Source organism: Microplitis demolitor, chromosome 1 (genome assembly GCF_026212275.2).
Source record: "Microplitis demolitor isolate Queensland-Clemson2020A chromosome 1, iyMicDemo2.1a, whole genome shotgun sequence".
Classification (NCBI taxonomy): Eukaryota; Metazoa; Arthropoda; class Insecta; order Hymenoptera; family Braconidae; genus Microplitis; species Microplitis demolitor.
In genome coordinates this window covers 20,044,050-20,311,078 of record NC_068545.1, presented here as the reverse complement: position 1 = coordinate 20,311,078, position 267,029 = coordinate 20,044,050, and the positions used below count along the sequence as shown (strand labels likewise).

General features: G+C 32.5%; 18 protein-coding genes and 1 non-coding gene across 36 annotated transcripts; 9 read left to right on the top strand and 10 right to left on the bottom strand.

Moving 5' to 3' along the window:
• Positions 1-68,327: 68,327 nt before the first annotated feature.
• Trnad-guc (transfer RNA aspartic acid (anticodon GUC)) lies at positions 68,328-68,399 on the bottom strand. The gene has a single exon. It is a non-coding gene; the product is annotated as a tRNA-Asp (tRNA).
• A 12,963-nt stretch (positions 68,400-81,362) lies between these two features.
• On the bottom strand, positions 81,363-204,824 carry LOC103571261 (GATA-binding factor 3). Of its 5 annotated transcripts, none has more exons than XM_014445023.2 (13): positions 204,570-204,824; positions 191,849-192,020; positions 177,901-178,282; positions 170,867-171,016; positions 168,368-168,475; positions 143,167-143,323; positions 127,562-128,141; positions 118,896-119,969; positions 116,223-116,368; positions 94,954-95,088; positions 85,639-85,828; positions 85,199-85,401; positions 81,363-84,350 (listed from the first exon to the last, which is right to left on the bottom strand). In XM_014445023.2, the coding sequence occupies exons 7-13, from the start codon at positions 127,737-127,739 to the stop codon at positions 84,324-84,326; spliced, it is 1,953 nt and encodes a 650-aa protein (XP_014300509.1). In that variant the 5' UTR covers positions 127,740-128,141; positions 143,167-143,323; positions 168,368-168,475; positions 170,867-171,016; positions 177,901-178,282; positions 191,849-192,020; positions 204,570-204,824; the 3' UTR covers positions 81,363-84,323. The 5 variants fall into 5 exon arrangements, with proteins under 5 accessions (XP_014300509.1, XP_053595928.1, XP_053595925.1 ...); XM_053739953.1 differs by having other exon boundaries at positions 191,849-192,015; XM_053739950.1 differs by lacking the exon at positions 204,570-204,824 and adding an exon at positions 194,344-194,358 and having other exon boundaries at positions 191,849-192,015.
• Positions 204,825-205,018: 194 nt separating this feature from the next.
• On the top strand, positions 205,019-206,124 carry LOC103571264 (U3 small nucleolar ribonucleoprotein protein IMP4). The gene has a single exon (XM_008549374.2). It carries the CDS (start codon positions 205,108-205,110, stop codon positions 206,041-206,043), a length of 936 nt encoding a protein of 311 aa, XP_008547596.1. The 5' UTR covers positions 205,019-205,107; the 3' UTR covers positions 206,044-206,124.
• An 87-nt stretch (positions 206,125-206,211) lies between these two features.
• On the top strand, positions 206,212-208,594 carry LOC103571263 (HMG box-containing protein 4). Of its 6 annotated transcripts, none has more exons than XM_014445025.2 (5): positions 206,212-206,486; positions 207,070-207,611; positions 207,681-207,756; positions 207,853-208,041; positions 208,134-208,594. In XM_014445025.2, exons 1-5 carry the CDS (start codon positions 206,366-206,368, stop codon positions 208,541-208,543), a joined length of 1,338 nt encoding a protein of 445 aa, XP_014300511.1. In that variant the 5' UTR covers positions 206,212-206,365; the 3' UTR covers positions 208,544-208,594. The 6 variants fall into 6 exon arrangements, with proteins under 6 accessions (XP_014300511.1, XP_014300514.1, XP_014300512.1 ...); XM_014445028.2 differs by having other exon boundaries at positions 207,064-207,611; positions 207,853-208,011; XM_014445026.2 differs by having other exon boundaries at positions 207,064-207,611; positions 207,853-208,017.
• A 6-nt stretch (positions 208,595-208,600) lies between these two features.
• Positions 208,601-213,526, bottom strand: LOC103571308 (glycine dehydrogenase (decarboxylating), mitochondrial). The gene is made up of 10 exons (XM_008549431.3): positions 213,332-213,526; positions 212,818-212,896; positions 212,334-212,469; positions 211,781-212,171; positions 211,191-211,711; positions 210,829-211,111; positions 210,106-210,755; positions 209,580-210,043; positions 209,372-209,517; positions 208,601-208,955 (listed from the first exon to the last, which is right to left on the bottom strand). The coding sequence occupies exons 1-10, from the start codon at positions 213,524-213,526 to the stop codon at positions 208,845-208,847; spliced, it is 2,976 nt and encodes a 991-aa protein (XP_008547653.1). The 3' UTR covers positions 208,601-208,844.
• Positions 213,527-213,741: 215 nt separating this feature from the next.
• Positions 213,742-215,574, bottom strand: LOC103571265 (ruvB-like helicase 1). The gene is made up of 3 exons (XM_008549375.3): positions 215,296-215,574; positions 214,542-215,217; positions 213,742-214,456 (listed from the first exon to the last, which is right to left on the bottom strand). Exons 1-3 carry the CDS (start codon positions 215,434-215,436, stop codon positions 213,903-213,905), a joined length of 1,371 nt encoding a protein of 456 aa, XP_008547597.1. The 5' UTR covers positions 215,437-215,574; the 3' UTR covers positions 213,742-213,902.
• A 247-nt stretch (positions 215,575-215,821) lies between these two features.
• LOC103571266 (phospholipase A-2-activating protein) lies at positions 215,822-219,297 on the top strand. Its single transcript, XM_008549376.3, has 6 exons — positions 215,822-216,104; positions 216,200-217,069; positions 217,190-217,511; positions 217,871-218,267; positions 218,336-218,754; positions 218,864-219,297. The coding sequence occupies exons 1-6, from the start codon at positions 215,968-215,970 to the stop codon at positions 219,191-219,193; spliced, it is 2,475 nt and encodes an 824-aa protein (XP_008547598.1). The 5' UTR covers positions 215,822-215,967; the 3' UTR covers positions 219,194-219,297.
• A 408-nt stretch (positions 219,298-219,705) lies between these two features.
• LOC103571267 (protein SCO1 homolog, mitochondrial) lies at positions 219,706-221,221 on the bottom strand. Of its 2 annotated transcripts, XM_008549378.2 has the most exons (5): positions 221,128-221,219; positions 220,865-221,024; positions 220,357-220,759; positions 220,081-220,283; positions 219,706-219,963 (listed from the first exon to the last, which is right to left on the bottom strand). In XM_008549378.2, exons 2-5 carry the CDS (start codon positions 220,928-220,930, stop codon positions 219,775-219,777), a joined length of 861 nt encoding a protein of 286 aa, XP_008547600.1. In that variant the 5' UTR covers positions 220,931-221,024; positions 221,128-221,219; the 3' UTR covers positions 219,706-219,774. The 2 variants fall into 2 exon arrangements, with proteins under 2 accessions (XP_008547600.1, XP_008547601.1); XM_008549379.3 differs by lacking the exon at positions 220,865-221,024 and having other exon boundaries at positions 221,128-221,221.
• Positions 221,222-221,262: 41 nt separating this feature from the next.
• LOC103571268 (vacuolar protein-sorting-associated protein 36) lies at positions 221,263-224,090 on the top strand. Its single transcript, XM_008549380.3, has 6 exons — positions 221,263-221,459; positions 221,981-222,176; positions 222,241-222,593; positions 222,697-222,861; positions 223,031-223,246; positions 223,422-224,090. Exons 1-6 carry the CDS (start codon positions 221,364-221,366, stop codon positions 223,593-223,595), a joined length of 1,200 nt encoding a protein of 399 aa, XP_008547602.1. The 5' UTR covers positions 221,263-221,363; the 3' UTR covers positions 223,596-224,090.
• A 110-nt stretch (positions 224,091-224,200) lies between these two features.
• Positions 224,201-226,261, top strand: LOC103571309 (probable ATP-dependent RNA helicase DDX49). The gene is made up of 4 exons (XM_008549433.2): positions 224,201-224,442; positions 224,511-224,704; positions 224,978-225,854; positions 225,947-226,261. The coding sequence occupies exons 1-4, from the start codon at positions 224,370-224,372 to the stop codon at positions 226,207-226,209; spliced, it is 1,407 nt and encodes a 468-aa protein (XP_008547655.2). The 5' UTR covers positions 224,201-224,369; the 3' UTR covers positions 226,210-226,261.
• A 193-nt stretch (positions 226,262-226,454) lies between these two features.
• On the bottom strand, positions 226,455-229,648 carry LOC103571269 (transmembrane protein 53-A). Of its 5 annotated transcripts, XM_053739987.1 has the most exons (7): positions 229,412-229,648; positions 229,143-229,331; positions 227,741-227,905; positions 227,401-227,673; positions 227,051-227,319; positions 226,803-226,980; positions 226,455-226,697 (listed from the first exon to the last, which is right to left on the bottom strand). In XM_053739987.1, exons 3-7 carry the CDS (start codon positions 227,831-227,833, stop codon positions 226,551-226,553), a joined length of 960 nt encoding a protein of 319 aa, XP_053595962.1. In that variant the 5' UTR covers positions 227,834-227,905; positions 229,143-229,331; positions 229,412-229,648; the 3' UTR covers positions 226,455-226,550. The 5 variants fall into 5 exon arrangements, with proteins under 5 accessions (XP_053595962.1, XP_008547607.1, XP_014300494.1 ...); XM_008549385.2 differs by lacking the exon at positions 229,143-229,331; XM_014445008.2 differs by lacking the exon at positions 229,412-229,648 and having other exon boundaries at positions 229,143-229,405.
• Positions 229,649-230,990: 1,342 nt separating this feature from the next.
• On the bottom strand, positions 230,991-240,444 carry LOC103571270 (E3 ubiquitin-protein ligase SH3RF3). 3 transcript variants are annotated; one of them, XM_008549386.3, is made up of 9 exons: positions 239,018-240,440; positions 238,832-238,946; positions 238,653-238,751; positions 237,369-238,572; positions 237,087-237,283; positions 236,863-237,014; positions 236,406-236,573; positions 235,606-235,710; positions 230,991-235,486 (listed from the first exon to the last, which is right to left on the bottom strand). In XM_008549386.3, the coding sequence occupies exons 1-9, from the start codon at positions 239,476-239,478 to the stop codon at positions 235,303-235,305; spliced, it is 2,685 nt and encodes an 894-aa protein (XP_008547608.1). In that variant the 5' UTR covers positions 239,479-240,440; the 3' UTR covers positions 230,991-235,302. The 3 variants fall into 3 exon arrangements, with proteins under 3 accessions (XP_008547608.1, XP_008547609.1, XP_053598553.1); XM_008549387.3 differs by lacking the exon at positions 236,406-236,573 and having other exon boundaries at positions 239,018-240,444; XM_053742578.1 differs by lacking the exon at positions 230,991-235,486 and having other exon boundaries at positions 235,642-235,729; positions 239,018-240,443.
• A 682-nt stretch (positions 240,445-241,126) lies between these two features.
• LOC103571271 (phosphatidylinositol transfer protein alpha isoform) lies at positions 241,127-246,157 on the top strand. Its single transcript, XM_008549388.3, has 6 exons — positions 241,127-241,575; positions 242,583-242,613; positions 242,954-243,217; positions 243,305-243,382; positions 243,457-243,837; positions 243,940-246,157. Exons 1-6 carry the CDS (start codon positions 241,559-241,561, stop codon positions 243,982-243,984), a joined length of 816 nt encoding a protein of 271 aa, XP_008547610.1. The 5' UTR covers positions 241,127-241,558; the 3' UTR covers positions 243,985-246,157.
• A 1,179-nt stretch (positions 246,158-247,336) lies between these two features.
• Positions 247,337-249,229, bottom strand: LOC103571272 (short-chain specific acyl-CoA dehydrogenase, mitochondrial). Its single transcript, XM_008549389.3, has 3 exons — positions 249,067-249,229; positions 248,864-248,960; positions 247,337-248,783 (listed from the first exon to the last, which is right to left on the bottom strand). Exons 1-3 carry the CDS (start codon positions 249,086-249,088, stop codon positions 247,676-247,678), a joined length of 1,227 nt encoding a protein of 408 aa, XP_008547611.1. The 5' UTR covers positions 249,089-249,229; the 3' UTR covers positions 247,337-247,675.
• A 535-nt stretch (positions 249,230-249,764) lies between these two features.
• On the top strand, positions 249,765-253,930 carry LOC103571273 (protein unc-45 homolog B). Its single transcript, XM_008549391.3, has 3 exons — positions 249,765-250,036; positions 250,754-251,514; positions 251,621-253,930. Exons 2-3 carry the CDS (start codon positions 250,762-250,764, stop codon positions 253,691-253,693), a joined length of 2,826 nt encoding a protein of 941 aa, XP_008547613.1. The 5' UTR covers positions 249,765-250,036; positions 250,754-250,761; the 3' UTR covers positions 253,694-253,930.
• On the bottom strand, positions 253,881-256,304 carry LOC103571275 (cell division cycle 7-related protein kinase). The gene is made up of 9 exons (XM_008549393.3): positions 256,219-256,304; positions 255,914-256,130; positions 255,739-255,832; positions 255,267-255,409; positions 255,065-255,185; positions 254,809-254,989; positions 254,576-254,725; positions 254,169-254,284; positions 253,881-254,082 (listed from the first exon to the last, which is right to left on the bottom strand). The coding sequence occupies exons 1-9, from the start codon at positions 256,262-256,264 to the stop codon at positions 253,960-253,962; spliced, it is 1,191 nt and encodes a 396-aa protein (XP_008547615.1). The 5' UTR covers positions 256,265-256,304; the 3' UTR covers positions 253,881-253,959.
• A 305-nt stretch (positions 256,305-256,609) lies between these two features.
• On the top strand, positions 256,610-258,724 carry LOC103571274 (beta-1,3-galactosyltransferase 6). Its single transcript, XM_008549392.2, has 2 exons — positions 256,610-257,314; positions 258,133-258,724. Exons 1-2 carry the CDS (start codon positions 256,614-256,616, stop codon positions 258,416-258,418), a joined length of 987 nt encoding a protein of 328 aa, XP_008547614.1. The 5' UTR covers positions 256,610-256,613; the 3' UTR covers positions 258,419-258,724.
• Positions 258,725-258,849: 125 nt separating this feature from the next.
• Positions 258,850-261,087, bottom strand: LOC103571276 (inhibitor of growth protein 5). The gene is made up of 3 exons (XM_008549394.2): positions 260,827-261,087; positions 260,117-260,745; positions 258,850-259,559 (listed from the first exon to the last, which is right to left on the bottom strand). The coding sequence occupies exons 1-3, from the start codon at positions 260,861-260,863 to the stop codon at positions 259,458-259,460; spliced, it is 768 nt and encodes a 255-aa protein (XP_008547616.1). The 5' UTR covers positions 260,864-261,087; the 3' UTR covers positions 258,850-259,457.
• Positions 261,088-261,336: 249 nt separating this feature from the next.
• LOC103571278 (uncharacterized) lies at positions 261,337-263,513 on the top strand. 2 transcript variants are annotated; one of them, XM_008549396.2, is made up of 5 exons: positions 261,337-262,138; positions 262,213-262,516; positions 262,600-262,761; positions 262,837-263,242; positions 263,315-263,513. In XM_008549396.2, exons 1-5 carry the CDS (start codon positions 262,023-262,025, stop codon positions 263,413-263,415), a joined length of 1,089 nt encoding a protein of 362 aa, XP_008547618.1. In that variant the 5' UTR covers positions 261,337-262,022; the 3' UTR covers positions 263,416-263,513. The 2 variants fall into 2 exon arrangements, with proteins under 2 accessions (XP_008547618.1, XP_008547617.1); XM_008549395.2 differs by having other exon boundaries at positions 262,213-262,528.
• The last annotated feature ends 3,516 nt before the right edge of the window (positions 263,514-267,029 follow it).

Here is a 267,029-nt window from a genome sequence, read left to right as displayed (position 1 = left end):
TAAAATAAAGTAAGAGAGCTGATGTTACATAAATAAATAAGAGGGTGTTTATTTTCAGTAGCCACAGAAAACGTGTAATGTATGTTGCTTATAAAGTACTTAATGAGCATTGGCTACTGGCTATACTGGCGTGTAGACTGGGTCTCAAGTACGCGGAATGACACTTATTAAAAAGTTTAAACTGCGCATCGATCTTTTATGTACCCACAGCATGCTAGTGTTTTATATGTATATATATTTATATACTTGGTAAATACATGTGTCTTTATATTATATACTCATGCAGAAATATATATGCAATGGTATCTTCTCGATTATATGCCGGCGACAAAGACACATGGACATTTATCACACACTTATACAGACTCAGTATTATCTTGGCGTGTTGAGCGTCGACGTGAAATACGAAACAGTTTAATAAGCACAAGCAGTAGTCAACTACCCATACCATTCCGAGAGAGTTTATATTCGAACGATACAAGATACTGTGAGTAGCATCAATCACGGAAGACAGAAGGCATCATTATGAAACGACCGGTAATTTTGAGAGTCCTCTTGCTCATATCGCTGTACTCTCCAAGGATTAATGTAAGATCCCACGAAGAGTTTACAGGACCCTTATTCACTCATTTTGTGATATTAATCTTCGGATATATATACATACATACATACGCTTCGGAATATCGCAAGCTTTAAATGTTTAACTTTACAATCATACCAACAACTAGATGTTCATCTTCAGTCATTAAAAAAAAATAAATTTACAGTTTCGAATCATTCATTAATCCTAATTTGTTATTTTTCATATCGTCAATCAAATAGTTATTTCATTTAGGCAGAGTATTTATTTTTTAATATCAAATAAAATTAAAAAAAAAAATTTAATACATTTTTAAAAAGAAATTTTTTTTTGTCAATTGAAATCGCAATAAATTTAAATTTTGAAGAATTGAAATAAAAATTTTTTAATTACTAAATAAATATTTTTAAATTATATTTAATTTAAAATATGAATGAAAACTTGAAAAAAAAACTCTGTATGTGGAGTAATTTTTTTTAAACTCCAAGAGTGAATTCGGGTTGAAATAAAATTTGTAATCACCCCGAATATTTTACACTGAATAATTGATTTTCATTAATTAATTGTAAATATTAAAATATTTAAAGTATAATTAATTTAAAATTTCAAATATCAACAATTATAAAGTGTAAAATCATTGAAAGTAAAATGTATGTACGTGGGAGTATTATAATTGGCTTTAGTAGCAGCAAAGACTAATCAAACCTTCGTCCGGTAGTTGCGTGTGAAAAATACGTTAATTCGTTATAAGCTCACGCGTAAGAGAGCATTGTGTAGAGTATAATGTAATATGTGTTGTTTGTATCGTAGTGGCACACAGGGTAGTTTGCATGACCGTGCAAATAAATAAAACCCAGCATAGTGTACAAGCTTACCCGTAGCCTCGTCTCGCCGTATTTTATATTTTATCCACCGCAAATGATTGATTGCCCTCGCAACACAACACAGAATATATATACTGTACAACGTAAAAGAAGATATGATCTCGCGAAATGCCGCAGCTCCGCTCTACTTGTCATTTCGCGCATTGTTTATTATTGTCCAGTGTTTTTTATCACGATACACGTTAAAGAATGATGGAACTGAAAAAAATAAAACCAAATAATTATTAAATAAAATAAAAATGTTAGGTAAAAAAAACACGAGTGACAACTCAATAAATAGATCCCGTTTTTCTGGGCATCCTGTCTCTCTACGGCCTACGCACTCAGCAATTAATTGCAACTCTTCATTACTTGTCTGCTATTATAACTAATTATTATTTTTTTTTATTTTAATTTGCTTATTTAATGTATATTTATATTGACGGTAACATTGTTATCACGCCGGATGACGAGGTTGTGAAGGATCTATTGATCTGGATGTTAACTCGAACTGGAGTACATCGAAGAATGCTTCGAAGATAGTAATTACAGAAGCGGGACTGTAAAAAGAGATAAAAAGTATTAAAAAGAGAGAATCAGAGGGAGAGAGAGAGTGGAAAAAAGTAAAGAACTAAAGCTCTCTTCGGCAGACCTTCGAGGCACGATCCACGATAAGTATAGTTGTTTCAGGATCGCGTCGATGCCTCTACTCCCGCTATCTCATTTTATTGGTACTGGTTAGTGAAAAAAAAAAAATAATAAATAAATAATAAAATAAAATATCCAGTAAATACATTGTGTACGTATGAAAGGCATTTCAGTATCAGCTCGTTTTAAAATGTAAAAATAAATAATTATTAAATTATATTATGTGCTAATTTAAAAATTATTTTTTTTATCTATATATATATATATATATATATATATAAATATTTCGTGCAGTAGGTGAGTAAAGTACACACATCAATTGAGTACCTCAACAAGTTACGCTCAATTTCCCGTACGAGCTCACAGTTATCCAATTATTGGCTCTACACTATAATAGTAATCACTAAAATTCCGCATTGACTAAGAACTATCATTTTTGTATGCAATTTATAATATATGTTGTATTGAACCGTATGTGATTGCATATACAAAAAAAAAAAGATTTCTTGGCGTAGGAAAAATTTTGTATTATAAAATGAAAACGAAAATTTTCTTAGGACTAGAAAAAATTTTTTTTGACTAGAAATTTTTCGCGCGAAAAAAATCCTTTTCTTCTGTGTACTCTACTACTTATTTTTAAAAAATTATTTTGAAAATTTAATGAATTTTTTTAAAATGGAGTAAGACAAAATTAAAAAAAATTTTTGAATTTCAAATATTCAGTGAATAGAGAAAATTTTAAAAATAAATTTAAATTTATCTATAGAGGAAGGAAAATTATATAGTATGCACTAGTTCATACCCTTCCACAAGTATTGACATCTTGATAAAATGTCCGGCCACTTCCTAGCCCGCATGTTACTCTGGGCTATCGACTAGTGCGAATCAATGACAAATCTAGTAGTATGAAATTCCGCCGCGGCTGCCACTAAAACCACACCAGCAACTCGCGGTTTAATTTAATTTTTTAACTGCAACCAATTACCATTTCCAGCGACGTTATTTATCACTGGTACCTTAATTGATGAAAAAAAGGGTAAAAATAAGTAAGTAAATTAAAATAAAAAAAAAATGATTATCGAAAGCGTGAAGAAACAACACGCCTCCCGCCTTCTCTGCAGCTAAAACGCACTCTTATATATTTTAAAACTTTTTATATATCTATACTCTTACTCTTACTCTTATTCTCTTCTTGATCGTAACTCGAGGCGAATTCTAGTTAAGGCGTAGATTTATTGGCAAGCTTCGATAACTGCTCGTGCATTACTCCGCCCACATTGAAGAGCTCGGAATAACGCTGACTGTATACCGCGAGCAAATTTCAATGCTGAATCCGCGAGAGTTAACTGCTTTTAAACTACTTTACTTGGGTCATCATCGGTAATCAAATGACGGCCAGCAATATATATAAGTATAAATATATAAATATATAAATAAATTTTTCTCTATCCACTGTGGCCTTACAAATACACATCAGCAACCAGCCAACAGCTACAACAGCTCGCTCGTCCCTCAAGCAGATTTTTGATGATAATCATAATCACAATCACGATCATGATCAAGATCAATTGATCATATTATTATATTAGAAAGATCAAGATATGTCTCCTCCAACTAAGCGTATCATTGATGTCAGACTTCCGTGTTGATCTGAAGCGTGAAGAAAAAAATTACTAAAAAAAAAAATAATAAAAAATAAACCTTCACCTCAGCAGAGAGCAGACAAGAGGCTTTTATTTTTGGTACCTTGTCGGATTTACGGGTTTGATTACCGTCGTGAATGTGCGGCCAATGTATTTTATATGGGTAAGTCGTGATCTTCCACGCCTCTCGTTCTCGCGCCCTCAAACATTTTCCCCCTGCATTCTCTCCCACTCGTCTTCACCTTTTCTCCTCGGCACCTTCTTATTCCTCTTCTTTTTATTATTTTTCCTCTTATTGTTATTATTATTATTATTATTATTATTATTATTATTATTATCATTATTTTTTTTCTTCTATTTCTTTCTTATCCTGACTCTGTATAAAGTTATCGCACTCGCCGTTGGTAAGTGTCTATTGTCTGGGTCGCCTGCTCCAATGCCACAAAGAAACCACTGTCAGGAAGTAACTCGGAAAAATTTATAATTTATGTGTAAAGACATGCTAATTTTTTTTTTTCATAAATTTTAAATATACAAAATACTTGGAGGATTTTAATTTAAATTTACTCACTTAATCTTGTTGATGTTCTGATAAATATATATTTTTCTCTATCTCATATTGATCATCAATTACACGTATGATAATTATATTAAGAAATAAAAGTAAAAAGTATATTTGTAAGTGTCAAATTTATCAGCAGATGTTGAGATAATTCTTGGTCAGGTAAACGGCTGAAAAAAAATAATAAACAGTTATGAGGATGAATGTAAATATTGTATTTAGTGAATGTGAATAAGAGAGCGCTTAGAATGGGAAACGTTGGTACGGCGATCGATAGGTAATTCGTTTACACTATCACATATTAGCTGTGCGAGCTCAGCACAGGTACGAGATTGAGAATGGTGAGAAGATGAGAAGCGTCGCGGGAGGTCGCGTTCTTTCCTCTTCTACTCAGATACGATTGATGGACCCTCGTACGTGTATTCGTATTCTGACGTGAGTTTACTCTACGTTGTCGGCATTACCAATAGTTTTAAATGCTGGCTCTCTTACAACCTCTCCCTTTATAATCACAGCTCGTTAGTGTTTCATTCACTATTTGTATATATGTATATATATATTTATAATATATTATTAACATCTATCGACATCTTCAATGTCATGCCCTACTTATTTCGTTTGATCTATCCCATGACGTCTGACGCAGCAAATAATTTTGACATTTTTAAATTATTCAATTTTTTACTAATCAAAAAAAAAAAAAAAATACTCGAGACTGAATTGATTGAAGAATTTATTTAGTCTCGAAAATATAAACGAATGCAAGTTGAATTAAATCAGCTACAGACTCCAGGTGATTCGGTCTCTTTCGAAGATGATACCAAAACTCGTTTACTAAAAATAAAAACAAGTCTCAATTAAATAAAACAGTGAATGATAAAAAATAAAAAAGAACATTAAAAAATCGATAAGACAAAAAATAAGATAAACTTTTTTTTTTGTTTTTTCTATTTAACGATGTACGGAAAGGAGAGACAGCTTTGGGCAGGAGCACCCATAGCACGTTGACTATAAACTCAACTCGAATACTTTTCTCAGCATCTGAGGTTGAGTTAACGTGAGTCTGAAGCAGGTAGTCAGGATTTGGTATCAAAAACACATCGTGTCCTACATGGTTCTCGTCTGATAAGATTATTAAACTCGTCTCAACATTCGTAGAATATCTCGTTTGCGATGAGAGAGTGTGGTTTGAGTAGGTATCGACCAAATTGTCAAGCAAATTTCGTAGAATTCTTTTCCCAATTTAAACTATTATCGTTTAATCTTTTAAATGTCTTTCAGGCACTTCCTCCCTCATCTTTAATCATTTTATACCTCGTTCTTTCTCTCTCTTTTGCTCTCTCGCTTGCCAACCCGTAGATGAATATCTTTGTCTTACATTTGCCTGGTCTCATTCGCTTGTTCGGTTGTTCCTGCGATTTAGCCAACTGGACAGAGTCCCACCAGACCCACCCTATACACGCTCACGAACGAGACGACCGCACGGTACGGTCGTGTTCTCAGTTCCTGGAATCACTAATTAGTGTCCCTCCTGTTTTATTCCCTGCCGGTTCAGTTTAAAAATCGTGTGCCGTGGCGAGCGAGTCTCCTGGACGTAGTGTACGTTGGGGTGGACCCTTAGCTCTCTCTCACCATCAGCCAGCAGGTCCTCTCGGCATACAAACGTCCTCGTGTAAACAGCCAGTTCTCCAGAGCTTTTTGTTATTCATTTAAAGATTTGCCTCTGAGCCCAAGTCTTCTTCTTTCTTCACAGTCTTCGTGAGTAGAAACTCAGGAGACAGGTCGACGCCTGCAAGATGACGATCTTACATTTCTTCTGGCATTCGCGCTGGCTCTCATCCTCGCCGAGTCTCGCCATCTCGCAAAAACTAAAAGAAAAAAAAAAATCACGCTGACACCCCAATCGGCGACGATTTACTTCTCAGTAATGACGAATCGTTTCCTGGATCTATAGTTGTCACCTCGCGAGTCGTAAAACCCAAAGATGTGACTATAAAATACCTGAACTACTGTCACATTTTTTTATTGCTATTATTATTATTATTATTTTAAGAAATTCTTTATTTTACGAGGTCCTTTTTCTGCATTAAACATTTTTATGGGGCTCGCGTTGGCAGGGTGGAGATAAGCCGGCTAGTTTACTGTTGACTTTCCTCGACGACAGGTTCAAGGCATGGATTACTATTACTAGCCGGTCGTATAAGAGCCAAAGACGAGAAGGAAGAGGAAGAGGAAGACGGGGACGAGGACGATAAAGCGGTATTGACCTAAGCTAGCAAGAGACCTACAACTGCTTGCTGATTATTGGTCACTGGTCACTGGTTACTCTTATTCTTCTCTGTCTGCTTGTGGATCGGAGCGATGTCTTTTCACAAGAGATCGTCCCAAGTGACAGTAGCGGAATGCTGTCCGTCGTTGAATCGTTGCTTTTCTGCGGCACACTGTGTGTTCAACTGAAGAATAAAGTATAAACGTGACTGCCGCGCGATAGCGGCCCCTCGCAATTTGCGTCAAATGGCGTCGCGGTACACTGCAAGCGGTACTGATGTCAAGAGCACGTACTGAGTCACCTAACTGCTTTGCTCTAGAGTTGGCTCTATAAGCCTAAACCCGTCTAACTGTGCAATATATAAGGAATCATCAATTCCCACATGTCATTGTCGTCAATCCAATTATAGAGATGAGTATACTGTATATTTATTTATCAATATCACAAGTATCATCATCACACTTGATGGATAAATCAATTTATAATAAATATATTTCATCATTTTACTTTTTAAATTTATAAATGTATACTGTTGTTGTTATTGTTATTATTATTATTATTATTATTATAAATGTTTATACAATGGAGTACATTTGGTGATTGGGGTAAATTACTTGAGACATTGAATGGACAATTTTGTGGCAATCACCCGTGAACGGTGGTCTAACGAGGAGCGAGTGGTTTCTGGGGAGACAACGAACAACATTTATGTACAGAAGAAAGAGGATGATAATAAGAGGGAAAGAGAAAAAGAGAGGGAGAGAGAGAGTCGGATCGACTGCTGTGGTGCTGGGCTCGGGTTGTATTCACTGCAAATGGAGGAATAAAAAGATGAAAGGCTGAATAAAAAGAATATCGACGCGAGTGAGCTGAAGCTTGGTCAGCGGTGTGTGTTGTGTTGGCCAAAAGGATCGCACTGCACACACAATGCGGCTGGAGGATACGTAGGCCCAGGGAGTGGACGACGCTCTTCTGCTGATGCTGCTGCTGCTGAGTTCTGCAGAGCTTGGGGCCAACAGATAGCAGTTTTTTTGTCCAATTGAATTGAATGTAAAACACGGCTTTACATCAATCTGAGCCGCGAGGCTGAGTGACCAGAGTGATTTAAGTATCGGTGGTTCTCCACCGTCGTAGTCTTTAGAGCTTTCGTACAAACACGTGCGTTAAATGCGTATAGATATATTATATAAAGACTGCCTACTCTCTGTGTAGTCTTGTTTTTTTTTTAAGAGCAGAATAAGCGCGAGAGAGTAAAAGACCAAGTGGATGGCTTCGCTGGGAGTCGACAGTCGCTCCTTTGAGTCTTGGCCAGAGCTAAATTTTTTTTGTTTTTTTATTGCAGCAATACAATCTATTATTCGACTTGACAATACCAAATACTCATGTGATTTCTTTTGTTCTTAAATCTGGTCCACGGATTGATTTTTGAGGAATAAACCATCGGGTAAGTTAGTAAGTAGACAACAGTTCAGTTGCGAAGAAGCCCAGGCTCGGGTTTTGGTTTTTAAATGTAGAATTAAATACACAAGCAGTGCTGTTTGATCGAGTTTGTGTATATTTAGCTGGTGGATGGATGCTGGATACTGGGAGAGATGTTTTTAGTGAGACGGACGAGACACTCGGAGCCGCGAAGGAACAAACTGCGAGTCGAGTGAGGGACCAGACCTCAGGGAGCCAGGGACCGCATCTGGAACGTTTTATAATAATTGGTTATGTATTAGTGTCCAGGGCGGAGTGGCTGTCGGCACCAGATTTGCCGCTATGATGGATTTTTTGTTGGTGTGCCAAAGGCGAAACGTTTTGCTCTAAGGGTACCCACTGATGATACCCGCGGCGGCACGGATGCCAACGCCGGTGGCTTTAACGTCCGCCAATTGATGGACTTAGTCACCGCCTTTTTGTCTACTACTGATCGTCCTCAATGCTCCTGTCCGCCGGTGTGTAGCTAAATTGCCGGACTTGTGGAGCCATTACCAACTAGGGAATGCACATCAGAGGACTTGAGCATTTCAACTAAATAAATTTCATTGCTTTTATGTGTATCGACATCAAAATTTCCAGTTCCTTATGGCCAATTTTATTCTGCTATCATACTTACTACGTACTCTCACCTGCGATAAATAACCGCAAAAGCATGCGTTGCTGTGGTATAGCTAGCTGCTTAAATATTTGGATGAGTATTCCGCGGGCTATTGTTTCCCATGCGTTCTTTCCGGGACGCCCTGAACCTGGGACCTATGGGTTTTACGCTCTCAGCGTATGTTCCAACAGTGACAAACTCAACGGTCGAACAACATTCTCTCCTTCGCGCCGTTTCTTTTTTCATCTCGCTCGGCCAAGTGGCTCTTGTTCTCTCGACCGAGTAGTCGCTTGGGAGCATCCTTTTGTCTTGCTGTGGGTCCACCTTCATTTTTTATTTATTCGTTAACTTTTTATTATTTTTTTTTTTTTCCATCCACTTCTCCTGAGTATTTTTGAGAGCTTGCCAATGGTCTTGAAGTTCTCTGAAGAGAAGAGAAGAACTATGCAGAGACAAATCTGACCTGCCTAAACCCTTAGGTCAAGCTGTGGGGATTTTTGTTATCTCGAGCTCTGTGTTCTGACATAATTAATTAATCGAGGCCAGTGAGACACGAAAGAAGGTTAATCAAGTCGCCTGCAGTCTCCAGAGTGTCTGGACGCAATCCAGGTGTGGCTGTGTCCCTGTATTTTATATACACGTACAAGTATTACACTTACTGGAGAAGTATCTGGCTGTCCTGGGAATTCTTAAGCGACAGAGACTTATACATATATGTATACATATAAACGAGTTGAGAGATGAGTGTATAGTGCAAAGCAAGTGTTGGTAGACTGGTAAGGTGAAGGTATACACCAAGTTACCCACTGGCCAGGTATCTAACCGTTGTCTTAAGACTGCCATATATTACATCTCATGGCTCCGCAAGTTCCTCTCTTCTCACCCTCTGGTCACTGCTCACGTCGATATGTGTCCTCGTCTTGCTCATGTCCGAGTTGTGCTGTCCAGTGTTCCTACTCGATACGACTACTCGAAGGAAGCCTTCTGCGAGAGAAGATCCCACAGGCCCCGTGTCGTCGCAGGCATTCCTCGAGCTGATTTTATTTGTAGGATGTCAACCAGTTAGAGCAGTGGCTACAGGAGGCCTCGAGTGAGAGGACTCATGAGTCTCTCCAGGCTCTACACAAGAGGGACACACTGATGGTAAATGCCAGAGTATACTCTTCTCTTATTTCTTTTGCTTTCTCTTTCTCTCTTATATTTGTTTTGTTTTTAGTGTAGAAAGACAGCAAACGCTGTTTGTTGATTCTCGATGTAGTGGAGCAGAAAGAGACAATAAAGAACAAACAAGTAAAAGAGGAACCACCAGCAGAAGCTTAAGAGTGTGGGGATCAGGACCCAAAACCAGCCGAGACCCGGACGCTCGACAGCGTCCAATGGCAATTAATTCCCCTCTAGATTTATCGTGTCTAAACTGCGATGAGGGACCCCCGTCGAATTCTATTACTACCCTGGAATTATTTTTCAAGCCATTTTCACGTGTAAAGACCACCGTGACAATTTGCGGCACTTATTTATTTTTAATCGTTACACAAAATAAATTTTTTTTTTTCATATTTTGTCAAGTACTTTAGATCTAAGTATGTTCAGTTCGATAAATACGTACTTACATTCCATAAATCGTAATATTATTATCGTATTTTTTAATCCAATACTTGAATGCACCGGAAACCCATAAAGTATAGATACATATTTTATAAAATCCTTATTATTATTATAATATTTTTAAAAATAATGTGCCGAAAAAAATTGGAGCGATAGCTCATCTGCCAGCTGGTCACGCTCTAAACGAGCAGCGACAACAATAAACGGGAATTATTATTGGCCAGTTGATCTCTGGTTAACAGACTAAGGAGTATAACCAATATGATAAAATAAAATAGGCTTTAGGCACACACATTATAATGGCCGCTGTTTCGTCGTGAGTTTAAACGTCACGATAGGTTTACAGAGCTCTACTCTAGTAGCTCGGTGGAGATCGGTTAGGTGGATGGGTGTACCATAGTGTGGTAGTAGCCAAGACTACCCGCTGGGTATCCCAACACTATCGCCCCTGGATCAGCCACGGATTTCAGAAGCTACCAACTTATATATCCAAGTGTTTATATGTTTATGCTTATGTGTGCCGAGTCTTTACCGACCCCCTGGTGATATCGCGCGCGCGTACATTATTTGCTTATACAGCGAATGTTAAAAAAATTTGCTTTTTAAATTAAACCCGAGACTGATTCGCATCCGAGGACTTAAATGTCACTGCTTTCACTCACAATCAGCGTAACAGATATTTCATTTTATTTTAAGTGCATTGGTACTTACTGAGTACTGAAAATAAAAAGATATGAGTAAAAGCATTTAGCCGATTGTCTATATTTAATATTACAGTACACGTATTTGGTCTTATCTGTAGGGTAAATATTTATTTATATTTTTATTCAATGGGTTTGTGATGCGGCGCGTTTTAAAATATATCGCGAGACGCACTTACACTCTAATATACAATATATAGTGTGTAGTATCGCTCGTGAGAGATGCCGCTGAGCATTTATCATACAGAAAACAATAGCAACTGGCAAAACACGTGCTTCGCGCGGCTACAGAGACACATTTGTGGAGTAAGAGAACGAGGAAAGGCTAGAGGGAGAGGGAGAGGATGAGGGTGAGGGTGAGGGAGTGGATCCATATACATAATATGTATGCTGGCGGTTGGATGCACACCAAAAAGATTTAGCAAAATAAAAAATAAAATAAGAGTAACTGAGTAGAGCCAGCAGTCGAGAGCGAGAGCAAGAGGGATGTTAAGATGAAGGCGGATGAATGCGCGGCTCCTTCATTTGTTAAAACAATATAACAATTTATTTTTGTCACATTGGAACGTCTCGGAGATCGTGCTGGACATATTTATTTTATTTTTTTTTGTCCCCATTCAGACTCCATTATATATTGCAATATACGTCGTATTGCTGTATACATTTTAAATGAAACTAATTTTTTTCCTCAATTGATAATTTATTTTTATATTTTATATATATGGAACAATAAAAACTAGAGGGTGTGTTTAAATAGCCAATATTAATCGATAGGGTTTGAAATATTACAGTGAAGAGAAAATATATGTAAATATATAGCGTAGAATCGAGTGTCGAGAACGCGAGACAGTCGACACGTGCAAGCGAGAGAGTTTTTGGTATATCGAGTTAGGATCGAATATTCTGAAATGGTTGTTGTTATGTCGTTTCTGGCTGGCCGGCTGGTTCGCTCCTTTGGATGCTGATACCAGGAGTAAGTGAGACAGTCAGCAAAAACATAAAAGAATAATATGTAGATAAAAAAATAAATAAAAGAATGAATAAGGCGTAGGGGGAGCGCGAGAGTGTGTGTAGTTCGAGGATAGATTCGCGGTTAAGAGAAGAACGACATCTCAGGAAAGAGAAGCCGTTGGTCCACGGCGTTCTCTCCTCACATGCGGCATGGCATCGAGCCGGTCCTGCCGAAGCCACGACCATAAGTTAGGTGCCACCGTCCTGGTCCCGCGGACCCGATGAAAAATACCCGCGGCTGTGCATTATTTACATATTTATGCATTAAACGCCCGGGCCCGCGCCATTTCGATACGTGGGATATTCTCCGGTTGCCGTTTCGGTCGTTGGTGTGTACAATACACCCATCGCGTTTGTATTCTGCTGAAAATATGTATATATATAATATACAAGTCGTAAGGTAACATATCGTAAAACTTAAACATTCACAAGACACTACAAACTCTACCTCTACATCAAGTGTGTATACTATGTCCTCCACACGTTTCTTCTTATTCGTGCTTCCAACATCGCGATTTCGCGTTATTATTTTGCATACATTTATACGTACTCTCCTGCCAGCATCTATATACAATATACTACTCGTCTCTTCTCTTCTCTTTTCTCAGTACAGATACTGTTTAATTTTTTTTATTATTTATTTTATTTTTATTATTTACTTATTTATTTATACTTATTTTATCTTTTATTACTTTAAAGAATGGGTAATCGTTTCACGCATTGTAACACACCACATTTATATGTATCTGTTAAATAAATATTTATGTGCAGTAATGAGATATTATCCTGCATATAATACAGGTGGTTAAAAATGTAAATACTTAAATTTTAAATATGTCTACTGGTTACTTATTAAAAAAATATTTTTTTTTAATATTACTTAATTAATATTTCACGTCTTAATGTGTTATGTTAAATATATATATATATATAAATATATATATTATTTTTTGGGTTACTGGTTGGCTGACGTTTAATAATTTTTAGATTTTTTTAAAAATTACAAGTTATGAGAAAAAAAATATTAAAAAAAATTGCATCTATAGTTTTTTTAATCTTCTACATGTGCATTTTTTAGTTCCTCTTTTTTTTGTAGTTGACTTGTTGAAAAAAAAAAATCAAAAAATTACTAACTGTCTTATTCATTATTTTTTACGATCCTGAACTTAGTGGGCAATTAAAAATTTTTGAATTTTTTTCCAATTACGAAAAAAAAAAAATCTAAAAATTTGCACATGTAGAAAATTAAAAAAACTGTACGTGCAATTTTTTGAAATAATTTTTTTTTTATAATTTACTGTTTAAGAAAAAAATGAGAAAATCATTAGACGTCGACTAGACATGGTCCTGAAGTAAGAAGACAGTTAATAATTTTCGGATTTTTTTTTTCAACGAATTGATTACAAAAAAAAAAAAACTAAAAATATGCATGTGTAGAAAATTTAAAAAACTACAGATGTAATTTTTTCAAATATTTTTTTTTTATAATTTATTGTTTAAAAAGAAATCAAAAAATTATTAGACGTTGGCTAACTTTAGTATCACTTATTTGTTACTGAATAGATGGTAAATAATATATAGAAATGTATATATGTGTAATTAAAAAAATAAAAAATTATAAATAATTTGTGTATTAAATTCATTGTCGTTAATTGAGCCCGATGGATTGTGTACACATAATCACGTGTATGTAACAACAAGCAGAAAACCAGAGGATAAGTTTCGACGTTGTAACGCGATAGGTGACCGGACTGCAAGGAGTGTCTTATTAAATTACTGAGATCTGCATGCACGCTGAGTACATATAGATGCACAAAATTACTTGGTAGGTATATGTATATATATGAAGTTTTAAAACACGTGTTGAGAGTCCAAATCAAAGGATGAGATGGTGTGTAATTTCATTATATTACTTATGGTGTAGATTAATAAATAAAAGGTCAAAATTAATTATACCTCAGGCATAAGATAAAAGTTAAGTGTCCTCGTATTTAGTGAACGCACGTAATAGGCAAGATAGTCTTATGCTCATGGATATTGTATTTCTAATATATACGTATGTGTTTAATTAATTTTCTTCCTTTGTTTGTATAGTAAATATTGAATATATTTTATATAAAATTGTTTAATATCTTGTTAAATTATAATCTTATAATCTTGTATCATAATCGCGATTACTATCATAACTAATTTAACGTAATATCTAATCGTTTTGAGCGTGAAAATATTTGTAACTGTCAAAATGTCCCTGATAAGACACATAGTTGAACTTTCATCATCGGTATTTATAATAGTAATTTATAAACAAGTTGTTGTGAGTTTTATCTACTGATGAATATATGATAATTTTTTTTCTACTCATTAAAAATGAAAAGGGAACTTGTTGTATTAAATACAGGCCAAGGGAAATAAAACAGAAGCTCGAAAATTTTTAATTAAAATGTTTTTGGTTTAAAAAAATTCTTTTTTTTATTCATAGACTATTTTCTATATCAACATGATTTTTATGAATTATATAAATTTACAAATGTCGTTCTTCCAACCACTATACTGTAGTAAAATATTGTAGTAGTGGGTACAATATGTACACTGTGAAAAATTTCCAATAAATTTTACTATGGGTGCATTGTAATACTGGACCATAAGAAAACTGGTACAAAATTTACAAGTGTCTCATAGTAAACGATATGCGCATAGGCCCCAATCGTGTCGCCTGCGCACACGTTTACTATGGGACACTTGTAAATTTTGTACCAGTTTTCTGATGGTCCGGTGTTACAATGCAGCCATAGTAAAATTTAATGGGAATTTTTCACAGTGTAGTAAAAGATACTAAATAAATAGTACTGATGACTAAATATTGTAATGAACATTTATGATTGTAGTGGGCGTTACTACAAGTGTAATTAAGGTTACTTCAAGTTGGAATTGACAATTCTTTACTTCAACTTGTAGTAAACTCAGTTACATCTGCTGTCGTAGCAACTAAAATTTTTTTTCAGGTACATATTGGCGGAAATGACAATTTTACCCTAAAATACCGTAGAAAAGTTTGAAGTTAAGAGGCTGCAATATTTTTTCCGTTATATTTCCACCAATGAAATTTTCCTCTCAATTTTACACGTGAATTTTTCAAAAATAAATTATTTAAACGTCTTCCACTCTGAATAATATTTTATTTTATTTTTTACTCTTTTAAAAATCTGATACTCCACCTTTATCTCAATTTTAAATAAAAAAAAAGCAATTGGTTCACTTCTATTTTTGGCCATGATATTTTATATTTTAATTTTTTAAAACATTTACTTAAAATTCAAATTTAACTTCATGACTGTTTCATGAGATGAATGGTTCTACGAGGCCAAGGAATATATAACGATTTTTTCTTTTCTTTAGTGATCGATATTATTCCATTCCTTGTTTTCAAGTCCATTATCACTGCGCAGAAGCATAAACCAAGAAGTTATGAATAAATTACAGTAATTTAGGTCTGACCATTTTGCCTCATCTATATTTTATTATCATTTGTAGACCGCGAGGCGAAACAAACTGTAAGATACCACTGGAAGTAGACCTCGATTATGTATGCGGTCCGCGGTGGTCATCGAAACACGCCGGCAATGTCTCGGGAACTTAACTCGCAATAAAACACTCGTCTGTCCTGTCTACCGACGAATGCATGAGTGATGAATATCGTGAAGGTTCAGGAGCATCATCAAGTATGAGCTTCAGCCACAGCAAGGGCCAGTAGGCCCTATGTCAGTAAATACAAAATGTCCCAAAGGACCAACTTAATTTGCAACCAGACATTGCGAGGTTGATCAAATTTCCGCTTCAAAGATAATTACAAGTAGTGTCCACTCTGCATCAGTAAAGTCTGAATCACTAGAGTTAATTGGCTCGAGGTAATTTATATTATATTCAATAATAATAGCAGTAATAACTATGGCTTGATTAAAAAAATCTATATATGTATAAAGTAAAAATATGTTGGTAAAAAAATTTTTAAGAGACTTTTGATTTCGTATGCGATCCAACGCGGTGGTCGATCGAAACGCGCCCGCTATGTCGCGTGAGTCTTTTAGCTCCTAATAAAACACTCGCTGAAACTCGCTGGACGACGCGACGACTCTCGCATACTCTTTTGTCTCGACAAACTGTACCCTACCCAATGTGAAATATCATGCCGACATATATATATATAAAAGGATAGATATATAACGAGTACAGGAATGACTTTTCGCTGGTTAAATTCTTAGTCTTTTGGGACAAAGGCACCGCTAACTCTTACAACGACGCTATTTTTCTACTCGGACTCAGTGATCCCGAACCTAAGGCTTTTTATTAAGATAATTTAAAAAATAAAAAATATAAATTTAAATGAAACACTTAACAAGAGAGATCGAGTGTGTGTTGATGTAAACACATTAGTTTTAATTAACAAGTGTTATCTTGTAAATAAAAGTATTTACGTTTTTTTATTTATTTATTTTTTTGTGTTATTTTGTTGTCGACGAAACGTTAAATATTGAAATTTTTTATGAGATACACTTGTGGATAGTAACCGGCGCGATATCGACATGTGGATCCGGCATAATTATGCAAAAACGGATGATCGTGGATCGAATCGACTGAGAGATGAAAACACGAGTAGAGAGACAGGCATCAGGACAAATTGTTGGATTTATGGATCTCGTTGACGGGGCACAAGTGCCTTTGGACTCGAGCGTTATCGTAAAAATCTCCCGTAACTCACCAAAAGAAGATAAATAAAAAAACAGCTGAATAAAATAAAGAGGAAGGAGATGAACGTAAGAGCTGAATTTTATGTTGAGGTAAAGAAAAGAATTACTCTACACAAAAAACAAAAAATGTTTTTACGAAAAAAGGAGCACAAGTCAACGAATGAGAGAATAACAAAGAATATATATAAAATGTCTTTTCTGCGTGATGTCGTCAAGTCTCGTGATGCCGTTGCTCTTATTCTTGTCCGGTTATTTTTGTTCTCCAGTAACTTTAGTCCAGCTCTTTCTTCACTCCAGCTTCTTGGTCATACATTTACTTTTTTTTTTTACTCAGCAACTCAAGCGCCGCAGGACAGCGGCGCGCACACTTGTCGGGTATTTGGAGTTTTCCACATTCTTGACGTTTACCAGCCGAAAAAGACCGCCGCCGCCTTCCTATTCGCTTCGCGGACCCAGTACCCAGTGCGCAAGGAACGCTGGTGAATTTCGTGAGCATCAAGCTGCTACGCGGCAGCAAAATGCGAGCTCCCATACATTAACGTCCTACGCGGGTGACTCGGGGAACAGAGTAGACGACACGCGATTTACATGACGTCAAGAGTTTCTGAAAGCTTCTTCTTCTTCTTCTTCTCTGCTATTCTCCCTTTTCTTCGGTGTGTCGTCAAGCGTATGCTATAAAAGAACCAGTGGTGTAAAGGAGAGACGCGCCACCGAAAACTGGAACCGATAGCTCAGACGCACTTCTAGATTTCACTGGTGATAGCCACGTTGAACAGGGTATACCCCAAGTTTAAAGTTTACTGTATATGTGGGTATAAAGAATAAGTGTATAAGAGGATGACGATCAGAGGAGGTCGTAACGGTGTCTGTCGGAGGAAGCATGTATATGATACGACGATACTTACTGGTACGTGACGTGAATCTACGATTAATTCGTAGGTGGAGATGCACTCAGAGCTCTCAAGTTTCCGCGTCATTGTTTAGTTTTTTTTAGCACAAAATATCACTGACTCCGTACTCTTGATTTTCTCTAGCTATTAAAAAATCGTCTATTTAATCGATGGTAAAAATTGCTTTCACTGGAACCTCATTAATATTCTATTGATTCAAAAGATTATTTAATTAAAAATTTTTTACCCTGTAACAAAAAAAAGAAAATTTAATCTAAAGGAACTATTGTTGAATTATTTGAAGTATATAAATTATAAATAAAAAAAATTGTATGGACTAGTCTTGTATGAAGATGGGTCAGTATAAAGAAATTAAGGATCATAACTGTTTGAATGTATCTACGGTGATTTTCTTTGACAGAACATCTATCATACGGCGTGTATAATATACATGAGTTTATTACGTATAGATTAAGTATATTGGCTTTACAGCTAGCCGATGCACCGTCAGGTTAAGATGAGCGTATATATCGTTCGACAGAACGTAATAACACGATGACACGACGTTCGTACATCGGCTGGTACGGAGAAAGCTGAAGAGTCATCCTAATGGACCGATTCATTCCTCGGCACCGGTTCGCTATATCCAAGGCGTCGAAATTTCATTACTGAGACCTTTTAAACTCTTTCGCCCTTCTATGAATCTTCATTCCTATCCCACGAATAAAAAATAATATATTTGATAAATAAAATTATAAATTTAAAGCTTTTTTTATTAAAACAGTAATTGCAGTCATTAATAAGCTTTACTTTTTTTTTTTTTTGTTATTTGTAATAGTCAATGGCATATTTAATTTGATAAATAAGAAAGCGATGTCTCGAGTGCAATTTTTAAACGAACGAGGCATACGGATCGACGATTAACGATGGATGAAGATGACGAGTACTCGTGGATGAATCAGCGAATAGTCTGGAGCTGAAGAACGTAAGCCGTCGGCTTGGCTTACGTATCCGTCTTAACTTATCTTATAGTTTCTCTTGCTCTTTTTGTTATTCTCGAGAGCCGTTTCTCGCGCATTGTTTCAGACCCCCGCGGGGTCCTGGCTCGCGAGTCATCCGGGGGAATTAGTTCGGCCACGGGGGGTGCCTCGTTATTGGGGGCGCCCCGCCTTACTCTTTCTCTTCTTTCTTCACTCTCTACCTACCCCGACTTGACCGACTACAGACATAACAACAGATACTTTCACATACCGCATTACAGCACGTGCACAAAAGTCAATCATACAGACATTTTTTTTTTTTTTTTTTTTTACTCTACAACTGAATCTCTGTTACACAAAAAATAAATAGTTCAATAATTTAATTAAAATAATTGAACTTCAGTTCAGTTTTTTTTATGGTTTATTTTTTTTTTGATCTTGGGTAATCTGTAGTTGGAAAAAGAGGATGAAATGTAAGAAAGTATTTTAGATTTTTCAGTTAGGCTGTTCGATGTATGTAATTCAACCATTTAGCGGCGGTTAAGACGCCGTATCCCGCCGTGAACCATGAGATTAAACGTATTCAAAGTCACTCTTGTAATAACTTCCATAAATAGCCCTAATGGTATCGTTGCGCAACCATTAACTGAGAGTATAATGAACTTAATGTTCAATAACAATTTATGCATTTTTTTTTTTCAAGAACAGAAGTAAAACAAAATTTAAATACACATAAAAAAAATATTTCGTGGTGCGAAAAATTTTTACTTACCCCAAGAAAATTTTTTTTGCATCAAGAAATCCTCTTTTTTTGTGTACAATAGGATTATATTTATAAATTGATACACAGAGATAATTTTTGAGTAAAAATTACCCATAAAAATTTGTACTGTTAGTGATATCTAGACAGTAACTAAATTTTTACTATGTTGTTAGTAAAGATTGCATTCCATTTACATGCTATCGAGTAGTATACTTTACAATGTACATGAAAAAAATTTAAATATATAACACTTGTCCTTAGTATCAAAATTTTTTTGATAATTTATAATAAAAATTTGCCTGCGTGTAATTTCAGGCGTGAAAATATTTAAGTAAATATTTAGACTAAGATTAAAGGCAATAAATGTCTACGGTTGAATTGCCGTCTTCGGATGTAATTATTCCGGATAGGCTGATAAAAAAGCGTAGCGGGACTGATGCTGAGAAGTAGAATAAGAGAGTGAGGCGCGAACAAGAACAGGGCGTTGATACGATGACACTCCTACCTCTCATCCTTTATGCTCTGTGGTTCTTGATGGTAATAATAATGATAATAATAATAATAATAATAATAATAATAGTAAAAGAATGAAGAGACAAATAAAATAAAAATAAAACAACGGCACAAGGCTACGACGATGATGCATAATGCATGCCGTAGCTCAACAGCACGCGAGAAATCATATGGCCATTGTTTCTTTAACTATGCTTCTAGATATATTTTTACCCGCTTAACTATCACCTCGTATAAATTCCGCAACCGCAACACGCCTTGGATTTGATCCTAACGAATGGGAACGCCGGAAAATCGTTGGCAATAGTTAGTACTATTTTATTATTCCTCATTGTAATTTTTTTCAGAGCATTTTCACTTAAATCGAGACCGATTTCTTTTCAACTTTATTGAGAAAAAATAAAATGAAATGAAATAATTAATGATGTTGATAATTAAGTCAAAATTTATATTTTCCATTGCGAAAAATCACTGGAGTGGATTGAGTTAATAAAAAAATTAGCGTACGATTTTTTTTTCATTCTGTCTCTTCTTCGTTCGAGTAGAAAATTAACATGTGAAACTCACAAACGTGAGAACTCTCTCTAAGTTTATTTCCCCCAAGATGTCAGCGCTGAGCCCGCAAGATGCAAATTAATCCAATTTATTAGATAAGTAAATAAAGTTTTTTTTTTTTAAATGCGGAGATAAGAAATATTTAACAGGTACTAAAAAAAATTCAGAGATACTGGGAACTAATCCATCAATCGATGTCATCGTATTGCTTGTCCTTTATCGTCTCTCATCATTATCTCGACGTACACAGACCGATACCACGCGAAATCAATTTTCCTGGCTTATTAATCAATTTATTAATGTGATATCACAGTCTGGATATACGCAGGTTTGATCCTCATGCTTTAGTTACAGAGATTGAGACTGAGACGGGAAGAGATAACGCGAGTGAAGTTTGTCGCCGATACGCAAGTCGATCCATCACTTATTAAAACAGTAGTGAGTAAATGTAAGCAACCAGTTGATAAATTTGAAGAAAAGTAACCAAGTATCGCTACTGTTCAGCTGATAAATTTTTTTAAATTTTTAATTGGAGCGGGAAAAAAAAAGTTGATTACTTAATCAATGTGAACTTGGATAGTCGGGTCTGATTGGGCAGGAATAAAAGCAGATGGTGATGGTCGAATCGCCATCGAGTTCGAAGCTCAGAATCATCCATCGTTCGGGTGTCCAGTTGGCTCGTTAGCGATTCCACGTGAGTTGTCTCAACTCGTAGTGGTCCTCAGCAGAGTCCCTTGTCTTTTTTAGTGGCAAAGGCCCCTCTGGCCAACGCCAACTTGTGTAGTTCCTGTTAGTATAGGGCCTAGAACTAAGACGTACTACGAGACCAACGAGGGATCCCCGATGATGCTGGACCACCCCATGAACTCGACAGGTATCCCCGTTCGTCACGCGACCTGACAGTATTATTCGTAAGTGCCCACAAAAACGTTTTTCTTAATAATATTTTAGTTATATAAATAAATATATTATATATGTATATATAATTGGTGGCGCTAACCGGCCATTATTTTTGGTCACCGTGGGAGTGTCATCTAGCACTTGGCAAATATTAATAAAAAATATTTTATAAAAAGAAACACAGACATTTGATCATAATAAAAACCAGCGGGACACTAATGAATCAGTCATAGGGCGTGGGAAAAAAAAATCAGTAAAGACATTTGTCGATTTGCTGATGATGATGGTAACATCACAAAATAAGAGGAATAAAAAAAAGTTTAAATAAAATAAACCAAGAGAATAAGGTTCTGAAACCAGTCGCATAATCGCCAGACTCTTTCTCGATTACTCACTCCACACAAGGAGCCTTTAAATATATATAAATACATATATAGACATATACCACAGACACTAAGAGCCTAAACGAGGTAGAATTCGTAGAGCTCGATGTAAATACCACGGAAATAAATTCGATTTGGTTGCCCGAGTGCGGTAGTATCTTACATGTGTTTGGATCCTCACCGATACCATCTTCTCTGGTGTATCGATTTCATGAGAGATCCCATGCAAACTTTGTTCACTGTATATATATATATACATTTATACATTTATGTATAATACACCTCTACTGAGAAAACGTCACTTCCTGACAACTACCGAGTTACATTGACAATGACACTCCAACATACACACTACTGTTAACATACTTCTGGTTTATATTTATAAAAGTCATTATACGGGATTTTATGATAACAGAACAATCCACGATGGTTATTATTCAGGTAATATTACGAGTAAGTGATTTTACGATCGCCAAAGTGGTAGATAGACAATGGAAATGACTTTATCTCCCGAGTGAATTATCACGATGACAAGAGTGAACTTGGGGTATCCATGAGAATCAAGATGCCCCTGTCACCGATCGCTGCAGATAATCATTCGAAAAGGACATATAAATATATATATATATATATGTTGTACTGGTTGGTATGGGCCCGCGTGGAACTTGAGGAAACGAATTCCTCAGCAGAAACGACGTAATATAACGTACGTGTGTACGTTCTGCAGTACAGAGATTTCAAACGCACTGAGAACAATGCGAGTGTACTTAGTTGGTTGGTAGGTATGTGTTTAAAAAGGAAAAAGAGAAGGAGGAAGATATGGGAATAGGTGAATGAGTGAGTGACTTACCGACGCGTGTGGCTATGTAAGCTTGGAGCGTCTTATCGTCGCGTTCACATCCGCGATGAGGCGGAGAAACGGATGGAGAAAGCACAGCCGGGGTTATTTGTTGAAGATTTAAGTTAAATAAATAAATAAAAATTAACAATTCCCACAGGATCCTTATGGTGAGTTTAAATAAAACCCAGAGCTGTGTCTGCTGATGCGGAAGAGATTTCTTTGGCTGTTTCGCTGACATGGAGGAGACGTTAAATATAAACGCGTGTAACGGAATATATTTATCTTGTCTAATTTCCCGAGAAATTGTTTTAATTTAACGGTGGACGGCAGCAGTATAGAGGAGGTTTTAAAGACTTTACTTGCATGGGGAGTAGAAAGAGATAAAGAAATAATGGAGAGGCGAATTCTCGTCGCCGAATAGCTAATTAAACAATCCTTCGGCGACGTATTTGGGATGCGGACGGGAACAGGTCGATACATCTCGTACTAACAGGATAAACAGGAGTTTAAGCGACTCGGTTATTTCGGGGTGGGAGTGAGTCCCGCGACACGGAAAAAAAAATTAACGATCGGCGAGTAGAGGAGAGATTCCTTAAGTCCGGCTGTTCTTTAAGAAGAAAAGAGACGAGGGATAAATAAAAGGGACGCTCGATACGAAGGACAATCTTTTCTGTCCTCTCTTCCATTCCTATATGTATGCATTTATATATAGATTGTTGGTGTGTATGCGTTTTAGTAGAATGCACGAGTATACGTATAATCGTGGCCCACCGGCCGCTGGAATCCGAGATCGCGTCTGATCGCAATTAAGGCCCGGCTCGGGCCGCGGCTGTGAATATTTTATTCTCCCGTCTTATACTCTACTCGTGCGCAAACATTGGGGCGGTGGTAGTGTCCTCTGGAAGCGAGGGAGTCCACTAGTAAGTAAAAGACGATCTGAGTTTTAAATAGGGAGATATATATGTAGTATATATGAGGATAAGAAAACGATTGAATTGAAGTAGGGGGAGGGGGGTTGTGTTACCACGCGAACATTTCCTCGATACGATTCCCTCTCTACTTTTGTTGTGCTCCAACATCCAACTGGTGGTACGGATATGTAGTCTATTCGGTCTCTTAGGGCCTTATTTCCCCCTCTTTTTATCTCTGGGTCTTTTTGTCCGTCTCTTTTTGCTTGTGGGTTATATTATTATACACACCGTCCGCGATGCAAGATTCCCTCGGCAATTCGAATCCAACGAATTTGAATACGCGCACTCCAGCACCGGCGTTTTACTGGGACCGTGTGGGTCAAAACAATGGGACATCGATGGACCACACGGGATGCGAGCAAATGGTCGAACAACCGGAGGACATGCGTTCCGGCAAGGCCCTCCCTAGCTTGGGAGTCCCATTATTATTATTTTTTTTATTTTTATATTTATATATATTCTTTTTCATTTGTTTATTTCACTTATTTTTTATTTCAAAAGTTTTTATCTTTGTGTGTGATGTTGTTGTTTTTTTTCACTTGTTTTCTCTCCGGCTTTTACAGAGAAACTCTGCGACTGTTCTTTATTCATTTATCTTTTTGTCCTTGCCGTTGTTATATTGTCGGAGTTTATTTTTACTTTGTATAATTTTTTTTTTTTTTTTTTTTTTTTTTTCCATTAAAGTACGTGATTTGTATTTAGAGATAAGTCGGCGGGCGTTTTTAGCAAATCAAACTTAACTTCTTGTTACTGACCTGCGCGCGACAGAATCGCTCCCACGCTGTCTGACAAGTCTGCTGTTTCGAGTTGCTAAAAGGAGCCCCAATGAGATTCAATCCATGGGGTTCACAAAGTGAAGTCATGAAGAAAATTATATCCACAAATGGTCTTGAGAAAAATTCATTCCTTTCTCTCTCCCTCTTTATTTCTCTAAACAGAAGTTTCTAATATCACGTCACTGTTGTCTATGACACAACATTATTTCTTAATAAAACCCCTACTTACCCTCACCATAAATTACATAATAATATTAAATAAAATAAAGAGGATTTAAATAATTTATTTTCTAAGTTGATCGTCTCAACGTAATCTCTCCCCGACATTGCTATGCATCTTGGTACCATCGAGGTCAACTCATAAAGCATCTCCAAAGCGAGTGAGAATGGAGGAAGAGCCTGACAGAACATATATATAAATATATATACCTAAACGAAAAGTAAACCTCTGGCACGCGGGACGATACGAGACTACGTGACGGCATGTTAAAAATTCCCGGCGAAATTGTCATTCCTTACTTGACGTTGGGCCCGAAAATTCGGGGAACAGCACGCGCAACACCTTTCCATGACTCGTGCCCAAGATATCCAGGTTTTCGGTAATCGTCAAACAAAAATAAATTGATCAATTTTACGATCGTACACATACTTTACGACAATTGAATTTAAACGAAAACGAATCCTTAACTTTTGTCTCGAAAAAATTTACAGAGCTAGTGCCAAGAAGCTGGACAGAGAAGCGTCGCTAGACACCAACTTCCAACGATAACAATCAAACTGTGACCAGAATTACATTACGTAGGTTCTGTTAAATAATCACATGAGGTCCTGGGAGAGTGTCATCCGCTTCTTTGCTAGCTAACAACTCATACGTGTTGACTGTTTAAACATTCCTGTGTAATTATCAATACAAGTAATTGTCGTTATTGTGTCATTGAGTTTAATGAGAAAAAAGATGAGCACATAACATTTAGGTTGTTGCATGTAATATGAATTTGTCATGTTCTAGGCAATGAAAAAAAATGATAATCTTTGTACACAATAACGAGGATAGATCTTGTTTTAAAATTCTATTCGCGTGACGCTAAAAAATTCCTCCCAACTCGGAAGCATTTAATGCTTTATGAAAATTACTCTATATGCTGCACTAAAAGTGCTCGTAAAAGACATTAGAGGAGAGAAACTTCTGTGGATTGATGCGCTGAAAAAATAGTAAAAATGTTCATTCAGACGTGTAATTATAAAAAATTTTTTAACGGAGAAAATGAAAGCCATTGTTCTCGGGTTATTTTTTAAATTATCATTAACATATTTATGATTAAAAATTATCTTAATTATTATTTGAGACAACAGAATTGCCAGGTATGGTTTAATTTTTTTTTTTTTTGTAATTATGTCTGTAATAATGATAATGGTAGCAGGTAAATTACAGTTGATGACTTAATAATATGTAAATAAAATAAAATGTTTGTTTGTTTTTTTCAAAGTGAGTTTTAACAGAGAAATCCTTGGGATTAAATGCAAAGTAAGAAGTTGTTGTTATAGATAAGTGTAAAAAGGAAACGGACAATTGAGGGCAAGAGATCGCACACGGAATTGGTCATGCGAGATTGGAGGGCGAGTCGTGCGACCGAATCAAACGATAAGATACTCTGCAATAAATTAATTAATTAACTGAATCGAGAATAAATATACTACCGAGTACAAAATGGATGTATTTATATATGTATATATGTATATATATAGAGTATCTAAGTATAATGGGTTTATTTATTCACCCGAGTCTTATCGATGGGAATCACCCCTTCGTGCACCGATTAACGTTACCGTGGAACAACAAGTACCAGATGATATTGTCATCGCGGAAATGTCAGGACAAAAGAATTAAATGTTTAACATATATATATAAATATATATAAATGTATTTGTGTACTGCGGGATGGAGAAAAAAATTAGTGTATTGTTGGATCGCGTTTTAAAAGAATAAAAAAATGTAGATGAAGAGCGAGTCCGGGGGAGGATGTATGCCATTAAAAATCGAAATATTATATCGTGCTTGGACAGAGCTCGCGTGAGACATTTGTTCAATCGATAACACCGAGAGTATACACGGATGAATTTCATGAGAAACACTGGACATGTATTCGTGACGAGTGTAACGAGAGGCCAAGCATTGTAAATTATTTTTACGGAGGTCGTTGAAATTCCACTTATTTATTTTTCTACATCCTCTAATAAATATTTTACTTTTTAAACTGTCCGTCAGAAAGCCCAGTCTAATAAATTTATATTTATTGTCACTATGTCGTTGGCTTTTTAATTTAACCATATGCCTTTTTTTTAAACCTATAAATATTCAAAATTATTTAAATTATTAATGTATGTGAATATAATTAAGCTAATTATTAAATAAGGACGATTATTTATTGTCTCTGGCTTATCTCTGATATTTTTTAAAATAAGTAATGTAAAAAAAAAAAAATATTTAATATAATGCCTGTAAAATAATAAAAGTCTTATCATTATCATTTTATCACTTTCATCTATCCCCTGTATTATAATGTCTGATGTTAAAATAAAAATACGTCACACGTGATATGACTGTAGATAAAACAATGATATGAAATGGTGAAAAAAAATTATAATAAAAGGAAGAAAAAATATATAAATAAGATATAAAATATAAAGAACGATAATGGAGGCAGTTAATTTTAATCACAGTGCGTAACGTAAATAAAAATTATGGACTTCATCGACCAGTTTATGACTCGTGAATTTCATACGTTGCCAGTACACACATACATATATGACGAAATTTTTTTTCTGCACTAATTATAAGCTAAAAAATAAAATTTACCATCGAAAAAAATTCTAAATGATAATTATATTCATATATAAATGAAACTTAAATGGATTTTTAAAAAATATTCATAGCAAGTTATTTGAGTTTTTATTACTAGCGATTTATTAAAATAAAACAGAGGGTTCTGGTTAATTAATTGATTAATTAATGTGACATCTGTTTATCCTGTTTTAAATATCTAATAAAAAAAAAATATTTATAAATTTTTGAGTAATAAATAAAATTCTTACTTCACCCGATGTCTTGTGTCTTGTCTTGTATGTCTGGAGAAGGCGATTCAGGACAAGTTTTCTCGTAAATCGTTCCTCGGTAACGTAGTCTGATGAAGAGTGTGTGAGATTAATCCACAGGGCGATGAGTACCCGCGTTTTGTTGTCATCTTCACCTCGTGGGAGAGACGATTTCCTTGGAATTATGCTAATTGCCATCTTCCCCGAAACATATCTATGTATTTATACACAGACATATACACAAATGATTGGGTTGTGTCGAAGAGGGAACAGGTAACTATATCTACTCATCTCGAGGTTTGCCTTCGCCCCGTAGGAATCGACACCCGCCATACCAGCATCAGCAACCAGCCCGCAGAGTAGTCACATATAATATAATAGCCAATACACATATATTATAATGAGTATCAGCCACACAACTGGAATCTGGAAGCTGACGTTTTTATTTCTCAGTCCTGTCGAACGCTTGGTAAATAATAATAAGTATGAATTAAAAGTATTCAGTAAATTAACAACGACGTCTAGCAAAATGTTAATTAAATACCGTGTGATTGGATTCGTTGATGAACAAGACAAAGTACATTGGTGTACATTATTAATGAATCATGATGCTCATCAACATCACACGGTGATGCAGCTGAGGACCACCAAGTAAGTTTGAATCAGGGACTTGCCATAAAAGATCAGCAGATGCTTTTACGCACGCGCGTCCGCCCGGCGTCGAGCTAAGGCGGAGGCGCGAACAAACTCGTCAATTCAAAATGTTAAGGCATTAACGTACAACGGAACTGCCGCCAGTTGAATTAACAATCAAGTATTTACCTACACTGACGTGTCATTCAACTGATTTAAGGCGAATCTTGAGGTGTGATCTGTCGCCGTGGGGACTTGAAACTAAAAGACCAGAGGAAATAAAATTTTTGTTTAAAAATTCAACTGATGAGACTGATGTGGATGCCGTGATCTACGAGGGCGGATGTCGTCGCGTCGATCCAATGATTTACGACGGCACACATTCCAACATGTTTAAATAAAATTTCCATCATTGTTATCCTGGTAACCAAAATAACCAGCTACTGGCTTACTAAAAATACATTTCTATAGATTTTACAATCCGGGTTGCACGCGGGAAAACAAATGATAAAAAGAAATAAAAAAAAAAAAGTGTATAATAACAATAAATAAAAATAAAAAAGGCTGATATGTTGTTGGGAGTTTGACTGTTTTGTTGTTGGGGTTGGGCATCATATAGTGCAGAGTATAACCCGAGAAGGCACGAGAAACAAAAGAGAGCCAAGGTTTTAAAAGCAGAGAAACACGCGACGTCGTGGCGATGCGACGCCAGGAGGAGGTGCTCGTCGACACGCGATCTAGCATGTTAGCGATTCGCGGGCTCCCGATTGGCCGGGTACACCGTGGGGCGTCCGTGGGAGCACGCCTTCCATTGGCCCCGCTAACAAGACAGCTTCACCAGAAACAAAATAATAAACCGCGAGCGCCTACTCGCGTTCTCTTCACCGGCACAACCAAGACCCCGACTATCTGACTACACACAACCCAACATAACACAACACAACACAACACAACAAACGAACGAACGATCAACGCAACTGGAGGAGGAGAGTTTAATCGTGCCAACCAACTTGGAGCCGATTATTTTACCGGGCCCGGACTGTTGGATCAACAGCTAAACCAGACAGCTCAAATACTCCAGGACAACGCGACCTTTTATTTTTCATTGTTGCTCATTAAATATTGTTCCTATAAAAGCTTTCATATTGTCTCGATAACTCCCTGCTCTATTATTAATATTGTGGTGCCCCGTCATGTGCCATGTCCCCGATGACAGAAAACTCCGCAGCCTTATGTGTGCACATGGACACCGGATACGCGAGGAAACTTTTAATCTCGACCAACTTTTCTCAACTGAATAAATACCCGATCGGTATTGGTACCCAGTCTTGTCTCTTCATTTCACTGACAAGTGCGGCTATCAGGACACCTTCTACTGGACTGCATTCAGCGACAATCCCAATGACATATCGTACCCCGTACTTTGCATCATTTACACTCGCTTGTTTATAAATACGCTTTGTAAATATTGGAGATCATTCTGTACATTAATATATGAGTCTGCATCCGTGAATCTTCAGGTCATTTCCTCCATAGTTTTTTCAAACTTTCTGATAATTGGCATACAGTCTACAGTTCATTATTATTGTGTCTAGGTAATAATAGTATAGTAGATCAAGTAAATTTCATTGATGGAATACTTTTAGACCCAGTTGTCTTGGTTACAAACTTTGCCGTCGGATCATTCGGTTTAAACAAAACTTTGGTCAACTCAAAGCCATCCCATTCGCTTTATAATTTTTTGTTCCTTATTATCTGCGAATTGAAAATACATTTAATTAAGACGCGAAAGCAGTTTGACGTTTATTTGAGACAGTAAAGATAAAGAGTATGCTAATGAAAAAAAAGAAATTATTTGTGACGGATTTAAAAGTTATTAAAACTTTCTATCGCACGTGTGTTGCACGACAGTTCATACACATTACCAGAATTTATTGCGCTATCTATAAATAAATTTTTTTAATAAACTGCTAAAAATGATATTTATTGTGTTTTTTTTTTTTTTTATTACAAACTAATAAATTCTATTGTGTATTTTCGTTAGCGCTATAATAACTTTGTTATAAATTTATGGCACGTATTACAACACGTGGTAATTTTAGTATACACCAGCTATAAATAATTACTTGTTAGGGAGATAGTAATCAAGTTATAATAATTATTATTGTAGAAAAAAAAAATTACCAGATAAATTTAAACTGCAAAACGGTTTATTTTTTAAAATGTTTGTGTGAGCGGCTATTAAAGTCAACGGCCCTAACAAACTAGTTTGATTACGAATTAGATTGAGTATTAATTTAAGAATAAGACTTGTGTACATACATATATACTTATTATATTTATATTTATGGTGTATGCACACATGGCTTATCGCGAGTTGAGCTAATTTTCACATTGGAAATTTGAAATAAAAATTTTCTCTGTTTTTTTTTGTGTGTAGATTCTAGTGGTATTTAAACTGTGCAAACATCGTCAGTGTGTTGTCATCTCAAGATGCAAATATTTGATAAGCGGCTAAAAAACACAAGACAATCACAAAAAGTAAAAAAAATTTTAAATTTAGTTACATGTAGAAAACAGGGGCAAAACGAAGTACCTCGAAAATTTTATAAAAATAAATTTTTTAAACATTCCAAAATCACTTTTGTAAATATAGGGGAAGGTGGGGTAAAATGGGCCTCATAAGAAATGAGGGCTTGTATGTAACATAAATTTCAGCCCATTTTTCCCTAGAGGTCTATTTTGCCCCACTCCCTTAATGGAGTATTAATTTGAATTTTTTCGTTAAATTTTTTTTAAAAATCGAGTATCAGTCCAATGCTTTTCTTTTATAATAAAAACTATTAAAAAATTTTTTTCTTTCTTTGTATTCAATAATATTGTGAAATGTAATTTTTCTTTATGAAAATTATTTACAAAAAAATTTAATTTATTTGATGCCCAGAAATTTTTTTTCCACCTTTTTAGAGAGTACTCCATTTTGCCTGGAAAAATGAAATTTTTTAACGGTAACTGAAAATTTTTTTCCATTTACTTTGAGTATCATCAAAGAAAAAATATTTTCCGTATTTGAGTCCTCAAAATTTCAGTATTTCCTCAAGTATTTCCTTCTGTATATCAATAGCTTGGTATTTTGAAGATATATGAAAAATATGAGTGAGTGAAATAGGCCGAGGACAAATTTTTTACAGAACATAAAACATTATTTATCAGCGAGTGTCTCTGCAAAATATGAGAGTTAATTTTTGAGTTAATGACGTCGAACAATAATATTGACGGAGGTTTTTTACCTGACGAAAATAAAATAAAGTAACAGAGTATATTTCTCACTTGTTTGCTTTCTCTCTCGCTCATCGTTTTAAATTCAAACAGGCCTCGTTTACAGCAATTACAGATCGATGCATTGAGAGAAGCCCCGTTGAGCTGCGTAATAATGATCTTTCTTTATTTTTTATTGTTATTATATTATAATATTTTTTTATTTAAAGTTACATTAGCTGAGTTGTAAGAAATAATATTTCTTCACGTTCGCCACACTCAGTTTATATGAAGAAAAAGAAAAAAAAAATAAAAAAAAATTTATTTCTCTCAAGAGTGCTTATATGAAGAGACAAGAGACAAGAGACAGGAGACAAGAGGTCTCTGGAGTAAAGGAGAACTGTATACGAAAAGTTATATGCTCGTTGGTCGTGTTTTAAAGGAGAGTGGACGCCGACTGTTTGTGAAAAAGAACCGCGAGGAAACGTGAGAAAACGTGAAATGGACAAAATGTATAATACTTACGAATAAAGAAGAATAAAAAAGAGAGGTTTATTTTTTTATTTTTAACTCGAATACCTTTTTTTATATTGGCGTCAGCGTCTGTTGTAGATTTGGGTTTCATCTGGTTATTTTTTCCATGAAAAACCTCGGGAATTAATTTTATAGCTACAACTTAAGTTGTATGATAATTCTGTCAGTGAATGCCTGCATTCAACAAAAATTATTTTTTTTTGATAAATATTTTGTCAGCCCAATAAAATTCCAGTTTGCTATTTGAGAAAACTTTTATTGGTTTTAATTTAAAAATTTTATACTCTATTAAAAATAAGGGATATTTTAAAATTCCAAATTTTTAAGTCATTTTCTGTATGCTGTGATTCGGAGGAAAATAGTCGTACAGTAAAAACAAAAAAAAAGGGAATTGTACACTGTAAAATATTTAAAATCCGTAGTGAAATTGACTCCGAATCACTTTTTTTTAAAAAAAGTTCTCTATTTACTCTGACTGCCGAGTGACTTTTTTTAAAGATCCAAAATTCTGAGAGAGTGAACAAAATAGCTTCAGTTGTCTAAATTTTAGATCTGGGCTTAAAAAAATTTTATCAAGCACAGTTTCGGAGTAACCGTAAGAAAACCACTGCAAAAAAAATTTCCTAATTTTTGCACGTAAAAATTTTTTGTGAAAATTCAAGGAAATTCAATTACCTAAAAAAAACTTTAAGGGAAGATTATCAAAAAAAAATTTATTGAAGCCTATAGACCGTTTTTAAGACGGAAAAATTTGGAAATTTTTTTTGTCGTGGTTTTCTGACGTTTACTCCGAAATCATGCATGAAAAAAATTTTCCAGTCCAGACTTAGAAAGTAGACTTTTAAATCTACAATTTGCCTTTTTTGTTTTTCTGTACGACCATTTTCCTTCGAGTTATCTGTAGAAAGTCACTTAAAAATTTTTAATTTTTTAATTTCCTTAATTTTTTTGACTAGTGTAGTTTCAATGCAATCTCAGACATCTAGTTATTTTATTATGCATCGGAAGCAATAGAGGCGCCAGGTGTAGTCTAAGCATTAAATCACACAAGCGAGAATCATCAGACGAATTTGCATAAACCTAATATGCCAGTGAGCACAATGCATTATTATAAAGTGAGTTAAGAGAGGGTTGAGGAGCCCGGGGAGAAGAGGGAGCAACGATGAGAAGGATTGTAGAGAATTTATTTATATCTATATATCTATATATCTATATATGTATAATGGTATAGAGTGGGCCAAAGGGATATGGGGAATTCTGCAGCAGATCCCACAAGTCGATATGTCTGACGACCAAGCGCACGCTCTACTTAACATAATATAATTGACCACACGCAATTCAATAGATTTAGCATAGTAAATAAATCTCAGAGCACTTCGTAAGATCTTATATGTTTAGCTTCTGTCTCATCTCGGATTATTATAACCTTTGAATCAATAGGTGGCAATAAATTTAAATTATTGCTCGTTTATTTCCAGTTCAAATGAAATTTGTTGAAACAAATTTTACGTTCAATAGAAGTTTATCTCTTCTCTTTTTTTCTCTTTTTATATTTATTTGAACTTTATATTTATTTATTTAATTCATTAAAAGATTAACGAATCGAGATTTATCAAACGATCACTCGAGCATTTGAAACGTGCACTTTGTTTCGATTTCTCCTTCGTGAAGGAATGCCAGTAGTTTATAAACAAGACTTTGGTCTTGGTCTATACTAGCTGGCTAGCTTTTCATTAAAGCATTTCCATTCCACCCTCATATGTAGACTACGTGAACTACGTGTTTAAAAATTATTGGAAATGAGACTATAAGTTTCCTACATCGTAACATCTTGGGTCGTTTGTCGTTTCTCTTTACTTTTTATGGTTAAATAAACCGCCAGGTTTTAACTTTGATCTGAAGAATAATGATAATAGTAATAAAGTTTGTCTGAAAGTAAATAAATATCACTAGAGTTTTGTTTAAATTTAAGAGGGATCTAATTATTCTGCAATGTGGTGATAAAAAAAAATTTAATGGTGGTGAGAGGACAAAAGCGCAGTGGAGGATGAATTAAAATGGAGAATCGGTGAATAGAACTTAAACGGAGTGTAATTCATCAAGAGGAAAAGGAAGAGTGCTGGGAATGATAATGAGAGATTGCTAGAGTGCGATAGAGTTCGTCGTTGGTGACTTAGTCCTGTCCTTTTTTTATTTCGTCCCATATGTGGTTTTTTTTAAAATTACGTTTACAATTTTGATCAAGACTCGCGGTTTTGGTTCTTCGGTTTGCAATTCGTCAGACCTCCCAAAGTTTAAAATTTACAATCGGGAAATTTAGCAGCAGCAATTATAGTTAAGGGTTGATTGAATAATTTTAAGAATTACTTATTGCTACACGTAAAAAATGATGGAGTAACAGTTACTTCAGTGAACTAGTATTGGACCTGTATACCGTCTTGTGACCGAAACTCAAAATGACTACTGTTCGTGTGGACACTTGAACTAGATAGGGAGGAAAATTTTTGTCGATTTGGTGTAAAATAATTACCAGTATGTCTATTAGTTTAAATGTTTCTAGTGCTAGTAAATTGGACTATAATTTTTTGACGTGCAATGTTTGAAATAAATATAAATTGTGTAAAGACTTTGGCGTAAAAGTAAGATAGCAGAGTATATATAAATATAAGAGTAAGAATAAGAGAGAAGAGGGCGGATGAGAAGGCGGAGAGAAACGGCAGAGAGGCAGAGCCGTAGAAATGTAGCTGGGGATAGTCCGTGTCCTTAATTGACAGGCTCTCAGTAGAACCAGCGTATACGTCCTTTGGTCCGTTTGGTCGTGGCAGAACCTCGTTAGCGATACTCTCAGAGCCTCGAACGCCACTCAGAATGCCATCTGCACGTACTACAAGTATAAGCCGCGGATATATCTGCTGACTCTTTTATTTTCTTTCTCAATATAATACATATGCCTCCTATATACCTCTCGCCAGTTGACCGGGACGCGAGGAAAGACGTCTTTAAATTAGTTCGGACACATTATCGTCGATAACGCCGCCAAGTATCCTTTGCTACCTTGTCCTTGTCCTCGTCCCCGATCGTCCAAACGCGATTCTCCAGCAACGAGCTATCCCTGCTCGGTCTGCAGTATATCCCCGTCGACAGCACACACCATCCAGTATAGTCACCGCTGCTTAATAGTCCTCGCAAGCTTACACATGTTTGCGTGTCCTTTGCTGCAAACAAACCTAAAATCATAAACCCGAATCTCAAGTTTAGCCTTTGCTAAATAAAAAAAATAGTAAAACTTTAAAAAAATAGAGTAAGTTAATTGGGATATTAAGACAATAGGGATAAGGATATTGGCAAGTTACCATATGAATCTTTATATCCTCATATATATCCGAGCTAGTAAGTAATGTGAGTCGGCATCAAGGGCGGCAAACTTTGCCAGCCACAAAGTGTGCATATCCATCGTCAGTACGTGCTGGAATGCACTAAGTACTTACTATATATATATAAATATATATATATATATATCCAGCCAACATATATAGCAAGCCGAGCATCGCATAGCACTCGTTCTTGTGATCATCGCTCACTCGTTGTAATTACTCGACGATTACTGAATCAACACCTGCCGCACCACTACTCGTATAATAAAGCGCTGAAGAAAACGTCATACCAAATTTAATAATCAATGTCATAATTATCATTAAGACAATTAATTAATTATAATTATTATTGTTGTGCAGTTGGCTGAAAATAAATAAATTAATTGGGCAATCGTTTGGATTATCAATCCAGGTAAAGGCATAAATACCGGCTAATGAGCAGTTGGACATGAAGAATCCAAGACATCCGGTATGCAAGTAATTCGCGATACACTTAACTTATTGCTGGCAAGAATCCAGCGGAGAGAGTAGTAGGTAAGCTATCTTGTATATAACTCACCTTGTGTAAGAGTGCTCGGTCAATATATTACAATTTGTCTGGGAAAGATCAGAGCTCTTATTTTTTTCTACCCCCCGTTGGTTCTGGGTGACGTGCTGCCTCCGTGGGTCTTGGGAGCGTTATTGTCTCATTCGATGTCTCCACAAATCTATTCTACGTATAAATATTCATACATATATATATATATATATATATAGTCGTAACTGTTATGTGAATATGGAAAGAGAAATAACGACGACCTTTTCCATCTTTTTCATACTTATATTATTAGTGTCTCCAAGTTCTTATTCCCATCAGTGATATTTATGCTCGTGACGACGACGAAAAATAAGACAACAAGGATATTATGTATATTACTATTTGTACAAAAGTATATTTTATTAACATGAAAATTTATATGTGTGAGAGAGCTGTGATGTGGGCAAACCCAACGGGAGATTAACGATGGCGTTAAAACTTGACGATGAGGATAATAGTTATTTTGAATATTACATAGATATTATTTAACGACCCGTGAGGTCGTTGATTCTCTTATAAGCTACTATACTATTTAGCATACCCATTAAATTAAATAATAATCCATCTATGGCTATTATCAATTGACTTGATAACTTTTTAACGAGACCAATTTACAATTGATGACCTTTCGCTCGTATCAATGTCACGTTGACTTTACATCTAACATAAGTTTTTTCTTAATTTTTTAATTGCCTCGTTCTCCTTGGGGATCGGACCCACAACTGTGCGACTGTCATCCCAAATGCTAGAAGCCTGAGAAGAGAGCTCAGACTTGGATCCTAAGAGACGACGTTCTGCCGGGTATGAGACCAAGTGATTCATATTCTGGTTTATTTTTTTATTTTATTTTTTTGTATTACTGATCTCTCAATCAATTGATTATGAGTCCAAGTAGATGAAGAATTTTCGTCAATGGTGTATAATTGATTGGAGCATGTCAAACGTGTTGAAACGAGAGGTTCTCAGATATCTATAATATTATTCCCTGGATACTTTTTTCGATGGGAATGTAACAAGACGTGACACGATGGGATTATTATCTTGGGTCCTTAAAATACCTAAAGATAAGGGGATCGTTTGCTACAACGATCAGACAGGTATCTCTCTCTCACTCTTCCTCTGCTCAGAGGATTTGGAATTTCGTCTTCTCAGAAATTAAAATACCTTATTTACGTTTTTTTTTTTTTTTATTTTTTTCTTACTGTTTTATTGTTTATATCTTTGGTCTTTACCAATTCGGTAGCATCGTCAGTATCACCATCAATATCACTATCGCTGTGCTGAGCTGTAAAAATAAATATTTACCGTAATTATCTTGGCTTAATTTAATAACAAGTTGTTTTGTAGTCCAGCCTATCTGTTTTATTATTTTATCCTCGCTATCCACCCGACTATTTTTCACACACATGATGACGCTATTTTATATTAGCCTCTTTACCTCTGGTATAAATACGCAGTTTAAACGATGTGTCTTTCCACGAAATAAAATGGAAACTTTATTTTCTCTTGTGTTTTACCTGCTTTCATATTCGTGTCGTGTTTAGTAGTTAAGAGTAAAAGAAAAAAAAAAAAAAAAAAAAAGAAAGGACCAAAGAAATACCGGAGAAAGAAGTAAAAGTATGTACAAGAATGCCGTGAAGATTTAGTCCAAGATTTTATGTTGACCCTGATGCCAGACTTTTTGACGTTACTATATTTTCTTTCGTTTTGGATTTTCTTTTTTGTTTTCGTTCGATATTTGATAGTACTGTGATTCTCACCCACGTATGCTTAAAAACTGAGGACGACTTTAAAAATAAAAAAATTTATTGACGTGAAAGAAAGAACAGTGTCATCGTGGATATGTCAACTGAAAAAATGTACACATTCACTTTTAGAACGAGAGACAATTTATCTATTTCAAGTGACGTAAAAATAAATTTAACCAAAAGAAGACACGGGTCAAAGCTCGTAAAAGTCCTCGTCTACCTGGTCATCGTATCCCTGTCTCTTTTTTTTCGTCCCCATGGAATTCTTAAAACAATGTGAGGTGACACATTCACGTATTCCCGTGCATAACTCGTGCTCGTGTGGTTCTTTGGTTCCTTATGGTGAACTCAGGCCAGAGGGATGTTCTCACGACCCCTGACGCTCGTTATCGAGCTCTCAATGATTTGTGCGACAGCCTGCCGGGAAATATTACCCCGGAAAAATCATCGCTTTTTAAATAAAGTTAAATAAAATAATAAAACCTCTGAGGCGCCGCTCGAAAATAAATTAAAAGCCGAAAAAAAAATTCCACCTTTTGTTTATAACTGAAGACGTTATTCCGAGTGGTTTTAATGGATTCCTCGAAATCATTTACACTCTTATTCACAAGCGTCGATAAATGCTTTGGTAGCCAGGACAGACATGGGCCAACTTAAATTTAAGACTTACTGCCCAGTAATTTTAATGTTTCAAGCCAACATTTAACTCCTCATTAATATTCAATAGTCTATTATTTTTTTTTTTAATTTAAAATATATATTATGTATATAAATGATCCGGCGCGATGTCAGCATGAGGTGGAAAGAAATAGATGCGCTACAAAAAACAAACAATTTGATTATATTATCTATATAATTGTATCATTCTTCACATAGTCATAGTCATATATATGTATATATAAACATTTAAACCCGTCGCTACCTACTACAGCGAGCTGATGGCCTTTTAGACCCCAGCTCAGTCAAATGCATTTATACGTACAGGCGCCAAAATAGATGGGGCACATTGCAAATGGACTGGAGTTTATAATCAGTATCTTCTGGGTAGTATCTAAGTGAGCTTCGCATCTTTCGGTCTTCTGGTCTCTCCTCTTCGCGATCAGTCTCTCCATCTTCTATCTACTCCTCAGTAAGGAGCAAGTTGGTTCCCCAGTTCTCCGTACTCGTTTATTTCTTGCTCTCTCCTGGCATGAACCAGCAGCAGGAGTAAAATAAGCAACAGCAGCGTGGCCCTCACCAGCACGCGTGTGTCTCACGAGGGAGAAACAAGACCAACAATAAGTTTATAATGGCCACAGGCTCCAATGCCGGGTATATATCATCCTCCATTGTTCATCCGCGTCTTTGTAGATCCAATTATTCTTTCTACACACATATCAAATGCTTGTATTAAATGGATAAAAATAAATATAAATATATGTAATATGTATAAATGTGCAGGCAGATTTAAAAATACAAATTGACGGTGGAGAACGTCTGTTGGCAATGTTGCAACCGGCTCTAGGGCGCGAAGTCAACACACGTTACAGTAGTAAGATAGATTTATCGTCGATATATATTTGCATGTCGTACCTTCGCCAGGGGGAAACGTCCAAGTATAAGGGGGCGTGGGGATCTTCTCCATTGGCTCAAGCATCCGAGTAATGGTTGCTTGCATTAGCTACTCTCTACTCTCTCATCTCTTATTTTCTCTCTCTCGACAGAAGAGTTTCACTGGACGTAGAGAGATCACGATCCCTAAGGCAAGGGAGCTCTCTCCATCTTCGACTCCCTCCGGGCTCCTTATGCACTCCAGCACTATCTCTTCCTTGTTCTCCAGCTCTCAGCTCTCTGTACCGACTTTATATGAAATGTGTGTGCAGAGATACATCGTGGATGCGGAATGCACCTCGACGAGACACCCCCCGATGAGAATAAACCCGAGGGCATGATAGATCACAGTTCCAGTAGGCATTTGCTTTTCCATTTTATTTTTTTTCCTTCGGTTTATCATTAATTTATGAATAATCTTCTAAGCCGAGTTGAAAAAATTTAAACAGAGCTGAGAATAAAAGTCAACCGTTGGGGAATTGAGTCTTAAGTTTTTTGTCATCAACAAAATTAACGCAGCAAAGACGGAATATAATTGTAGGAAGGTGAGTTTTTTTTTAAGGGTCCCATATAGCGTGTACTCGAAAGTAGCCTCCTCCTGCGTCCTGCCTTCTGTCGTCGTCCGGCATAAAAATTGGATTCACGCTCGCGCGAACCCGGTAATTAGCAAGTCTCGGGCAAATGACGATGTGGTCCCACGACGACGACCAGCGACAAACAACGACTGAGAGCATCAGTGTCTATATTATACTACTACTACTACTTCTGTTGGTAACTGGTGTGTCCCTTCCCGACATATGCCGGGTTACGATAGTGAGATTAAAATCTCACAGTGCTTTCCACGTGTAGCGACGACGAGCGGTGAGTTAGAGCGAGTAGTCGACGAGCCAACTTTTAAAATAATTCCGGCGCTTGTACATGAGTTTATGCTGATGTGAATTGAGCCGCCAATGAGAATCCCACACACACAATGTCGTTGTAAATAAATATGTGGATGATGGATGAGTGAGTGTTGGTGCGTGCGTGCCGGAGACTATATACGACGCGATGCGTTGTGTGATCCAGATCGGGAGGGGATCGTTATCTTGCGGGTTGGACGCGTCGGTCATGCTTCGTTTCCTTCAAAAAACCGACAACTCACCTGGTTCTCTTCTTTCTTTATCTCTTCCTACTTCACTCCAACCATCCTCCACCTCTTCGTCCCAAAAAACCGCCGTCACTCCCCAAATTATCTCTCTCAACGTTAGAACTGCGAGCTGTCACTGAAAATAATATTTTTTCGAATTAATATATATCCCGCTCAAAATTACTTACTTACACATTTAAAAAACCTCTAACATTTAAACTGATTTTATTTAAATATTTCTATCAGCCTGCATAGAATCGTGAGAGTGAGTCGAGAAATAAAACTCTAGCAGAGAATATGCTTACGGGTAATATTATGCAAATGTGTAGTCAATACCTAATATAAGATAATCACAATGATTATATACTAAAAAAAATTTTTATTTTCTCCATGTATCCGATGATTTTTATCCCGTTTGTATTATATGTATACATATATATATATGACTACACGCTTTTTTTCTATTTATTTATTTATTATTATTTTATTCATCTCCCTTGGACATTCTGGTCTCTTTAAAAACCCGTACCGAGTTTATAAAGTCGCGCGGGTGGTGTTTGAAATATTCTACTTGCACCCTCCGGCTCGGCTGGTATTCTGTTCGTCCCTTGCAGCTCATCCTCATCCTCATCTTCATCCTCATTCTCATATATGAGTGGCTCCGGATTTTTATTACTCATTTTATACACCGAGCATCACCTTTGAGGCTGCTGCTTATTATAAAATATGCTCGCTATGCCACACTTGCCTCAGACAACCTGGCCCCTTATAAACACTAGCTCGATACACATAACAAATTTCACGAGAGGACTTACACCCCCCGCGGGTGCCACATAACATTATGCTTCCTACTCTGTGTCGTAAGCTTCGATACCCTCAGTGCAGAGGAACAAGAAGAGCAATATATATAGAAGGACCTCCTCATCTGCCTTGTATTTTTTAGCTCTTCTTAACTCTTGTTTCCTCTTTGTCCGACACCTTTTTCTGTCTTACTTCACCCGGCATTGGGATGAGACGGTTCGGTGCCTGAGGCCAATTGGAAATTGTCCTTAATAACAGGGAAGATCTCTTGACTCTTCAAGAGAAAGAGGGAGAAGAAGAAAGAGAGTAAGTCCACTCCTATCCTCAATTGCAGTTCACTCCCGGGGCATTTTACTGGACGCATTCCCGCCACGGATTTCTCATATCGCCTCTATACCTTCTCTGCGTATTATGACGACGTTAACAAAATTACGTCTATGATATGCAACCATGCAAACATCCACGGGATGATCTCCATCACTATCTATCCCGAGGATCGATCAATCCACATCGTTCACCAATCGCCTCTATCATCTACAAATAACATTTTTTTTCCTTATTAATATTATTAAATTTTTTATTTTATTATTTAAATTAGTTCCATAACTTGACGCGAAGCACTTGGGACTGTTGTGGAAAGACGTGACAAAAAAATAACTACCCTGTTAATGTATTCACGGAAGTAGACCGAGGGGTGGTGACCACTGACCACTACGACCACGCCAACAATTTCTCTGTGTTTCTGTATGTAGAACACATTTATATACATATGTTGTATATATATATATATATATATGCATACATAAGTACGTTACTAATTAATGTACACGAGAGAACGACGCACTCACGGAATACCGTTATAATCGTAAACTCAGTAGTTTATGTCCATACATTGACTTTGAAAGTGAGTAAGAAAAAAAAAATAATGATAATTATCGAGGGTAATCACTGGCATTAAATTTTATCTCTTCACTTACATTTTTTCCTCAATTGATTAATCATTACACACCATCTAAGTGTAATAATTATAACACTTTAGCATAAAATAAAAAAATATTTACATTAAATATAAGATGTAATAAATAATTGCTGAATAATTTGATTAATTATAATCATAATAAGTAATTATTATTATTAATCATAATATTTTTTTATTATTTTACTGAGGGAGGGAAGTGAGTGGATGTAAATTTGAAATAAACGGAAATGTATTCAATAGAGAGAAGTCCGGGTCTGGAGTGCATGAGGGTGCCACTTATGACTTTTACCGAATAGTAGATTTCACGTAATAATAAAATATGTGGTATATATATATAATATAAGAATAGAAGCAGAAAGAGAAAAATTAAACACTTCTCCGTCGGCTCCCCACTGGCTTAGTTGGTCGTGCGGCCGGTCTAACGTCCACGGGACACAGCCACGCGTGCACGAGTGCGTGATATCGCGACGCATCTCAGATCCCAGTCGCGATATCGGGCACGCATATTACGCGCAAGAGACAGAGACAAAGAATTAAAGAAAATAATGGGCGAGAGAGAGAGTTTGTAAGAGAGACGCCGAAAGAGCAGATGCTAACGTTCGGTTGAAGCCGCGGGCTCGAGTTTCGCTCCGTCGCTCTCTCAAGAGTTCGTCTACACTGCAGCTATTATAACTATACATATATTTTATATTAATCTATAAATTTACTTTGGCTTAGTATTAGTTAGTACATTTTTTATAATCTATTATTTTTGGCGGCAGTTTTGAAAAAGCGCGGGCTCACCTCAATCGCGAAGCATTTGAATATTTTTTTTTACCGCGCTTTTTTTTTTCTACCGTTTTCATAATTTACAAAGTATGATAAATTAATATACGTCTAAGAAAATGTTTGAGTCAGTTTTTTCAAGAAAACTTGGGGTGAAATGAGACAAATATATTAAAGATTAATTTAAAAAAATTTTTTTGTTAAAAAATGTTTAATTTAAGTACGTAGAAAATAATAGAGCAATTTTTATATAGAGAAAATTTTTTTTCTGACAGTCGGGCTTATATACGCGGTCATTTTTTTCTAGTCCTCAACAAAATAATTCAGAGAATGAATTATTGGAAAAAATTTTTTTACTAAAAATTTTAAATTGGGCCCACTGTCTAGGCTGATCAACTTACCCCGACCTCTAGTATAAAATGAATAGAAGAGAAAGAAAAAGTTGTCCAAAAAAAGTGTCTCATTTTAACTCAAGTTCCAAAAATCAATTTTTACAATAAAAATTTAAATATACTAAGGTGGGATCCAAATTACTGAGAGGACTAAAGTCACTTAGATCGAGTACAGTGATTTGTAATAATAAATTATTTTTCCGTTAAAAAATTTTTTGTGACAATTTACAATAATGACAGTATACACCTGTCCCGGTTTCTAACGTATTTTATTAAAAACCTCATTGAAAAAAAACAAAAAACAAATAAACTTTTTTAAAAACCTCATTACGCCTTTGAAATTCAAACAATTTACTTTCTTAAATTTTAAAACTTGGCAATAAAATGTCATGGTATTTTTTGAAAGCATATAACATTCATCGTTTTTATATTGGCTGGATTCCAAGGACCGAACGTCTGGCTCATATACAACATCACTGAACTTTTGTGCTTCAAAAATTTACCAGCGAATATATAAAGACATTTTGGAATCGTTCTTCGTAAACTGCCAAATAAATAAATAAGTAAGCAAGCAAACAAACAAGCCAGTAAATAAGTAAGTAAGTAAGTAACTCAAAGTGTTTATGGATAGTGAGAGTTTGAAAGAAAAAAAAATAGTGATGACCATATAAGAGACTATACTTTAGTTATTCAGATATTTTTGCTAACCTTTATCTCATTCTGTGGCTTGTAACCAGTGTGTCTTGGTATTTGCGGAATGAAGGCGTCTACAGACTTAAATCCCTTTCACGTGGGGATAAAAAGTGGTCGAAACAGTGGTAACTCACCAGAGATATACTAAAAGACCCGTACCATCGAAGGTGTACAGAAGTGAGACAGTATCCCTGAGTAGTAAACTCGAGTGTTTACTTCTTCTTCGTCTTTAGTGTGGCATCGCGTTCTGTCAGCCCGAGTGCGAAAATAATCGTTAGCTTTGTTCCAAACCGCTTTGCCGGAACGTCAACTTCTTCCTTTTCTACAAGGACCTCCACCTCCACCTTCACCATCTCCTCCTACTACTTCTCTTATTCTTCTTTTTCTTCTTCTTCATCTTAGCCTTACCCATTCTTTAGTTGATTCTTCATTGTCTTTTTTTATCCACGACCGAACGATTTGTCGGTGCCAATGAGGAATTTCGTTGACACTATACTTTTGCCTTCGTACCTCGTAACTCTTTTCGTCCTTTTACGACATTTTATATCCACATCCTTTTGTTAATTCAATAGACCATGACCTGTTAATCAAGAATGTAAATAAACACCTTGCTAACAATAAAAGATAATAAATTATTGCTGTGACCCGATCAACAATTAATTAAATGCATAATAAAATTTTTTACTCTCCCGAGATGATGATCACTTTTAAATTTTTTATTGTTTCAATGCAAGATCCACCAGCATGCAATGCTGAAAAATTTAATCCCAGGACAATGGGCCGTCACAGGAAGACAACCGAGTAAAAATAAACAAAGAATGAACCGTCTTATTGCTGAAAAAAAAAAAGAAAAAAATAACTGGAGGCGAATAGAAGGAAAAAGACTATTATAGGTTGGCACAAAGACGTTCTAGGCTACGCCTAGAATTGATTACAAGGCTAATTACAGAGCATGATTAACATTAATTAGCATTTGGCGCAAGTCAAACTCTGAAGAACAAAGAAACGGCTGAAAAATAACGGGGTTAACATTTAAATATTTTAAATAGAAAAGAAACAAAGCTTAATTTTTTTATCAAGTGTTGGAAGTTTAAAGTTGGCGGTAAAATATATGAGATGGGTTTGAGAGAGAGGTACTTTGAAATATTAATTTATGAGTGTTTTTCTTGGACACACTGTTGGAGTTGCTGGCGCTCGGGTGCTGGACACGCAGGAATAGCATGAAATTATCAGTCGCGTGTGATCACTTGTTGAGAGATCCCAGGAGAGGTATTAGTATATATAAATATATATATATATATATAGGTAAGAGAGTAGTGTAGTATTATATACAGTAATGCTGAATAAGGATGCGCGGGTGTGCAGTGTGTGCCGCGGCGACCGACAAAGAGGCCGGGCATCCATAATTCAAGCAATCCAGTCGCTGTGTGTCCTGTAAAACGAGGCGCCGATTGGCGGTGCATATCGCGTCGGGGCGCCTCCAGGCTTTTATTTAGCGCCCCCGCTATATATACATAAACATAGCACAAGACACTTTACACAAAACAAGTATTACAGAGGTTTGTTTCTTGTTCATCTGTTTGCTTACTTTTACTCACACGCACACACACACATACACACATGTGGAAGCTGATCTATGTACTATACTCCTTACAACTTAATTCATTTGATTTACACTCTGTGTCTGATTTGCTGCTGGTGATGCTGCAATCCGGGACTTATATTTATCACATTGGCCTCTATCACCCCAACACGATCAGTATTTTATTTTCTGTCTGCACAAAAAGTTGTTTGTTCACTTTCCAATTTAATTCATAACCAAATTTATAATGAAATTTAAAGAAGTCAATTTATATTTAGCCACAGGAGTAAGTGATATATATTTATATATATGTATATGAGTATATATTTATACGAAATTCCGGAGCAATTTGCCTCGGGATCTTGATTAAGATTGAGCAATTATCTTCGAATGGATTAGCGTTTCCGAGAATTGCAACTGGCGAATGCATTGCGCACGATAGGCGCGACTGCACGCACATTACAAACCTCGTCCGTTTCCTCGGTTTCGCTTGAGTGTAGGCATGCAATAAACCCCTGGCAAACTATCACATACTACTCCTATATTTCGTTTTCATTCTTAGGGAAGACCGGGGCAAGATGGCCCCCTGGGGCAAGAAGGCCCACCTCAAAAATTGACCAAAATTTTTTTTTTCTTTTGATTATCACAAATTCAGATTATTTACTCATTTTTAGCCCTATACGTCAAACTAGGGGCTAAATGAACCGCTCAAAAATTCTAAAAAAAAATGTATTTCATATTATTATAACCTAGTCATGATTAATTTAATAGAAATATCATTTTTTGGTTAATTCTATGGATTTAGAGTAAAATAGAGCATTTGAAAAAGTTAAAAATACCAATAATCAATTTTTTATTCAATAGGAAAATAATTAGTAATCAATTAAGTTATTTTTCATTAAATAACTTTTAATTTATTCATATAATTTGTTATAGAATCCAACAGAACAATTATAATTATTATATGTAACATTATGAATAATATATTTATAAAATTAACACATAAACTATTAAAATGTAACAAAAATACTTTCTTAGATATTTAATTTAAGTGTATTATAAATAAATCCTCACAATATTCACAAATGTACATATCGGAAAAATATTCGTCAACTCCTGCACAGGTATCATGAGCCCATTCTTTACATTTTTGACATTGAATCCATGATTCTTTTGATTCCGAATACAGTCCATGACAGGAGAGACAAAACAATCGTTTGGAAAAAAATAAAACACTCAATTTTTTTCTACAGAAGTGAACAAATTACTCGTATTATATCAAAAAAGGTTATTTCGAGTAATATAAAAGTAAACACAGTTGTTAAAGAGAAAAATATAAACATTTATAACGCGGGAAATTTTTTTACAATTAAAAAAAAATTTTTTTCATTTTTTTTCGGAGGGGGCCGTCTTGCCCCCAAAAAAAAAAAATTTTTCAGGAGCTTCACCAAAATTTTGGTGAGTTGAGTTAAAGTTAGACGAGAGTAAATCGCCTTGATGGTTAAAAGCCACAGAGAATAATAATCGGCTTAGGTGGGCCGTCTTGCCCCGGTCTCCCCTACTACTTACTTGTCTATGTACGAACGTTGCATATATGTGGAGATAGATATATGCGTGTAGCAATAATTCAACAGTCATGTTCATCATGCAATTCCACCCTGGAAATAAGTCCAAGGCTCATCCTCTTTCTTAATGTACATTATATTTAAACTCCTTATCCATTTTCATTTGATCTTAACTTTAAAGTTTATTTCATTTACGTCACTTCAAAGACTATTACATTAATTTCTTTTTGTGAAAATGGATTTTGAAATAAGGGAGGTCATCACAAAAAAGTCTACATAAAAAAAATTTTTTCTATATTAGAAAGTAATTTTTTTTACTTCCTATTCAAATTTTTTTTTTCGAATTTAATGCAAAATTTTTCGCGCCAAAATTTTTTTTTTGTAAAGTATCAAATATATAGATTCTTATATATTTTGATTCTGTCGAAATTAGACACAAGTATAAAACATATGTGTAAAGTAAACATAACCTCAAATTTTTTTGAATTAGGCGCCAAACAATTTTGAAAGAATATTTATAATTTACAAAAAATATTTTATTAAAATTTTTAAAAAATACTTCTAAAATATTTTTTGTATTTTAATAAGTATATATTTAAAATATGTAAAATTCCCAAAAATTCAAATTTAACTAATTTGAATAAAAACCTCAAATATTTTTTAGCATCATTTCAAAACTCCAGAATTTTTTCGATTATCATATTTTAGCAAAACACATACATTTAAAATAATTTGATTTCTATTATCAGTGTCCATAACACAGCTCAGGCTTTAAATCGCCAAAATATCTAAAACCGCACTACTGTCGACCCGTTTCACCACAACACATCTGTGGTTTTGTTATATTGCAGCATTTCTCACCGCAATTTGCTGCTCAACGGTCCAATCACAAATGCAAATTACATTCTAACACATACATACATGCTTACATCCATATATAAGCAATAACCATAAATATATTTACATTTCATATAATCCAATTTTACCTCATAAATTTTTTTTACACTCCAACGACTTGAAAAGTTGTGATTAAATGCTCATCAGCAAGCTTCTTAACAACCACTTGTCATATTTCTCTTACTCAGCAGGTGTAACGATCGTTCTTCTCAACAAAGCCTCAATAATTAAAAAATACATACCAATATATAACAATAATTAATTTTATCATCATTTTGCCTTAAAAAAAAAAATTAACATATAAATTTATTTTTAAAACTTATAAATGTAACATTTAAAAATCTAATATTCAAATCTGGGTATCCATATCATGTTATATATTTATCCTTGAGTACATGGTCTTTGTTGCTCTGAAATTAACGTAGTAATTAATCAAAAGCACATATATATACATATATATATATATATATATATCTAAATATACTTGGATCAGATCAGGTAGGAAGTTACGTCAAGGTGTTTTCCAGCGTCATGGCGAGTTTGAAAAATGCCCGTGAGCTAAGGAAAGCTAATCGGGTAGCGCACATGTATATATATATATATATATATAAGGACTACATAAAGGGTAGTTTGCTCAGGTTACATAGTCTGATGTAAAGTGCATATGCAGAGATGATGAATACGATTTAGCAAATGTGCAAGAGAGAAAGTATTAAACGCTTGTAAATAATGAGTAGATGAGGGTGATGGAGGAGCACAGAGAGGAAGCACTGAAACCCCAGGTTTGTGGCCTACATAGTCGTTGGATGTGTTACCGTGTGCGCTGTGCGCTAGAGGGTGTGCGGGGTACAGAGTACGGTAGAACTAAAGAACACGCGATCTGATAAAACCAGAGCTAGGCAAGCCGTCTCGTGCCAAAATAAACCGTCGCACTTTACATAATGCGCGAGCCGAGCCAACCGTTTTTGCGAGCTGAGGGCCAAACGCGTTAACAACATACTGAGATATACTCCACATACACTAAAATATTTTTTTACGTGTATATTAAGACAACATAACTTTTTCACTGGATAACTATACTCAGATAAAAACATAACAATGATAATAAAAATATTTACAAAAAATAAAACAAATAACAAGTAATAAAGTTCGTATTTTTTTTTATTTTTATTTTGTTTATAAACTCGTATACGATAAGCTGCTGCTGGTACTTGAAACTAAAAAAAGTTTTCGAAGCTCACACGTTCGTTTAATTTTCTCGTTAAAAAGAATCTGTAACACGACAACCTGATTATTTATTTGCTTTGGTTTTATGATTCTTTGGTATGAAAATAAAAAATTTAGTCAGTGATAATTATTTAAATGTAATGAGACTTTGACGTTTTAATTTAAACAGAAATAAATAAATTTTAAAAATGTGACGTAAATGAATTTGTTGGAATTTGCTTTTTTTTTTTTTAGATGAGTAATTGCTAATTGGAATAATAGCGGCGATAAAAGTGTAAAATGAGAATGTTTAATGGGATTCATTGAATTAAATTTAATAACTGGATATTCCTCGAATTCCCAAAGCCATAACAGATAGAGAGAATAATTTAGCAATAAGTTATTTTGAGTTATCGCCTTTGTTGCAAAGGAAACGTGCGTTCATACGATGTATTTCCACGGAGTTACAGGCACCGAGACGTGAAAACGGAAGATCCGAGGGAAGGTATATAGATAGATATAAACCAGGCGGAGAAGTATATATATGTATATATATATAGACAGAAGTAGGAGTAGGAGTTGAGGCCGAAGAGTCAGGATGGCGCGATGGAACTAGCCAGCCGAGACCGTCGGTCACGCGAACTCTACGTATTCCTGTGCTTGCACACCTCCTGCTTCTGACCCTTTATCATTCTCCAACATACGTTTACATACATCCACTACTGTACTCTCGTACACATGAGCAACTATTGTTGGTGTGTCAAGCAATGGAGGCCACTAAAACTCAAATATGCCGGAGCGCAATAATCGAGGACTACGAACACGAAAAATTAGCGTAATTTTTTCATTTATTCAAAAATATCTCCGTCTTGATTAATGTAATATATATATGTATATATATATATTTGCAAACAAGCGAAGAGGACCTCGAAAAAAATTAAATGTCGATGGACACGCCAAACGCCATTTGTGAAAACACTCAAACAACAATAAATTTAATTTTTATTGTACATATTTTTTATCTTTTTTCATTAACATATTTTTCGCTTTATCTCTCTCAAGTTTATTGTTATTACTAATAACAGGATATGACTCGTGTGTTTATTACATCGGCAGTACAGTGTAAAATGCAAAACTCTTAACAATAAAGTATATTAATTAACACTTTTACTACTCTCAAGTTATACTTTATAAATATTCAATTACTAAAGTGGCTTTTGATAAATTATAATTCATAACTCAACTTTGTTTTATCCTTTTAAAACATCAAGATTTAATAAATATATATATATATTATTAATACATATTCATAATAATTTTTATTATCGTCTATGCTAATTATCAAAATTATTTTATATTTAAATAAAATTATTTAATCAACTAATGAAATACTTATATATATATATTCATTGGTATTGCTGCACAAAAAAAAATTTTGGCGCGAAAAATTTTAACTTGCCCTCCCTGTCAAAAAAAAAATTCTAGTTTAGTCTTCAAAAGCCCTAATTTCTTTGATGTTTTATTTGTCTCAGAAAATAACTCTAGTACTAAAAATCCACAATGAGGTCTAAATGCTTAGAATTTATCCATTTTAAGTTATAATTAAGACCTCAAAATCCTCAACGAATGAAAACTTATATTTGTGACTTTTATAAATTTCAGATAGAAAAGGGAGGGGATAGAATACGTCGAAAGAGAGAGAGACTTTTGAGATTCACATGCGGATAAAATTATTCCTGTAATGAAAAACTTTTCTTACGCCGAGAAATCGTTTTTTTTTTTTTTTTTTTTGTGTGGTTTATTCGAAACCAGAATTTAAATAAACCCTCAGTAATTTGTAGTATTTACAGCTATCGTGTGGAGTCGTCGCTTATTTGAAGATTACTTTATACAAAAGATGTAATTTAGCAGTCGCGTGGTTGCCCGGGGCTGTGGATTCATTACCAAAAAGCGTTGCTATATTTTTTTAGCACCAAACCATCAGCAATCTAAACACAACCATTTCCAATTAAGTATATGGTAGTCATAAGTTGCAGCAGCTGATGACCGGAAGACTTACCACCACATATCTTAACTTGTAACAAGCATGCTAATAAACTACCCTTCTTACCCCCCTTTTAGCCAACGCACGAATTAGCTGATTGACGTCTGTGAATTACATTCATGATCGATTTACAAAATTTACCGAAAGCTTTTTTTCTCATAAAATAAAAAAGAAAAAAATGTTTTAGGACCTGCGTGCCTCGCAGTAGATTATCACCTGCGCACGCTTATATATGTATACATTTTTATTATTATCTTTTTAATCTCCAAGTTATTTTTCCCACTTGGATCAAACAAGTCTTCTATAGGCACAACTCACTTCCTACTGGCCGATTAAGTGCTAATCGAGAATAAAATTTATTTTTACAACTCGACATTAATGGAAGCTCGGCTATCCTTCTCTATATTACGTTTAAATTATTTTTTTATTCAAACTGTATACGTATTTAGAGTTGACACACCTGCTTTTATTTTTTATAACGTTATATATTATATATAGAGCTAGAGTATGGATCTAGATAAAATCACACGGCTAATCGTTTGGTTCTCCGCAGCTCGGTTCCCTTTTTTAGCCAACAAAAGCTCATAAAAAAGTTCAAAATCTTTTTAAATTATTTTCGAGACATTTACATACAAATTATCACAACTACTCTTTTTTCTGTATATATATTTCAACATCTATTGAAATTCAAATGCTAATAAAAATCAAAGAACCGAATCAATGGATGCTTTAGCTCCTTATTAAGTATCGCATCTTGTTAGCCGGAAAAAAATCCATAAATAGACAAACATTTACAGGATTGCAAACAAAATGACGTTATCATTTATTTATTGTTTGAAAAAAATTATAAATCTGAAAACGTTTTGCATATATGCAGTGAAAGCTATCTCGCATATAAAAAATCCAGTTTACATTAATAGGCAGGATAAAAAACGAACGTGTGCGTGTTGCACAAATGCTTTTAAATTCCGAGTGTAAATCCGCATGAAGATGCAAAGTTTATAACGAGAATATGCGTTGTATGGATATGAATGTGCATAATACAGCAGCAGTGAGCTTTTCATGGAGATATTATATGAAGTGATGGATTTTAGCTGTGCAGATGAACAAGGGATGTTTGTTAATAATTATGTCAAAGTGTTTGAATTATCAACAGCAACTCATGTTTTTGCTTTATGCTCAATGCCATTGAATCATTATTATTTTTATCCAACAGTCGACTGATCGGCTGTCTATAATATACATATACATTTGTGAATAACATCCTCTATCCTTGTTCAATGATTGTGTGACGTGTTGATAATTTTAAAACAAAAGACCCGCGGGTAACTATTGTGCAAAAATCACAAAATAGTCAAACGTCGTATCCGGGTATGCTGTATCATTATATACTTCATATATCTATAAATATGTATATGTATATATGGAACAACTGGTTTAAGGTAATACAGAGACAATGAGATATGTCATATGTGTAGATAAATGTATATGTATAAAATAAATGAAAAGGGGATGAACATGTTATCGAAAATAATTTTTGTCATGAATGCGATATTTATTTGAAAGTTATGGCAAAAAAAAAGTGTTCCTTTGAAATATGATGAAAAGTCGGTGCATATGAGCGGACATCCTGCGGGGCAAATAATAGCTGATATCCCTGACAATGTATGTATGTACATATTTATATATATATAGAGAGAGTGAGAGGGAGAGACATATACTTGTGTGTGTGTGTGTTATATAGTATGTTTTATAGAGTAGTGCGACAATAAACGGGAGTTTTGATATTGGATAGTGTGTAGGTAGGTAAAAGGTACATATGTGCGTCCGCTTTTTGTGTCAGACATCGTCAGAGAGAGTAGTGTACCTCTGTGAAGAGTGTGTGGGACACTGAGAGTGCGTTCTGCAACGAACGAAAGAGCGCAAATCACAGTGCAGGTATATACACCGATGCATGTCATAATGAACGTCGGGCAACTTTTTGTTTTAATTCCTTCGAGCGGAAATATCGGCCATTTTGAATTTTCAATTTTCAACGCTCTAGTAAGCCCTCCGCGCCCACCCGCCGCTCCTGATGGTACCCTTCCTCACCCTATCACTGATATATACATGTATATGTATACCGACACCGTAATATACGCTTCTGTCCCTCTCATTGTCCGGCCTGTTTTTACTATAGCCCTCTGATAAAAACAAAAAAAAAAACTGCGGGTAATTAAAAGAAAATATTTTTACATTTTTTAGCGATTGACTATGAGTGAAATAAATGAAATTATTTGTTGGCTTTTAATGCATGAAAGTGAGATTTAAGTTGGGGTTAAGGTGTGAAAAAATAATAATAATAAATGTGTGCTGTATAAATGAGTTAATTGGTGTGAGTTGAGTATCAACGATCCTAGACGATTTAATAGCCGGTGAGTTGATTTCATGTCAAGATGGATAACTTGTTATATTATGCATCTTGATTGAAAGATCACTCGATATGCAGCTATTTTTATCTAGACGCCAGTACTTATTTTATTCTTACCCGCATTCCTTTTACGTATTATTTTAATACTTTATCTTGATCTTTTAACACCATGATTACATACGAATAATTATTCAAAAAATAACTCCATAACAATTACCTATAAAAATTAATAAAACACATTATTATTAAACAGAAAATTTAATTACACGGTAATGTGATTTGATTTGCAAATAAAAAATAGAGATTTAAACCAAGTACAAAATAATGCAGTCCCTTTTCGAGTGTAAAGCAGAACCACCACTCTGGTTCTCTTCCTGCTGAATTAATGGAATTTCATCAGAGCTTTTCTATTCAACCGAGTACACGAGAGAGATTTAAGATACTTTTGAACGCGTTTCGAGTCTACTATTTTCTGAGTGTTGTTGCGCTGAGCTACACAAAAACGTTAAGAGAAAAAGGGGGTTGGATTGCAGTTGAAGTTTAAGTACAAGTTGAATAACCAACATGAGGATGTTTGAAAAGAGCCGACGACAGTGCCACCGACATCCATGTCAATTAACAGAGACACCAACTGGTAATCTTTCCAGTATCCATTACCGATGTACCAACGTGAGCCCATGCGAAATCAAGTGCTATCGAGATGCTTCCATTCCATACACGTTCATCTGTACTAGTAGAATATACACAACCATGGATATTTTTCCTACACTACTCCCTTTTCACTGATCTCCCTATCTCTTGTCACTGCTTTTACATTTTAAAACTTTTAAAGTAACTCTCTCTCTCTTGTTTTTCCCTCTCGCCCACTATTACAGACTCCAGGATTTGTCCATTGGTCCGAATAAAATTGCACGTCACTGAATGTTACGAACAATAGACTAGTTTTACAGATAATTCAGTGGGCTCAGTAACAATGGCCATCATGACTCGTTGCAAAAAAAAAAATTTATAAAAAAATCGCTCAGCATCCCGACCAGCTATCGTTCGTTCCCGATTTATATATCCAGCTCTGATGAAATCTCCAAAGCGCTTTTTGTCTCTCTCACTCTTTTTAGTGTTCCCTGTTGTTGACATTATCGTTTGATTTTTTTTTGCATTTACCCCGCAGTCTATATATTCGATTAGAGATTGTCGCGTTTGCATTTACAACACCAGCAGAATAAAAAATATCCTGTATTTTGCTATCTGCGGCCTTTGATGTTCCACTTAACTTAATATTTCGTTTGACCTCGTCTCTAAAAATATAAATTAAATACAACTGCACGCACCATGATAATTATCACAGCATTATAAATTTAAATATTTAAATAATTTAAATTCATTTTCTTTTCGTCACTAAATCAATTGATTTTCGGGACTTGAAATTAAAGATCACACCTCCTTTGTAGATGTAAATATATATCTATGTACACACACACATGTATATATATATTTATATGGATATGGCCTCGAGATAGCCAGCAGATAAATGTATTACAGCTAGACGAAGGATCGCGTGAGGGTTTCGCGCCGTACGGTTAGTTATCTAGATTATTATCTCACCGGTTTATCGGTAATATATCGAGGGCAAGCATTAGTTTTTGCTTGGCGGATGGCACACGCCATTCTACTCTGCGGCCTCGCGCTTGGCTTTAAATTATTCATTATATACTGATCGAGCAATTCTCCTGGTAATATATATATGTATATATATATATAGAGCGAGAAGTAATTTAAGGATAATATGAGGGATCAATTCGGGACATAATGTCCAGTCATTTTAATTCAATGTTGTACACACAATACACATTATTAATTATTATTATTATTATTATTATTATTATTATTATTATTATTATTATTATTATTATTATTATTATAATTATTATAATTATTATAATTATTATTATTATTATTATTATTATTATTATTATTATTATTATTATTATTATTATTATTATTATTATTATTATTATTATTATTATTATTATTATTATTATTATTATTATTATTATTATTATTATTATTATTATTATTATTATTATTATTATTATTATTATTATTATTAAGGCAAGATGATTGAACAACTAAGTATTCTATTAAGGTTGATTTTAAAAACGAATTACTTTTTTATGTTGATTAAAATATATGATAACAAAATGTGTAATCGTCGCGTGATGACGAGGCGTGGGCGAGTTTTATCCCCCAGTCTACCCCTTTGCGCTTTATATACATTATACATTTTACATTAAATATTGAACATTGTATGTTGTGTGTCCAGTATATGCACTGCCTTAATATTAAAACTCACTCATTTATTATTATGATTAGCCTGTACCCATACTGCACTATAAACTCGCGTGGTAACATACAAGTTGAAATAGAAATAAAATTAATGAAAGAGAAGGAAAAAATTGAATACTGTTCTATTAAATAATTATCGGTTGATGTATGGTTTTTAAAAATGTACATCACGCTATTACATAAATTCTTTTTAAATGTAGAGAAAGGTTACGAGAAACTGGAGACTTGAGAGAATAGTGGGCGAGTTTTCAAAAAGGCTGCGCTAAATTGCTTTATTTAAATTTCTTGTACAAATCTTTAGAAAAATTTAACATGGACTGAGGTATCATGGGTCGGTTGTAATATTCCAGCATAAAATTTGTCTGCTGATTAATGATTTATAAAATATATCAGTATATTTAAATAAATACTTAAAGTATCAGAAGACATTTTTAAATTTTGAAGCCTCTTTAAATTTTTTGGACACTTTTTATCTTAACGAAGCTAAAGAAAATTAAGAAAACTGTATATAGGTGTCATCTAAGATTAAAAGAAACTAAAGAAAAAGATCAGAGGAAAAAACGCCGTCGATTAGTCTCATTGTCTAGCGGAATCGGCGCCGGTGTCCTGCAAAGTGGTACTCTTTTTTGCCACGTATCGTCGTGGACAAGAAAAACCTTGCGTTAAAAAAAAAACTAACGACCGAGCAGGTTCTTATGTAACAGCACGAGACTGGAGACGACCGAGTCTAGTGTACTATTATATAGAAAGATATAGATACTCATGTAGAAAAACACAGGCTCGGGGGATGGAAGGGGCTGGTTGATTTAAGGCCTAACCCTAAAAGTATCCCTTCTGGATCTCTTTTTTCTTGTTTCGTCTTTTAAGTTAGAGCCGGTTTTTTTGTTTATTGCGCCCTTAAACATTATCCGGAACAATGCTCCGTTATCTGTATCTAGTAGAGGTGTCATTGTCTTGAGGTTGTAAACTTACGGATACTTTATGACCTTACGGTATAACTGTTAAAAAAAAAATTACTTCTGTAATTTTTTAAAAATTTTTTCAGGAAAATAATTGTATAGTATCGGTCTGTATTTTTATTTTTTACATCATCCGAATTATTACAGACAAAAAATTAGTACTCGTATTTAAAAATTTTGATTTGTCAGTCATAAAAATTTTTAGCTGACTACTGATATCGATAATTAAAATTTAATAATTGTTGGAAATTACAATGCGAATTAATTACCCATACAAAAAATATATATGTGACATATCCTTCTATGCATTGGCTATATAGGACATATATTATTTATATACTTTTTTGTGCGGGAAATTTAAAAATAATAACAAAATTTTTTTTAAGATATTATGTTGATAAAATAATTATTGCAGTAAGGTACTGCCTACATTTTGATAATTTTTACTACTCATGTAAAATAGTGATAAATATGTTAAAAAAAATTTTCTATAGATAATAAAAAAGTAAGCCAAGAGTATGAATGTAAAAAAAAAATAAAAGTCTATGATTTAAACCGCGAGTAACTATATTCGCGGTGAGCTTTAACGCGCACCGACAATAACACAACCGACATACAACTTACCCAGTATGGTCTACAACGTACAGCGATCACGCCAACCCCTCGTTAAGTCATAACTTACCCCCCGGACGCGCGTAAGCTAAATTCCCGCCCCGGATGGTTGAACTTTCTCTCTAACCTCCACTCTCTCTCTCCTGCTGTCTCTCCTCTCCCTCTTTATCCTTCAAAACCCCTTCTACCTTCACTTACCCACTGTCCGCTGAGTCCTCCTCCACAAATTACGAAATATGCTCGTTAAAAAACTACCCTTGATTGTCTTGATTCACCAGAACCCCATTAGCTTCAATTGCAAACCATAACATAAATTCCTCAGATTTATAATCTCATTAAAATTATCTTTTCGTATTTAACGTCGAATCATATAAATATTAAATAATTTACAACATTTTAATTGAGATATGGTAATTTTTAAAAAGAGAAATCTTTATTATTTATTTTTTTAAAGTCCGTTATATTCACGGTATTAAATACAAGTTGCCCGTCCGCGCGTTATATATTTCCGGCGTAATTATAGAGGCATGTCTGCAACATAATATTATGGGATTGCGTTAAAAGACGACCAAGTATTCACAAGAATATTTTTAAGTTAAGTAGTCGAGTCAATGCTTTGTAGAATAAATATATGAGTTAATAAAAAATTCAAGAAAGACGATTTAGTAGCCTTTTAATAACTTATTTTTTTTCTTCCGTTTTTTTTTAGCATTCAAATGTGAATTACATAATTATCCAAGCATTGTTTGGTTTTCATTATGGCTTATATATATATATACATATATTTGTAGTATGTATATACATAAATATCAAGGCATATATCTATTTCACGCATTGCAAACGTTCAGCTGTGCTTATGTAAATGAATCGTACGGACTAAAGTATTTATTAGTACATATATTTTTTTTTAAATTTACGACTTTTAAAGCAAATTATGTGCCGGAAGTTGGGACGAGCCAACCGAGAAGACGAATTTATTTGTCATCATTTTCGATGTCTTTTATCGACGTTTTAATTTGCAAATTGTCTAACTCCGTTTCGGAAAATCCTCCATTTATGCGAAAAAGAGGAAGTTAAAAATTATTTTTTATCTAAAAATCAATTCCATATTTAGTGAAGGTATAGTTTTGTCAAGATTACTCAAATGATATTTTTTCCGACTATTAGTATCTGAAAATCGCACAGAATCACGGACGAAAAATAATGTTAGATAATTTGCTAATTTGAATGTCGATATACATATAGAGTGGGGGGTAAGTCGGGGTACTTAAGAAAGTACTCAATTTTTGAGGACTTAAATCCGTTAATTTTTTTTTTTTTTTTTTTTTTCAATGATATTCAAAGTGAATAGAAAAAATTTTCACTTGCTGTTAAAAAAAAAATTCATTTTTGCGAGTGAAATGGGGACCCTCTAAAAAAAGTGAAAAAACAAATTTTTGGAAGTTAGATAATTTTGATTAAATTAAATTTTCTTATCAGTAATTTATTTAACGAAAAAAAAAAATTTTCGATAGTTTTTATCATAAAACAAAATTCAATTTTTGAAAAAGTTTTACAGAAAAAAATTCAAAATAATTCTCAATTATATTTACAAAAATGATTTTGAGATATTTCAAAAGTATTTTAAAAAACAAACTTTTTACAAAATTTTGCAGGTACCCCATTCTGCCCCCCTCTTATATATATGTACAAAATAAAAATCTAAACAATTGTATATAAATTTCATGTAACTCTTAATAGCTTTTGACGTTATCTCATTACAAACAATAGCCTTTTTTGTATGGACTATATATTTTTTATTATCATTATCTTGTACTTTAGTACCGACTGAGAATTCTTGGCAAACGTTTGAATATAATAGATAAGGGCGGAAAAAAAATGCTTAAATTTAGCATATCTGCATACTATCGAACGTCGTAATCATATCACTGAACGTGAGAGCCCTTTTTATTATTTAATTCACTTGTGTAATCTCCATAAAAGTATACATATACCCAGGTTACAAATTTCAAACTTATCGAAGCCATTAATAGTAACAAATAAAAGTGAAACTTAATTTAAAAAATTTACAAGCCAGAACATGTAAATAGAAAACGTGCCAGTGAGTTAATCGGGTTCAACTGCAGTCTTTTTAAAAATAAAATTAATTTAAAAAAAAAATGTGCAAACAGTCGAACAATGTTGCAACAAGATTGATCAGAAAAATTATTAGGTTAAGAATAAAAAATAAAATATATGTATTGAACTCGTGTTATAATTATTGAGTGCTCGCAATGCAACCCCTCGAATATCTCCCGGCATAATAAGACTGCAGTTGTAGTTCTCGCGCCCTCCCACCATTAATCTGATTAGATGGAAATTTTTTTAAACAGAATGCAGCAGACAGACGGAGATGGAGATGGAGATCAAGTACGAGGGGGAGGGAGAGAGTAAAAATACTTAAGTAAAGAGGAAAGAGAACGTAAGAGAAAGAGAGAGAGAGGGAGAGACAGACGTTAAAGGGGATTAGAGTGAACATAAACATTATGATCGGGTCCAACATAAATATATCTGAAGCAGCTTTGAGGCAGGAAAGAATGAACCAAAAGTGGGAGATGGATTTTAGTTGTTGTTAAGGCCCCAGTAGGCCGCGATGCCGATGGGAGTCGGGTTCTTGTAGTGGCGTTTTAATATAATATTATTGGCTATTGATAAATTGTCGATAATGATGGGTTAGGGAGTTACTGTGGGAGAGGGAGAACCGGGTCTCTCCCGCGGGACTCTCGCACTCTTTCCATCTTCTCCGACGCCGAATATAATGCATCAACATAACACACACCCCAGCTCCCTGCTCATATATACATCGATTCACTTTTGCTCCATGCTTATTCACTTCTTCATCCTCAAGGGCTACAGCTAAATTCTTTTTAAATTCTCCCATATCCTGTCCCATACTCAGTTTATCAAACAGGACTTTAGCATCCATCTCTTACCAACCCGCTGATTCTGTAACAAAACACCGGTCGATCACCTTTTATTTATATTAATTTTTTTAAAACGGATTGATATCGCGAGTCGAAGCTGATTGAACAAATGGAACCGTGATGTTGTTTATTGAGAAATGATCATCAGAATGTGGATGGGATTTAATGAGAGTCGAGAGGAATAATAAGAGAGGGAGAGGATAAAAGTATGAGTTAAATAACGTGTATAAACAGAGTAAAGAAGCTTTATATCTCGTTGGCTTAATTTACAAGAGCGATCGCGATCTCGGAGATAAAAGGACGTTGGGATATAATTTAGTGGTAGTCCCCGGTCTACGATCTCCAATCAACCACTTAGCCGACGATGTATTTACGAGGTGTTCTGTAATTTTCTCTAATTCGACGCGCGACTCACGCTTCGTCTTTCTCTGTAGCTATACACTAGTTGCAGAGACCGTTTATCCGACGATATGTGTAATATATCATAATATATAATAATCCAGGTGTGCGTGTGTGTGTGAGCCAGTCGTACGCCACCAAAAGATCCAGGCACACTTATGCTAATGTCCTCGTGCCTACGTTTTAATCCTCATTTATCATAAACATAAATATCATAACCGATGTCAATTACATAACTATTTGATAAATAGATTTTTTTTACAGGCCGACGTGCAAGTGAATGAATGCAAGTCGTTTAACGTTTATTTTTTAACGATAAAACAAAAGCATGATATTGTGGATGCCCTTAGTCCGATCCTGTTTTCGTTTAATACTCATCGTCTCATATCCTCGCGCCCTGAGTTTAGTCCATGAGATTAAAAAGTTAATGGGAGGCGTGCTGTGGGGGCGTGCAAGTGTACGTGGTGCTGGGATTTATGTCTGCACCACTGGAGATATTAGTTTCGGGCGAATGCCAATACTTGATTATTGCACTCTTTTTTTTTTTTTTTTTTTTATTTTCTTGTTCTTTTGCATCGAATGCGTTCTCATATAAACTACATATAAATATATTACATTATATCGTGTATAATTATTATTAAATAGATACCCTCATGCCCTTGAAATTTAAAAACAGTTTGGTTATGATGGAATTCGTTTTTTTCAGCACAAAAGCATGCAGACACTTCCGATCCCTAGACGAGCTGAGCAAAGTCTCATCATGTGGGTAATAAAAATAAGATTGTGATGGTCCATCATCCACTATATCATACTACATATGTATATATATATATATATATATATGTATATACATGTAGAAACCTATTAATTCTATGGCATGTCGATTATTCCAGTTTTCTCGTCGATTTTGTTAGTTATTTTTTTTTGAGAATTTAATTGCCGATAATTTATATGAGAAATATTAGATTCGTGCGAAAGTGTATTAATATGAGAGTGGAGAGAGAAGCTGGTCGTCATTCTGGACCCGTCCCCAATGTAGTCATGTGTAGAGTAAATTTTATGTATAAAAGAGAGAGACGGGTATCTCGAGCGATGAGAAGAGTGAAACGTACGGGGGAGGATCGCTCGTAGCTCGATGATCTTGCGGGATGGATCACGGATCGAGCAACCGAGGGCTGTAATTATAGCCAAATATGAAAAGCAAGCGGTAAGATTAATTTTTTTCGCGAGATTGATGCCGGGATCGAAGGGTATCGGGAATAACGTATGAAAGGATAAACGAACGGAGAAGAAGACGACGACCGAGAGCATGAAAACCCAATACAAGTATAAGACTTTTGTGAGAGAAGATCCGAGTTTGCTGATGGAGAATAATCGAGGGACGCGCGGCGGGTACGCGATATCGATTCCGCCTACCTTAACGAGATTCCATCCTTCCGTCACTCAAATTAACAATAATAATATGCCAATAATGCCAAATTACGGTGCAACGCAGACCGCCTTTGGGCATTTCTACCACCACAGCCACCCTTCGCTAAAACAAAATGAAAAAAAAATCTTATTCGCACTTGAAATTTTTGTTTTTAACTTGTTCTCACAATCATAAATATCCGCAAAGTCTTTTTTAATTAGATTTTTTTTCCCTAGTGTAAAAAGGTACAAAAACACAGACAATTAAAAAAAAAAAAAATTACTTTGATAATTAAATTCGAGAATCGCTTGCGAAGATCACGATACGATAATGCACATGTTCGTGTTACTTTGTTACAGGTATTATACACATCCAATCCCAATCCAATCGGTGTGTCACAATTCCAAGAAATAAAAGTTCTGACCAATTAAATCGCTTGGACAAAAAAAATAAACTTAGCTGTATATATATGTATATAAATATTGTGTGTGAAGCTGTAGTAGAGTTGGTTCGTCTTTTGGTGTAGTCGAGAGAGAAAAGTCTCAGGTGCAAGCACGGCAATTTCTGTATTTTCGAAGAGTGAGTTTGTGGGACTATATCCATACTATTATCAAGAATCTCCGAGCAAGTTGGACGCCGATTTATTTGGCAAAAAGTTCTTGTTCTCTCTCATTCTCTTTTACTCTTCATCTTCTTTGTTGTTATATTCATTCTCGCGATTTTACAGCCTACGGGATTAAATGAAATAAGATAAATGAAAAAATAAAAAAAGAATTATAGGAGGCGCAGCAACTCACCTCTGCGCGCCAATGAGCCAGAGAAACGGACGATCCGCGTGCCGATTTGCCGGGCGATTGCCCGTGTCTTGCCTTTTCTTAATTATTCCTTTTCACTTTTATTTTATTTTTGTATTTTACCTCATTCTCTCTTACTCTTCAATGTACTCCCCAAGTCCACAGCATCCTTTTTGTCTCTAAAGTAAGTTATTTTTTATTTTCCTGGTACGTTAAAATACTTATTCACCCGATGAGACTCCGAGGGCTTATTAGGCGCAGTAATTAACCGCGAGTTCTCCCGATTCCCTCAACGAGTATAATTCCATACGCGCAACAATTGAAAGACAGAGAAACCAACAATCAAGATTTTTTGATAGTATTTATTCGACGAATTTGATTTTTAAAATCTGTTAATTAATTACCCAAGATTCATTACAATTTACTGCTCGCTAATTTATTTTATTCCGTCTCCTTCCATCCCATCCCATTCTATTCTATTCTATTATTTTTTATTGAGACATTATTTATTCACATTTAATATTCTTATTTCCATTTTAAAAAGTATCCCGATAAAAAACAAAGACTCGAGTCAAATGCCCGAGTGGTTCCACCGGGTATTAAAATTTAAAGGACACAAAAAACACTATGGGATATATCACCCGAGGTCAAGTCAGCATATAAAAATCCAGCGTTGGCTTGCTTTCAGTCGTTGAGTTTAAAGGCATGCACGCGCCAAGGGCTATAAATATCGGCTTATTTACGGACACACCAGACTCCCGAGAGCCACAAGGATAAATTCACCAAAATGCCCATTTAATTAACACCTTATTTATTGAGACGTCGGACTCACCTTTTGCGTTCTCGTTCTCTCTCTCTTTAGAGAGCTGTCGCCCGGTTACAATTTCTCTACCTTACTAAACTACTCGTCTGAAAAACAATATGCATACCACATGTGGGTGGGACATCCTACCAACTGGAGCACCGTCCTCTCTTTACCTAAATCAATTAAATCTCCCATATCACCAACCATATTTATAAGCAACGACCATCGAGTATAATTTTTTACGCTCCCTTCTTCTCGGCCATTTATTTAGTTACCGGTCATTTCAGTAAATTCCACATAAATTTTTTTCCATCCGAAAATCCAAAGCGCTCGGTAATAATTTAAAATTTCTACCTGCCTGTAAAAAAAAAATAATGTGTTTTTATTTTATTCCTTTAATTCACCTTGTGGCTGGTGATGATAGACGATCAATAATTCACATGTATAACATTGTTGATCGTGCAAAACTCAGGTGCCACTTTCGTCCCACAAGGAAAGAGGATTCAGCTGCCGTTCACCGGCTTCGTTCACCGGCGTCCTATATCAATCCGCGTAAAGCAGCAACCAGCAACCAACGAAAACGAACGGACAGACGGATGAACGGTTGTCGTCCAAGACACGAATAACAGATACAACCAAAGCTGTATAAGAAGGAGTAACGGGTGCTGGTATTATACGCCAGACAAGACCACAAGTCTCTGATCTTTCTACATATCCTTTTGTCTCATTCTAACTGATGTATGTACACATTAAATGAGAGCGATCCCTTACACCTGCTTTACCAGCTACCTTACACGCGTCCAAACACTCCCTCAACTCTATCTCTCTTCGCCTTTTGTTTATAATATCCATCTACTCTTTCCCTAAATGTTCTACTATGCGTACGATGATTCCAAACCCACTTACAAGTCCAACAAATATATGAGTATATGTAGGAATATGTTACCGATTCTTCTATACTTGTTGAATATGTATCGCGTTTAGTAGCACTCAGGTCAGTTTGTTCAGGAAATTGCATTTTCAGTCTGTACAAGTAATAAAAAATAATTGCCGACGATTCGTTTTATTGTTGTGTTAATTTTCATATATATATATTACCAGATGTGTTATAAGATAATTTTATTCAATTTAAATTACATATTTATGACATAAATATCATTTTATTTTACCTCACTCTTGTTTTAACATCAATTTAATTTAATTTTACCAACACAAGTGCGCAGGGTTTTAAATTTTGACAATCAGGATTATTTTGTTGTTTGTTTTCTTTGGACTCAAGGAAGTTGGGATAAAAGGAGCTTGAGGTGTTCAAGAGCCCTTGAGTAGACAAAAGGTGTAGTGGTCATCGAGAAATAGCACAATGAAGTCATAATATTTATTTAATGTCAAATAGTGAGGTTACAATGACTTTAAATATTTATTTACACATTGTCTAGTCATATTTTTGGGCTGAAGGGTTTTTTAATGACAGCGTGTATACATCAGTAGGTATCGGTTGATCCGAGAGTGAATAAGAAGAAGTAGTGCAAGAAATTGTAGAAGAAGAGTAAGAAGAAGAAGAAGAAGAAAAGAGATCGTCCAGCGCACGTACAAACGTCGACAAAACCTCGTGAATTACACCTGCACAGCTGCCCGAAACGCCCGGCAGGTGAATCTTGATTCGCTCACCTGAACCACTCGTGTCTTTCTCTCTCGTTTTCATCATCAGCAGCCGTGTCTTTTTCTCACCAGGGAAAAGTCTCTTCCCCCAAGCAGGTGATATCAATCGTGAATATTAACCCCTAGAACTCGATACTCTAGTCACTTTTTTTTTATAAAATAAATTCTTGTTTAATATTTATAAATAATAATGATATTAATAAATATATTAGGTCAAAAAAAGCAATTCGTTAATTTTAATCAATGAACAAATTGGTTTATAAGTTATAAATAAAATAACAAGTACAAGATCGTGTTAGCATCTCGATCGGTAAATAAAAAATGTAATCGATCCAATCAGGAAACCGGATAGTAGTTAATCGGGGATATCGGTTCCCGTCTTTGTCTCTCTTACGGAGAGACTTAACGCGGATAGCGGGCCAATCTTTGTAATTATAGACTCGGCGCGCGTCCCATTAGGTTCTTCACTCTGTGAAACCCATGAGAACGAGCTATTTACGTCCACAAGAGATATGACTTGATGGATAAACCGACACAGCATTTAACCGGGCTCCAGAGCACTACTGCTCTTATATATCCTCGCGTATGCTACCAACCATTCTCTCGATCTCTCTGATGACCACCAGCGAGACTACTCGATGATCACCTTCTTTTCATCACTTCATTATCGAACAAAACTTAACCCCCGATAGCATCCGGCCATCATTAAATTTTATCCATCTTACGGCAAACTTACATTTTTTTATTGATTTATAAATATATATGTCGATAACATAACGGAGTGGTTTATATAAAGGGGCAAAACGGGGTACTTGAGGCAATATTTAATATTAAAACATTAATTTTGTTTTTCTAATTATGAATTTTTGTTCAGCTTTCAAATTATTAATTTTAGTTTTTTAAATATCCCGCGTTTTTGTCTTAGATGTCGCTCTTCTTTCAATTCCTGTTACGCTAGTGCTGCTGATAGTAGTCGGTGGAGAATAAAGAAAATAAGAGCATAAATAATGAAACCCGTAAGAAAAATGGCAGCTAAAATTTTTGTGAATTACAAGTTTTTAAGTTCTAATTAATTACAATTAAATCAAAAACAGTTGGATAGTGATTAACCAAAGGGTTATTGGTCACCAAACTAACGCTAAAAAAATATCAGGCCCGTCAGCCGTTTTATTTGGGAATTATCATGATCACGACATCAATAAATTAATTGACACCAGGGCTACCCTCAACTAAATTATTTATCTCGAAATTAACATATGAAGAAATCTTACGTTGTATGTATTATAATTATTGTTTAATAAATTTTCTATATGATCATATAATTTTTAACCTAAAATTCTAATATATTTTAAGAAGTGTAGAGATGATTGAAAGTGAGGTAAGGTAAAAAGAATTTTTTTTAGTTAAATTTAAGGGGTATCCCGTTTACCCCCCCCCCCTTCCTCTATATTTATAAGTGATTTATATTTTTTTTATAAGAAGGACAAAAATAAACGTTGGCGTTTTATATTTTTATTTATTTGTTCATCGTTTTTTTTGCTAACAAGGACAACGTTCTCATGCACATGATGCTCGTTACTTTTGATCTACTTTGTGAAGAAGCTTGAGAGAACAGGAAGTCACTTGTAAATTGTCGAGTCGCGACGGCGTTTTATCGCGCGAACAAGTGTGTGGGCAGAACGAAACGGAAGGTGAATACTGTGGCGTTGCATGAAATGAGACGATCCTTTTTCCATGTGCAGGAAGAGCTGTCATGTACTTACCTGCTTGCTTATATATGTATATATAGATTTTTACATGTGCGTATATATACATATCATCAGACGCGTGAATGAAAAACTTTAAAGGCTCATATGCATGCTACGGGATATGCCCAACACACGTCTTTGCTAATCTAATTTACTTCAAACGAGATAAAGGACTCGTTCACCGTGACCGTTGAGTGTATCTACATGTAAATGCTATTTATAATTTTCAGGGTGTGGGAAGGGAAAAAAATCTATAATGTTACTAAAAAAAACAAGTTATGTTTATGAACGGCTCTTAGAGGTACTTAAACTTGTTGGCACAAATATAACAGGAATTAAAAAGCGAAAAAAAATTAATTTATATGAAACTATTTGGCAAAGTATTATTATGTTTGATTAATGATTAAATATTAAAGTTAATATTTTCGACGTTACAAATGAAACTTTTAAAAAAATAATGATCATCGGCTGAGGTTCAAAATGACTTACAGAAAACGAGTGAGGAAATTAATAGCTTTTTTCTTTAATGTGTTGATATAATAAATGAGCATGCAAAGAATATATCAATCAAAATAATCGAGTGCCGCCTATTCACAATTATCAGGTAGTTGCGTGGCTCATACATGTAATAAAATGACGTCATCCAGATAGAAAGTATCTTGAACTTGTCCGAATACTTATTATCTACATATACATATATACACATAGAGTTCGCAAGACATCATATATTTGGATAATATTGCCGTATCTTAATGATTAGACATACTCTAGAGTTTTAATTTTTTTAAGCGTTGACTTAAATCGATTTCATAAAATAAGAAATCTGGAAAACGGTTAATACTGTGGGCTGACACCAGACTTACTGTTATTTTCAATTTCAAAGAGATCGAATACATTAATATAATATATATATGTTTGAGCTTTTCGAATCCAAAAATACTATCTGACTATCGAATTTTTGGGCTTGAAAATATTTTTTCTTCAACTATCCATAAGTAGAATGCCTTTTTTATTTGTATAAATAACTTATGACTTTATACGTTCCTTGATTATCGATATTTCTTGTTTGAAAAATAAAAAAATGACGTCTCCCCGGCGGGGAATCGAACCCCGGTCTCCCGCGTGACAGGCGGGGATAATGTCCATTATACGACCGAGGACCACGTTTGCCGAAAATGGCATTCTTTATAAAATTGTAAGAAACTTAACAAATAGGCGAACCTCAAAAACGAAAACAAAAAAAAAAAAAGTTTTGGCGATACTAGCACTTTTAGTGTTTGGTAGCATGTATTGAAATAACTGTGAAAACGATTGTATAATAATCTAATATAAGCTCTGTTGATAGAAATTATTATTGTTTAGCTTTTCGCTATGGAAACTGAAATTTAAAACAATAGGAAGTCATTGATTTCTGTGGGATTTTAGGAAGTAAATTTTCCAGTAGATTTCAATGCTTCAATATCCTACTCTCTAAATCTGAAACAGAGACTATACACTGTTTCACAGCTATAAGCATACCAAGTGGTATACTTATAGCTGTGAAGTAGTATATACGCTATTTTCAGTGGTTTTCACTGTTTCAGATTTAGAGAGTAAGTTTTTGTTGTTTAAGAAGAACTTTTGACTAAACTTTCAGAGAAATCTTGAAATTCGTATTTAAGACTATATTTTTTTGTTTTCTTTGTTTCGTGTACATAATCGATCAATCTTCCATATTCAATTAGTCCCAGACCTCCATAAACTCTTTTGATTACCGTCATGATAATTGAAATTAGTCAATTTTTCTCGAAATAATCCCACGTGTTTGATTTCTCAAAACTTACAATTTTAATATGAAAAAAAAGATATTCCTGATCTATCAAAGCTATCTTGAGAAAAAAAAACCGGGCAAAGCTCCCTAATTAACTTTAATGAAGAGCAAGAAGGTCACGTTTCTTGTTAGAAAATAAAATCCTGATTTCCTCCATGAAAAAAACTAATCAGTACTGAAAACCTTTAATTTGATCATTACAAAAACCATGGAGGGTAAGAATACTTTTTGTGAAAAGACAGGTGACAAGATATTTTGTCCCTGTGGCTTGATTAGGATGTATATAAATGCGGCTGTAAAAAAAAAAAAGAAAAAAAATAGTTTAGTGGCAGGTGAGTTAAGTGAATTGTCCGTTAAACGACTCATTGATAAATTTTGAATTTTTTACTATTCTCATTCCTTCTTAATATATTCTGATACTTAACAAGGTAGTAACGAGCAGTTTAAGGTTTCCAGAAGTATCCGAAGCTTTTCCTCAATTCGGAAAATTATATTTATAAAGACACAAGACTAACGAGCGGCGGAAGCAGATGTTTTTTTTTCACCTCATAAATTGTTTGGTTGGATGTTTTACTTTTTTTTTCAATCGCTGAAACATTTTGATAAACGAAATTTATTAGTAAAGAATAATCAATTTGGAGTTATTAACTCACTTTTCTCTATAAAATATACTTATTTGGTGAAACATAAAATATTTTCTCGGAATCGCACAAAGAGTTGATGAAAAAAAGGTTTTTGATGTACTCGAGTGAAGTGTGTATGTACTTTTAAAGCCTTTTATTGACTCCAGTGTCATTATAATAAATTCACCCTTGAGTAAAATATATATAAGAGGATCAACTTGAATTGAAGAATAAGAACCAAGTACACGCATTATCGGCGTATTTGTACCAAGTCTGACGAGTGACGACGTGTACCTTAAGTACATTACTTATACCATTATAAAGTTTACTGTTGAGTTCCGAGGGACTCTCGAGCGATTGGTAGCCCGAAAGGCAAGAGAGGTAAATGCAGGTGCTATGGCACGCGTCTTTATACTTTTGCTGACTCGCGTTCGTCTTTGCTGCACCTGAACTAATTACCAAACATGTAATGCAACGTACTCTCCGTGCTTGTTGTTTTTTTCCACCCTCTTCTTTACTCAAGACCACCAAAAATTGTTCTTCTTGTATGTAATGCATGTTTAATTTTTTCTAATTAACAATAACTCACAACGAAAACGGTCCCAACTCAATCGAGTACTCGACCATTGAATTTATATTAATGAATGTTATTTACATTTGAATCAAAATAGTTTTGCTATCTGCCTGCAATGTCTTGAATTAAAAAACGAAAAAAAATCAGCACACATCTGCCTTTGAAAATCTGTAGTTGCAATGGTCAAAATTATTATCCTTTCATCATAATTTCGATGGTGGTTCACCCAATTTTTTGTTTCGTCCATTTAAAAAGCGTCTCTATATATATACATATACTTTGTTAGCCTGTTGATCGCGTGTTGTACATATATATCTCAGTTTTTCGGCAGGTGCTGCCGAATGCCAATATATAAGTGTATAGCAGCACATATCTAAAAAGAGAAAAAGCCTAAAAAATAAAGACCAAGAAAGAGAGTTAACTTGTCTTGATGTGGCACCGTGTACCGTGTTGAACCACCAAATTCCAGCTCGTGCTACAACGTCAGTGCATCACCACCTTGCCTCCTTCCATATCCTCCAATTCACGAAACAACTCGACGTTTGTATCACTAAATGTTTTGTTTAATTTTGGTTTAACGCAAAACGCTTTATTCACAACCGACTTCTACATTATTATAATTATCATATGAATAATTTTGTAATATTTCCTAAAACACACAGGCTTATTATTATTTTTTCATACAGACAATAGAGGAAGTCTGGCATCATCGATGACACCGATAAACTTGGCAATAAAACTTTTTTTTCCTCATGCATGCATTTTGTAGAGTATATATTGGGTATAAACAAAGTCTCGACTCGTGTCTTAGGTTTAACGATTATTGTGCAGTAAATATCCATGATCCACCTGTGCCTCCTCTCTATACTATCTGTTCTCTCCTTTTATCCTCTCCCAAAGAGAAACATATTCGAAGCAACTCTTCTGTTTACATATATATACATACATATATACATATATACTAAAGAGATACATCGTGGCATCGTTTTCCTCTTGCACGCGAGCGTAACTGTTTCGGTTAAACTTACAGAACGCCCCATTGTCTTACAACGACCATAAATGTTGTCGAATAAAATTTATTACGAGATGCTCAAGTATACTGAATTTTTTTTCAGCCTTATTTTTTTATACTTCCAAATTGTCTGACCTGGTGTATGGATATATAGATATATGCAGCTTCAACACGAATTTAACCTTTTATTTTAGGATACACCAGCTTGCGATACGTACTAAAAATAATGATAATAGCAAATTCACCCATTACATACATTTATACTTATTAACGATTATTGATGTAGGAAAAAAAATAAGTATATCAATATATTTTAGCTGGAGATGGATGGACAAAAAAATAAAAAACTTTTATTGGAGATTTAAAATCAATGCGATAGATAGGGTAAATCCTGTAAAACGGATGAGTGGATTCTCTGCTTAACTTATTTTTTATTATTTGAAAGTTTCCATCGGGTCGATTGCCTGAGATACAGTAGACACTTTCCATGACAATTTTCCAGCCGTTGCTCTCGTAGTGTCAGCATCACAGCACTGGGATCAATGAATCGGACAGCACTTGACCCTTGATCCAGGCGAAGTAATTCCTTTTTTTTCCCTTTCACCTTCTCCGACAAAACCATCACCGCCTCTGTCTACTTTTTCTTTTCCTTAAATCTATAATAATAACGGCCGTAGATTGGACATGAGGGACTTTGCCGTGAGAATGCTTTACAAACACTGTGTTGTATATCACTGATCATAATCGATAAAATTAGGTCACTTATTTATTTTTTCCTTCAATGTCCCCTTTAAAAGACACACTCACACACTAAAGCCCAGATCATCATCTATTTTCAATTGGACAATTTAATATATTGCTACCAGTCTCTATTGTTTTTAACGGCAGTCAACTGTAAACGTGAGTCGCACCAATTTCTCAAGACGCGAGGGAAATTTGTAGAAAGGAGGAAGTGCTCGTACTAGATTGGATCTCGTAATCGACGACAATCGATCTGCACAGCGAGGGAAATCACGGAATCCCTGCAGTTCTGGATCCCGTCGGGTACTAAATCCACCAGCACCAATACTACTACTACTACTATTACTATTACTATGAAGACTGAACTACGAACATAGGGGTAGTAGAAAAGATCGAAGACAGCATGTGTATTCCACCCTTGTGCATGTGGTTGTCTAAGTTCTTGGTCACCAGTTCCTGGACGTGTCGTGCTGGACAAATGCCCGGATACTAGAGGTGGAAGTAATGCGTCTTAGCTAAGATTCACAGGCGCAGTCTTATAATTTATCAGCCAGCTTTAATCTTTACCAGGGGGTTGCTTTTAATGTTCTATTAAACTGTGTACTCCGCAATAACACCAACAATTATTATTACCATTTCACAATAAAGCCAATAAACTGTAAAATTATGAAACATTTTATTGAGCAAAGTTTTACTAGGACGCGGTTATGAAACGAGTTTCTCAAAAATATATTAAAGGCTTGTTTGGATAGGATCAATGAGGTCACGAAAAATTACAGAGGCTAATAATAAGTGAGTGTGCAATTAAGCACACTACTTATTAAAAACGTGTGATTGGACGGTTAAAGTAAAGAGAAGATTTAAGAAATGAACGCCATGGGTGGCACGGTTAGCAGCCCATCCATTTTTCTGACTGCTCGTTCTTTCACACCAGGGGTCTACGCTCCTTCAAGAGAACACAGCTCTCTAAAGATTTGCTCTCCTCTCTTTAATCTCATGGCTAAAATATTCCCATTCAAAAATTAATTTTTAAAAAACCATTCTTTAATAATAATGATATTTATAAATACTTTGAACGATTGACTGGATTATTTGAACTGACGTATTTGGCTCATTAGCCAGACGAGAAAGTCAAAATTAACTTGGCTTGTTGTTTGAGTACCAGTTTTTAAAAAGTTACAAATCATTACCACAAGTAAGTTGCCAAGGATTTATAATTATCCATAAAACATGCGATGTTACGCTCATCCGTTTCGGATCCATGGGTCATTTTGTATTAATAACCAAAGTCAACATATTATATTGATTCTCTATTTAAAATATATGATAATATACATTCAGTCTATACATATATAGTGAGTTTAGATTAAAGTACTTTCTCATCAATATCGATACACATATGTAGATATATATGTATATAAATATATATAAGTCATAGGTTTTGTTGTATAAAATAAAAAAAAAAGAAATTATATATAATACGATTCCTTCTGGCGTTGGACTGTGAGTGTGTGCCAGTCACGCTGTCCTCATCAATCTTATTCGATTATTCCATGATGGGCGAAAAAAAGGCCTGGCAAAACAAAACAAAAAAAAAACAAAAGCTCGCTACAGAAGAGTGGAAAAAAAAAGATATTAATATTTCTTAAAAAACCAAACAATTTAAAGTACAATAGGAAATTGTAAATTAATTATTTAGACATTCCTAGCAGGAAAAATTTCACTACTCATTTATTATCAGGCTCAATGATTTCCCATTGGAAGCCATTTTCCACGATTTCCGTGTGAGCATGTGAGAATAGTTTTTTTGAAATGAAGCAACTGAATATCGTGTATGTAAAAAATAATTTCTTTAGAAAAGATGGTTACGGTAATAAGTTTCATTTGACGTCTCAATAAACAATATTTGCCGAGTGAGCGAATACCCTTTGAAAGATGACATGAGGAGTGACGCCCTCCGTCGTAAATGTTTTGTTACGTGTGCTGTAAGCAGTTAATAATGAAGCAAGAGATAAAATAAAGCGGTAAGCATCGGAGCATAGATGGGAGCATAGAAAAAGGTGTGTGAGGGCCGAGGAAGAAAGAAAGTATTCTAGTGAGAGAGATTATGGTGAGGGCGTTGACGGGAGGTGGACCATTGCAAACACTCCCAGGTAAACCAGACATGAACAACTTGACTGAGGAATAACCCTTTGGATAATTTACGTCGAGGCATTTACGAGACTCTAACTAGCGGGTAGTCCAGCGAATCGGTACCAATATGCATGCTCAAAACATCCTTATCAACGCCTACATGTACGCATGTCTTGTTTTAAAACAACGTCTTTATATTTTGTATATTCTATACTATACCAATCTTTTGAATTATTTTCTGTAAAACATTTAATTCACTTTCAATTTTTAACCATGTACTGAAAATTTCGAATTTCAACCGAAATAAAATTTTTCATATTACCCGCTTCGAAAACACGAGTTTCAATGTTTGTTTAGTCCAATACAAAGTGAATTTGCAAATTGAAACTGATGAGTTTCTATCTTAAGTCGAAAACTCATTGCTTCTATCCGTTGCATGAACTTTTGACTCCATTTCACATTCGTTAACTATAATCTTCAAATTAGCCATGACTTATCTTAACCAACGAAGTTGACGATTAAAACAGTACATGTCCGATCAATTTCAAATTTGATCGTCGAAATCTTCAAACTCAAAGCTTCAATCCAGATAATTATGAAAAATAAAATATGTACAAAATGAAATATAAATTGAAATTTTGATACACCATAACCTCATCCTCTTCTGAAATCGTCTTGTGTCACCCCTGTCACACAATACACTACCAAAACACTAAATTATTTTCTAAACCAGCCCACAAATTTTTATCTGCATCTATATGAGTAAATAAAAAAATAATGTTACATGAAAAGCAAATAGATTTCACTATTCAATAGGTCAAACCGTCGATGACAATGAATTCGAAAACGGTTTGTTAAAAAAGCGATTTCCTGCATGGATTGACTCGATCCAGAGACTCAAGAGCTTCCTGTTTGCCTACAGATTTTCAGCACCTATAATTTCCTCAATCTCTTTCATCATTCTCGATCCTGTTATAAAAGTGAATGCCATCCCGAGATCGCTCTCCACCGCTACGTAATCTTTCCATTGTCAATTGTCAATTTTGGGACAGTTTTTTTTCCATTCAACAACAGTCTTTTTATACATCTGTCTTCTTGTCCTCAAACATTCTGTGCTTGAACTTGTTGGCCTCTGAAGTCTCTTATTTAGGCTTCTGTACCGAATTAGCTCTGAATATTTTTATTTCTCAAGTGTAGGCACGAGTTCCTATCCAAATATCTGACGATTTCCATGATGATCATTGATCATGGTAATGATTATTATTATTATTAGCTACCAGAACTAGCTAATAGATGTCTAGGTTTACAATGGACTCCATTATTATCGGCTAATCAATGAAAATGTTAAACATCCCGGACAATAGTAATACGAAAACAACTGACATGAGCATATCGATGGACGATTAGCTAATTCGCTCTGTTATAACTTATAACTAAGCATCAAAGCCCCTGTAGACGGTGCCTAAAAAGATGAGATCAAACGAGCAATAAATTGTTTAGTCATGCTGGCTCTCTAAAATCTAAAGTGCCAGTCGATTTGCTGGTGCCTTATATTAATATATAAAAATAAAATTATTCAGACGCACGTCAGTATATACCGGGAATCATTCGCAGTCTAACTTGTAGCAGGTTGAAAGGCATTAAGAGAATCCATAAAATTTTTTTATCTAAAACTCTTACCGGTGGATAATGAAAAAATATAAGTTATAAAATGCCTTAAGATTGTCGGCTGGATGATATTGAAGCTCTTCAATCTACTGTTAGCTCATATCTACGATAGAAAATGAGCAACAAAAATCGGGAGATGAAAAAGGTTAAGCTAAAGCTAAAGGTAAAGGAGAATATGAACAAGTAGAAGAAATAGAATAAGAATCCCTTCTCACCAAGTCTCGATCATATCCAATGTATTAACGCTTTAGCACCCGAGGCGGGCGCCCTGCCGAGCCCTTTCTCCTCTTCCTTCTCTTATTAATCTCAGAGCTCAATATCTCACACTCACTCGCTCTTTTATACACTGCAGTCAATATATGAGAGCTGGAATTGGATTAGTCTCAGACGATCCGATCAACCGGTGATGTGATTAATCCCATCGCTCGATTGCATCGACCAAACTGTAGATACTTAAATCTAATATCTATACCGCGTATAGACTTTTTTTAATCATATCTATTCTCTGCCTCATACTATCTTCCTATACAGTACATACACTTGATATATAACGGAACATACATTCATTATAAAAAGACCGGTGTTAAAAATGGACCCAATTTAACACCATGCGGTTTTGAAATGAAATACCACAAGTGTAGAATGAGTAAAATACGCAACACTATAATTAATTTTTTAAATTTATTCAGAGATACTTTTATCCCACTATTAAAATGGAAATTTTATTTTACAGTTTTTCATTAATCAAAATAAAGGGTTAAATGTCCACAAATGGAGCAGTGGCCACAAATGGTACCTCTACCCTATAGAAATTAAAAAAAAAAAAAGACATATTATATATCGTCCCCTTTCTGGGTAAACCTCGTAACTACATTTTTTTTATATTTAAAATTATGAATCAAAAACATTCTTTAGTGCTGCTATTGTGTGAAAAAAGTTTCAAATTTTTAAAATTATAACAGAATGTTCGAGAGACTTTTGAATTTTAATATTTCCATTAACGCACGTGTAACAGAATAGATATTTTGTCCGATTTTTGAAAAAATTATAATTTTGCAGTTACGAGATTTACCCGGAAGGGGACGATATAAAAAAATATAAAAATTTTAATATTTTTAACACTGAAAAATATTTTAACACTCAGAAATTTTTTTAACACCGCTATTGGTATTGAAATTTAACACCGAAAATTTTAACACCTACACCCTGGACTTACCCCAGTATTTTTCTACAGTGTGACAATATAATAAATTTTCATTTAATATCTAAGACTAAAATTATTGCCAACACGCCCATGGAAGCATGAAAAAATGCTCGTTTCCGAGTACTTGAGACATCATCGTCTGTACACCAGTCAATTGTTCAAGCCACGATTGTTGTGCTCAAGTTATGTACTTCTTTTTCAACTTGTTCATAGCACTTTTCTTCTTTTTATGAAACTTACTGACAGTGCAATTGTATCTTCAGCAATTGACAAGCATGTCTGAGGTTATTTGTCAGATAACTCATCTCTAAACACTAACATATGTTATTGCTTAATATAAACATTTAATTTTTTTTCATTACTATCGGCCATCAGTTTCGCAAATCTTGTTGGCGAGTAGGCCATGGCTAATTACGACTTTTAAATATATGGAATTGACCAACAGGTGAATAATTTTAAAAATATTCATTGTTTCTGTGGGAGGATTTCGTGTGGTTTTGTGTGGACATGCAGGTGTGAAAAATACATATATATTTAGTATGGATAGTTATAGATTATATCATTATGAATATGCATAATCCGGGAGAGTGAGAATGAAGAAAGAGTGGAAATATAGTATGGAAAAAGGACCAGCTAAACATTCACAAGTTTTGCCAAGTAATCGTGGCCATTAATAGTGTAGATGATCTGTTCTGAGACCAGACACTTTAAATTATTTTTCCATTTTTTTTTCTTTGTATTCATAAATTTATATGTGTGAGGGAAAAGCGGGAAAATGTAACCGCTAAAGAAATAATGGATTTCTGTGCATTTGAATACGCCGTGAATACAATGGAGAAATTTTTTTTATCGGGCAAGCAAAACGGACTACTCCCAAAAAAATGTAACAAAATTTTGGAGGCTTCGGAAGTATCGGGCAAGTCTTCTAAGTCTTCTAGAAGAAATAGCGTTCTTCTTTCACAACACAGAGTCCTGATTCTGTATTTTCTTTATTATTTTCATGGAATTCATTAGAAGACGTTTTCTGAAAAAATTATATTACACAGAAGTAAAGGAAAAAAATTTTTCAGCAAATTCTGAGGGTGGATCACTTGATCTCTCGGTCCTGTTTCGTCCACCTTTCTCCTTCATATTTTTCAGTTGTCTATTCTACAAAACCAAGGATGTATAATCTTATAAATAGCTATATGAATTACATTATTATCGATAGATAAATTTGAATTTAAATTTGAGATGGAAAGTTAACAATCGATCAATTTTATTATTCTTTTGGTGCCTATTGCATATCACGTTTACGCAGATATTTGTATTGATAAAACTGCTCTAGATTACAAAGATGGCCGGTAGCCAAGAGAAAGTTAATATAACCATTTTCACACGTGAAAAGTGTGCTGACGGTGAATATAATTTTTTTATTTAAATTTGAATCTTGAAGTAAAGAATCTTGCTGATTGAAGTGACCTGAATCACGGGTCATAAGTAATAATTAAAATTATTGGCGTGATTACTAAGTAAATAAAATACAGCGACAGTATACAAGAGGCATAGGGTGAGCTGTATAAGTGAGACAAATATGAGAAATAATGCTGAAAATATATGGTAAGTTGTCGGATGAATCTTGAGATTGTATAAACAAACAGTTGAATTTGCAGTGCGTGTCACTCTCAATAAAATCGCGTGTTGCATTTAATAAGACGGTAAATATAAGAATCAGTACACTTGTTAATTATTACTTGTTTACTAATAGGTTTAATAGAATTCAATAGAATCTGAGCTATGATTTTTTATTTAAACTCTTGTAGTGATTGATCCTCGTCACGAAATTTATCCGAGTCATTTTCAGCGGAAAATCTTTGGAATGTTAATCCGCGTGGAATGATGACGCTATAGGATATTTTATACACACACACATATATATATATATATATATATATATATATATATAATAGTTTCTCAATACAGTTTCTATCTCTCGCTTTCTTTCCTGATCTCTTTTATCTAAAAGTCATTGGACTCGGTTTTAAATCCAACCATCGATTGTTGATTTATTCCCTGGGGCCACTAATTCAAACCATAGGCTACAGACCCATAGAAAACTACTAAAAATTCTAAGCTATCACATCCAAAGCCCCATTTTCACACTCGACATGACACTGACCCTTCGAAGGATGACCCCAACGATGTCTCAGTGAATCCTGGGTCGCTTCCATGGTTAATGTCAAGAAATCTTATCAATGATAGGATTAAGGTACAACTTAATAAAATTTTCTAGTCTGTACATCAACACTATCAAGTTTATTTTTTTTTTTAAATAAAACTCCCAGTATACTGTCTGTAGTTTGTCAGGAGCTTTAACATACTGATTTTTTTTGAGATCCCCAAACAGGATTTGCGTAATCCCGGTCAATTTTATAGGAAGCTCTGGAGAGAGCGTACCAGTTTCTTTTTTCGATTTTTTGTGTATGGCTCTAAGAGTCTAAGCAGTCCCATCTCCAGCGAAACAACCTGATATTTTATATATATATATATATGTATACTTTTTTGTTATTATTTTTTTTGTTGTCTACATCAGCTAGATCGCGCAAAAGGTCACCCCCGACTTACGACAGCTGCCCGGGACTTAACTTGGCATCGGAATTAAATTCACCGTGAAATGAAACCGACTTGTGCTACAAATGACAAAAGTCTCGCGGAGATTTTTGTGGACGGATTTGTGGGGATTTTCTGTTGAGTTAATGTCAAATGCCGGTGAATTTAACCTCAAGTAGTCATCCTGGGTGGATAGATAGATTCTATATATGTATACTGAAGAGGATCATATGATTTTATATTTTTAAAAAGTGTCTTTTAACTCAACTCAGAATCGAGTTTCGTTACACCTGGCAATGATTTTAAAATTTGTAATAAAATAAATTAATGATTCAGTTGATTAAATAAATGAGATTTCTACTTTTATGTCATACATGTTTTTACATGTTCATTAAATAGGCTAATTAATTGTTAGTAATATATTTTTATGAGTTAATTAATTAACTGATTAGTTTATTTTGATAGTGATATTAATGACTGATAATCTTATTTGTTGAATTATTTTATCATTTGTATAGACATAAATTTTAATAGTTATAAGACGACTCACTACTTGAAATTATTCAATTACTGCTACTTAATGACTCATAAAATTAATGACAGTTTAAAACGTCTAATTTATTAATTTGCTATTAAATATCAGTAATGAAAAAATATATGACATAAATGTAACTAACGAATTTAATAGAATTTTAGTTGAAAAAAAAAAATGACTTCTTGACTCAAAATATTTTTTTTCAATTCGTAATTCAAAAAATTTTCTTTGGCGGGAAAATGAAATTTTTTGAATTATAAAATAAAACTAAAATTTTTTTCAGGCGAGAAAAATATTTCTTGAGTCAAGAAATCCTTTTTTTCTGTGTAGATACTGTAAAATATGTAAATTAAAATAAAATATAAAATTACTGGGTAAGTTAATAAAATAACAAATATATTTAGCGATCGGATGCAATATATATATATATATATAGTGTAGAAGCATATAGGATGATTATCATATCAGTTATTTTATTTGTAACGGCACATCATAACTACACAGTGTAACCGTTATCGCGTACCGGGCGCTTTTGATTTGCATGTAAACACTTTCGTATATCGAGTAGTCCGATAAGGCTTTAATTAAGTTACTACGGCTAATTAATATACTGCACAACGATCGATACGATCGCTGCCCACTTTGTTTTCGCACATCGTCCATCAACGGGTCCAACTACTCCTATATATATACATCCATATACATTTATATACATATATTTAAAGAAGAGCACTAAAGTCAGAGATACAGATAAAGATATATACATATATACATATATATTTATACATAAAATTTTAACACTAAAGAAAAAAAAGTATAAATAAATCAAGGTGTCATAAAAAGAGTAAGAAAAAAAATGAAAAATGTAAAAGGAAAGTCCGTTTGATTTATGATCATGTAGAGTTGAAAAGCTGGATCTGTCTCAGCTTTGATAATTTATGATTAATTGATTAAGTAAATAACTAACAGTAAGACGGAATCAATTTACTGATAATTAAAATGACTCTATAAACTTTTAATGTCTTAATGATCAGAACGCGACAGTTGTCATTTAATGTTATGATTTAATGATACATAAATCTTTGTATTAAAATAAATTAATGCTGTGTGTAAATAAAACATAAATAAAATATTTTAATTATTATTTATCATTTAATTTATTTTAAGTTAAAACTTTTTTTACAATAATATCTTACATTCATTTTTACACATTTATCAGTAGTACGGAAAAGTATATCGTACTTCTCGTCTTAGATTTTTTTTTTATTTTATTTTTTTTTTTAATAATTAATATTAATTATTTATTTAATTATTATATTTTGTTTTCCCATTCGGCGAGAAAATTATTTATTATTATAATCAATTAATTGTTTATTTAAAAATGATATTTTACAGGCTACATCTACGTCCCTAATAATACTCTATAATTTATATATATATATATTTATTTATTTTAACTATGTATAGTCATCATTTATATTTATATTTATATGTACGTGTAATTAAAAAAAAGGAACAAAAAAAATTCATTACTGGTAATAAATTTAATTTGCTAAATCACAAAACTAATGAATTATTCGCTCGCAATTTAGTTGATTAAAAAGATAATAAATTTGTTAGCAATTATTGCTGAGAGATGACTCCTCTGGCCCAAAATTGCCGAACTTCAAATATATTAATTAATCAATTATTATTAATAATCAGTTAATCAACTGATTAATAATAAAATTAGGTCTATAATCAAAAATCACAATGTGGTCTCGTAATTCTCTCTCTCCCTCTCTTCATTAATTAACTATCAATAATAATTAATAATTGTTGACATTTAAGTTCGTAAAAACGAGTAATTAAACGTTCATTTATTTTATTTTATTTATTTATTATTAAAACTTATCGATTATCTCTCATTCTTTTATTTTAATACTTTGACTATCTAACTTTATGTGTCTGATTACTAGTAATTATACACCATCACTTACTCTCAATGGTTTATTAACCATATACTATCGTTTACAATATATATTTATTTATAATTATAATAATAATAATAATAATGATAATGATAATTAAACTAATAATCTTTACAACTTCCGCTAAGAAAATTGAAAATTTTCAAAATAATGAAAATTGGTTTTTTGATGAACATGAATTAGAAATTTCAAATGAAAATTTTTATCTATTGTGTGTTTTATTTTTTTTATGTATGACAATTTATTAAGGTTGACAAAATTAAAATAATAAAAGTTCTTAGTGAACGCGGATTAAATCCTCTCGGAGTAAAATTTACTCTGCGGAGTTTATTTTAATATTAAGACTCCGAATCGGAGTGAATGCGGGTTGAAATAAAATTCAGATTACTCCTAAATCACTTTTCTGAAAAAACAAACTCCCTATTCACTCCGTAAGAGAGTGATTTTTTTTAAACTCCAGAACTGAGTGACGGAGTGAATTCGGATTGAAATAAAATACGTAATTACTCCCGATTTTTTTATGGTGTATGATGTGACACATATTTTTATTAATCCTTCAATAAGACATATATATATATATATATATATATATATATATATATATATCTACACCGAAAAAAGAAAGAAGTGAATGTGGAGTCAATCAGGAGTAAACTCAAAGCAGATGACTGTATATTTTTTTTATTCCCTTGGAGTAAAATTCACTCCAAAGGAAAGTTTAATTTAATATTAAACTTCCGGTTCAGAGTAAAATTCACTCCTAAAAGTAGTTTATTTAATTATTAAAACTCCGAATCACTCCGTTAAAAAAACTCCTTATTTACTCCGAATGCGGAGCGATTTTATTTTTTAACTCCGGGACCAAGTGAATTCTGATTTAAATAAAATCCGTCCACTCCGAATTCACTCCCAATTTTTTACAGTATATATATATATATATATATATATATATATATATATATATATATATATATATATATCCTTCTATGACTAATTAATCCGCGATCACTAAGAAAAATAAACCAACGCAATAAATAACAAATTGAATTAATAAAAAAAAGAAATCAAAATAAAAAATAAAAACCGACGACTGTCCCATGCGTTAATTATTTTTTTTTATCACACACATTTAAATTTAATTAATTAATCACACAAATAACTTTATTTATAGAAAATTCATTAATCTCTTCATAATAATAATAATAATTAATAATAATAATATCTAATGTTAACTGTCAGCGCAGTAAATATTAATGATGACAAATATATCAGAATAAAGGATAAAAAGGTCAGCTGAGGGAAGCAGTCGTCGTGTTTCGATAAAAATCTTCACTCGTTACCTTAAATTGCACGATAATGACCGATAAAGATAATTTTTCATTTTCATATATTTATTATATTTCCCAGGGTGTAGTGTCGGCTGTGTGTCGTTTCATATTAGCTCGTGATCTAACGCACACACGAGGGTATTCATCCATACAATTAAAATGATCTTTAATATATAATATTTATAATAATAATAATAGAAATAATAATATTTATATTTATAATTTTAGTTGATATATCTAAGGTGTGACTTGAGGTGAAAATTAAAACCGAGTTCAATTGATTAACGTTGATTGCGATGGCTTCATACCGTCGTGATTAAAGACAAATACGAACGTGTAATCAAATAAATAGTACACCATTATTATTATTTATTTAAATTTAAATGTTCATAATTAATTTATGAGTTTATTAATAAGTATATTATTATAATTATTATGTTTTTTTTTTTATTTACAGTTAAACGTATTATTTAACGACTCGATTAAAACGACAGCTGACTTTGTACTTGGGACCGGGGGGTTAATAAACCCTACGGTATACTTTACATATTTACAAAAAAAATAATTCCAACGCGTAAGCATTGATTCCATTATTTGCTGTTGATAAATTTATATTTATATAACAAGTTGAAGATTTTGAAACCTTCAATTTTAAAATAATAAAAGTAAAAAAATAAAATAATAATGTTTAAAATAAAAAGATGATGGGTATCATCTTTAACATACGTGTAAACGCGTACGAGGTTTTTCCATATACGTATAAATATATGTGAGCACACGGATACCAATAGCGCGAGTTTTTTAAAAAAAGCTTATGACAGAATGGTGGGTTGCGTCCTGAGCTGCTGGTGTTGGTACTGATGCTGCTGCTGCTGTTTACTGGTCATAAGTACTCATTCATGTGTACTCGGACCTCCAACCGGTCTGCAGTAGAGAATAAAAAAAAATTATTGCATTTACTGGCAATGGGATTCTTGGGGATCAAATAAGTTTCTTGTTGACTCGGTGTCCAGTTAAGACTCTGATCGTTTTAAATGGACATATTGCGTCAATCGAGAGAAGTCTTATTTTATTTATTTACTTGCTTTTTTTTTATACAATTTAGTTTTGATGCAGAGGAAATTGATTTAGAAAAAAATAAAAAATTTGTAGATTTATTTTAATGAGATAATTATTAAAAATTTTTTTTTAAAGACTCAAAATTCATGAGTTTTTTTTTAAATATTAGTCATCTAATTAGATCTATTCAGACTTTTCAACATTTTTTTAGATCTAAAATTTTTTTTAGATTTTTTTTTTAAGAATTGAAATCTTGTATGAATTTTGGGATTTATAATTTTGTTTTAGATTTGATCTTCGTAGATCTTTACAGATCTACATAGATCTCAATAGCGAAAAAATGAAATCTACGTAAATTCAAATTAATTAAAAAATTAATAGTCTAAGATCCGAACTAAAATCGACCTTCGCCGAGCTGATAATAGAATAAAACTTATTTTATAATAAATTTAGTATACTAAAAAATATGTTAAAAATAGATTGGCTAAAAAAATCCTTGACAAAATATTTCTATAAGATCGTAGATCTAAATTATTCTTTATTAGACAAATATCCTATGACTCAAAACTGCAGGACAAATTTTAGTAGAACGTAAATGATTAAAAAATATCCAAAATTTGGGAGAAAATTTAAAAATCATTAGATTATTTTCGTAGAATATTTAAAAAAAAAATTTTTGACAGTAAATTCTACAGTAAATTAGTAATTCGTACCATAGCATTCGTCGTAGCTGCTAACTGAAGACCCTGCAAACTCGTCATGTGATGCGAATGCGAGTGTGGGTGGGAGTGCGGATGAATTGGCGGTGGCGCGGGTGGCGCGAATCCTTGATGAAGACCTCCGGCCATTCCGACTCCCGAGTGATACATGTAATGTTGCACTGCTGGGTGCATCGAGTGATGATGTTGGGCCGTTCCTATTAACACAAAATAAATAAAATGATAATTAATTAGCTATTTATATTGCCTTCATTGTTAAACATATTTGAATAATTAATTTATTACAAATTATTTTAAACCCTGATTACAATTACAAATTTATCGTTTGAATATTTAAACAAGAATGAATCACTCGGTAATATAAGTAAGAGACATTTAATTAAAATTAAATATAATTTATTACTGTGCTATAAAATTATTGAATTTAAAATTACCCATAGGTGATCCAAATCCAGTGTGGAATGACTTGTTGTCAAGATCCAAGTGTCCGCTTGCTTTGATCATGTCACCCATGACGCCGCTCAAGCCAAGACAGTTTCCCTGCTTCTTCTTTTTACTTTTTGAGGATAATTTTCTATTCCTCGTCTGTATACCCTCCTTTTTCATCGTCAATGGTCGGTTAACCTGTAACATTTCGAGATAACAATTCGTTGAGTTATAACTTAGAAGATAATTTTTTTTCAAATAATAAAATAAAATACAAAAAAGGCCTTTCAGCAGCTGAAATGGAAATAGATTTCATGATAATATCAAAATTTCATTTAATGAGTGGTAAGATAATGTATATGAAAATCGGAATGTTTTTCACGCAAAATGAAAAAATTTGTAATTTGGCTGCTGAAAGGTGACTTAAGGAATAATTGGCGCTACAGCTTTCGGCTGACGTGTGAAACATTTTAGAAATCTAGATCTAGATTTTTTTCTTTTCATTTTTGCAAAAACATGCAATGCAGCAAATACATGTATTTTTCTTTCGTGGAAAACATTGCGATCTTCAGGTGCATGTAGGATAAGTAATTTCTTTGGTCTTGGCATATATGTAGTCATGAAAATTAAAGGTTATTTAAAGAGCTTTCAGTTGTTCAAAAGTCATTGAAAAAAGAATCAGTAAAAATATGAATTTTTGACACTTTGAAAATTTTTAAATGCTGTAACTTAAAAACTAATTGACCGATTTTACTCATCTTCGAACTTGATCTTAAAAATCCTTTACAGAAAATGTATGCTGAGTTTCATTGAGATCCGTTAAGAATTGTGGAGGCTATTATCTACTTTATATGAATACACATATATATTTTGAACCATATGTATTTCCTGAGCTTGTCGAGCTGATTCCAGAAGTAGCAAAATTTTTCGAAAATTCCGTCATGAGGAAAATGCTAGTTAGATTTCGATGAAATCTATTAATAATTTTTTTTTCTAATAAAAGAATAAATGATATAAAAAATAGCCAAGTGGAATTAACCATCATGAAACAATGAGCAAGAGCTGAGCTAAAGATTCTGATGTAACAAACATGCACCCGCGCACCCGTCACGGACATTATTTACCGGGAGGGCAAACATGCGGACTCAGCACCACGTCCATGGTTAAATATATGCACTCGTACATATTATATAGCATCAGGCTATAAATCGATCCTACAGTACCAATCGATTTAACTTTTATTTTATGCATACATACAAATATATTTATATATATACGACTGTCCTGATACAACGACTCTGACTCGGACTCCGACTCTGTATTAATCGGTTGTTTTTTTTCCGATTAGCATGTCGTGATTAAACACGTGACAACGAATCAACGCCGAGTAATTTTTTAATCCATTATAATATAAGTATACAAGTAAATATGGATAATGATATATATATATATATATTATGTACATCTATATAAATTCAAGGATAAAGTACTGGCGGAATAAAATAAATGTTTGAGAAATGAAACTACAGAGACAATTAATAAATAAAAATCCGTCAGATTCTTGGTAAGGCTGCTTGTAGTTGACGTATGTACATGTATATGTATATTGCAATTAATGTATATGTATATATAGATGGGTTTAAATCGACATCCCTCGCGCAATATTCGCCGTCGTCGAGATTATACCGGCGACAAAGTCACTAATGCAATGTAACTACGCGCATTCTTACACGCCTCTTAGTTCGCTGCAAGTTTCTTATTCAGCAAAAAAAAAAAAAGGAGCCCTTTTCGTCGGCGCCGCCGGCACTTTCCTCTTGTGTGCACCACCACCAGCCAGTCTTGTATTATTATATATCACCAAGAGGAAGTGCAATTTGTATAATTAATTCAGGGACTTTAAATTGCCTAAAATTCTTATGGCGGTGACCCATCGACGATCAAATATACTTTTTTTTAAATTAAACTACATATTAATAGCAGTGCATTTATGGAGTATTTATTTATGCTGCAGCTATTATTATAATATCTATCAAAATTTGAATTTTTTCATTCAAAATCTTATTTTTTTCTCAGGATCTATAGGAAATTTTAGAGTCAAAATTTTTTTACTGAAATTTTTCATATTTCCATGACTACTTGACACTTTAAATATATATGAACTACTTGATAGCATGTAAATGAAGTGCAATTTCTACTCAAAAATTATCTGTGTGTTAAAATAATTTTATAAACTTGGGTAATTTAAAAAAAAAAGAAATTTAATTTAATAGAAAGAGATTTCATTTTTTGATTTAATTGTGTGAACTAGTTTAGTACAATTCAAGTCAACGAAATAGATATGCAAGTAAATTTATAGTACTTTGTATAGAGTGAAAAGGCGAGGGAGGGAGGGAGAGAAAAGTATGTAAAGGGATAGTTGGTGTATCGTCCCGGCGGGACTTTGTAGTCGCCGCGACGTGACGCAACTGCCAAGATGGGGAAAAGGTTCCCGGTATTATAAAGAGACAAGGACCGACCGACAACGAGGACATAACAAGTAATAAGAGGATATACGTATGTTTGTCTCTTTACACAAAACTTAAACTTCATCTCTTAATATCTTTCTCTTTTTGCTAAATTCCTTTTTTTTTACTTTTTGTTTCATTATTATCCTTATTATTATTCTCCTTAAGTTCTTACATATTTTATATATATATATATATGTAGACATATATACACTACTACTGAAACACTGTCGCCTAAAATTTATATTTTCTTCATATTACAAGTTTGCGACTGTCAGTTTCTCGCACTTGCGAATCGCATTTTATTCTCTCCTCGTCTTACTCACTGGAATTTTTATTTTTTCTCGCTATTAATCCTTTGGCTACTGCAGTTTATACGTAGTAAATTATTCCAGTCGCGGTCAACGACTCTTTTTAGAATTATGCAATTGTCCAAATTTGTCGAATTAGGCGGCACATATTAGACCCATAAAATAAAATATGTGCATTTATATTTTATAAACTTGTGCATTATAATTAACTACATCCTACACAGATCTTTCTTTATACTCAATTAAGTATGTCTTAAAATATACGTTCAACTACTACATATATACATATATGTCACTAGTATACTTTGCCATCTGTATGACATATTCAACATACATGCTCACAAATTCGACATAATTTTCCCTGGACTTCAAGCTCACCGACTTTTTCCATCGATTGGAAATTTTTCATTTGATAAATTAATCAATTCAAATATATATTAAATGATAAGAGACCTAGTACCCGATCACATATATTTGTTCATCTATGTTTACTAAATATTGATATAAAAATCTATGAAGTAATCAAGTACGTTTCCTGATGGGGTACTAGGTTTTTTACCATATATGTAATGTGATATTTTTTTATTGAACCCGGGTCAAAAAAATAATTTTATTTTGGCTACACTTTTTTTTAATTTCAATATTCCTATTTAACTTAAAAATTTAAGTCAACTAAGTCAAATTCAAGCCAAGTTTGACTTAGTTGACATAAACCGGTACTAAATTATATATATAAAACTATAAATTAGAACTTACAGTTGACTTGCTTTATTTTAAATTTTTAAAATTACACCAAAGTCAAATTATTTTTTTGACCGCGGATATTTTTTGATTGAAGACTTTCCCACGACTAAAAAAATAAGATGACTAAGTTTTAATTATTTGTGATTGTGAATGACAAAGATACACGAGGATAATTGTTATTCGTTAGTTCTCTTTTATTTTAAATATATATATATATATATAGATATATAGGATAATACATCAGCGATACTTGATGACGATGGGCGTCTCTTTGGGAACTTTTGTCTGGCATAGTGGAGGATTTAACTAATTTGAATACAATGAGATATTTTAATGGGAACGAGGGCGCATACGATCAAATCCGCGGGTGTCCAAAATCTGCGAGGTGCAAACGATACGAAAGAGACAGCAAGTGGACGAGTAAGTTGGATGCACACTTGACTCTATATATATATATATATAACGCGATACAGAAAACGGACAAGTGAAATGAAAGACAGCGAGGGCTTAGAGAAAAAGAGAAAGAGAAAGAGAGAAAATAAAAATCAGGAGATAAAATATTCAAGAGTCGACGATTGATGTGGTCACACACGATGCAACCGCACGCCGTTCGAATACTATTATTATATATGCTACACTACTGGGATTCTCGATGCCGTAAGTCCTTTGATATTGACGATGCACATCTGTGCACTCTCTTGCATCGATAATGGTAAACTTCAATGATAATCGATGGCTCGAAAAATACATTATTTCTATCTTGTTTCGTTTATCAATTTTTTATTTTTCACTTCGCGGAAACGCTTTTACGACACCTTCACTTTTATAACCTGACTTAGCAATTGAATAAAATATATTATTTTTAAAAATTCTTCAGCTACTGATGTTCGACGCGCGAGGAATCTCGATATTGCAGTATTGAAATGACAACCGAGTATGAGGAATACAAATTAAACTTTTAACGTTTCTTCGGCGTATTGCCGGCTATAGCTTCCTCTAATTGATCCATTCACCTCTTGACGCACACATATGTAAGTATACACATGTAGATACTTATTAATTTAATAAAATAATTTAATTTATTCACACGTTAAATTAATTTTCAACTTAAAAATAAATGTATTGTTTTATTTACATATTTAATTGGCAAGTTTTATTTATTTAAAACTCGTAGGTCATGCAAAGTGACTTGGATCATGAAGTTGAACGGTAGCAGAGCCGGCTGGTTGTCTGATCTCCACGTCGAGATCTCCAAAGTGCAGAAAGTCCTAAAATTATGCGTCTTATCGGACAATCAGAGTGCAATATATACCGTAAACTATATATGTATAGATATATGTATATGTGTACATGAGTTTCTCAGTAGCAGCTATATTTATCGTCTCATACGCGCGAGCTAAAGATCAAGACAGGAAGCATCGCGATTGAGATGATATCGAAGGACAAGATGGTTCTCTGTTTCATCGTAATGTTCCATACGAAACCTACTCATTTTTTTTTATATATCATATTATCAAAAAAATTTTCCGCTCATACTTTCACTTATCTGATATTCATATATTTGTTGTGTATAGATGTATTTATTTATTATCGACGAGAAATTAAAAGTAGTTTTATGTATAAAATTATTGGGAATGGGCTACAAGTGACCTTGATTCATAAAAGCAGATCGGAAGAAGAGACAACGGTCGTTTTTTAATTTCCGAGAAATCTATGGGTCACACGATCACGGTCGAGGGAACAAGAGTATGGTATAGAGCATAGGTAACACTAGACCAGACCGAAAACCCTTCGGAGTTAGTTTTTGGTTTGTGTTACTTTTTTAAAATAAGAATATAAAATAAAGTTTCAGCTACGAAAATCAGTGACCAAGACAAGACACTTCTTAGAATAACTTGAATAATTATTTTAACCTTTCTACATTTCTTTCCATATTTATTACTTGTTTGTGATACTTAATTTGTCACGTATCTTTTAATTATTTATAACTTCACAAAATATATTTTTTTCATAGTATTTAAATAAACAAATAAAGGAACGTGGGGCAAAATGAGAAACCGTTTTCAAGGGAAAATTTTTTTTTCAGTTTTTTAATTTAATTATTTTATTTAATACTGGAAAAAACTTCCTGAGGTAAAATGAGCCATGGTTGTAACAAATAAAATTTTAAATTTGCCGCACTGTCTTGGCTACTCAACTTTTACTCCATTTATTTCTATAAACCATAAATAAGAATTAAAAAAAAAAAATCTCCAAAAAAACGGCGTCTCATTTTACCCCGGGTTCACTTATATATTTATATTGTTTAAATAAAACAACATAATATACATCTGGTGTAATCGGTGTCTAGACTTGCATTTCGGTGTGTGTAACTTTTGGTTTGGCCTGACTCTCTGTTATCGGTCTGTTCTATCTTAACGATCCCAGATCCGTCCTTAAGTTTCTTTCCCCACTCTCTTTTATTTCTGATCCTCCTTATTATTTTTATTTTTATCTTTTCGTTTATTCTCACTCGCATTCTATCTTTTGCCCAGCGTTCAAACGATCCTCGCAACTTCTCCATCTTCACCAGGAGCACAAACGAGGTATCTAAGATCTCGCGAGTCGTCGTCGTAGTCTCGGTCTCGTCTTCGTCGAAGTAAAGATCGACATCGGGCACAGGGAAGACAACTCACAATTAAAAAAATAAGATGAAAGAAGTTTGTACAACCTTGCAACTATCTTTCTCATACTTTTTGTTACATATATTCTTGTACAGTCCTATCTTACGATAATTTGTGTTTGAAAAAATAAAAATTATTCCCTCTGTATCTTTTTTTAAACGTTTGACTTGTTAAAATATCGCGTTGACAATGTTACCATTTTTGCAAGTCCAAGTGTGTTATGTGTATATTTTACTCTCATTCTCCTTCTCCTACAATACATTAGTATACATATGTATTTATATGTATATAGATATAGCGAAGAACCGTCTCCCGTCACGACATATCCGTTTCCCGAGGTCACAAACTCGAATCCAAACTAAACGAGTTATAGATGAAGGAGGTGGCGGTGACGGCGGTGGTGGTGACTTAAAAATTTATAGAATTATTTTTTTAAATAGTCCTCAGGCACGACATAACTATTTTTTACGACTTTCAACGACACTTTTCATTAGCAAACAAGCCTCTGAGCAAGTCTGTCCAAGTTGACGAGGGTAAAAAAAAAAATAACAATGAAGTAAAAATGAAAAGAGACCGATTAAATTTATTGAGGTGAGACATAAGGGTAAAAAAGAACAAGGTACTTCCGTAGGGTTTCTGGATTTTTGCAAATCAAATGCTGGACTGTGTCACATAACACGAGACTCTAGACTCAACTCCACACTCTTGGGTCTTGGGTCATTTTAATCCATATCAGTGGTCTCTATTCTTTAGTACATATACATTTATTTTTTTTTTTTTTTATTTTTTTTTATTACAGTCGTTACAAGCTGGAAATCATGGCTTGGACAATTTATTCCTCGTCGGCTTGTCTCCGTGTCGCGAGTATTTAGCAACGGGGGCCCGCGCTCTCGCTTAATTAATGATTACCGGGAAACGTGTCTGGGTTGGCCTTTGCTTGCAACCTCCATATACTTTGTTTTATTTTATTTTATATATATTTTTTTTTTATTAATTTATTTTATTCCCCAGTTATTTTATTTTTATATATACCTCAATTCTACTGGTTTAATTGTCACGTATAAGGTGGATAATTTATGTAAATAATTTTCGTCAAACTACGAGTGGGACCGCGACCACGACCGCGACCATCACGATGACCGATGACGAGATGTTTAAATTATAAATATAAATATAAAAATAAAACAAAACAAAATTTAAGTATAAATATTCTCGTGTTATCTTGATGAATAAAATGTATAAATAAAATCAATGTGGTAGAGAGATAAAAATGAAGATAACGAGTATGAGATGAGATGGGACCAAGAGTTGAATGATGAGAAATTTGGACGAGCGATTTACGACCTCGATTAGAACGCCATGCAAGTGAAAATAAACACAGAGACTGACTGTTTTGCTACTGTACTGATTGTCGTCTTTGTATAATATGTTACGCGTTTAATCTCAAGTTAACTCACATTAACTCAGTCTCGGTGTAGCTCACTGATATGTACTGTACCAACAGTTACTGTTCCAAGCTCTGTAATACTGATGCGAATAACAGACTCTGCAATGAGAGATGAAGCTGCAGAAGACACGTGTATCCAAGTAAAAGAACAAGATGAAGAAGAAGACGAAGAAGAAGAAGAAGAAGAAGAACAAGAAGAAGGAGAACTTGACGAATGCGTTCCGCGTCGAGGCGCGTCGCTCGAGAAGTCCGAGCCAATTAGCGATCCCCGATAATTAATCCTCGACTACCGTGCGCACGCGCTTTAGTCTTCACATACTAATAAAAATAATAATAATAATAATAAATGTATTAATATTTATAGGGAGTGTAAAAAAATATTTAATGGATAATGTATTTTTTGGTTTGTATAAAAAAATCATTTGTTACAAATCTCAGTACTCGGTTATTTATTTCTAAGCGCTTTTTTTTCTCATGAAAAAGTAATCATGAAATTATTCGAGCGACTTCCTGGGTAGGGCGCCCTTTTGGCTTGGCAAGCAAGCGTAATGGATAGGCACCGCCCAGGGGTAGTTAGTACTGTATTATACAGAGTATAAAATAGAAAAATTTTTTTTTTGCTATTATATGGAGAAAAATAAAATAGAGACCGGTCATTAGCCGGTACAAGTAGAAATTTAGGCGGCGGCTTTAGCTACTCTGCTAAGACACATGCATGGATACATGGATATATGTTATTTATATATATATACATATATATATATATATGTATGTATATAGATGGAAGAGGTCGAGAGGTCTAGTTCAGTAACGAAATATCGGGTTGCTATTGTCACAACCGTATTGTCGCCGGTACTAAAGCTGATGGGAACACTGAAGGACATATTCCGATCTTATGCTTCCAATAAGCTACCGAGAGTAATATAGTGGCAGTATAGTAATAGTTATAGTAGTAGATGTTGATGTTGTTGCTGTTGTTGTTGTAGAGCAGGGTGACATCAAGAGGATACGGGAATTTCCTTTAGACGGAAATCGAACCATGGTGTAACTGTTTCCAGAGCACCGCGAGGACACAAAGACACATGACAATGGATTAAAAAAAAATTACTACACGAGAATCCTTGTTGTAATATTTATGTATGTATGGCATAGAGTGTGTGGGTATATTGGCTCTCAACAAGGCTTTGGACCTCACTTCCGGCGCTTCCTGTGTCACACGCCGTTGAGCACGCTCTTGTCCACCGTCAGCGGATTCCTCCCTACGATACTCGGGGTCGTCGCAGACGCGACTTAATTGTTGATACAACAAGGAAACTCTTGAGAGATTGCGAGAGCTCATACAACCCTCGCTACAAAATAATTCTCTTGGTTTATACTCTACACTGTACTCTTATTGCCTATGTGCCGGTGCACTCACTGGCTGCCTACTGCTTTTCCGATGACACAATAGGGGGGTCGTGTCCTCCCGGCAATCAGTGTCGAACAAAGCGATTTTATCTCCGACTACAAACGCACGTTTTTATTTATTTATTTTTTTTTGCTTTGCTTTTTGTGTCTTAGTTTGAGTGTATGCTGGTTAGTAGTCGGCTATTAATTGTCGAGTGGACTGTAGACGAGTTTATGTATGTACATATGTGTAATATGGGGTACTTACATTGTGGAGTTTGTAGTAGAGGCCGCACGCGTTACACACCGGCTCGCCAGCTTGATTCCTTCGCCAAAGGGTCGTTGTTGCGGTTTTGCAGTTTGCACAACTCGTGCCTGCTCTTCTCGCGGCACTCTGCAACGACTGTAACAGCAACAATAAAAAAATTTTTAATTAGAATTTTTACATCAAATTACAAAAAAATAAATAAGTAAATATAAGTATAAGTATTTAATTCAATTTATTAAAGTCTTTGTATTTCAATCTCGTCTCTCTGACATTCTTGAGATGTTTTAAAGTTAATAAAAAAAAAAAAGTAACAAACAACATATATAATAAGATGGATTATCGATAGAAAATAAAGGAGAGAGGATACACGATCGGTCAAACTCAGACGGGGAAGTTGAAGCGACGTATCAGGGCCTTGGTGCCTCGCAGTCTCTTAATCCTTTCATTCCACATGTGTTCCACCAATACCACTGCGTTATATCCACGACGACTCTCTACCCAGAGGATGAATAAAATAAATAAAATAAAGGACGACTGAGAAACAAAGACGACGGTTACGAACAAGACAGAGGGAATAAAAGAGAACGATGAGGATAGACGGTTACGGTTACGGTCGTGTTTCAATGCTTCGAAAAATCATTCCGACACCTGTGCCTCCGATCATCCCGAGTGGCAAACACTTAACTAAAAAGGTCTATTATCCCTCTTGAGGCAACTATAGCTTATTATTTACCTTTTCCCATCGTATACCAACACATGTAATTCATCATGTATGTATGTCTATATATATATATGTATATACACATATGAATAAAATTTTTTAAGACCAGCAGTAGGGCATAAGACGGGCGCGTGCATACCTGGCCACTTTTCCTCCTGCCAAATCCCCGGAGCACTTAACCCCCAAGATGACATGCTACATTTTGTGTCTACCCAAAGACATTCCGGCGACCGGGCTCGATCACAAGTAAAGATGAAGAGAATAAAAGTAAAAGAAGGTGGCAGTGCTGGTGGAGGAAGAGGAAAGGAGGAGAGATTAAAAAAAAAAAAATAACCACGGGATTGTGTACGCATGTCTTCTTATATGTCACTGATGTATATTTCTCTTTTCTATAAGCACATTCTCTGTATATGTCTACCTGCCATTGTAGACAACCTTCGTCGGTCTGTTGAACACTCGCGGGAGTTATTGGTATTTTATTGAGTGGCTCGCACAGTGCATCAAAACGTGATCGCTCGTAAATCCCCGGTACAATGGATAGAATAATAAAGAAAATATCATTTGACTGATTGAGAGTACAGTAAAAGGTGTAGGTGCATTATATATATATATATATATATATATATATATATATGTATATATATATATATTTAGTGGATTAAATAAGAATAAAATATATTAAGTAAAGATCGATGGTTTTAAGAGTTCCTTTGTCGGATTTTTTTTCGACTTACCCACTTGACGGAAGGTGACGCAAAGGGTGGCTTGACACTTTGGTCTCATCAAAAAATATATACAAAGACTGCTAGTACTAGTGCTAGTACGAGTGCTGGGGGTGCAAACGTCGTCGTAATCATGTCCTATCGCTGGGATCTTATCACCGGGGCTTAGGTTGCCTGCGGGCCAAGGGGCGCTTCACTTGAACCGGTCGAAGGCTACCAGGCTATTGGTGATATGTCGATGGCGGTTGCGGTGCTAGTATTGGTTTTCTGAGTACGATGTGGGGGTGAGGTGTAGGGTGGAGAGTCTGTAGTCCAAAAGCTCACGAATCAATACGCGAACCTCATCAATATACTCCTCCACTGGGTTTGTTATCGTGCTCTAGATCTTTGACACCCTGAAAATCATTGGGCGACCCTGCAAGCTACTCCGCCGTACCTACTGGCTAATGGTTATTAAATCTGCTCGATCGCTGGTCAAAGGATTTTTCTTATTCATTCTAAAAGCTGGACTTCACTTTGAATATCTTAACTATTTTTTACGGTTCGAATATTTTTTTGGTTGATAAATATTTTTAGAAAAATTTTAAGTGATCTTGGTATTGGAGTATCGATATGTAGGTAATTAATCTATAACATGACGAGGTATTTTATCAGTTAATGTTTATATGTTTATATATATTGTTTCAAAGTGAAGAAGAAAGAGAATGTTGGGCAGAGAGTTAATCAGACACGAGTCAACGATCAACTAGGACATTGTACACGCATTGCTTAGCGATTATTCTCTCCATTTCCTTCACCTTTTACTATCTCCCGAAGAAAGAAATTAACGGGGAAATTAAACTTGCTTTTACTACTTAAAAAGTAACTAATAACTTGCTCTTACTCGGCTTAAAAAATAATTTAGTATTTGACATCGACGCAAGTGTTATAAAAAACATGTTTAATTCTGATAAATTCACATGTAGACACTTGGGTAATTTTAACATTTTGTCAATATGTACTGTAAGTAATACAAAGTGGAATGTAAATATATGATGACTGCAATCCGAAATTTACTTTTTTAATTAAAATCAACCGTAATTATTTTGTTTAAATTTTAAAAAAGTTTTGAAATCCATTTCAAGATTTTCATTTTTCTACTTTCCAATCATCGGAAAAATTATTTTTATTTTAATGATCGTCCCCATGAAAAAAATATAAAAAATATATTAAATATATATTTTTATGATATTTTATATATATTTCTTTAATAAATTTTTTTCATGGAGGTAATTTGAAAATTTTGATAAAAATATGTCAAAAAAAATAAACAATATAAATTTTTCAAACTTTCTAGAGTTAATTAAAAAAAAAAAACGATTTTTTCCATGGATATTAAAAGTAATTAATTCGAATTGAAATTAATAATTATAAAAATATTGTCAAATGATTAAGCAGACTTATAACGATTTATTATGCAGATGGAAAGCTATTTGCTGGATACATTGTAAGGCCCGATCGGGCGCAATCAGGAGGTTGGTAATTGCTCCAGTATACTGATGTCGAGCTTATGTAGATACTCTATATACATATACATATACACATATATATTGATTGTATAGGTAGACGATATGTATTTGCACGATACGATGACGATGACGATGAGGAAACCGGTTGGCCACGAGGGAGGCCGGCCTCCCAGAGCCGGAGATACACCAACTCCAGTATTATATGACATTTGTGACGTTTATCGCAACATTCTCTTCACTCTCTTTATTCTTACGCTTAATCGTTTGCTCTTTATGTGCATGACCATTTCATTTTATTAATTTCTGTGACGTTAGTCCGATTAAAATCTAAATATATATATATAACATCTGTGTATATTTAATTATTTATTTTAATCGGTGATTTTATGTTCAAATAAAATTTATTATTTCGTCATGTTTTAGTCAGGGAATTAAGTCTCTGAATATTCAGCATTTCAGCGAATTGATAAAAAAAAAAAAAAAAAAAAAAAAAAAAAAAAAAAGTAATTCTTGGGTAGAAAGTGCGAAAAATTTTTCACAATATTAATTATATATTTTTTATCAGTAATTAATTACTGAATTTTTTGATTAATGGCCTGACCAATAAGGAAATTAAAAAGTTTTAAAGGCCTTTAATTATTCATAAGTAATTGGAGTTTTAAAAAAATGTATATTTAATTTGATAAAAATAATTTGGACTTTTATCAAAGATAAGACATGATAAAATTATCAATTTATTGTATGCGCGATTTGATTACGATTTAATAAAAATAATTGTTTATTATAGAGGACTGAATTTATCGGAGCCCGTGTACAGGAAAGATGAACTCGCTTATCCTGATCAGCCAATCGAAGATCGAAATTATTAATTATCCGCAATGACTTTTAATATAAAGGCAAAGTCTTAACGAATATTATATACATATATATGTACGTGTATATATTACAAAGGTTTAAATTAATTGAAGGTAATTCTATAAATAGGAAATTTTATTATTATATCTGGACTAATTCCCAGGAATAATTTAACCAGCTACTGAGAATTCATTGAAACAAGAGCCCCATTGGGTTCTCGCTTGTTTCTTATTCGCTCGCTTGCAATAAAATAAATAAACACAAAGTAAGAAAACCACTCGTGGGAGTAGTTGATAATCCAGGTATTAAAAAAGACGGTACAAATAATTAGTCGGTGTATCTTTGGTTGGATTTCTCGGCTTAAATATGCATCAGGAGTGTAATAGAGTATGAGATGAGTTTAATCAGAATAAGAAGCAGCAGCAGCAGCAGCAGCAGCATCCAGGACTACTGTCCCCGAGTAATATACGCGATAGTTTAGCCAGCAATAGTAGTGAGCGAGGCCGCGAGTAGCAAAAGAAAGATAAGTATCTCTATCCTTGACTAAATCGTGACTATAAGCCCTAGCTCTCAGTGCGGGAACGCGCGTATGTGTCCAATTGAGGATAGTGGGGACTGTGTGCATTATCGCGGATACACTGGGCAACAATGTTACTATCAGGATATACAAATTGCTCGCTGTGAGAGTGGAGTTGAGTTTGTCTCGATCGTTTGCCCAACGGTTATTTATTAACAGCCTCAATGAGGTTGAAGACCATTTGATACTCTTATAATATAATAATAAATATCTCCATGCATATGTATATGTATATGTATATGTATACTAAATCTTTGGTCCTTTGGTCTTTGTGTTGATAATTTTAAAATCCTTCACCCTCTTCAGTCTCTTTATTATTATTATTATTGTTTATATTTATGTACAACTAATATTCTCTTGACCAAATAATATCGCATATCGTGTTTCGAAAGTCTCCAAGTCTTTCCATCAAATGCCAAGGGGGATATCGCATCATACCACGACAATCAAGGTGAAGATGAAGAAGGGAAATAATTGTGTCAGAGTGTATATTTATGAGAGGATATGTGTAGCTAACTCCTAGATTATATTGTGAGCATGATTATTGTTAGTTTGTGTTGGTAATAAGCTTCAGAGTATTCCAGCATGGTCATGATTTCATTATACACATGTATGATGCTGGATATTGGACATAGAGTATACTTATATATAATAAGAGTTGTGTATTGGTGTGCACGACTGTGACAAGCAGTGGTACCACATTCCTAACACTAGCTGTTGGCTGTACGGGTGAGTTGGTGCACAGTACAGCAGCCAACAGATCTTTATTTCTCTGTCCTTTGCTTTACTCTTCGCCTCATGTTATCCATGCAGGATTTGATGTAGCCAAGGATAAGAACCCTGACCGAGCACATATTCAAAAGTAAGTGATCGTCTTTTGACATATTTTAAATGCTCATCGTGTCATGGTCTTTGGTTGCTTTTTGTGCCAGAAACTAATTTTTTTTATTCCAATTGGCTGATTACTTTTTATATATTTTTTATCAGGAATATTAATACAGTAATTTTAATCTAGTGATGAAAGTTTAGATAATTTATTTTATTTATACTGAGATTGAATTTAGTCATGCTGTTGATTCATGGCATTGAGGGCGTAACGCTGGTTTGTTACATATTTATATTATGGATATGGATGTATAATATATTTAATGTATTTAATATATGATATACAAAGAAGAGAAACGATATTGCTGGGCATCAGCGTGAGCTACCGGGTTACCAACGGCCAATCTGTATGATAAACAGTCTTGTTACATATATACATATATATATATATATATATGTGTGTATGGAGTCTACACTGGATCATCCGTCGAATCCGTGTCACTTAACCGTTAAGGAACACACTCGTGACTACAGATTTTAAACTTTTACAAGACATTAATTTTTTTATTTTTATAAATTTAAATTAACTAAATTTTTTGTATTGAATTTGCTGAGGTCCATAAATTTGAGCGTCACTTGACATTAAATATTTTTCGATAACTATATATTAAAAAAAAAAAAAGTACTGAGGAACAATATAGTAACGGTACATATTTATCTTACACAACGTCGTTGTAATATTTTTTTATGCTGCTTATATTCTATTAAAAAAAAAAAAATTTAATTGAAGCTTTTTACTCGAAGCTACATTTCCCGCTTACGCGAGAATAAGAAGAGAAGGAACTCGCGTAGGTAGTAAATTACAAGGTGCACCCCCCGGGCGTTTTGTAAAAGGAACGAGAAGAAGGCGAATCGCTTTCGCTCCTCGTTTCAATGGAATATAAATAAAATTTATTCCAGGATCGGGCTACCGAAACCCACTGTCTTCTCATGCCTGCACACTTCAACCCTTTTTCTCTCTATCATTTATTTGTTTTTTTTTTTTTTTTACTCACTCTCTGACATTGTCGTTTTCACCAGCTACCGACACGACTTTTATCCTGTTCGACTAGTGTCATTTTATCTAAACATTTTTTTTTTACCACCAATACAACCACGTTCACCTCAGCCGTTTGTAAGCTCATTTAATTTCTCCAATGCGTCAAAAAGTGACGGGTAAATTTTTGCGACCTCCAGAAAAGTTGAATTTAAAATACTGTCTATTAATTAATCATATTTAATAAACTCATCATTTAATTAACTGCAAAAATCTGATTTGTCAAAAAGTGAGGTTAGAATTTTTGACGCCCTTGGATTACTCGTAAGTCTAATTCAATAGTACCGAAGTGTTTAATGACTGAGTCATTCTCAAGGATAGTTTAGTAAATGGAATTAAAAAAAATTATAATGAATGATATTGTAGCAAGAGAAGGATTAATGGACGGCAGTGACATTAGCGTATGTAATTCTCGTCTCTCCTCGTGATTTTCACGATTTATAATGTCTCTTGTACAAAACAAGTGAGATAGAAACATAAATATATATATATATATATATATATATATATATATATATTTAGTTGTATATTGTGTGTATATATATTTATAGAGAAACGACGCACCCACTTGAGAGTTACATGACGACTAGGCAACTTCATTTTCCCTCTAGTATTGTTATTTCGCGTGCACATATGCACTTCTCCTTTTTATTTATTTATAATTTACCGTCATTGTCGTTGTTTGTAGCCGTCGTGACAATATATAAACACGATAGAAACCAGTCACTTTTCAGTGTGTGTATATTTAATATCGATTTATAATTCAAAAGCCTCACCAGACAAACGACATGATCTAAATCATCAGGCTTTTATGTACATTACTTTTTAAACACCTCAATGTCTATAATGTGTCGTGTATATATTTCATTTGTTATTTCTACTCCTATTTAGACTTATACTTTTTTTTTTTTATGTTGCAAGATTTGACTTTCGAGAGGAATCAAGGATAGAGTGACGTGACGGAGAAATAAAACTAAAACTAAAAAAAAAATAAATAATATAGAGGAGCAGTGGAATTTGAATAGAAACCGTTTCGGTTTTAGAATGGGGATTACAATGTTGAGATTGGCCGCGGTCGAGTGACTGTACGAATAGCGATTATAAAGTGAAATGACCGCAGATCACTGTCCTCGCTCACTCCCAATGGGCTACTGCTTGGCCCCATCAACCCGTGGATAAAAACGACACGAAAAACATCAAGAAAACAAAAAAAAAAAAATTTATGTGTTAAATCTTTAATTTTTGAGTCCAAATAACTTGTCATATATTTTAGGCATTATTATTATAATTAAGTAATTTTTTTCCAATTATCGCTATGACGTAAATTACAAAACAATAATTTTACTTAATCTTATCTATGGATTTATTATTTAGAATAAATATTTTTTAAAATTTAAAAATTATAGTGAACAATTACTGGAGGTTCTAAGTGTTTTTTGATAAAAAGTTTATCGCTGTATTATTACGAAGATTATGATTATCGTCATGTAAATATAGTTATTATCGACTATTAAAAAAAATTTATAATCTATTTGAATATTAAATAATTGAGTATTAAATGTACAGTATTGTCGATGAGTAATTGCATTAAAACACATGTATTATCGATTTAGCTGCAGGAGATTACATATATATATACATGTACATATATAAGTATATAAAAGTAATAAGATTTCTCTTATTGCACTTAATGTAAGCTTGAGAATATCTGTTATTACTTGACGGGTTTTAGCATCTCGCTATCGTTGTCTTAACGAGTGGGAGGTAACGTTCTATAAATAATGTAGAAAATATATACATGTATATAAATATGTATTATAGTATTTTCATATATATTTTCTCTGTATACATATATCTAATCCATATATGCATAAATACATATGTAGATTTAAAAAAAAAATTAATCTGATCGATTTCGAGACATTAAAATGGAAATAACTAGAAAACAATGCGGAGTTTTCAAAAATTTTATCAGAGATAATTTGTAAGGAATGAAATTTTCTACAAAAAAGATTCTGTGACATTTTGGGCTAAGTCTGATAGTTTCGCTGGAAAAATAAAAAAATGGAAATTTATTGTAAATTTGAATTCAAGCTCCAATAATTTATGAACAGATGAATTTATCAAAAAATGATGAATTTTTTTGTAGAGCGTTTTTCTACGAAATTACATCCTGAGCTTATTTGCACAATGAGCCATTGCCAAGGAATAAAATTTCAAACTTAAAATTTTTTTTCCATTATTTAAATGGGAAATAGAAAATTGCGATGAGCGACCTCTAAATATTAATATTAAGAGATCACTTTTTATCAGGCATCTTATTTCACCCCCTGCAACTATTTCATAGAGAGTTTTGAAAAAAAAAAAAAAAAAAAAAAAACAACAATCGATATTTTTATATACCTGAAAATCGGAACGTTTTTCGCGCAACGAAAATGAAAAAAATTTATAATTCGACTGTTTAAAATAAGGAGTAGTTCCAGAGATTGGGGGTGGGATCAAATTTTTGGCTGACATATATGAGTCTAGATCAGCATCTATAAGCGAAACATTTCAGAACTCGGGTCATCCATTAGATTTTTTTTTCGTTGCACGAAAAAGTTCTTATTTTCAAAGATATTTTTTTGAATCAATCTAATAGGTATATAAATATAATATATATTATAAGTGATAATATAAGTTTTGAAGTAAGCGATAATGAGAATGTAGTAAGAAAACAATATGTGTTAAGACGCAAAAGATTGAGCATGTTAATTATCGGAAAATAGTTGAGCTCATTGAAAAGCGTTAAATTACCACATCATTACCAGAGTCAAGTGATGCGTTCAAACGTATAATTGCACTTTATAATACGCAACCGTCTTGCCGTCTTTCAGATAAATCACTTTGCCAGCATTTCAAATCTATTACGTATTAAAATAATTATTTTATTATCATTGTTGCTATTACAATTAATTTATGGGTTTATTGATATTTATAATTGCGAAATAAACGATGAGACGACTAATCTATTAAAGGTAATAAATTAACGGCATAATTAAAATAAATCTATTCATTTTAATTTATTACTACAAGAGAGAAAGAATTATCTGGTGCTCTAGTGAACTTTTAGTCACGGCCACACCCTACTAGTCGATCTCAAAGGCTGTGGACCTCTTACGCACACCCACACCTTATCGCTGGACACCTAGGTTAGCGGTGTGCATTTATGTTGAGGTCTATGTGTGTATACTTATATATATATATATATATATATCTTTGTGTAGAATACGCTCTCAATTTAATTCCCAATTGAATTAATTTAACTCAGACGTCTGACTGTTTGCCTGTCACTCTATTAATTTAACTCAGGTGTGCTTGTCAAAAAATTCATTTATTAAATAAGTTTAAATGATTTCCCATACATTTATTACTCTAGATAATTATTTTATGTAATTTATTATTTAAAATAATTTAAAAAAAATTTTTTTATAAATAAACTCTTCTATGAATACTGAGAGTGAATACTATTAAGTTGAGTTGTGCAATTAAATTCCGTACTTGACTGGATATTTAATACAATAAATAATTTTTTTTTATATGCATCAACGCATTGACGTAAGTAAATAAATAATAATTTTTAATAGAATAAATTAATTTTAAATTAAAATGAATAATGAGTTTATTTAAAATGGGAATAAAAGTATGGAGTTGGTAATTTTGATATAGATATTTGTAGCTGGGAATCAAAAGTAGATACTACAGTTATTCAGGATGTGTATTTTAGAGTTTATATACACCGGCGATCGTACTAATGGCAATAGCTCACCTGGCGATAGTGTAATTCATGTTAATGCCGGCAATAACTCGCGGGCGTATAAATTATCGTTCGCCTGTGGAGCCGAGTGAAAGAGAGAGTTCGAGAGAGTCATGCATGGGTATGATGAAAAAGGATGAAAATAAAGAAATGAGAGAGAGAAAGTTTTTGTTCATCGGGAGTAGTCGCGTGGCTGTCGAGTGTGCGATCGATCGTAACGCACTTTTTTGTCATTGACTCTGATCTCTGAATTTTTAAAAAAATCAACGAGTAATTAATATTATGCTCGATAAATTGTATTATGTTTTTACCAAAAAAAAATCATACGTTCTTTAATTATTTTTTTTAATCAAAATATTTAATTGAAACGTCAGGACGAAAAAATATCGAGGCGAATTTATTTAAAAATTAAATTTTTAGGGAAACTATAAATTTTAGAAAAAAATGTTTCAAACAAAAATTGTAGGAAATTTAATTTCTCACAAAAAAGGTCCTTATGACTATTTATGTATCTCTGATAGTTTCGAAGTTATAGTGGTAATAAACAAAGGATCAATTGATTTATTACAAATATTCAAATTTATTTTCTTACTCCTTTCAATTACGTCGAAATAATTAAGTGTACGAAAAAATGTCACGAGACCTTTTTTGTAGAGAATTTAATAAGCTACCAAATTGTTTATATACATTTTTGCGATATATCTACTAGATTATCCAGAATTTTAATTTTTGTACAACTTTTAAAAATAAATTTGAAAGTTTGCAAGAGAATAAAAAATTTAATGCGCGAGTACTTGTAGCAACAGAAATAAAATTCAAATACAGTAAAATATGAATATTAAAATAAATCTCTCAAAGTGTGTTATTAGCATATTATTAAGCATATATAATATCTAAACTATCAATTTAATGCATAACGCCATGATTCCTAATACACTCTGGCATTATTGTTTATTTATAGCGTCATTATGTTGTCGCCATTGTTGCCAAGGTACCGTATAATATTAATGTACACATATATCTATATCTATATACATCGTAATGTACACACATTACTCTAGACTCTCTAGTCCTTTTCTAAGTTTACAGCCAGGCTCTGTGGCCTTTTCCGCGGACCACCGAGACAAAACAGTTTTACTTATTATATATTTCACTACATTACTATCTGTCTCGGACAACCGATGTACACAATAAAAATCTATAATTGCACGTACGTTTAATCGTAAACTTGTAATTTGTTTTTGCTCCATTTTATCTGTCATTTCTCGTATCATTAATTCGACATAAATTACAGCAAAAAAAATTATTCAAAAAATCTGTACTTTTGACATATTCTTAAAAAACATATATCCTCAATAAATACTATCTTATGTACCTACTATACATCGTTGATATGTACTTAAAATAAATGACAGTAGTTAAACTGACAAACATAAATTTATGATCCTGGTTTAATATATGTGTTAAATACAATATTTTTCACGGCAAATTACTTGTTCGCGGTGTTTTGTATGCTCGGGATGATTGGAAAGAGAGCAAAAAAATTCAAACATATTTATACATACATACATACACATATATTTCATATTTATATATACACTTGCTGGGACTTATAAACATAACATATATATATACACGGGAGTAAAAGCTACTCGATAATCAGTAGACGTGCAAGAACAGCAGGAGCGACCCAAACAAATCGTTCCGAGGCAAAGACCACCCCGCCTTCTAATATTCACGCTCGGGTGTTTCGAGATTTATGCCGTTCTACCGAAGCACCTCATCCACTACTCGTTTGAATCTTAATCGAGCCGCGTGCTGAGTCTGAGAAGTTACTCGAGTAGTTTTGCCATTCGTACCACAGTCGAGATGGAGTTTATTCTTTTAATATACTCCTCTTTATCTTAACTACTACTCTGGACTTGAAACAGGAGTCAGTAGTTCCAGGTCTCAACGTCTACGGCTTGTGGAATGTCATCCTCATCACCCGCTCCCACTTCACCTGACCCACAGTACCCACGTACCAGAACTTCTTTACTTGTTTTAAAACTTGTACGTGAACGCAATGCAATCACAATTGTCAGAATAAAATCATCTACTTGTCAACTTATTGTATTTTATATAACGACTTTTAGATACATATATATACATATATATTACTGATACTCGTAAGACTTGTAACTAATTAACGATTAATTCATTGCACAACATTTCACGTAGGTAATTATTTTAAATTATAAAAAGGATATTTTTAGTTTATTATCATTATATTTATATACATATGAAATTTTTTTTTGGCTACTGATTTATTTAATGGGGTAACGAGGTCTAAAATGCTTCGAGTTTATTTCAAGTCTCATAAATACTAAGAGGGTAAATGAAATGTTCAATTTATTGTACAGTTTAAATTACTATTGGTATATTATAGATATATGTATGTATATATATATGTATATATATGTAAATGAATGCGAGTTTGTTGATTATATTGTGTGTTAAAAGTTAAAGGTAGAAGTTGGAGGTGTTTGAGATAAGAAATTAGATCACGATTCAAATGAACAGGAATTGTGACACCGAGCATTTTGTCAGGTCAAGAGTAATCGTTAATGTGCAACAACAGCTTTGCTATATAGTGAACGTGGGTGTTTGGTAAGTGACACGCAAAATTGCACCTTCGGTTCACTAACCACGTCCACCACGACAATGTGGGTGAGGACTTGAGACTCAGTACCGACCAATAAATAACTTGCTTCTGGCAGCCATTACTTGTCATTCACCCCTATCGTGTCTCTCAAACAAAAGGAAAAAAAAAAAAAAAAGAAGAGTTGGAAATTCAAATAAATCAACTTGGGTTTATATATTTTTTTTCAAGTGAATTTAAAATTTAATCTAATGCCAGTGATTCAATTTAATAATTAATGAGGAAGAATGTGGCGTTTATTTATCTTTACATTTTTTTCCATTCAATCTAGATGGAATTTTAATATTTAATCAGAGGTGAACAACCGCGCCTGCGTTTTTACCGTACGTAAATTCGCACAAGATGAGCGCGCAGTTCTCTAGTATCGTGTTAATATATATATATATATATATATATATATATATATATATATATGGAGAATGACATGCGCGGAACTTGGACGTAACATTGGTTGAGTTCCGCGGCTGCGCGAGCATATTGACTTTACTCTGCTCTCATCCCGGTGTCTGCTAGTAGACAACCAGCAAAAGAAATAAAAAAAAAAGTATGTAGTGAGACGCATTTTCATTGTGAATCAGAAAAAAATAAAATGATGGCAGAAAAAGCGAGTAGATGAAAAAAAAATAAACACGTTAATGAAGTCGTGGAAAAATTTAAAGAGATAAAAAAAGTAAAGGCTGAACGAGAAAATAAAGGGATGAAAAGCAACTGGGAAGACAAAGTAGTAAAAAAATAGCAACTTTAAGCGTGCAATTGATTTTCACACGGCACTTTGATTTATTCGTTCACGCATTTCTTTTTTTTTTATTTACTTCTCTTCCTTTTCTCTACTGTTTCTCAACTTTTTCTCTCCAGCTTCTCTACCTCCCCCGCAAACCTTCTCGGGTGAGCTGAGATTTATGGACTCTCCCATAGACACTGTGTTGCTTGTTTTTTACCTTCTTTCTTTCATTTACCCAAGATCTTTTTTCATTTTTCGATAAAGAAAAAACCCTAATTTATCCACGCCAGCTTCGATACTTTCTCTATTTTTTAAACTCAACTGATCAATATGAGCTACCGGGCTGTCGGGGCTCTGCTACAAAAAAAAAAAAAAAGGAAAAGAAGGGAAAGAACCGTAGGTACTTAATGCTGATGTTTGAATTGTCAAAAACACCCCGATGTGTGGGTTTTTTTTTATCATTCTACCCTTCCAGCAAGCCGTGTAGGATTGGTCCTCGTGATTGCTGAGGGAGGGTGTTGTTTCCCAATGCTGGGTATGGGATTGCGAGAGATCGCAGCCAATGATAGTGAGGCGCAGCTGCCCCTCGACAGCCGTTGCTTAAACCATCTTCGCTCCCTACAGCAGTTCCCTTGTATTCTCAGCTCTTCCCAAGGGGTAGCCAACCCCGAGTCTCCAAGCAAACGCGATCCCATGTGTAACATTAGGAACCATCCATAACACACATGCTCAATAATAACAATAATTATATGTATGAGGGTCCAACAAGCTCAGCAAAACCATCATCGTAAGTCGTATTAAAATCAATGTCCTTAGCGCGGGTAAGATAAAGCAGAAATTCAAATCTGGCTTTCATCAACGTCATCATCATCATCGTCATAATCACTGCGACTGTGCCACTGAATATATTTATTTTGAGTTTTATTATCCAACACTGCACATAATGGCTGATGGCCATTGTGTCCATTGGTGGCAGAGTACAGTTTTAAGTGAATGGACTCAACGAAAAGCAAGTATGTAGTAGTAGGGGTACCGGAAGAAGGGTTGGATTTTCAATCTTGCTTGCGTGTTTGTCCAGAGACTGCTGTATTGTACTGTCTGTGTACTGAGTTGACCCCCTACTAAATTCAACACTACTCTAGTTCGCTCTCTTCATAAACCACTCGGGCCGTGGCTTAGTTGTCTGGAATAATTGTCATGGAGGAATGCGCTGGTGAATGACATCGTGGAACGTTCAATTAGATTTTTTAAACCAACTTCAGACTACATACTTGTATTTTAGGCCTAATTCTTTAGATAGTATCACGAATTCGCGGGAATTTATGACTGAAATCTATCAGCAATTTGTCCGACTGATATTTGAATTTTAAATTATAGGAAAACTCGGATAAAAAATTATTTTGATTGATGATCTGATGACGAGTGACATGTCGATGTTATTTTCAGTGCTGACATTTGTTTTATTTATTTATCATATTTTTTTTTTTTTTAACAACGAGAAATTGGAAAAATTTGTTTGTATGAATATTGAATGTAATTCAATATAGATTTAATTTAAACGGGAAATTTCGAACACATGGAGATAGAAGCGTTTTATTTGTCAAATTTATGCGCCGGTCGTATCGCCCACAGTCGGAAGCAATTTACAAGTTAATAGGTTACGATGATTCGTTCGCTGAATCTCACACTTGTCTTATATTTTCTCTCTCGTGTATATATGTTACTTTTTATTTTATCTCTAACAAAACGTATTTCTCGACTACCAACAGTCTGGGGTACAGACTGCAGAGATACTAACAGAGAAGACTAAAAACTACAAGACAAGTATGAATTTATTTCGGTCAAGCTTCTTCCTCGTGCACCGCCCATATAATTGGCTTGCGCGCTACTTCTCGCCTCCGTTTAAGATCAATCCAAGTCACTACCCAAGCAACCAAGACCATGATCATTTTAAATAAAAATTCACTTTTTTAATTCTTACTAATTTTTACAATCTGTTGTACTGTTGCAGTACTTCACTTATTGCACCGATCATTTTTTATTAATTCCAAGAAAATTATTTAGTCGTTGATTAATTATTTTCAATTGATTTAAATTTTTCATACGACTTTTAATGCCTCTGAAATTTATACCTGACCCAATTATTTTAATTTTATAAAATAATACTGGAAATTTGTCGTTTTTATTTTTGAAACAAATGTGCACTGGAGTTCCGGAGTTTAAAAAAAAATCACTTTGCATACCGAGTAAATAGGAATTTCAGAGTGATCTGGATTTTATTTAAATCTGCATTTACTCCATCTCAGAGTTTAAATACTAAAATAAACTCTCCTTCGGAGGGTTTAAAAATTTAAAAATTTTTTAAAAAATTAGCTGAGGGAACTTTGATACACAGAAAAAAAGGATTTCTTGGCGCAAAAAATTTTTACTTGACCCCAGAAATTTTTTGTAACATAAAGTGAAAACAAAAATTTTCTTCGGGCGAAAAAAAAAATTCTTGAGTCAAGAAAAAATTTTGTCTTCAATTCATAATACAAAATATTTCTTGCGCCAAGAATTTTTTTTTTCTGTGTACTTTAGTTATTGGAAGTATTTATAATAACAATAATATATATATAAATAATACGATGTATGTTTTTTTGTACTCCCTCAATATGTAGTACTACAAAGTATTGTGTAGAACAGTTCGAGTAGGAATAAAATAAAATGAAAAAGTATTATAGAATAAATTTATCGTTAGCGGCAGCAGCGAGGATTTGAGTGGCTGAAGTTGCATAACAACTATTTTGCATCCGCATTTAATTTTCAGCCGTGCCTCTTATTTATAATGTACAAGAATCTAACGTGAAAGCCGTGAATTCGTGAAAGCACCAGAAAGTACCGCAATGAGAATAATATATACATATACATGTGTAAATATGCAGGTATATTATTTATCGTAGTAAAATAAGAGAGTGTGAGTTTGTCTCGGGGCTTGAGAATCGAGTTTCAGCCGATCGAGGGAGGGTACCAGAGGGTAGGCGTTCACCGGTCTCGCTTCTCCGCGAAGAATCGATTATCAATTTCGTGGCCGAACAACGCGACGTATCAGGATCTGGTGGTTGTCTGTGTGTAGTTACTGTTGTTTCTCTTGTTTTAAGACCGAGAGCACATGTACAAGTATGAGAATATATATGAGGATAAAGTTAAAGGTACATTATAATAATATATATATCTATAGATATCTATAAATACACATATATATAAAGAGTTGATGGTGTGAATGCGCTGGTGAGTGTAAGAAGGTGAGAAGTCTTCTCTCGGAATGCCGAAGCCTTGAGCCAAACAATCGTTTATATTACAACCGATCTAACCATTCGAGGAAAAAATAATATTGCGTACTTGCGAGAGTATTAATCGAAAGTGAAAACTAACCGCCGCGGGCTGTATCTAATTTTTATTTTTTTTTTCTTGATAACAATAAATGGGTACGAAGGTGTATATTATAAAACAACAATAATATTAATAAAAATAATGATAATAATAATAATAATAATCTATTATAAGGTTTGGCATGTATATGAAGCCTTTAGCGCCTCAGACAATGCTGTGGCCCCGTGTGAGCTGGACAATGCGAACGGGGTAGCAACTATTCATTTTCCGGAGCAGCCGCGATGCTTCAGATAAACTCTCCAGTGATTTTATCCTCTCGCTCTTTCTCACCCGGCAGCTACCTGAACCTACTCGGCCCCCATGATAATATCTGCTCTCGCAGCTCTTACTCTCCGTTCGACAGCGTTATTTTATTTTTAAAATTTATTTGTTGGTTAACTTCAGCCTCTACTACAAATAAATATCTCACTTGGAATCCTAATATATATGAATACAAGTCTCAAGTCTGCAGTAAGTGAGGAGTAACAGAGTTTGCTAAAATTTTCACATATTTTTTTATAGCAGTAGACATTGAAACCTTTCTCTTGTACTATTGCGCGAGTGGCTTTGGATAGAAATTAATTTAAAAAAAAAACTAAATAGATAAATCCATAAAACCCAAGTAGTGGCTGTGAGAATTTTATAAAATTTCGGTGTTTTGCTCGCGCTTTAACGTATCACTTTAATGTTTCGTCGTGTTTGAATATTTCAGTTCACGTTTCTCATGGACGTGTGTTATAAATTTAAACGCGATTCGCGAAATACCCAGACGACAACGATGCCACGTGAAATTTTATACACTAATATAAGAGTAGAATCCTATACATATATATATTTATATGTATTTATACATATTTACAAGAGAACCATAGGTGTATCTACTCTCGCTCGACCTCGTTGGTAGCAGCAGATACAGAATACAGTACACCACACATATGTATATGCTTCATATATATATATATATATATATATATATATATATATATATATACAGATACATATATATAACCGTATTTGGTAAATATATATTTTATAGCTCATGCGCATGTTATTTATATAACGCGTTTGTCTATATATTTTCGTATATGTAAAGACTTGGTCTCGCACGCGCGGTTGCTGCTCTCGCTCTCTCAATCTTACTTTTGCATCACACACGCAAGTCAACATACAATATGTCACGGTCGAGACCTTTCTTTCGTACGCTTCGAGACCTCGGATACACGAGAAAAAGGTACAGGACTCGATATTATTATTGCGCATACATATATATACCTACTTTCCTCTTTATACTCTCTACTATCATACAATTGCAGCAACTTAATATTAAGTAGACAAAAAAAAAAAAAAGTTCAATGATAAGGTAAATTGTTTATAATGAATTGGTTTTTAAAATGTATAGAATTATAAAATTAATTAAAACTTTTAATTTAATAGTATACTATTATAGATGTAAAAAGAGATAATATATATATTATATGTTATAATAATAAATTTATCGTAATTCAGGGTGTGTTAACTAACGATGGTAAAGTTTATAAATGTATGTAATGTGTAATGTGTGTTGGGTTTTAGGATCGTTTTAAAGGAACGTAAGGCTGTATTATATCCAGGGTGGCGAACGCGAGTCGAGAGTAGCATCCCGTATAATCGAGCAAGTATAATGTAACGGTGCTGCATGGTATGGAGAAGAACGGTGGATAGGAATGCCCAGTGTGTTGGAGGGACCGTAACTTGTATCGCGGGAGTATAGATAAGAATCGCGCAAGGGCAAGGAGAGGAGAAAGTTATAAGATTAGTGGCAAGAATGCCATGCGTGGACCCAATGAGTTGACGAAAAAAAAAATATTTATATAAAATGAGATAAAAAAAGGCTTTAAAAATTAACGAGACTTACAGTAGGTCGTTAGCAAACTCATGCAACTTTACTGAGGCTGCGATACTAGAGACTACGGACTTGAGTCGAGACTTAAGACTAGATTGTTGCTTCATTGTGGAATCTTTTAAACGGTTACTTTTATTTTTATGTATTGTGTATTGAAAATTATTTTTAACTGACGCCATTTTACGGTGAGAAAGGAGGAGTATAACGGTTCTGCCTACAAATATATGAATAAAAGCATCGACTACCCCCTAATGTTTATGAAGAAAGCTAAATAAAAAAAAAACATTTTGATATTAATGTTTGTGTGTGCGTGTGTTTGTGTGCAGTGAATAAAGAGATGGAAAAATTCCCAGCTGTTGATCGCTATCTCTGCACTGAATCGAACATGGCGAGCGCACACACACAACAAGGCAGCGAGGGTTGCGTTTCAACCCTTGCTATCTTTGGCATCAAGGGGTGGATACCTCGTCCGCCATACAGGTAAAAAAAATTTCATAAAATAAATAAAATTTTTTTTTTAGTGAAAACTCAGCATGAGACTCCGAGATATCTATTATGACGTCTATTTTTTTTGTTATAAATATATGTATTATAGAGTCGAGTCCATGTGCACCGAAACGTGCATTAAAAAGTGAGATTTTGTTCTCACTGATTTTATTTATTATTATTTTTTTTTTATAAATTACACGCAACAGTACAATGTAAAATGGAGTTAATCATCATCCGCGGGATTTTACTTTTTAGCCAGTGGAGCAAAAGCGCACGCGATTATTTCAAGGATGAATAAATTAATGAAAGTGTGCAAGCAAAAGTTTGCGCATCTCAGATGTTTTTTCATCTAGAGCTTCTGTTTTAAAAAAAAAGTGCCGGACAAACAGGGGTGTAAATAAATGCCGAGGATTTAATGCGAGTACATTATACATGAGTTATTGTAACGGGTGGTCGCTTTATTTTTCTAGATCGTCGATAAAGAAATTTCTTTCAGTCCCATATGTGACAAGGGGTCGTTACTTTAATGCAGTACTTAAAAATATGACTAATTAAATTTTTAATGTTATAAATAAATGAAAATTTTAATTTTCTACTTTAATTAATAGAATTTAAAATTCATTCCGTATAAATAATTTTCATTGAAAAGAGTATCAAAGTCATTTAGAATATGAGTTATTAAATTTACATAAAAATTAATAAACATTTAATATTTTTATGTAAACTTCTTTATGCATTTTACCAACCGGTAATTTTCAAAACGTCTTGCTCTTTACATATATTAATATTATTTATTTTTACTTATCAAATAATACCGAACAAAAGAAAAGATTAAATATATGATTATCATAAAAAAATAAAAAAACTAGACTAAATTATGACCGAGAAAAAAAATGATTGTCATGAAATAAATTATTGAAATGTTTCACACCCTAGGTAACAACGTGTGACAAACCCGATATATACCGAAAATAAATAAATAAATATATATAAAAGTTGATGAGGTAAACACGTGCGTGTTGTCAAATAATAAAATCGTGGATTGAACGTGGTATTGAACGAATATAAAATTCACGTGGTAATGACGAAAATTATAGGCTGTACATACGCGTGACGTTTAAACGCGCGACAACCGGCACTTTAAACCGATCCATATTTTATTAGCCACGGTAACGCACTCACGTGCATCAGTTTCTCATAATGACTAAGTACTGAGGATTCGTTAAATCAACATTAAAAAAATTATATTGAGGGAATAAATATTTTATCAAGGCGTTGATATATCTGCGAGCCCTTCTTGCCCAAATGACGGATGGATGGGCGTGCCCGGGTCTCACCGTCCTGTCACAATATTTGAGCTTCGATCCTCACTAACTTTACCTTATTTATAAAAACACGATCCCTAGACTACAGAACTAATATTAATCATCTTACGACCACTTTCATTCATTTATTATGCAGTACAGTTTAAATTTATCAAGCCTAATTAATTAATTAATAATTATTCTGAGTAATATAAATCTAATTGATATATTTGTCAATAAAATTTAAATTGAGACATTAAATTTTAGTGTTTTATTATTCCAACACTAATTCGATGGATAAGAACATCACTAGCGATGAATATAAATACCATATATATATGTTATATATATAGAGAGAGAGAATTGTTGATCTGAACGAGCAGTTAACGCGAAAGTTATCTTAAGGAAACATTTAGAATGATAATAAAACAGCGATATTTAGTTACGATCAAAGCTAGTGGCTGTCATCAAATGAATTTATCTGTCTTATAACTCTCGTAAGATCAAATATTATAAATATGTATATATTATAGATTATATTGACTGTTAGTTTTGCTTGAAAGCACTTGACGAGATCGAATTGATTAATTAATCAGCAGGTATTATTATTATTATAAATATATATGTATATAAATGTATGTTGAGTAAATTGAGTACTCACCAGACGTCTCTTGGGTTTGATTAACGGTCGATTTTGTCCATTCATTTTGTAATAGAGCCCACAGGCATTGCAGAGATAATGTCCAGTACCATCTCGTCTCCAAAGTGGCGTCGAAGTTGCTCCGCAGTTGACACACTCGCGACCCTCTACGAATATTTATATACCCCAATTATATAAATTATTATTACTTTTTTTATTTTATTATCCAATTATTTATGATAAATATTATTATATCATAATTACACGGAGATTATTTAAGATTAAAAATTAATTTACCGTTAGTAAATCTGCATAATAAATTGCGATTTATTTTTTTTTTCTAAATATTGCTTACAAAATACTTTACACTGAAAAATTTTTTTTTTCAAATTTGTAGGCTTTAATAAATTTATAAGTCAGAAATAATTCGAAATTTAAAAAAAAAATTAGTACTGTATTTAAAAAAAATTTTTGAATTTAAATCTAATTAAATATTTTGATTGGTCAGATGGTATATAAATTTTTAAATAATTATATTGTATTTTAATTGAAGACTACGAATTTTTTTAATTATAAAAAAAAAATATTTTCATTAAAGTTTACGAAATTCAATGGAAATTATAATTAAAAAATAAAAAAAAAATTATATGGTAATGCAAAGTATTTTTTATCATAAAGAATTAAAAATTAAAAAAAAAAATTATTTTTTTTTAATAAATCCAAGCTTACTCTAGACTGGAGAGTAATTTAAATAAAAAAATAATCTCTGTGTATATATAATTATGATGAAATCAAATTGAAATAATAAAATTAAAATTTCAATTAGATTTATACTTTTTAAAGCTTCAGGACAATGAAAAATATTTTTATTCATTTAATTATTATTTTTCTTTGTCTTACAAACATTAATAACTCGCATGCATTGCCGACATACCAATAAGCGATTACCAGAGCAAAAGCAGAACCTTAGGATTGTTAAGACATTATTTTTAATTGCCATTGCAATTTATTATTTTATTTAAGATAAAAACGGGATACAGGATTTTTATATAAATTTTTTTTTTTGTGAGGACAAATAGGGTAACGGTGTATTAAAGATATATAATTAAGAAAAGGAAAAGCAACAGGATTATATATTTGGATTATCGATTGTAATAAAAGAAAAAAAAAAAAAAAAGAAAAAAAAATGTATGTAGATATTAACTTTTTTTTTCCTCATTGATGATTAATATTAATCTTTAGCCAAACCGTGAAGCTGCTTCTCTTCATCCTGAGGTGTGTCCAGCAGTTAATATTTGCAGCGTCATTAAAAAAATAATAATAATAAACTAATGATAATGACTTTATTGTTGTAGAAAAAAAAATTTAATTTTTTTTACTCCGTATTCATTTTTAATTTAAATATTTAAATGTCAAGACTAAATTTATTACCAATGAAAATAATTCAAACAATTTAAATTAAATAATTCAATGGATTATTATTTCTAAGCCGGCAATTATTATTTTAATTTGCGTATTGAACTTAAGATGTAACATATCGTGGGAAGATTTAATTATTTAGTAATCAACAACATGACTTTTCTTTACTTTGATTTCCTCGGCCGCGAATAACTGACGAGTTTTGTATGCGCAGTAAAACTCTCACGCATTTAATATCTAATGAGTCAAAAGTTTTTTTTTTTTTTTTTTTTTTTTAATTTAAATTTAACTATTTTAGAATAAAGTTCTTTTGTTCTCAATCTACTGCTTTTACGCATTACTTTTAAAACTTATTCGTCTTCGTTTTAATTTTCTATTTATATTTTTTTTGCTACGGCAGACTGAACGCGGTAAGAGTCTGTCGCAAGAGTTTAATTAGCGCGCTACCGCAATCGTTAGTCTATTGTTCGCGAAATTAGGGATGTTTTTTTTTAACCCAACGGAACTGACCTACTCGTATAATTGCAAGACTGTGGCAATCGCACGTCTCTGCCTTTTATTTAATAATTTTATTTTCTATTATTATTCATATATATTATTATTGTATTTAATTAGGGAAGACTCTATTAGTCTGTGAAGTAAAAGAAAAAAAAAAATACAGTCGAGTATGGTGGAGACAGAGTTGCTTGTGAATTTTAGCCACACCACATCGAAAAACAATAAATAAAAAAAAAAATGAAACGTGCTCGTGTTGTGATTGCCTGTAGATGCTTCCTAGGCCATTAGTTAATGAGGATTTAAAATTCCTTTAATATAATTATTATTATTTTAATTTGTTTTAATATCATATATCACGTATATAATAATAATAATCGTGGGTGCGCGCGGTTTTGTGGTGGGTGCCACTCAAAAACAGGTCATAACGTGAGCCAAAAATACATTAATAATCGTGGTGTTGTCCAATAACGTCCATTTTCTCAAAATAAAATAATTAAAAATAATTAAAAAAAAAAATAATAATGAACTTAAAATAAATTATTTAAATTAAAAACAATAAATGAAACCATCGCTGGCCATTAAAATTAATAAGAGAACAACTAAATTGTGACAATCTAGTATGTTAGATAAAAATAAATTAGAAGCAAACCAATAAAATAAATGAAACCATAAACCAAGCCAAGTGTTAAAGAAAATGAATAAAGAATAAATAAATAAATGAATAAAATAATAAAGTAAATAAATGATAAAAAAAGAAGAAAAGAAAATGCCGCTTACCGGCGGACGTTCTGGACTTGTTCCTCGGCTTTTGCTGCTGCTGTTGTTGGGAACCGGGTGAATTTGGGGTGTTGCCGTGCGAGGAGCCAAGAAGTTTTGCGTCAGGACTGACAACACCGGGTACACCGGTTGTTGCGTGATGGGATCCAGAAAACAACGAGGATCCGTTGTGTGGATTGTGGGCGTGATGGGTAGGATACTGTAGGTGCGAATACATGTTGTAAGCGCTCGCAGTAGGATCATACTGGGAAGTTGAGGTCGCGTGATGATGATGGTGGTGATGGGAGGCAGGATGATAGGAGTCCCTGCACGATGGTGAAGTAGCACCGCCAGGATTCTGGTAATCCTGTTGTTGCTGCTGTGCATTCGCTTGTTGATTTGCCGATTGCTGCTGCTGCTGTTGTTGCTGCTGCTGTTGGCCATTAACAGCCGAATTTGTACCACCACCGGCACCATTATTCGTGGATTGGCTATTACCTTCTCGCTGTTTCACCTGGCCACCGCCTCCGCCGTTATTGCCCCCGTTGTGCTGATGTGGGGGTGAAGGTGCGCCGTGATGATGACCCAGCATCACCGATGGTTTAACGTCACACGAGCCACCCGATGTTGCTCCCAGTGCGTCTTGGTGGTGCATAAATGCCCCCATCACAGCCGCATGTGCCACTGCCGCTTGGTATTCGCTGTTACCACCACCAAGACCCAGTGAATTGCTTCCATTATTTGTACTATTGTTATTGCTCGCTGAATTATTGTTGTTATTTGTTGTGGAACTCGTGCTAGTGGTTATGCTGTCAGGGGTAGCGTCTTTAGGCGGCGTGGGTGGAAATGAAAACAGGTTGTGTCCTCCATTGACACCGTGGCTTGACAAACTCACAGTGGTAGGTGGTAACGACGAGCCCAAAGGACTCTGAGGTTTATCTTCTGCAGTCCCACCGGTCGACGCCGTTGTCGCTGGAAATGCCCACGGCTTAGCGTCTCCCGCTGTACTGGATAACCAGGGATGGATGCCGTGAAAATGTGGACGGCAGACCTGACTCACTGGTCCACCAGATACGCCACTTCCTGCCATTCTACCTGTTAACAAAAATACAGTAATTAGCGCGGCTATTTAAATAATGTCTTTGAGCAACATCAACATTAGTTAAAAAATTAAAACACTCGTACCATAATTATAAAGAAGGATGATTAGGAGTTGAATGTAATAAGTCCGGGCGTCATGTGACTTGATGTACGTGCTGCGTGTTTGGAATAATTGGCTTTTTGCAAGTGACTTTTGCCCACGGGGGAAAAGCTAATTGCGACGGCTTAATTAACCGGACCGGCCAAGAGGAACGTGGATTACCGATTCCTTGTCGCAAATTATATACGAGCCAACCTCATACACTGGATATCAATCTCCACACATACACACACATATATATCTATGTATAAACACTTAATTTATTTCCGTGTGGATGTATTTATGTGTTCATATACATTATCATACATACATGTGTGGATTTAACACCGGACCCAACAGTTAAAACTCTTAGAAAAGAACATACATGAGATTCCTTAGATTTCCATATAAGTATTAACGCGCGTTCTCGCGAGTTACGTGAGCTCACTCGGATAATTAACCGTTGGTTGGTGCACATGTGTACTTGCGAATTTCATCACCCTCGTGACGTCTTATTTTTATTATAATGACGTTTATATTATTTATGATAACTGATAACGTCCATAATTGTGAATGTCTTCCGACATGTCGCGGCTTTTTGCGTAAGAAAATAAAAGGAGATCGATAGTAAAACACAAGCTCTTGAGATTTTTAAAAAATAGGTGAAACGAATTCTTTAAAAGCGATTATCGTGACGGGTATGCGCAAGAAGGCGTCGCGACGCCGAGTCTATTCGATGATCGCGTGATCGCTGAACCCAAGGACCTAGAGGTTTTCTTTCGTTCGTGTTAGGGCTATTTTCTTTTCTTTCATTATTATTCTTTTTCTTTTTTGTTAAAACTCATACGTAGAACCCAGTCCACCCACTTGGTTTCTTTTTCCCGAGAGAAGCTTTCAAATGAAAAGGATTCTTTCTCGATTGGCGTCGACTCGGCACGCGGCTCTTATTACCTGAGCTTACCTGGCACGGAGGCGCAAGCGTCCAGGATCGATATATCGAACGTTTCTTGCCAGGTCGAGCCTGCCACCTTCAAATGCGCTATGCAATACTCTCTTTCTCTTTTTACACTACATATTATTAATTTTAAATAAAAATTTTTACTCCAACTATTGTACTATTTTATCATAAATAGACCCAAGTCTCGTGTAAATTATTTTTTCATTACATTTCACTGCGTGAATTATTTCACACTTTCATGCAGTGAGAGTACACTTTTATTAATATAAATACTGCGCATTAATTTTTTGTTTGCTTTTATAATTTTATGTAATTCATCATGCGAGTATTTAGAGAAAGAGGATGAAAAAAAAGTTTCTTACTAAGTAACGAGTGTCAGATCATGGAGAGTAAAAAATAAGACTTGAATAGCCGCCGCTTTAAAACTTTATTCCGACCTTTTTTTACCCATCTGAATTTTTTTTTAATTTTTTTTTGGTCTACTTAAAAGTATAATATATAAGTTGTTATTTAAATGTATGAATGTTATATTTTATATTGCTATTGTGTAACCTTAAATGGTAGCAGGTAAAAAGATAGCTCTCGAGGTTGTTTTTAGCAATAACCGTGGATGAGTTTGCCTGCACGTGACTCGTCGGTAAACGAGTAGGCGAGCCATCGATAGGCCGACATGCACGCGCAGTTGGATTGTAGCGTCTCGTTGCAGTGACAAATGTCGCAGGATTCCACTGAGAATTTTATTCTCTAGTAGATATATAGCAAAGCGCTGAGAAAGAAGCTGCTGCTGTTGCTGATTTTGCTTATACTCTTTACTCTTTACTCTTAACTCCTTACTCCAGCTACTGCGATTGCTCTCCTCTGGAGAGACCTTCATAAGAGGAATAAAGACAGAGTTTAAAGAAAGAGATAAAGATGAGACGAGAGCTGATCTCGTTTGCAGAACCACTGTAGTGTAAAAAAGCAAAGTGGTTAGAGAGAGAATTCTCGAGGCACGCCATATTAGAAACAACTTGGCTTCCTATACGGCGCCGCTTTTCCTTGATAGTTCTCCTATATATACCATCAGCAAAGAGTTCGCTACTTGTTTTTATTTATTCTTATTCTACCCGTTTTAGTCTTAATTTTTTTACTTTTTTTTCATTGCCGTGATATGTTACACATCTTTTACCAGTCTCAGGGGACAGACAGCAACCGGGATGCTGGTCCATGAAATTCAGACCACGAACACACTTTAAAATCATTGAGACAAAAATTACTTTGCTCAATATTATACATTTTAATATATAAATATAAATAAATAAATAAAATATAAAACTTTTAAATTTTTTAAAATTACTCCGAAATTAATGTAAATTTTGACTCAACAGTCCAGAGTCCAGTTCAAAAAATTTTAGCCGCATTTAAATTTAATTACTTTGAATTTTTTCATTTATTCTGATGATGAGAATAAATTAATTGGAATATTAAGCAATCGATTTTTAAATAATTATACATATATTTTCCTGATGATGATGATGATGATAATGATTATGGTGATGAAGACTGCGGACAGTATATCAGCGAATAAATTTCACAACAGTGATAATTAGTATTATGGCTGTCGAGCTCCTAGATAATTGTCGAGTCAGATATATACATACATACATACATATATAAATACATGTATTCTCATAGCGCTTGCGGCTGCGGTACAGCAGATCGTGCAGACAAAACCACACACACACATGTTACAAGACTAAGAGAGAGACAGAGTGTCGATGAATATTCATTAAAAATGTAGATGGTGGCCATTATATCACGAACGAGGAGATCAAGATGGCGGTGGATAGCGCATCCGGTTCCCTTGCCAGACTCACATGGATTTTCATGCAAGCAAATTCTATATTTGTCTATAAACTGGATTCTTTCCTCATCCATCTCCATCAGTATGATCATCATCCCTGTTCTGGACAATAAATTAAATTAAAGTTTTAGCATGTTTTCCTTTATTAGTTTTCTACAAATCACTTGACCTTCCTGTTAAATATTTTATACGGGCACTCGAAATTTGTGTATATGTGTATATATATTTTGTAGCAAACGTCCATCAGAGAATGAAGTTGTCCTTACACGTGTATTATTCGAGGAGCGTGGACATAAAATCCTCGGCGATTACATCGATTCGTTGCTGTATGAGAACTACGAGAGAGAAAGAGAGAGGGAGTAGTATTATAAGGGGTCCAGTTCGGCGACAATTTCGTATGCTAATCGACCGGTGTGTCTAGTCTTTTATTTACAAGTTTAAATACACAGTTCCAGTTTATACAACACTAAAAAAAATTTATCCCTCTATACAAGGTCAAGGTTTTCGTGTTTCAGTAAAATAATAAATATTTTCACTTTTAAAAAATATTAATTACTAAACCTCATTATCACTTTTATTAAATTTATGTCTGTATAATAATCATAATAATGAGTAATAGAAAACATAAAATTGTAACTCTCTCCAACAATTTTCCAGTTCAAGTGTCAGTGCTACCCAACATCAGTTTGCTGAATAAAATAAAGCGTCGGCTGGGATATCACTAGCGAGAATAGACGAGGATACGAGCAGACTAGTACAGAGGCACGCCTGCTGCTGGATATAATATTAAGTGTACACGCGAACGCACACGAGAGCGCAGCAAAACTAACGAGTGTAAAGGGGTCTGCATTCCATGGCGTCACCGATTCTTCAGGTGAATATAATCCTGATGGATGAAGAGCGAAAGGAGCAAGCGAATATTAAACAGCTCCAGAGAAATAAATAATAATCATGATAAAAGAGTGTAAGGATCAAGAAATGATAAATAACTTGACTTGAGTACACATCATAGCAACAATACATACATGGACTATGTATATAATTATAAATATATATATATATATATATATATGCATATATACTTTCCATATATACATGTGTGTACTCCTTAGAATTAATTTGGATGCGTTTGACGTCGTGCATCAGCAAAGACGTTGTTTTGTGTTTACTCTTTGCCGACACTCACATCTAGCGACTCTAGACTCTTTTATAGAACTCTCATGATCGGTGAATCGATCACGTAGTACAGACGTGCGATTTCCGTGCCGCTTCTGCGACACCTCCGGGATTAAATCAATCTGAGATAAATAGAAAAATAAAAACCATCGTGTATATATAGATATATATGAATAAAGTAGTTTGTGTATCGATACTTTATACTGTAATGCTGACATCCAAGTAGAAACGTGATAAATAGATCGGTGGATCATGATAAAAATCAAACTCTACCAAATGAAATCATGATGCAATATTGATCGATCAATTTTTATATGAAGATAAAACATATATAAATGTATTCTAAAATAGAAGATATGTATTTTCAATGATATTTGAAAAAAAAATTAAAAGTTGTATTATGCTCACTTTTGATAAATTGTATGCAACTTGTGTTTTCTTTTCATCTCTATAAATATATTATTATTATTATAAAATAATTTTATATACAAGAGTATAGATCTGGTGAATTGAATCAACGCGCGCTCTTACTTTCTGTACTTTTCTCTTTCTATCTCTAATGTATTTTATATATACATATATATGTAATATATATAATACATCTTAACGCGCGAGGAATAACAAACTGCAATTACTCACGTCGTTGAGTGCACATGAATATATAGGTAGATATTGCGATTATGAATTTCTAAGAATCGTTTTACTCAAACTCCAAATACAACAATCACTAACTCACTCGGTTAAAGTATTTATAAATTTATGTTTTGATAATTTTCACAATAGCTTTAATTACTCCAATTAGAGAACAATAAAAATTAACTGCAAAATAGTAATAATAAAAATAATTAAATTAAATATATACCTAACACTTTATATTGTAACGAAATATATATTTTTAGATGTGAAAAAAATACTTTTTATGAACTTCCTTGAACTCGCGCTCCTACTACACATATTAGTATATATCTATATATATTTTATAATAATAAAAAAAAAAAAAAAAAAAAAAAAAACGAGAAATTTACGTGATGCGAAAAAAATTTTAAGAAAATAACATCTTATAGTACTCAAGTGCCCCCAGCAGCGTAAGATATTTTTTTTTAAACTTTATCCTTATTCTCCCTCATTCCTCTACTCCTGCTTTTGATCGATGTAATAACATACAATTTTCACCGTGAAATTGACCCTGCACCACTTTGCAGTTTTTTGATACTCTAGTTTTAAAATTCTTCATCGATCAGTAATTCATTACAAACAATGCGATTGAAATAAAATTTAGTTAATTACTTAAAAAAAAAAAAAAAAAAAAAAAAAAAAAAAAAAAATTCAAAATCAACACAAATTTACATCCCTAATTAATTTAACGAAATTTATAAACTTTAAATGAGACGGATAAAAATTTTTAAAATTTTTTCAGAGAACCACAAATATGATGAATAATAAAATCCGCGAATTGGTGGATGTAACAGCGAGATGACCCGTTCGCGAGTCTTCTCTTGGCTCCGCCTTCGGTTGCCGTGTACATTTGCACAAGATGGCGTCGTCCAAGAGCCGCGAGCCACCGTGTATTCTCGCGTTCTCGACACACACCATATAATACACCTCAACAACACACACACTCACATATATATTATACATTACATATATAAAATAAACACACATATTATTAAGTGTTATAATACATGTATGTATATATATAAATGCTTCCGCTTTAGTCTGCTGTAAAATACAATTGGAGAAAAAACCTGATTTGACCCCCACGACAAGCCATCACCATCATCATCATTGCGATCCCCATACATAAATTCCCCGACTTTAAATATTTAATTTTTTTCATTTATTCTCGTGCTTGGACAAAAAACCGAGAGCTCCAGTGTCAATGGATCAATGATCGATCAAACGTGACAGTCGATCTGATAAACACTGGGAGCAGGAAGAAAATATGAGGTATATTCTTATACATCCCCAGTTTTATACAGACAACAATATAAATATATGTACATATATATGTACAACATATACATAAATGTAACCTATAAAACGAAGAGTTGAGGCATCAGCGCGCGCCTCCCTGTGGCCTGCAATTACGTATGCACCTCTCTCAGACCCCGTGGCTTTACGGTTGGCTGCGCTTCCTTCCTGTCTGCCGCAACCACTGCGCCGTGCTCTTACGCCTTCTTCTTCGTCTTCTTCTTCTTCTTCTTCTTTACTCCCTCTCTGGTAAGTTTACAAGTCCATAAGACAACATGATCTCCCTCGCTCTTGCACTACGTCGTTTTCCTTATCATACACTACCTAGTACAGTAGTCACTAGTGCTAATTAAAAATATAGACTCCACTAAACCCTGCTCACACACTTTTGAATCCACTCCGTTAAGTCCATGGTTACATGCAAAATCTACCCATGCTCCATTATTGTCCTGGTCATCAATTCAGTGTCTGTCCTTCTGTTGGTTTTCTATACAAGTAGATGACGTGTAACAGAGCTCAAGACTGGGATAGTTGATGTTCATGGCCATAAATTGGATCTCATACAATTTTATTGTATAAAAAAATAGAAAAAAAAAGTTTAAGACAAGTAGCAAGTAAAAGTTGGTAAAGAGATACTCGAGGTCAAATCTTCTTGAGTATATATATATGTATGGTATACCAAAAAACATGACATTGTAAAAGTAGAGTAGAGAGAACGAATGGAAGTAAAAGGGAGTTGGGCCAGGATGCCACGAGCTACGATAAGTATGATCCATGTCGGCTAAAATCAGGGATATCGCGTTCCAAGGGCCTTACATATATAGAGTTTCGAATTACATACGTCTCTTTTTATCATACATACACACAACTACACACATGTAACATATATGTATATAATTTATGCCTCGGTTTGTTTCTACCCCCGAGCCATAAGCTGATGATCCAAGCCGCCGGTTGATGGTCAACGTTTCCACGAATCGAATCGGCATGAGCACAAATTGAATCACGCTCCCTCGGTAATATTTTACAGGCTGCGCTGAGTTTAGTACAAAGGACGATGTATAGATGAAATGAGAAAAATGTATAATATATATATATATATATAAGCAGTTGCAAAATGAGGAGACGAGAAAGAGTTGGATGTAAAGTCGCGATAACATTGACGCTGTTCTCATTACGGCCAAGCGTGTTAAATACTTGGCACATGCCAACGAGGATCTAAAGAAATCGAGAGGGTGATCGACCCGGCAATCTCTTACCATCTCACTTATTAAGAAAAAGATTAAAAGAGGCTGCTCATATACAGAAACGTATTTATATATGATGTTTACTAGAGTCTAGTCATGAACGAGACGATTCGGGGGTTGAAAGGCCGCCGTCAGACATAAATCGCAAGTTTAGTGGGCGACTTTTTATTAAAACTCGAGCTTTTTGACTAAAAAGTGAGAGTAGTTTAAAAGATGTTTATTTTTTTAGTTTGTTTGACGGCGCGAAATACAAATTGAGATTTTTTTTTAATGAGAAAATAATAATAATGATAATTAATAGTGTGTACTCACTGTGAGCGTAGTGGGCGGCTGCTGCGGGATGATGAGGCGTCGGCGCTGCATGAGGGTAGTAAGTTCTATAGTCGGGGTTGACACCGGGCACACCCGCACCCCCAGCACCCGCAGACTCTAGACTCGTCCTCGGCGGCTCATACCAACGCGCCGCGCTCGATTCGCTGCTCATGTCCATTATGTCCAGAATTTTTGTAGCTTTACTTCGTGCGCTTCGAAGCGCCCCGTACGGTTTGAGAGAAAAAATGGATTTTTTATATTATTCTTCTGTCCCACGCCTAGATAACCAGAGTGGGGATTTATACTGCGTGTGCGTATCACACACGCACACGTAACGCGGACAAGAGCAAATTAATTGATATTGAGTAACGAAGAAATTTAACTCAGAAATAGATATAAATATATATATATATGAATATTAGAATAAGTGAATGAAATGAGAAAAAAGATTCAGGAGATTCAAGTCCCGGAGGATCGGACCCTCGTAGTAATCTCGTTGCTGATATTTCATATGGTTTCTCTTTCTCCGGTCCAAGTCTTGAATGATTATTTGGTTTGAATTAAATACATCGAGGATAATCTGAAATCAAATTTAATTAAATGTTAATTTAAGCTGATATTAAGTACTGATAGATTTTTTTAAGAGTTATAATTAATATAGACTACGGTAGTGATTGTGAGAAAAATCTTACGATCAACGAAGCTGAGAATGGACGGTGGGCGATTGTATCGAAGTCTTGACCAAATGTTTAATGTAATCAGCGGTTTGATAACATATATATAGATATACACATATATGTATGTATAAATAAACATATAGATTTGTAATTGGGTGGTTGAGGTTCAGTGGGGACTAAGCAGCTACTTTGTGCGTGATAACACTGAAATAATTGCATATCAATTTTTATCATCAATCCTTTATTTTTTTTCTTCGCTATCAGGTTATTCAAAATGACCGCCCGTAATTATTTTTGTACATTAATTTAAAAAGTTAAAAACAAAATTGATTATTAATTGATAATAAATATATACACTGTAAAAAGTTTTCTGAAGACTGCGTATTTTATTTAATTCTCTCGGAGTCAATTCGAATTTAAATAAAATCCAGATCACTCCGAATTCATTAATTTGAAAAAAAATTTCCTATTTACTCCGTATGCGAAGTAATTTTTTTTTAAACTCCGGAACTGAGTTACGAAGTAAATTTGGATTTAAATAGAATCCGTAATTACTCCGACGTTACTCCCGATTTTTTACAGTGTAATAAAAAAATATGTAATATTGATTATATATATAAATGTCCGGTCAACGGAATACGTGAGTTGGTTAAAAATATATATAGAGTATTCGAAAACAACTTGATCGATAAGATATCCGAAAAAAAATATTTTATGATAAGATAATATTTAAGGAGACTGTAAACTACAATATAAAATTTTTTTTTTTTTTTTTTTTTTTCAAAATTAAATATTTAAAGGCTAAAAAAAAATTAACGACGTACATGAACTAATGAGATTATTATCGGCGATAATTTATTTGAAGTGTTAGGTAATGATTTAATAATTTTAAGTTATTTTAAAATTTAAATTTTGTTTCCTGTATAAGTAACGTGTGTACTTTTAAGTAACTGTCTAGTTGTATCTGATAAATGTTATCGATAAAGCAAAAGTCGTGTATTGATTATATTATTTGACGTTAGAAATAAAGAAAAAAAAACGTTCTGATAAATTTTAGATCTTGATTTTTCGATTGGAAAAAAAAAATAAATTTTATAAGTAAGCAAGTCTTTAGTAATTTACAGTAATTTAATTTTGATCTGTATTAAATGCAATTACAAAAGCGATTAATTACACTGCGATAAGTAGACTAATTACTGAGGCTATAAAGTCTATATAAAGATAATTTTTGAATTAAAAAATTTCATGACCATCACAATGTTTTTTACTTTGTCTGGTATTGATTTCGACAAAAGAAATAAACGTCTAATCGAAAAACGAATTAACGTTGAACATTTATTAAATGTCGTCATATATTGCCATCGGGATATTAAAAAAAATTCCAACATTATTGCGTTCGATATTTTATCAAACAAAAGATATGAATTTGGAACTTGGACTTGAAAACAAAGTTGATAAAAAAAAATCTTTTTTTATTGTGACATGAAAATAAATTAATTTGTAAAAAATAAAAAAACCCACTCATAAAAACAAGGATTTATAGCAAAAACTTAAAATACACATATACTGTAATATATAATTATAATTTCTAAATTAAAGACCGTCAAATATTGGTAATTATAACTGATAATGAAATCAGAATTATAACTGTAAGGTGTAATAATTTTAATTACTTAACTCAATCTTTATTATTAGTCATACAAACTATTGATAATAAGTGACTAAAAAGAATAAATAAAACATTTGGAAAAATGAACTGAATAAAAATTTTTTTATGTATTAATTCAAGTAAATAAAAATTTAAAAAACGATAACGATCGATTGATCTTTTCCCCAACGCAATCTTATCTAATTTCGGTAATCAGACTTTTGTAACTGAAGTTATAAAAAAAATTTCGAAATTATTTTCAATTGATAACACGTATTTTTAATCAGCCCAGAGACAAAAAATTATTAAATTTTTATGTACACGGAAAAAAAAATTGAGTCAAGAAAATAGTTTGGAAGACAGACGTTTTCGAACCAAGTCAAGGATTTTCGAGTCAAAAAAATTTGTCTTCGTTAAAGAAAATTCGTTTCAATCGAAGGAAATTTCTCTTTTATCCAAAAAAAATTTGTTTTCAAAAAAATTTTATTGAGAATTTATAACTTCAAATCACTAAAGTATGTATAGATATAATTACTAGTCAACTGAAGTTAAAAGTAATGATAATTTTAAGATAATATATAATATGAATATATATATATATAAATATACATATATAAAATTATAAATTTATTATTAATAAAATAATAAAATAAGTGAGTAAAATCCTACTTTCCAGTTACTCTCTGTACGTGAAAGTGGACTTGTACCACTCTCTTATATATATATATATATATATATATATATATATATATATATATATATATATATATATATATATATATATATATACATATACTTTAACAATAAAAAATCATCATATAAATGTCAGATAACAAAATAATTCTATTAATTCTTATATATATTAGCAGTCTCTGTCAATCTTTACGTCTCTAAAATATAAAATCCCCCAACCCAAATATAAAAACCGCAGCCTTGTCATAATGGTCCACCTCAAAATGTTTTACATGCATTTATAATAAAAAAAAAGTAGCAAAATTCAGCAGACAAAAAACAGCAAGTCACTGAAATTTCTTTTTAAATTTTTATTAGCAGTGAAACATTCACGGCAGACACGTCCTTGCATATATTTCTGATACATTTATAAAACAAATATTAGTCAGAAGTTTAAAAAATTTCGGAGCAAATTTAAAGACTAATTTATACTCATGCCGTGTTTCCCACACTAATAGCAACAAGAACCGGGCTATATATTATTTGTAATTTTATTTAGAGTGAAAGGATGAGATAAAAAATGAACCGCCGATTCTTTATATTAAATACAATCGCCGTCCGACGGTGAATTGGGTGAGTGGTTTAAAAACTTACATTTAGTATTTGTTGCGACTCTTTTAAATTTTATTGAAATATAGTCAAGACTCGTACCGAAAGAAGATGAGACCGCTAAGGACTTTGCTGTCGTTTTGGTAACTCAATATAAAAAAAAATATACAATTCTTGAGGTCGATGTAGGACGTTCTATATAAAAATAGTATACATATATATAGAGATCTATAGTGTATACTGTCCGAAAGTAAATCTTCAAAGGAATATCTGAAACGGTTTTGTTGGCCGTCGCACGCGCCCTGCTGAGCCGACGATGGCAAGTGTAACTCGATCAAGTGGATATGTCGCAAGTGAGATACTTTCAAGACTTTTTTACTCAACTTATAATCAAGCCTTTTATAATTCAAACCTTTTTAAACTAAACCCTCCACTTAATTATATTCAAAAAAAAAATAAACAACTTTTCAAAAGCTTTTAACACAGAATTCGAAGAATTTTTGCCGCAAAAAGTCGTAACTTGCAAGAAAATGTTTACCCGCTGAAATAAATTTTTTGAATTATAAATTAAAGACGTTAATATTCTTGAGGCAGAAAAAATTTTTATTGTGCTAAGAAATCTTTATCTGCACTTGATAATATTACGGTAAATAACAAAATAAATTTAATAGACAATTACATTGTACTGATATGAAAACTGGTACTTAGTAATTTAATTATTTGAGACAAATGAAAATCTAGTAATCAACTCTTTTATAATAAAAATAAAATTATTTAAAATTTAATCGACTGCGATGTTTCAATAAAAAATATTTATTAAAGAAACTTTGCGGAAGATAATAAAGTTAATTGCATAAACTATTGTCTCATTGCAATTACACTGAGTTACTGTAAGTATGAAAAAAAATTTATATTAAAGACATCTGTCTAAGCCACTTATTGACAAACTAAATAAATATGAACTCAAACTTATTTAAATAGTCTATTAAATAAACGGTATTTGAAATTCGCGGGTAATAAAATGAAAATTAGTCGCGATATTATACTTGCTAATTACTAATTACTAATTAAAATCATAATTATAATCATATATAAAGTCTGGATTGTAAACACGTCTGTGAGGGTTCTTCGTTATTTTTTCTCTCTACGTCCAATTTAAAACTCATTTACTTTACTCCGATATATATTCATTTGTAATATTTATGTGCATGAGTGTTTTTTTATGGTTTAAAAGCTAATATATCTTAATACTCTAAACAAAGTGGGAAAAGTTGATAGAGTCGTTTATTGTTCTCTATTATAAACTCGAGATGTAAGACAGACTGTTCCGTTTCAACTTGACGGCTTTTGTTTACATCAGAGATATGTGAGAAATAATAAACTAATTATATTTTGTTTATTATAAAAAAATATATAAATACATTTTTTTATATTTAAGATCTTGATATTGTTTATGAAAAAAATATTTAATTAAGAGTTATTTAAATTTTTGAGTGAATTATAAAATTTGAATTTGAATTTTTACGCGCCGACGGCAAAACCACGGTACCGGTGTAAAGTTTAGTCGCCGTAATTTATTTATTATTTAAAAATCTTCGTATATTTATTTATAATCAACACTTGGTAAATTATATATATGATCATTTTCAATTGTAATTTAATTTAATCACGACACTTGTAATTTGTACACTAAAATATTCACATAAAAAATTTAAATGTAAATAAGAATTTAAAAATAAAATGTATGTTTGAATATTTATGACCGTAATAGTAAATTGTAAATATAATTTTCAAATGAATAAAAAAATTTGAACACTCGCGACACTGCTGCCCCCGGTGGTTAAAATTAGATAAAAATATTTATTATTTGAAACTGGCACCAACGAAAAAAAAAAAAAAAAAAAAAAAAAAAAAACGAATGAAGTAAGTAAAATTACAAGATAAAAGGTATTTATCCCTTACCTTATCTATAAGTGATCTATCCAGTGATAAGAGTTTTAGTATTCGCTCATAAATAAACTGATCAACAAATTAATTTATGTATTATTATTATTATCATAAAATTCTCATTTACAATCACTAAGTTATCACCAAAACACTGCACTGTACACAAACACGGCACATGGCTGTTTATTTATTTAAATATATATATAAATATATTTCCTAAGCTCTAATCTCTTGGTGCTCAAGGTTCACTTATCCGTCAGTGGATAAACAGGACAAGAAAATAAAATACCATGGAGATGAACAAAAGAAATAATAAAATAAAAAAAATAATCCAATATATATTCACTGACACACACGATCGTGTTTACCAAACTCGATTGTCGCAACGTGAATCGATTGTTTAATTATTATTGGTAAATAATAATCGAGTTTGTGCACTTACGTATTTCGTTAATAAAATAAACCGCGTATATAATATATTTATCTTCAAACTGATGATTTAATATTAGTAATATAATATATAATGTCTTATATAGAGTGACATATAATTTAAACGCACGCGCGCACAACTCGTCGATGCAACTGTCGTGGCACCCGGCGCGGAACTAAAGCGCATGAAAACACGACAACCCGAGTCCCCCACATTCGTGTTCACTCGGAGATGCTCGGGAGATATCGGAAAACTTCGGGTCGCTGTGGCAACGCCTACGATATTCAGTCCCACCCCCTCCGCGGGCGGTAACTTGACTTACCCCCCACTTACATCCCCTACTCGCGTACATAAGTTACTCTCCTCTTGTGCTTCCGTTTTCTTATACTCGATTCTCGTCAATATTTTTTTTTCTTTTGTTTTTTGTTTACCCCAACCCGAAAGTTTGCATCAGTAATTTTGAATTTTTACTAAGAATTATATTGTATTTTTCAAAAATTAATAGTCTGCTTCAATATTTCATTGGCGGTTTATTTAAATTGATAGACTTGTTGAAAAAAGTTCAAACGGATAAAATAATGCAAAGATTGTATGTCGTTAAACGGATCTGGCATACGCTACTCGTTTATCACTGCGTACTGTGGGGCGTAAACACTCTTTTGCGTCTCGCAACTTCACGCTCATAATTTACGTAATAAATACTCGCTGAGGCTTACATATACATAGTTATGTATGCATAGATATGTATATGATATAAATATAATACGTATACATAAATTTATATACAGCAATGAATATTTTAAAAAAGTAAATTCATTGTAAAAAAATTTATTGCTTTTAATATGCAGTAAGTATTTTTCTTAACGCAATTAAAATTTCAAATTAATTTTTTTCCATTTTCAACATAACGTTTGATTTATTTTGATAATTTACATCGACATGAAAATTTTAAAAACCACTAAAATTTAATTTTTGTAAATAAAATTTGTAAAATAAATTTTATCACGAAATTAAATTTCAAAATGAGATTTGAATTTTACGAAGTTTTTTAAATTTTGAAAATGTAATCAAATTTGGAATTTGATTTTTTTTTCATTGTATGTAAAATTTTTTTAAGAAAATTTGATAAGTCTCAAAATTTTTGAATAGCAGAATTTGAACTGGAGTATAATAAATTTTAAACATCACTTGTCACTTTGACTAATTAATAATTATATAAACATGGTTTTATATTATATAGAATTTAAGTTACGTTAGATATCGGGAGATAGAAATTGGCTGGTATTTTAAGTGAGTAGTAGTATTATATAGTCGAACCCCGAAATTTAGATCATCAGAGATCGGATCAGATCGAAAAGAGGACGATCGTGGCACGTGGCCCGCGATCAACTCAGTGCGATATATAATGTGTGTATAAACGGCGCGAGAAGTTAATCTTGATAATTTTTAGTTACTCTATATATATATATATATATGTGTATACATATATATATATATATCTTGATGAGATACGGTTAGCCAGATACGCCCTATGCGTAATTTACAAATCTCAAGGCGGAAATCTAAAACTCGCACGGATAGATGTGACCGCGGAAATACGGTATTGAGTTACAAGTTCACCTAGGTCATGGTCTTGTGCACAATATAATCTCTCCGTATTCTCATTCTCATTCAAATAAAATACATAAATAATATGTATACACATAAATATACTACGTGTGATCTATATGTCAATCTAATATTTATTAGAGTTATTTTGAATTTACCGCTGCGTCATCCTTTCACAATTCAAATTTTAAAAAAACTCTTTAACAAGGACCAAGTTATTTTAAATATTTTAGTATAACAATAAACCGTTATAAATAAATTATTATAATAACTTCAGTAATTTTTTTTGAGTTATAAAAATGCAAAGCAGATGTCAAATGAAAAAAAATATGATCAAGAAAAAAAATTTTCTCAAGTACAAAAGCATAAGTTCCAAATACGAGTCCGTAAGGATATATAATAAAAGGATTGCGAGTGTGTAATACACCGTGCAGTTGTGTTGTCGAGTAGCAAAGAGGGGGTGGGATAGAGTACAGTGTATATATATGTATATATATATATATATAGATGTAACCGCGAGTTTTCGCGCGGGGAATGAGTAGTCCGGAGGGAAAGCAGTAGCAGTAGCAGCAGCGTGGCCGGGTGGCTGGAGAAAATACAGAACTGGCGGAGACAACCGAACAATCTGTAGAAGCTTGTCCAGGACGAGAGAAGTTCGTAGATCAGCCAATCAGATAGGTATACCCCCTCTCGTTCATTGTCACAAAATGGCGGCTCTAAATCAGACTGACTCCGCCTATTGCTCGCCCCCCACCCTCGACATTTCTCCGCGGCGCGTTACGAAAAACTCCGCCTATCGATTCATTTTTACAGCTCTTGTTTGCTCCCTTTGCACATCGCTCTCACCCTTATCCTCAGCTCCTCTCTATAGTCCACCCTCGCATTAATAAAAAAATTGAAATAAAAAAATTTGTAATAATAATAAAATAAAATAATATAAAAGGAAAAAAAAAAATAAAGGAACTTGTTCTGTCTTGGTTATATAGTCCAAAGGATATCTGGTTTGCTGGCCCGGCAATCTATCCCCATGCACGTGCACTCGATTCTCGATTCTCGTTGGTTGTGTGTTTGTTACTTGGTTGGTTGTCTCTTGCACGGTATTTCAATTCTTCTATTTTTATTCACTGTGGTAACTCTGTCGTTGTTAGTTGCACTCGTTGCTCTGCTGCATTTGGGCATCAGGATCCTTGGGTATGTACACTTTGTATAGACTGCTACTCCTATATGCATGTATATATGTACTTATGTATATCCTCTGCAGATAGCCCGCAGGGACACTGGAATACCCTTGTCCGGGAACTCGTAACGACTGTGATTTTGAATCTGTTCCAGGTAAAGCGCTCTCAGTAGCTTAATCTCGGATAATTCTCAGCGTAATTTAGCCCACTGTCGTTAATACATTCTCTCTGACGACAGAATCAACAGATATACACGCACATTCTCAAGCACTTTTACTTATAAGATTAAGAAAAAAAAAAATGTAAAATTTAAGGTGAATAAATCCTGTGAAAATTATCTTTTTTTTTAAATTTATGTAAGAGGTAATCCTGTTTACAATTGAATTATAACTCAATAAAAAATATAAACCCTCCGTTGTATACGGAAATTTTACATAATTTACAGAGATTTTATTTTCCTTTTTAAAGTCTACAGCAGAAAATTTACCGAAACACCTTTGCTTTGTCCGTAAATTACTTTGAAGCTTAGCTTGAATTTAAAAATAATCTCCTTTGTATTTTGAATATTTAGGTAATTGTATTTTAATAACTGCATTTTTGGACACTTCAAGGTGTCCTCAATGATTATTAAATTTGAAAATATGTACACACGGCAGAGAATGAGAAAAAAAATTTCATATTCAGTTCATTCTGTATACCTTCAAGTTCTTTAATAATTTTATGACCTATTGGCGCCAGGTTTTTAGTAAAACTATAGACCAGTTTAAAAAAAAAAGAAAAAAAAAAGAAATACGTATACATATATTTTCAACAATAAGTGTGATGACGTCAATGTTGACGTACACAAAATAAAGAATACCTCGGCTTAAGAATAGTTTTTTTTTAATTCTTTTTAACGAAGGATTTTTTTTCTTGAACTAAAAAAATTTTGGCCTTTTCCTGAATTGCAAAAAATTTTTAAGAGGGAAGTATCACTTTTTTTGTGGTCATTTAAAAATAATAATTACATATCTGTAATTTGCAATGAATTCAAAATTTAGCGAAAAATAAAAATAATTTTCAAGCAAAACTTTCATTGATTGAAAATGGATCTGGATAATAGACAGTTGAGTAATTAATCTTTTGGACGTGTGAAAATTTTGTATTTATGATTTTAAGAGGCGGTTATGGCTCTTTCAAAACATTTGAGTTACGGCGATGAGTTATCAGCAACAAAATGACGTGAAATATTGACGAGTCAAGTTAAGTTAGAATATGCCTATTTTTTTTAGTAAAACAAATGCGTCTCTATGTAATTAACGCTAATTACCTACGCATGTCTACAATAATATTGAGTGATAACGCTTAAAAAACAATGTTTAACTAATTAGTGTATTTGTCATTATGTCGAAAAAAATGAGAAGCTATTAATCATGATAGAAAATAAATTGTTTTTTTTAAGTGCCTTTTTTTAGTAATTTTTTTTTTTTTTTTTTTTTGTGATAAATTTATTTTCGTATCTACCTATGCAGAAAAATTATTATCCTAGGATGTCGAGTTTCTCGAGAAAAAGTTTTTCTAGATTTTCCGTCACTAAGATTTATTATCTCGCGCAACAATAAATCCTTCAGACGATTAGAATTAATGCCGGATTAATTCCAACGGCCTTGATATAAATTCTTATCTTTTTTATATTACCCAAGGGCCTAGACTTTCATTTAATATATATCTAACCTTATTAAAATAATTTCTTTTATTTCATAGTTTAAAAGAAAAAAAAAAGACATTCTTTTAAATATAGAAATTTTTAATTACTGAATTGTTCACTTTTTAGTCTTTATCTGAATATAAAAATAAAATCTCAAGACTATCAAGGTTTCAATACAGGTTAAGATTATTTCAAAAAGCACAATAGAATTTTTAAAAAAACTATTATTGAAATCCTTAAGGTTTATACTGCGTTAAATTCGATAGTTCACAATTTGTGTGTAAACTATGATCTAAAAGCTTGAGACAAATCGCACGAGTGCATGTAGTGACATGAGCACTTGAATAAGCAGAGAAGAAATAACTTAGTAAAAAAAAAAAAAAAAAAAAAAAAAGAAGAAATGCGTCAAATCAGCGAGAAAGACGAGAGGGTAAAAGCATCATCCCCGAAGTGCGCACAATAGCTATACGAGAATATAGTAGAGGTCTTACCGAAAGTTATCTTGATGAACCCAAAAGTACTCTATGAAAGTCCGAGTGGAACTGGGGATACTCGATTTTTTTTTCAGTTGTATATGTATAAAAAAAAACGTAAAATAATAGAGTTGTTAAAAAATTTTAAACTTTTTTTCTTAAAAAATTTGTTAAGTTTTAAATTTTTTGAAAACTTTAATCAGATTTATTTTTTATTTTCATAAATATGTAAATATTTATATATTATAAATATTTTTTTTTGAGCATGGGTATAGAAATTATTGTTGGACAGAAAAAAGGCAAATGTTTGGTGCGATGACAAAAAGCTATACAATTGGCAATGATGGTGGCAGATAAAAACGATTTAGTTTTGTAAAAGATGAGGGAAATACTCATCTAGATATGGACCAGGCTCAAATAACTATACAAGCGTAGGAAAAGATGTAAATTGTAGAGAAAGAATGAAAAGCCTCCAAGTGGTGAAAGAAAATATTGAGAGAAAAAAATAAAGACACAAAAATATCTACAGGTAAGAAAATGTGTAAACTTTTATGTATGTACAGTATGATCATTGTCTACGGCTGTGTTTCGAATAGTTCTGTCATATTGGGATCTGTTATTTCCAACGGAAGCAAAGTTATGAGCCACCCTTCAGATCAAGATGTGGAAAGTGTTATCCTCATTTATCTTAATTTATCCTAATTTATCCTGATATGGGTCTAAACTCAAAAAATAAATTTTTCATAGGGCTTTTAAGGTTTCTTCCACTAAATAACATCATAATGTACAAAAAACGTTGATATTATGATCGGTTATTTCAAACAGGAGCTAAGTTACGGGCCACTCTTTAGAGGAAGACATTGACATTCTCATCCTCACCCATCTCCACCCAATCCTCATAAGGATTTGAACGCAGAGACTAAATTTTTTTTAGGAATTATTGGGGTTTCTCCTGCTAAAGGACATTATAATGAACAAAAAACGTTTATATTGTGATCGGTTATTTCCAACGGGAGCAAAGTTATGGACAACTCTTCAAATCAAGACGCGGAAAGTGTCATCCTTATTTATCTTAACTTATCCTGATATGGGTCTAAACTCATAAAATAAATTTTTCATAGGACTTTTTAGGGTTTCTCCTGCTAACTAGTAGTGGTGAAAAAAAAACTTCATACATATTTATATATGGCTTCAAAAATATTCCCGGACTTCATTATCATTAGGAAAAGTTTGAGAAAAAATCTTGAACTTAAAGAAACGATTTTTAGAAAATTTCCACTGAGACAGCAGGCAAATACACGTGACTAATCTATTATTGTACATAGTAATTTTTGGCGCTTACGCGTGACTAAAGATTATTTTAGATAAGACCATACCTTGTCATAGTAATTTTAAGCGTTTCAAAAGGGTTAAACTTCTTAGTAAATAATGTTCAATGAAAAGTAAAATTTTTACACTCTGGCGCCTTAATACTTAAGCTCAAACTATTTAAAGATATAAGTTTATAATTTTCTCATTCCTACACAGAAAAAATAATTTTTTCGGACAGAAAATTTTTACTCCCCTGAAGAAAATTTATGTTTTCTATTACGGAAAAAAATTTACAATTTGAATTTTAGTATTTTGATTTCCTGTCAACTAGTTTCAGTTCCTGATAAGCATTTTTAATTGGCTACTGAAATAATATACTCAGCTAAATAATTACCCGACTAGAAATTCCAGTTAGGCTTGCCGAAAGACCAGTTCGGACCGAATGAGGCTTTCCGAAATACGACAAGCCCGATTCGGACCTTCTTCCAGCCTCATAATAAAAACCAAAATACGGCAAGCTGAATTCGAATCTTATGGTATTTCCATGAGGAAAACTAAAGCTCGGAATGTCAAAAACATTCCAAACTTGGTTGTTCTTGGGAAAAGGTGTGGCATGGCGTTAGTTAGGAATACCTTTGGAATTCTGGACTGATATTTAATAGTAATGACCAAATGCTTGCCGAATTTCGGTATGCCAAATCAGGTAGTTATTAGGAAAGTTAATGGTAAAGTTAACTTCGGCGTATCTTCGGAAATTGATACGGCTGCCTTATGGTGTTTACCAAAAGTTTGCCGAAGTTTGGTATGCCAAATTAGGTAGTGAGTAGGAAAGTGAATGGCAAAGTTAACTTCGGCGTATCTTCGGAAATTGATACTGCTGCCTTATGGTGGTTACCAAAGGCTTGCCGAAGTCTGGTATGCCAAACCAGCGCCCCGACTAGAATTCCAGTGTGGCATGCCAAAATACCAATTCGGGACGAATGAGGCTTTTCGAAAAACAACAAGTCTAATTTAACACTTGTCCCGTCTTTATGAGGAAAACCGAAGCTCGATATACCAAAACTTTTCCAAATTTGTTTGTCATTAGGAGTTTCGGAAGGGCGTAAAAGTTCAGTATATCTTTGAAATTCCTGACTAAAATCGAATCGGGATGACTGAAGGTTTGCTAAAGTTAGGTACGCCAAATTCGGCTACTATTAGGAAAATCTTCGTCATTGCCTAAGTTAGGTATATCTTTAGAATTCCTGACTGGTAACGAATAATATTTTAATACCATAACTAAACTTAGGAGCCACAATCGGTAGAGTAGCCTAGTAGTCAAAGCGTCAACTTTTTTTGAATTTAGTAAAACAAAATTAGATTAGTACAGTCATACATGACCATATATTGCCAATTTCTATGTAGAATCATTTTTCACAGATAGATTACGGTTTTTCGGGGTGACTTCGGTTTCTGAATTGGCGCCGAATTCGGCTTTCCTAATTATGCAGAGATCCGGAAGTGCGTTATTTTCGTGATGCGAGCCTTATGCGGTTGCCTCATTCGGCGCTAACTCGGAATTCGGCATGCCTAATCCGGAACTAATGAAAAACGAACTGAAATTTCTCGTCGGGTAAATTATATTAAAATTGATGTCCTGTTGAAATTGTCGGACATATTTGTTGTAATCAGCGAACATCACTTCTTCATCCAACGCTCTGTTTATACTCTGCGCATTCGATAGAAACACAGAGAGAAACGTCAACTGTAATCAAAGTCTTTGTCTTAAGATGCCGACATTAAGGAGATTAGATTTATCCATAAAAATTACATGAAATTTTCAAGTGAAATTTAAATAATTACTATATTGAAGCCTGTACTTGAATTCTAATTAGCTATTTTCTTAAATTATATGTGAGTATATTTTACAAAATTAAAATCTTAATTCATTTCCTGTAAAGAGGGTTCGAGGAATACGCTTTGCGACAAGTTAAAGATAATTTGTGACTCAATTAATTAAATGCTAAGGTGTCTTGGCGGATATATCGCGTGCTCGTACATCTTCCACCCAGAGACAAGACGCGAGTGAATAAAATAACAAGTACGAGGTGTAAATAACCGGCATATTGAGAACGAGTGACAAACAATCTTTTTCTACATCTCAGTTACAGTAAATTAAAATACCAAATTAAAAAAAAAATTCTTTTTCTTAACGTCCAAGACCTAAATGGACGTTAAAATTTATTTTTGTCTTAGTCTTCGGCAACGTCACGCATTACAAATTAAGATCTAGACTAGATATATTTATAAAATAAAATGCTCTCATTATTTTTAAACTATTGCAATTAAATGTCTAATGAAATATATATGACTGCAAGAAAAAATATCTAACAGAAATAAATAAAATAAATATAAGTAGACGGAAAATCCTTGGACTGAGCTCTTATCAGCCTTACTTTAAGTCAGTAATCAATTCGAACAAGAATTTGAAGTCTACTATGAGCAAAAAATTTTACTTTTCAATTTATGAAAACTATATTTGGGTCAAGAATTTGAATTTATCAATCGAAGAAATATTTTCTTGTATCAAGAATATGAACTTTAATAAAAAAATATTCTTAAACTAAAAATTTTTTTTTCTGTGCAAAAATATGTTCACGGGAAAAAAAAACTCTTAAAAATACTATTTGAAATTATAACTCGGTACCCGGTCGTCAATATGGGGAATTTTAACATTCAAATAGTAAATTTTATAATACGTGTCGTCTATTTTCTAAGTGTCAGTTACAATTTTTGAAGTTCAAATAGTATTTTTTCTTGCATAGACAATAAATTTTCCTACTTATCCTGTAACTATTCAAGTTTAAATCGTAAATGGAAAAATGACTATTTAGAATGATAGTATTTACTGATCACTTTATCATTATATTACTTGTCATTCTAAATTTTTATAGTTCATTTTTTTCCTTGTTGTCTCTAATATAAGTAGTTACAAGTAACGGTATATAAACTGATTTAGTTTAAATCACTGGCTTGCGGTAAAATGTAAAATATAACAACGATAAATACTGATATATATATATATATATATATATATATATATATATATATATATATATAAATACATATATATATGTATATAGTGAGTGGTAGTACATAGTATAGAGCAAGCAGGTATATCAAACTATCAGTAAAAGATCATCTAAACGGTCACTTATCTACTCGTATTCACTGCCGGTGTGCCGACACGATACGACCAAAGAGTAGCACTGAACACTGAACGGGATGAGAATAAGAGTAGGATGGAAGTTTAAGATACGTGTGGATCTACACGATGTCGTGGGTGTGTCAAAGATAACGACCATGAGTCTACATGCTTTTCTTACCTGTTGAAAATCTATATTGTTGCCTTTACTCCTGCTTGTTTGGACCATCTCGGATGACCCATCTATCTCTCTTATCTTTTTTACCAACAGGTTAATGATAATAAAATCACGCCAATCCATCTTATAATCATTTTATTGACATTTCGTTGTTTGCATCCTGTAAATAAATGATTAATTAATAAATTAGTGCATGGAGATAATTATCATATTAATTGTGAGTAAAATTGGGCCTGGATGAATAATTACTTTTCCTTTTCTAGATATGTAGTGTTCAATTATGCAGTGTAAAAAACCCAATTTCGAGTTATTTTTAAATAAAAAAGAATAAAACAAAAGGAATCAGTTTTATGATCCAGAACTTAACAGACATTTAAAAATTTTCGGACTTCTTTTGCACCAAATGAAATACAAAATGAAAAAAAATAAAAATATGCATATGTAGAAAATTAAAAATACTATATGTGCAATTTTTTCAAGTATTTTTTTTTTATGATTTACTGTTTAGAGAAAAAATTCAAAAAATTATCAAACGCCGACTGACTTTAGGATCATATCAGTTTTTATTCTTGTCGTATTTATTTTGTTTTTGACCCAGGTTTACTAGAAATTTTCGGGTGAATTTTACCAAAAAATTTTCTGTGATAAATAATTAAAAAAAATAAAAATAATTTTTTCAAGCATAGAAAAAAAATGAGCACGCTTAACGCCTAAAGATATAATGAGCTTTGAGGCTCCACTGTGTCGTACCTAGACTACCTGCGAGGACCCTTTTTAAGAACATGAAAATATATATAGGTATCTGGAGATTTTAGAATTTAAACCTTAGACACAAACGACACGGACAAGCATCGTGTCTCGACTTATTGTCATCTCTAGGCGCCAGTTTTCGTAACCTCTGACTGTGTCATGTCTCATTCTTCGTGTTCATGACGCCACATCTTTAAGAAAAAAAGGTACGGAAAAGAAATAAATATAAAAATAAAATATATAATAAATAAGGAAAGGTATTTACTGCGGATATTTATTACATAAGAAGCAATTTTGTGCTCAAGACTTTTTTATGATTAAGCGTGTGAAAAACGTTGATGGTTGGGTAATAGATAATAATACATAATAAGAAATAAAAAAAGGGTAAATAAAAAATAAGTATAAGTTAAATAGTGTAAGTGTGCTATAAAAAAGAATGATTGAGGAAATGGAGAAAGGAACCTTGACTTTTGAGTTAGAAAAATGGGATACAGTAACATACACACGACGGGAGGTGAAAAAAGAAATGTTTTGTTCGCTTGAAGAATGACCTAGTTTCAGATAAGAATTTTTTTGAAAATCTGTGACCTTTCAACCAAGGACGATTAATGATACAAGCGCTCAAGAGTACGACTTATCGTTCATTACAATTAGCCAGAGAAAATTATTTGAATTTACTCTACAAATATAAGATGCACCTGTTGGGAGAAAAAAATTCGTCAATTCGTTTTCTGAAGCAGGTGATACCTAATCTGGACTTAAAATGAATTTGAGGTTCTCACTGGACTATTGTAGTTTTGCTTGGTAATGTCGTAATGTTCGTAGTAGGTCTAGTTGAAACTGTGTTAAGAATACAGCCGTGAAGAAATACATAAGAGGGGTGAGGGTTAAAGAGTAGAAGGGAGAAAAAGATGCACCCCTGCCAGGATTTTCTACTTCTATTTCTACTCCTACACAAATAGAGGAAAGAGGAAAAGACACAGAGGTACATAAATATAATGTAAGAGGGGTGAGAAGGTGCGCGCGCCAGCATCAAGGATTTCTCTTCTTACTCTTGCACGTTTGCTTCACTAAATTCTACTCGGTTACTTTTCTCATTCTCTTGCCCTCATCGTCTTACCTCGTGCAAGCGCCATGGTTTCATTTTATGGTTCTTTTACTTATTCTTGGGGTCTGATTTATGGACGGTGAAACACCGTGAAATGTTGTAAAAAGTCTTAGAGAAGATGTGGAGCTGAGAAGTAAGGATGAAACGCGCGCGCCACTAAAATTCTTCTGTCGTTAAATTTTCCTCATATTATTTCTGATTGGACGTTTAATTCGGCTGCTAGACAGTATAATTGGGCAGTTGAAGAATATTAATGATTTGTTATTTAAAAAATATTTTAGCAGAATTTTTTTTTTTTTTTTTTTTCATTGGAATAAAAAAAAAAATTTAATATTTTATTTGTGGTTTTTTTAAGTTATAAAAAAGACGATGAAAAGTGAGAGAATTTATTGGTGAATAAATCATTTTTCTTTTAGCCGATAGAGAATGTAAATCAGGATCTACGAAAGAGTTACACACCCTGATAAGAAGCTCTAATGTAAAAAGTACTTGGCACATTGTGTGTTTTAATAAAAAATTACACTCATAAAATTTTGAATAAGAAAAATAAAAAAACATTTATGGAGAAATAGAAAGAAAAAGGAAAAGAGAGAGGGATTGAAACTAATAAATAATGAAATAAAAGAATTAAAGGGAAAATGGTTTTTCCATCGACGAGACCACAAATACACACCTCTCTCTTGAGTGCAGTATTTTCATGATCGACTTTTCGACCTGGGCTATCGATTTCAGTGCTCGTAAATAATGATTCTATCCTGACAGCTCCAACCGCGCGTCCTTCGTGGCTTTACGATTTCACTATGGACAGTTAAAACCTCACAGAGGGCGAGCCCTTGGTTACACGAATCTTTTTCTTTACATTTTTTTCTTTGCGCCACTCTTATTGTGCGACACTTTAAGAGTATTTTTAAGACTGCGCCTTGTTATGATTTTCTATATAATCAATTTTAAATAATAATTTTAAATTTTAAAAATCGTTAGAGCGGTAGAAAATTTTTAAAAAATCTCAAGAATGATTTCCTGTTTTTTTTTGTATCCTCTGGCATGATTTGCAGATTCTTGAGTGCTGTAAAATTGACGATGAGGTATAAAAGCAGCGAGGTTTACTCAATAGAGTGTAACTAAAATAATTTTTACGGTCTTTAGAGACAAAAAAAAAGACAAGAGCTGCTGAGAATTTAACGCAGTTCTGTAGATTTTAAAATGAGAAGGGCACGCCTTCCTCGTTATTATCGAGAGCAGAGTACCCACCACAACATTTAAACTAAAAACAGCTTCCGAGTTTTTAATGAAGAATCGTCGCATCATCTTTTTTTTAGCTCTGCTGTGGCCACAAGTCCAGCTGTTTCATTTGCAAGATTTTTCCCACACGAGCAGTAAAAAATGACGACTCAACACCTCTTAGGACCATCATCCTCAAGTAGGATCTCACACAATTTGATATATTAAAATATTACACATGTGCACCTATAAGTGTAACAATAGCGTGAAAAATATTCTGAAGAATCAAGTAAAGATTTTTGCTCTAAAACGAATCCTTCTTGACATTCATGAGATGACGATAGAACAGATCTAGCAGCCTCTTGATACACTTTTTTTCACCACAAGTGTGATTATTATAGACAAGACTGTATGAAGAACGTCAGAGATTTTGAAAAGACGGCTCTTCATCACTTGTTCTCCTCTTCAATTCACTTTTAAGTGACGATACTTTTCTCCTCTTCCAACTATTCTTTTTTTTTTTTTTTTTTACTGACAATGACTTTTACCAATTTCTTATTGTCATGTCACGCAAAAATATTCGATTATAACTTGCAAAATAAAAAATTATAAAAAAAAAAATTTTAATAAGAATTAAAATCCATCATATATTTTCTCCAAGACTTTCATTCCAATCTCAGTTACACATATTTTAATAATATTGAAGTAATGCATCATAAGATATGTATATATTATTTAATAAAGTCTGATACTACATAATTTATTATCAGATTTATATACATCCGTTATGCCATGATCATTTAAGGTCAATAGTTTCTCGATTCTCGGTGTACGAACGAAGCCAGTATATATATTAGTGTAGCAGAGATATACGTAGTTCAAATGGGGGTTGAGAGAGAGTCAAATTAATTCGCGGCTGACATACACGAGAGAGGGGCATCGTAATATCGTCTCATGACTCTCGGGCTGGCAATCGGTGCGGCTTATCTCGCGGACGGTGGCGTTTCAATTAGCCTTCACTGTGCGAGAGACGGCCATTATTGTGTATATATAACATATATAAATGCACACACACTCACATATGCAACTAGTCAACCCTCTCTCTCTCTCCCAACTGAGGAAAAGTCTTATCCAACTGCATTTGCGACGTGCGAGTAACATAAATACCGTGCAATTAATTCGCCGACGCCGACGATCGGATGCTAGCGGTGTGATACCGTAGGATGTTGGGATTCCTCTTGACTGCTACCAGCCGCAGCAGTTTCATATGTACGTATACATATATATGTTTATGTGCGTTAGTTCCCATACCAGCATGTGTATATATATATGCATATTCTAGCTTCCAAAGATTGTCCTGTTGATAGCATTATTCACTGGACATACTACTATAATATGCACCACTCTACAGCAATACTAGACAAACGCACCGAGTGCCATTGCATCACTGCTGATTCACGAGTTTATCTCATCTACTGAGTAATGACGTCATATCAATCATCATTCAATCAATTCCAATCACTTCACATACCTTCCAATTAATTCACTTGAGTATTTTATTTTTTATTTATTGTGTAATCAATTATTTCCACTAAACAATTACGCAATTTATTTTTAAAACTAGCAATTAAAAATTATATAACTATATATATTTAATTATTTTCTAATCCAACCCAATAATTAATTACGCGGTTTGAATTTTATTGTGCGTAAAGAAATAAGTGAAAGGTTTATAAGATTAATTTATATGTAGTATATATACATTTCATATAAATTATCGAAGTGATTATATATGCAGAGTAATTTCTGCGGCATCTCATTTCTCATCTACGATGCAATTCGGTGCTATAAATATATATATGTATACAAAATAAATGGTGAACATGTTGGATAATTTGTGCACGCAGGAAATCACACATTAGCATTAATGTGACAGGAAAATTCGGGCCATAGATGTTATGTTGTAGTTGTTGGGAGTAAAGGGTATAGATATATAGAGATGCCGTAACAGCAGATGATGCTGATGATATTGACAGAGTCTAGGTGTCGTTAAAGCAATGTCGTATATGGACCGGGTATTAGAGTGGGTAATTAAAGCTGATTTGTCGCTTTATTATATCTTAGTTTAGCGGATCCTGCTTGAGATCATGATGTCGGGCGGCTGCTAGCATCAGTTTGTCCTCTGGTGGAGTGCCAGAGAACAACTGACTGGCGAATAATTCTGCAGAGTAAAGTGTGTCTATGCTCTGTTGTGTAACATCACATAACCGATATGGAACACTGATGGTGTGCAATTTGCGTAAATTAGACGATTCTAGTGGCAGGACGTACTGTAATCACCGATAATTTCGGTATCCACGCACTTACGATCATATCGAGATCCTCGTTCTCAGGGTAATTGCCCTTCACATGGCTTCATCTACTAACGATCAACCCTTTCTTGGTCTACTGATTACTCTGTTAGATACTCCTGGTTCTTATCATCGAATTATCGTTAATTATTATTTTGTCTAAGACTTCCGAGTTTATTTATACAATTAACATTTTATTTATCTGGTAGAATATTTGCCAATGGATGAGGGTATGAGACATTTTATTTTGCTGCAATGGTAGTTTTAGTTTTTAACAGGGGTCGTTGACTACCCGCTGTGGCCAATTGGCCAAATCAAATGTCTATTTCTATTCTGGCCATCTGTTGAATAAAATGTCACATAATAATACAAGTGCATATCCGGCAGTAACTATATAGTCATTTTAAGCTTGTAATCATTTCTTATTTCTTGTTCACGCTCAGTCTATTGTCTATTATATTGTCACTATATATTTATGTAGATATATTAGATGAAATAAATATATTTATTTATTTATTTAAGGGAGATTTCGAAATTATTATTCTAAATGTGAAAAAGATAGATGAAGAGAATCGAATTGGATAAAATAGAAGAGAGATAAAAAATGTTAGGATTAACTGACGGATGAATAAATTGGCAAGATATATAAACGAGAGTATGGCCATGAAGGAAATAAAATGTCGCGATCGCGGTAGCTGATGTGGAGAAATGAAAAGAGAGAGAAGAATAGAGTGTTGGTAGTATAGAAAAGAGGACGAGAAAACGTGACAGCAGTAAATCAGAGAGACGAAAATATAGGAAAGGTCCCGTTGAATACAAAACAGAGAAATGGAAGAATCGCCGCAGTTTCGCGGAGGATTCAACCGAACGTTGCGTATCCCTCGACTATTTTCCAATAATTTATCCCAGTTGGGTTTGCTATACATGTATGTATTTGTATATGTATATGTATATATGTATTTTTATATATAGATATGGGTATTGCAGTGGTACCGCGAATAGACGCGAGGGAAGGACAAAGAAGGGCGCGACGGTGGGTAGAGGACGTGTCGGGGGTTGCTACCGCGCACACGACTGACACTATCAAGCCCATAAATACTCCAAGCCTCTGACGTCACTTCGCCCAGGGCCCGATATTATACTTTATCTCGAAACTAATTCCCGCGAGCAGATTTATTGCAAGAAAGGGTGAAAAAAAATTTCCGTATCCCCGTTGCTCCTTTTGCCTCTCCCCCTGACTCAACTCCTACATCCTCCGGACGAACCCGCGACCACCCGATCCTTATACTAGTGCGATGCGAATGTAAAGAGTGTACTTGCCAAGCTCTTCCTCTTGTAATTCTCATCGTCGCATGCTTCTTTCACCCCCCCCCCTCCCTTTTTTTATGCCAACGACTTATCTCGCTAATGTAAAAGTGCCAGCAAAGAGAACAAGCTAGATTATTTTTTTAGTTTATTTTCTTATTTTTATTCTTTACCACACGAAAAAACCAACCCCGCCAACTTTTAACCCCGATAACAAAAAAATCTCATTCGCACGTTCTTAACATCAAAACTTTAGCATTTATTCTTTTTTTATTACGTGTTCCTTAGTTATATCTAAACACGTGTTCAACATTAAAGAAATTTTTAAAAATATTTATTTTTGCTTGAAATATAAAAAAAAAAAATTTTTTGACAATGGTTTAATTCATTTAGTATCATATAAATATAATACTAAAGTATACTTTATATTTTTAATTTAATTTTTATATTTTTTTTAGTACCCTCACTATTATCCCTTGTGAGGTGTACACGCGCGGTGTTACGGAGAGTTCTCTCGTGCCGGTGTACAGTGTATAGAACAGCGTAATATATCAGAGATATCGCTGTTATCTCTGCTAGATATATACCAACGCCGCCGTTACTTTTATACCAAGGTATACACTACACACGCACGGCAGCTACACACGCTCAAGCGCGGAAAAGGTCATTTTTATGAGATACGTGGCCGCAGGCAACATCACACACGCTACATTTCGTATTTTTTTATTTCTTCCTTTTTCTACGCTCACTAAAAAAAATTTACAGTAACCTCTTTTTCGTAAAAAAAATTATTAAAATTTTTTTTAAACTTCTACCTTAAATCCGCAATTTATATAAATGGAAAAAATTATATATGCATATATATACGCACATATGGGAACCTGAAAAAATGAAACCATTGAGGAAAAAAAATTTATTTTTTATATTTATTAATTATTGTTTACTAAGTCTGTAAAAGAAAGATGGGGTAAGTTGAGCATCTCAATTATTCCGAAATTTTCACCCGAATTTTTTTGACATTCACATTTTTTACAAAAAATTTTGGCAGAAGGACCAACTTACCCGGTCATTTTTTTAAGAGTAAAAAAAGTATCTTTAAAAATTTTACTCCACTTTCTCATATATGTATATATATAGAATATAATGCAAAAAAGTATAAGATATTGACATTATAGACGAACGGAAGTGAAAATGTCATCAAATATTTTTAGATATAAAAATCTGAATAAATATATATTGATGTAAAAAAAGAAAAAAAGTTATATGTAGAATGCAGATAGATGTGTAGGTATGCAAAAGATACAATAATTCCCCCTCATTCTCTATTTGCAATACAGCAGAAAAGCATTCAGAGAAAATAAAGTCGGGGATGAGGATGAGATAAAACGTGGGAGCGAGATGAAACGAGGAAGCAAGTGAGGGACATGAAAACCAGCTATAAAAAAAAGAAACAAATGAAAAGAGTGAGACGGGTAGCTCACATTGGAAACATACCCACAGAATTGTTTTTAAAATTTTTTTTTTCAACCCTCGTACTCTCTCGCTGGTCATCCCTTCCGAATGAGTCTCCGGTCGACTGGCATATCTCGACAAGAAATAAAACACGATCACGCGTATGGCTAAAACCGACTATTTCATATATGTATATCTATAAAAATATATATCGTCTGCACTGGATGTTGGCATACTGAAAATGTGAATGCACCTGCACTACCTTATATATCGACTTTGAACACTAACTGGCGGCTTAATTTAAAAAATAATTAAACCACGAAATTAAACGAGACATTTCTACTTGTCGACGTGTGTATTATAGCTTTTTTTTTTTTCGAATGTATGAAAGCTTTTTGGGCTTGATTGTCGCGAGTTTGCAATTTCTCCACTTCGTTTTAAATTTTTTCACATAAAATACTCGATGAAATTTTTTTTTATTTTAAAAATTCACCAATCGCATTTGTATTTATCGGATTTTAAATAAAACTGTAAATATTGAGTACGTAGTTTTTTTTTTTTTAGATAAATGGGATAACAAAAAGTAATTCTTTGAATTGACATGAATGAAGAAAAAAATAAAATAAAGATGTTTGTGCTTGAGTGAGTGAAGTAGGTCGGCTTAAACTTGTCATAGATTTGCTCTACATAAGAGCGTTATCCTTGAAAGAAATCTCCTCGCGAGATCCTCGACAGTGGAATCTCTTGCGATCTCAAAAAATCTCTCAAGCACCCAAACACCTTCTGAAGGAATACCCTAGCCATATACACACTCTCTCTTAAATTTCTCCAGCACATACCAACAAAACTACCCACCAACAAATGGATTTTCAGGATGAAAATAAAAAGTAAAAACGACAGAGTAACGGAGAAATCCGAGGCCACATTGTCTCAAGACATTGTCCCCAAAGTAGAGAGAATTTTTTCCTGTTTTCAAGAGTCTACTCTCAGTAGCTCTGAAACTAAAGAAAAACTATAAAGAATTCTCTACTCTAGTAGTCCTGCCCTCAGTAAAACGTAGTCAAGCCAGAGGGTAAAGCCTCCTCCCCATATAACGATAGAAAGAGAGAAAGAGAGAGAGGTCCTGGATGCCCGCTGGTTTAAGGATCAGCTTAATCCCTCCAAACAAAAAGAGTTGGCGCCGAAATAATGAGAGCGTCTTCGTAATAAGAGCATCACCGAGTATTGTGTCTGTGAATGTGTATAACAATGGCTTCTCTAGTTAATCCCTGTAAATATATGTGCCTTTGCATGCTGGAGTATAGACTCCTGTATACATATTTTTATCTAAACGGACGTGAGATTTTATCTCAACATGACGAGACCTGAAATACTTTTCTAATCTTGTATTTCACTAATTCAAATTTTTTCTCACCAGTTCATACACTCAAATATTTCTTCTACTGTAACATATATAGTTCATTTTTTTATGTTTTGCTCCAGTATGGAAATTGAAGCAGCTCAATAAGGACACTATTGTTGGTCCTCGAAAAATTCATCAGGTGTCTCTTTAAAACGGCAAAGCCACGCGTATAAGAAGCACCTGCATACCGATTATCACAGCAAACTTTATATCGACACGTCCCATTTATAAGCTCTTTTATTTTTTTACCATTGCACCTTGCAATTTATATACGTTAGATCCCTCTTATTATGTGCCACCGCGATAATTTCAATCTCATAAATTTATATCAACCTTGTGCACTTGTTATACATGTATATTTCCTCTTATATTTTTTCTTGTTTTACTTTTTTTATCTTTTTTCCCTGAGTTATTTTCCAAAAATTACGAACGACACATTGGGATCGGGGGACTTCCGTGGAATCGCAAAATGCTCTTGAGTGCAAGGTGTGCGCTTCATATATATATATATGTATAAGATGTGTTTATATCTTATAATACGATCGTTTACACGATAGCCCGAATAAAATTCTCATTAAAATAAATTCAATAATAATAAATTAACGATATTGCATTAAAAAAATTGTATAATGTAAATTTTTTCGATGCATCATTTTTTAAAAATTTATATTACAAAATCGCTTTGTGGCTCAGCGATGTTTGGAGAAAAAAAAAAATAAAAAATATGAATTAAAATAAAATATATGAAAAAAAAATATGAATAAAACAAGCCAAGAGTGGATCTCGCGGATGAATCTGCGGGTTTACGGAGCATGGACTTGAGAAGAGTGCAGAGAGCCGCGTCTATAATTATTCTCGGTATGGAATATATACACACATATCTTTATAAGGAAGGGTTCACCATCAGCGTGCACGACGACGTATCCACAACGGTATCTTTATGGCTTATTGCTGCACCGCTTTGGGCAATTTCGTGATCGGTCTCTTCTCTTCCCCGACATGTACACATAAGAAGAGGTTCATCTTTAAGCATATATTCATATATCTATACATTTACCATACGGATAAGAATAACATACTTGCGCGCATTTTTCAGTTCATGGATCACTGAAATTACGTTAAGTTGTCGCTTAATTTTTTTCAAATTTTTCAATCCCCTGCATTCCCCATTGAAACGTAAATTTATTTGTGATATGGTAAAATTAATTTTGACAAAAACCCATGGGTAAAATAATTTATGTGGGTTATATATTAAAAGAGACTCGTGTGCCTGGTTATGAAGTTGATGTTGATGTTGATGATGATGAAGAAGTAGAACTTTGAATCAACAATATACTCATTTTGAAAATCCTTCATGTGCGGCTATTATTAAATTGAAGAGAGGAGAACTATGGCAAAAGGGTAAGCTATGAATGTTATCTGCATTATCCTTAGGCTTGATCGTAGCTCGCTGGCTGGCTGGTTGGCTGTTTAGCGTAGATTTAAAGATCAAAATCTGGTCGTATCTGCGTGTCGCCGAAAAGCAAAGTATTCTCTTACTCGCTCACACGTTTTAATCTTTCTCTTTTCATATGTTATGTGTGAATGTATATGTAGATGTGAATGTAAATAGAGATGTGTGTATGTACGAGGTACTCAGATGTTCTGACGTACATATTGTAGATTGTAGAGTGTAAAGCTTCCTCGTTTTTCTTTCTGGTCTCTATACTTGCAGCAGCAGTGCAAAGGGCAAGATGAGTGCGAGATATGATTGTGCGAGAGCATGTCGCTTCCAAATCTAATGTGACGTCTGTGTCACGTACTCACGTACTTTTATTTTTATTTTTCTTTTATATTTTTACTTTATTTTTACTCTTTCTCACCCTTTCTACCTTCGTCATTGAGTTTGTTCACATTTACAATTGAATAAACTAAGAAAAAATTATTTATTCTGTTTATTAAATTTAATTAATTCATATTTATACAAAGAAAAAAGAATTTCTTGGCGCGAAAAATTTTTCCCATTATCAATTGGAAATAAAAATTTCCTTGGGGCAAAAAAAAAATTTTTTGCATCAATTTTTCTAGTCTTGAGAAAATTTTCGTCTTCAATTCATAGTGAGAAATATTTCTTGTGCCAAAATATCCTTTTTTTTCTGTGTAGAATTTTTTTTTTGGAGCTCTAAATACACACGAAGAAATTATTCGAGTTTGAAATTCTATGGTGTCGTAGTAAAGCCGGACCATGTTGGCCATCTGACGGAAATTTAAATAAACATATACGAAAATTGCTATGGCCACAAGTGACAATAATTGTGACAATAAAGCGCCCATAAGGTAGTCCCGCTTTTTACTACACCATAGAATTTCAAACACAAATAATTTCTCCGTGTAGAAGATGGATAGTTTAAATAAAATATTATGATGCAAGTAAGTAAAAAAATGTATAGAAAGTTGAATGGAATTTAGCTCGACAACGTAATTCTCTGAAATTCGGATAATCTTCTATGCGCCCATTGCAAGAGTCCTAATCTCTCTATTGTTTCCACTCTCGGTGATTTTCTCTTGCGAGTCTCTGGACTCTCGTGGCTTTCTCTTGCTCTTGCACTAAGACCAAGCGAGGTAATTAGCTGTCGGGGGTTAAGTAGGGCCTTGGGTGCAGTTTACAGCGTGCACGGTAACTTCGTAGGTATAAATGACTGTGGTAGAGAGTGAACGGATAGCCGTTTCACGGACAATTCTCCAGTGAAATATTAGCTGGGGCTACTTTTAATCCAGTGATGAAGTACTAGTGTCGTTACTCCAAAGTAGAGCAGGATTTAGATCCTCACACAAAACCGAAAATCAGGCTCGACAAATATCTCGAGATTTATTTTTTTATTTATTTTCTTTGCTAAATTTTGTCTACTCACGTGAAAATAATTATCAGTGACAGAATGTCATTAACGTTCATTGTCTCATCACTTTTTACTAGAACGTACTTAAAATTTTTTACTTTCACTGACATGTGTTTCACTTAACGTAAAAAAATAAAATAAATTTTCTAAATTATTTATGTTTTTAATTATTGACTTTTTAATCTGTGATTAAAATAAAAAATATTTCATTAGATTAATTTCTGGTCTACTGCATACAGCGTTAGTCAATAAAAGTTATAAAAAATGTATGTTATATGTTATAATTAAGAAGCAGAGTGAAGTCTGGAAGTCATTTTAAGTAATTTCACGGTGAAGTTAATCGGTATCTTAAGAGTAACTCTTTTCTATATAAATTAATACTAAGACTTTAATAGTCTCGTCAGTAAGACGCCAACGACCCCGACGACGGGCGCCAAATCTCTTGGTCAATACCACATGAGACACCATTGGCTATTATGTACTTCTATACATGGAATCATATCCAACAGTCTTCTGATTTAAATAAATCCGTTGCCAGTCATAAATTAAACGGCTAAATTTTTTTTGCCTCAAATAAATTTTTTTTTTTTTTTTTTTCAATTTGTAATGCAAAAAATTTCTAGGGGCAACGAAAAATTTCCTGCACCAAGAAATGCTTTTTTCTTTTAATTTATATGACTTTTGTATATATATTATGCATTATAACAATTAATTGTTATTTACGAGATTATCTAAATTACATCGGGTGCTCTCATGAGGTTAAACAGCAGCGTACACACTGTCCACATGAGGTAAGAATATAATAGAATAGGGTTTTGGGTATTAGGTTTATACGACGGGCTGGAGGGTGAAAGACATTATATATATATATGTGAGGTAAGAGGAGAGACAGAAGAAGTGGGATGCAGATGAGATTGTATCGTAGCTGGCGTAATCGTCTGATCTCGAAGCAGGACAATACCGGGTGTTCTTCTCTGTTCATGAACACTCAAACATCGTTTTACAAAAGAGTCGAATGGCGACAGCTGCCTAACGCTCGCGCCCTCGCGTATTATAATCGTTTAGCTAAAAAAATCGTTGGATTGAGTCGTCATTATAAAAGCTTGTTGTATACATACACATATATGTATACATGTTTATATATATATATATATATACTACTGAGAATCTACCCGCGTACACGCATGGGAATTTTCCGGGATGCGAAACTCATGATGGCAAAGAGAATTCCATGTATATGCGTTCAAGTTTAAATAAATTCTTTTTAAAGAATGTCTGGATGCTGATGAGGAAAAAAGAGTCTTAAGATGGTTTTTAATGCCAGCAAAGCTTTTTAGATCGCAACTGATAAATATGAGACGAGTCCATCAAATGGCTACATATTTTTATATTTCTTATGTATGGATTTAAAGAAAGTGTGAAATTTCAAAAAATTCTTTTCTAAATTTTATGTTTTCAAGCCCGTTGAATTTTTTTTTTTTTGATCGCTAATTACGGTTAAGATTTTTAGTAAAAAAATTTTTTAATTTATTTAAAAGGTGATATAAATATGAATTGTTATCAGATGACTCAATTATGTCAAGTGTAAGATTTATACAAAAATTTTCTCGAAAATTTTAATTATATACTTTTGTTACTCGTTATTTATGTTTAAAGAAATTTATTTACTACTTAGTTTTACTAATTTATGTAAGAGACGAAGCAAAGATTATTTTAATAAGTTGATTTAAAAATAATTAATTCATTTCCATACATTAAATATTTATTATTTTTTCAGGCATGAAACGAAATAATTATTTTTTAATTAACTGTATGCGCAAAAAAATCACTAGTGCCAATTTGTAAATTATAGTTACCACTTATTTGTTCTACATACAAAATAAATGATTTTTATCACAATTTTTAATAACCATAATTTCATTAGCTTATGACTGAAATTAAAATAAAAGTCGAGTCATTTAATCATCAGATTACCAAAAACACAAATTTACCAGATCTAAACAGTGATTACTATCTTATTATGTAAAATTAGTGTCCAACATAAAATCCTAAATGTTTTTTCAAATAAATAAAGAGTAGATTTCAAGTCAACTGACAATTGATTTTAGGTTTTATTGAAAAGATATCTCCGGTGATATGATGATTGAGAGTTACGTTAAAACGCATAATCTGAGATGATCAGCCACGTGCCCTAGATCGTTTTGATTTCCAACTACATCATAAAAGTACCTTTTTTTTAGTTTCATTTTTTTCTCAAATTCATTTAGTAGTTTGGTACCTGGTATCAAGACATCGCGTACCAAAGTTACGACAGTGACGACGATCGCACGTGCATCCAGTGTCTTGTATACTCCAGCCCACACGCCGTATGAGACAAATCGCATCGGGACAGAAAGTATCTACCCCCCAAAAAAAACTTAAAAAATAGGAGAAAAAACTCCATGCTGGGGAGTATCCCCCATAAATCATTTAAAATCCGCAGATCGGTGATGGTTGATAGCTCAAAATACAGCTGCCCCGCAGTTTGTGGTCACCAAAATGTCGAGAACTGCTGCCTGCATCATATCTCTATGCGTACTCTCCAACATCAGCTCTCTCTTAAGTCCTGGTCTCTACCATAACCTCCATATACTTCAATATAATTCTAGATGGTAAAAGTGATTACGATTCTAGCCGGGACCATAGGACATATTTTGACTGAGACATCCGTAATTTGGTGGGCATTGTGAGGATCCATTGTTACAACAATACCAGTAAAATGTGCAGCACTCGAGTGACGACACAAGCCTCTTTATATTTTTTTTTTATTCTCGCTTTTTTTCCTCCTCCCTATTATTTATATTTTTTTATCCCAGTTTTATTTTAAAATCGACACAGTTGTATGAAAACCTAACTGCCCACAGTCATTGTTCAATTGTGATCTCTTTCAAAATATTGTCAAGACATTCGTCATTGCCATGTCAATTTGTCCTCGATTGTTTGCACTTTATATATATATATATATATATATATATATATATATATACTAATAAATATATAAAAGAAAAAGTAGACAAATGTAAATAAATAAAATCTTTTTATAGATTTTAAGAACTCGCAGAAGTGATACAAATTTTTTTTATAACGCGTGTGCGCTATCGTTTTGTGTCCAGGATGTAAGTAATATATTATGTTCATATATTTATATGAGGAAGCTCATCTAGAAAGTATAAAATATTCATTTTGTAAACGGATACAGAGCTCTGTTGGATCACCGACGGCAGGAGGTCTTCCTATTCCTACATCTCATCTCACCAGACCAATTGTTCAATAGATAACGATCCTTATTATACACGCTACCATCTGGTTGATACTTAAATTTTATTATTATATGGAGTCAAGACTTTATTCATTCACTCTTGGACTATTACCAACAATATTTAAAAAACATCAACTGTTTTTGATACTTTTCAATTTATTCTTTTGACAAAACTCGATTATTCTTTTATATAGATGTTTATAAATATTTAAATATATATGTTATATTTTTTGACGTAAGGTATTGAATTAATACCGTATATATTTATGTCCGTAATCAGATTATTGGAAAGAGGGCATTCAATGCAGCTAAGATCATTACGAATGAAATTTTTTTATAAATGCTGCACAGTAAACTGAAAAAAAAAAAAAATAACTTGAAGAAACATTGTCGTTTTTCCCACAAGAAATTATGCTATCAAAAACTTTCAATCTTATATATTTTTGATGCAGCAATTCAAAGATTTTATTTGAAACCATGTTCTGAATCGAAAAAGCTTAAGATTGATTCAAAATCTGCTGATTTTTCTTTGTAATCGAGTAAGTAAATTTTGATTTTTTCTGTCAAAAAATGATTCTTCAAGTTAGATATGAAATTATCAATACAATAATTTTCATTGAGTAGTTATTTGAGAAAATATTGTTTTTACAAAAGTTTTTTTTTCTCAGTACAGCAGCTTAGAAAAAATACTCATTCAGAGAAAAATTACTTGGTTTTAATTTTTTTGATTCTAATTCAAGTCAAGTAAGCCAAAACCAGGTGAAATTTGACTTTTTTGACAGACGGATACTCAGCAGGTTGTTAGCCAAAAGTTACTCAAAATCAAACGTGTTTTTCATCAATTTTTGACTTTCTTTTGGCTAACCTGACCTACTTAGTATCATTTAAGTTAAAAAAGTCAAATTCTTGATTTTGACATATTCAACTTAAAATTAAATCGAAAAATTAAAATTTGAATTTTTTTGACCCAGGTAATATAATTATTGTTTTATGTTAACTAAATTTTCAAACTCAAAAGTCATGTCTCGAACTCATTTTGATGGAAAGCAATAAAGTTCCTTGAGATTTTCTATCATTTGGATATGATTTCATTATTTTTTTATCAGATTGTCTAACATAATTTGTCAACAATTTTTGGAATAGTTATCTTTAAAAGATCAGAATCGATAATCATAGTATTTTTTTTTAAATTGATTAATTTATAGTAATATATGATTTGAATGTGATAAAAAAAGAACTATTAATTTTTTCACTCCATCAAAGTATTATTTCAATTTTCCAAAAATTGTCTCGTGGCATCTAAAAATGTCTACCGGTGCCTATCGTGTCTCAATTAATAATTTTATTGAGTTACAATAAAAATTTTACATCACGAGCATCCAAATTTTCCCTAACAAATTTTTCATATTTTTTTTCATACTCTGTAGTAAATTTAAAAATTTTTCTTCAAATTAAATTAATTTTTATTAATTTTATTATTTATTTTTTATTTCATAGACTAAATAATGAAAGTTTATAAATTTCTTTATGAACTACAGACCGTTTTAAAATCGAGAATCTTAATTTTTCAGTATTTATATATATTCAAATGGATTACAAGACATTATAATTATCAAAATGAATTATAAGAATAAGACGTTTAAAGGTAACATTTAAAGAATTTTTATTCTTTAATTATTTTAGAAGGTAAAAGTGAGTGTCAGTTAATGATAAACGATTGAATTTTGGGCCCAGTCCCACATATATTTTTACGATAAGTTAAAAAAAAAAACAAGATGCGAGATGATGAGTTACGCATGAATGACCGCGGACTATTTTAACGATGGAATATCTTAACTGTGGACGACGCTAAAAATTTTTCCTTTCATTCTAAAATTCTTAACGATCCATTCAAGACATCAGCAAGTATATAGACGCCAGCTAAAAACCTACCGATCTTTCGGTAGAAATCTCTTAGCAATATATTACACTAGACCACAGTAGGTTAATGGTTTTCAAAGCATGTTCTGAGTTAAATTCTTGACCAAAATTCTGACAATTTAAATTTTTATCCCAGTCCCAAGTGATTTGTTTCTCGATCGCCAAGAAAATTCATTATTTAGACCTACACTGCTAGTGGGTCTCAGTAAACGATGGCTGAATTGATTAATCTGGTAGTATTCTACAGCAGCAGTCGAACAGAGCGAGAAGGAAAGAAAGAGAGAGAAATAAAAATGATTATTCTGGATGATCTAGACCCCTCGGGGACACGGATCCGGAAAAAGGGTGTGGCAGTAGCCAAGTAGACTAAAAAACAAAGATTAATTTGAAAGTAAGTTGGTTTTTTGTCCACAAGAGATAAATGTCATCTTCCAACTCGCTTTTTATTTATTGTTATATAACTTTAAAGCATGACCGGGTGTTTCCTCGGAGTATAACAGGATGTCTGATTGCTGTCTTGTCGTGTAGATTATCGCTCTCACAAAAAATAATAATCTCAACTCCTGTACCCAATATACTCAAACACAGTTTCTATTTACATTTCTCTTTATATTCTGTAGTCATTTAACTTATTTTATTTATTATTTTTTATCCACACACCCAAGTAGAATTCAATTTAAATTAAAATGTCAAAGTGACGATAAAAAAAAAACGTTTTAAAAAAGCAAAAGCAAATCATCAGCTAAATTGAATCACAAATTCAAAAAAGTTGTCCAAAAAAGCTGCTTTGTATATCTATGGACCACTTTGACGAGTCTCTTTTAAGCGGTGGACCAGCTGACGAGAGAGAAACTGCTCTTTGATCATATCCAAGTCTATGTATCTTGGGTTATAAAAGTTTTTCCTCTTTCTATGTGCATCATTTTCTCTACTCATTGCTTCCTTTCTATATATATACATATATATATTTTATCAAGAAATGAAGAAGACGCCGGAGAAGTACCAACACTACCAGCGGCAGCAACCAAGAAAGTATAAAGGGGGAGATTGGCAATAGAAAAGAGGTTGGATTAACGTTAAAGAGAAGCGACGGAAGACGACGAGAGTACCTTATAGTCTATGGAGATACGTCGAGAGATACGCTTCAATCTCGAGTCTTGCTCCCGCAGATAGACCTGATATTATTCATCAAGCTTTCTCACTAATTCCATTCATTCCCCGTCCCTCCCCACCTCATCATCATCATCATCCTCTTCTTCCTCGTCGTTCGTTGCCCCAGCTACATTATATATAATAGTAAACTCCAATCTCTTATACTCTATACGATTTTTTATTTTAACCACTTCCTCGAGGAATATATCCACAATCAAGTTCCTGCGTTGACACCTTCCGGCTAAATGATAAAACAAGTTTCTTGTTTCTTTTTTCTTCAAATGAACAATAAAAAAAAAAGGATGACATCCCCAATGACTCTATCAACAGTTGTAGACAAAAACTCAGTAGGAAATTACACACATCTGTCTCGACTAGGTCAAAAAGAGCAATCAAAACAACCCTCTGTCGTCACCACAACGTGTTTAATGACAACTCACCCTCGACGTAATTGAGATAACCACCTGCTGCAAATGTGTCGCGATTACTCAATAAATAATACTAAATACATAGACATTTATTTATCCATCAGTGTGATAAATCCATTAATTAAATTTATATAATTACCATAAATAATTATACCGACTGATTAAATTATAATTATTTCATTATTGATAACGGATAAGCAAATCTAATTGCTCAAGTTATCGAGCAAGTCGGACGACCACCAAGTAAATCCAAAACATATTTGCCGGTTAAACCGAGCGTGAGGTATATATTTGGACGATTTAGCATCACACAGCTACCCCAGGACCAAAAGTCTCATTAGGGAGGGAGAAAAGACCGTGTGCGAACGATCCCTACACATTCTACTCCCCGATTACGACTTTACTTCGATAAATGTGACATATACATATATATTTATAAATGAGTGTGTGTGTGTGTGTTGTGTGCTGGATGGATGAATCTTATAGGCGAGAAGCGCACCCTCACCGAGCCGTAACCAACCCTTAAGTTTAGTCACACCGAGTGCTAACAGTTATTTATACGCACCAGTCACCCCCTCAAATTGACCGAGGGGATAAAACACAAACGGATTCTAGTCTTTTCAATATTTAAATATCTTTACTGGTTTTTTAATTCAGTAATTTTGATTAGCTCCATTTAGAGCCATCTCATAAATGAATTTATGATGATAAAATATATTATATACATGGATATAATTTTATCTAGAAGCAAAAATATATAATTCGTATAATAAATAGAATATATAAAGATATTTTTCTGGGTAATATGTATATATTTTTTGGTATTTTTTTAACTGGATAAAAAGCAGAAGCTAAAAAAGCTTGAGACTCTCCCCCTGAACTAAATCCAGTAAGAATGCTGCTTGCCAGAGATAAGAGTTATCTGTCGAGTTCCGATACGATAGAATCCCAAGGGTGTACAACATATATACCGGGGGGTAGTTTTTATCCGGGAACAGTTTAAGTATATATGTGTGTATATACATATATGTGTATACATTTACAGAGGAAAGGCCTCGGCAATTCTTTTGCCCTGTGTACTAACATCAACGCAGCCACTGCCGAGGGTGGTTTTTCTTTCTCCACGGACGTTTTATATGAACCATTGTACGGCATGATGCATCGTGTCGTAAATACTCTATCAAACCGGACGGTGTAAACCTCATTTTTTCATATCCAAACCTTAATACTGCGCCGTCTTTTTATTTCTTTCAGATAACGAAACTATGTGCGATTTCTGGCGAACATAAATATATTTTAGTTCTTAAAAAATGAATAAAAAAATTAGAAAAAAAAAATGGCCTCTACTTATTTATATAAAAAAAAGTTTTACATAAATATAAATAAATAAAAATCTTTAGCCAAGTTCTTGAGGCGCAAATCTTGTCCGATACTATCGCGTATGTTTGAAGTATAATTATATGAAATTCACCTGGAGCCACTGCGTATATTATGTATATATGTATGTATTTATATACATTGATTTGTATATATATATATATATATATATATATATATATATATATATATAAAAGGATGAATGTAAACAGCAGCTTACTGTGTGCGTTTTCATTTTTCACGTTGGGACACACAATGCCGTAACGGAGAAAACAAGAGCGCGAGTGAGATGAGATCAAATGAAAATAAGGAATGTTTTAAGTGAGAGCAACAAAGAAGATAAACTAAAAAGAAAAGAATAAGAAAGAGCTGCGAGGGAGCGAATTTATATACATACGATATCCTTGCTTGGTATTCGTACAATGAGCGCCTGAGGACAGGGGTGGAGTCGAACGAGAGAACGTGAGAGTACGGGAGGCACTCTTATTTGCATACGCGTAACCACCCTGTGTACATCAGGGTTTATGTTCAATTTTTTAAATATTTTTTTCTTTTTTTTTTTATTAAAATTTACCCAGCGATAGCGAGCGAGCCTTACAAAAAATTTTAAAATTCGTTAATAAATTGCAGAAAATAAAAAATATGATTTTAATATACGAATATATTGAGGTCTTCTACAGAAAATCTACAGCTCTATAACTCCGTTTTTCCCAAATTTTACAGAGGGGTAAAAAGAATCATCAAATAATTTTTCAGTTGGGAAAAATATTTATATAGGAAAAATATATAAATGTTCTTATTCAGAATTAAATTTTCTTTAATGATGAGCAAAGAAAAAAAATTCTTATTTTTGAAAAGTGTTGGTTATTTTAGATTTTTGGTATTTGAGATTTTTTTTTGGCTGTTTCTATAACTTGAAAGTTCAAAATAAAAGCGTACGAAATTTAAACAGTGATTGTTAAAACAATTGTTAGTTGTACATGTTAAAAAAAATATTTTTTCAAAATTATGGACTTGGGAGGTTTTACACTGAGATTATTTATGTATACGCTTCAAAAAATTCACGGTGAGGACGCGGATCAAATCCGGAGTGGATGACTATTTGTTTAATTTCCTCGGAATGAAATTCACCTAGAAGAGGAATTTATTTCAATATTAAAATTCTGAATCGGAGTGAATGTGCATTGAAATAAAATCCAGATCACTCCGAAATCACTTTTCTGAAAAAAGAAACTCCCTATTTACTCCGTATACTGTGATATTTTTTAAACTCCAAAACTCCGAGCGACGGAGTGAAATAAAATCCATATTCACTCAAAATTCTCTTCCGATTTTTCGCACTGTCTATGTTACAATATTTATAATAATTACACTGACGTAGAGTAAGTAATAAAACATGTTAAGTAATAAAATAAAATAAAAATTTATGTTGCCCTGAATGTATTATGTACAGGCAATAGTAATTTAAGAACATAAATAAAACTCGCGAATGATGATTGAATCGATTACTACCCACCGTTTGGTAGGACCGAGTTGTATAACATTTTAACGTTGGTTAAATAACTACATACATATATATGTATATGTACCAAACGGTGAATAGAGATGTAAAATAGCAATGCCAAACGTTGTTATATTTTAAAGTTTATTGCTGTTGTTTATGTACGACGACTAACAGATCGTAATGTAGAGTCGCTTACAATCAATTTAGTTTGATTACCAGCAAAACTGTTTCCACGATTTATATTCCAGAATGTGTGCTGTTGTGTGGAGAGTAGAGAGGGCACACGAGAAATGGGAAAAGAGAATCCATTGTTGGCTTACGTCTGGAAACATTAATTCTCAGTTTTATTTTATTCTTTTTTCTTTATTACATACATCTGTATATATTTAAATATATATGTATAGATATGTATGTCGATACAAGAATAAAAAAATGAAAGACGAAAAGAAGTAGACGAAGAAAAAAAAAGATAAGAAACTGGTGTTCGGTTACATTTAGATCTCAAAAAATCTTTTGAACCGATTCGTCTGGTTTTAGCTGGCGTTTTGACGTTTTCTCGACATATTTTGATGGTTTCACTCGACACAACCTTATTCCCATCCATATATTTTCCATGCATTATCTTTCTTTCTTTTTTTAAGTCCCAGAAAATAAAAAAAAAAAAAGAAAAAACCTTCTAACCCTCTTCTGCTATCAAACTCTGACAGTTTCTGCTCGTTGACGCATAAAGAATGCACCAGAAACATTGGACATTTTTTTTTTTTTAAAGAATTATGTTTCATTGTTACTCGCATAAAATTAAGATTAAAATATGACCAGTCATCATTGATCTAAGATAGCCACTAATGCAGCCATTAGTTCACTCAAGCATATTCAATACATTTAAATTCATAACTCAACGATAATCCGATTATATTGAAATTGTTTTAGAAACAAGCTGACTTTCAAAAAGTTTATTATTCAAATTTCCTGGGATTTATTCAAAAATGAATTCAATATAAAATTTTGAAAGAAATTATTCTCTCGTGCTTTAGCTTTTTGTTGCCTCAATCGCTCAAAAGCGTCGGCATCAGAATTCACTTTTCGACTTGTTTAGGGTTGCCAACAATGTAAGGTGTCCAAAAATTCAAATCCATGATAAAAGACATCAAGATCACCCGTAACTAAAATTCACTCTTGCTAATCGAATTTTAAAAGATTGAAAGGAATAATATTTCAATACAAATTTATTATTATAAAAATATTATTTAATTTTGACAGTCACCGATGTCACCCGAATCCCTTGTAACCTTTTAAATGCCCTCTATATATAAAATATCTCTAGTGACTTCAATTTCACAGCCGATCCTTTCAATTTCACCTGACTGAGCAATATACACCTCAAAATCTATACCTCTGCACCAAAACATCATACTCACTCCTATATTCTATTATGTAACGCAAAAGGAGGTAAAAAATGTTGAAATAGATTTTGTTTTGTTATGAGGAAAACAACTCCACCCCTGCGGTCTCCAAGTGGTTTATTCTGACGTGTGTATGGGTCAGATTTTACCGAAAGTCCCAAAAATCTACGGACCCATACCTCTATGAGTAAATCAGACGCGTGTTTCTCTCAAGGGTACATTTTTCCGATGAACGCTGGGGCGTGGGCATCACATATTATTTTCTTTATTCTCATTTATTCCGATTCATCTTTCATCCACACCAGCATGTTTTATATTTATATATATACGAGATTTATATACAACTTTAGAGCAACATAAAATATCCGTGACGACATTGGGTTATCGTGTTTTGTACACAGATTTGATACGGCCAATATAATGGCTATTAGACAAACCGTTCAATAACTTTTAATGTCACATTCGTACTAATAAAATTATCCAAGGTATGACATTACGATACGAGTCACAACATTATGACATAGTTTATCAACATCCCTGACGTCAAGTCTATTGTACATCTAGATAAAATAGTCGAGAAATGGCCGATTTCAATTAACCGCGCTGTCGATATTAAATTTTTCTCATGTTATTATTATGTTTAATTTTTATGTACATACACGTACATCCACCCGTCGCTTTTGTGTTTTCTGCATCCCATATTCTTCGGTCCTCAACGAAATGATTCATCGCAATAATATAATATCGGCTAGAGGCAAGTACCTAAGAAGCGTGTGAATTCTGTTTATTCTCATCGTTAAAAATATTTTACGATTTTATTCATCATAAAAAAATGTATAAATCTTGTAAATATATTCCATAATAAATGCTGATGAGAAAAAATAATATAATTATGGTGTCTCTGATTCCAGAAATTCACAATTGATTAAATGAGGTTTCCCGAATATGGTTTCGTTTTTTTTTCTACCTGAATATTAAAATATTAAAATCGAATAAATGATTTTAGTAAGAGTGTGGGATTTAAATACGACCTTTTTTGGAAACAAAGATGAGTTAACGACAGAGAGCGTCAAGTGGTATCGCTTACAAAAAGGCCGGTAACAATTTTGGTTGAAAAGAAAAATAAATTGAAAGGGCTCACGTTAAATATATACGTTTGTGCAAGTCTGCGGGATTTCTTGCTGCGTCAACAAAGCGAGTAATCTATAGTTTAGTCAACAATGCATCGGAAAGTGAAGAATTATATGTACACATACATATAAATGTAAATGAAAAAGGAATAGTATGAAAAGTTGAGAGGAGGCGTAAGTTGTTATAGTCTGAAACTCAGCAGAGTTGAGAGCAAAAGGCATAATGCAGAACACACTAGTGTGGATTTCGGATACATAGTTATTTTCCTTTCTTCAAGGCGTCCCGCTGTCACAAGCTCGAAGGACTCAATTCATTTTGTTGGCAAGTGTCGTCCTTAAGAATATTTGTAAGCAGATGAGAGTAACAGAGATTTATACTTTTAACGTATGGTAGTCGCGCGAGAATCGACTGTGTGCTGAACCATGGGTGGGCCAACCTGTCCACCCATGGGAACCTGCAGAGCCTATGGTCTCTCAGTTGCATTTTAACTATTTAACTATTTTTCTCTACTCGAGGTTGGACTTACCTCATATTATTCAAGGCTCTTCAATCCCGTATATATTTTTCGCGACGCCGTCCCTTTGATTGATTTCACAGCTTCTCGGAACTCCAAATCCTCACGCTCTTGGGATATCTAGAAAAAAAAATAATTTATAATAAACATGTCATTTCACAATCCACTATTGATTTATTTTATATGATCGCTACGAAATTTAAAAATTACTTGTCATCCAATTGAGAAAAAAACATTTGAAAAAACATGCAGGCCGATTAATGATCCAGTCCCTTAATCCGGCTATTTGGCTCGACGAATGACTTTTCATCCCCTTTTGTATAATTTTATTTGCATCTTTGTCTGGTCTACTGACAACAGTCAAGCTTATATAGCTTCTGATTCCCTGGAGCAGCAACCGAGGGTGTTACGACGCCCCACGAGAGCATTTTAACCCCGTAGTTGCGTTCGCTCGAACTCAGACTATATACAACTACTCAACATAGTATAGCGATCGTCCTCGACGAAAATGCCCTACTTCCCCCGTGTCTCAAAAGCCACCCTTCTCTCCTATTACCTCAAGCATCCCCTTCGCGGTACCAAAAGCATCAGCCACTTATCTGGCACGCGCATCGGATTGCGTCTCTTATCGCGAAACTGCACTACTTTTACCACCAAATGCCTCTCTCCCTCTTTCACGATCTTCAACAGCACACCCACCCTCGTATACTCTTCTTCGTTACACATATTATATATATATATATATATATATATATATATATATATATATATATATATATATATATATATATATATATATATAAACCTATTAAACGAAAAATCTCTTATATTCAGTAAAAAAAAAAAAAATATACTAAATTATTCCAAGCGTTTTTCAAGGGACGAAATTTCTCTTTGTCCTCAGAATTGCATGTATACGCGAATAACCTGCCAGCGATAAAAAAATAGTTGACGCATAACGTACATCACAGATTAAAATTGATAAAAAAATTAATCAAACGGAAAAGATCTGATGTCTATTAAAAAATAAAAAAAAGAGATCAGGATCCACTGCGGGATACCATTAAATAATAAAATAAAGAGAATGATAGAGAAAATGAAATGATATTCATAGCACACGTCATCACGATTCTCAGCGATAATAAATTAAAGATCCGTCGACGACGTGTCCAGTCGCTAGACTCGTAACACGCTCGATCGAGTCACCCGGTACGACACACACACACACACATGCACACACTCTGGATACCAGAGAGAGTTAATATTAATTGCCCCTGTCTTTTCCGCAGTATATCCGACGACGAGATACCGGTCGCGTGAGAAGTCCTCTCAGAGAGTTTCTGCTACCTGGACTGAGACCGGACACACTTCGACGATGATTAATCGCACAAATATTATATGTATGATCAACGGAACAATATCAATGTTCATTGATATATTTATTTATTTATTTTCATAATCAATTTATACTCCAGATGATTAAAACTCGGTAAATTTTTTTAGAAACCATTTTATAGCTCAGTTTATATTTATCATTTAATTCTATTAAATGTTTATTTCTTTTCCTTTTTCAGATCTAAAGAATATAAAGTCGTAAAAAAGTGTATTTGGTAATAAATGCCCATAAACACTCGACAGCCCGGAGATATTTTTACAAAGCATCGCAAGGTAATAATCCTTTTTACACACAAATCCTTTTATAACGCCGTTATTATTAGGTCGTTTATTACATTTTGCTCGACTTTATACGGTCGAAATGTTTAGCTTCATGTGTCAACGTCTTATTCTTTAGTTATTTAACTCTCGAGAACCAAGAACCCACTGAATAGCACATTTATATACATGTCTATACAAGTATATATGTATATATGTATATAAATGAATGAATAGAAATAAAAAAAGACGTTACAAAGGTAACATTGTTGTTTAGGCGCCATTCTATGTATTTAAACATTAATAAATTACTTTTGCTTTTTTTTATTATCTAGCACAATGTTTTATTCAATACAATGGGCTCTGATATATATGCCTTGTTTTTTTTTTTTTTAGAGAAAAAGGAAAAAAATAATTACCACCTGCAGGGAGTCTAACGGCACTTGAGAAGCCACGCGACGGAGAATTTTCTATATAAGATTCTATTTAGTTACTTTGTCTTAAATATATATATATATATTTATTTTTATTTTTGCCGACGATTTTAAACGATTGTTTTCGGGTGAGGTTGAAAAAAATTTAGAAACTGAACGGAAAATAATGTATTGGGGTAAAATGTAGTGATGGCCACCTTGAAAGATATTTAGTACGTGTGGTAATTTATATTACAGCCTGGACAAGATACACCCGTATGAGACAAAAGATTCATGGAAAAATCCATAGTTTTTTTCCTTAATCGTGTATCCCGTGTCAGTGAGACATCCATAAGTCACCGATTTTATGAGCTGGGTTTGTTTAGTAGTACACTAAACTAATGGTAAATTATGCATACTGTGTTTGGTTTACTTTATACTCTACCTTTTAAAAAGACACAGCATGGTTATTGGACGAGCTTCTTTATATATATCTACATAGATGTGGAATGAAGAAAATACCCATTTTCTTTCTTGAAAAATATCTTCCTGCCAAACATTTCATTTTTCATCTTCAGATTCCTTCACACCCGCACTGAAAACCCATATAATATATATTTAAATTTTTCAGGAAAATATATTATAGACACACCATTAGATAAAACCAATAATTATAGACCACAAGCAAGAGCCAAGCAAGAGAGTGTACCAAATTTTTAAAAATGTTTTTAATCGTAATTTAATAATGTCGCGTTTTTTTTTTTAGTTTCCTAAAACTACTGATACATTTTATTGCAAATTTTGTTTTTTAAAAATTTCAGTAAAAAATAATTTTTTTCTTTATTTTCTTCGAATGTAAGCAACAATTACCTCGTGTAAAAAAAGTTGTTTAAAAAATGTTCTAAACTTCAAAACGTGACACTATGATAAACTTTTTTCAACGATTTTTAAACTTCTGAAAATACAAAAAACAAGCAATGACTTAGTACTTTAAATAAAAAAAAACGTTATTAAACTCTTTTGTAAATTTTTTTGATTCCCCATTAAAAGTGCTAAGGTTTCATCATTATTTTTAGTGCAAAAATACTTCAGAAAAAGCTGATTTTGAACTATTTCTGAACGTTTTTTTTAGCATATCTAAATAATATTAGGACATTCATTAATTTTTCTGTTGAATTTTAAAGTTTAAAAAGAGTTTGTCGTTGTGTCACATTTTGAAGTTTAGAATAGTCATGTACTTGAAAATCGGAACATTTTTTGCGGAACGAAAATAAAAAAACTAAATGAAAAATAAAAAATCAACTGGATCCAGATCTCCGAACTGTTTTGCATAAGCGCCAGTATGTCAGCCAAAAATTACAGCTCCTTAAGCCAACTTTCAGCAGTCAACTTACATCAAAATTTCCCATTTTCGTTGCGCGAAAAATTTTCCGATTTTCAGATACATGAATAGTCAACTTTTTTTTAACCCATTATCAATAATTTTTTTTATACGGGAAAAAATTTATCGTATTCAGGATTCAAATATTGTATTTTTTGAGTATCCTAATTTGGCTCAGTCCATCTCTATTTGAAAAACTTTTCATTTGAATTTTGAGCGAAGAAAATTTTGAAATAAATATTCTACGCCTCATGTCATGAATAAAAAAATTATTGTTATAAAATAATTTATTTAATGGTGTAACCTGGTATAGAAAACTTTAAACACTGGTAGCCAAATACTGATCATACATATACGTAATATTATTTTTATTATTCTTTTAACTCGACTATTTTTCATTCGTCCAGTTTTTTAATGGCGGGAATAAATATCTCTTGGTAACAAGACTCTTTTGCACGTGTGATTTGCGTAGTGTGCGCATCGACCAGCCGGCCACCACGTAGAAGCCGAAAGAAATGAGAATATAAAAAGTAATAAAAAACATATATACATATATAAGATAATGATGGAGTTTGTAGTTGTAAATATAAGTAGGCAGATGAGTAGTATGGTTTTATAACAACAGTATGCAGTTCTCCCATGCGAACCGAGACATAATAAAAGATTACAGATGCGATGCATCCGTTCGCGGCAATAAGTCTGATTGTGTACGCCGAGTTGGACAAATTATACCGCATTATACCGGTGTCTCAGTCTATCAATTATGACTTGAAAGACCTGCAGAGTGCGAAAGAAACACGCTCCCTGCTATATCATATGCTTATATATTCCCATGAAAATTATTTTTTAAATTATTTTTATAGAGGACAGGAAATTTACTCTGTAAATATTTAATTAATTTATAGAACGTAATAATAATTTTTGAAAAATATATACAGTCATTTACCACCAACAGACATTTCTCGCACCCCTGAACTAATGATCTCATTCGTCAGCAAAAAAACGCGTGAGGTCTAAATGGTCAAATAATAATAATAATATATATTTATAAAGAATTGAAACCCATTGAAATAAAAAGGGTTCAAAAAAATATATACAAGAATGGCAAATGTTGGGGGTGGTCTCAGAGTCACTTGTTAATGCCAAAAACGGGTCGACATCACGCTGCGAGAACCAAAACTCTTAATTGAATCGTTCTTTTTTATTTATTATTATTATTAAATATATTATTATTTTCCTTATATATATGAGATGTCATCTCGTATCCGAGCTTAAAAATCTGGATGATCTTATTCTATTTTGTCTCAAGACAACCGTCACATAATAAGATCAAGTGACTAAATATTATTTATTATTTTCGTTTTTACTACCTGAAGGTGGACCAATTATTTTGGACATCATTAATAACTGTCGTGTTTAAAACTTTGAAAAATTTCGCTCCTGGATTTTTTTTAACGATCCACGATGAAAAATATAAATACATATATTGTATCTTATATTTGTCTATTCATCTTCTGGTATTGACTTTCTTTTATAATTTTAAAAATTTATTGATATATAAGGATGTTGAATCAGCAGCGTTCAACATAACAAGTTAACTTGTCGTCTGTCAATCACAAAACTAAATTGATTGATAATTCAAGTGTCTTATGATGAGGAACTCACTCTATACTTTCGAATCTTTGTGTCAATAATAAATAAAACAGACGTAAAAAATATTTTACGATTTGTCAGTATGAAAATTCCACAGATATTTTTTTTCTTTCCACTGGTAGAATTATTTTTTAAAAAATATCCAAACATTCATATACGAGTATAATATGAAATAAAATAAAAAATCCAATCCCGTGCACAATCTCTCGGACTATCTCTGACGTCTGGTCAAGACATACAAGAATAATATTACACTGGGGACGATGAGAATGAGTGTACAGCTACTGTGTAGTGAATGTGGTGCATGTATGCTAGAGAGAGAGTGAGGATAGAGCGGCATCAGAGAAAACGAATGAAGCAGGACATTTGGACAACGATAGCGAAATTTTCGTGAGTTTTGTTGGGACCAGGATATGCCAGTAAGCTCAAGTAGATATGGATCTCTTCATCCCCAACAACGGCCAGTGAGTAGAGAGAGCCAACGTCGCGGTTTTAACCGCGTTATTCCCGTCAACCCAGGGCGTTCGGCGTATATACATGTATGATTCTTCCCTCTATACTGTACTCTTCATCCTCTTTATTTCTCTTATTTTTTTTCCTCTATTTCAGTCTCTTGTCCGCCCTTTTATATTACGGGGGTTGTTCAATCCCTATAGTACCACTAGTATGCTCTATACTATAGCAGAGGTTTTATACGCGACAGTTTCGCTTTACTGCCGCGTTTTACTTCCGAGTTACGCCTGGTGACGGAGTCGACGATGATTTTGGTCAGATTTTTTTTTTTTTATTCCTTTTCACCCTCGATTCATTTTCCGAGGGTTGAAAGACGACGAAGTAGGCGGGGCTAATGTGACGATAAAAAAATATTTTTCTCCTAAAAAAACTATTTTTTTTAATTAAGTCTTTATGTTTCATCTCTTTATTTCTGCTAAACATAATACGTATGTTTAGTTATTTTTTTTCTCTGTCTTTTTTAATTATAATTGTAATAAATTTTTTAATGGAAAATGTAAACAAAATAATTTAAATATTTCCCATCATCATCAGAAAATTTTTCCAATATTTTGTCTCGACCCTCTGGGATAAAAAAAATATTAAATGAGACTGAAGGCAATTAATTAAAAGATAACCATCTCTCGTTGGCGTCACGTAAAATGTATTAGACAGAGGGAATCACATTAAAAAATGAAAATACATGGCAAAAAAAAATTATATAGAAAATTATAGTGAACAAAATATAAACAATATATATGTGCATGTATGTGCACATGCACAGAGGTTGAGTACGTGAAACTGATAAAAGTAATGCCCTGGAAAAATGCTTCTTCCCGCGACACACAAGTTGTCTACGCGCAAGGGCTGTTGCGGGTGGGGACGGGAAAAATATATATACGCCACTGGTATATAATATCCATACGCATGCAACCATGTCTACCGAGCTGCCCGCGTTGCAGTGAAGCATAAAAAAGGAATAAAAAATAGTAATAAAAAAAATATATAATAATAATAATAATAATAATAATAATAATAATAATAATAATAATAATAATAATAATAATAATAATAATAATAATAATAATAATAACATGAGAGATGAAAAGAGGGAGTAGCGCGTTTCGCATACGCTGAACTATATAAATATATATGTATATATGTGAACATATATACAGTATAAAATATAAAAGCATAAAAGCCGCGATAAGAGTCCCGAGATATAAAGCCTGGATGCACATGAATATCACGCGCAAAAAGAATACATGAAAATTGGAATTTGACGAATTCTAAAATTAAACACATGCATTGTGTAATATCTATACGGAAAAAAGAAAACTGGAATAGTTACAGAATAAAATGTAAAAACCAGCCCGTCATATTAAAAATTACAACAGTTAAAGTGTATACTGTAATTTTTAAATTTTATCCTGTAAACAATTAGTTGCAATTTAAGCAGTAATATTTACAGTTTGAAAATGTAAATCGTACACAACAGAATGTAAAATAACTATTACCTTTTGCTCACAGAAAGTTTGTTTCTTTAAAACTCATTTATTCCTCTTTAAAACTGTAAAAATTACAGTTTAGCCGTTGTGTAAAAATTATAGTATCAAATAAGAAAATTTGTTGAGTGGTTCGAGAAGATTTACAGTATGGGCATTCAATTATGAACCTTAATGTAGAAAATGGAACTATTACATCTCACACTGTAATTTTCAAAATTTCTTTGTCAAGTATCATCAATGCGTTAGCAATCACGAACTTTTACTATTTTAAATAGTAGACCCATGCCTCAATATTAGAGGTTAGAGTCTTCTGTTTCACGAGTGTTTCATATGAAGTTATTATTCTACGCGGTGTCTTCTAGTACAGTGCAAAGTCTTCCAATTTTAATAATGATTATTTTTTGTAAGTACCCGATGAAAAAAGATTTTATACAATTGTATAAAACTATATATACATTGGATAGAAAAAATGGTCCTATTCATTTGTATACAATCGTACATAATTATATCTTATTTGTATATAATTTGTATATAATCACATAATGTTTTCGTATAGATTATATATAATTATATATAATTCTATATAATTGTATACAAATATATACACTTGTATATAATTTTATTATTGTTTTTTGCATTTTTATATAGAATTACATACGATTGTGTATAATTGTATATAACTGTATAAAAATTTTATATAAATGTGCATCACCTCTATCCAATTGTATATAATTCATATATAACTCTATACAAATATATAAAATCTTTTTTCATCGGGTAAATAAATTTTTATACAATTCGCTTTTTTATTAATAATTTCATTTTTGTTTTCTTATTTTATATTGATTTTAATTGTTGTTAATTCAAAAAGAAATTCGAAAGTGTGGTAATAATTTTTTTTTTATTTTTGGTTACCATAGGTTATTCTCATCTTTTTTCTCAATTGAAATTAATTATCAAGGGTAATGTTAAATCGTGTCACTATTCAAACTCTATTATTAAAAAAAATAAACACAAATATTACTAACTGAAAATGTAAAATTTAGTTTGTAGTGGCAATATCGTTATTTTGAGAAAAAAGTTTTAAAAATTTTAACGTAAAATTTGATAAGAAAAACTTTAAGTTTTGAAGCATATCGAATGATACTTTGATAATTTTCAACAAATTTTACAGTGTGAGAAAGTAAACAATACATTTTCAAACTGTAATATTTCATACTTAAAATGTAAAACTTATTGCACGGCGCCAAACTGTAACTTTTACAGTTTCGTTTATGAAGCGCTGCGTTACTATTTGAAAATGTAATAAATGCTCGTTCGAACAGCAATTATTCCTGTTTTCTTTTTTCCGTGTATAAAATATTATTTTTATTACTGTAATAATGAGTGTTTTCGCCGGTCAAAAGTTTATTGTTGAATTGAATACATACGAAAACACATTATTACATATATTAAAATCACGATCTTGAAGTTAGTAGACAGTTAGAAATTTTGAATTTATTTTTCAACAATTCAATTTATGAAAGAAAAATAAATAAAAATATGGGCATGTAGAAAATTTAAAAAACTATGGGTGGAATTTTTTGAAATATTTTTTGTTTTTATAATTTATCGTTTTTTAAAAATCTAATAATTATTAGACGGCTAATTTCAGTGTCATTTGAAATTACGGCTAAAAATAAATATAAAGTAGGAAAGCTGAGAGACGAAATGGGTTAACTAAAAAATAATAATAGACTTTATTATAAATTGTATCATAAATGCATAATTTATAAAAATAAATTTTAGTTTTTATTTCAATAAATTATGCACCAACAAAAATATTTGGTTTGTTTATCATAAATTCAATGTTTCAAAACTTAAATAAAAAAAAAAATTTAATCTTCGACCATCATCGAGTTGAAGTGACTAGTGGCTCTGCCAATGGGTCAATGTGGTGGGATAATATCCAGCGAGTACAGCATATAGTTTACAGTAGCAAAACATCAGCATCAAGCCGCAGTAGTAGGTGTAGGTGTAGTCATCGCGCGATGCCATCTGGATAACGCGTTATCGCGTCAGATATGTCTGTAGTCAACGAGATATATAATCCACGCCCTGACGCGGACACAATGCGTATTGTTGCAGTGACACGTGATCGACACCCGATGTCACTTTTTTTTCTTTATTACTTCATTTTGCTTGTTCATTTTTTACCCTGGTTTTTTTTCATCTGGACAACTTATTCAAAACTTATTTTTTTGTTAGCAACATTTGGTTGGGTGTAAAATAAAAGGATTCAATTCTTCGTACTAATTAAAGCTTCTCGGTTAGTCAATTTAAATAAATTTTCGTATCCTCGTCGATTTAACGCGATGCCCGTATAACCCTAACGTCTACTCTCTTACTCATCCTCTCTCTTTTTATATTTATTTTACTTTCTTATTTATACAAACTATACCATACCTTATTCTTCTTCTCCTCCTCCTCCTTTTTCTTCTTTTATACACGCCTGTAATCCACCAGAGCCTGCAGTGGCGACTAATTTAAATACACATGTCGATGCGTGCGAAGATTGTGTGGTTGTGTGCACACGCGGTCACTACTTCGGTCCTTCTTCTTCTTCTTCTTCTTCTTATACTACTTCTTTTTCTTCTTACTCTTCTTCTACTGTTACTACTGTTGTTTGCAACCATCACAGAAGTCAATTCCACTTCATGAAGTTGAAGTTTTGCAACTCGTCGATATGATACGCTGATATATCTATACATACATATATATTCACGCATAATGATACCAAAACCAAACGTTAAAACGGCTCCCTTTGCCTTTGCGTGCCGTAGATACTCTGAAAAATATAACAGTGGTCATAAAATAATATAAAAATAAATGAATAATTAAACAACAAAATTTACCCACGCATATAAAACTTTTTACGACCTACTTTGATTTCATTTTTTTTTACTAAACTCCATTACATTCATCCGAACAACGGAAATGAGATCTTAACAAAAAATAATAAAACAAAAATATATATATATATATATATATATATATATATATATATATATATATATATATATATATATACATAAAAATATGCACAGGATGTTTTGTTGTTAATTATAATATTTTAAAAATTCCTTGATCAAATTTGTTAAGTTTAATTACATTTGAATTATTTATATTGGAAAATATAAATATATGCAAGGCTACTATATGACGGATGAGTAAATTATTGTCGGGTATCGCGATGGTGAAAATTTGATGAATATAATTTTTAACTGCAGGTGATAGCGGTGCAAGTAATATGAAACAGAATTACGATATCTGCCATCAAATAAGTATCAATTTTTGCTTTATCGTTCTCATTCTTTTCTTTAGCTCTCTATACTTAAAATAATTTTTATCTTATTATGTTTATGTCATAAATATATACTGGCTTACATACATTGTATACGCTACAAAAGTTTTATTTATGTAATTATTATTTATGACTTAATTTATTTCGAATAAAATTGATCGATAATTATAACCCGTACATTTAATATTAAATTTCAATTTTACAAAATTAAAATAATGGTAGTTAATTTGATAAAAATATACTACGTCTGAGAGAGCACATTGGCATAATTGTAAATATAAGCGTCTTGTCTTATGCAAGTCTCCATAGCTCTGTACACATACATAATATACATGACATCAGTTAGTGGGAAAAGCAGGAGTAGCAGAGCGTCGTCTCAAAGAGCCAGAGTAACAACCCCGTCAACAGGGGGTAGATGCTGTCTGCAGTCTACGGAGATGCGATCAATATTACTGTATTCTCTTTACGCCTCACCACCGCGACTCGGCCTCAACTTGCTCGATTCCCTCTCGTCGCGAATCCCTCTCTGCTCCAGTAGCTCTTTCTATCCTCGTGCACATACAGCAGCAGTAGCAGTACCAGTACCAGTACCAGTACCAGTACCAGTAGTATCAAGCAACACCCTAACTATTACTCCTACTACTGATACTGATACTACTACTACTACTATTACTACTATAGCACACGGAGTAGAATCGGAGAACCCGCGTTTCGACCCTCCGTAACGTCACTATCGTAGGACGCCATCTTGCCATCAGACAACTGAGTCCTCCGTTATCGCATTCGCCCGCTCTACTCGCGCATCACCCCGCGGTCGCCATTCCATATCCACCACCAACGAGGAGACGAGTATTCGGGCTGTGTCAGATTTGCTCTCTCTCTCTCTCTCTTTATATATATATATATATATATATATATATATATATATATATATATATATATATATATATATATATATGCTCAATCCGTTGAACACGCAAATTAACGTGAGTACCTGCAGCTTTATATATACATACATATACTCCAACGTCAATTCTCTGTCCTCAATGCTCTCTTCCATATATATATACATATATATAACCAACTCAAAACAAACCTCACTATACTGATGATCTTTATCAACAAAGTTATTTACACTACTGTCAATTCACTGATGGCTTCCATTTAATTATTTTTTTTTTTCAATTTTCATTTTTTAACTAAAGATTAGAAGAAAAAAAACTAACTCATTATTTCTATAGACATAAGGCTATGAATTATCTTTGACAATGATGTAAATTGAAATATGAAAATAATAATTTCTGATTAAAAATTTGTTTTTTAAAAAATTTTTAAAACACAAAGGCAAAGATTAAAAGTTGATTCAATGTTTGATATACATGTAGAGTGATGAAGACCGGAAGAATATATATAAAAAAAAATATAAGGGACTTGTTCATTGGAGTAGAGTGTGGAGCATGATATTAGGTATTATACTCGAATAACTTGAATCCCCTGATCTCCGGGTGACACTTGGACCCTTTTGGCCCGACGTCGGGGTGGCCTAGGACCTCCTATCAACGACTACATTGCATACGAGAGCCAGTAACCGTAACAATCATAACCTAAGTCTCTATTATGCTCTCAGAAAACAATGAGCACCCCCGCGTGCTATGCTCGCACGACCTAGCACCAGCACGGGTTCAATTTTTAACGTAGCATACGTCACTTTTAAATATTATCCAAGGAAAAATAATTTTAATTAAATTATATAATTTTTCAAATAAATTCCACGGATATATAAATTTATAAAATAATCCGGAAGCTTTACTCGGGTGGTCTAAAAGATTTCCGGGTGGTATCAGCCCTCGTGATCGTTACTAAAGAGTTCGGGTATAAGTTTCATAACTGATTTGAAGCATATGCGTGGTCGGTTTTGATGAAAGCCATCAAGTGCGCTGGGCATCTGTAGTGCCAGCGCGTGTCATACAATAAGTACTTCTTCCTTGAGTGCACTAAAGAGTTCTCAAGAGCTATATTATCATTACATTGTACATAGGTGTACATACAGGCTATGCGTTACAACCTCTGGCCTCATGAAATGTATCACAAAAAAGCCAGGCTTAAAAAGAAAAAAATATTTTTTAAAAATAAAATTGAAAAGTGTAATCCGTTGAAATTTAATGATTGTCGGTTTAATGAAAATGGTCAATGAAGCAAAATTAATCTCATAGACATTAAGTCTTAGTGACAGTTATTAAAATGATTTGTTTTTTTTTTTTTTTTTAATAGAAAAATTGAAGGTGAAGATGAAGTAAAACTGGGATTTAAATCACTCAAATATAAATAATCCTTTAATAAAAAATTCAATCTTCAACTTCGTCTTACTCATCTTATTTTTTATCCCTTTCTGTTGAAAATCTCTCGAGCGAATGACTTATTGAAAAATTTTTGAATAAAATTGAAGCTCAATTTCGTCATAGCAATCCAATGATAACAGTAGACATTACTGGTGATGTTTGTAATCGATTAAACAGTAGTTCTAGGTACAATTAGGGAGACAAAATTAATTAACGACCGGTCTTTATGTCAAGAGTGATTTGATTGTATAACAAATAGTACCCACTAGTCAGTATCTTTGTCCCATAAATCTGAGATACAATATTACTCAGTATATATATGTATACATTGTCCATACTCTTGTATGTATATATATGTATACATATAGATTCATGTTGTAGCAGTAAATACACAATTCTCGTTGCGTGTTTAGAGAACTGCTCGCGGTTACGCAAATTTAACATCCTGGGCATGCCCAGCCCGAGATTATGCCACTGCGAGTGTCACGTTGCTTGAGGAATTTATGCTTACTCCGATATCTGACCCACCGATTACGTATTTTCCCCTCATTTTGCATACGTACTTCATCCAAATGTAAGATTATTTTAACACGATTATATATCCCGCTCTGATGTATAATAATTATTTATCCATCCAGTCCTACACCAGATATCTATTTCAGTAAATCAAAGCTAAAATACAAATAAACAGCATTGCCCAACAGCACCGCTGGTCTACCATCTCACATGTATTTATGTCAATAAAATATATTGCCGAAAATAAAATAATAACAATAAAAATAATGGGTAGAAAAATATTATTCGTGCGTGGGGGCGTCACACACTTGAAGTTAACTTTAACCAATGGGAATACAGAAGATTGCGTGACATAGAACGGTCTTTTCCACGCTTTACTGAAGGCTCCACCTCGCGAGCACGCGATAGTTCTTTTTATATATAAACATATATAGATTATATTTTGTTCTATGTATATATTTTGTTTCACTATATGCTATACAATGTATGCATACTTTAAGTAACAATGAAGATCCACATAAATATTTATTTGTGCTCATTAATTATCATATTTATCAGATCATAAATATGTTAAATAAAATAAATACTAAGTCTTCAATGAAATATTTTTTTTTATCATATATATATCATCTATACATATATACACTGTAAAAAATTGTAAGTGAATTTGGAGTAATTACGGATTTTATTTAAATTTTAATTCACTCCGTTACTCGAAGTTCCTGAGTTGAAAAAAAAAAATCACCCCGTATACGGGTAAATAGGGAGTTTTTTTTTTCAGAAAAGAGACATCGGAGTGATCAGGATTTTATTTCAATCCTCATTCACTCCGACTCAAAGTCTTAATATTAAAATAAACTCTAATCCGGAGTAATAATTTTCACTGAAGGCATTAAATAAATAAACAGTCATCCACTCGGCATTTACTCCGGATTTAATCCGCAATTTTTTAGTGTAAAGGAAGCTTGAATAAATATTCAACTTTTTTTTTTCAATTCATACATTAAGTATGCACATACTCTCTCATCAGACTGGTTAGCAGTCTGAGTACTCTTTGATTCAATAATGATTAAAAAAAAAAAAAAAGATTACATCAAGTTTACCGAGGATTAATTATCAGATGATTTATAAAACACGCCAAGTATACGGAGACAGTTGTTTAAATTCTTAGCACTGTCAAATGGACTAATGATCATGTACGACTGTTCCATTGATCGTTATTTATTTAAATTTTTCACATCATTAAGCTCCAGCTCATATTTATATAAAAATAAATGCATAATTATTTTTACCATAAAAACAAAAACGTCAATATAAAAATATTATTTTAAAAATTACAAAATATTTAATATGTGTATTGAATTTATATAAAATTGGTTGTGAATATTTATATATTTATTGCCCCAGGGATTTATGAAGTAGCGACGTGCCACAAACGAGTTTATGATCTTGGTCGTCATTATTCCCCATACCGCAAGTATAATCGCGTCTACTTTGCTTCAGCATCTCTTTACTTATTTTCTCTCCCTTACTTATCGCACTTATCGTCGGATATTCCCACTCGACGCATTCCCACTCATCGTTTCTCTTGTTGGCCCTGAGGTGATGAGGATTCTTTGGGTTGTAAGAAGCGCAAGAAGCAACCCAAGACCAAGACCAAGAAGAAAGAAAGAGAAATAGCAGTAACAGCAACACCAAACACCACCAGAAGAAGGCTTTTAAAAAGGAAACAAGTCTTGGACGAAGAAACGAGTATATAGTTCTGCGATAACCCGAGATACTGTACAAGTTTAATAGGCTGAGAGAAAAATAATAAAAAAACAGCTAATGTTAAAGATAACCAAGTTATATACTCTCGGAGCAGCGGGCAATTATTCTGCATCCATCGAGCAATTTGACAGAAGCCAAGTTTAAATTGTTTTCCAGTTGTTAACAATCGTGAGAAGGCTACTTGTTTTATTTAAAACTATTATTTTTTCTCAACAGCTTTAATTATGAATAAACAACCGATTTATTCATCATAGACAGCTACAATTATAATTATCATAATACAAGGTATGAGTATTATAATAATAAAGAAATATATTATGTTAAGATAACTTCCTGCATTGTTGGCAATTAAATTTGTGTCTTTATAACGAAATTTTTCTCATACCTAACGGTTAATGACACTCTATAAAGATAAATATTTATCAAACAATTGAATTGACAATTAAGTTGAATAATTTTATGATGAAAAATTGTCACATGAATGATTAAAAGTTTGATATAAAAGACTAAAGAAACAACACTGTATGAAAACGGGGTAAGTCCAGGCGGTGTACAGGTGTTAAAATTTCCGGTGTAGATATTCCTTATCGGTGTTAAAAAATTTTTCGGTGTGAATTGATTACTACAGTTATATAGTGTTTTTATTAATTAATTAAATAATTGGTGATTAAAATAGTGGACGCAAAACTGTGTAATTTTTAAATAACACGTATAAAATAAATAATTATTTAAATAAGTATATAGCAAAGTTGAAATTCCCTCCAGAAAATATTCATTAAATTTTGAGGTTGTTTTATATGCAATACATTTTTTTTCCAATTTCTATACGAAGATTTTTTTTTACAACGATTTAACACTGCCAAATTACACCACCTACACCTATTTATTTAATTTTAACACCGCTTTTTCTACAGTGTATGATCTCTACACCATACAAGGAAATCCCAATGGGAATTAAACAAAATCGATGAGCAGAAAGAAAAAAGGAACATGAATGAGTTGAAAAATAGTTAAGAAGGAGCTGAAGAATAAGAAGGATGTATCTACGTCGAAGGGCCATATCCTGCTCCGGTTGGAGCTGCCTGGAGAAAGATTTCCCGGCGAGATATATATTGTGGTATATAGTAATAACGAAGAGAGAAACTCAACTAAACTAAACTGAAGAGTATAACTCTTGCGATGAAGCCAGAGAGTAGCAGAGGTAGAGTTGATCGAATATTATGTATATATCTATATATATATATATATATCTTTCTCTCTTGTCCTTTTGTCCTGTCGTTTGGACAGTCGATACCAATATGAAAGATGAAGTTATCGAGATATGAGAGTAGAATGAAAGACTGGTAGAGTAAACCACCGTTGAGGTTATTAGTAAAATATCGTCGGGAAATGGTCGCAACCCACCGGTGACGTTTTTTTTTTTCCGTTCGTTATTCTTTCTTGTTATTCATCATGACATTTTGTGTTAAAGAATCTTTACTACTCAGCTACTGACGGTGATTTATCAATGCAAATGAGCAAAGGACTCAAGATTTGACTTGAGTAATATATTTAAAGACGTATCTATAACTATAAATATAAATATATATAGATTTATTTTTTAAAGAATGAGTCTCGTTTTTATCTACGGGCAATCGACTAGACAGTAGATCCATTGCAAATATATTCAATTATTCAATTTCTCATTACCCAATGATTGATGTCGCGCTGATAATAATAATAATTTTTTTTTTTTTTAAATATATAATAAACAAAAGATTGCTGATCGTGATGTATATATATCTATGTTTTATCGTGGGTATAAAAATAAAACTCTCAATGATGAATAATATAAGATTAATCTGGCATTAATCGTTGACTCTATGAATGCAGATTTATAAGCTGAGATGGTTGTCTCTCTTTGACGTTCTCGTGCGAGTTACGTGGCCATGTATATAGGAAATTACATAATCCGACCATTAGGGGTGACTTTGCTTCGGGGATAATGTTAGGAACATCGAACAAGGGTGGTAGTGGTATAGCTGGTGGTGATGGTGATGATGGTAGTAGGCGGTTTGTGTGTGCTCATGTGACTCGTGCCGTCATAAAGCATCGATACATCAAGCTTTGCATGCGTGATATGGGAACACTAGTGGATCCCTATACTCTATACCCCTGATCATATATGTTTTTAGCCCTTAAGTGCGAGAATTACGACGCGATCCTCGAAAAGACGTGTCAGTCCTTTGTAGAGGATTTATTTTTGATATCTGTGGGAATAATTATTAAATCGTCTTACTGCGACTAATTTTTATTTTATTTATCGTCATGGAATTTTTATAATATTTTATTGACTGAATTTTTCTCATTTCACAAAATATCACTTTAGATTTTATGAATGGTTTCTTTTTTTTTTTTTAATTACACGGAAAAACGGAAACGTAAAAACACCGGAACTGTAAAAATTTTATTATTTTAGTGTAAGTAGTAGGGAAAACCGGACTTTGTATATATACATACTCATGCTTATGACAAAAAAAAAATTTCCTTAAAAAAAAAAAAGTACATGTGAATTTTTTTATTTTAAGGAAAATTTTTTTTGTCATAAGCGTGAGTATATAATAAAATAAGCGCATATGTAAAAGTGACATTCAGATTTTTTAACAGACGATAATTTTTATTTTCTACAACGAATACTCGTCAAATATCAAAATATATATTTGGTTATGTGTTACAATCATATATGTGTCAACTAATATTGTTTATACTAATACTTATATATCTTCTTATAAATAATTAAATATTTATATAATTGGTTATAAGTACTGTTATTATTAAAATCATTTTCATGACTATTTTATAATCATTATTAAACACGTAGTTACAAACATAAAATTCCATCAATTAAAAACAATTAAAACGGAAAGAACTCAGCTCTAAATACTTCAGTCTGATATCACAGTTCATACGTATCATACGTTCAACATATTTTATGATCGAAACTACTATAAAGCTAAAGATTATTGAACACGAGAAATTTTTCTAATAATCAGCAAATTCTTTTAAAAAGTGAAATGAAAGTGTTTGTGAGCAGCGCTATTTTTTATACAGTTGTTTTGATCTGTATTATTTTTTACTCACTAACAATGGCTGTGGCAAAGCCTCAAGATGTCGTACATCAGTTTTTGAGAATTGGCTAAAAATTCAATTATTGAATAAGATGTGATACTTGTGGAAAAATATCATCAATATACTTGGAAGACCAATATAAATTGAAAATAATAATCATGTTATCAATATGTGAGAAAAAAACTTAGATAAGATGTCACTATTTTTGATATTATTATACTGATTGATCATTCAATCATGTAATCAAAAGACAGTCAATAGCTTGTAACAGAACACAATGTATAAAAGTAAAATTTTATCAAATAAATTATTTTTCCAAAAAAAAAAAAAAAATATTTATAGTATCATTCAATATTAACCATGAATATTTTGCCCATTAATAGAAACTAATGGGGCAAATTGGTCATTTCAGACAGTGTGGCCAATTTAATATCTTGTGTAATTTTTTAAAATTTTTAAACATGAACCATTTTACCTCGGAGTCAGCATCTTCTTGTTAAGAATAAAATAGTAAAAATATTTACACTTGAAAAAAAATTTTTAATTGTCTGCACCTTCTAGACTGATCAACTTGCCCCATATTTCTTTATACAGATTGTACTTAAGCATTTTTTAGAAAATTTAATTTTTTTTTACGTCTCAATAATGTGTCTCATTTTACCCCGGATAACTATCGAAAATATAATGATTCCTTTCCTGTCAATGTCTTATTATGTACCGGTTTTCCCTATTACTACACAATAAAAAAACGAATCGTCAAAGTGTGAAAAAAAGCGTATGTTAAAATTCTGAGTGTTGAATTTTCAACACTTTTGCGTGTCAATTTAACATACAATATTTATCTTGTTTCAACTGTCATAATCGATTGATTTTTTAACACACAAAAATGTTATTTTATACAAAAGTAACACTTTTCATATGAAATCATTTTACTGTGAAATTAACACACAAAATATGTTAAAAATAATCTCGACCGAAACAAAAGAATTCTCGGATAATTTCAAGTAAAAAGTTGAAACTATTGCCTCGGTTGTTTTTCTGGGGGGGGGGGGGGGGGGGGTACGACATGCTACCCATCGTATAACCACACTATTGTAATGATCGGCTGACATTTTTTATTATTCATTTCATTTTATAATTTTATTGGATTAATTTTAAGAACATTTTAAGAAAATAATAATAAATGATTGTATGTATATATATTGAACAATACATGATATTATTATTTTTATTATTATTATTATTATTTTTTTATTATTTTTGCTATTATCGTTATTTTGAATATTTTACTGCTGAAGAATCAATTATCTACAGTTGTTTCATTGATTTTTACTTTACATTAAATAATGTGAAAAATACTTTTGAGAAGTGTCCAAATAGCACGAAAGCGTATGTCAAATTCAACACTCTTCAAGTGTTGCAAATAACATATGAGTGTGTTAAAACTGAAAGTTACGTTTTCGAGAATTTTGACACTCATGACGTGTTACTTTTAACATACACGAGTGTAACTTTTTCAAAACAAACGACATACGTTGAAATAACATATAAATAAGTGTCAATCGATCGCTTTACACACGAAAGTGTCAATTTTGACGAATCCTTTTTTTACTATGTAGAATAAAAAATTTCTTCAATTTCAAAACTATTGTATTAAAATTAAAAATAATTGTTCCACTATTTTTGGAAACTCGTAATACTAACACATCAACTCTATTTCCCAACGTACAAATATATTTCTTTAAGAGGATACATATCCCAGAATAGAGAGGAATTAATTTCAGGTATTTTGGAAAACTTAAAAAAAAACTATCTTTTTATTTTTAATTTTTTACTGTTTTATTTATTAATTTTTTAGGAGCTTACATAAAAAATTTGATTAAAAAATAACAATTAAATCAATATTGAGGTTCAATATAAGGAGATAAAAACAAGTTTGCATCGTAGGTGACATAATAGATTACCAAGTTCTTAATCTGAAACAAAAATATAATTTTTTTAGAAAAAATATTATTTTAGCATGAACCAAAAAAAAATTCATAAAATTGCGGCTGCCAGAAAAAAATCAAGTTTTCATTTTTTTTTTCAAACTTTTGGTTATTAATCAATAATAATAATTTTGAAATTTTCAAAGCTAAAGCTTCGAAGTAACGTATACTGAACGTACACACCAAATTTAAAGTCAATCACTTCAATAAAATTTTAAAGAACATGAAAAAAAAAAAGAGTGAAAATCATCTGTGATAACCCCATAGCCCATTATTTTTGAACAATGAAATAAAACAGAGTTAACTGAAAAAATAACTTACCTTTCAAAATAACTTTTTATCCAAATTTCAAAAAATAGTGTTTAACATCTTCTATGGTTTGAAACTTGGCACCCCGTATAATTACATAGGTTGCATTTCCAATCGATCGAATTTCTAATTCTCCTTCTTTTAAAATATGACAAGACGTGATATCTGATAAAATAAGTATTATGCACACTGATAACAGCAATGCGCTAATAACAGTAGATTTATTAATGAACACTTGCATTTTTAATTATTTGCTCACAATTTTTAAGTAGTATTTATTTAGTAAATTAAAACAGAACGATCTGATTTATAAAGTATGTCTTTGAACACAATACAAATTTAAAAAAGACCGGACTTTATATACACCAGTATTGTCGTTAAAAAATTATAGTTGCCATATAGATGGGATACACTCGGAAAAAACGACCGTTAATTCTCTATTAATACATAACCATGTAAAGTTTTATTAGTCATAAAATATTTCACCTATAAAAACTTTTGACTACGAATGCGTATATGGAAATACCGAATTAACTTTACAAAAATATTCGATATCTGTAAGTATAAGTGCAATAAAATAAAAATTTCCTGTAATTTTGGAAAAAAGTCAAATATCCAAACACTCATGTATCTACTTTTTTTTCGATTAAAATTTCCATAAAATTTTTCGTTAATAATTATCGTTTTTTATGTTTTTTAAGGTAATAGTAATCAAAATATTTAAATAAATTCACGCAGAAAATTTTTCTTTTCTCCAAAAATATTAAAAACCGCATGGACATTTTGATTACAATAAATTTTCACTTCTCCCCGAAAAAAATTTTGCGGAACATGTGTCCTATTTTTCATAGGTTTAAAAAAAATGTAACATAAAATAAATCTGTCACCATTGATATTAATTAAAGCAGTTAAAAAAAAAAGAACAAATTATTCAGACGGTTCAAAAGTTCAACAGGAGTAAAAAAACAAAAAAGAAATTAATAAAAAATATATATATATATTATGATAATAAGTCATAATATAAAACAAAGCGCATCTTTCTATAGTACTTGAATGCTTGCTAACACGATTTATAGTGGATAAAGAATCCGCCCTCTAAGCAGTATCTTAATCTCCTCGACGGGAGGATGTACCAGTTTGAGACTTACACAAAAGGAAATCCCTTATAACAAAAAATCACACCAGAGGGTATTTTAAAAATAAAAACCAAAGGAATCAAAATTCCATAGATTAGATATTTTTCTTCTTCCTTACCCACAAGATTCAAATATTTCATAACGCAATCATTAATAGAAGCCTGTAGTTACTATCTCAAATATTGATTAAATAAATTATCATAATATTAAATTAAACCAGAAAATTATAAATTTCTATCCACATAAATAGTTTGTTTTTTTTACCACATTTATGATATAATCATTAGTGATATCAAGCCTTGGCAACTAGTTAATGATAAAAGCATTAAGATAAAACGTTGTTATTACATAAATTAGTACAAATATACTTACAGAAGCTAAAATACCTGAATTCATGTTTAAAATACGCGTTATGAAAATATGTAAACTGATTTGTTGATATAAAAAAGAAAAATTACACCATTACTCCTCCTCATAAGTATAGTACACAATAATTTGTTAATTATATATTTAAAGTCATACTTAAGCATATATATATATATATATATATATATATAAAATAATTCTTTAAAATGTTTTTATAGCCACACATAAACGTCGTTTACTCACAACAAAATCGTTAGCGACATTTAATCAATGATTTGATCTGTCCTACTTCTGTATATAAAAATGCCATCATCAGCTAAGTTTTATAACATTAGTCATATATTATATTATTTATTTTTATTCGCCGGGATTTAGTAACATTTTCTAATACGCAAATGCTGCAGAACCACCACCTCAAAAGACCACCACACGCCCTAGTGATAAAACACCTGCGTTCCATCAGCATTTTTTACGATAAACATCATCACGTCTTCGATTCGAATTAATAATAATATGTTTGTATTTTATTGGTTACATGAATATAAATATATATGTATATATATTTATTAAAACTTAATATTTCAATCGATAGCGTTCAATAGAATAATAAAAATGACCAATAAAAACAACGATAAAAATAAAACAATTAAATTACTGAATTAATTTAAGCAGTAAAAAACTATTTTATCTGTCATCAGAAATATATATATATATATATATATATATATATATATATATATATATATATATATGTATGTATATGTATATGGGATATGGATAAAGTATGTGTACAGTGAAATAACGTAATAAATTCACGAGCAAACCATCCCTTACTAAATTGACGTTGTATGAACGTAAGAGGGTGGCTTAAAGAGAGGGTGACGGTGGTTACCGGTGTGAAATGTTCCCATGGGGGGTCTGGGGTTAAGGAGAAATATATACTATCAAGCGTCAAGCGGCGGGTTCGATATGGGTGGCTCTATACAAAAGCTACGACAATATGTTGGACATCTTCCGGAACAGCTAGAGAGCTACCGGACGGGTGAACAAAGCGTACTTATTATCTCGTTAACATATCATCAATGTATACAAAAAACTACTTTTTGTTTTAATTCAAAAATTTTTCGGTTCTTCAATTATTTATTTAAATAAAACCGCAAGTGTATGGAGACGTTTAGGGCCGCTTTAAATTTTCTATCAAAGATTTTCAAAATTATTTCACGTAAATAAGTTAATATTGATTGTTGTTTTTGCAAACGATTGTTTCAATGTCATTGACAGTAATGCATAGAATACTTTAAAGTCCGACAAATGCATCGGCTAGGACTTTTTTTGATAAGAAAAAAAAAACACCGATAAAAGGATTCAAATGTATATATGTAAGTATAAATATAAATAAAGAGAACTCGAAGGTATTGTATATGTAAATCTCCATCATAAGGATGAGGAAGAACCTAATCACAGTGCGGGTAACACGATAAATCTTAACCTTGTGTCATTTTTCGAATCACAACTCACCCGATAATAATATCCTAGGCCAAGTCTCGTTCGCAGCCCGAGCTGTTATTTGGGTGTACATTTTTACCCTGCGGCTCATATCACACTTGTTTCTTTTGTTCATCGCACACCACTGACTCTCTGCGGCGTCAAATCTACCACTACTTAGCATTTTGCGTGCCAGCTTTCTACTCTGAAACAAAAAGTAAAAACAATTCTTTTAGTAATAAAAAAAAAAAAAAAATAAATAAAATAAAAAAAAAACTCGTAAAGCACAACAATAGCCTGTAGGAATTTAAGACAGGATTTTAGTGGGCGATTTGCTTGGCAGTAAATGCTGAGATTTGTGTATGTGTTGCAATAGCGGTGGCAGCCCCCGCTGAGCTGAATCCCCTAAAAATATTTTGAGGGGTTAGATTATGGGGAAGTGGTCGTAGACTCGTAGTAGCAGTGTAGGCTATAGGGTCACACAAAACCAGGGCACATCACGTCTATTTGATGCACGTATCGTTGACAAAGTCACCCTCGAGTGCCACTAGGATTAGAGATTAAATAACCAGTATCCGAAAGTTAACTGTCCCTTACAGTTCAGCGAGCCATTTGCCGTTCGATCAAATCGTGTTTGGAGCCAGTCTAAACCTACAAGTGGCCCAAGTATAACTAAAACTCACTACCCGAGCAGCTAAAATAAAATACCAAGGGAATAAAGTCCAAGATAGAAGATAATATGAAGGGAGAGTGAGTTTATTAAATAATAAGAGTAAAAAAAATGAATAACTATGACGTAGAAGCTAAAACGAATTGACGTAGTTGCTCGTACTCCACAATTATCCAACGCTTGCATTTACTTTTTCCCCTTGTAGCACATCATTCACTTTAACACTTTAATCAATTGATAAAAAAATTCCTTTTCGGACATAATAAGTATCTCTCTGAGAATAAAAAATAAAATAAAATAAAGTACATTACGATAACACGCCATTAACATTATTAACTTATGCTAAGTATATTCAGTGAATTTTTCAGGGGTTCCTGGTTGATTCTATCGGCAGACCTCGACTTAAAGGTAGTAGTTGTCGCGGCAGTATATCCGGCAATTAAGGCGGTCTGAGTAACATCACGAACCGCCCAATAATGCTCTGAGTTTTAAGCTCGTTGATGATATGCACGCGCTCATGTACTAAAATTTATTCTTATAATTAGCGAATGGTTATTCTGTTGATACGTAATCTCTTCATAATAATCAGCGACGGGTGTCATGGACTCTGGGCATCTGCGTTTCCTGCGACATCGCAAAACCCATGAGGATTATTTCAAAGGGGGTGGCTTACCGCGGTTAGATGCATCATGACTCCAATTTCAGTAACCATAAGATATCAGTAGATGATACTGCACATAATATTAATAATGCAATACATTAGACTCTCTCATTTCTCAACATGCCATCAGGCTAACGATTTATCAGTGCATCAGAACACTACACTGAGAAAATATATACCTACAGATAATGTAAGTATGCGAGAAAAATCGACATGGGCCACGCAAAGGTCTTACAACCGGAATTGAATCGCGATCGCGCATTCATATTTAGAACCACCTGCCTATGGATTTTAAATTAAATTCGACATTTTGATACTAATCGAGATCTTATTCCGCATTATTAACATGTATGTACATGTATGCATACATATGATACAACATACATTTGTAATTTATAAATATGTCGATAGATATAAAAGCAATCGATAAAAGTGTCATTTCTATAGATGGGACACACGCGTTTAGGGGTATAATGATCATGGGAACGTGCGGGGGGCCATCGACCAACCGTTAATAATGTAAAAGGATCAGAGTCGGCAAATTCCGTAAATCCTATTTGATCCGTTGACATAAAACAAACACTCCTGTATACCATACGGCCACGGTTTACTGTGGGATATATTCTCTCTTTCTCTCTCATATTATACTGTGGCTCCATACTGGGGCTCTACCCAAAAGGATTATCATCGCTCGTGCCACGAAATGAATCCTATCGCTTTTACCGGACTACTATATATTTTCAACAAAATATTTGTTTATAAATTTGTTTAATTTCATACATCCAGCATATCAAGCTACACAATAATATACACAGTACAAAGATTAAACTTTAAAGTAAAATAACGGATTGGAGCGAATTTCAAAATTAGCAGAAGTAATAAGACTCAACAAATATAAAACACTTAATAAACGCGCATTCGACTGTCATTGTATACATATATGTAATAATTATATTCACGAGGGAATTTAAAAGTACACATATAACAATCACATACACTCGTAATAAAATAAATGTACACGTGGCTTTATCACATAATAATACTGAGCCTCCTTCAACATACGTCTTTTATATTTCTCTCAATTTATTCCACCCCATTCTGAAGTGTGTAGCAGCAATAACTCGTCATAGTCGTCATCAACATTTCAAGGAGACCATTGAAAAAGCACCTAAAGTGTATTTAAATGCTCACACTTACGTTTATGTCGCATAAATTTATATTATTCAGCTAATACTCTCATACCCTCTGAAAAAAAAAAAAATAGTTTCAGTTCAATAGCACTCTTGTTATATTAACAAAACGGGCATTAAATTACTCGGAATATTTTTGCAATCCATTCAAATAATAATAACAATAACGTTTATTCCTATTTGTACATCCAACAATACAAAATTTCATTAAGACACATGATTTGTTCTTTTCTCCCACGTAGTTCCTTGATAAATATATGTATATTTGTATGTATCTAACTTTGACATACAATACGATCACGTGTGATTGTAGCTTTTAATCACACTTGGATTGCTATGAAATACATTTAATGAAGATCCAGTGACAATCGTGTTCATAAATACTACATCACAGAGAGACTAGTCAACAACTACATATATTATACAAGGGGTAGAAGAATAATATATATAATGTGTAATATGTGGTTAGCCACTGTATGAGACTGTATCGAGTATAGTTTCTTATTGTCTACTGGACATGGGAAACGAACATCAACGCGTAACTCTCGCTCCATTAACCAGATAACCAGTTTACTTAGACACCTACTTCGACTACATCATGCATCACATTAAATAACGTTTGACACGTGCTTACACTAGTGATAACTCATCATTCAATTAACTACTTACATCAAGATGTCAAAATCAAAAATTACATTAAAGTTAACAAAAATTTAAAAAAATGTTAACTAAATCCTTACCAAATAACTCATTTTTTTTGCGCGCGTAATTTAAATGTATTTCAAATGAAATAAATTAATTGATTTGTCTCAATATTTGCCAGTAAAAAAAATAGTTTAGGATGATGACAAATTTAATAAAATTCATTAATTCTATTATGTTAATGCTATAGATTATTATTATTTATATTTATAGTCAATGTTAGAATATTTCGAAACAAAGAGATCTAATTTAGAACACATCCGCATCCGGATAATCTTAAAACCCCTTTGTAAAAACCACACAAGCGCCGTAATAAATCGATAGGTTAATAAATAAGTAACAGAACCCTTTTTTAAATTTAAACTTTACAAGGGGATGTTTGAGGGCGTGTGAATATCGCGTTTTATATATATATATATATATATATATATATATATATATATGTATATAACTATAATAGGACAATTGATCATTCACGGAACAATAAGAGCAGATTTCAGCAGTAAAGCATACCCGGTAACAAATAGCTAAAGAATTTTTTCTTTTGTTTATCGGTATTATTACATTGTTAATTTTTTTTAAAATGAATATTTTTGTAGGAATAAAAATACGCGGAGGTAGAATTATTATATTGAAGCTGAGCAAACGAATGAAACTGTGGAGTAGCTGATGTGTAACAGAGAAGAGAAAAGAAGAGAAGAGAGAAGATGTTCAATGACATGAGGGCGTACTACATGTCCGCACCCTCTTTTACCATTTGAATAGTGCCAATCGACAGTGACAGCGATGTAAATGTAACATCATATATGCTGTATCTGATACCCATGAGAATTTATACTTTTTAATTCTACTTTATTATTTTTTAACAATAAAAAATAGTAACGCTACATCGCAGTTGAATTAAAATAAAAAATATTAAAGTCTTTTTCAAATTAAATTCTAGATGAGTTGACAATATTTTCGAGCGAATTTCACACGATTCTGAAACACGTGATCCGAAATTTCGTGATAATTAAATAATAAAAAATTTGTAAATTATAATAGACTGACCCGCCTATTTGAAATAAATGTTTTTAAAACGCAACTGAAACACACCCTGATGATGGTGTTCACGTGAAAGGGGTTGCTGGAGTAAATTTTACACATCCATCATCTGTAAACGTCACCAGTTCGACTTGTAGCCACCCAACAAAAAACTTTAGCTTTTTTCTTCATTTTACTTTATATATATATTGCCCTCGTACACTACTTTATATATATATTTTTTTTTTTAAATTCGAAATACGCCACGCGTCATACTAATGCCCCTGGCACACTTTAAATTTAACTACCCCTTTGAATTTAGTGACATGTACACGTTACTTAACATTTTACGATTTTTTTCATGTTCAAAATCATGATCAAGTAAAATTTTTATATTTCAATCAATTGGGTGGTTACTGTCAAAAAATATATACAGAGTAAGGGGAAAAATCGCGACCCAGAGTAAAATTATAACTATAGTCATTTCAAAATGAAAAAAAAAATAATAAAAAATGTACCAAAAATTTGAATAATTTCAATTTTTGTTTTCATATTATTTACAATGATATACTGTTAATTATAAATGATTAAATTACTCAAGTAAATTGACACTAACATTTGAAATTTTAATGATCATCTTGCCCCCGCCCTTTTTTTGTTTATTTTAAAACTAGATTAATTATCGATATTTCAAGTTATATATTTATCTAAGAGAAATAATCAATCAACAATAAAATAGTTTAAAATATTTTTCAGCCCCAATAAATATGAAACAATGAAACAATTTATATATCATAGCTGAAAAATATTATTCATTGTCTTGACAAAAGATTAAAGCCTTTAAGTATTAAATAATAAGATTGTGTATATATGGTTACGAAAACAAAAAGCTGAATCGACAATCTCCTCACGAATGTTTGTTGTCTGAAAAAGGACAAAAGTATACTACTGTATATATTAAATAAATGCTTTAATCCACAGATTGAAACAAGAAACTCAGCCCACCTGGGGTTTTTTGCCTCTCGATATGGCATTTCAAATTGCCGTTTGTCTGGCGCGTGTTATGATAATACTAGACTTTAAGTCAACAAATATATATATATATATATATATATATATATATATATATATATATATATATACTTGCAAGATGGGTATACAGATGAGAGACATAATAATAACAGAATCACGAACTGAAGAGTAAACGAAAATGTAACTCTAACCCTTTTAATGTTTTTCGCATGCTGTATGTTAAACATCGCAGCTTTTAAAATTTTATTGGGTACGCTAAAGAATTTTTATCGTCGATTAAATAGCGAAATAATTTGTGAGTTTTACAGGTGCAGGTTCAACAAGACCTTGATGTTTACATTACATACGCACCTGCATAAACATGGTCTAATTATTGATTTTTATATCGATTGATTTAAAAGTACAGTGTACTTTTAATACTTGTATCATCTTACGTTCCTAACATATATGTAGATATGTATGTTACACAAATTACAGTAATTTAAAATATATATAATAAGTATATATGTATAGTAAACCAACAATATTTTAATATTACATAAAATCATTAAAGTGGATCACCATAAAAAACTTCCCAATAATTTTTCATGTAAAAAAAAATTCCAAACAAATAATTCCCAGGTTCAAAAATAACCCAAAAAATTTTATCCTAAAAAATTGTGACGGATATTATTCTTGGGAAATTTAATTTTAGGAAATTATTGTCCGGGAAAATTAGGTCGGTCACCCGTAACATTAAATTTAGTCACGTGACGTTTTTTTTTTATTTTTTTTTTTTTCATGAAACTAAATAAAAAAAGTCGGAAAAAATAAACTGATAAGCATTTAAACATAAGTGACGTTGGACTTATATTTTATATACTTTTTTATCCAACTAAACAGAGATTTTTAGTTTTATCAGTAGTTCTGGGTGAGCGATCGTCTTTTGGTATAGAGTTGCACTAGCTGTGTACTAACATGGCTACCGATGAGATGAAGTAACTCGGTACTCGCGAAACCGGAAATTACGTCTCGAGTTTCATCTCCGGTGTTATGCCAAGTTACCGAGGAATTCGCGAGTCGAGGAGAGAGCAACCAAGCCCGCAGGGCTGTAGACAAGTGGGTGGTACAGGGTTGGAAACAAACTCTCACCCCTTCCTTTTGCTCTCCTCTTTCTCTTTCTCCAGAGAACCGCAAAATGTATATACATATATATGTATATAACTTACTTGCAGAGAGTCGTAGTTATTAAAGTTGTAATACACCATCTAGCTTCTGCTATCACACTGGCATAGTGTTTATTATAATATAAATTACAATAAACTCTCTATGCTAATAACTTACTCAGCAAGTAATATTATCATTATTACTATAACTTTATCGTCAAATAGTAATATAAAAACAAAATTAGTAATGAAATTTTACATAGGACAAATATTTGCTGTTATTTCATATACATGTATATATACATAAAGTTTGTTAGTGAACTTGTGAAGCAGAAGACTCGACATAAGACGCTCACGTAATATTAGCAAGACGATAAATCGCCAGAGAGTGAACAGAGCACACAGCAAAGTTATTTCCTTCTCGAGTACACACCAAGTATCGCACAGACTAATGTAAAGACGCGTGTATGTGTGTTTAAGATGATGGTAGTTAAAGAGGAGAAACAGCCTCAGAGGGTCGGTGCACCCGATTCTCGACTAGCGAGTTAACGTTAGGCAACATCGAAAAAGTCTTTCTCTCTTAAACTGACTGTCTTTGGTCCTTGTCTCTCCGCTTGAAGTAGAGGGTAATAAAGCCATCTTGTGCTCCACCCCGACCTCATCGTCGTCGTCATCGTCGTCGTGCGCTCCCTCAAAAGGAGAAGATGGAGGCGGCGAGGCTACCAGTGGATAGCGATCTATACTGCTCTGCAGCACCCCTCGCTTAGGTTGCCAAGCAACCGTTCAACCCCTTCCGTGCTGGCAGCCCCCGCAGAGACCCAGAGATTGCGCTCTTATCTCTTATTTCCTCTTGTTCACCCTCCTACTCCTCAGCGAAGAAGAGTTTCTCGTGTCTCTTTTCCTCCCAAGTATCATTCCACCATCGACCATTCTCTTCTTCTTCTTCTACTTCTTCTTCGCATACTTCTACGTTTACTACTTCTACTTCCTTCTGTGCTACTTCTCCTCAAACCACACTCAATCCTGTCAAGCTTTACCAGACTCCATCTTGCTCGTGCACAAGACAACCTGGGGGATATTCTTCATCCCTCTTATATTCTCCGCGTTATTGCTGCTACTGGTTCAACCTCAATTCAACCTACACCACCCTATTGCCAACTTACCCTTACATACATATACATATGTATTGGCGACATTACAGCTAGAATGTTGAACTCAACGTATTGACGAAGAAGATGCAACCACGTACGTAGATTTAATCTTCAATAAAATTATTGAATTAGCAGTTGCTAAGAATCAGAGAAGCTTTAATTATTCTTGCAATTATTACATCGCTAATAAAATTTAAATTACCCATACATATAATATTTTTTTTTATTTACCTACTTATTAAATATACTACGTACCCTTATTTATTTTTAGAGTTTCCCTTGAGGCTTTTTTCCTACGTCCCTTTTCTTATGAAAAATAAAATAAAGAAGGGCGACTTGGCGAACTGATAACGATTTGATGTATGGCCCAGTGACGTCACTGGTGGATAGACCAGAGGGGTTGACGGGGAATGTTCTGGCCAAGAACAGATTACACAAATCGATAGGGTTACTGAACAAAGGAGAGACTGAGTTCCCGGGAATGTCGTCGCCGTCGTTGTCGTTCATGCAGCAGCAACGTCTCTGCTCGACTGCTAGCCGTGCGTCTGTTTCCTCTCCTCTATTCTCTGCTCTACTCTATATATGTACTTCAAACTCGCGGATCGATCAACGTATCGCTCGCTAATTGTGTGAAGCCAACACCCAAGCTCATTATTCCGGGCGCTTATTCACGATTCTCGTGATTTAGTATCAAGCTAATGATTCGGGTTTAGGTTTCGTTGAGCGTAGAAATTTTTATAGAAGAATAAAATACTCATGGATTTATGTGTGTATTGTATAGAAAATAAAGAAGCTGAGAGTGAAGATAAAAAGATCATGAGCAAAAAAAACCAGCAATACCTTCAGGGACTGATGAAGGATTCAAAAGAAATCCACGGTGGCCTCAGGCATATTGCTGGCACGTCATTCTCCTTCAAGGAATTAAATTTTTATATCTTTCGTTGAGAGTTTGAGCGATAGAACCAGCAAGAAAAGAAAGAAGAATACACGAGTAAGAGTCGAAAATGGAAACAAGGGTAAGAAAGTTACTTTTTATTAACTCTAAAGTAATTCTAAGCTTTAAAGTTTTATACTTAGTATTTATTATTCTTCTTTTAATTGAAATTAATGATTTTATTTACACTTAATATTCGTAATCACCGTTTGATATTATTTAAAGCAGAAAAAACCACATTAAATATAAATTATAGTTTATTTTATTTACTAATGCTAACAAAGTTGGTAAAAAAAGATGAATTATGTAGCGCGTAAATTGTTTTTAGGCAATAATCCAAGAAGGATGGATATGAAGTATGATTAAATGATAAACTTTATGATAGTAATATATAAATATGTATATAAAATAATAACAGCAGCAAGATAAAAACGTAAAATCGAGTTAAAGAAGCAAACGTTAGTGAGAGAGTGAGATAAAAATAAAGATAAAGAGTCTGGTAACGAGAGAGGAAGATAAATCGACTGGTTGGAGAAACCATAAACCGCGTAATCCCTTACATTAAACTGTACCTTTATGTCTGGGATTTCATGAGATGGACACACCTATATATACACACTTACAAAAGCTAGTGGCTGGAAACTCTTGCTCGGAAAAACCTAGTGTAGCTCTAGAGCACTTGAACGAGGGAAAATGTTTATCCCCAGAGACACTTACCCAGCATCACATCTATCCGTGCAGTTCTCTCAATTCTTTATACTCTCGTAAAAAAAAAAAAAAAAAAAAAAAAAAAAAAAAAATCCAAACGATTGAAAGACTTTCGATGACTAGTAATATTATTCATCTTCTTCTCAGAAAATTTATTATAAGCGCCCACGTATTTCAAGGCTTACAAAAATAATATTATATTGTACATATATATAATGTTATTTCCTTATATGCCAGGGAAATAGTACAATCCGTATGTAAGTAAGGTAAAATTTAGTTGCGTCAGTTATATAGATTAAACTCAACTCTCGTGAGTCTGCTACGGATCGATGTTGTAATTTCAGATGGTGTCTCTCTAGCTAGTCCTGGTTATATATGTATATAGCTAGGAGGGAGGAGGAAACACCCGTTGGAAATGGGAAAACGGAGGGATAGAACAGCAAGGAGATGGTATATAGAGAGGAGTATCATCAAGATAGCTTTGGCCTTAATATCCCCCTCAGGAGACTCTACTGCGACTCACGGAGAAACTGGAAGCCCTCAGAGCTAGAGCTTGAACTATATATATGTATCCGGGAATCTCTAGTTTATATATATATGAACACAGTTGAATGCGTCCTCAGTGCGTATATACACAGAGTCTTTATATAGAAGAATGAAGCTCAACCTACATATAATCCAATATGTATAAGTTTTCATCATAAAATATCAAGCAATTGGCGTGAATATATAATTTCATGGACATTTAGTACCGTGACCATTGATTATTCGACCATACATATACATATTCAAGCGCAGACTTATTGACGCGATCAAAGAAGAGAAGATGATAAAGATAATTATATTGATGATGATGATGATCTTCCAAGAGATTGTAATTCTTCTAGCGACGAGCCGGAACTAAATGATAACCATCTCGCAAGCATCTGAGATCAACATAAACGATCAAATCTGCGAATGCTTACGGGCTCAGTATTAAAGCCAGTTGCTTGCATAAATGATAATAATGATGATACATCCATCAAATTAATCCCGGGACACATAAACTGATGTGTGTGCCATCACTACTCTGACACTAATTTTAGCATACATCAGCTAAGCTGATTGTTTGCCCACGTGAGTGTTTAATGGCTACATATGCTTTTATTAAGACGTTCATATCACTACCATCCCAACCTCCTCAACGGCTGTATCAGAGCAGTCCAATCAATAATCAATAATTCCGAGCTGATGATTCTGGTGTTACTGTCCCAGATGATGCTCTGTCTGTCTTTTATTTATGCTCGATCTTGTAAGAGCTGATGCTTATATTGATGAAAGTAAATTTGGGATTAAAGGGATTGAATAATAGCAATAATAATAATAAATTTAAAAAAATGAGTTGTTAAGAGAGCCAAGGAGGTCTTGGAGGTAGTCTTGGTACGCTATGTACACGATAACGTCAAATGTAGTCTCGAGAGAGTGGTCTGTAGGATGATGATGAAGGCTGCTTTGTAGGTGGAGATATCGGTAAGCAGAAATCAGTGGTTGGGTGGCGCCTTGCAACTTGTATACTGTGTTGATGCTCGCTTCCAACTACTGTACTCTCATATGTATACATATACTACTCATACATACATATATGTTTATATGTATGTATATAACATTATGTATGTAACTGCTCTTACACCCGCATACTTAAAAGTCTACTCGCAAACGAGCCAGTTCACCCCGACAGAGTTAGTCAGACTCTCTTTGGATATATGCTGTATGCTCTTTAGCATTTACGCCTGAAATCTTATCGTCGGCTAACCGTGGATGAGACATTTACTGAGAATTTAGCTCAGTTCGTTATAGAATCTACAATACAAACGATACTTTGTCTTTGAAGGCGAGAAACTTTGTCTTTTATTTTTACTATTCCCCTATATGATCATCATCATCATAAAAATTATTAATTTAAAAAAAAATGATATAATATGATAAATTAAATGTCAATTGATTGAATTTAACTCTGGGCGAATTGACGTTTAATGTCAGACTGGGACAGCCGGCAGAGCTTAGTATTTTAAATAATTGCGTGTAACGGGCACGAGTATGACAGAATAGTGACATAGTACTTCACAATAACACCCTAAGGACCACTCACGTCGTACCAGGAAGTTGTCTTAAGAGTGTGGCTTTAGGTCCTGCCGACAAATATAAGTATAAATGTTTTATTTTTTTATTTTTATTTTTATTTTCACCCAGTTGTAATTGAGCTTGTCTCGCACGCAGTCTGCTCTTTAAATGAATTACGAGGCGTCTGATGTGTACAAATATATACATTATACTTTTTTTTTATTTATGCTTTCATTGTTTTCAATCATATCATTATTGTTGTTATGACTGGCATTATATGTTTAATTAGAGTTAAAAGATATTATTTGATTGTTCAGTAATTATTAGATTCTATGAATTTTAAAGTAATCATATGTTTCTGCAGGAACAAATGATTTATATGTTACTTTCATTAATTCAACTAACAGTTGATAACAATTAATGAGTACTGTGTGTGAAAATATGTTCTAATTTTTTTTTTTAATGCAAATAACAATTTTATATCCAAACCCCCTGTAATTATTGATGTACTTTAAGAATTTATATAAATTCATACATCATTGATGTAAATTTTATACTGAAAACGTTTTTTCTAAGTTTTTGAAATCCGTTTAAAATTTAAAGTTTTAAGTTTTCATAATTTTTTAAACTTAAACTTACGTCCGTTAAAAAAAATATAATTCAAAAGCTTGATATTTGCCACTTCAAATATTAAAGATATATATTTCTATCTAAAAAACGCGGATAAAAAAATATATTGACTGATCAGATATAATGTTTTAAATCAAAAAATTGTTAAAACAATTTTTTCATTAAGATAAATATTTAAATTAATTACTATAATTTTTGAAAATTTGAATCAAAATTATGATTTCTATAAAAATATGTTGGCTTTAGAGTATGTACTGAGACTAATAATAAATTTGATTACACTCATCTAATAGTGATTTTATGTAACAAAAAAAAAATTACTACCCAATCAATAAAATATATATTAAAAATATCTAAATTTAATTAAATCTGATAACCTAAGATTTTATATCATTGTTATTTATGAGTTTGAATGTAGCAGACATCAGACAAATTTAAAATTATTGATAAATAGACTAATTAATTAATAAAATAAAATTTGAAAAATTGCGCATTTAAACTTTTAAAATTATAAGTACACTTCCATAAATATTGTATTTTTTAATTATTTACTCTATTTATAATTTTAATTTGTCTGATATCTGCTACATTCACACCCATTTTTATTTCATCATATTATCTACTGATTTCATGAAGTTTCAAAATTTTTTCAATTATTTTTCAAAAATTTTCCCATTCTGCTTCTTTTGTCTTTCGTTCAAATTTTAAACAACCGATTCATTTTCTTACTCAAGTCAAAGTAAATAATTCAAATTTTATTCCAAACATCCAATTATATATGAGATATATTAATATAAATTTTACTTACAATTAAATGTCTGCTATTCCCTCCAATTAATCTTCCATTGTCTTCCATCCTCCAGTAATGAGCCATTTTATTGTCATTCCCTCAGCGTCGATTATTTAATTATCCATCACCATCAGTATCATTAAGAGCAAAAATCATAATGATTTGACTAACTGCTCGCATTGCTTAGTCTTCATATCACTTTATCATTTCATTTCTTTTGTTCTCAGCTTTGATCATGTCTGCCCTATTAATTAACAAGCTTGTAACTGAACAGTTCCCAATTCAAAAATACGTCGTACTTAAAAACAGCACACGCGGCGACATCTACAGGAAACAAAAAGCACTATTAAAACGAACCGGGAAATTTAAACTTGAATCGGTAATGAAGAAAATTTACTGGGTAAATAAATTGTTTTATAGATGGCGTGACAAAATAAAATAAAATAAAAGTATTTTTGTCATTTTCGAGGTTACGGTTTTAAATACACAGCAGTGTAAACACGTGGTGACAAATAAAAATAATTATTATCAAAATAACTAAATAGTTTTTTAAAAAATGTTACGAAGACAAGCGCGTTTGAGACGTGAGTATCTCTACCGAAAATCAAAAGAAGACAAAATCAAAACAATTCAAGAAAAAAAAGATAAACTCAAAAAAAGTTTAGAAAATAATATACCGATACATCCTGATCTGAGAAAAGATGCTCTGTATCTCCAGCGTAAATTGGATTGGGAAGATGCGGGTCCAGAAATGGCAGTCGCCTTGGGAACAGAAATGGGAGGAACAACTGGAACCCATGAAGATGACGAGTATCGTTGGGCTGGTGTAGAAGATCCTAAAATAGTCGTGACAACTTCCCGTGATCCAAGCTCACGACTCAAGATGTTTGCCAAGGAAATACGTCTAATTTTTCCAAACTCACAGAGACTGAATCGTGGTAATGCTGAAATGAAGCAATTGATTGACGCCTGTCGTGCTAACGAGGTCACTGATTTTATTGTCGTCCACGAGCATCGTGGTAATCCAGACACTCTTATAATCTGTCACTTACCCTATGGTCCAACCGCTTACTTCAACATGTCCAACGTGGTAATGCGACATGACATTCCAGACATTGGTACCATGTCCGAACAGTATCCTCATTTAATATTCCATAATTTAAAAACACCACTCGGTGTCAGGACAATGAACATATTGAAACATTTATTCCCAGTACCTAAAGAAGATAGCAAACGTGTAATAACTTTTGCAAATCACGATGATCACATATCATTCCGTCATTATACTTACAAAAAATCTGGCGGACAAGATGTTGAAATGACTGAAGTTGGTCCCAGATTTACTCTAAAGTTGTATCAAATAAAACTGGGTACTCTCGATGCCGTTGGTGCTGCTGATACCGAATGGGCTTTAAGGCCATACATGAACACCAGTCACAAGCGACGATTTTTATCCAACGATGATGGCTGGCACCAAGAAGATGACTTTTAAATAATCAATCTTATGTAAAATTATGTTTTTTTTTCTTAAATAATAATATGAAATGAAATATTAATAAAATAAACAATTTTCCTTACTGTTTTTATTTAAATATTCAAATTTCCCGCGGTAATTTTTGAGATCGTATTGTCATGCGCACAAGATATAAATAAATAACGTTTTTGCGTCGTTATTGTGAAAGTTGTTTTTAAAAACACTAACGACAATAATATTTCAAAGCAATCATTAAATTAACGTAAATAGTTTAATTAATTAAATAAATTTTATTGTTAATTTGAATTAAGTGTTCGTTTATTTGTTTAAATAAAATAAAATGCCGTCTGAAATTCGCAAGCCCGCGAAAAACGACAAGACCCCGCGGCGCAAGAAACCTGAAGATCAGTTGAGTGGCGCAATGGACTTGTTCGCGTCTCCAAAACGTCCTAAAGTAGACGGTATATTTATTATTTTAAATAATATAAGAATGATTTTATTAGTTGAGGGAATTTTTCAGCATCAATAAAATTTATTGCATGATTTACTGTTTTTTTTATCTCTGTAAATTACTATATTTGTAATGATTTCTGGTGAACGTATAGGTTAGTTTTATCACTAGCGACCTTTGGTGGTTTGACTCTTAAACTATTTTCTTAAATTAATTTTTTTTTCTTTTATTTCTAAATTTGGTAGCTTTTAAATTTTATTATTATTTTATTTTTTTTATAGAGGATAATTTATTTAACGATCGTTTACTTCAGGTTGACTGTAGATTAAAACCGAGCTTTAGTAAATATGAAATATATAAATATGTAGTTTGTATTTTTATTTGATCTCTTGTTGGTTTTTGTTTTTTAATTTATCAATGAATGGTAGAGGATTTATTCAAATTTTATTTTTGCTTCAGTAGTTGATTTTAAAAAAATTGAATGATTATTAATTAATTAGTTGATTGATTGCTGTAGTTAGATGACAAGCCAATTATTCTGGTCTCGATAATTTACTTGGCAAGATGTAGTCTTTTATAATTTATAGTTTTAGAAGTGACGGGTGTGTCGAGGAGTGGCCGTGTCAGGAAAAAATCATCAAAGCTGATGGACTTTGAATCGCCGGATGATTTAGCAGACCATAAACTGAAGAGACAACAAAAAGCACAGCAGCTTCATGCTCAGCAGATGTTGGAGAGGTTTGAAGCACAAGCTGCCGCAGCTACTGCTGCTGCGGAAGCGAATGCTACACAGCAGGCTCTTGCAAGAAGTAGAAAAAATTCAGGAACTCATGGTGGCTCGCAGAAACTTAAACAAGAGCCACTGTCTGATCCAGAAGAACAAAGCTCAGGATCTGACTCCGATGAAGTTTCTAATGACGATGACAGGTTTTCGGTTGATAGTCCCAGCGATGAAGAAGTTGACCCTCTGCTTATTGATGAAAAAGAAACAGGGTTCAAAAGATTAGAACCGCCTGATCAAGAGACTCCTTCTCAAGCTAATAGTCTTTATATGCTGGAGAAATGTAGGAGAAAGTTGATTATTAAAGATGGAAAAGTAATTGGACGTATGAAAGCTCAGAGAAAGGATAAAGGGGTAATTATTTTATTATAATTATCAAGCCAATAAATTTATTTAATTATCAATATTCGTATTTTGTTATAGAAAACAAGATTTACTGCTTACATGTTATGGTCCAAAGAAGTTAGACAAGAATTGTTGGAAAAAAATCCTAATATGGGTAAAATTATTTATTTATTTATAGAATTTTGTCACGCAATTCTTAAGTCTTGAATTTGTTATAAAATAATTAAAATAAATTTTTTTTTTAAACTAGATTTCGCAACAATATCTAAAAAACTGGGTGAGCTCTGGGCAACGGTCCCTAATCTCGAGAAATACAACTGGAGAAGAAGAGCTAAACGTTTAGCTACCAAACCCAATTGCAAGACATCATTTAAAGAAGAAAACCCAATGCAGAAAAATTCACCACCAGGTTCTCGTAAGAAGTTCATCAATAAGATCGGTGAGACCTTTTAAAGTCACCGATTTTTATTTTTTTCATAGCTGCCTAAATAAATTATAATACAAAATAAATAACATAATTATTATTAATAGGTAATGGAAAAGAAATAAAGTCTCCAACGAAGAAAACAGCACAATCAGGAATAGCTTCCATGGGTGGTAACTCTCCAATATCGCCGACGTCTAATCGCGCTGGAAAAGATCTCGTCAATGAGCCGGTGATAGGAACGGGGATGTACAAAGTCGTCGGAACCCAGCCGGTGGACGTGGCAGCTCACTTGAAACTTCTTGGCGAGAGTTTGACGATTATCGGCGAACGTTTGAAAGAACACGAGGGTCAAATAGCCGTCTCTGGTAGTCTATCGGTTTTATTAGATTCTTTACTCTGCGCTTTGGGTCCTCTCGTGTGTCTTACTCAGCAAGTGCCGGAAACTGATGGCGCAGACCCTGAATTGTTATCCGAAATGCTTGATAACATTGCGTACATCATGCCAGGATTGTAATTTAACCACATCACGTGATTCTTGTTTAAACTTCCTCTAGTTTTAAGACAATTTGATTTTTTTTTTTTTTTTTTTTTTTTTTTTTTTTTTTTTTTTTTTTATCATTTAAATTATTTTTAAAATGAAACTAAATAAATTTAAATATCTGTACAAAAATCAAATTTATAATTTGTATTAACGGATTTAGATTAAATTGTTGATAGCATTAGAAAAATAATTTTTAATAAATATTAAACTATATTTATAGAACAAAATTAACATTATTAATTATCAATTAATTTATTAATTAATTTATTTATTATCATTGTTGAGGAGGAAGAATTGGTGGGCACGTACAGAAGAGGTTCTTATCACCATAAATATCATCTGTTCTACCAACTCTTGGCCATATTTTTGGAACACTTGAAAATGGCTAAAAAATAATTACAAATTAATTAATTATTAATACATTGTTTTTATATTTCACATTATCTGCATTGAAATAACAAATTAATGCCTGTTTAATCAATCTATACAAATTAATTGTAATTTCATAGATAAAAAATAATTAATTTATTTCTTACAGCAGAAAATGTCGTTACTCGAAACAAGAATGGAATTCAAACTTTTCGCACTTGATGAAAAATCATATATTATTCCAACTAATCAAGTTGACATTTAAATTTTCAGACATTTAAACTCTGAATGCAGATAATTGTAAAAAATAAAGTATGTGGTACGGAATAAAATACGATTTCAGACTTAATGTGATGACAATCAACCTCAGCTTCATCTAAAACCGTCTTTTTTGATCCCCTGCCACCCATTACTCTATGAAAAATAACTTACTGCAGGAAAAGCCGCCAATTCTCGTGAATAAGGTCTATCCCATTTAGAACTAATGACTTGCTCTTGAGTATGCGGTGCCATTTTCAATGGATTCACATTTATGTCCATTTTTCCGTCTTCAATATCTTTTATTTCTTTCCTAATAGCTGGAACAATAAACCAAACTTCTCAGTAAAATGAATAAATTTCATATAATTATAAATCTTACATATCATTGCGTCACAAAATCTATCCAGCTCGATTTTATCTTCCGACTCAGTAGGCTCGGGCATCAGAGTACCAGGAACGGGCCAACTCATTGTCGGCGAATGGAACCCGTAGTCCATCAACCTCTTGGCAATATCGACAACTTCAATATTTGCCGTCTTTTTGAATTCTCTTACGTCAAGAATAAATTCATGAGCTACTAGACCAGTCCCTCCTTTGTACAAAGTGTTGTAATACTTTTCTAATCGTTTGCTCATGTAGTTGGCGTTTAATATAGCGACTTGAGTGGCTTTGCGTAGTCCTTTAGGTCCCATTAATTTAATATACGCCCATGAAATGGGTAGAATTGCTGAAGATCCATATGGAGCCGCAGATACTGTTCCTAGACCAATAGTGTCATTGCTTTTACCAGTCGCGGAATCAATTACCGGGTGCCCAGGTAAAAATGGCATGAGATGACGTTTCCTATAATAAATTAAATATTCAATTTAATTAAAAGTTTATTTATATTTTATTAAATATCTTACACTCCAATAGGTCCCATTCCAGGTCCACCACCTCCATGGGGAATACAAAATGTCTTATGAAGATTAAGATGTGAAACATCACTGCCATAATCACCAGGTCTACAAAGACCTACCTGGGCATTCATATTGGCACCATCAAGATAAACTTGACCTCCGGACTCGTGCACCAGATCACAAACGTCGCCGATTGTCTCTTCAAATACTCCATTGGTAGACGGATACGTTATCATCAGACACGACAAAGTCTGTCTGAATTTTTGAATCATCTCCTTCAGGTGTTCCAAGTCCACAGAACCGTCTTTCCGGACAAAAATCGGTTCGACTTGCATACCGGCCATCTGAGCAGACGCTGGGTTTGTCCCGTGAGCAGAAATCGGTATCAAACAAACCTTTCTGTCAATGTCACCCTGGGATTCGTGGTAGCATTGAATAGCTCGGAGACCCGCGTACTCTCCTTGAGCTCCGCTATTTGGCTGGAAACTTATTCCATCGTAACCAGTTATCGCGCAAAGATCTTTTTCCAATTGCGCAAACAGTTCTCGGTAACCTTCGGCTTGATTTACTGGAGCGAAAGGATGCATGTTGATGAAACCCGGTAGACTGGCTGGCATCATCTCGGTCGTGGAGTTCAGTTTCATTGTACATGAACCCTATATTTATTATTTATCGATTTTAATATTTATAAATTTTATAGTACAGTAAATAAAATAAGAGTTTAATTACCAGTGGAATCATGCTGTGTACAAGAGAAACATCTTTGTTTTCTAGAGCCTTCATGTATCTGACGATTCGTGTTTCTGAATGATGAATATTAAATACCGGATGTTGCAAATAGGTTGACGTACGTTTGAACGAAGAATTTTCTAAATGATTTTGATTAAGTGACTCATTATTTACAATATCTTGGACAGTTTGATTAACGTTAAATATTTTAAATAAATCATTAACGTCATTCGGTGTCGTCGTTTCATCAAGAGATATTCCAATAGACCCATCATCATTGTACCTTTAAAAATTTTTATTTATTAATGTTTATACTGATGCTATACTGATACTCAGATAATTATAATCACATAAAAAACTACCTGAGATTAATTTCCAGACGTTGCGCATTGTCTTGAATAATTTTAGATGATTGCTTGGGTGTAACGGTAATCGTATCAAAGAAGAAATCATTATGCATACGATTACCGGCAGCTTGAAGACCACGCGCAAGGACAAGAGTCAAGTGATGTACTTTTCTAGAAATATCACGTATGCCCTCGGGGCCGTGATAAACAGCGTACATTGCTGACATATTAGCAAGAAGTGCTTGAGCGGTGCAAATATTGCTCGTAGCTTTATCTCTTCTTATATGCTGCTCACGTGTTTGGAGAGTCAGACGATACGCATCTTTGCCATCACTATCTCTAGTCACACCAACTACCCTTCCGGGCATCAGTCTCACCAGTTTGTTGTGACATGCAAAAAATCCAGCATGTGGTCCTCCATAGCCCAGAGGAACTCCGAAACGTTGGCTGGTTCCTACACAAATGTCGACGCCAAACTCACCGGGAGGACGGAGAATTGCTAGAGACAGAAGATCAGTTGCTGCGCACACTAAAGTCTAATTTTAAAAAAATTTTTAATATACAAATATTAATATTTAAATAAATTTTGAGTTTTTATTACTTACTCCGTCAGCATGAGCTTTATCAACTACTTTCTGATAATCATAAATAGCTCCAGTGGTGTCTGGATACTGAAGAAGAATACCTGCAACTTGTTTCGAAGATGTGTCGACGTTAAAAACATCTCCAACTTGCAGAGTTAATCCCAGAGAGTTCGCCCGGGTTGCAATGACACTGATAGTCTGGGGATGGACTTTATCAGAAACGAATAATATTTTACGTTTGTTATGACGGTATGCAAGACCCAGAGCTTCGGCTGCTGCCGTTCCTTCGTCAAGAAGTGATGCATTTGCTACTTCCATCCCAGTCATATCGCAAATCATCGTCTGGTAGTTTAAAAGACTTTCTAATCTTCCTTGTGCTATTTCCGGTTGATACGGCGTATACTGCGTGGTCCTATTAAAAATTTTAATCATTTACTTCAAGGAGCTCAAAAGTTTACCAGTTTCGAACTCTCTGAGCTTCAGATTTTTTTTACAAGGGTGTATATATATTTTTACGGGGGTATATATATTGGGTACATTGCCTTAATAAATGAATGCAATATTAAAAAATTACCATCCAGGATTTTCAAATATATTTCTCATAATCGTTAGCGGAACACAGCAATTGTAATATCCCATACCAATGTAAGTTCTCCATACTTTATTTTTTTGCGACATCTCGGTTATTCTTTTAATCAACTCATATTCAGCTGGAAAGTAATAACATAAATAAATAAATAATAATAATGAAATATGTTACTATCAATGAGTAAAAACACGTGTGAGATAATTCGAAATTGAAAGATCACGTGAATTTGAATGCAGCAACACGAGCATGAACTTTATGACCCAAGATATCAGCGTATCAATTTGCAGATTAAAAATTATCAATGTTTAATTATTATTAGAGCCACGAGTCATCGAATTTTAAAAAATTAAGCCCCTTTCACAACTTATTGTTGAAAAATATCGATAAACAAATAAAATTTATTGCAGAATAAAATGTTCAAGTTATTTCTTCATCAGTATTAGTAAATATTTAAATTTTCCATACTCACTGATCGGGTGATCCAGTTCCAAATCCTTATTTCTTCTAATATTACTGGGTACCGCAGCGTTTGTTAATTCTTCTAATGACTAAAATTTTTTAAATATTAATTGCAAAATTAATATCGAACAAATGAATAGTTTTTTAAAATTGGGTAACTTTTAAATAAAATTTAAATCATATAATTTTTATTTTCATGATAATTTTTACGGGCAATAAGTCAGTTATTTATTTCACTTAAAATAAATAGTAAATATTTTATGAGGAATTTAAATTTTTTTATTATCAGACTTGAAGAGACTGACGCGCATGATGAAGAATGACGAAAAAAATAAATAAATTTATATTAAATGAATTAATTAATCAATAATTAGACTAAAGGTACTGACATTTAGGACAAAAAATAAAAATTTCTCATGAATCTTGATTTTTTTCATTTTAATTTACTAAATAATGATTTTTATCGACAGTAAAAATATATATCAGTTACCCTCTTTTTATATAATTACCCAACCAAATCTTACTTTAAATCCAATAGTTTTGAGCATCTCCAACTGTTCATGATCTCGCGGGCCGATATGTCGTGACTGGAATTCACGTTCACGAAATAATTCATCAAATTTAAAAGCTCGGGTACTCACAGCTAATCCGCGAACGCGTTTAAAATTATCCTGCACCAGGAATTTGGTACAACGGGAAAATCTCCATGTACATTGCATCTCTTTTATTCAAATAAAATAATAATTTACGAATAAAAATAAACGATAGTTCAAATTCAACGAAGAAAAGCAAACTGAAAAACGTCAATGGGCTAAGACATTTTATATTGACGTTTGCTGTGACATCACGAGAAAATATCACAATTGTCTGATTACACATGAACTTTTTTGACCCTGACATATTCTTTAATAAACAATATAAAGAAATTAAATAGTTACCTGAGAAAATTCAAAAATATTTTATTAATCTTAAAATTATTTTAACATATCAATTGTTAGAAAGCATATAAACAAATAATTCTATCAATCTTATCAAAATATAATTAATTATTCACTGACAGAAAATAATAATAAAGATACTTATAAGGAAATAAAACTACATCATATATTTATCTTTGTTTTCAGTAAGAATTTTAGCAGAAGATTTAGCATCTAGGAAAAGAGAACCGACTTCTTGAATATCTTCTTTTTTAATCGTCGACCTTCCGTTTATTTTAGCGGTCAGTGAAGCCGGAGTGAGTAATTGAACGACGTATCTGAGAGTTGTTTTCGTTCCTAGTTCTCCAAGAGCCGCAAAAGCTTCGTCGTCAACCTGAAGCCCCTCTGTCATCGCTCGTAATTTAATAATCTGTTCTATTTCAGCGTTGGAGTAAGGAAGAGTTTTTATGATAAGAAGACGATCCAGCAAATCCAGTGGAATTCCATGTGGTGCGACAATGTCCTCGGTACCTCTAATGACGCAGTGGCCGCGATTCGTGGCAAATATTACGATGGGTGCAATCGCACTCTCGAGTGAACGGTGGAGGTAAGTGAAGGTTTCAATGTCCAACATGTGAACTTCGTCGACAAATAAAACTCCAGGTACTAATTCAGCGATTCCTTGATCTATGTACTGGTTTACTACTTTGTTTATTTCTTTTCTCAGTTTGTCTGCGATAAATAAATTAAATAATTAAATATTTCAAGTGTACAAATAATTGGATGATAAAATAAATAAAATTATAAAAGACATTACCTGTTATTTCTGTTTTTTTAGGCTTCATCAGCTGTCCCATCATCGACATAATGTCTTGTCCACCTTGTGGTTTAGCATTGGCTACATCTAAGTCATGAAGAGTCACATCTTGAACAACTTCTTTCTTTTTATGAACGTCACCTTTTGGGAGAGGAACGTATTCCTCAGCTTCGAGATCGAATTCAGTTGCGTAATTATCACTTCTACCCTGTCTTTTTACAGCACCGCTGTTAGCCTCAATATAAATGACATCTCCCGTCTCAACCTTCTCTTTCTGAAGCGACTGATAGATTGAAGGATCCAGTTTAAGTTGTTTCGTACCCTTGGCTGTCTTCAGCCCGATGATGACATGTGACACAGTCTTGCCGTACCCGCCCATCGGGTTTTCCGTCTCAACTGGCGTCAGTTCTGTCACTTCACCCTCGTAAACTTCCTTGGTTTCTTTTATTCTCAGCCCAATAGCACGACGAAAATTCTCCATCAGCACCTCCGTCTTCTTGATTTCCGAACTGTAAACCTCTGACCCGACCATCGGGCAAAATGGTACTTTGTTACCTAGTTCTTGGGCAATTGCTAGAGCTATTGCTGTTTTTCCAGTACCCGGTGGTCCAGCCAGCAAGATAGCACGGCCAGCCATTTTCTTTGATTTTATTAAGTCCACGACAATTCCTGCAGCCTGAAATATTTTAACATTAATTCAAATAATTCTGTCAATAACTATTACATTTTTTAAAAAATTAAACAAAGTTCTAACCTCTCGTGCACTTTCTTGACCAACAAGACCAGCGGCTGATTGTATTGCAATACCATTTTCATCAAGACCCAAGCCTTTGATATGAGTATGGGCTGATATTCTTTGAGTTTTAACTGAACTTTTAACTTCCTCGATCTTCATATTGATTTATAATTAATTAATTACAGTAATGATAATCCTAATACTGACAATCTAACCCAAGAATCCAACGGCAACGTGATTATTGATAAAACAACCGGCTATTTACCGCCTTTAGTTTGTTAGCAAAAAAAAGTCAATACTTAAACAAGCGAACATCTAGATGTCAACTATTTTCAATAGAAAACAAATACTCTGACACCTGGTGTTCGAATCCTGAATATTTTGAATTTAAATTTTCGTACCGATTATTTTTGAAAGCCATCTTTCTTCAGTGTCGACATCTCCATTTGCTTTTACTTTTATTCCAAGTTCCTGGTTGCTTATTATAATTTACCAATCAGCAGTTAGATGACGTTATCAGTTACTTGCAAAACAAAAAAAAAACAACAGCTTTGGCAAATTGCTAGAAGGAGACGATTACTGTTGTGGTATTATTTCAATGGCATCAATCCTACCCGTATCATTTAAAATATTTATCTGTGGGTGACTTGCGTAATTTTAAAAAATTTTTATAACAAAGAAAAAAAGACAATGGACAAATTGCCGTATAGATTGAGCTGCACATTAGTTGGGCACAGTGAAGATGTCCGTGCAATTTCAGCCTTTGAAAATGGAACAATTGTATCTGCATCTCGGGATAAAACTGCACGTGTATGGATACCTAACCGGTAATTATTTATACGCTAATTACAATTATAAATTTTAATTCCTCCAGCATCACCAAAAAATGACAATTTAATTTTTAAATAAAATTTTTCTACAGAGATGATTTTGACTTCAGTCTATCAGCTACTTTGCAAGGGCATACCAATTTCGTGAGCTCAGTATGTGTATTAAATCCAACGGATAAATATCCAAATAGTTTAATAATAACTGGTAGTAATGACCATTATATTTGTATATATAAACTCGGGGAAACTGAGCCCATGAAAAAAATAAAGGCGCACGCAGACACAGTTTGTAATTTACGGATAGGCATTGAGGAAGGCACATTTTTATCAAGCTCATGGGACATGAGTGCTAAATTATGGAGCCTTGATAATGTAGAGGAGCCATTGCTGACTCTGCATGGTCACTCATTAGCAATCTGGTGCGTTGCTGACTTGCCGAACAAGGCAATAGTTACGGGGTCGGCAGATAAAAATGTCATTGTTTGGAGCCGTGACGGGACACAAGTTCATAAACTTGAAGGTCACACTGACTGTGTCCGTGATATCGCGGCAATAAAAGCTGATGAGTTTTTGACCTGTGCAAATGACGCGACTATCAGACACTGGAATGCTATCACTGGTGGTAGTCTGGGTATTTACTATGGACATGAGAACTATATCTATAGTATTTCAGCGACCTTTGACGGTAGTCTCGTTGTGAGCTCGAGCGAAGACAAATCAATAAGAGTTTGGAAAAATGGGAAAGTTGATCAAACGATAATGGTACCAACCACGTCAGTTTGGTGCGTTGAGTTGCTGCCGAATGGTGACATCGTTTCGGGTTCATCGGACGGAATTATCAGAATATTTTCCTCAGATTCATCACGTTGGGCGAGTCCGGAAATAATGAAAGTTTATGAAGCTCAAATAATTGATGACCAAGCTAAAACACAAAAAGAACTTGGCAGTGTTAAGATAAATGAGTGAGTACTGTTGTTTGTTTAATAATTATATGTTAGTTATTTGCCGAGCGAATAGTTGTAATGATAATAAACAGATGCTGAAGAATTATGTCTATCGGATTTAAACGGCATCTTCCATAGGCTGCCGACGATGAGTGCACTGGCGCAACCAGGAACCAGAGACGGTCAGACCAAAATGATCAATGAAGGCGGTAAAGCTATCGCTTATTCGTGGTCGGCGAGCGAGCAGCAATGGGTGAAAGTCGGCGATGTCGTTGGAGCCGTTAATAATGACTCGCAAAAGCAACTTTACGAGGGCAAAGAGTATGACTATGTGTTCTCGATTGACATTCAGGATGGAGTACCCCCACTCAAGTTGCCTTACAATAAAACTGAAGATCCTTGGCATGTCGCACAAACGTTTATTCACAAAAATGGACTCAGCCAAATGTTCTTAGATCAGGTATGTTTGGAAATATGATTTTTCTATTGAGGTAAGACTCAGTATCCGATCAGAGAACTAGTACCCGATCACTCATGTATTTTTATCACACTATTGCAATGATAATTTTAGTTTATCCTTCTTCATATGTCCAAAAATGGAGCAGTGGCCACAAGTGCTACTTCTACTTTAAATAAATATAAGTTTTTAATAAATATAAAGCATTTCATAAGACAACTTGATGATACCAATTATTTATATACCATCTAATCTATGGAATTCGCGGTTTTTTTTTAACGTCATTCATTTCTTTTTACATAATAAATAAAACTAAAAATGCAATTTCGAATAATATAACTAATTTTTTATAAATTTTATAGATTGCAAACTTTATAGTAAAAAATTCTGATAGTACACCATCATTTAATCCAAGTTCATCATACGCGGATCCGTTTACTGGAGGTAATCGTTACATACCTGGATCAGGATTGCCAAATGCGCCAGTAGCACAAGCGGATCCTTTGACTGGTGGTAATCGATATATACCTGGATCAGGATTACCCAACGCACCAGGAGTACAAGCATCAACTTCGAATCCAGATCCTTTTACTGGTAGTAATAGTTACGTACCTCAAACCAGCTTTAGTTTGTCATCCCGCGAGGCGATGCCTGCATCAGCATCTTCATCGTCATCATCATCTAGCGTTTCCACACTCTCTTACATACCGCATAAAAGTTATTTGAAGCTTGAGCAAGCTAATTATGCTGCCATACTAGGTAAGAAAATTAATTTATCATCAATCAACAAATAGAAAATGTAATTAATATCAATGCGATAATTGCAGAAAAAATAAAAGAGTTCAATAGTCAACTAGGAGAATGTTTGCAACGGATACCTGACGCTAAATTGGAAGCTGTAGTTAATGTAGCTAGAGGCCAAGTTCAACAAGCTGACGCTGAAACCAACAGTACTCTTTGGACACTTCTTGAGTGGCCCAACGAATTTGTGTTCCCAGTGTTAGATATTGCTCGATTAGCTGTTTTACAAAAGTCACCAAATGATAATCTCTGCAATGACAACTTGGTCCCAGTTATTAAACGTCACCTCTCACCTGACGCAGTAGCGGCAAATCAAATGCTTATTTTCCGACTACTAGCTAATATGTTTAATCACGAATCGGGTGAAAAGTTCGGTCTCCAGTATGCAGAATCTGTATTAGATGTGTTGCTCAAACTTTCCTCGCTCGGCAGTAAACATAATCAGGTATTTAATTGGATACTTATTATTTGATAATGAAAATACGTAAGACTGTATTAGATTGGATTGAATTAATTGGAGGTATATGTTTATTATTGTTTTTTTTCTTTTTCAGGTTGCAATTGCTACGTACATCTTGAATTTAACAGTAGCATTAAATAATAAATCAGATGACTTATCAAGTCGTCTTAGAATACTTGCTTTAATGACAGTACTTTTGGATAAATTAAAAGATCCAGAAGCTATTTTCCGAGGACTTGTTGCTCTTGGAACTCTCATTGCGTTAACAAATAACGCTGATGATAAAAATACATTAGTCCAATTATTGAAGCACTCAGAAAATACAATCGCTCTATTAAAATCATCATCTATAAGTAAATCAATGCTTGATGCTCATGGTAAAATTTCAAAATGTTCTAAACAAATACTTGATTTGATTGTCTAACACTAGTACGTTTTATATATTTAAAAAATAATATTTTTTCAATTTATTATTATTGATGACAAATGTTGCTTTTAATATCATTAATAATAAAAATTTAAAACTGCCGTATTTCTATATAAATTTTTTTTAATTTATATCTATAAAAAATATATATAAAATATAAGATTTTAATTATCGGTCTAATTTATTTGATTAGTTATTTTATCCAAGAGTCTGAACCAATTGAGTTTATTTTTATTGTAATTTGTATAGCTTTGACATCTTAAAGTTGTCTCTGTGCTATTTGGGAGGCTGAAGGAATCCAGACACCGGTATTGCATGATATTCTTCCAAGATGTCATTAGATAGAATTCGTTAGAACTTAATTATATAAAATTCTATATAATTTCATTGACCGAATACATAATTACACATGATTATGTATAAATTTATATTATTATATACGTTTATAAGATTACTTATAAATATGATTAAATTATTATATTATCTACAGGACGATTGAGTAACAAGAATTATAATTAATAATTTCAGTATTTATGTAAGTATTTAAATTTAAAAATATACATTAATAAAAAGTTAAATTACGCCGCGCTTCCAGTTTCTTTAAGACCGACAAGCGGGAACCATGACGTCTCGTCTTTAACTTTTGCTAATTTAGTTTTGTGGAGCATTATACTGCCCATAACTTGTTCAGCAGTGTTGGTTTGTCCATAGTAATCGACAAAAATCCCATCTGGATCTACTAAGTACATTATTATTGTATGATCGACCTGTAATTTAAACAAGTAATTATATTGATGGACATCTCATTCAATTCATAACAAATTTTAGTCATATTCATAGATAAAATTCTTAAAATAACTTGAAATTAAATTGAAAATACAAACAATATAATCATTATCAGTGTCCTTAGGTCCGCTACTAAAGTAAACACGATAAGCTTTGCAAGCTTTAGCAATTTGTTCTTTATTTCCCGTTAATCCAATTATTTTATCGGAAAATTCTTTGCAATATTTTCCAACAACTTCTGGTGTGTCTCTGTCTGGATCCACGGATATAAATATCGGCTGAATTTTAATATCCTTTTTCTCTATAAAACAAAAAATTTTAATTAAAATTAATAATAATTGTGATTAATTACAGTGATTAAATAAATAACATACCTAGATCGTTAATAATCGATACCATTTTTTCAAGTTCGTCGGGACAGATATCCGGACAGTGAGTGAATCCGAAATAAATTAATACCCACTGACCCAAGAAATCATCAGATTTAACCAATTTACCATTGGAATCAATCAATTCAAATTTGCCACCGATGGCTGCTTTTCCAAGAGACCTTCTGCGCTCCCGATCAAGTGCCAAATCCTTTTTTTCTTTCAGATACCGAAGATATAACAGAAAAATACCACCTACTGTTCCACCGATAGCAAAACTACGCCATGTTATTGGAGAATAACGTGATGAGCCAAGAAATTTTGATATCTTTTTTATTTTTTCAATGAGTCCTGTTGATGGATCCGGTTGTGGTAATTTTCGTGGAGTTGAATAACGAGCTACTTGTTTCTGAAAAAAATTAATGACAATCAATAATTAATTAAGTAATTTATTGGCATTAAACTTCTTGGTAATTTTAATTAAAATAATCAATAAATAAATATAGAAACTTACTGTCACAGGAATTAATTTAGGACATGATTGAAATTTACGTAGGGAACGTAAAATTAATGATGACATTTTTTAAATATTTAATTAACAATTTTTAATTTGTAATTAAATTATTTATCCAAAAATTATTTTCAAAAACCGATTTCAAAACTGACGCAACTCACTTGCAATAACATGTAATAATATTTTAATTAATTAAAAAATAATTGCCGACATAAAAATGGATGATTTTGTAAAATAAACAAATAATTTATTTAATTAATTACCGGTATTTTATTTAACGGCGAATGTGGATGAGGCATGAGCGCACACGAAAAAAGAGAGTAAAAAGAGATATTGAAAAAATTAAACAGCTGATGACGATGCTTGTCATGCTGGTAAATTAGTTTTCTTTATTTATACTGTCAAACTAAAACATTAACCTCTTTTATTTTTTGCAGTAGTTAAATAGATAGATGGTTATTATTGTAATTAATTAATTAAGTTAATAAATAAATAAATAATGAATAGGTTTGAATATGCGGAATCAAGGCTTATGCCAAATGAAATTTATGTAAGAAGAGATTTATCAGTGAGAATTTATGATGGTGATACTAAGGTATATTTTTATTTTTTATTTATTTATTTATATTTTATAAATATTAATTAATGTAGTAAATACTTTTTTAAATATTTGAATATTAGAGTGAATGTAGCAGACGTGAGACATTTTATAAATTTTAAATTAATAAATTAAAATAATGAAATTTAAAAAAATGCACGCACTGATTTTTCATTGATCTAAATACGCTTTTTTAAATTTTTATTCTACTGACATTTTAATTATTTATTTGAAAATTCAAAACATATTTATGATACTGAAGTTAGCCGACATCTAATAACTTGTTGATTTTTTCAAAAATTTAAATTATAAAATAAAAATACTCCAAAAAACTGCACTTATAGTTTTTCAAATTTTCTACATGTGCATATTTTTATATTTATTTTTTTTTGCAATTGATTTATTGAAAAGAAAATCCGAAAATTTTTAATTATCTACAGGCTGAGATTATAAAATATTTTTATAAAATTAATAATTAAAATACTTAAAATATTTGTTCATATATTATTTTTATGTAGACAAATTTTGCTGGAGGTGAATTAGTATTGACAAGTCATCGTCTAATATGGGGACGTCCTGGTGATATACCGAATGGAAAAGTTTGTCTATCACTATCATTACGTTATGTCATTTTTTTTGAAGAAGAAGTACCAAGTGCATTTTCATTTGGCCGTAGTAAAAAAATTATTTTACATTTATCTGAACCACCGATTGGTAATTAATCTATTGCTTATTATTTTTATTTAATCAATTGATTAATTAAAATATTAAACTACAGGCAAATTGCCTGGACCAGTTGATAACAGCACAAGTATGCACATAAAGTTATCATTCAAAGAAGGTCTAGACCCAAATTATCTATCCCAATTAGCTGACGTGATAATGAAAAAACAGTGGGAAATTGTTATGATAACTCCGCCAGTAGAGTCTGAAGCGAGCAACCAATCAAATAAAAGTAAACTTCCAGTAATTAAAACACGAACTGGAATAATTGGTATTGAGAGAAGTTTACAAGAGAGACAGAAAGCTACTGATCAAAGTATTACCATGGCATTTCAAGATCTAAAAAAATTAATGGAGATGGCTAAAGATATGGTTTCGATATCTAAAACAATATCCACTAAAATACGGGTAACTATTATAGACATTTAAAATTGTTACGATTTCTATCCATTTTAGTATATGATAAAAATAAGTGATTTATTGATAAATTTAATTAATAAGATAATTACAGGAAAGACAAGGTGATATCACTGAAGATGAGACTGTGAGATTCAAATCATATTTAATGAGTATGGGAATTGATGATCCAGTGACACGTGATGCTTATAAAAGTAGCAATGAATATTTTAAACAATTGGCTATTCAGCTATCTCAGATACTAGAAGAACCAGTAAAGGTTTTTATTATTTATAATTAACTACTGACTAATCTAGAGTAAACTATTCAGCCTCACTCTTTAAAAACTTGCAACAAACAAACGTGTAATAGTTTAAGAATTAAAATCCCAATTATTTACACTAATAAAAGTGAATAAGACATTAAAATTTATTAATTTATTTATTTAGGAAGTAGGAGGAATGATGACATTAACTGATGCCTATTGTCGCGTAAATAGAGCACGTGGATTAGAATTATTGTCACCGGAAGATTTATTGAATGCTAGCAGACAACTGGGTCCTTTAAATCAACCACTAGTACTGAGGATATTTGACAGCGGTGTTATGGTACTACAAGCTAGATCACATGATGATAGTGCAGTTGTTGAAGATATTGCTGAATTGGTATGACTTAATTTTAGAAATCGAGATATTTGTTTTTGAAAAATGATACCGAAGGTAGCAGAATATTCGATTGTTTCGTTTAAAAATCAAAAAAAAAAGTCGGTGTCTGCTGCATTCGCTTCATCTTTTAAAATAGTTTTATGATTGATTTATTTATTTATTTGTTTGTTTTCAGCTTGATGAAAGAGGATCAATAACTGCTGAAGAACTAGCTCAATCAAGCGGAATATCAGTTTTGTTAGCGCGGGAAAGGCTTTTTGTTACTGAAAAATACGGACGAGCTTGTCGCGATGACTCTATCGAATCACTGAGATTTTATCCAAACTTATTCCTTCGACAAGAAACATAATTTAAATTTCTTAAACAATATTTTTAAATTTTAAATATACTTTGACCGCCAAGTTTTTAATTTTAAAATTATACCCAAGTAACACACTTCGAAACATACAATTAGAAATTTATGTCACTAAAAAAATATCTGCTTAAAAGACTTGACACTTGACAACAAAAAGCGAATTACAAATGATGTTCAAATAAATCATTCAATCGATTCTTAATTGAAATGACTTTATTGGGACTTAAAAAAAAGACAAATTTCCTACGACTCCTAGAACCAACATCTGTATGTCATTTATATAAAAAAAATTTTGGTTTGAGACCAAAAAAAATTTCTCTTGCCTTTTTAAAAGGCATCTTAAAGTTGTCTCCGTGCTACTTGGGTATCTACGGTGCTTGATTGTTATGAATTTATAAGCAAATTTATATATTAATTAATAATTATGAAGAACAATTGTTAATAACTTGAATAAATATGTAATTAAATGATGTATTTCTTAATATAATATTTTAAAGTATTTCTGTAATTAAATTATAAAAATCTTGACATTTGTAACTGTGTTAAATTTTAAAAGAATATTCTTTTGGCGCCAAAAGTAGTCATTGCGACATCAAAAAAATCAGCTGTCACTTAACCTCAAATGTTGATATATTTTCTAATTCGAAGAGTAAACACGTGTTCGCATTACAAATGTCACTGGGTATTTATTATCATTTAAATTTATTTTAACAAATAATTAGTTAACAACTGTGTGGTGTTACAACTATAATTAATTATCTAATAATAATGACTAGTGAAATAAACAACTTCCAGGATTTAAATCTTAATTCTTGGATAGTAAAGCAATGCACACTTATTGGTAATTATAAATTTTATATAAACATTTAATTAATAACAAATATTAACAGTGGATAAAATTATTTTTAGGTGTAAAAAAACCTACTCCAATTCAAAAAAATTGTATACCTAGAATTTTAGCCGGAGATGATTGTATTGGTTGTGCTAAAACAGGAAGTGGTAAAACGTTAGCATTTGTATTACCAATTATACAAAAATTATGTGAAGATCCTTACGGAATATTTGCACTTGTATTAACACCAACACGTGAATTAGCAAGTCAAGTAAAAATGAAATCATTAATTTAAATATTAGGGTATGTTCAAAAAATGATACTGAAGTTAGCCGATGCCTAGTAATTTTTGAATTTTTTTCTAAAGGGGAACAATTCGAGTACCGTAATGCGTTCATAAACTCTGTGGAGAAGGTAAATGCAGTATCTGGTATTCTTTCGTTCCTCTAGTTTTAATTAAACGCCAGATTATTTTTCTGAATATGCCCTTATTATAATAATTATCAATAATTACTTTAATAATTTAAAATAAAACTTTATCTAGATCGGTGAACAATTTACTGCAATAGGACAACCAATTAATTTAAAGACATGTGTAATATTAGGTGGCATGGATATGATGGCCCAGGCACAAGAGCTTTCAAAACGTCCGCATATAGTAGTCGCGACACCCGGACGTCTTGCTGATCATTTAGAAAGCTGTGATACTTTTTCACTGGAAAAAATAAAATTTGTGGTACTGGATGAAGCTGATAGACTACTTGGTGGACACTTCGATGAACAAATAAAAACAATTTTCGCAGCATTACCCAAACAACGTCAATCTCTTTTATTCAGTGCCACTATGACAGATGCATTGGAGCAGGTTAAAAAGGTTGCACGCAATAACGTATTTGAATTCGAAGATAAAGACGACAGTGGAATCGCAACAGTAAGAGAATTAGATCAACGTTACGTTGTCTGTCCAAGAGGAGACATACGTGACGCCTATCTAGTGGAAGTCATTCGCACATTCAGAGAAATAAATCCCAGTGGCTCTATCATGATTTTTACTGATACCTGCAAAAACTGTCAGCTATTATCGATGACTTTTAATACAGTGGGATTTGAAAACGCAGCTCTACACGCGATGATAAAACAGCGTGAGCGTTTGGCAGCGCTGAGAAAATTCAAATCTAATCATATTAAAATATTGATCGCTACGGATGTCGCTGCAAGAGGGCTTGATATTCCTCTTGTTGAGCTTGTTATTAATCATACGATCCCTAATGTCCCCAAGGAATATATCCACCGTGTCGGTAGAACTGCCAGAGCTGGTCGGGGTGGAATGTCTATCAGTTTGATTAGTCCTCATGATATTAAATTATTACATGCTATTGAAGATACTATTGGAACTAAACTCAAAGAGTTTAAAGTTGATGGTAATTTTTTTTTTTTTAATATTTATGACTACCTAATTATTATAGATAAATTTTTTTGAATAAATGTTTATAATTATTTATTGTTATTGTAGATAAAGAAATAGCGACAATATTTACTCAAGTATCGGTAACGAAACGTGAAGCTGAAATAGTATTGGATGAAACAGATTTTTATGAAAAGAAAATGATAAATAAGCGAAAAAAATTACTGATGGAAGGAAAGACTGAAGAAGAAATAGATGAAATTCTCGCGCCTAAAAAGAAACATAGAAAAAAAGAAAAGAAAATAAAATCAAATGAGACTAATGAAGGTGACGATAAAACAAAATTACCAACAATTAATGATAATATATGATTATACTTTATTTTTATATGAAATATGAATATACGTCAAGTACAAAAATCTATATATTTTTAATTACATAAAAATAACTTTATTTATATTAATTCAAACCATCCCCAGTCGAGGTTAACGTAATTCTATAAGTCTTTTTAAAAACCTCTCCAACAAAAAAAATAAACACTGCATTACCATGATAAAAATGATAATTAAAATTGCATCGTAAGGCACATTCCAAAACATGTTTTCGAATCACAGGATAAAAATTAATTTTGTTTTTGTTTTTAAAAATTTATCTTATAATTAAAGTAACAAACTTAAATGATTGTAGTCAATTATTATTTTTCATTATCGGGTCAAGCTTGAATACGCGCCCTAATTTTTTCCTCATTTCTAATCATTTTCAATTTATCCAAAAACGTATAAATTTCATTAACATATTCCTTTGGATATTTTCTGAAGTGTCCAACATGGGGTGACTCTTCAAATATTTTAACATAAGTCTGTAACAGATATAATAACCATCAAATTTTTTTTTCCTTCTTGGCTATCTTCCCAATTGGGCCCAATTATCACATTTGTATTAAATTATAAATAAATAAACTCACCGGTGTACCGAGTGAATCCCATGAATCACGGACTCTCATATTACTCGCAACTGCACCAACTGGGTCGGCATTACTCAACAAAAATAATGCTGGAGTACGTACGAGATTCAAATGAAAAAGTTGGCTAGATCTTATGTAGTATCGCGTTGCCTGTTCATGGAATGTCCTTAAGTGATACCTATAATTACATTCATTTAGTTAATTATGTAAATAAATAAGTAGTGTAATAGTAAATATTAATAACGCACTCCAAATATTTCCTGGCAATATTCTGCATCATTTCATTGTGTGGAAAAACAGCTTTCGCTGTGCCCATAGTAAGCTCAGTTATGTCTGCAGCACTGTCCCAAACTTGTCCGACAATTCTATCGATAACGTGATTATACTTATCACGATCTTCATGAACGAAGTCTAATAATTCGCCCCACATATAACCGCCAATTGAAAATCCATGGAGCATTATTTGTTGATAACTTGTGTTTAGATGTAAAAATGTCAACAAATCTTGAGCTACTGGCTGTCATTTTTTAAATAACTAATTATTAAAACTGTTTAATTATTTTTTTCAGTATATACTTATACTTATTTTTTTACTTACACGAGTACCTTTGACAGGCCACATTAGCTGAAACGGCGAAACACTGACAGTGACAACATCAAAACCTTGTTCAAGATACAAGTTAGCGAATTTCATAACATGTTTTCTTTTTGAAAATAACCAGGAAAGAATAACAAGTAATGGCCTGTCTATGGGTTTATCTAGAGTGTAAGGCTTTTGTATAGTAGGTGGTTTATCGTCATGACAAATAACTTCAATATTTTTGCTGACATGATGAGTCGATACTAGTCTGCAGGCAACGAACCCAAATAACTGTAAAAATAAAACTATTTATTACTCGTAATTAAATAATAATAGTTAACTTTTTGTTTTATTTTACCAAATTATGTTTTTTTCCAGCAAGAGGTGATTGCCTCAAAGCAGTCCAGCGGCTTTTAACAGCACTAGAAATAACTTTTCGCATGAAAAACATCTTTGAAATATTATTTTTCACTTCCTTATTTTCAGCTGAGAGTTTATTTCACAATTAGGGATTCCGCTTCAACTACAACAATAATAATAGTAATAATAAAAATAATAACAGCTAAACGGAATAATTTTACAATAAAGAAAAGATGTTCTGAAAACAATGAACTCTACAATTCATGCTAAGAAATATTTTTAAATAATTTAAAAAAAAATTATTTTAGTGAAAAAAATAAATTACATGATAGAAATTTTGAAAATTGATTCGAAATTTACCAAGACGTCATTTGCGCGGTCGGTCATAAGTCAAAATTTAAATATGATGGTATTTTATTGATAGTAAAAAGTTTTTATGCGTACTTTGAATCTACTGACCATCACATTCCACTACATATGAACCAACACATGATCTCTGTACCCAAGTAGCACACTTAGCTTTGTGACATCCATAAGACAAGTTTTGAGGATGTTTTTTGACCTATAGATAAGGCATAAAAATTTTGACAAAAATCAGAAATTTGTCAGCCACATTATCTGCTCAAGACTTGACACAAGTGAAGTCAATAAATTAAAAATAATTTTCAAATAAGTCATGTAAAAGATTTTTTAAGAAGGGAAAAAGAAGACAAATTTCCTATGACTCCTAGGACCAACATCTGTACGTCTTATTTATATAAAAAAACTTGGCTTTGAGACAAAATAAAATTTAAAAGACATCTTTCTGACATCTCAAAGTTGTGCTACTTGGGTAGTGAAAAGTCTAGTTTATAATTTTAAAAAAATACTTTCTCTCGATCATTACAACACTTATATTACAAAGCGATATTAAAATTCACCACAAAAAATAGTAAAAATGAATTACTTAAGGTCATAAATAATTACTGAAATGTTTACTTTTGCTACAGAGTTCTAATCTATTTTTAGTTTAATAAAACAAAAAAATTTAACTGCTTAATTTACGTAATACGTTTCATTACCACAGACTTATGATAGTAAAATAAAATAACAAAAAAAAGTTTAAATAATTAGAGGCGCAGTAACAAATAATAAATTAAAGTAACAATTAATCAGCATCAAATATATGAATTGAAGATGGTCAAAGTCTAAAGCTAAAATGACCATCTTCCACTTAATCTCTATAACCAGTTTCTCATTGAATCCGTCAATTAATTTCACATACGAGAAAGTTAATAAAAGTAAAAGTATCACATCATCGCAAAACTTAATATCTATATTTATTATATATATGTAATACATAAGTTTTAATTTATATATAAGTACATACATATTTATTATTAAAAACCTATTTAATTTACCTTGACACCTCGTGACAAACACAATGGAAATGGAGCTCGCAGCTCTACTGTTTTTAAATAAATTAACGTCCGAGATAATTAAATAAATTTTACTATCAATAAATGAATTATGTTATCAACACATAAGTGACAGGAAGCCACGTATGCACTTACTTGTGCAGACATGCATACAAATAAATAATAATAAGTCTAAAATAAAAAATCATAGATTTAAAATTACACAAAGAATTTTTTTAAATGAAACAAAACAAAAAAAAACAACAATGTACTTTTTAATTGCTTCCTATTTTATTGTCTCTTGTCTCCTGTCAACTCATTTAATTATTGATGTTATTACTTATTATATTTAATAATTGATATCCTGTGAACGAAATATTTATTTTTATTTTTACTTTAACTACTAATTTAATAATTCAAACAATTGTTTCTCTTTGACAGCTACCACGATACTGATACCAACTACAATTTTATTCCACACTCTTGTCGTCAAGACACTCAAATAAAAATGCAATTGAACTATAGTTCATGTACATATATATATATATATATATATTTATACAAGTATGGTTGATTATAAATTGCAAGTGTTTGTAATTTATAAAAGTAGGGATAAAATGCAGTAATAAAAATTACAAACATGTCATGATATAATTTATGAAAATTGGTCTTGTTGAAAATATGACAGTTCAATTTTTAAACAGCTGATTACATTTTTTAATACTTAAAACTAAATTAAATACTACGAGATAATAAAGAAATTTTGAAAAATCAGAGATATGAAAATTGTTTTTTAACAATTGTCTGCATATTTTTAAATAACTCATTTCTAATGAAATATGAAATTTCTTATAAAAATTTAAAAAATTGCATGTCTATTTATTATATTATCCAAAATATTTATAATTGAAAGTACGATATTTGTATATATAAAACTTGAATAATAAAATGAGTTTAATTATAAAATATTATCTATTTAAATGTTATAAATACTCGGTAATCTAAAATAATTAAGCTACTGATTATAAAAATGGATTAATATTGAATATTTTTTATTTATTGTTTCGTTATTTAAAATGGAAAATCAAATTTTATTTATTGGAACACTGGGAAAAAAAATAAATTTCGTAAATAGATAAAAAATTATAAAAATATTAAAGATAAACCTTGAAATATTTGTTGATTAAAATTATGATAGAGCACGCGATAATTATTCACTTTAAATAAGTGGTTTTAAATTTTATTATTTAAGATATTAAATTATAAGTTTTAGTTTTTAACTATAATATATAAACTTAGTCAATTATTAAAATAATATAGAGGCCAAGAAATTTATTTGCGCATGCAAATTAGCTACTAAAAATAATATTAATTTTAGTTTTTTGTTTTGACTTTTATTTGTATTTATATGAAATTTAAATTGGCATCGAACGATTATCACGAGGTCGCATGCGCTAAAAAAAAATAGATCGTATGATTGCTGGTAATTGATAGTGATGATGAATTAAAAAGTATGTTTCGTACATTCTGTTGATGATTACATATTTTTTAATGATATTCATTGTGCCGTAGGCTTCAAAAGTTTTTTTTTAATAATTAAAAGACTTCAGATAAGTTTTATGAGTGTGAATGTAGCAGATATAAGACGATTCTTAAATTTCTAATAAATTAATTAATTAATCAAAAGTAATGAAATTTAAAAATGCGCGTACTCATTTTTCAATTATCTAAATACGCATTTTTTTCTTTTTATTCTACTTACATTTTATATTTATTTAATTTAAACTAAAAAAATGGACGATTGTCAGCTACATTCGCGCTCATCAAGTTTTCAATTTATCATTTGATTAATTAAATACTTTTTCATTAATGATAAATATTTAATTAAAAAGACAAGTTATAAAAGTTTCTAGACTTTACATATAGAAAAGAAGTAGCATTTTTGGCCACTGTTCCCCTGTTGGAGATTTAATGCTTTATTTTAATTAATGAAAAAGTATAAAATAAAATTTCCATTTTAATGGTAGGATAAAAGTATCATTAAACACATTTTTAAAATCAATTATGTCATTATATCTTTTAAAAATGATTTTATATTAATTTTTCAAGTGTCCAGAACTAGCCCTATAGTGGCCAAAACAAAAATGGTACCTCTACCCCTACTCTATTTAAACCCGGGGTTTCTGTGCTTGACATAAAATGGGAAAAGTAGCAAAATTTATTTAAAAAAACTGTACTTATGTAAAATTTAAAGAAATAAAAATATTTTTCCATAACATTGAAATCATGCGATACGAAAAAACTAGGGCTGTCACCCGCCTGAGTTTCTTAAACCATTTTAAATGAATTATTTAAATATTTAAGAAGAAGGTGATAAAAAAAAACTTATTTTTCTTTCACATTCTCATCTTTATTACATTTACTAAACAATACGAGTTTTAAATTACATTAGACAAAACATTCAAATTTTTTAGCATTTATAGTTTGAGATATTGTTTGAGTATTTATTTTTTTCCCAGTGATTACATTTAACAATTAATTATACTATTAATTATATTCATGTCTCTTCATTTCATATTAATTCTGTTTCCTCTCAAAATTTATTTATTTGTGATTATTTTTGTTTTACGACAATAATTACGATTAAATATATATTAATGTACGTTAAAAGAGAAAATAAGCAAAATAATAAAATATACAATACAATACAATATAATATTAAATCACAATTTTAATTTATACAAAAGTTATAGACATGATTGCTATTATTATTTTTTTCTATTATTGCTTTTGTAAAATAATAAAATTAAAAAAAAATCAAAACATTGCGACAATTATATTATTTAATACTAATTAATTAGTACTTGGTAAATTATTATTTAATTAATTGTTTAATTATACTGATTAATGCTAGTCTATTGACAAGATATTTTTTCCCTACAATCTGCATGACCATTTAAATATTATAATTAATAAAATAAATTTAATTAATTATCTTTTTGGTACGGATCATAATAATGGAATCGGGCACCGCTAAAATTGTACCAAGACAATTAAATAATTACATTGTTAATTATTGTTAATACAAGGCATCCTATGACTAAAAATATCATGAGAGTGAATGGAACTGACTGGTGGCAATTTTTCAAATATTTGAATAATCAAATAAAATGTAAGTAGAATAAAAACTAAAAAATGCGTATTTAGATCAACAAAAAATCAACCCACGCATTTTTTAAAATTTCATTACTTCCATTAATTTATTTATTTATTTAAAATTCATAAAATGTCTCATGTCTGCTACTTCACACTCATAAAAATATGGTCTTGGTTAACAATTTTCGGATTTTTTTTTCAACAATTTAATTTAAAAAACTAAAAATATGCACATGTAGAAAATAAATAAAATTATATGTGCATTTTTTTAAAAATTTATCGTTTTTAAAAACATTAAAAAATTATTAGACCTCAGCTAATTTCAATATCATAAAAAATTAACTTGACATTTCATTAAAAAAAAAGAATAATAATAAAAATTTTACAACTGTCAAGATTGAAATATGTTACATAATTATTAATTCTTGTCACTTTGTTATTAAACTTTAAAAACTATTTATATAATACGTGATTTATCTCATTAACTAGTTTTATAAAATAAGTGTATAAATATTTTAAATAATGAGTAATGACAATACAACATAATATAAATAATAATTATAAATTAATAGTTAATAATAATAATTAAAAAAAAGCGTATCACGTGGTCATTGTTAGATGATTAAAAGACATTTTATCTAAGTGATAATTAGTGCAATTGAATATTACAAAGAGTTCTGTCATGATTAAGTTACATTTGACATTGTGCGAAGATTAAGATTGGTGCCCTAGTACAGAGTAAGACTTAGAAACAGTTTTTCTTGTTAAAATTATTTATAAGTCATTATTTATTTTAAATATCTTGTGCTTTTTTATTATCTTATATTTATATATGAACACAAAATTATTACGTTATTTATAAACGTATGTTTGTAAACATTATTGATTAATAATTAATTATTAATAAAATGACAATTTATTTTTATGAGATAAATAACTTTTGATTAAATAGTTTAATTATTAATCATGAGTAATTTATATATTAGTTATTAATTCATTAATGACAATAATAATAATTATGAAAAAAAAAATAATTGATCGGCTTCGAGTAACAACTTATCGGGAGTTGAAAGAAGCATTAGGTACAAGTGGTGAATTATTAAATGTTATTATATAGTATTGTTATTATCTAGTTATTTATTATAACGTATACGTTTTTTGTGCTAATGTTTATATGTTGTTTTTTTTTTAATTATTATTATTATTATATAGTAATAAAAAAAAAAGATAGAAATAGAAATGTAAAGTATGAGTGATAAGTACGCTAGTTGTATTTGCAGTAATAAAATTTTGTGCTTACGTCATGTAATTAAATTTAAAAAAAAATTGTCATTGTTGATTAAAAAAGAGAAGAAATAAAATTGGATGCGAATACTGTCCACTGAACACTGGAAGCACTTTAATACCGGATAAATAAATAAAAGTTTATTTATATTCTGTGTGCTGGGGTTTTATGTTTAGAAATATTTTTGTTAAAAAAAAAAATTTATAAAAAATTTATTCTTTACTCTTTAACTTTATATAATTTAATGTGCATAAAAAATATAAAATAAAAGTTATAAAAAGTAATAGTAAAGGTCACGGCAGCTGATAAAATACGATATTATTTGAACACAAGCGTTAGAAAATATTTAAAAAAAGTAATGAGACATTGACGTCCTTAGTAGCAAACTTACTAACTCCTTTTTAAAATTTTATTCAAAAAAAAGGACTAGCTATTTTTTGTTGACGTTTAAAAAAATATTTAGACATGCAAAATATGTAGAGAGAATAACAAGAGAATTTAATTTTCTTTACTTATGTGCATAAAAAAAATTATTTGTTTTAACTTTTCTAAGACATCAGTCTCCTTAAATTTTTTTTTTGGAGACGATTTACGTGCAACAATTTTTAAAACTTATACATTCTAAATAAATGCATACCGAGCTCATACCATAAGGCAAAATACCCAATTATTAATACCTTTAAAAGTCATAAATATTTTTATGATTTATATGCGACCTTAAGAAATGCAATTCTAGTTTATAATATAAAAGATTGGACGAAAAAAAAAATTCGTGACGTCTCTAAAAACTTAAAAGTTCATAAACATTCGAGTATTCATATAATTCTCTATATTTATAAAAACATAAAACAAGAGAATGGGTTAAAAAAATTTATCCATCACTCATATTCATATAAAATATATGACAATTGCTAATAAAAATGTTGAGTTAAGAGGTTTCCTAATGAGGACGTTCCTATTTGATTTTAAAACCGATAAAAAAAATTATTTCAGTCAATTTCTACGCAAGCGGTGACAATAAAATGAGATGTGATAATAAAATAAAGTGAGTTATTTTGTTATCTATACTTCTAACTATACAAATGGCATTGATAAGTCTCAATGAAATTAGTCTTATCGGTATACATTATTTTTAATATTTAAAACTAAACCAACGTCATACGTGGTAAATTATTTTTAAATATTTAATTCTTTGTCTATCTCAGCAATTAAATTAGCAACTTTCAGCTATAATATTATATTTAAAAATTGCTGAGTCAACATATTTCAACTTATTAAACTCCATTTAATAATAATAATAACAATACTAATATTTGTTGTTATTATTATTATTAATTATTAAATTTAATATTTTTCTATAAAAAACAATCAGAAAAAAATTTGAACTACACCAATGGCAGTTATAATACATTGCACGCAAATTCAGCATATACGAGTCAATAAATATATAATTTCTCGTTTTGCTTACTAATTTTATTTAATATTTTTTTTTTACCCATGGCAGTTTAGTATCTCATTTATCTCAGTCAATTGTGATGCAATTAATTATTTCTTTCCTAATAATAATAATATTAATAATAATTATAGTAAGTCACTAATAAGTAATTAGTGATGTATTGAAATAAAAAATATAAACAGACGAAAACGAGCTTAGGTTGTCTTCTCTTAAAAAGACTTGATCTAAATGCAAGTCTCCAAGACAAGACGACCTTGAGTTGTATCTCAGAAAGCTTCAACGAAGCTCGCCGGAAATAGTCCAGTGCGTCCAGTGCGCTGCTGAGTACCTTTGTACCATCCATCATCACGTTTTTTGTGAACGTAAATAATGTCACCGATCCTCAGCTCCAGCTCGAATTCGCTGTTCGGCGGATAAGGTACGATGCAGCGGAATCTGTTTACACGTTCTCTGGATAAACATAAAAGTTTTAAATAATATGCAAGGAAATTTAGCAGGTAAATAAACTTTGATTAATTATACACTGATAGTAAAGTAACGCAAAGTCAAAGCTAAAGACTCAAAGTTACCGTTCACGCATCGTCGGCTGCTGTTTGCTCTGCTTTCCCATTCCAGCGTCCAAGGAGTTGCTTTTGCGATGATGATTCGCTGATGTTACTCCAGCTTCTCCAGATCTATCAAAATTTATTTTTACTTCAATTCAATTAAAGTAAAAAAACAAAAAAAAAAATATGTTGTTTTGTTTACTAATTAAATAAAATATGCGCAACTACATGCACAAGTGCTTTTAAATGCAATCAGAGCACAAGCTCGTTACATGCAAGCATTAAAAATAAATGTTATTAATTTATTATTGACGATGGTCCCTCTTTATATCTCAGTTAAAATATATCAGGTGAAATATCTCAGTCACTAATATCTCGATGTAAAATTTTCATGCATCCTTGTCTTGTTCATGGAGAAATTTTTTCATGAGATATTTTTGTCTGAGATAAAATGAAGGGGAGCGATTATTGACATATGAATAATTAGGGGCCGTTCATAAAATACATTCGCACTTATGAGGGAGCAAAGGGTCTCGCTTACAGTGACAATTTTATTTTTTTGTTACGATAGAAAGTTATTCGTTTCATATTTGTAAATATATAAATATTTCTATGCATATACTTTCGTCATATTGGGAGGAGGGAGGGGAGGTCTATCATTTCTGACGCAAATTGATAGGAGGGTTGCGGGAAATGTCATAGCAAGACGAAGGGGAGGGAGGCCTAAAAAGGTACAATTTTGCGAGGCGTATTTTATGATCAGCTCCTTAAGTTTACTCCAAGTTTATATATTTTTTTTACCAAATCTGCGAGCGTTAACTAACCTCGGTAGAAAGGTAATAGGCAATGAGGGCCGTTCCTTGGGCTTAGCTCTTTGTGATGTCGTCAATGTTCCTTGGACAGTTCCTGGATGTAAGCGTTGCTGATTACTTGGACTCGTTCTTTCTTGACTTGATCCGACTTCTAACAACTGACTCGGGCATGATCCCGATCTATTTTTTTTATATTTAAATATGATAGATACATACGTATATTTCCGGATGCCTCGCGTAGCTGTTAGGCAGCTGCGTTAGTCGTATTAATTAATTTAAAAAAAAAAAAAAAAAAAACTAACATGGCTCTTGATTATAATTATAATTGTGATTAAAAAAACTAAAAAATTAAACAGTGAACACAACGTGCTGAATATTTTTTCTAACATTTAATACAAGCGCAATTATGTAAAGCTAATACGACAAACTTTTAATGATTGTAGTAATGTTATAAAAAAGTCATTCATACCGTACGTGTACGGCGTCTGAGGAAGCCACAAAATTCCCATCCTCAAAGACTGGATTGTCCATTGAGTAAGTCGCGGGAGGTGGAGATTTCGATTTTTTTATGTTCGTTAAACGACGCATTAGTGATACACCTTTTTCTTTCTTTTCTTTTGGCTAAAAAGGTGATTTTTTAAATAAATATTTTGATGGTTAATGAGAAAAAAAAACTAATCAATGATTTTAAACCTTTGCTTTTTCGCTGGACTTGGAAGCGGCGGGAGTTGTGGCTGCAGCAGCGGCAGCGGCAACTGAAACATTTGGAGGCGGAGTTACACCACCGGTCACTCTAAGAGTATTGCTTGGACTTCGATTCATATCGGAGCTTGTAGTCGCTGGTGAGATTACATTTGATGGCGGTGATAGCATTGTTTTACCTGGTGAAGCTTTAATGACAATCAAGATTAATCCAAGTGTTTACTTGTATTAATTATAAAATATAAAAGAAAAATATTACGTGTAGTAGCTTACCAATATTAGATGACATCACTGCACTATGACTACGGCCGAGTGGATTGGCAGCAGCTTGCTCAGCAAGCCGTGGAGGGCTTTGTCCTTGTCCCTGACCGTGCCAAGATGCTGATACAGCTGGTGAAGGACTTACTGCGCGTGGTGGCAACTCTGGAGGCGGAAGAGAACGAGGAATATACGGCTGTGCTGTTGCACCTTTGTTCTTAGTATAGCTGATAGTCATTCGTGAATCATTTGTTGCCTGAGCAGTTGTCAGCGTCGCGGTCTGATGTGTCGTTGTTAAAGTAACTCGACAAATTCCCCGTTGACATTTGGCAGGTGTAACATAATTACCCGGAAAAACTCCACACTTTTGTGTACGATTTGATGTACCCTTGAACCAACCGTCTTGACAACGTTCAGTCACCATATAAATACCTCCTTTACGTAACTCGAGTTCGTCAGCTTTCTGAGGTTTGTATGGATAGAGAGCAACATAGGCAGCTGGTAAATTTGTCGTAGAATTGGCAATAGGTAAACTTGAAGAGGGCTGAGACAGGACAAGATCACTGCTGCCACTCCTACGATGACGTAAATTGTGTTCTTGAGTTCCTGTGGTTGATTGTGACGGAGCGAATGTCTCAGTGGTATTTGCAGCATTATTACTACTTCCGCTGATATTTTGTTCAGTTGCCGGTGGACTTAAAATTTCAGCGCTGTGTCTGTGATGAGGATGTGGATGGTGTCCAGTATTAACTGCCGTAAAACTGTGACGTTTAGCGCTGTGTCTACCACCGACAGCTGGTGGGGAAGTGGCCGGACTACTGGGACTGCTTGGTGCAGTACTAGAGCTGCTTGAGGTCGTTGAACTATTTGGTGTATTTGGAGTTGTGGTAGTGGAGCTGCCGCCAGAGGAAACTGTTGAGCTCGAATCAGACACAGGCAGGACAGCCGCTGGTGCTGTTTGTGGCCGCTGAGGTTGACTGCTGGTCGTCTGGACATTTCTGGTATGGTCTGTTGGTATCAGCGGTGTTGTTTCTTCATTCGTTGGAGTTGGCGGTGCAACTCTCGACGGCCCTGGCTGCACATTTGTCGACAACTTCATCAGAGCTCGTGCAACGCTATTTAACTCAACAAAAGCCAGTGGGAAAATCCCAATACGATCTAGCAATTTTCCTTCTGCCCAATTCTCGTCGACTCTTCTTATTACACTAATTACTTCACCCTTAAATGGAAATAATGTTCAATGTTAATGTCAACTACTAGATTAATAAAAAAAAAAAAAAACAATAATAATTTAATTACTTTGTTGAATGTAAGGCATCCGTCCTCTTCATCATTAGTCATTCTAAAATCATACAAGGCTTTACACTGTGGAACATGCGGCGGCAAAGGAGTCATCACCTATTAAATAAAAATTATAAATAATTATTTATTACTTGGAAATAAAATGACACATAAATAAAATTATATGAGGTCATTACCTGGACATAAGAGAGCGGAAATACGCCATGATTATTTCCACACTCACCAAAATACCAATTATTATCAATTTTTTTTCTTAAAATCACAATATCTCCCTTTTTAAAGCTCAAATCTCTGAAAAAAATATTTATAAATACCTAAAAATTAAAAAAAACCCAACAAACATTTTAATACAAAATAATTACCCCGGGACTTTTGAGATGTAATCATAAATAGCTCTGCCATAGGGTTGATTATGAAGGTGCACTTGCTTAGCGGAAGCATTTGCGTGTCTTGCTGGATCAGCTGCAAGGACAACTGGTGCCATGGTCGTTGTGACAGCGGCGGGCATCGGTGTTACCTGATGACCGCCAAAAAGTCTTTGCGGACCTGTTGTTGTTCGTGCATAGGGTTTAGCACTTTTCGGAGTCGCGTTTCTCATACCCTCCAGTATCCTCATCAACAAAACATTGGGCGGCAAATCGTCGACCTTAGCATCCACCAGCACGCGGCATTCTGGACACCTCAGTTCCCGATGCGTGCTGACTATTTCCTCGAGACATTTTTTACAGAAGGTATGCTGACATGGCAGGACTTTGCTCGAGGTGTCCAACCTCTCAAGACAAACGGAGCATTCCAGCAGATCATTTAACATGCACTCGTCCATCTTGGTAGTTTATTTTTACTTTATTGTCAACACTCTACTATCTAGTGTCAATTAAATCTTAAATTTTATATTTTCTCAATCAGATTACTGAATTTAATAATTAAATTTATTGTCTAACGTCATAATTTATAATATTATTAATTTAAAAAGGTAATTTCGTCATGTGTGATGTCAACTGACTCAGTAATTATCAATATCTATTTATAATTATACAGTCTATAATATATTTATAATACATAATAATAAAACTAGGCACTAGCAGTAAATCTCACTTTATTTAAACACTTTTCTCTAGTTCCTCGAACCTCGTCGCACTATCACTCTCTCATCACTTTCGCTGCATGGACACGGGGGCGGTCGTTAAACTAAACCAAGAAAAAAAAACTCATACCCATGGCGCTGTATCTTAAAACCCCCACGAGGCTGTAATTATTTTTCAACTCTTCTACAATAAATCTCCACCTCCACCCTCGAGTCATCACAGCCGAAACTTGATCATCATAATGAACCAACGATAAAACTTTTTTGTCTCAGATCCAGATACCGGAGCAACTAAAAAAAAACTACTTGTCTATATTACTGTTAGCAACGACGACCAACGCACTGTCAGCGCGACAACATAAATTGCGGCACGAGCAGTATCATATTTCTCTCATTACACAATTTAATAATAATGTTATCATAGTAACAATAGATAATCAATAATCTCCTCCATGTGCTCGATGACATTATCATGCGACTTTGAGAGTGCCCGGGGACTAGTGATAACACACACACCTCATCACAGATTTAATTTTATTAAATCAATCACGCTCCGCCATTTCCGGTTATATACTTTTTTATTTTATCTTCCCCTTCCTCTCTCACACACTATCGTCTAGAATACTTTATTAAAACATGTGAGTACTCATGTAAGTGTCACAGAACTCGCGGCGACGTCTTATTGGTCCTTTAAACTGTGGCGCTCGCACAACGGGCATTTGAATTTTTGCCGCTCTGCGGTAACATACCGGCGGGAAAAATTCAAATTTCAAATTGTCAATACTCCGATAACTAGAAAAAAATAAATAAAAGACATCAATAATTTATTTTATTTCTCAAAACAAATATTGAATTTAACAATACATATATACATATATATATATAAATATGTATATACATATATATAATAGAAAACAAATAAACAAAAGGAGTTATCGCGTCGCAGAATAACAAAAGAGTAACAGTATTATTGAAGATGTCAATAAAAGTAAAGACAAGTCAGACAGCATCATCACTCCTACCCTAGTACTGATCTACACAACTCTGGTGGACAAAAAGTGCAAGTGATAAAAGAGAGCGAATGACGTCATAGTGAGGAAAGAGAACGCGGGGGTGTCGGTGTGTTGTCAATGCTGTCAGCCAAATAAAAGAGCGCACATCCACATACGGGAAGTTTAAATGTGTGGTAATCAGCAGCGAGAGGAGTGGGAGTGGACGTTGTATTAGACAGTTGTGTGTACAGTCCGTGTCTACGTGTCGTTTAATAACGTTGTCGTTGGTTGGCTGAGTCAATACTCCTGTCTCTTTCTTGGTTGGTGACACCGTAGACTACCAGTCGTAGGCATTGGCGCGGGCGCGTGTTAGTCATAGAGTGTGTCCGGGATTTGTGTCAGTTGTACTGGATACACGGGCTGTCAGATATTTGAAGAGTGTGTGTGGAAGCATACACATAGAAGGACAGCACACAACCTAGTGGAGGTACAGTGTGTGCGTAAGACACTGCGGTCCCGAAGGTAGATAAAAGCGAGCAAGTCGAGGCCGTGGCCAGTGCTAGTGCGAATTACCGAAGGTCGAGGGTGGACTGTAGTCTCAGTCTCGTTTTGCCAGTGTGTTAGTAGTGGCCCCATCATTGCATTCGTCAGTTTGTTCCTTATTCAGCCAGTGGATCTGCTGGCAAGTTAACTGGTATTAAGACACAGGTTATTACTTGGTGCTGATCAACGCATCGGAGCAGAAAGTAATAAAATAATAATAAGAACAAGCGGGATTATTGAACATCTAGCTGATATACGGTCCATGTGATCTAGTGACTATTAAAATGCTCATCAAGGAATTGTGAGTGACTTATTAATATTATTTTTTGTTACGTTACTTTATTTAAATTTATTTTGTTTTAAGTACTGCGTCTTTGTTACTCTATTTAACTCAACTTGTACACTTACTACGTGTCTTAGTCATGCTGCGAAAAAATTATCAAGACAGAGAAAGATATATATAGTATGTGTAGAGATTGATTTAAAAAAAGGATTTATCGTGTGACGATACTTCCGGGCACGTTCCGTCAAACACGTATACCGCACCGATACCTACCTCTTTACACGTTGATTTATTTTTTTACCTACTAATTATTTTATTATTATTATTATTTTAGGAACTAATCCATGTACCTTATTGCTAATCTTTAATGGATAGCGTGTATATGAGGGGTTGGCCTTCGTCACCCCCTCGTTCTGCTTCCCCATTCTGCCACTGGTGGCCTAAAAAAAAATTTATTTTACATACGCTTTTTTTTATCCTTTACGTCAACTCATCTGGTAGAGATCTAGGGTTGCTAGAAGATTCTCCTTAATAATGGAGGAAAAATATATCCGAGCCGTTAAAATGGTGGTTAAAATGACATGACGATGATAGAATGGGGTGTAGTTGGGTGAAAAATATCCAACATCCTCGTGAATATCCTTATGATGCGGAGGTATCGATTTTTAGTTTGACTTACTATTACAATTGGCGCCCGGCGATCTGCCAACGTGACTTAGAGTTATCACTTAAAGTTAGAGCACGTCGTGGAGGACGACGTCGACCGGGTACTTGTGATTAGGGAGCAAGGTCGTTAAGTAAAACTTCTTCTCCGGAGACTCCACTCTGAGGCCACACTTGACTTTTTTTAAATTTTTTATTTTAATATTAATTATCACTGAGTGTGAGTTGAATTAGGGACATCCATCATTAATTTTTAATCTTAAATAAATATAAAACGTATATTTATAGTCTTGATATGTACAAATTAATTATAAATTAAAAAGTCATTATTTATTTATTATTATTATTTTTTTTTGTTACAGCCGTGTCACCCTGCCACTTACTGTTGAAGAGGTATGTCACGAAATACCTTATCCTAGTCTGCTATTAAACCATATTGATGTATATTTAAATTGATGATATACCTGACATTAAATAAAAAATATAAAACAATTAATATAATAATTGTGTTCTCGGTGACACTGCATTAATTACTTGCTACTTACTGCCTATTAGTATTATATTTTTTCTAAATGCAGTCTAATCTAAGTGATTATTAAATAATCAGGCTATAAAAATTCAATGTCATGTTTTATCAGCAATTTAATTATTTTAAATAAAATTTTTAAGTGAAAAAAAAAATTTGGTTTTATTTTTTTCGTATTATATTACAATAATGTGTTATTTTTTTTAGTACCAAGTGGCTCAACTCTACTCGGTGGCAGAGGCAAGTAAAAATAACACAGGCGGCGGGGAAGGTATCGAGGTATTAAAGAACGAACCGTTCACGGACTACCCACTGTTGGGAGGTAAATATTCCTCGGGACAATACACCTACAAGATTTATCATCTAGCAAGTAAAGTACCAGCGTACATACGCGTCCTTTTACCAAAGAACTCGTTGGAAATCCACGAGGAGGCATGGAATGCTTATCCATACTGCAAAACAGTAATCAGTGTTAGTATTTATTCGTCATGTCTATTAATACGTATACATTTTATCACGTGAATTACATGCTTCAATAATTTATTTCATTGCCCGCAGAATCCTGGATACATGAAAGATAATTTTTTTATCATGATTGAGTCATTTCATATTGCAGACACTGGCAATCAGAACAATGTAAGATCCAAAGATTAGTCGAGTTGTAAATGTTTTAGTGTAATTTTAAAATTTTGATTTTATTTAATCTGCAGGTCCATGAATTACCACCAGAAAAATTAAAAATACGTGAAGTTGTACACATAGACATTGCCCATGATCCAATAGCCAGTGCGGACTACAAGGAGGATGAAGATCCGACGAAATTTAAGTCTGAAAAAACGGGTCGAGGACCACTAGTCAGCAAAGACTGGAAGAACAACGTGTCTCCTGTGATGACGTGTTACAAGCTCGTGACATGTGAGTTCAAATGGTTTGGACTGCAAACACGAGTCGAGAGCTTCATCCAGAAAGCTGAGAGACGTCTCTTTACCAACTTCCATCGGCAGGTATTCTGCTGGACAGACCGCTGGTACGGACTCACGATGGAAGATATTCGAGCGATTGAAGACAACACCAAGGAAGAACTCGATAGGGTAAAATTTGCTACTCAATCCTTGATATTTTTTTGTTTTATTTTTATCACTCAATCTTTGTACTGTAAATCAAAATTTTTAAAACATTTATTTTAATTTCAGCAAAGACATGAAGGAGAAGTACGCGGTATGCGAGCTGATGAATGAACCTGCGGTCGAAGTGTCTAGCTACTTTTAAATAATTTTAAATTTATTTTCCCTATCTTCAATATATTAGACACCGAGAGAATGATTTAAAAGAAGTTTGAGACAGAGCACAAGAGAGAAAGAGAGAGAAAGTGAGAGAGCGAGAGAGAGAGAATAAATAAATAAAAAAATTGTAAAAAAAATTAATATCTTAACGAATGTATTACTATTAATAATTGTTCGGTCCACCACAAAGTGATCCCTTTCACACGAGACAGTTTTCCTCAAAAAAACTTTCATTTAGATTTATAAATCTATATATTTAAATATAAATATTTATCAGTGTCTAATAACAATTACTTATATTTTAATTTATTTACAATTTACGGAAATATTAAAAGAAAAAAACAATTCATAAAAATAAACGTATTAGATAAATATATTTACAGTCAATGATTAATATTAATTCAAATTATAATTGTGTAATGTAACGTAACTATACGTGAGAAAAAAAAAGACGTAATGATTAATTACATATGAACGTTTGATCAATACTTCTATGAATAATAATAGTTTAAATGATAAATAAATATACACATCCACTTACACAAAAGTTGAGTTTTAAACTTAAAATGTCGATACAAATATAGATAATTAATAATAATAATAATTAATTGATAGTGTAGAGTAGTTAGTAATAGTTATGAACATTTGTTAACTGGCAATCGAGCTGATAACGAAAGAAAATTATTAGGACAAGGATGTTAATCATCAATGATGGAATTTATTTTTCTTAATAGTTAATTCATGTATTACTATTAACTATTTTATATTAATGTTAATTTAAAAGTTAAACATTAATTAAATTTATACAGCTTTTTTTTAATGTTTTAAATATCAATAATAATAATAATATTAATTATTATTATTATTATTATTATTTATATGAAAATGTGACATGCGTTTGCTATTATTATTAATAATTTTGTAATGCGCATATTCTTATTTTTTTTTTTTTTTTATTGGACAAAATCGATTAAACTTTACCGCAAGTAAGCGTCTGCAGATTTGTATCGCGATTTTTGGTATCGTTCACTTTGTTAATTAAATTTTTTTTTAAACGCATTGTAATTAAAAATGAAATATTGTTTTATAAATTAAGTGTTACAATGCAGCTCATGCTTACGTCAACGATATGAAAGTAAAAAAAAATTTTTTAAATGAATCATAATTAATAATAAAGTGTAATGATGATAATAGTGGAAAAAATTGCGTTAGGATGAATTTTGAAAATTAATTATCAATTATTAATTATCACGTTTAATTGTATATCGATTGCAACAATAACAATAATAATAATAATAATAATCTTATGGTAAAATAAATTTTTCTTTCGCGAGTTGCGATTTATCAATAAATAAATAAAATAAAATTATCTAAAAGTTAAATGGATGTCGGCTGCTTTAAATTTAAAATAAAAAGTATAATTATTCGATTGGTTTACGAAAGAGAATTAGAGCTATTTAATAAATATTTAGATATTTAAATTTATTTCTCTATAAATGTAAATTAATCTGCGTCTGAGCGTGAGTTTATTACGAACGCGGGTATTATGTAAAGTTTTAAACAATAAAAGATTTAAGAAAAAATAAACAAACAAAAACTTATGGAATAGAGTTAAGAGTTAAACAAAGAGATGTGTTGGGGTTTTATGAAAATTATGATGATAAAAAATTAAATAAGAGCAAGACGTTGTACATATATATAATAATAATGATAAAAAAATTACTGAAAGATTAAAGAAAAAGATAAATAATATGCATATAATGAAATTCGAAGGGATTTAAATATATGATAATGATAATAATGGAGATGATGATGATGATGCGTGCGTTAATTAGCTTCGTTTGCATTCCGATGAGAGAGTACTTGCTACCAATATATATACAATTGAATACATTACGATCTCTGTGAATTTAATTACTAATTACTATTAATGTTATTAATTATCTAGTTTATTATTTTAAATTTAAATTATTTAAGCCGATTAATGCTTGTATTATTAGTGGAGCATTATCTTAACCGGTCTAAGAAATTTAATAAAGTATTGAAGTAATGTAGTTAATTACCCAAGTAAAAAAATTCGAAAAAAAGTTTACTATTTTAAACATCAATAAGTGAAACAACGACGGACTTTTTTTAAACTTATGAAAATGCAAAGAAGAAAATAATTGACTTGTTGCTATAAATTTTGTTAGACTCTTTTGTAAACTTTTTTTAGTTCTTTATTTAAAGTGACAAATTTTATCATTTTTTTCAGTACGAAATACAGTCAGTAAAAGCTGATTTTAAACCTTGTTTTAGTATATTTTAATAGTATTAAGGACCAGATTTTTAAACCAGTTTTATTTTCATTGGGGCTCAAATTAATATTGCTAGTATATCTATAGATTAATGATATATAAATATATCAGCAATAATAATTTAAATCTGAATTAAAAATAAATCCGGTTTAAAAAACTAGCCCTGAGTCAATCATTTATTTTTCCTTTGTATTTTAAAAAATTTAAAAAATTTAAAAAAAAAGTTCATCATGTCACGATTTGAAGTCTAGAATAGTAAATTTCAAAAAATTTTTTCGAATGCTGCATACAGTATTTAAAGTTAAAGAAAAAGATAAATAGTAGATCGGAATTGTCATCTGCACAACAAAATGTTATTCTAACAAAAAAATAACTGTAGAAATAAAACTTGAAATATGTAACAGGTATCTCTCTCTGAATTGAATTATTTTTCGATAGATAAATGTAAGTCAAAAAAAATTTTATTTAATGGATTAAAATTTTTTTCTCGTCAGTTGTAATTCATGTTGATAAAATGTTTAAACAGATAAATGGATATAGAGTTTAAAAATAGTCAGATAAATAATTAATTGATCAATTGAATTGAATTGAAGAAAAGGCTTGTGCTTACACGATAGCAAAATAAATAATACGTCAAAAGTCGTTATAAAAACAAAAGTTAATAAATAAAACGTGATCGTTACTATTTTATTGAATTTCACTGTGCGCAATAAGTCTATTTGTGTCCTAGTAATTAATTAATTAATTAATTTAGCAAAAATTAATCTGTTCTTAATTAAATTGAGGTAAAAAAAATTACAATTGAATTGAAATAAATATTATTAATTAATAAATTATAAATTAAAGAGTTATAATTGTGGTCCGTGTTCACCACAATGCTGCCAAAGCTCCGACGATTTAATCCTTATAAAATGTATGTAAATGTGCATACATGTGTACAATTAAATTTAAAATAGGATATACAATGTCAAAGTCACGTGATCGTGAGGCTAATAAAATTCAAGAGTATCTATAGCAAATCACAAGGTGTTTATTGATTCCTAAAAATCTTTCAATATCATATATATATATATAATATATATAAAAGCATCTTCTGGATTTATTTATAGTCTTCCTTTCCCATTTTTTTTATACTATAAATATATACATATATTTGCATACATAAAATCATTTTTAAACGTCACTTATAACTTAAAATTGCATTGATCGATATCATATAGATTTATGAATTTCTTAAATCTTAGTATAAAAAATATCTTCATTTCATTAATTTTTTTTTCTTAATTATTATCGTAAAAATATATGTCAAGGCTGTAGGTCTCAAAAAATATTAATTTGTGAGATTCTTATCAACCAGAGACTCCGTATTCTTTGATGATATTACCAGCGATGACAAGTCGCTGAATTTCAGAAGTCCCTTCATAAATTTCAGTAATTCTGGCATCTCTGTAATGACGTTCAGCTGGCATATCAGACACGTAACCCATGCCACCGAGAATTTGAATGCACTGATGCGAGCAGAAAGTTGCGGCTTCGGAAGCTGCTAATTTAGCCATCGCGGCTTCTTTGGTAAATGGCTTATTGGTGTCTTTGAGATGAGCAGCTCGCCATGTTAATAATCTCGCGCTTTCGAGTCTTAATGCCATATCGGCGATTTTTTGTTGGATTGCCTGTAATTTTACTATCGGATTACCAAAGGCCATACGTTTACTTGCGTACTCAACGGCGCAGTCAAGTGAAGCTTGAGCGATACCAAGTGCTTGGCTTGCAATTCCAATTCTCCCGGCATCAAGAGACATCATGGCTATTTTGAAACCCATGCCGGGTTCACCAAGAATATTTTCTGGTGGTACTAGACAGTCTTCAAACATCAATGAACAAGTGCTGCTTGCACGAATGCCCAGTTTGTCTTCTTTCTTACCAATCTCCAGACCTTTTGTTGGTGAATCGACAATTATTGCACTAATTCCTTTGTGTTTTTTGGACTTATCAGTTGTAGCGAACAGTACAATACCATTAGCCTCATTTGCATTAGTGATCCAGCACTTGGTTCCATTGATTCGGTAGCCATCAGCTTCTTTTTTAGCAACTGTCGAAGCTGCACCAGCATCAGAACCATTCCCAGGCTCACTCAGTGCGAAACATCCTACTTTAGTACCGTCTGTAAATGGTATTACGTATTTTTCTTTCTGCTTTTCATTACCAAACTTCTCGATCGGACCCAAGTACAATGAGTTATTTACGCTCATAATTACACCAGCGCTAGCACATCCTCGAGATATTTCTTCCATGGCAATCACGTAGGCCATGTAATCCAAACCAGTGCCTCCAAGAGATTCTGCTGTCGCTATCGACATCAATCCTAGCTCTCCCATCTTTCTAATCTGCTCCGCTGGATATTTGTGCTCTTTGTCAAGTTGTCCCGCAATCGGTTTCAACTCAGCTTCCGCAAAATCCCTTAATTTTTTTTTATCAATTTAAATAAAAAATTTACGAGGACAATAAATTTTCATTAAATTTTAAAATAATTAATTTACCTCACGGTTTTTTGAAGCATGCGATGAGTTTCTGGTAGACTTGCTATTGAAGCGATACATCTCCTGTCAGTACGTAATTTATTTATCGTCCTAAGACCTGTTATCAAGTAAATTTGAATTTTAAATTAATTACACAAGAATCAAGTAAACTTAATACTAAGTAGTTAAATATAATATCGGAATCCAATAAATAAATAACTTACCAAAAATTCTTAAACTGTTCATAATTACAATTAAATTCAACTCGAAATATTTTCCTTTAATAAGTTTAATTATCTTTTACTTTATTTTATTTTATTTTTACCCAGTATGTTTGTGTGCCGTTCCAAAGATCAAATTTGATACTCGTAACATCACCTATGAGAAAATATATCAACTCGTACATGGTCTGAAAATTTAAATAAATATTCTTACAAAAAGATGGCGGAAGTTTAAAGATTCAATTCAAACTACAAATATCTCATTTAAAATATTACTCATAATTAATTTATTTAAAATAACTTTTAATGAGTAAAATTAATTTATTTAAAATAACTTTTAATAAGTAAAGTTAATTTAAAATTATCAATTAATTTATATTTGAAAATTCCTAATCCATATTGACTAAAAAATGATTCAAACGTCAGAATAATTCTCGTTTAACGATTGGCTAAAAATTTAGCCAATGAAACTTTAAAAAAAATCGCGCGAAAATTTAAAAGTACAATTGGATTGAACACTAGAGATTTTAAATTATTATTTAAAATATAAAATCTCTGGTTACTTACCAAGTAATTTTGAAAAATAATTGTTGACAAAATATTAATTAATATAAATTACTGGTGATTAGTTTCTATTAATAGAAGATATAATTAAATTAATAATAAAATATTAATAGAATCATTGAAATAAAATACACAACCTAAAAATAATCTAATGGACGTAGCAGAGAATCAACATCATCATGCAACTTGGGTTTAGAAGTATACAATTCTTTATTTAGAATTGGGTTTTGTAGATATATATTAATGTGTATTAAAATAAACCATCCAAGCTGATTCTAGTGTCGTCTAGATTATTCTTTAGGTATTTAAAAGTAATGCATGCTCGTGGGCTACTCAGTTACTGTTTTGCTACATGACATACAACTTTAAACAATCAACAATAATATTTTAAAAACATCTATTATAAAAGGTATTTATTTGTTTTACTAAACTTTTGATAATTGATTACTTAATTTATCGTGACAGTGACAGTAGCAGACATCAGACAATTTTTAAAATTTTCTAAGTTACTTGTAAGTGAAATATAATTTTTCGAATATACATGGAAGTTTTTAAAATTTCGTTCTTTTTATAAATATTTTAGTAGTTTATTTAAAAGAAATTTTTTTATTCTCTGCTATTGCCAGTATCATAATTTATTGATACTGATATTCAATTTAATTCAATTAATTTAATTTAATTGTAATAGTTCAATGATAGTGAAAGCAGCAGACATCTGATAACTTTTTATTTGTAAGTAACTAAAGTAAATATTAATAAAAAAACATTTTTTAAATTTATACGTAACTTTAAAGCTTCTGCGCATATTTTAAAATAATATTTAATTTATTTTATGAAAAAAATAATTTTGACGTCTGTTATTTTCGGTATCATCCTAATTAGGACAACTAAAAAAAATTAGACATAAGTGACTGAAAAAAATTATTCAAAAGTGAAACGTTTACCATTTTTTTTAAAACTCAAAAAAAAAAATATTCGTTTTATTTAATTAAATTTAAAAAATTGAATAATTTTATTACTGATACTCGGCGGCGGTCGCTAGTTTAATTAAATTATAATAATTAAATATAATATTGATTTATTGATTATTTGTTTAACAATATTAATTTATTTAAATAACTTTCAGAATAAAAAATGACCAAATCAACATTATCACCAATGGAATTAAAAGAAAAAGGTAACGAAGCCTTTCAAAAAGGTAATTGGGATGAAGCATTATCTTACTATACAAGTGCACTTAAAATAACCAAAGATGATACTAATGAGAAGGCTGTTCTATGTAAAAATCGTGCTGCCGTTTATTTGAAACAAAAAGATTATGATAACGTTATAAAAGACTGCAATGAAGCTTTGAAGATAACACCAAATGATCCAAAAGCTTTGTTTAGACGGTGCCAAGCTTACGAGGCATTAGAAAAATATGAAGAGGCCTACCGCGATGCACGTTTCGTCGTTAATTCCGATCCTTCGAACAAAGCGATTCAGCCAATCTTAGCACGTTTGTTCGAAATTGTCGAGGAACGGCTGCGTCAGAATTCACGTACCTCCGCAAAAGTATCACAGATGTTCGAGATGGCATTCAATTTGGAAAGCGATAAAGAAAAACGTGCTGCTGCTATGAATAATTTGCTGGTGTTGTCTCGTGAACGTGCTGGTGCAGAAGCGATGTTTAAAGAGGGTATTATTACAAAGATTTTAAAACTATTGAAAATCGATAAAAATAATGATGAAATTATCACTGCATCCATAAGAATTATTGCCGAGTTATGTAAAAATAATGTCGAACGTACTGAAATAATCATACGTGAAATCGGCATACCCTGGTTTTTAGAAATGATTAATAGTAATAATGAAGAGAGAGTCAATGCTGCACAATATTGTATGCAGGTAATTTATTTATTTTATTTAATTTATTTTTAATAAAATTACCCAGAGTTTGTTGATGTTTTAACTATTAAAATTTATACTAACGTTTATTTTATTATTTTTTCAGATTGTTTTAAACAGCTACAGCGGATTGGAAAATAAACCAGACTCTAAACCGCAAAAAGAATTATGCGAAAAATATAAAAATGAAATAGACACATTGCTGTCATGTTTAGTTTACTCAACGACAAACCGTACGATAACGGGGCTGGCAAGAGATGCGCTTATTGAGTTGATAATGCGGAATGTTCATTACTCGGCATTGGATTGGGCCGAGAGGTTGGTAGACATCAGAGGTCTCCAGAGATTGATGGAAGTCGCAAGTGAACTAGAAGAATATAAATATGAGTCTGCTATGAACATAACTGCGTCAACACGGACGGTCGTGAGTGTTTGTCTGGCTAAAATTTACGAGAACATGTACTACGATGCGGCGAAGGAAAAATTTTGTGCAGCAATTGATGAATTTATAAAAGACAAACTGTTGGACCCGGAGGTTGAGTCAAAAGTACGTGTTACCGTAGCGATAACAACTCTGCTTCTTGGTCCACTTGATGTGGGCAATTCAATCGTTGCCAGAGATGGTATTTTGCAGATGATACTCGTGATGGCCAGTACAGATGACATTTTGCAACAGAAAGTCGCGTGCGAGTGCATTGTGGCGGCAGCTTCGAAAAAAGACAAAGCAACGACTATAATAAATCAAGGCGTTAATATCCTGAAGAAACTATACCAATCTAAAGATGATGCTATTCGTGTACGTGCTCTTGTTGGTTTGTGTAAATTAGGAAGCTCAAGTGGAACAGATGCCTCAATAAAACCGTTTGCTGATGGGGCAACTAAAAAATTAGCAGAGGCTTGCCGTAGGTTTTTAATAAACCCCAAAAAAGATAAAGATATGAGGAAGTGGGCCGTCGAAGGTCTCTCTTACTTGACATTTGATGCTGAAGTTAAAGAAAAATTAATTGAAGACAAAGGAGCCATTCAGGCGATGATTGAACTTGCCAAGTCTGGTGACAAGTCTGTTATCTACGGATGCGTTACCACTTTAGTTAATTTATGCAACGCTTATGATAAACAAGAAATAATACCCGAGATGTTGGAGTTGGCTAAATTCGCAAAGCAGCACGTGCCTGAAGAACATGAGCTCGATGATCCGGATTTCGTTAACAAGAGGCTCATTACTCTGGCCAAAGAAGGAATCACAACTGCATTGGTTGCGCTTGCTAAAACTGACAGTGACAATAGTAAAGAATTGATAGCACGTGTTTTTAATGCAATATGTGGGCAACAAGAGGTACGTGGTATAGTAGTACAGCAAGGCGGTGCCAAAGCTTTGCTACCTCTAGCTATAAACGGAACTGCCAAAGGAAAGAAACAAGCAGCACAAGCTTTAGCTAGAATTGGTATCACGATAAATCCAGAAGTTGCATTCCCTGGTCAGCGAATAATGGAAGTTATAAGACCGTTATTGAGTTTATTGAATCAGGAATGCTCAGCATTGGAGAACTTCGAAGCATTGATGGCACTTTGTAATATTGCTGGAGTTAATGACGCTATTAGAAAGCACATGCTGAAGGAAGGCGCGTTTCATAAAATAGAATTCTACATGTACGAGGATCACTTGATGCTACAACGCGCTGCCACCCAGGTTGTAAATAATCTCATGATGTGCGAAGACACTATTAAATTATTTGAAGGTGAGAATGATCGTGTCAAGTATTTAGTTATTTTATCTAGTGACGAAGACCAGGACACGAGTCTCGCTGCCTCTGGAGCGCTGGCAATGCTCACTTCAGTCAGCCACAAAGCTTGCACGAAAATATTTGACAGTGACAATTGGCTTGAGTCCATTCATTTCTTACTGGCTAATCCTAATTCCGATGTACAGCATCGCGGCGTCGTTATTGTTGCTAATATGATAAACAGTACGAAAGAAACAGCGACCAAGCTTATTGAGACAGATGTAATGGAGATACTGATGGCGCTTATCAAGAGCGAGGATGTTAAGAATAAGAAAATAAAGGATGTGGCTGCATCGGCATTGGAAGCTGCTGCCAAGTGGAAGCTTATTGAAAAGAAACCGGAAGCTGAAGTACAGCCCAGTGGATCAGATAATAATTTGGAGTCTGTTGAATAGTTTTATTAATGTATTTAATGTATCAGTACTTATTTTTCATTAACTAATTGTATTTTTAAACGCTAGCTGATAGCATTTTTTAAAATAGTTTATGTACTAATTATTTTATAAAGACTAATCGTTAATTGTTGAAAAATTAATGTGTTTATTTATACTATGTTATATTTAAATATATTGTACACAAAATATATATAATTTGTATAACTTTTACAAGTAAAATAAAATAATAAAAATAAATCTATTTACAGTTTAATATATATCATAAGTCATACTTTCAAAAACGGATGTTCGAGCGCATCGTTCGCTGTAATTCGGGTTTTATAATCTACATCCAATAAACGTGACAATAAATCATATGCTTCTGGTGGATAATTTTCGGCTAATGTATTCTTTGAAATAATAAAATAATTATAACAAAAAAAAATAATTATAATTTATAAAGAAATAAAATATAAAATTAAAAAAAATAAAATACCTTGCGATTATAAAAAGTGTTATTTTGCTGAGAATTAAAACTTCTCTGACGCAATTTTTGACAAAGTGTTACTAAATCGATTCCTGATATATTTTCACTACAAATTAATTTTTTACCTACGTTGAATAATTTAAAGAAAAGTAAATAAATAAGTAAATTAATTAAATTAAATTTTAGATATTAAATTATAAATAATTGCTGTCGAGTAAAATACCAATTGCCAGCCCCGACAAGTACCCAGTGCTTTTATATATTTAATTATTAAAATTATTTCAAAACATAATTATTGAAGGATCAGTAGAAAAAAAATAAAACGTCTTGTGGCATGTAATTAAATAAAAATAATTTTTTTTGAGGGCTGGGAATTGAATTGTTTACTCTAAAATAAATTAATCAAATAAAATTACCCAATTTACGGGCACACTGTTGCATTTTATTGGTGCCAAATACTGTTATCATTTCAGCCAATGCTGTTGAATCATCCGGACAGCGGAAAAATGGTTGAGTTGCACTTAGGATACACAGCATTATAATACCAGCTGCCCATACATCTATTGCTGTTTTATGATTTTGTAATTTTAATTTACTACTTTTTTTTAGCTTGAGTTTCACTTAAACAACGAAATAAAAAGTATCAAACCTGGCGTTTGATGAGAATATTTTAATAAAACTTCTGGTGGTCTGTACCCGGGAGTCCCAGCTCTTGAAGCAACTTGCGACGGTTTCATTAAACAAACAGAACAAACCTTCGGTTTACCAAAACAATAACATTTACTTTCTACCATAGACTTTTTTAAGGCCACTTGAGATTGTCGGTTGTTCTATACATAAAAAATCACCCCGAACTTTTACTACACTTTTCATTAAAATATAAAATAATTACCAATTAAAAGTACCTCATCACCGCGTTTTCTTTTCATTGATAAACTTTCAAACTGCTCAGTCAAGTTACCATTATTATTACTCTGAGTTTCTTCAACATAATTTTGGGCCAACCCAAAGTCAACTAATAAATATCTATGATAAACATAAGTTTGTTAATTAAATACCATAGCAACTCTATTAAACAAACAAAAAATACTTCAATAAAGTATTTACTTTTTATGTCGGCGGTCATATAAAAAATTACTCGGCTTAACATCTCTATGAATAATATTAAATAAATGTACTTTTCGTAACGCTATCAATAAAGCTCTCATATAATGTTTAAGCTCGTTTTGGTTCATATCACCTACATAATCCTATAAAAAATAATAACAATTCATTACATTCATATCATCTATGATATTTAATTTATCAGGACTAACTTTTGATTACTTTGAAGAAATTCATCTAAATAAAGTAAACATCAGTCGTCTCCAATATATAATTTTTTAACGAAAATGTAAATAATAATGAATGTAAATGCAACTGACAGGTGTCAATTTTTTTAATTTTTGAATGAATAAAGAAAATGTAAGTAGAATAAAAATTTAAAATTTTCAGTACTTTAATTTATTTATTTAAAATTTATAAATTGTCTCATGTCTGCTGCACTCGCACTCATAAATAACAAAGTAAAAAAACTTACTGAAAATTTATTATGTCTCATAAAAGGCATCACAAAGGCAACAGAAGGTCCATTTCTAATACATAATTCTACACCAACGACATTATCAGCGCCTCTGAAATAATTATCCAAACAATTACTCAAATCTATATTAATTACTAACTAAATAATTTACGATAAACAAAAAATTTCATACCCGATTTCTTGCAGACATTTCAATTCACGTTCAATTCTAGCCGGTGGATAAGTCGGTATTATATGTTTGATTGCAAACTTTTTCGAATCATAATTCGATTTCATTGTTGCTAAATACACAGAACTGAATGTACCCTCACCTACTTTGTAATGTATGTCAAATAATTCTTTCAAAACCGGTATTTCATCCAACAATGATTTTATTTCATCCTTTTTACCTGCAGTAAAATTAAATAAATAAATTAATATATTAAAAAAAAATAATAACCTCAGATATTAAATATATATTAATTAATTATATTTTACCTTTATCATTTTTAGCAACTTCCAAATTATCAGTGGCATTATTCATTTTATAAATATATATTTACATAAATTTAATTATTTAATAAATAAATCATAAGTTAAATTTTACAAAATAAATAATAATCTAGAAGTTTTTTGGGCGCCAATTTATAAAATTTTTTTTTTTAATTGTAATCTCACATTTTTAAGTCGAATTTTCATGACATTTGAATTACACATACATATGGTATATATATTTATAGATCAGCTGACAGTTGTCTATCTACGGTTATGTCAACACAAAATAAAATGTAAATACATAGAATATTTTTTTATTAATGAAAAAATAACAAATTGCCTAAAAAAAAAATAAATTAATAATAATTAACAAGAGTAACAAAATAATAACAGTAATAATGTATAATTTAACAAGATTATCAAATAAAAAATTAACTATACGTATAAATATAGTGACAGTAACATTTATAATAGTAATAATAATGGTAATTTATTCATTGTTATTAAAACAATGCCGATTATCATCAGACAGCAGCAATAATTCTCAATTAAAAAAACAAAAATACAGACTACTGATATTAATACTAACGGCCCCTGATAATATGAAAGAACGGGTGACGTTACGAAAAACTTGGCTATCTGATAAGAGCGATAATGTCAAACATTTGTTTGTAATTGGTACAGAGAATCTTCAGTTGGAAAATCATGAGACTCTGCAATCGGAGCAGCTTAAATTCAAAGATTTGCTTCTGCTGCCAAAATTGCGCGACGCTTATGGAACGTTGACCAAGAAAGTCTTGCAGTCGTTTAAAAGAATTATTGATGAGTATGATTTCGATTATTTACTTAAAGTTGATGATGACTCTTTCGTTTTGATACACAAGTTGCTGGTTAATTTGGACACTTGGGAAGCCAAAGGCTACAGGAAGGAATTGTACTGGGGATTTTTTAATGGAAAGGCTCAGGTTAAGAGACATGGAGCTTGGAAAGAGTCGGAATGGAATCTTTGTGATTATTATTTGCCGTATGCTGTTGGTGGTGGATACGTTTTGTCTTATAATCTTGTTAAATATATTGCTATGAATGCTGATAATTTGAGGTAATTTAAAAATACAGAAAGTTGTAGATTTACTTGTTTGAAGGCGTAGATGTTGATGAAAATTTTTGAAAATTACCCACATAGAAAGATAAATATTGTTAGAATTACCATCCAATGTATCTTCAAATGACGATTCATCAGAATAACGATTCGGTTACTTTATTTAAGAATACTTACATGTTCATTTAATAGTCTAGTACCATTAAAATAATGATATGTATTTAGTTTTGGATAAGTATTCATTTATTTAATTTCAAAATACGGCAAATAGTCTTTGTAAAGTATTATCTGTAGGATAGCCATGCCAGAGATTCATACGGCGTCTATATAAGGATACGATCGTCATTTTGATGACCCACTGTGAGAAAACTCTGTATAACTAAATAAGACGTACAGGTGTTCGTCCTAGGAGTCATAGAAAATTTGTGTTCTTCTTTCCATCTTAAAAAAGTCATTTCAATTAAAAAATTCTTTAGATAACTTATTTTACAATAATTTGTAATTTACTTTTTGCTGTCACTTTCGTCGAGTCTTTTAACCAGATATTTGTTTGATAACATAAATTTCTAATTAATGTCAACACTGGTGTCTTATCGATAAGTCAAAAAACACCCTCAAAATTTCTATCTGTCACAAAGCAAAGTGTACTACTTGAGTGACAATATTTTTCTCTTCGTGCAGACCTGTTCTTTTAAAAACATCAAGCAAAATTTTAAATTTAAATATTTACATTAATTTTAACAATTAGAAACTAAAAGACCTTATAATTTATTAGTATAATTGATAAGCTGACTTAACTTTTATTTTTATTATTATAGATTATTTAATTCCGAAGATGTATCAGTGGGATTATGGCTATCAGCAGTAGCAAACATCGAACGTCGTCATGATATAAGATTTGATACTGAATACCGTTCTCGTGGATGTTCGAATGATTATTTGATAACACATAAGCAATCGCCTGATAGCATGAAAGCACTTCATGATTACTATACAGCAACGGGTAACTTATGTAGCAAAGAATTTTCAAACAGAATGAGTTATCATTATAATTGGACAGTACCGCCCAGTCAATGCTGTGTACGTAAGCCCGGAATAATATAAAAAAGAAACAAACAGTAAAAGCTCACGGCTTACCAAGTAATTAAATTTTACAAACGAACAAACAATCTAATTACTTGATAAATAATTAAAAGTCTAGTCTTCATAGGATTTATAAATAATTTTTTTATTAATTGTCTTAAAAATAAAATACATAACGAAAATATGAATTTAAAGTGACGTTTACGTATTTAAATAATTCTTTTTAGATTTTTCTTTCTAACTTATAAGATAAATAGTTAAAAAATTATTATTGTTAATTTAAATAAAATGTAAAAAAAATATTTATATTACAAGACTGGTGCAAATATTATAATAATTATCTTAATTATTAACTATTTTAATTAGTTCGTTTAAAAAATATAAAAACAGTATTTAAACTAATTAATTAATAAACACAATGATGTATATACAGTTGTAAAGAATTATAGCTATATAATTATAGATTAAATACATTTTTAATTATTATAATCTAATTAATTTATTTACCTATTTATTATTAATAATCAATTGGTAAATCACAGACGTTCGAGAATGGGCCAGATGAGTATAAAATCCATTAATCGACTGACACTTACATTACTAGTATTGATAAATTTGTAAAAAAAAATAATAGTAATAATAATAATAATAATATGGCCAATTCTCAAAACGTATAAATAAATCTGCGATAAACCTATAAAACTGTTTTTGCATTACATCCTAAATGAATATCTATCATTAATATATAAAATAAATACTTTGTAATACCATTACATTAATTGATAGACACATAATATATATTTCTTAAACAATCACATAAATATATTCACATTGAATGCAATGCAAACGCAGTCTTAATGAAAAGATGCCATTAATTTACCTATTAATTAATTAATTAATTAACTAACTAACTAAATTTCATTTTATTTCTATCTAGGGCCCATTAATTTTCATTGTTTTATATAATGAAATTAATGTGTTTAATTTATTTATCAATCTTGCTGACAGAAGATAATTTTGTATGATAATAAGTTGCCTCTTAATTATTAATGCACGCAAGTTATTTTTTTTTACGATCTTGGGTACATTTTGGACAGTACCACTTACCCTTGGGCTTGGTGGTCAATCCAACGCATGAGAAGTGGAACCATTCTATTGGACACTGTAAAGAAACAAATAAATAATTTTAATTACACGTAATAAAAAGTGGGGATTAACTTGTTTATTATTTTTTTCGCTAGTTTATCAAATTACTAAACACTAATCACTTTATTATCAGTATGATAATGATAAAACAGAGCATGGAAGCAGCACTTGTAAAAACATCATTGGAATTAAATGATAAAGAAATTAATAAGTGTAGGCTTTGAAATCTTAATTAGCTGTTATCAGTATTTTTAAAACAATTAAAAGCCCAATTACTGGTAATATCAAAATTTATATCACGGCACTAATTCCACAAGGACATATTTTTATACACCCTTGAGGTTTTAGTCACTAAGTTTAAAGCCAAAAGGGCGTAAGGTAAAAGACCTAGTACCCGATAGGAGATTAGTGCCCAATTACTCCATGTATTTGTTTATATTTAATAAAATTTAGTGAATATAAAATTTAAATACCAAGTGATCGGCTACTAATTCCCTAATCTGGAGCTTTGTGGGTCGCGTAGTTAGTAAAAAAATGAATAATGATGAAATGATTAAAAAAAGTATAACTTACATCAGGATTATCACATCCAATCATTTCACCATAAGATACTTGATGACAAAGACAGTAAGTTGGTTCATTAGGATCAACAGGCATGTCCAAAACATCCGCTGGATGACCTAGTGATGCATCTGTCTGGGCACCACTTCCAACAGCACCAGTTGTAGCCGAAGAAACAACAGAACCACCTTTCTTCTGTTTTTTCCTGATACTCTTCGACTCGTCTTCACTACTCGCACCAGCAGTTCCCTTCTTACGTTTTTCTTTTTCTTTTAATTTTTTCCTACCCTTCTTGCTAGCACCACTTTCCTCAGCAACACGGTTATTATTTAACGCCTTGTCCTGGATCTCGGCTTCAAATCTCGCTAAATCAGAATCTAGTCTACGTATATGCTTATCAACTAATTCGTAAGTCTGTATTGCCAATTGGACTTTATCATCGCCATACTCTTTAGCTTTATTAAATAAACTCTGTATATGACGTAACTGATCATTGTTTTTGTCGTTTGATTCCTTTTTAATATTTTTTAGATAATCATCAGCAAGTTTGTCGATGTCTTTCATCAAACCCTGCGCTCGTGCATCCAAGTCGCGCATTAACGTGAAATTTCTTTGCAATTCTATCGGCAAATGCTCTAGACCTATTGATTATTTTTTTAAAGTCCTTAGTTAAGTAAATGTTTATTTATATTTATATTTGTTTGTTTACTTAATATACTTACTGTCCAAGTAGTGTTCTAAGTACAATGCAGTCGTCATGTTTACTATTTTATTATATTTATATTTTTATTGCCTGTTACTATGTTAATCAATAGGTAACCAACAGGTTTTGTTAGTACTAAATATAAATGTCTACCTGTTATTTTATAATCATCACTTTGACATATCTCATTGAGCAGTTAATGAAATTATTTTTAATTATTAACAAATATATACGATCGATGGCGGAAGACACTGTATAATATGTGTCAGATAAATTCCTGATTTTTATCTCGAATGTATGTGTATGTAAGACATATGTACATATATGATGTATATTGTATGATACTTTCTATATTATCTTCAATGCAAATATAGAATTTCGTAATACCGACAGAGTTTCATACTTTTTAAAAATAGCGCGAAAAAATTAAAATTCAAAATTTATAAATTATTCTAATGAAAAACTAGGATGTATAAATTGAATTTTTCAATTTTACATTTCTTTTAACCTATAAAAAAGTGCGCGAAATGATACACGTAAGTGAGGAAAGGAGTGGAGTCAGCAGGAGAGCTATTAGCCTCGAAAATAGGCTAAAACGAGCCAAAATGTCTATTCTGATCATGTAATCTTAGAAAAAAATATCAAAATATGAAGTTATAAGGCGACAACTGCTCAAGCGCGTTCAGGACGATCACCTGGAAGTTAAGCAGTTCATTGCACACCTTGGGAGTATTTGACATTTCATTCCACGTGTTTGATTGGCTACAAGCTGAGGGCAAGTACGCAGATTGGCAAGTTATAACTTCTGTCAACTATTTGAGGGACAGTTGGTCACAGAATACCTGTCAAATAAAAACTCCTCGGAAATACTGAACCCTTTTTAAAATTTTCTCATCACCGATTTGATTTACATGCGATCCTAAGTACTGAACTCAGCTCATCGTAATAGACGCATGCGGTTTCATGATAACGTAGAAAATGCACCTGTAAATTCGTAATCAATATGGAACTCTGTTAAAAACAGAGCAAGCGCACAAGTGCAACTTATCCACATACATACACATAAGTGTACAGAATTCACATCTATCTTTTCAAAATTAGCAATCAGTTCAATAAATCCAGTCGTGATTTAAAATAAATTACTCGCATATCCTAGAGTATTGTATTTAACTGTTGGCAACTATTTTACATAGTAAATTTATAGTTGAGAATAAAATGACAAGCAACAAGTGCGTTAAAGCTCCGAGGAAGGCTTACATTAAAGAGCCTCAGGAGATGAGCCATCAAGAGAAGTTAAGGCTCATTGACGATGAGTTAAATTCATTCTACAAGTAAGTAATACATTAAATCTCTACTAGGATCATCACCAAAAGTTTAACAATTTGTGATATTTAAATATCTGTAGGTATTGTCAGCAAGCCGGATTTACTGAAGAAGAGATGGACATCATTTGCCAACCTCTTGTCGCCGCAATGCGACGTTCCTGGCTCCAGTTAGTTCTTCGTGCAACAGTAATTCTCGTAGTGATTGGTACCATCGCATGTGCTGCAATACAACTAGACTTCGTCGGCACTCATTTCTCAGCATTGTCTCGTCTCCTGGCGGTTAAAATTCTCCCTTTCTGGAACTGGCAGCATCTGTACCGCGAGAATTGCATGATGACCAATCCATTCTATAATGAGTATCCCATCGCCGAGGTTGATTGCGTCGTAAGCTATCGAGTAATTTAAATAATCTAACAAAAAAATAATAATCCAGGAAGACGTTCTAATAAATCATCAATAAATTGCAGACTTGCGAATCTGTTGAAACGATTGATCGACTCTCTGATGTACGTTATCGTCAGCTAGTCGACAATTATTTAAGCCGAGATGCTCCTGCTATCATCACTGACGCTATGGACTCTTGGGCTGCTATGAACACCGATTACTTCTGGTTCGATAACATCACGCATGTAATCATCATTAGAAAATTAATATTACTAAAAACTTAACTTCTGGTTCTTAAATAATAATTTTATTATCAATAGCTCTACTTAGGCAACGAGCGTCTGATGGAAACGGTACCCTGCTCACTGACATCAAATCTCCGAACCGGTTCATCAGATCTAGCGGCATTTCTTCGTCGTGTTCATTCACCAGAAGTTGCTAAATGGTTTGTCCACTGGCAGAACTGTGACATAAATGCTGTAAAAGCTCTCAGGAAGTACTACCAGCGTCCTTACTTTCTCTCAAGTACCGTGTCCCCGGCGCACTTCAATTGGGTTTTGATGTCCTCGGATTACAACAGTCCGAGCTACAAAAGAGTTGAGCTCGATTCAGGTCTGATAGCTCTAGCTCAGCTACGTGGTGCTACTCAACTACGACTTACTCCTATTAATCCCTGTAATAGTTCTTGTCCAGAACTTATTGCCGACTTACATCGAGGAGAGATGCGTCAGTATAAATCCCCATAATTTTATAAACAATAATTATAGTTAATTATTTTAAAAAAAAATTTAATTGCAGTTGTGTTTACTAATCTGATGTGGAATCTGGAATACGCACCAATGCGAGGACTAGATAACATCGCAATCCTCACGGAAACTGTTTGGGACGAAGATCCTTAACTAAATTATTAATTCTATCTCTCTATTGGCTTATTAATAAATTTATGTCTCGACACTCTTTGAGAAAAATATTTAATCAACTGCGTTATTATCATTAAATAAACGCTAATTACTCAAACAATAATTCATTTATTACACTACCGGACTATCCCGTAAATAAAATTTAAACTAAATATAAATAATTATTGCTAATGAAAAATAGATTTTTTTAAAAAAAGTATCAGAAGTAACAAGAAACAAAATTCGTTTTTTTATTAATTTTTTTTTTGTTTATAATAACATTTTATTTATTAATTTATACTTTCACACTCTCATTCTCTCGCGTCATCATCCTCTCCCCAAGTTTAATTATTTAAATTTTGAATAAAATCAACCGGAAATGAATTTATTTAATCACTCGCGAGTTATAGAAAAAGAAAACTCATTCAAGAGATTTTAGCCTGGCAATTTGCATTCATGTTATTTTTCCATTATTCATATTACTATTATTATTGTTATTTATACATATATATCAATATTTTTTTGGGTAATTTGGCATAAATCGACGCATATACATGTATTAAAAGATGTATGAGTACGTAACGTAGTTTATATTTATAATTGATATTTATATGTATACATATCGACTGCACTACGTCCATTCAAATTATTTAATTCTTTTATCACCATGGTCATTTTGCGTTAATCGTCGAGTTTTTAGTGTCAATACGAAAGATGAAATTACGGCTTCTAAGTTTTATCTCTTACTCATGACTTGATTGAATAAAAAAATTACAATTTGTTAATTAATAAAAGCATTAATTTTTTTTTAACTATTAATTAAAAATTCAGCGATAAAAGGATCAGGATTTAATACATACATCTTATTATTTGTTTATTATTATTATTTTTTTTAATAATCAAAGAGTCTTATGCGCGGAGAATATACATTAAGATTATAATTAAATAAATAAATAATTTTACAAGTTTGATAAATTTATCAATTTAAGGAATTTTAAAATAAAGGATTTACAAAAATTTTAACTCATATTACACTTAGCATACGTATCATTTTTTGTTCATTTAATTCACAGTTAATGTTTAGTAATTAGCATCAACAGACTTCTTTTTCACTTTTTTTTTTTTTTTTAATAACTCTGCCATAGGTACGTAGTATGCGTAACAATAACAACAACAACAATTATTGGTGATCAACGAGCAAAGAGAAAACATGATTTAGTTTTAATTTTTTTTTGTAATATATATACTTAGAAATTTTTTTTTTAAGAGTAGAGCAGTAGCGTTCAATTATCAACGGACAAAGAGGACAAAAATGTACGAATAATTTTTTTATAATAAATTAATTGTTTATTTTTTAAATTTTATCGAAAAAATTCAAAATTATACTTATTGTTTTTTGCACGAGTCATATAACTGTTAGATTATTATTGTCTAACGTAATTCCTAATAAGATGAATGTCGGATTTCATTTAAATAACAGCTAGTTTTATTAATCCATTCATTTGGTTATGACTTTTACCTTTTTATCATTATTATTATTATTTATTCTTTTTTTCTAATAGACTATTCGAGTGTTTGCATTCAATGTTATAAATACAAATCTAATGAGAATGAAGATGCATACGTCAATGCCTCACCCCTCATACTTTTAATAAAAAGCAGTGCAATATTATAAGCCAATTCATATGTGGTATCAACACTAAAAACATATTAAATAAAATAATAATAATAATTTATTTTTCTAGCACCAAGAAAATCGGAGAGGATGATTTTGAATAGACTATAATTATTTATTTATTTATTTACGCTATGATCTCTCCCTCACTTTTTCACTCTCACTTTCTCATATATTTATTCACCATCATTGTATTATCATTATTATTTTATTTACCTTTATTGTTTTAATTTTAAACGCGTTTTATTTGATATGTAGCCGAGGCTGCTATGATAATTTATGCATAAAAATTATAAATGTCAAGAGTTTTATAGTTTTACATGGAAATAATTATTTGAATTTTTCTTTTAAAAGATCAAGCGTTTGCATATTTTTTAATAAATTTATTATTTTTACTATTATTATTATTATTATAACTATTATTATTATTATTATTATTGATATTTAATGCAACAATTAAATATATACTAGACTATCATAGCCACCTTAATAATTAATTGTTCCATTATTTATTATATTTTTCACATACAGTGAAAAATTTATAAGACCAGGTGTAGAAATTATCTATTTTTACTCCAGGCTCGGCTCGATCATTTTATTTTAATTAACTATTCATTTTTTTTACTTTTTTTTTTACTACCTGTCAGTCTCTTTGGACAATAGTTTTCAAAATTGAGTATTTAATAAAACTCAATCACTAGAAGAGAACGTATCTTATTTGTATATAATAATAATAATTATAATTATTATTATAATAGTCCGTCAGTATTCTCTTAAAATTTGTTTTCCTAAATTTTTAAAAATTAACTTTATAATTATAGTTTAAATTTATATATCGCTATTTATATTTCAATGGCACGTACAACGTTACGTTGATTATAATTATTTAATAAAGAAAAATTAATACTTAAATTCATTCGTCATCATCATCATCATTTATTTTTTATTTTATTTAAGTTTATTTATAATATAATTATTGTTTTATGTATATATTTATATAATATGATAACGTTTGTTGATAAATAAAATTTTTGGGCAAACATCAAAACGCGATAATAGTTTATTTTTTTTTTTTTTTTTAATAATCATAATAATAATATAATAAATACATATAAGGGATCGATGAATTGTCAAGAGCTATTACAGTCGTAATTCGCAATTAGATTTTTTTTTCTAACTGTTATTATATTTAAATAATTAACTTATGTTTAACATATTTATTTTTCACTCATATTCAATTTATTTAAATGCAACGAGTGAATTTTCATTTATATATTTATATAGCATTCAATATTATTCATTATTTACCGATATCACTCTCACTCTCATCCTCTCAATCAATAATAACAATCAGACCAGACCAGCTATCATTTATAATGAATTAATTTAATTTAAATGTTAAAGTAACACTTCATTTTTTTTCTTTTTAATCAACATACTCTGATTCTCTGGCGAAAGAAAAATAAAGATCGGATACTTTGTACAAAATACGATACAAGTAGCATTTGTAACAACAATTTGCAATAGTTCAATATAATATATATAATATATGTATATGTATTATTTATAATATGTATATTATATAATAATAATAATAATAATTATTATTATATAATTTTATTACTGCATTTACGCGTCTTCGAGTTCTCACGATCGTTTTCGTTCTTGATTTGAATTAATATTTTTAACTAATATATATATATATAGGGAAGGGGGGGGCAAAATGGGGTACTTAAGGAAATACTAAGTTTTCGAGGTCCCAAACACGTTAAATCTTTTTTTTTAATAATATCTAAAGTAAATAGAAAAAATTTTCAGTTGCCATTAAAACAAAAATTCATTCTTGCGGGCAAAATGGAGTACGCCCCAAAAAAGGTATGAAAAAAATATTTCTGGATATTAAAAAAATTTGATAAATATCATAAAACAAACGTCATTA

Excerpts from the sequence above, each read along its gene's own strand:
- LOC103571261 (XM_014445023.2), bottom strand. The coding sequence starts at position 127,739 with ATGGACATGAGCAGCGAATCGAGCGCGGCGCGTTGGTATGAGCCGCCG. Across the intron at positions 119,970-127,561 it reads AGCCGCCCACTACGCTCACA|GTAGAATGGCAGGAAGTGGC; the intron begins GTGAGTACACAC and ends TTTTGTTAACAG. Across the intron at positions 84,351-85,198 it reads CAGCTACGACGAATGCTATG|ACCGGTTGGAGGTCCGAGTA; the intron begins GTACGAATTACT and ends TCTCTACTGCAG.
- LOC103571264 (XM_008549374.2), top strand. The coding sequence starts at position 205,108 with ATGTTACGAAGACAAGCGCGTTTGAGACGTGAGTATCTCTACCGAAAA.
- LOC103571263 (XM_008549372.3), top strand. The coding sequence starts at position 206,366 with ATGCCGTCTGAAATTCGCAAGCCCGCGAAAAACGACAAGACCCCGCGG. Across the intron at positions 206,487-207,063 it reads AAAACGTCCTAAAGTAGACG|TTTTAGAAGTGACGGGTGTG; the intron begins GTATATTTATTA and ends TATAATTTATAG. Across the intron at positions 207,757-207,852 it reads GGAAAAAAATCCTAATATGG|ATTTCGCAACAATATCTAAA; the intron begins GTAAAATTATTT and ends TTTTTAAACTAG.
- LOC103571308 (XM_008549431.3), bottom strand. The coding sequence starts at position 213,526 with ATGCAATGTACATGGAGATTTTCCCGTTGTACCAAATTCCTGGTGCAG. Across the intron at positions 212,470-212,817 it reads GGAACTGGATCACCCGATCA|CTGAATATGAGTTGATTAAA; the intron begins GTGAGTATGGAA and ends ATTACTTTCCAG. Across the intron at positions 212,172-212,333 it reads ATATTTGAAAATCCTGGATG|GACCACGCAGTATACGCCGT; the intron begins GTAATTTTTTAA and ends AATTTTTAATAG.
- LOC103571265 (XM_008549375.3), bottom strand. The coding sequence starts at position 215,436 with ATGAAGATCGAGGAAGTTAAAAGTTCAGTTAAAACTCAAAGAATATCA. Across the intron at positions 215,218-215,295 it reads GTCAAGAAAGTGCACGAGAG|GCTGCAGGAATTGTCGTGGA; the intron begins GTTAGAACTTTG and ends AAAATATTTCAG. Across the intron at positions 214,457-214,541 it reads TAAAAAAACAGAAATAACAG|ACAAACTGAGAAAAGAAATA; the intron begins GTAATGTCTTTT and ends TATTTATCGCAG.
- LOC103571266 (XM_008549376.3), top strand. The coding sequence starts at position 215,968 with ATGGACAAATTGCCGTATAGATTGAGCTGCACATTAGTTGGGCACAGT. Across the intron at positions 217,512-217,870 it reads GCCAAATGTTCTTAGATCAG|ATTGCAAACTTTATAGTAAA; the intron begins GTATGTTTGGAA and ends TAAATTTTATAG. Across the intron at positions 218,268-218,335 it reads TAATTATGCTGCCATACTAG|AAAAAATAAAAGAGTTCAAT; the intron begins GTAAGAAAATTA and ends CGATAATTGCAG.
- LOC103571267 (XM_008549378.2), bottom strand. The coding sequence starts at position 220,930 with ATGTCATCATTAATTTTACGTTCCCTACGTAAATTTCAATCATGTCCT. Across the intron at positions 220,760-220,864 it reads CTAAATTAATTCCTGTGACA|AAACAAGTAGCTCGTTATTC; the intron begins GTAAGTTTCTAT and ends AATTTTTTTCAG. Across the intron at positions 220,284-220,356 it reads ATCGATTATTAACGATCTAG|AGAAAAAGGATATTAAAATT; the intron begins GTATGTTATTTA and ends TTTGTTTTATAG.
- LOC103571268 (XM_008549380.3), top strand. The coding sequence starts at position 221,364 with ATGAATAGGTTTGAATATGCGGAATCAAGGCTTATGCCAAATGAAATT. Across the intron at positions 222,594-222,696 it reads CAATATCCACTAAAATACGG|GAAAGACAAGGTGATATCAC; the intron begins GTAACTATTATA and ends AGATAATTACAG. Across the intron at positions 223,247-223,421 it reads TTGAAGATATTGCTGAATTG|CTTGATGAAAGAGGATCAAT; the intron begins GTATGACTTAAT and ends GTTTGTTTTCAG.
- LOC103571309 (XM_008549433.2), top strand. The coding sequence starts at position 224,370 with ATGACTAGTGAAATAAACAACTTCCAGGATTTAAATCTTAATTCTTGG. Across the intron at positions 224,705-224,977 it reads CACGTGAATTAGCAAGTCAA|ATCGGTGAACAATTTACTGC; the intron begins GTAAAAATGAAA and ends AACTTTATCTAG. Across the intron at positions 225,855-225,946 it reads CAAAGAGTTTAAAGTTGATG|ATAAAGAAATAGCGACAATA; the intron begins GTAATTTTTTTT and ends TTGTTATTGTAG.
- LOC103571269 (XM_053739987.1), bottom strand. The coding sequence starts at position 227,833 with ATGTTTTTCATGCGAAAAGTTATTTCTAGTGCTGTTAAAAGCCGCTGG. Across the intron at positions 227,674-227,740 it reads CTGGAAAAAAACATAATTTG|TTATTTGGGTTCGTTGCCTG; the intron begins GTAAAATAAAAC and ends TTATTTTTACAG. Across the intron at positions 227,320-227,400 it reads GGCCTGTCAAAGGTACTCGT|CCAGTAGCTCAAGATTTGTT; the intron begins GTAAGTAAAAAA and ends AAAAAATGACAG.
- LOC103571270 (XM_008549386.3), bottom strand. The coding sequence starts at position 239,478 with ATGGACGAGTGCATGTTAAATGATCTGCTGGAATGCTCCGTTTGTCTT. Across the intron at positions 236,574-236,862 it reads TCAGACGCCGTACACGTACG|ATCGGGATCATGCCCGAGTC; the intron begins GTATGAATGACT and ends TAAAAAAAATAG. Across the intron at positions 235,711-236,405 it reads CCTATTACCTTTCTACCGAG|ATCTGGAGAAGCTGGAGTAA; the intron begins GTTAGTTAACGC and ends AAATTTTGATAG.
- LOC103571271 (XM_008549388.3), top strand. Across the intron at positions 242,614-242,953 it reads TGCCACTTACTGTTGAAGAG|TACCAAGTGGCTCAACTCTA; the intron begins GTATGTCACGAA and ends TATTTTTTTTAG. Across the intron at positions 243,218-243,304 it reads ACTGCAAAACAGTAATCAGT|AATCCTGGATACATGAAAGA; the intron begins GTTAGTATTTAT and ends CATTGCCCGCAG.
- LOC103571272 (XM_008549389.3), bottom strand. The coding sequence starts at position 249,088 with ATGAACAGTTTAAGAATTTTTG. Across the intron at positions 248,961-249,066 it reads GAACAGTTTAAGAATTTTTG|GTCTTAGGACGATAAATAAA; the intron begins GTAAGTTATTTA and ends ACTTGATAACAG. Across the intron at positions 248,784-248,863 it reads ATGCTTCAAAAAACCGTGAG|GGATTTTGCGGAAGCTGAGT; the intron begins GTAAATTAATTA and ends AAAAAAATTAAG.
- LOC103571273 (XM_008549391.3), top strand. The coding sequence starts at position 250,762 with ATGACCAAATCAACATTATCACCAATGGAATTAAAAGAAAAAGGTAAC. Across the intron at positions 251,515-251,620 it reads CTGCACAATATTGTATGCAG|ATTGTTTTAAACAGCTACAG; the intron begins GTAATTTATTTA and ends TTATTTTTTCAG.
- LOC103571275 (XM_008549393.3), bottom strand. The coding sequence starts at position 256,264 with ATGAATAATGCCACTGATAATTTGGAAGTTGCTAAAAATGATAAAG. Across the intron at positions 255,833-255,913 it reads AAATGTCTGCAAGAAATCGG|AGGCGCTGATAATGTCGTTG; the intron begins GTATGAAATTTT and ends TAATTATTTCAG. Across the intron at positions 254,990-255,064 it reads AAAGAAAACGCGGTGATGAG|AACAACCGACAATCTCAAGT; the intron begins GTACTTTTAATT and ends TTTTATGTATAG.
- LOC103571274 (XM_008549392.2), top strand. The coding sequence starts at position 256,614 with ATGTATAATTTAACAAGATTATCAAATAAAAAATTAACTATACGTATA. Across the intron at positions 257,315-258,132 it reads ATGAATGCTGATAATTTGAG|ATTATTTAATTCCGAAGATG; the intron begins GTAATTTAAAAA and ends TTATTATTATAG.
- LOC103571276 (XM_008549394.2), bottom strand. The coding sequence starts at position 260,863 with ATGACGACTGCATTGTACTTAGAACACTACTTGGACA. Across the intron at positions 260,746-260,826 it reads CTTAGAACACTACTTGGACA|GTCTAGAGCATTTGCCGATA; the intron begins GTAAGTATATTA and ends AATAATCAATAG. Across the intron at positions 259,560-260,116 it reads TTGGATGTGATAATCCTGAT|TGTCCAATAGAATGGTTCCA; the intron begins GTAAGTTATACT and ends GTTTCTTTACAG.
- LOC103571278 (XM_008549395.2), top strand. The coding sequence starts at position 262,023 with ATGACAAGCAACAAGTGCGTTAAAGCTCCGAGGAAGGCTTACATTAAA. Across the intron at positions 262,529-262,599 it reads ATTGCGTCGTAAGCTATCGA|ACTTGCGAATCTGTTGAAAC; the intron begins GTAATTTAAATA and ends AATAAATTGCAG. Across the intron at positions 262,762-262,836 it reads GGTTCGATAACATCACGCAT|CTCTACTTAGGCAACGAGCG; the intron begins GTAATCATCATT and ends TATTATCAATAG.